Below are 283,969 nucleotides of genomic sequence, written 5' to 3' on the forward strand. Positions count from 1 at the left end.
ATGCACATCTGATGTGGAAAGAAAAAGGTGAGAAACAGGAAGGAAAGGAGGAAAGAAGAAGTGACCTTTTTTTCCCAGCTGTATTTTACTGGGAGAAAATCCATGAGCTATTATGCGACCCACGAGGACTTAGATGGCGCAAGTCCTGGTCCTGCTTAGACTGTAAGAGCCCCTGCAGCAGCTGCGCATTGTGGAGACCTGTAGGCACTATTCTGCAGAGCCAGCCATAATAAATGACCTTCATAACACCTTCTCTCTAAAATTCTCAAACCTTCCTGCTAATAAACAATGTGGTTGTCTAGGCAGTGTGAGCCTTTTATCTAAGAATTGTTCCTTTCCTTCCCTGCTGAACAGTCATAAGATCTTCCACAGAGCCAACAGCTACAAGTTCTCCTCTCCAGTCTTCTAGAGGTGAGTTCCTCTGTTTCGCCCTTCACCTTCTCCTGTTTCCCAAGCTCTGATCCCTTCCCCATTGCTGTTAGCTCCTAGAGGATTAAAAGGAAAAAATATGTGCTGATGTGGAGCTTCTCTCTCTCTGGCATATCTCAGTGTCATGTTTAGTCTTAGCACAGCCCCTGGAACCATTTTTTGTTTTAATCATTGTGTTTATATACACTTTCTGGAGGCTGCTAAAGTGTCTTGACAAGTTTCTGAAATCAAAGGCTTGGAGCTGCCCCAGGGGCAGGGACCAAAAAGAAATCATTACCTGAGCTCCTGCTGGAATTGCCCTGGAAAGTATGCAGGAACATGTCTTCTGCAGCAGGGTGGGCCCTCTTCCATGCAACCTGCAGCTATCCTCTGCTTTAATTATCAAGCCACCCACAGTGGCTGCAAGTCCTAACATGCTGTGTCCCATTTTCATTCAAGCAACCCAAGCCCAGAGACGCCATCGGAGACCACAGGCAAGTTTCCATGTTTGTCCATAAAGGAATCCCTAAAGCTAGCGAACACCTTAAAAATTAAGCATCTAACAAGCACCATCCCGAAGCCAAGGGCTTGGTTCCAGTTTGGCACTGGCTGAGTATCATGCCTTTCCCATAATGGCAGACAGCTCTACTTGGCTTGTCTGCTGAATCCCACACAACCCTTTCGGTACCTTCTCCCGAGTGTGGGCCACTGAACAGTAGGCAGGCCCTGAGCCTGCTGTCAGTTAGGTGGTGGATGAAGGCAGGAGGAAAGCTGGGAAAAGCAAAGCAGAGGTCTGATGTGACCTGAGTTCTCATGCTCTGACTTATCTCTGCATTCAGAGACCCTTGCTCTTTGAATCCCTGAAACATTTTACTCCTTGAATATCCATTTTCAGATCTTGTATTATTGATGGCTTCATCCCACTGCTCGCAAGAAAGGGTAGCTCTCAATATAAGTGCATTCACTTGCATTCCCAGGCTGAAACTAAGGGTTTGTCCATGTTATGAGTACATTCACGTCATGCATCAGCATTGCTGCAGAGCAAAGCCAGCCCTTTTCAGAAAAGCAGTGTCAGTGAAAACTGCAGGCAGCTAGGAGGGGACCTGAAAGCCAAACTGAAGACAATTTGTTAAAATGCTCCATACCCCTGCACTTTTTTTGCTGTTAATAACACAGCATCGAATGAGTGGACAAAGAAGACCTCAGATATATTTGTCTTGTAGCACAGGGGCCATGAAAGCTCTGTGCTTTCATAGCTTTCATGAAAACTGCAACAAGACCCTCTTTTGCAGAACCTCTATGACGAACATTATCACGGACCGGGTAGAGAGTGGTTTTGTGCTGTTCTCCCCCATACTTGAAAGAAATCATTCCCTCTGAATTCTTTGATTCAAAAACCAGCAGAGGCAACTGGCATTTTTCCTCCTGGTCCTTGAAGCAGATCCTTCACAAATTAGTTCACAGGAAAGGACTGGTTCTCTGCTACCCAAGCTTGGGTGTAACTTAACAGGAGGCGACAACCTCTTCCCCAACCTATAATATGGTGTTTTCCCTCATCTATCCCCACCAGGCAAAGCTAACAAGTGAGATACCTCCACTTTAACCATCCCTCCTTTCCCTCCATGAATCTGCCTTTCCTACTACACCCAAAGTCATACTCATCTTCCAGACAACCTCACTAATCTTGAAATTGTCCCTCTTGCTTACACCTTGGAGTCTTTTATCCCACTGTTAGCGCACTCTTATCCCATTCTGCCACTGCACCAGGCTTCCTGGTCCCAGTGTACCCAACCACCTTAGCCTGCCCCTCTGGAGACTCCTTTCCTAGAGCTTCCCTTCTGCTGGCCAGTCTTCCACCACTAACTGCCCTCTACTGCTCGCTTGCCTACCGTTAAAATATATATAACATAGAACATTATTTTATGACGTACTATAAAAAAAAAAAGAAAATCCTGAAACTACAAGACACGTGCCAAACCTCAGCAACAAATGTAGGAATGCCTTTGTTCCAGCTGTTGCCGTGTTGCCTCAGCTCTTCCCAACAGACTTTGAGCTTTCTTAGGAACAGGGACCTCGCTTTCTTGACTTTTTGTCTCGGGAATGGGCAGCAGCAGCAGTTGTGGCTACATAAGAGGTAGCACTCTCTGTCCTTTACATAAAAGCCATTAGTGTCCTGTTTCCTGAATCACTGCCCAGGACTCAAGCCAAATCAGAGGTAAACATAGGGTTTTAAAGTGTGAGTATATACTGAGCTTGAAAGTGCGAGGATAGGTGTGGGCGTGAGGGAGAGATCTCTGATTTCTCATTGAGGATGCTGTGTATGTTTATTGCTCCTTAGATCTTGTCACTTCCTTTTGTAATAAACCTCTCCCTCTCTCCCTTGCTGTGAGACTCCCTCCATCCAAGGAGAGCTTGTGCGCTGGTTCTGGGGAGTTTCGCTTACAGCTCTGAGTCTGTCAGTGCAAGGAAATCTCTCAGCTCTTTCTAGGGTTTCACTAACGTGCTGGCTCTTGCGTGGCCACTTTAGAGTAACCTGGTGCTCAGGGAACCATCTGTGTTTCTTATCAGAGCGAATGCCAGACCAATAAATCACTGGGGGAACGCTGTACGGTCAGGCTGCAGGGCTCACCGCTCCGGCAGCCCTTGCGGCAGGGCCGACTCCATTGGCGGACAGGCTTGATGCCAGCAATGAATGGGGAAGCAGGGCAGGAAAACCTGCCCCCCCAGGCAACGGGGTCAGCGATGACAGGAAATGTGCACTGGCAACCAGCTCAGGAGCAACATTTGCCAGTGTGCTCGCAGACCAGCCACAGAGTGCGCTCTGCACATCCACGACCTCGCAGCCTGCACGCTCACCGGTGCACATGCACCCTCGCACCTCACAGGGTGGACACAGCAAGGGACATATCCCCGTGGGGGAGACCTTCCCTTGCAGTATTTCCAAAGTCATGCTACACCTGGTCCCTCACTCACGTCCCCTCTACAGCTCTCAGGAGCAGGTTGTTCTTAAAATGAAGACATTCAGGTCTGTCTTTGAGCTAAATGGCATAGACCCATCTTGTCTCTTTGACACACACTTCTCACCCTTAATGCACTGCACCTCCAAATACTTTCTTCTTCTCCCGAGTGCCTCAGAAAAGACATAAGGCTTCATATCCTTTCCATTCTGCATCCAATGAAAAATCTCCCACCCCCGGTCCTCCCTCCACCCCCAGCACAGCCTCATTTTACCCTTCAGCAGGAAGTTTCTGTCCCAGTCCCCCTCCTCATACCCACACCCCAAAGTGCCAGCCCCTCTGTCATTTCCCTTCCCCTCCTGGGCTGCTGGAACTTTCTTATAAAAACTGCAAACCAAGCTCCATAAAATTCCCGATTCATTCTGCAGATATTTCCTGCACTGGGGCTTTCAGCAGCATCTGCTGGTTTGAAGTATGCTTTTTATTCGTCCTGGGGGCACCATTACTTTCAGCTTTAGCAGTTTTGCCTGCTCTGTAGTCTCTGCCAGGCTCCATCCACGGAAGAGAAAATTGGTGAAAGAATAATAATTATGATTGCTATAAATATATATTTTATTGTGGTGGCCTTTTGTACATGTGTTCATCACTGATGAGGAGACCAGAACGGAGAACTGGTGAAGCTAAACTCCTAACAGACTCCCAACTGGCAGATGCTGTGTCCTTTGCCAGCACGGGCCCTGACCCAGCCCAACAGGCACGCAGGCGACTTCCCTCCCTCCTGCTGAGGCACCTGCTAGGGGACCCCATGCCTTTCACTCCTAAAGGGTCCCTGGTGGATCACAGGAGACAGCTCCAGAAGTGCCAGAAATCACTGGAGGTGTTTGTTTTGCTTTCACTGCTAGGGAGGCATGTTACGGGGAAGTCTGGGGTTACATTCAAGCTCTTCCCAACCTTTCGAATGGAAGGAGAATGAGGAGAGGAGATAACAGTGGGTTTGGGAGGGGGAGCCTGGGCTCCATCCTGGGGCAGAAGCCTTGCAAAATGGGGCATAGGGGAAAAGTGCATAATCATCTCTTCTGGAGTCTGCCTCAGTTTCTCGATAGATGTCTGCTGTCTTCCAGCTGAGTGCAAAAACAAAGGACTGGCAATTTATCCTGTAAAGGATTCACACAGAAGTTTGGTAGAATATATAATTTCCTTTCATCAGGGAACTATCTGAACAGTGATTTTTTAGGGGAGTTTATAGGATCAGCCTGGCTTTTCCATCTTCAGCTTATGCAGTTCATCTCCCTCTCTTTCTTTCTCTGTCCCTCTCACCGCAACGTGGCCATCCCGTATCTGGTGCTCCTGCTAGACCAGGGCCTTCTCTCCATGAAAGAGAGAAAGGAACTCCAGATATCCCAAGGAAACTAAAGATTCCTAATGAATGTTTTAAATTCTCTTGGATACAAGGAAATATTTTTTCCTTCTTTCATTAGCTAGGGATGACTGCCTTTTCCCTCTATTCTTGACTATGCAGACAGATAGACCTGAGGATGTTCTCTTGTGTAAACGTCCAGGCCCTTCACAACCCCTGAACCATCTCAGCCTTCATTTCCTGTGCAGAGCGTTCTGGAGATATTTCCTGCATCCATTTCAAATTTCCAAGGGAATTTCTTCTTTTTATCTTCAACGGGTTGGCCAGTCCTCTCTGAAAGCTAGGAGTCTTGCAGAATGGGTTACAAGGGAAGATTTTGTACAAATAAGCAGATCTTGGCTAACTTTTCCACTGTCCTTTCCATCCTGAGTAGCCCTCCCTTCCTTGCAGATCAGACTAGATAATCATAAACGGTTCCTCCTGGTTTTGAAAATGAGTATATATATGCAATTCCGTCTGTGAGTGTGTCAAATATTACTTTTTTCAGATCTTCCCTACTCCTAGACTGCAGCTCCTGCCAGAGACTATCCATACTGTGGCAGCTGCCACTGGGACTTCATTTGAACATATAGAGAGAATGAGTCCATGGTGGATACTTCTAGCTATATATGATAATTCATCTCTGAGCTACTTACTTTTCAATAAATTCATTTGCCGTAACTCCTCTGGAGGACCTAGAGCAGATTACTGTGGTTTGCCTTTGCAGCAAAATGGAGAAGAGATGGGAAGAAATTCCCTCCCAAACATTTTACCCTTACTCTGCTTCTACCCCACATGGAGCACGCACAAGCTCCTGTCTGATCCCGCAGGAGTCCCACACCAAAGCAGTAGGAAAGCATGGCCTCAGAGCACCCTAAGGCAACATCTCCCTTTGAGGGTCAGGCAATGCCAGCTGGGTAGCCTGAGTTTAGCCTCTCTAACAGGTGATGGTGGGTGAGGAAGGGAACAGATGACACTCGGGGTGAGGTGAGACTTCTGACAGATGTTAAAATCAGTTTTGGAAATTGGCATTAACACAGCTGGGATATGAATGCAGAGGAGCCTGAATCCATTTGGGATTTGGTGTAAAACTCATGCCATTTGGTTTCAATGACCTGGAAAACAGTCATGGGCTTGAGTCCTTGGGTATTAGCAAAACCTTTAAGACTATATTTAAACTCCTGTCTTGGAGGATTCTCCAGAGCAGATGTCAGACCATCACTCAACACCCACCCTCTCGTGCAGAAGTAAGCACCCCACACAGAGAGCCTCGAGGAGACATTGGCAGGCAGGTCCTCCTCCAGCCGGAGTAAAAGCAGGCTCCCTCACGGACCTGCCGCTGACCTGTTCTTCGGTGTGTGCTTCCAGCCTGCCTGGGATGGACTCCAGCCAAGCTTTCAGCACAGCACTCCAGTCAAACCACAAATGCCTTTCTAGTAACAGCAGTTAATATTCGCAGGAACTCTCTGTAAACAGGGTCAGCCTGATGGAAGCTGGAGATAGAGACGCTGGAGCAGCTGGTCTGCAGCAGTTCATACTCTTCCTCAGGAGCTGAGGTTTTGCCACCCTCCAGATAAAAATCAAACTCCCTCTCCATGCCACGTTTCTTAGGTTTTCTACAGTACCTACTACTGAGATGCTGGGACTCCTAGATGTTAGTGAGCTACAAAGAAACAGAGGTAGATGAAAGTTCCAGCACATTTCAGTTGTGCTGATGTGGGAAGAGACTGGTGTGAGAAGCCATTCGATTTTTGTCATACCAGCTGGTGCTTAGAAGAACAAGAACGAGCAAACAGGCAAAATGAAATTCCTGGCAATGTTACCAGCTCCCAGAGCATAAGAAAAAATGGGAGAATTCAAGTTCAGAAGGCTGAGTCTTGTACGACAGCCGGAGTTTAGTGAGGGACTCTGCTACCACAGAGTACTTGGGTACTTGGTAAACATACCAAGCAAGAGAGACAGTGAAGCACCAGGGAATAATTAGCAAGAGCTCTGGGGATGTTCTATTGAAAACAAGTGCAATGAGCTAGAAACATTGGCCTACGCTAAGGTAAAAGTATAAAGAATTTGGCCGTTTGCTAACACGCACACAGATTGTCCCCTTCAGAGCAGACGGTTGCTCATCCGTGTGCCTGACCCAATCCCAGTGATTTGTGCTGGGGTTAACTTTTCACACTCAAGTCAGCTCATCAGGTGGTGCTGGGATGTCCTGGGCTCCTCTGAACCTCCTCTGAAGCCAGGCTAGAAAGCTCCTGTGAGTCTGCAACGAGTCACCAGAGCCGTGCCAGCTGCAGCAGGCGAAGAAAGGAGTCTCTCTCTTAAACCCTATGCATTCTGGCCCTTATTATCTGCAGAGAGGAAAGAAAAAATGAAAATCCAGTGAAAATACACTAACAACCAGAGCTTGTACAAAGGTAGCACTTCAGGCTGGGTGCAAAATCTGGGACTTGTTCTTCCTTATCTTCCATAAAGTCAGTCATAACCTTTGGTCATATCCCAGCTTGGTCAGAGAAGCAAGACCTGAGTCACCGGCCTCCTTCCCCACTTCATATGCTGGTCTCACGCACACATTCCAGAGAAGGGAAGCCAATACTATGCAAAATCAGCGCATCCTACTGCGGACACTTCAGCACCACGCCTGCCAAGACAGCCTTCCCAAACACTCTGATATCTATCTTCAAATGTAAACATACATTTCTATGGAAAACCAGCAGCTCAGATCAAACAGTGGGTCAGACGCGTTTACTGAAAGACTGTTTTCTGAGCCCAGAGAGATCCCATGCAGCCCAAAGGGTCTCAGTTTCCCTTGTTTGCACACAAGGAAGCTGTTTCTTATGGTAATTTGTGTTTCAATAAACGTAAAATAAAATTAATTCTGCCCTTTCCCAGCTGGCGTCATCACCATTTCCCTCTGTTTATCACATCATAATCATCACCCAGGCAACCACAGGCCACGTCACAGGCGGGGAATTCGGGCTGCAGGTGGGGAGAAAGCAGCGGATTCACTCTTCATAAACAAAGATCCCCTTTTCACACAAATGTCTCTAGTGGCACGAGTGGGAGGGGGAAAGGGATATTGAAAACCAAACACAAGATGGGAGCAAAACGGCTCTACGGAGGATGCTCCCTCCCGGCAGCTGGCAGGTGCCGTCCCTGGACCGGCACCTACGAGCTTGAGTCTTCATCGGCGGCCCACGTCTTTCGGAGGCGTCTCCCCGAGCGAAGCAGGAGGCACGGACGTCGCCCCCGCCCAGCCCAGCCCCCTGGCATGAGGCAGACTCAGAGCCCACGTCGAGGGGCACCCAGGTCCCAGCGTGGGCCGTCGCGCCTGCCCCGCTCCCCGCCAAGGGCCTCCTTCATCCCTTTGAGACCGCACCCAGTACTTCCATCTTCAATGGGTCTTTTTTTCAACTGTGCATTGATCTGATTTCAGAACTTGCTTTACAAATGAGGTCGTGATTTCGGTGAGCCCCCCAAAATATTTCTACTGCACAAAGCACAGCCCGCAGATCTCTCTCTTGGCCGCCCCTTCCCCTGCCGAACTGAGGAGACCCCTCACTGCCGCACTGAAGCCCCCCACACCCGCCGCCCCTTCCCCTGCCGACCTGAGGAGACCCCTCACTGCCGCACTGAAGCCCCCCACACCCGCCGCCCCTTCCCCTGCCGACCTGAGGAGACCCCTCACTGCCGCACTGAAGCCCCCCACACCCGCCGCCCCTTCCCCTGCCGACCTGAGGAGACCCCTCACTGCCGCACTGAAGCCCCCCACACCCGCCGCCCCTTCCCCTGCCGAACTGAGGAGACCCCTCACTGCCGCACTGAAGCCCCCCACACCCACCGCCCCTTCCCCTGCCGAACTGAGGAGACCCCTCACTGCCGCACTGAAGCCCCCCACACCCGCCGCCCCTTCTCCCGCCAAACGCGGCGCCGCCTCCTCACCGCCCCCCCCCCCGCCGACCCCGCCCCGCCCGGCGCTGCGCGCTGCGCGGTCCCCGCCTGCCCTCTGCCGGCGGGATCCGGTTTGGACCGGTCCGGGCAGCGCGGCGGCGGCGGCGGCGGCGGGCGGCGGGCGGCGGGAGCGGGCGGCCTCGTCTCGGCGTCCTGCCGGGCCGCGGAGGCTCTGCCCGGGCCGCCCGGGCCGCAGGCCGCTGCTAACGCTAGCGCTGGAGCACGCCAGCTCAAGGGAGGGCCTCGGTAGACGAGTCAGATATTTTCAAATCAGCTCGTTTTGATGAAATTCGGCCTGAGGTGTGCAAGCAGTTTCAGTGTTCTTGGTAGTTCTCCTTGAGGGCTTGCTGGAGGTGAGGAGAGGTTAGAGGGGGCTGCAGAAGGGCGAAACGCAGCGCCGCCCCTCCCGGGGAGGACGAGGAGTCGGGAAGCGCGCGCCAGCCCGCCCGACTCGCTCCGCTCCGGGCAGCGTGCTGGACCAGATTACCCAAACAGCTTGTAAGCAGTTAGGAGATAAGGCAGTGAAAGCGGTCGACATGGATTTTTGCAAGAACAAATCATGTCAAACCAATCTAATATTTCTTTTTATGACCGAGCCGCAGCCTCATGGATAGAGAGAAGCCGGAGCTCTCCTATATTTTGTTTTTAGTGCTTTTTTGGTGGTGGTTGTCGCAGCACACGCAAGTGTGAGAGCAATTGAAATGAGGAGGAGCTGGGTGCTCCCCGCCTGAAAGCAGTGCTAACGGGGAGGTTGCCACCGTTGGCTGCCCGGCTGCCAGCGTGCACCGAGCAGCATTTCGGAGGGGTGGCTCTGGGCTCATGCATTCGTTAATGGCTTGCATGATGGAAGAGAGAGCGTGCCGGTTTATTTTGCATATGCGATTGAGCAACAAGGGACACAGGAATAGGATTAGAAATTGAGATGATCTTGAGAAATAGGAGAAATGGTCTTGGGGGGAAGAGTGAAGCACAGTTCAAGAGGAATAGATGCAAAGTTCTACCCTTAGGAATAATCAAGTGCACAAAAACAGAATAGGAGATGACTGGCTTGGCAGGGTCTGAGAATTACAGTGGATCTCAGACTGAACATGAGCCCACGATGCCACACTGCGAGAGAAAATCAAATATTGTCTGGAGTGCATAGACAGCAGCAGCATTTCTGAGAGGCAAGGCGTGCTGGCTCTGTTCCACTCTGCCCTGGAGTGGTGCCAGGTCAAGAGCAGTTTAGGGCATGGCGATTCACAAAAGATGTGGGAAAAGGCCGGTGAAGAGAACGATCAGAAAGAAATGCTGAACTAGTGAAGGTGATTTATTCAAAGGAGAAAACTGGAGAGGGGAATATACCAATCTCTAAAGACATAAACTTTGGGACTCATACCAAGCTGACATCAGTCCAGCTCCTTTAACTTCAGCTACTTTTGGTGGTGGCATAAAAGATAGGTCCCACACACATTGATTACAGGAGATGAACCATCTAGAGGCCTCCAGACCTGGCCTCAGCTGAGCCTGGGCCTCTGCAGACAGTTGTCCTCTTTCCCTGCCCCTCGCTCTAAGAAGCCTGCGAGCAAAAGAGCCCCACTATCACGTGCCGAGGCAAGACGCTGGCCCTCTACCAGGATGTCGGCAGCCAAGGGAGAGGTTTGAATGCCGGGATCCCCAGGGGACCTTTGTGCAAGGCTCTCAGCTGGCACAGACAGTGAACAAAGATTAAATAGCCATGTAAAGTTGCTGTGCCTCTTATCAAAGAGCTGTTACTCTCCCCTCTGCTTGCAATGACTCATGCTCTGCTAGAACACTTTCCCCAGCCTCATCTGGAATACATTATTGCCTTGGACCCCACTCTATTTCCTTACAGATGTGGATTCTCTTGGAATGTCTGCCTCTCCCCTTCTCCTTTCTAGCTGTTTTGCTCCTTAAGCCTTCCCTTCCACAGTTAACAAAACGCAGTTGCCTAAGTAGGGCTCCCCTTTGCTTGCACCCAGCTCTCAGAAACCTCTTAACACACATGTCCTGGAGCCAATGCTGGGTCTCCTGACCCTACTGACCAGGCTGTGGACACTGAGTCCTATCACAGACCCTGAACACAAACCCTGGCATATTTCCATGGAGGAGCTGCGAAACTGTGCATCATGAAGCTGCACATCGCCAGAGACAGGTTTAGAAAAATCATCCAGGCAAACAGAATGGACCTGTGCAGGTGATGGCAACGGCAGGGAGCATCTTTCCCAGTCTGTACATGCAGAAAGGGATGCTGAGGAACCATGGTCCCATCCAAGCCCTCTGCTGAGCTACTGGGGCTCTCCCTGATCAGTGTGGTGGCCTAAGGTAACAGGAGGGCTCTTCCCTCCACAGTGCCTTGTCTTGTTCTGCCCTGATAAGATGTTGATTGGGAGACCTTGCGGCCGATCTCAGTTGGGGTGCCAGGGGCTGGCTGGGCTGTGCAGAGGATGGAGGGAGATACTCTGGTTGGGATGGCGTATGTGAGCAGCTGGCCTCACCTCTACTCTTACCAGCGTGCTGGTACTGGGAGCTGCATACTGCTGTGCTCCTAGAAATCTAGGTGAGCACACCAGGCACCCTGCCATGGGAAAAGGTGGGCGGGAAGCAGGGTGCACCATGCTGGCAGCCCTTACGGAGGCTGCTCGGGCAAGCAGGAGAGAAGTCGTGGCTATAATTAGAAGTGGATGTACATCCCATGAACAACAGAGCTAGACTGGAAAATTCACACAATTCTGGCGATAGTGAGAAGCAGCCAGGAGATAGTCTGGGATGTGACGTACCTCAGTCATCATAAGCACCAGAGGAGAGAGAATTTTTGCCACAAGGTATGTCACTTAGATAAATCAGATATAAGGGATTATTTTCAATCCCACCTGGAGGTGACTTGGTCTGAGGTTTCCCCAGCAGGCAGCTATAAAAAATAACCCTTCCCTGCAGAGAAGTGAGCATCCACTGCAGGAATTTTTGCCTTGACAAAGCAGTCCAACCTTTTGGAAAGAGGATGCTCCCCCAAAACTCCCCCTTCTTTGGAGGCCAAGACCGGGAGTGCAAAGAGGAGTGTACATACTTGTTCCTGGCCTACAGGTCTGCCTGCGTGGGACTTGCTACAGATTCCAGAACCATCGTCCTCTCCTGGGGCCAGTTTAATTCTGACCTATGTAGGGGAGGAAGGAAGACATTCACATTCAAGATAGTAAGCAAAGATTCATTAGATCTTAATTATAACCTGCCAGCTGATGTTTCAGAGGGGATGATAGTGGTACCCTTCCTTTTGGTAAGGTGTAATTTAACTGCCTCAGAAGCCTATACATCTTTCAGTGCCTGGGACAGTGGTGACTCAAGGAGGCAGCAGAGCTAAATCAAATGCCAGATACCAATTCCTCTGCGCATCCCCAGGGACTGACAACTAGAGTTACTCTCACTATCTGTCTTCCCACATGCAGCCCCTGGAGAAGGTGCACTAACTCCAACTAACAGTGAAGGCAACAAAAGGACAAATGCTTTAATTTCCAAGTGCCTGGGTTTTATGTTCAGGTATTTCTGGAATGCACTGCATTAGGGGAATGTGTTTGTACCTCTCTGTAATGGGACGTAGCTGTTTTACTTTTGTTATAACAGGGGTTATGAAATTCCCATGGCTTACTGCATGTCACTGATGAATTGACTGACTCCTCCCTATTCCTTACCCAGGGCATCTCTTTGAGGAGGTGCATTTGTGCTTTGAGATCCTCTGAGGAAAAATGTTACTGAAGTGCAGAAGACTACTGTATTTATTGTTCCTTGTGCTCTTGCAATTACACTAGGCAAACTTAGAGACCAAAGGGGTTGGCTGGAGACCTGGGACATATGATGAAAGCATTTCGTTTCTAGATAGGACACATCTTCCTGCAAATGAGCTCGATATTAGTAAACCATAACCTGGCAGCCAGATTTGTTGTGTTACCTCAAAAGCAATGAGGTTGGTGTGAATCACCAGGACTCAGTCCCAGACCAGCTTGGGAAAGTACTAAATTGGACCAAAACCTGGAACTGAACTGATTTTTTTAAAGGTTGAACTATGTAGTAGTTGATATTCTTCACATTAGTTTTCCATTTTAACACTTCCAAGAAAACAGGAGGGAAAGCCCCATATACCACTGAAACCGTCTTAGCCTTGTTGGCTTAACTGGTCCTTCTGGCTCCTTTAGGAATCTCAGCGTGGGCTGAAGAGACCCAGGAGCCCAATGAGCTCCAAGTGCTCATGGGCCTGAGCTGTGCTCCCACAAGCAAGGTGCCCTCCCAAGGGCAGCATTGTTGTCCCAGCTCTGAAGCGAACTGGCCCAAATTGTCTGTGGCTGGAGTTATTTATGATTCATACTGCTCTGCCAGAAGCCTCTGGGATTGACTAGGGAAGGTAATTTGTGACCTCTGCCATCCTGTTGAGCTCTTCAGGCCTGATCTTGGAAACCAGAGCAAGGAGGCTGGGCCTGGGGCTGGACTGGGTCCCAGCGCCACGTGAGTACATACAGGAGCTGGGGGTGCACTGCCAGGCTATTTGGATGAGGCCAAAGCTGGCTCAGATCTGCCGCTGGGCCCCAGAAGGAGCAGAATTACAGCAAGGATGGAGAATTTTTTTCTAAGGCCCCCAGCGAGCGTGGGCTCTGCTGGTGCACACAGAGCCACGTCACATCTAGAGACCCCAACTAATTGGGGTGTCTGAGTCCTTTAGTGTCCAGTCATCACTTGTTTCTTGCGTGCAGATATCTGCTGGTCAGAGCAAAACCAGACAGGCTTTGTGCCCCAGCTGTCAGATGGGATTAATTCACCCCAGCCAAGTTGGTGACATCTTCCCTGCCAGAGCTGCCTGGCTTTCACGTCTCGTCGGTGCCAGGGTGACATTTGAATCAGAGAGGAATTCTCACGGAGAGAGGGAGCTTTGGTAGAAAAACCCATTCTCTCTAGCTTTGCATATTCATTTATTATGATTAACAAACTAATCCAGTGCCCCTCCCTCCCCTCTGACAGCCTCAGTACTCATCTGCACTTTGAATTACTTTTTTTCCTGCAAAATCTGGCTGTCAAGACCACCTACAGCATTGCCAAAACTTCTTTCCTCCCCCCTGCTCCTGCTGTCTCCCTAGAGAACTCTCCTCCCTTCCCATGTCGACCTGAGGTGCCAAATTTGGCTGCAGGCAAAACCCCAGCTCCAAACACTCCTGTGCTTTGAGGGAGCTCATATCCAAATCCAGACAAATTGGCTTGGCCTTTTCTCTGCTTTTATGGCTCCACACAATTCTGCCCATCTACACTCTTGATCTAAGATCATGGTTTCTTCCCATGCTCCACCCAAAACTAAATTTTAATTTCTCATCTTCCTCGTTCAGTTACCCCTCGACATCTCTTCTTCAGCACCCCTCAGATGTGCAAGTGTTTCTATTCACACCCTCTATGTAGGACAAGGTAGCACGATGTTGCTAGGAGAATGCCACCTTGCAAAGCTTGTCACATCCGGCTGCAAGATTTTCTTCCTTTCCTCTCTGCAGATGAGTCTCCTTCTTGCAATGCTGCGCTGACATCAAAGTCCTGCTCTTCCCCCATAGCAAAGCAAACTGAGGGTTACTGACCTTTTCCTGAACCGGTTCCCTGCGATTCTGGTTGGTCTGCCAGCATTTCCACAAGCTCTAAAATAGGAGCTGCTTGAGTCATTTTAAATAGCAGTTTGCCCAGCCGACCTGCTTTTATCCACACTGATACAGGTCTGAGTAAAGGATCATTTTCCCTCAGCTGATGATGTAGATACACACAGACACGTACCCACTTATTTAGCTGTGAGGTCAAAGTTGCAGCCACTAATCACATGGACACCCAAATTCACCAAAAGTATGCAGCTGTGAGCATCCCAAGGGTTTGGTTTAAAGGTCATGAAAACTGGTGGACAGGCGTAGCCCCACTGCCTTTAAACTCGTGAAACTCTTGTATTGCTTCAGAGATGCTCTCTGGGAGCTGATAATCCCAGAGCAATGGAGATTAATCCAGCTTCCTGTGGGTGAGCAGCTAAACGAGTAGAAAGAATATATAAACTCTTCCAAGTTGTGAAACATAGCAAACCTGCTGGATCAAGCATGTTAAAATGCACCATTCTGACCATCAATGTTTTATTCAGTGCTAATTTGCCAGTCTTTGCATTCAAGAATGATACTGAAATTACTCTCGTTTCCAACAACAGTAAAACCAGGGTTTATGCAGACCTGGACAAAGCTCATCTACTTTCCTGCCTGCTTGGCTCCCATGGCATTTCTTAGTAAAGCAGAGAACAATTCTGCAAGTATGAGCTGAAAAGCAGCATATCCTCCCTCCTTTGTTTTCACTTCCATCAGTTGAAATCTTCTTCTCTAATTCCTGAAAGACTCTCATTGTAATTAACTTTACCAGGAACATGTGAGCAACATGATGCTCTAAGTTCCTCAGCAGTGGAGGCAGCCAAGCAGATAAATTTGCAGGAAGCCAAGATTGTGTTTTAGTAATAATCATCCTCATGGCTCTCATTTGTCTTGTGCATTTCATCACAGCGTGTTTCAGTGCTTTACAGGAGCGTCCGTACGGCAGTGGCGTGCAGAGCCCCCGGAGTCAGCCGATACAGCTGCTCAGCAGCACAGAGAGCAGAGTGCAGCAGAGTGGCGGGAGGGAGCAGAGGCGTTGGGTACAGCTGAGGAGACGTCCAGGGCAGAAGGCCCCCCTCAGACCCACAGACCCTAGTGCGAGCCACCTGGTGCCAGTGTCAAATGAGGCACCAGTTCCTCCAGTCGATGGTTTTCTGAGGGGTCACTAGATACCAAGACACCGAGACCTTTTATTAGGTTGATGTCACCCCTACAGAGCTTGGCCAGGACCTGGGACTGAGGTTACTGGTGTACTGAGCCCTCTGGGCTAGAGGAGAAAAGGGCCTAAATTCCCCTTCTAGGAAGAAGGAAGAACCTGTGGGAGAACCTACCAGCAGGCCGCAGGCTGGCACTGACTCCCTGGCATCGCCTGCCAGCCTCAGATCGCCAAACACAAGCGACAGGGCCCCGCAGACCCCAGCCCACCCAGCACCCTCCCTAGGCAGCAGGATAAATCACCACCATGCCCAGCTGCTGCAGCCGTCCAGCCCGGGTGCCGGGAGCGAAGGCGCTGCATCGGGCGCAGGCTGCCTCCACAGCTGGCGACGGGGGCAGCTCCCCCGGCCCCAGCACCCTGCTTGAATGTCTAACACTCCCGACAGCCTGGGCCACAGCTTGCAGCTGCACCAGGACTGTCGTCATTCCTCCGGGTCCTCTCTCTCTCCTCGTCCTCCATGGTATTGTTAATTTTTTATTGGATTTTGTTAAATTAAACATATGATTCTGTATTGTCTGACCCAGGGTCTGAAATCTCCCAGGCACGAGTAAGCTCTGCTGTCTCAGCTTTCCATTTACGTGTTTATTTACTGCCTTTCAGATCACTGGGTTTGCACTGTGCAGCCTCTGATGAATAAATAACCAGTGCCCTTGTAGGCCAGATTGATTAAATGTATTTAATTAATGAGCCCAGCTTCCCTTGAGGACTATCCCAACTAAAATACCGAAACCAGCCTTTTCTATATGACACTACCAGGACCCATTGATTTGAAACAATATGAAAGAGGAATAATTTAGTAACTTCATTGATTCCATAGCAAGTATATCCCAGAAGGACTGGGAAAAGCTGCAGATGGGTTGGGTCCCAGGCCATCTACACGTGGCTTGCTCCCGCACACCACTCAGCTATGCGGTTCCTGAAAACATCTTTGTTTCTAGTGAACAGTGGCTCTGTTGCTCTCCTTTCCCCCTCTCCCACTGTACCTGCGTGGATGGAGGGAACAGACAATGGAGCATCAGCACTTTCTGCTTGCTCCTGAAGGGCTTCCAGGGGGCACACATATGGTTTGAAAACAACATGGAGAGAAGAATTGTCCTCAAAAGGAAGAAATAATCTACTAGAGTTCAAAAGCTGTTTGTTTATTCCTTCACTCAATCCATAGGTCAATAAATGGTGATTCAGGGCAACAGACAATAGAGAAATACTTAAAAAAGAAATACAGAGAAATTGCTCCAGGCCATGGGTGATGTGCTGGAGGAAGACTCCATGGGACAAAGTCTAGAGGACTGTGGCCTCGACTCTAGCAGAACACCCAGACTGGAGATGAGCACTGTACAGAGCTGTAATTCAGGCTAAAGCAGTACCAGTTTCAAGGACAGTGGGGTTAAGGACACTGCGTTGTATGCAGTCTGAGTGATGAGGCAGCCTGCATGCAGAGCCCATGGGCACAGAGGAGAGGGAGGCTAACAGCAGGTAGCTGGCAGGATGAAGAAAGGGGTGCAGAGAGGGCTTCTGGCCCTGCTCTTTCTCACTGACAAACGCCTGACCTGCAAAGGCTCGTGAGCAGCCTTTCTAAAAGCAGCCCACAAGAATCTTCTGCCCTAATTCTCCATTAGCAGATGCAATGACAGGCAGATGTTAAGAGTTCCCCTGGGCCACTCCTCGCCATGCAGGTTGCTGAAACATCACGATAAAGGGCTCAAAAGTGGCTCTGAGCAGCTCTGAGCACAGACCTGCAGCAATTTATACCTGGGCATAGGCTTGCTGCGTTGTCGCTCCCAAGGGAAGTGGGGCTGAGCTGGCTATGGTGGTGGGGCTGTGACAAGCTACAGGGCAGGGGCTGGGCTTGGAGGCAGCTTGGCAACCACCGGGATGCTGTGGTGAGGGCAGAGGGGCTTTGCTAGCATGCACAAGGTTACCCTGAGTGGACCTGGGCTCCCCAAGTACCCCTGAGTTTACCCTGGGTCTTCTCCACGTGGAGGTCAAACTTGGAGCTTTATAGGGCAAGGAAGGCTGTAGGGTGGGACTGAGGGGTCCACATTGAGCTGATGTAGGGGAAATGGTGCAGGGCTGATCTAAAGCAGCCTTGCCCTGAAGAGCAGATAGCTAAAAGCTTCTGCTCCCAGACGTGCAGTCAGGATGTCAAAGCAAGCTGCCTCCCTGCTTCCCAGCTTTTCCTGTTCAAAGCAAGGAAGATGGCCGGTCCTCTCAATGCCTTTACCGTGCTCCCTCACTCAGCCTCAGACCTTGCCCACACTTAGCAGTGTCCTAGAGGAGTTGCCGCATGGGTTTATTAATTAATTAATTAAATTATTGCTGAAGCTAATTGAGACCCGCATGTTCCTCTCCAGCTCCCTCCCCACTGGTCTGCAGCTCCGGCAGGAAGACACAGCATTACAAAGGACCAGTAGCGTGCAGCTAATTAGCTGCCGTTCAGTACCCGTGGGAACATCCAACGCCAAAGTTGCCGTGTGTCCTCCTTGCCGTCTGACACAGACGTCTGCCAGGCTCATCTCAGTGACGATCATCAGGTTTTAATTAGTCTCAAGCATGCTTCCTGTCACAAACACTCTGCTGGGGGTTGTTTGTTTTAATTTGATCAGGGACGGGCAAAGAAAGGGGGAGAAGGAAGGTAATTAAATTCGACTAAAAATCTTGGAATGCCATTAAAGCTGCTGCCCTCATTTGCATAACCCTCTACCTGCAGCACACAAAACTTCCAGCATGTTTTAAACGTGTTGCTGTCCGTGCGCGTTGGTGCGCAAGGCGCCCGAGCGAGCGCCTTCCCCGTGCCCCTAGGTGGCACTGCGGGCCCGGGGAGCGCCGCGCCCGCGCCCTCCTGCGCGCTCCCGCCGCGGGTGCGGTGCGGGGCGCTGCAGCCGGGGCGCTGCAGCCGGTGAGGGCTTTGCGGTGGGACCGCGTCTGCAGAGCTGGGGCTGCACAAGGAGCTGGTCTGGCCAGTAAGTGCAGGCAGCTCCTGGCTTGGGGAGGCGGGTATGAAGGGGCAGGAGCGCTAGAGGAGATAGTTCCGTGCTGTAGAGCAAGCGTGTCTCTCAGTTTCAAGCTATTTTGCACGGTTTGTTGTGTGGGAACCATGCAGTGCTGCTGCCAGCAGGACTCTCAAGCCCTGGAGGTGGAAAAGTGCTGCTTAGGCGCAGCAATCCCTGTACAGAAGGGAAAAGAGGGAGATGGGAATTTGAGGGAATTCAGTCTCGGGAGGTTTCTCAGCAGTGCATCTCTGCTGCTTCTTACATCGGGTGCAAAAAAAAAAAGAAGCAAAAAAAAAAAAAGTCCTTGCTTTTAGCAAGTTCAGGCTGCCAGGAAAAGTGGTTGAAATACCCACATTTTGAATGCTTCCCCTCCTGACCTCGGAGCCCATCCTGTGTCATGACTCAGGGCAGTGGTTGAGCTCAGCGTAGCCAGAGCTGTGCAGAGGCAGGATGCGCTGCAGTCAGGCTCCCTGTCAGAAGACCCTCTTTCCCCCTTTTCCTAGTTACATCTGTTCCCGTGCTGCCCTTTCCTTCAAATGCTGACTCCGTTTTCCTCGTGCTGCTGTGTGGACACATGGTGGGATGCCACTGCGGGAAGGGCCTGTGACAGCCCCTGTCACTGTGATCTGTAAGCATTTGACTGCACATTAGACTATGTCTGAAAGAGTGACAAAGACTCTGTAGGACCAGATTCATGCAGCCATCAAACTGGGAGGAGAGGTTTTTAAAATGCTGTTTTAAAATCCTTACCTGCTCAGCATAGGAAGCAACAAGAGTGGTTTGTTTTTAAAGAATACCCTAGGAGACAAATCAGCGTCAAATTATCCATGGATACAGTGATGATAAGAGGGATGATATCCCAGGAAGGTTGCCTGGGGATGGTTGCAGAGGTGTTCTGCCTTAGCCCTGGAACTTGAGCAATGAACAAGTATTTGCCTCATACCTTGAATTTTTGCTGGAGCGAAGTGCACTGGAAATCTTTCAAGTGCTTGGGAAGAGCCTGGCAGAAATGCCAGAGCCCCAGCAAAGGGGCATGGAGAGCAGAGTGATGCCAGTTCATGTAGTGGGCAAGACACCAGAACAAGAGGCAAAGAGACAAGCCAAAGCTGTTGGCTGTGAATCCAGATTCCCAATATCAGGAAAGGCTGAGTCTAGTTAGAGCTGGGATTGTGGTTCCCAAAGCAAGGACAACTAAGTGGTAGGTCAGTATGGGATCAGACTGGGGGTTTCTACACCCAGCCCTCCCATTGTGTGGCCTTACACAAGTCCCTTTGGCTCTTGGTGCTGTTGTTTTCCTGCTTGTGTTTCCCTGTTTAACCTGGAGAAAATACTGTTCCTAATTTCCCGGCTGGGCTGTCCATGAAGCAATTATCTGCTAATTATTTCTGCTCATTGGCAAGATAGTTCTAATGAAATTTGCTAAATATTTGATTATTACTGCAAACACCACTTTTGGATTTGGAGTCAGAGCCATGATTGCCATACAGAGTTTCTGTAAGAGCTAGTCATTACAGACAATTGGTTTTTTATTGTTTGTTCTGAGATTTGGGGGTTTTTTAGGGGATATAACAGCCTGAGCTAGACTTTGTGATGCTCTTAGGTCCTTTGCTTATTTAGGTGAAATAATTAAGGTGATATGGTTGACGATTTATAGAATTAGTAAAAACCCTGGACAGTATGGGAAGAAACTTTGGGAGAGAAAACAGGAAAAGGGGAAGAATGGTGTTGGGGGAGCACAGGGAAGGAGGGCTCTTGCTTGTCTGTCCCTGGGATACACGTTGGCAGCCAAGCAAAATCCTATGGCAATTTAGAGCAGGAATACCTGCTGCTACCCATTCCCCAAAACCTGTCAGCCTGCAGCAAAGGGAACTTCTTGAAGTTGTATTGAGGGAAGACATTTAATTTAGAAAAAGTGGATTCATTAGCCAAATGTTATTTCAAAGCAAGGAACTAAGTAAGTCGCAGGGAAGGCAGTGAGTGTCAGGTAGAAGAATGCAAGCCCCTGGGAGCTTTCCCCTAGCAAGTGACAGGTGAAAAAGGAGATGAAGGCTTGTATAGAAACTCAAGCTCTTAAAAGCCAGGGTCCATTGAGCAGCGTGAGAAGGGCCCCCACTGCAGGCACGAGGCAGGTTTCCCATGCTGGCGCACGCTCAGCACCCCAGGAGACAGGAGCCCTTGTTCTGTTCACAAGCGGTAGGGGTTACACACCTGCAAACTGGGCCTGATGCTGGAGAAAACAGCCACATTTCCAAATCTGCAATTAAAATGGTGGAGTGGGAAGCGCTGGGACTAGCCTATGGCCCTCCCCTGTTTCAGCCAGGCTGCGCCTAAGCCTTGGCGTGAGATGTCTGCTGAGGACGTGCCTGGACAGTGCCTTTGGAGCAGGCCCTCTGTAAACACCCCAGCGCACTCGGAGGGCTCCTGCTAGCCCAGCCAGCTGGAAGTGCCCCCAGCAGCATAAATGCCACCACCATGGCCTGGAAGGGGAGACTGTCACAAACCTACAGGGGGTCAATGGCTGCCAGGGGAGCCGGGACTCCAATTAGCCCAGCCAAGGCACAAGGACCTCATATTAAGCAGCTCAGAACAGTCCTTGTTGCCTAAGCCTGCAATTTTGGACACTTCTTGGAACAGATTGATTCACCTTCCAGCACAGAGATCTTTTTTCAAGCCCTGGTTTTGCCTGGAGACCATTGCACAGAGCTTCTGAAATTCTATTAAAGGCCTTTCTGGATGATTTTCTGTAATCAGTGACTTACACCAGGAGCCATCAGAAGAGGAGAGGAATCATCCTTAAGCTAAGCAGCGCTTTTCCACAGGGGTTTTGTCCGTTGCCGTTAGCTGTTTAAAGGAACACGAGCTTTTCGCACATTGTTGCCTCTTACTGTACAAGCACTGATGGCAAGAAGAACCCAGGAGACATTGCAGGGTGGGTTAGAGTGCTAAACATCCAGGCAGCTGCTGAGAATAGCAGAGAAGACTGAAGAAATGCTTCCCCCCAGCCTCCAGATGGGCTCTAGGGGGAGGAGAAAATATCTGCAGATGCACGTAGCTATGCAAATGGCATCGGCTCTTGCTTGCCAGGAAGATAGAGTCTACCCTGGCACTATTTGGCATTGCACCTTCCCCACAGACTTGCTGGGAGTAAAATCTCAGAGTGGAGGAGGGAGACAAACAGTGCAAAGAGATGGAGCTGCAACCGTACTGGGAAAGCCAAGGATTATCAGGATATCACTTTGGAGGCATGGTTAGGCAGAACAGGCCCTTACAGTACAAACACCATGTAAAAAAGAGGACAGTGGAGGGAGACAGAGTAGTGTAAAGAAGTTAAACTATTACAGTGCCAGTGGGGAGAGAGAAAGAAAGTGATCTGTGCAAAACGTAGGAGGCTTCTAGCAGCAGAAGACAGCTTGAATGAGTCCGTACCGTCTGCACAGGTAGTAAAGGGATATGATGGAGGAGCATCATGGTTGTACTTTGCAGCATGTGCAAGAGTGTAAGCAAGCTGAAACCATACCTGCTCTCAGCTGGTCTCCACAGGCAGCAGACAGCCCTGGGTAGAGCATATGAGGAAGAATTACCTCTTTCAGTGGCACCATGGAAATTGGTCCTCTTCCTCAAACACGATAAAGCTGCCAGTGCCAGAGATGAAAGACCAGGCTCACACCAAGCAGGACATTCGGATCTTGTTGTCTGACAGGTCTTACAGCAGCACACATTACCTTTATGAAGTGACAAGGTGGCATTCTTTTTTTAAAAAAGTAATGGATTGCATTTATCATGGGCTTCAGCAAAAATAGAATGCAATAAAAATAAATTGCATTTGAGAACAGGGTAACATCTGTCATTACTATTGACATGCCTCTGGAACTTCCTCAGAAACAGTGATGGTTATGACTTCAACAGTCACGCATATCGATTATGGATCAGCCAAAGGTACTGAGAGGACATGATCCTCTTTTACACCTTCTGCAAAGATATTATAGGATCTTCAAGACTTTGTTCTCCTATCTCAAAAAATAAGTAGCTAATGACACATTGGCTATCACAAAGAAGAGAGCTGGAACATCCTCTGAGCACTTCTGAAACACCTCTCGGCAGCCCACGTACCATATCTTGCTTTCTCTACTGCAATGTGCCTGAAGCATGAAGTATTTGCCGCATGGCTGGAGAAGTATTTACATCATTCGAAATAAGTTGCTGCTGCTATTTCCTCTTTTCCATCAGTATTCAGCCTATATTTTTCATTGTTTAGCTTCTTCCTTGCATCCTGCAACCTTCCTTTGATCACACAGGTAGAGGGGGGCTCCTCGAATACATTCCCTACCCTGCTACTGTGGGATTTTCCCAAAGTGAGCCACCTAAGCATAGGCACCTCTTTAGAGTGCTGCAAAACAGGCATAATGCACACAGGATCGGGAAGGGGGATTAGCATAAACATTTGCAATCTTTCGATTAAAGGCAGCCCAGTTGTTCACACTTTCCCTGCTTTCAGGTCCTGTCCAAGCCTTCTCCTCCTGCAAATTTCACATTTGATGATCTATCCTTGAGTATTCAAAATCCAAGAGTCTCAGGCTGCGCAGAGCAGCCAAGGGGGCAGATGTCCAAGGATGCTCTTTAATGCTATTCATCAGAACCAGAGAAATCTCAGGAGAAATCATAGTATCCTACACCTGCAAGGGTAAAGCTATCAAGGATAGGGAAGGATATTTTTTTCAGTAGCAAGAGGAAACAGTCTCTTATAAGTCATGCATAGCACTTCACAAGCAGCTGGTCCCCCCAGTAAAGCCCAGAATTGGCTGAGTTCTCCACATCTGGTGTCTTTTGGGGAGCTAGTTGTTCTCCAGACCTGAAAATTAGGGTGTCCCTGCTGGAATGGCTCCCAAAAATCCTCCTACGTGGTAGTTAGCAAGCTATATCTTTCAAAATGCCTAAAGCAGTAGAGGATACGAGCCCTAAAAAGCAGCACAGCTCGGTATTTATGTCTAAATATCCAACATCAGAATAAGGCGTTCTTGTCAAACTTGTTGTCTGCTTTAAGATTGGCAATTTCACACAATTTGAGTATGACTGCTAAAAAGCAAAGGCCTTGATAGCCCAAATATTTTCATGTGATTTATTCTGCAAAGATCTGCAGAAGTAAGAAGCATCAAAGTTTGCAGAATATGGAAGAAACTGCAGAGTGTGCTAGTTTAAATAGCTTTAGCAATTTGTTCCCCTTCTTCTCAACAGTTGCATAGCCCAGATCAGTTACAGGCTGCACCACCTCTGCCATGGTTAGTCATTTGGGAAACAATTTCTGTTTCTTTGGCAGAGTTCAAAACATAAATGAGTGGACTAATTATTTTACTTCAATATTTATGGCTTTTTTGCCTGCAACCATATTTCTGTTCAGTTCTCAAAACTGAGGAAGCTACTGCATCTTCCCTTTCTTTTCTGGTCTGAGCACATCTGCACGGTAACTTTGGTAGAAGCTCATAAAAGGTCAGGGGTCAGAGCTGTTTTGGAATGTGAATGCTAACTCAGGTAAGGTTTCTCTTCAGCCTCAACCATGCGTTTCCCTTTAGAATTGTTCTCTCTTACTGTTAAGAGTCCAATGTTTGTAATGTTTCTGTTTCCTGCTTGCCAGTTTCCTCTCGGTGGTTGTCTTACTAAGGTAAGATTATGCTTTCGTGGGAACTGCCCACCTGGCAGAAACAACCTCTGTGACAGTGAAGATTGACTTCACCAAGGAGCTTGAGTTTCATAACGAAGGTCTTGAACTGGATCCTGTGTTGATTGATAGACTGTCTACTCAGAGCAAATGAGCAGCAGGGAATTTGCTGCATGCTAATCAGGGGTGTGCATGTGTGTACACCCGTGCTTGTGCGATCCCCCGTATAATAATCAGGCCTGCAGGTAACAGCTGCAGCAATTGCTAGGGCCAGCATGGGACCTCATAGGATGTTTCACATCTTCGCACTTCAAGTCCTATGCTAACGCAGGCTGCTTTGTCTGTAGAAATCTGTCTCTCTATTTGTTCCAGGGCCCCCAAAACAGAGGAAATGACTGTTTGCCATTATTTTCGAATGTGGGCTTCCAAAGCCTTGTCTGACGCAGACAGCACTACCCCATCTGGTTAGCAAGCCGTTACAGGAGGTGATGAGAACGCGGAGGAGGTGGGATGCGAGCTCCAGGCAGGTCACATAAGGTGTAATCACTTCCGAGTGCCATAAAGAGCACGTCATGGTCATCCAGTACAATTTTGATTTCCTGAATATTTGTGGACTGTAAGAGTTTAACCCTGTAGGTCTGCATCGAGGTGGGTTCTTCGTCTTGCTGAACTGAAGCACATGTTTCTAGAGAGGCACTTGATTTTAAACCTATTGAGTGAGAGAGCTTTCCTCACTGCTCCGTAGGTGGTGCCAGTTGTTAATTAGCATTGGTATTGAAAACACTAATTTTATTTCCAGTCTGAATTGGTCTCACTTCCCCTCCAACTACTGTATCTTCTTGTTTGTCTGCTAAATTAAAGAGCTGTCCTGCAGCTGCTGCTTTTGTCCCCACGCGTATCCTTGCCCTCGTGGCAGAGGGCAGGACTCGGACTTGCCTAGAAGAGAAATGCCCAGAAGGGAGGCGGGAGTAGCGTGATGGGAGAGCAGCTGGAGCAAAGGCCTCAGCCGCTGTGCACAAATAACTGAAGAAAACATTTGTAATTTTTACCAGCCGTAGCATAACAAACTCTGTTGGTACTTGAGGGCAGCCTGATAGGTGAGAGGAAGCCAGAAGGGTCCCGTTTCATTCCTGGGCTAAACAGCAAAACTGTTTCTATCAGCAGTTCTGGTTGGAAGAGTTTGAACCGCTGCTGTGTTGCTCCTGCATTTGTGCATTGGCAGCATGAGAGCAGGCCCTTGCTCTCTGGTTTCAAGAATTAAAGGGTGGCTTTAATTCTTGTCGCCGTGCCCGCTCTCCAGCAGGCCTCCCAAGTCGCAGCTCCAACACGTGCAGCCGAGTCCCAGGGAAGCTGGGTCCTTTCTAACTAACGCCAGTGCAGCTGCTGGAAATGGGGCTTGGGAGTTTCCACGGGGGTTTTGCTTTCCAGGCCTCGGCGGCGCAGGCAGCAGGTGCTGCCCCGGTGCAGGGCGCAGGGATGGTGTGTCAGCGCTCATTAAAATGAGAGCAACACAGTAAGAGGTAGTGGTTCTTAACGCAAGCCTACCATGCGTTAGCATTTACCATACTTCACGGCGCGTATGCAGACAGCAGCCTTTGTTCAGCAAGGAAATGTTCTTTGGTCCTGGTTTGTAGTTGTAATAGCTAAAATTTCCATCAATGATGGGGGTTTTCAACCTCAAATTGCTTAGCAGTCCACAGGATAAAATTATGAGCAATGAAACGCAGCCACTTCCGGAGCACAACACAGTAACCACGCAAGTGAAGGAGTATTTAGCTGTGCCTGCAAAGGAAAATACACAGGCGGAGCATTTTTCCCAGCTGGAACTGACACCAGAACTAACCTCTTTGCTCACGAAGGTTGGAGTTTATTAAAGATCATGAGTCAGCCAAACCTTGAATCTGAATCTCATTAAACAAGACAGCACTAACATACCACTGTTCCCAAGGAATGGCTTTGTCTCCTTTTAAATCCTATTACTTCTACCAATTCCCTGGTCTTTGCCTTTCAAGCAGGGACCTATCTCACTTCACTTGTCTCTAGGTTTTGGGCAGATTTGTGCGATCTGCTTTCCCAGCATGATAAAAAGCGATAATGCACAGGAGAAGTGCGGAACAATGTGAAACCCCGGAGGGATTCACGCGTGGGCTGTGAGGCTCCCGCTGGCCCTGCAGCGTCCAAGCTGCGCCAGGGACCGTCTCTGCGGTGGCACTGGGAGAGACGCAGGGCAGGACAGAGCGTGCCGGGATCTGGCTGGGTGCCACTCGGGGCGCTTTCGCTCAGTGCAGACTAGAAACGCAGCAGCTTTGGGGTAGCCCTCGTGGTGTTTGCTGGTGACAAATGTTTGTCCCTTGCCCATGAAGGAGTTTGCTTGGGAGAAGCACTTCTGGCGTGGAGACCCTGGCGCTGGTGCTGCCGGTGAGCTACGCCGAGGCCAGCAGGCACAAGTCAGGGACCGACCGCGGAGCTCTGCAGTGATGCGGCTCGGGAGAGGAAACCCCCGGGGCCCCGCCGGAGCCCAAGGCAGGTCACAGCAGCAGCGGGAGATTCGGCACCGTGGGTTGTGCGTGGGGAAGAGGTGGCGTGTCCAGCGGTGGGTGCCCTGCAAGGTGGGACTGAGCACCCGGGGCGGGAGGTCTCGCGCCCGCGGGCAGCTGGAGCTGCTGCCGCAGGGGCGGCCGCGCTGGCAGCGTGGGGCAGTAGTCCCCAGGCTTGCGGTTTGCCCCTGCTCTGTGCTATGGCAGTGAGATCCCGAGCCTCCCTTCTCGGGGCTTCAGGCTCCTGCCTGGAAAGTGTGTGAGAGTAATTGCTTCTTACCTAGCAGTAGAAACATGAGGTTTAAATGAGTCTTTGTTACTGCTCTTCAACCCTGGCTAGAAAGGGCTGCAAATGAGAAATGTATTATTCTGAGTCATCCAGCAGCAAACAAAATTTCAGGGCTGTATGTTTACGGGGACTCAATTCTCAGTCACTCCAGCAAGGACTGGCAGAAATTGTCTTCCCGTTTATCCAGGGAGGAAAACCCCCTGCCCAACACACGCATACACCTCCTCAGCACTTCCAGTCAAATTAGCCATTGTTCGTAACATGCTTCATAAAAAAGGGAGCAGATCTGAATAGGTGTGAGCTGGCCAAACGCCCTCAGGAGCGCAGGCGTACGGAGGACTCGGCACGTGAGAAGCAGCAGTGACCAAGTTGGTTTTTCCTGTAGCTTTCTGAAGCAGCAGTGGGTGCAAAAGCGCTGCTGCTCAGCGCAGAGAGGACTTGGCAGAGCTGAGATGCGGCTGCCGTGGGAGCCCACGCTGCCTGGCTGAATGAGGTCCCCCTTTGCTCCAGGCAGCGCTGGCAAGGCAGGGAAAGATAGCATTACATCTCTGTGTATTGCACTGCTGCTCCACTCCTGCTTTTATCTGTGCTTTCAAAGACTATAGAGAAGAAGAAAATGAAACAATCTAATTAACACCACAAAAACCACTTTCAACTCGTTGTGATATTTTTCCTTTTATTACATGTTCTTGAAAGCAGGGCAGCGTGCGAGCCTGAGGAACAGCTTCCAACAGCAGCAGCAGCCACCGGCAGCAGCCGAGTGGGATAAACCCAGACATCCTGCTAAAGGGCATGCCACGAGACGGGAAGGAAGTTCAGATGCGCTGTGCTGTTTAGAGCTGGAGGGAGTGGGATTTAGCTGCAGGTGAATCAGAGCAACTGCAGATTGCAGTATTTCATCATAAGCTGACTGCAGATGAAATAGCCTAGTCCAACCGGAAAGGAACAGAGATTGCAAAACCACATGGGAAGAGAAATTGCAGGGCAGGAGTTGGTGGGAACTCGGCTTCACGGTGCAGTAGCTCCCCAGGGCTGAGGTGCTCCTCTGCTGATGGTTATTCATGGTGTGCCGTTATGCTCTGCGGAGAAAGGACTGGTGCTTTCCATGCTGACCTTGTTCCACAAGGGGTATTCAGACTCTGCCTCTGATTCTCTTTCTGCAGTTTCACGTGAACTCATTAATTTCCACTTAACCAACATAAAGTTGTTACTGGGAGCTGTTAACTGGTCCGTATTAGAGAAGCAGATAAAGTGATTAGTGTGCAGATGGACTCTCTGGGGGAAAGATGCTGTACAAAAGTGTGGTTTGTTAATTATTACTATGCTTTTCTTGCAGTTCAGCAGGGAACTGTTTCTCTTGCCCATTCACTTGTAACTTGGCAGACTCTCAAACCTGTGACCTTTCTCCCTGTCCTCTCCTGCTAGTTAATGAATGAATTTTTTGGAGGAAGGTATTTTCAAGTTCATTGCCTGACTCTTTTCATTTTTAATGCAGCTCATAATGGGACTCAGTTTTGCCCAGGTTCCTTTTTTCCTATCAAAGCAACAGTTGTCTCTTCTCCTAACTGCCCTCTTTTCCATCTCCTTTCTGGCTGGAGGGTTGGATGAGAGGATGGTAGAGGAGCACGAGGGTTTTGCTGGGTCAGTGAAGGATGCTCTTAGCAGGAAATACTGAGAAATCGTGAGTCTGGGCAGACAGAGAGGCAGGGCTGGTCAGGGGCTGGGATTTTCCTGCAAACGTTAGAATGGGTGCCGGCCTCCTCCGTCAAATTGGGAACGTCAGAAAGCAGCTGAGGTGCACAAAGTGCTGAATGAGACGTCTCATGGACTCGCCTCGCCAGTGGCAGCCGCGGACAGACCGTCTGCGCGTTCACGTGGACACCTGCGCTCTGTGGGCACCTCTTGCCATCTGGCCTCATGGCAGATCCCTCTCCAGGCTGCCCCCAGTGCGGACCATGTACGTCGGCAGCACGGCCGCTGCACCCGGCAGCGCAGGCTTCTCTCCAAGAACTGCAAAGGGCTGCATGATTTAATCAGAACTGAAATGGATATGCATTTAACGTCTTTTCTGGCCACAGACGTCATCCTGGTCTGATTTAGCTCTTTCATGTCTCACGAGCACTGCCTCATTCCCATACGTTTTTTTTTTTTTTGCTCTGTCTGAAATTGAGTGCAAAGAAAGGCTAACAACACAGACTGCCCGCTGCTGAGAATTAATGCCCCACCTCCTCTGAAGACAGAAATTGAGTCTGTTCCTGTCCTCGGTTGATGAAGCATTTGTAGGAGAGGGAAGGAGGGAGATGCTAGGGAACACCAGAGACTGCAGACCCACATTTATCATTGCTTTAAGTTAATTAACCCACTTAGACTGGCGCACGTGAGACTGCAGAAGGTAAATGGCCTCAGGAACCAGCCTTCTGAAGGGAATCCGGCACTTGTTGAAAAGAGCTGTAATGGTATATAATGACATGACCGTTTCTCCTGAACCCTGTAAAAGGCACCTGAGTTAGCCCTGCCTGGGGGGATTTCTGCAGGGACGTCTGCTCAGGGTCTCAGCTGGGGCTGTCAGTGGGGGGAAGGAAGCCGCTCAGGCGTGCAGCCCCGAGAGGGACTGTGGGGTTTCAGTGGTTGCGTCCAGTCCTCTGGAGGTGGTGGGAGATCAGAGCAGCTGTCCCGGACCTCAATCCAGATTCAGCAGGGACTCAGCACAGGTAAAGGCCCAGGAAGGCGACAAGTTTTCAGCACACTATGACGATTAAGAGGCAGATTGTTGTGTTTCATCCTGGTTGAAGCACGGTGCGCATCTCTGAAGGGAAGGTGCAGGGCTGACTTTGCAGCCTTTCCAGGAGACGCTCCAGAGTCGGGCAGTGGAGGCTTCAAAGGCTGTATGATTTTAGTCTGAATTTCGTTTGCCTGGAAGCACCTACCACCCAGGCACAGCGCTGCTCACTGAGCTTCTGGCACAGATGCGCTCAGGTGAGTGAGGGGAAATGTGCCTCCTCGGTTGGTGGGAGAGGGCGAATGGACAGACAGGAGGGATAAGGTCGCTGATACAGGAAGCCAGATCAGCTTGGCGTCTGCCTCTCCTGCCCCAGGCCTGTCCTCACATGGCAGTTTCTCCAGCTGAAGAGCATGTTTCTGTATTATAATATTGCACCATGGTGCTCTGCTGAGCTTTAATTTTCCAAGCTGAGAGCGTGGCAGCAGCCTGTGTGGCTGTTGCTGGCTGGGTGAAGAAACCCAGCAATGACCCAGACTAACCATTACTTCCAAGTGGTCAAGTCCTGCAGGAACCAGATAGGCTATCTGGACCAAAGCAGGAGCTCCCCACAACTGTCCGTGCCCCCCAGCCCCCTGCCCCTGTTGCAGGGTGGGCTGACTTTGGTGATGTTTCAGAGCAGCATGCCTGGCGCCACAGTGGGACGCTTCTCTCCTGGCAGGGGACGGAGATGCGCTGCACCCTTCTGCAGCACTCACTGGTCCTGGCTCTCTCCGAGTGCCCAAACTGGGCACCAGCCTCCTCAGTTAATTGTGTCAGTGTTTAAGGTACGCAGGGGCAGTATAGTACCAAAATGTGTGCAAAGACCTCATAGAAAGGTGCTTTTAAGTACAGATGCTTCCACCAGTATTTTCAAGTGTTGCAGTCAGCAGATTTACCCTGAAGCCTGGTTATGGTTTTATTCAGTCTCCAAATAAAACTGCAGTTTTTCTGTATGTACATGCACGTATATAAGCCACATGCTCTTGCATTGCCTTTGTACCTCAGCTTAATTCATTCTACTAATTAGTTCATCACTGGTGTTCCCTAAGACATAGCACTAGAGTAAGGCCCCCCTTCCTTCCCCCGGAGCGTAGCTTAGCTGTTGCCAGTGCCTAGCATGTGCAGAGAAAACCCAATTACAGCAGCCAATTACATGTGGGGAGCATGGCCAGGCTGGGATCCACAGAAGGTGAATTTCAGGAGATGCAATTTTCCTCTGTAAATCTGAAATAAGGTAAAATAACCTGTTGGTGGTTGGCCTGTGGTTTCCCCAGTCCTCGGTCTTTCTGCTCTCAGCTGCCTATTCATTTTTGGGGCAAGAAATTCACCAGGAAAAGCGATTTACAGACTTTCAGCTTGGTAAAGAGAATTTTCCTTCCAGGCCATCAGTCTGAAGGAGAGGGAGGATTTTAAGAGTCTGGTTACAGATAATATATCAGTGACTGAAGGAAGTGGCGGGGAGGACTAGTCATGGATACGCAACATTTCCTCTGCCAATTAACCTGAATTGCTGACCGGAGTAGTGATGGCTGGAAAAATCAGCGAGTGAGAGGGGGAAACCTGCAGGAACGTGAGAAGTGACTGGAGTCAGCGGGAAGAGTTCAAAAGCCAGAGTAGCCTGTCCCCTCACCTCTCTTGCTGTTAAGCCACCCTGCACAAAAGGACAGAAAAAGGAGGCCAAAAGCTAGAAGTGGGGAATCAGCCAGTAAGGGATTAATTGGCAGTTAAACTATAAACAGCAAAAGTGACCTTTACCAAAAATCAGCTGCTGTCTGTTTCCCTACACCCCCTCCCACGTATCTACTATGGTAGAGAAACAGGAAGATCAACACAGGGTTTTGATGTGTCAGGTCTCTGTGTTGTAAGAACCATAACGTTTGCATGCTGGCCCACAACTCCACTTTATTATGGGTCATAAAACTCTATTCCGTGAACAATGTCCTATGGAAGCAAAGATATCATTGCAATATGATTACATGTTGTCCAAAGCCCAATCCAAAGCAGGATGCTATGTGACACCACCAAGCAGGTGAGTGGCCGTGGCTGTGGCTGGCCTGTTAAACACTGGCATGAGAGGGCTGCAGCCCCATCCCTGTCCTCCTGAGCACGCAGGGCAGCGCCAGGCAGTGGAGATGCCAACGGCCTGCCACCACCTCTGCAGGGACGTCATGGGTCCATGCCAGACATCTTTGGAAACTCCCTAAGGCAGGGCAGGAATGTGTTTTCTGGGCAGGCTGCTCCACGCTCAACTCATGGACTGAGAGCCGTTCCTCCTTGAAAGTTTCTGTCCGTCTTCTTCTCTATAACTTATGTTCCCTTTTAGATGAAACTTGTGGAAAATTGTGGTTTCAGCTCTCGGTGTGTTTGCAGGTGCCTTGCTAAGCTCCTTATAGCAAGGGTAGGATGTAGGTTAGCATTGCCAACTCTTGAATGCCCATCTGAGCAAAATGTTACGGTGCAGCTCAGAAATGCACAGTCCTGCTGCCACTGAAAAGCCTATGCTGCCAAGGTTGTCCTCAGGGTCTACCTTGCCCCTTTCCTGGTGGCCACACCCTGATGAGCACAGCTGTGGCTTGGCAGAGCAGACCGTAGCTGGAAGCTTAAAGCCAGCTGGAGTCAAGCTGGCAGTGTGGAGTAGCTCCCTGGGAAAGGAGTTGTTAAACACTACATGGTGGGGGGATATAATGTTTCATCCTGCTTCTTGATGTTAGAGCAAAGGACATCCAGCAGAGATGGAAGATGCTGGGGCAGGAAGATGGGGAGTGCTAGCAGAGAGCCGGCTTTTCCGAGTCCTGCTATGAACTGCTGTTGATTCTGCAACGCCAGGGTTGGAGGGGTGAGTAAAGCTGAGGTGGTTATGCAGCAGAGCCTGCAAGTTTCTGCTATCTGCTTCAGGAACTGAGGCTGGGGACTGCTGCTGAAAGGCTGTATCAGGATGGCCACACATTTGCATCCTGCCTTCCAAACCCTTCCACTGCTCATTAAGCTAGGACCAGTGTTGTCCTTCAGCTGCCTCTGAGAGCCACAGTCAGAGAGGCCACTGGCCCCCAGAGCTCACGCTTCTGCACCAGGTGAAGACAACTGTTCCCACTTGTCCTGGCCCACTGCCCCAGGACACACACAGTAATTTTTTTTTAACTCATAAAATAAATCTAAAAATACCATTTCTTTCCCAAACTTTTCTTTATCAGAAACATTTTTTTCTGCTCTGATGCAATTGAGCAAGGATATGAATTAAGCCTATCTTTTCTTAAATGTCTCATCTGCTGTCCCATTTGCTGCCCCTTCCAGCCTAGGAGTATTATCTAGATATTCTAGTTATTCATTGAGTTATTCTACATTCCTTCTGGGGGGAATACATGCCAAGTGACAATAGGGATGGCTATTAATTGTAATCAAGGATTTAGAATTGATATTTTGTTGGACTTTGGTTGCCATTTTCTGTTACTTTAAAGTAAAATTTAAGCAGATCAAATTTTGGAACTGAAGTGCTCAACTGCATCCTTTTAAGAACGTAGGGTCTTCAGGAGCTGATAGAAGTCCCAAAGCGATCTGCGGGACACTCCTCCTGGTCCCTGGCTGCACTTTAAGTGATGCACTGATCCCACCTTCGACATGAAGTCCACATTTGCATTGCCACAATCCAGATTTTGGCAGCAAATCAAGCAGTGACTCAGTTACCCAGTAATTTCAAACACATAAACATCTGTTCCAGAGTAGAATAATTAATGACTTTCTGGTTCATCCACCGAGCAGAAAAGCTTGGGCTTGTAGCTCCAAATGTAGACTTTGTAAACGACTTCCCATCAGAAGTGTTTAGCTTCTTTTAATTGCTGTGTGACTGACAAGTGTTTTAGCTAGCACAGAACGCAGATAAGCGGTACCAGAAAAACTGAGTAAACACAGACAAGAGCACGGAAAGCCACCAAATGTTGTTGCTGGCATATGTTCTTCAGGAAGCTCAAGGCAGAGCTCTAAACAGCTTCCAAACATGATTATTGAGCATGAAGGAAAGTTATAGTTTGAACAGCATATTAATTATATAGGGTTTAAACATTGGTGTGATTACAGCAGAGCATGAAGCCTTCATTCAAAAACTTTACTACATTTTTTTTCTCAGGCAAATTGTCCAATGAATTCTTGACCTATTGAAAGACTCTCTACCTCCACTGGGTTCACAAACAGTCAGCAGCCCTCCGCCAGGCAGGCTGACTGGCTAAATATCAGCAGACAAGGATGTCCAGTTGATGGGTGAAGTATTCTGGGATTTCCTAACCTCCAAGACCCCATGGAATCCATAGGGAAGCTGTTGTCCTGCACCTACCTGCCTAGGAGCTAACTATATGAATGGAAAATGCCTTACCTCAGTGCTCCAAAATGTTCCCAAACTTCATCTTACAGTAAAGCTAAGTGGAGCAGGAAGGAGGATATGTTTGCTCAGCTGATCCCAGAAACACCTAAAGATGTCAGTCCAGTCAGGCCTGTGATCTCAGCTCCGTATCTCACTACTTTCTATGTATTAAGCAAGGGTGTAAAACTTACTCAAGGGAGTTCGGGGGAAAAAGCAAGAAAATTGTTTCTTTTGGATGAAACTTTAAAGCAAGGTCTACCAGTCCAACTCCTGTGACCTGATCCCATAGCGTTTGCAGAGGCCACATCACAGCCTCTAAATCTTGTTTACCTAGCCAGAATCACATGTGTGCAGAATGTCTTCCCACTTCAGTAACCTTTTGCTACTTGAGAGCACTCTTCTGTGAGAGGGAGAAATCTGGAGGACCCAACCCAAAATCAAGTCACCAATATGGAGATGAGCCCAAATGGCATTAGTAGGAATGCAACATTTTACCTTTTCCTGGTTCTCTGGTGCAAAGTCATGCAATATGGTCAAGTTGCTGGAGTATAACCTTTTAATGGAGGTTTACAGCAACGGTGTGGAAAGCCAGAGAAATCCTGCAGGCTCAGTGGGTTGCAGGTCCCGATATGAGAACGCAGAGTGTGCCAGCTGGCTTCTACAGTGACGGGAAGGACACTCAGGGAGGCCTTCCTTAAAGCCCTGTAGCGACACATATACCATCCATTTGGATTTTCATCTGCTGCACCTTTTCTTGGTACTTCTGCTATCTTGCTTATTTTGGAATACTCAAGATACTGCTTCCTGTTTGCATTCTGATTCCCCTGTCGCCTCATGGGAAATGCAAAGAGGCTGGGGTCTGCCCAAGTGTAGCTGAGGGCAGAACTTGGCACGTGGAGTCATTTCACATGCTGTTGATTTCAATCTGCTCAAAGCCCCAGGGAGAGGAGAATCAGTCCATACTGCACAGTTCATGACCTCAGAAGTAGACAGAGACTAAGTTCAAATGAAGGGGGAAAAAAAACACTGGAGAAGTCAGAACTGAGCAAGAACCAAGGGATTTGGCATGAGAAATTATCTCAGTGGAAAACTAAGTAAAAGGGAAAAGCTGGCTTGATTTGTTCAAAAGTAACATTATCCAGGGAGATGAGAAAGAAAACTACTGACAGGAAAATCTCTCTTTTGTGTGATTGTGCTGGAGTGAAGGCCTCCTGGAAAACGACTGCGAAGCTCTGTGAAGAAGTCATGCTTTTAGAATCCTGGAATATAAATTTGTGCCATGCAATTGCACAAGTCCTCCCTTACAGCGTCCCACTCGGGGCTCTGTATCGTAATGTATTGCTAGGCTTTATAGCCCAGAGATTTAATGCATGTGGTTAAGTGTCCAATGTCCATACATCATTTTAGTAGTTAGTGGGAGGTGCGTCCCCAAGAGTTGGACAAAGATTGCTGCCAAAGGGTGTGAGGCGAAATATTTTGGCCCATTAACAAAGCTCACGTTAAGAAATACAAACTTGGTGTAAAGATGCTGACAGCCTGGAGGAACATTGGAGAAGAAAACTGAAAAATACTGAAATAGGAGGAGAGTTCTAGGAAAAAACAGCAAAAGCGTGACATCTAGGAGACACTGCTTTCTGCAGCTATTCGAGGGTGAGAACAAAGAATGGGACTTAGAGTTGCCCAGGAAAGGTGCAAGAACAACAAACTGCGTGGGGTAAAGAACAGTGAAAGTCAGAGCCTGTAAAAGAGAAGACAGGTGCCGCTTGACTCCTGCTGGGTTTTCTGAGGGAAGAAAGCTCGATTGTTTGTGGTTTCAAAAGACCCTGTTGGAAGCACTAGTGAATGCAAGGCAGATTGTGTTTCTGCACCAGGTGGAACCTAACAAAGTAGGTTCCTCCCTCACGTTTCCGATTCCACATCTCCAGCCAGATATGGCTTCAGACTGAAGTCCTGGCACTGCATCTTCAAGTCTTTGCAAAACTTTCCTATCCAGAACTCCTAGTTTTGCCTGCAACCAAACCAAAATCCTATTCCAGACCTCTGTGCTATGAGGTGTCTGAAGTTAAGTTTTTCAGCTGGGGGTCTATTGTTTCGTGTCACGTTGTTATAACTTTCAGGAAACTGTTGTTCTTTGGCTCGTATATACAACTTCATACAGGGACCTGATATAGCTGCTCCTGAAGAGTCTGCAGAAGAAACTATTTGCCATCATTTTTGCAAATTATGACTTTTTTGCCTTTGCCTGATTTCACTGGCTGTTGCTCGCTCATACGGCTTCAGTTGGATCTGAGGCTCAGAAGTTTGGAATCCTTCCTATACCTAGGAGGACAGCCTTCAACAAAGCCTATAGTCAGCCGAGCTAAAGCATGGAGTATTTTTAACAGTTCTTGAAACACGTTTTAATTTTAGAGCTTTGATTCTTTTTTTCCTGGCTGCAGGTTTGAAGGTTTTGCAACCAATACCATCTGTCACCTCGGGATCCATGCCCAAGTCCGAGCATTATGGCTGAAAAGAGGACTTGTCTTATGATACTAAGCTCCCATCTAGACTTTCAAGACCCAAGTCAATGCTTTAAACTTTAGTAGAGAGTCTAAGATTGCACACACAAAAACCGTTTTCCCAGCAGCTTATTTCCATCTTTGAAAAAATGAATTATTTTGCTTCTCTTTGATTTCCTCTTCCCCCACCAGCCTCACCTTATCTGGCTTTTAGCTTCAAAGTATCCTTAGATCTTAAATAAATTTGATTTAGAACCAAAGATATTTCATGTCATTTTCTTTTGAAAGCTGTTCTCTGCTTCGTTGTGCAACTGCCACAGAAACCAGCCAAGTCACAGCTGGGGGGAAGAAAGTGATGAAAGGGAAGGCTGCTTTTCTGGGATCCCATTTCCTTAAAATTCCTTAAAATTGGAGGAAATGTGCCTTAGTACAATGGCAATCAGTAATAGCGTGGACTCCCTTGGAAAGAGACGGGAGTACCGGTATCTCAGCCAGGCTTTTTTTCCTATCACTAGCAACCTGTAAAGCAGGGGACTATAGCCTGCTCTTTGACCACATGGCATGCACAGAATAAGTGTCAAAATAATGTCATTTGATGGTTATTTCTCTTTTTGAGCTCATCTTGACTGTAACAGGCATGATAGCTCACAAGGCTGCTGCAATCCTGTGTATTTTCTTCTTCCTCCTTGCGCGGCTGTTTCTTGCAAGTTTGGTACAGCAGGGTCAAAGTAATACATTTTACCTACATTTGCTGTGTATCAGTTTTGATAGGAATATTTATTGGGTTGTTTAAAATTTATTAATAGGAATTTTGATAAGTTTATTGATTTTTTGAGGTATTAATATGAATGTTCCAAAAAGGGAGGGAATATATATATATCATTTAATCCCACACACTTATGTCATGAGGTTGAGGAGAGGGTGGGACAGTAGGTCTTGTGTTCTGAGTAAAGATTTGCTTTGCAGTAGTAGGGGAGGGGTTAAATTTGTATCAATATTTTGGACCCATAACAAACATTGAAAATAATGTGGAAAGGAGACTCCCAGGAAACCTTTATTAACAATACAGATGGTCCAAGAACTTAACATAGAGATCAAAGCTGTGGGGGGAGTTTGCTCTCTAATTGGGACCACCCTGCTTCCCTGCAATTAACCCATCTGGGAAATGCTGACAACACTCTTCCCTCTTCTTAGGGATTTTTGCAGCCTTTGAGCCTATCCCCCGTGCAGTGAAACAGAGGATGCAGAGATGATTAAATTATAAACTCAATTGATACTAGCTTAGTGACTAGGAAGATAAAAATTAAAATAAAGATGCTAATTGATCAAACTGGACTTCTTAGTCCCCTGCACAGAAGAGCAGTTCAGAGAAGCTGCCAGTGCAGGCCCACGTCGCAGAGGTGCGCGAAGCAGGCGGTGGCGCACACCGCAGCTTGGTGATAAACCCCTGTCCGGGCTCGTCCCTTGTGGGGCAGGTGCTTGAGTAGTGGGCAGCTGATTCCATTGCCTATTTAAAGGCATCTGCCTGTTGTGGAGTGATGACATAAGATGCTGACCAAAACAGGTCATGTAGGAATTAAAGCTTTCAGCTGTGCCCTGCACCATGTGCACTGTTAAATACTTTTGGGAACATGGTCAGCCCTGTTTGCAGGCCTTCTGCAGAGCTGCTGCTGCCTGGCCCCGGGACAAGCTGTTTCATCTTGCTGTTCCCCCCGCCCCATCGTTACTAGCGTCGTTCCGGTTCGTGGGTTTTACGACCGGTCAGTAAACCCGTCAATTAGCAGCCCGTGTAGCTGGGGGGGGCCGGGGAGCACCTGGGCCGGCAGCCAGCAGCCTGCACAAGGGGCTGAGCGGCAGCAGCCGGCTGCGGGCGCGGCCGGGTGCCCGAGGGCGGCCGCGGCCCGACGCCGAGCGAGGTCTGCTGCTGCCGCCGGCACCCGACGGACGGGCCGCCGCCGAGCTCCGGCCACCCGGGCGGCGGGTCAGTGTCCAGCAGCAGCTGCTCATCGGTCTCCCAAGATTTCTAAGCAGTTTTTCAGAGCCGGTGTCGCGGCTGCCGGGCCGGGAGCCTTGCAGGGCATCGCCCGGCGGAGAGCTTCGCCGGGCTCCCCCGACGTCCCGGGCACGGCGACCGCCGCTCGGAGCCGGGGCGGCGGCGCCCGGCCGCGGGCTCCCTCCGGGGCCGGGCGGCTGCAGCGGGGCCAGGGTCCGCTCCGGCCCCGCAGGGCTCCCGGGGCAGGCGGCAGCGGCCCCGCAGCGGGCCGGGTCGTTCCTGCCCGCGCCCCCCCGGTCCGACGCGTCCCGCTGCCGCCGGGCTCCGAGCGGCCCCGGCCCGGCCGCGGCTCGGCGGTTCGCCGGGACCGGCCGCGTCCCCGGAGCCGGCGCGCGCGCCGCTGGCAGAAGCCGGTGCGCTCGTGCCTCTCAGCAGCAGAGGATCCGCAGCATCTTCAGCTCCCCCTTTCCCTCCTCCCCTCTCTGCTTACAGTAGCCCAGAAGATTTCTAAACCTTTCCCTGCCCGGGACTGTAGTGACGGGGGCTCCTGACATGAAGCTGCTCCTGAGCATCCTGCCGTCCCTCTTCTATGCTGCTACAAGTAAGTGGCTGTCTGTGCAGGTCACTGAATGCGAAAGGGGGAGAAAATCGTGCCATTTGGTTGTGCTGCTGGGAGCTGGGGGTTATGAGGGTTTTTTTTTTTAATTAGGATTTTGATCAAAGTCTTGATCTGTAGGATCTGTAATCCTAGCACATGTCACTAGTGATGCTAGCTGTCTGAAAATAGCCTTGCTGCATCCCGAAAAAATTTTATTGCTTGAGGAGAGTTTGTCTGTGTGCCTGTTGACGCTGCTCTCTCTGCACTGTGCTTTTCATGGACTTTGTTACCTGTAAGCAGAGGCGATTGCAAACTGCATTTTTGTATTTTATTTTTATTTAATATGTTACCTGTAAACCGAGAGGGAATTGCAAATTGTGATTCTGTCTTTTATTCGAGATAACAGAAACCAAGCTTGAGAGCGGAGTGAGAGTAGATGCAGAAGTCGTGTTAATGTTATGATCTGAAAGGGGAGAGAGAGCAGTGGACAAAAACCAGATAAAAAAAGAGACACTATTTTGCTAGAGGTTAGAAAAGGGTGTTGGGAAAAGTCGGCAGCTCTGCGGTATTTCCGTTTCTGTCTGATTTGTTGTGTTTTACTTTTGTCAATGACAATTCAAACTCTTGCTGTCCCTGCCCGCCCTTGGGGAGTGAGGGGCAATTTTGGAGCTCTGCCACAGAATGGGGGATTCAAACTCTTTCAAACTGAACAGTTCTTTATATTTCCTTTGAAGTGTTCTGCTTTAGCTGCAGCTCAACCCCTCTCCATGGCGGCCGGGGGTGGGGGGGAATTTAATAGGTGATTTATACGTAGGGTATTGTCTGAAAGGGGTTTGCAGCCCTGGGTAGGGACCCGTGCCTGGACAACAAGGATGCATCACGGCTCAGGAAACGTGGAGTGGGAAAAGTGTCATCTCTGGGCCGTGTCCTGTGGTTTTGGGACTTTGCTAGCAGAAATACATTTTCTTTGCGGACAGAGATCATGCGGAATTAAGGGATGTTTCATTAAGCATGTTAGAGAATTCATTTTCTGGAGGTGAGCTTATTGAACTGACTTCAATGTGCCTGGTGTATGAGAAAAGCAGACCTGCTTTTTGGTCTCTCAGGAGATGCCTTTCTGAATGGAAAAAAGACAAATATCAAGAAGACCAGGTCTTGCTGATGTCATTTTGAGTCTTCCTCATGTTTATTCTGAAGCCTAGGAAAAACTGGATAGAAGATCCCCAAAATACTGTTGCAGATCTGGGACGGCGATACTTTGGGGTCTGCTGGGTGCTCTTTGTGAGGACGACCCTTGGGGGACAGCCGCCCCCAGCTGCGCCAAGCGGGGCTCTCCCCGCCGCCTTGTGGCAAAAGTGTTTTCTGTCGGTTGTTTTTATTATTGTTTTTGCTCACAGATGTTTTATTGGAGATGTGCAGGCTTCATTTATAATCTTGAGTGGCCCTTGTGAAAAGTCAGCAGATGCTGAACTATAATAACTCTAATCCAGGCTAAATTTGGCCACTCCATTTTGTTTGTTTGTTTGTTTTGGCAGCGCGCGCCCACGGCGCGGGGTGAGGTGCCGTTCTCCCCTTCCCCGTAGGAGCCCCCTTCCAGCCGGCGCTGCTGGTGTGCCAGTGCCACTGCACCCAGCGCGGCTGGCGAGCACCCACAAAACCCTCCCGGGAGGGAGATAAAATGTGCGGTTCTGCAAATTAACTGAATCTCCAGGCAGCCAGTCTCTGTCTCCAGAGGTTTGGAGGAGGTCACCTTTAAGAAAAAGCTACATAATCCAAATATCACCTCTAATTCTGGGCATTTTACCTTACCTGACACTCTTACTTTTCCTCTAGGTTTTTTATTTCCCCTGCCTGCTCCTTTAGCATTTCTCCTGCCACCCCTCCAGCGTATTTTAAGAGGCTTCCCGTTTGGCAGATTTGCACTGGAACGCTCTTATTTGCACTTTGTCCGTGTTCCGGTCCCCGCGCTCGCCGTTCGGTGCGCCGGGGTCCTGCAGAGCTGTGCACGAGGGCTGCCAGGGCAGGGGCGGGCAGCCTGCGGTGACAGTGGGGGACGGCAGCAGGACCGTCGCGGCTGTACTTAGAAACACGCACCTGCAAAACCCCCCTGACAAGTGAGCAAACGGGTTTCCTAGTGCCTGGCTCGACGCCAGGGTGCAGCCCGGGGGCTGGCGGCGGAGGTGCTGTGCTGGCGGCCCTGCTGCCGTAGCAGGGCTGCGGCCGCATCCCGCGCGGAGCCGTGCTGGGCTGTCGTGCGCAGGGCGCCGGGCGGGAGCTGCGCGGTCCCCAGCCGCGTGTGCCCGACCGCGTGCCGCTGGCGGTCCAGAGGTGCTGCTAGGAAAAACGAGAGCAGCACCTCTCATGAGATGCGCAGGAGCCCTCGAGGCCGTCGGGAGCGGATCTGTGCCTGGGGGCAGCTCCGGGGCCGGTGTCCCACAGCGGGGCCCGGAGCCCCCCGAGGACCTGCCCGGGGGCCTGGAGGCAACCGCCGGGGCAAGCGGGGCCGAAAGCTTGGTCTGCATTGCAGAGGGTCACCCAAACCGCGGCCCGGGCCCCGGCCGGCGGGCGTTGGAGCCGCACGGCCCGGCCAGCGGAGCCCGGGTGGTGGCCGCGTTGGAGGCGCCTGGGGCGGTTTAGCTGAGGAGTCGCGCTGAGGAATAGCGTCCAGCTTCTCTCAGGTACTTTGCAATGATATACAGCGTGGACTTGGACTGTTTTGACACAAACTTCATTTTATTTAGGGGTTTTTTGTACACGTTTTTATTGTTGGGTGTGATCTGCCAGCATAAAGTATTTCTAAGAAATGTGATAAAACTCTTTTATAGAAGCGTTAGCACTCAACAACTCCATTAGAAAACAAACTTACACATCAACTTGGCTTAAATTTTTATTGCATTCACTGCCTCGAAGAAGCAGGTGCTTAGGAAAATCAAAGGAACTGGTCACACATTACCACTTTGCATTTGTCCATCTTGTAACGTTGACTTGTTAAAGCAATTGCTTGCGCCTGCTCTATAATGAGATATACATGTACCAGAGCTTTTTACTGGGCTTTATTCACTTCTTAAAGGGAAGTTCTTGTTCTGCTGTTGATTCTCATGTGTCCCAAGCCCCCAGTAACTGGGTTTTGATCTACCGATGCAGAAGACCTTTACTGGAACCAGCCCTGCTCCTTTTAAAGGCTTTTTTTGTATGCTCCTGTGGTGCTTTTTTAAAATTTAAAATAAAATCGTGCATGTAGTTCCTCATTCCTCACACTTATGCACTCAAGTTCCCCTTCCAGCTCAATTATAATGAGCAGGTACAAGTAAAAATGGATTTTTTTTTCCCTCCCAAATTCTGGGTAGTTATTTTTATTGGGGAGGGGAGGGGGGCAGCAGCCCAGCCCTCCAGTAGTATAAAGACTGTTAAATTTGACCTGCTTGTGCAAGTACCATCTGGGAATAAGGGAGTGAGTCATGCCATTAACAAAGACGATGTCTCCATGTGAGATGATATCCCAGGCAACGTCTCCGTTCTGCATGTATCAGTTCATGCTTATAGTGGCGTTTTTGTCGCTGCCCAGCAGGTAGTAAGTTGGCACCTAAAAAGTCCTATTCACTTTGAAGCCGTGCAAGAAGGAAATGCCATTTACTGAGTTTGGTGCGGCTCCAGGACCCCCATCCTGCTCGCTTGCCCAGAGCAAAACTATTCAGCTCCCTCCAAGGGCATCACGTGCCCTTTCCTTCCCTCTTTTTGTCATACTTATGTGACACCCCCATTCACAAGGCCATGTAATCCTGCATGCAGCGGTTCTTGCTGCACCCTTCTGAGCTTCAGATGTTCCAGAACTTGCCCTGGGCAAACCAGACGCTGAGGCGTGGAGCGACTTGTCCATCCTCGTGCAGGAGATCTGCTTCCACTCTCTCGCTGTGTTGATGTAAATTGGTGGCCTCATAAAGCAGAGTCGCATACAGAAGTATTTAAAGTCATTGAAACTATTTGCACTAATAAGAGCACTTGGACTAAGCCGTATGGTAACAAGCACGTCCCCATATGAATTCCCCTGTTGCATTTAAAGACAGGAAGCTTTTCAAGGAAGTTAAATTTTAAACGTTACCAATTGTTTGATACAGGAATGGGAGAGAGAGACTTCCCAGCTGCCTTCATAGCTCACAGGAGAAATGTGGCCATATGGCAACTTGGATCTTTGCTTCTTTTACATACATATACAATTTTTTCATAGTATTTGCAGAGGAAAAAAAAGAGCAAACCTTTAGCTTATGCAGCACCCCTCACCCACATCTCCGCAGACTTTACTGTTGCAGTCTTGGCTTATGTTTGTTGTGTTATCAGAAGAAAGATGTTCTTGTCCCTAGCTAAAGGAGCAAAAGACCATGCATAAATAAATTTTCAGTGATAAAATTTTGCAATATTTAATAGAAGATTATTTTTTTTAAGTTCCAGGCAAACAGTAATTCCATTTGATATTTTTTATGCATTTTAATGTTCTGTAGTTGGATGTGTAATATCACCATACATTTAGATATGTATATTACAGAAAAATAGCCACATGTATTTATAAAATTACTTACTCCCTCTGCTTTTGACTGGCCTTTCTGCAAATTGAGGCACTTCTGAAGCAGTGATCTATGGAAGCCCAATGCACTATACAAAAAAGGTGAATGAAGACATTTTGGTGAAAGATGTTGAAATTTAATAAGCGTTGGATGATTTTGCACATCCTTAACTTTATCTGCCTGTTAGGGAACTCTATTGGCAATACCTATCTCTACTTTCAGAGCTCTTTGTGTCTTAGCCCCGCTGGTAGGTCTGTCCTGGGTAGAGCACAGGAATCGGGCTGCAGTAGCCCAGCAAAAGTGAACGTCGCTGCAGAGACGCTCGCTGCCCTCCTGCGCTCTGCGGCCATGTTAGTCCAAGACTATTTCTGGCACCAGCCTCGTGCCTGTTCTTGGACTCCTGCACTTAATGAGCATTGCTCTTGCTGTAGTGTGGTAGATCCTGCAGTTTTGAGAGGAAAACATGGCTCTCTGTGATAAAAGCCGTGTCTAATTCTGGTGCCTCCTGCCAGACTGGGAGCGGCTGTGACTCCTGAGGAGCCCCCCCTTTCCTCTTCCTCGGCAATGATGTTGGGAAGGATCGCCCGTGTTTCGGGGCCCGCAGATGCTAGGTGCAAAAGCCCTGCTTTTATGACAAATTAAGCTAGAAGAGCTGAGTGTGAACCACTCCTGTATACTCAGAGCTGAGCTAAGGGGCTCTGCTGTCTTTTCTGGGGGCTCATCTTCAGGCTTATCTTCAAGCAGAAGAAGAGGGGAGCATTTAATGGCACAAGCATGTGGGCCCATGACTTCAGGAGCACGTTAACTCTAGCCATGACTTAAAAGCCTGCTTGTTGGCGTCATTATTAACCTCCCTCTGCGCATATGGATTGCTAAGCTGACAGCACGTTATATGGTCTCTGGTGAGGCCCCTGTGTATTAGGGAGCTTCATCCCTCAAATTTTAAATGTGAAGAAACATTGGTATGAACGATCAAAGTAAACTACTTGCAGCTACCTCAGAAGTCTGCTGCCAGACTAAGGCCAGAACTTGGATTTTATGCTTTGGGATAAGCTGCCACTGCGAGGGGACAAGGCTTTTTCAGGTGGAGGAAGGGATTTCAGGCCATGTGTTGTCCCGTTGCCCTCCAGATTAGCCAAGTGCTAGCCTGGTGCAGCACTGACGCCAGGAGCTGCCCAGCTTGGGGAGCACATGCTGGAAGGGAGCTCTCTGGCATGACACATGGCTGTGCCACCTGAAGCTCTGCTGGTTGAGGAGGAGGAAGCCTGGGCAGAGCCTTGCCATGAGGAGCCCTCAGCCTTGGGTGCTGCCTACCATGGAGCGAGGAATAGCTTGGAGAATGGTATATTTACGCAGGCTTTGCGAGTCAAGAAGGTGCTCAGGGTTGCGGACAGGCATTTCTTTGCAACTATTTTAAACCAAAATAACAGCTGTATTTTAAGTAAGACGCAAATATCTCCAGAGCCTACCAGCACCAGCATGCTCCTCTGGACTCTGCTCAGACCAAGCAATTTAGCACTGCTGAACAGACCTGGGGCAGAGCCTGGAGGTGGCCCCAGCCCAACTGCCGGAGACACCCTCACGCTAGTGCCCAGCATGGCTATTCCCCAGATGATTCATCAGGCTCAGCCTGCAAAGTGCAAAAGAAGTCACTCTTGGTTTCCCCTTCCTGCCGGGGCAGCCCTGGGCTGCGGCATGCCTGGCATTGCATCTGGAGGAGCCACCCGGAGTCCCGGGCGGCATCGCGGATGGCAACTGAAGGCACGGGAGAGGATGAGCGATGGTGTGGGGCTGCTGAGAAGGTCACTTGTGTCTGTTTTATGGCTGAAAGTGGGTGTAGATGTCTTCCAGAGGGTTTTGGGATGACTCCAGCTTTTAGGAAGGATTCATAGGCTCTGCTCTAACTCTTAAACACTTTGAATCATGTTGATTAAATCCAGCGAGTTTTGTGTGGATTTAGAGTTCTTATTTCCCCCAGAACAAACACCCCCAGATGCATCCGTAAATCTCCGGGAAGGCTGGTGGGTCTCCAAGGCCCATTCAGAAGATATACGGCTGGGGAATCGGCCAGTGTATGCTGTTTACTTCTAGCTCCAAACAGCCATCTCAGAAAGAGGGGATATTTCTAGTGTAATGTGGAAAATTACTTAAGATCCAGATACAGCTAGTTGGCAGGGAAATGTCATTCACGCGGGTGAGGCGCCGGGCAGCCAGCGGGCCATGAGATCTGTCGGGCATGGGGCGCACCTGTGCCCCAGGCTCAGGGTGTCCCGCATCAGGAATCGCGCCCCTGCCGCGCTCCTCGGGGCCACGTCCCATCCTTGAGCGCCAGGTTTGGGGTCAGAGGCAGTTTCCAGGGTGTTCGATAGTACAGAGATCAGCACCCAGCAATCTCGGGTAACGTAGAGTTAACTCATGGCAAAAATGCATCGAGTTCCACCCATTCCTTAGCTTTGTCCTTTATTAGCCCTTCACGAGAAAAAGCCTTTGAGAGATGTCTTAAATCTCACAGAATCTTAAATCTGATTTGAACGAGCATAGTTGTTCCTCTTGTACTTTCTGCCTTTCTCTATACATGGAGAAGTTTGGCAAAAACTTTGCTTCTTAAGAGCTCAGTTGCTCTTCTGGTAAGTCATTGTGGGGGGATGCCTTGAAGAGCACCGGGGGACCCTAGTAGAAGAGACTCATTTAACAACAGCAGGGAAAAAAGATCCTGTGGATGTTCCCTCAGCACATGACCGTGAGGCTGAGGATAACACAACTTGGGAGAGGGGAGGACTGGGAGAGTTGCCTCATCCTGCATCTGGCTACGCTCAACAGACTTCCAAAGCCAAAACACACCCTCAGCATTTCCACTGCATCCCACTGGCTGGGACCCCACTGCCTGGGACCTCACTGCCTCAGGCTGCTCTGCTCGGAAAGTCTGCAACTTCATCTCTGCTTTTCTGAAATCCTTTGCTTTTCACCATGGGCCACAACTGCTGCTACCACCAACCGTTGCGTTGCAGTCAGCCATTGTCCACTGCGAGCCGCCTGGAGCATGGCTGCACTGAGCTGGCGGAGCCTCAGCTCATGCTGTGTGTAGCTGCACCTGCCGCCCAGCCTCACCTCCAACCTCTTCACCCTGTTGCACCCAGGGGATGAACCCGTTTGAAGCATCAGTTTGACACGGGCTGGCGGGTGGACAAATGACTGGGGGTTTCCTGCTCACGCTCCGAGTTATATTCATTCCTATGTTCTGCTGCAGTGCTTCCTCATAGGCTCGTTAATGGTATGTGTGTGTTAGTGAGGCAAAGTACTCCTAATTGCAACATGCACCATTAGCCATTAATAGCCTGGCAGTTAAAGAAAATCTTGAGTGACAAGTGGGGCCCCTCCACACAGTCACGTTCCCTCCCTGTGGCTGATTGCCACCACTGCCAGGGCCATGATCAAAGTGGGGATGTGAGAACGTTTAGCTGGATCTGAAGCATGCGTTTGCCATGGATAATTGCAGGATATTAATGAACAGGGCCCTTTAGCTGAGCATCTTTGATTGCTCTGATGGAAAGGGCTCAGCAGAAGGAGAGCCGGAGTTACCAAGACAGTTTTGCACCCTGCAATTGAACCGCACCTTGGAGACGGTGGCAGCTTCGGCAAGCTGGAGAAACAGCCTGGGGGGGCAATCGCTGGGGAGTGTTTTGGGGCTCTCCCGTTTGCCCGGGGCAGCTGCCTCTGCCCACGTCTCCCTGGCTCCCAGGCGGTGCTTTGCCTGCTAAAACTGCTCCACAGGCAAGGGTGCTGGTTCCCAGCCCGTTCTCCCCTTTCCTCCCTGCAAGGCCACAGCAGGCAGGCTGGCTGGCTGGCTGGCTGCTCCCCTCGGAGCCACCTCCAGCCCCGGAGCCACCTCCACCCTGGGCCACGGAGGAGCCTCCCTCGCCACAAGTGCTTCGGGACAGCAGCTAGTTTTAGCGAAGCAAAAGACGCAGTGGCCGCTGTCTCGGGCACCGTCTCTCACGTCTCACTGGGGAACAGCAGTCAGGGTTGCTGGAAGCGATCTGGGTGCACTGGGGACCACGTGCTCGGCAGCAGCCTGGCGCAGGGACGGAGGTGGCACGCTGCGCGCGGGGCCAGGGACGCGGCGACGCTTTGCTGCAATGCCGAGCGTGTCCCTGTTCCCTCGGCAGAGCCGGACCCGCTTCGCTCGTGGCCAGACGGGCGCGTGTGTCCCCTGGGACAGTTCCCCTGCGGCAACCTCTCCATCTGCTTACCCCAGGCCCTGCACTGCAACGGGGTGGAGGACTGCGACAACGGCGCGGACGAAGAAAACTGCGGTAATTAGCAAGCCCCTAGCAAAGATGGATGCCCTAGGAGTTAATAAACCTCCTGGACCTGGAGGTGCCAGGATCCAGCCCCGGGGGCGTGTTGGAAGAGAGCTTGCTCTTCCTGCGAATGCAGTGACTGCGAGGAATCCTGGCTCTTGCGTTATCTAGTGAGATTTGTGTTGTCCTTGCGACTGCAAGCCGTCCAGGCGCAGTGGCCAGGCAGGCCTCCAGGCAGGAGATTGTCTGTCGAGGACTGTCCCAAGCTTGCCTGAAAGAAAATCCTGTTACTACAAGACTTAGTTATTTCTGGGCTGTGGTAGCAAGGCAGCGGAGGAGTGGGATTTTGCACTATCCATCAGGAAACGAGGGTGCAGCAGGTCTAAAGAAACAAAATAAATTCCTTTTTGCGCAGCACAGGGAGCTGATTAACTCAGCGGTTCGGGCGCTGCCTCTGTCCCAGGAAATCCTTAAGCTGGGCTTAGTGGGATGGTAGGAACAGAGGGAAGAAAAGTTTATACTGGCTGCGCTGGAGACACGACACAGGGCTGGACGGAGCTTTGCTCTGCCCCAGCCCGGCTGCGGGGCTGGACCCGCTCTCGGCCGGGCCGAGGTTTCGTGGCAGGCCAGCCCCTCCGCGGGGGGGTTCGCTCCTCACCGACGGCGGTGCCGAGCAGCAGGGACTTCCCAGCGCTGGGTTCAGGCGGCGGTGGGCACAGGACGGGGGCGAAGGAGGTCTGGGGTGAGAGGAGAAGGTGCTGGCCACCATCTCGCCGCCTCTGACCTCTCCTGGCCGTGGCCGCGCAGTGGACAACAGCGGCTGGCTGCAGATCCTGGGGGACATGCTGGCCTCGAGGAACAGCAGAGCGACGGCGGACGCGGAGCTGGACGCCTGCCGTAAGCCCGTCCTTCCCGGGGCCGTCGCGTCCCTCCCCGGCCTGCGGCGGCCGAGCGCTGCCCGTCCCCGCGCGGGCCCTGTCCCCCAGCGCGTCCCCGTGCTTCTCCGCAGTGCTGGAGCTGGTCCCGGAGCGGTGCCGCTGCCGGGGAAGGACGGTGGACTGCACGGCGCGGGACCTCAGCACCGTCCCGCCAGCCTCCTCCAACGTGACAAAGATGTGAGTAGCAACGAGCAAACGCACCCTTTGGCCCCGCCACCGAAGAGGGGAGAGCGAGGACCGGGCTGCGCCGCTGGCCCTGCCGCCCGGCGCAGCGGGGTGGTGGGGGGCCGCGGGGGCGGAGAGGCGGGACGCCCCGGCAGCCCATCCGCACGAGCGCTGCCCGGAGCGGCGCGGGTGAGCGGGGCAGCCACCGGGCGGCTGGACCGGACCGCCGGCCGCCTTGCCCAGAGCTGCACGGCGCGAGCTCAGCCGGAAACGAAATAAAACCCTGGACTTTTTGTCCCTGTATCCGAAGAACCGAGGAGCCCTTTCGGCGCCGACAGGCTGCTCTCCGCCGAGCTCAGCCGTCCCGCGCCCAGCTGGGCCGGGGCCCCGCGCGCGCCTGCCCGGGCCGGGGGCTGCGAAGCCTCTGCCCGTCCCCAGGCCTCCAGCTGAGAGGCGCCGGGGCCGGGGGCCGGGGGCCCTGGGCACACGTGCGGGAAGGGAGGAGCGTGCAGAAGGCTCACCTGCAGCAACTAACGCTCCCAAATTAAGAGAGCAGTTAGCAACGTGGCGTAGCGAGCAGCAGCTGACTTGCATTTCATTTGGATTGATCAAGGAGAGGAGATTTTATGATTTAATGTCTCCCTTTGTTAAAGGCCTCCTGAACCTCTTCCTTATTCTCCCTCTGTGAGTTTGATTTTTTTTTCCCCTCCTATCTTCCTGCTAGGGACCTGAAGAAAAATAAAATTTGTTCTCTGCTGGACAATCAGTTTGCTACGTTCAAGAGCCTGGAGAAACTGTGAGTATCGCCTTCCTCTATGCTGCTTTCGGCCTGCCCATGGTAAGAGGGGCAAGTGAGCCCTGCCGGCTTCTGGCAAGGTCTCTGTTTCTCCCGGAGCCTGACCCGATGGCCGCTGCGCTCAGCAGGTGCCTTTTATAAACGTTGCTGACTCTCAATGCGCTGCCGCCACTTTACCACTTCCAGCAAGTGGTCGGGAACCTGGTGCTGCCGAGTAGGACTCGTGTTTGCTAATGGCCACGCTGTGCGCGCGAGGTACAGTGAGATATCTCACCAGCCGCGGTGGGGAACAGCAAACAGCCCGCTGCTCTGGAGTGCCCTAGAGCCTTTTCTACAAGTCACTGCACTTGGACAAACACCACCTTTCCAGGCTGCTGCACCTGGAGTTTAGGAAGTGAAATATCTCGGTGTGCGGAAGAGGTGTTTGTTCTCATGGGTGGGATGGCAGCTCGGTGCAATAATAACGGTAGTGGCGCACCTCGAAGCAGCCATTTGTGATGGTCAGGCATTTGTACTTTCAACTTCCTTCCCCTCATGTGCAGTAAATGAAGCAGAGAGAGGGCAAACGACCTCTCCAGGGCTGCTTAAGACACTGCACCTGTGGCAGCGCGAGGGCTGCAGCTTTGCTCTCCCATCTGCAAGCCTGTGCATTGCTTGGAGGCGACCTTCCCCGCTCGCCGTGGGCACCTGCGGCGCTCGTGCAGCCCTGTTCGCGGTGCGGGTCTGGGACGCTCCCCTTGCCGGAGCGGTGCTGCGCTGCCGGCATCCCCGGGTGTGTGCACACGGCTGCTTTCCTGGGACACACAGCGCCTGGGAATCCTGGAGGAAACCATCTTTTCTTTTCTATTTGTTTTCTGTTCTGTTTTCTAAACAGCTTTTTGCAAAACAACAAGATCCGGTCAATCTCCCCCAAGGCCTTTGCTGGACTCTTTCAGCTTAAAATGTTGTGAGTAGAGGTTTCTGTGGTACACGAGGCTGGGGAGGGGAGCTTGGGGACAGACGTGGTCCTCTGCTCCTCTTGGCACAGGAGATTCGTAGCACAGTTGGCATGAGTCTAGTTTTGATGCCTTTCTCCTCTGCTTTTTCTTCTTTCTGCAAGAGTCGGTATCAAACATGCTCAAACGGGAGGTACATGTTTTGGGTGAATATGGGGCAGAGCAGAAAAACTTAGCTCTTACAGACCCAGCTGTTTGTTCCCTTCCCCACGTTTCTCAGGCTGAATCAGGCTTCCACACTTGAGCCACTTCAAGAGGCAGTTCCCTTAGCAGGGAAAACAAGGGTCATGTGAGCAACGAGGAAAGAATAGCTTTAAAAAAGCTAGCTTAATTAACCCTGTTGTCTGAAGATCAGTGTCCTCCTCTTTCGTGGTTCCAGGTTCCTCAGCCACAACAAGATCACCCAGCTGAAGCCCAGGCTTTTTGAGGACCTCCACCGCCTCGAGTGGCTGTGAGTTGCTTTGTCTGGTCCAAGCAGCCTTAGGAAAGATGTGTCTGATCCTAACTCTTCCTGGCATCCACAATAATTGCATTTCCTCAAAAGGGAAGGGGGGGAAAAAAATGGGGATGTTACCACAGACACCCAAAACCCTCTGGCCGGTCCAGGATGCCCGGACAGCAGCACGGAGGCGAAGGTGCCTGGCCGGACCTGGCAACAGGGCTGGATAAGCACTTGGAGCCCCCAGGCCCGAGGAGCAGAGGAGAGCACGTAAAGGGCCTCCAGTGTACTATAAAACACTGAGATTTGCAGCACCACTACCTCAAAAATGTCTAAACTAAAAGTATCACTAATATTCTCCACTTCTGTTTAGTCTCAAAGGCTCTATTTGATCTGGGCCTGTGTGTGGTTTTACATATGGAGCTTGTAAAGATATTGCTGCAGAAAAGAAACCATAAAGGCCGCTTTATAAGATGATTTCTCTTTTGAGTTTGAAGGAGCGACTTGAGGCATCAGAGAAACTCTGCCCCCTCCTCGGCATTTGCTGCTTGTTATTTGCCCTGGGATCTGCTAACTTAGTCCTTAAATCAACGAGGGGGAACAGGGCGACGAGCAGCTCGCCGAGGGTGGTCTGCGGCGCAAACGAGCTGGAGAACGTCTGAGAAGCCAAGCAGGGCCCCGAGTTCCCCAAACGGCTTCTAATTTATCATTATTTTGCAGCTGAAGAGAAGAGAAATGCTGCAGACCCCGACTGAAGGAATCCAGGCTCGGCAGCGGGGGGAGCGGGGCCGGGGCGGCGCGGAGGCCCCGACGCGGCGGTGGCCCTGGGGTGGCGGCGCGGGGCAGGGCAGGACCCCCCGTCCCGCGCCGCCGGCTCAGCCTGGCTCTGCCCCTTGCCCCTGCAGGATGCTGGACAACAACCGGATCGCCCGGATCGCCCCGGCGGCCTTCGCGGGGCTGACGTCGCTCTACTTCTTGTGAGTGCGGTTGCGGCCCCCGGCGCCCTGGCGGCGGTGGCGTCCCGCGGGGCCGTGGGCCGCGTCGCCGTTCTCCGAGGCGGCAGGGCGGGCGGGCGGCCATGTGGCTGGCGGGACCCCGGGCGCGCGGGAGGCTGCGCGGGAGCTGGCGGCTCTGCTCCAGCTCGGCCGGCCTCGAGGAGCGGCTCTCCTCCGGGCCGCCCCTCGCTCTTAGCACGCCGTAGGTAAAACCCGTTTTATTGCTTTTGCCGTGGACAAAGACGGGCAGATGTCTCTGGGGAGTTTTGCCTGCGTAAAGCCTCAGCGCTTGCTTAGGCGCAAACTGGCGGCGTTGCCTGCTCCTTGCCACGTGTCAGCAGCTGAGAACAGCGTTTACCCTTTCCCAAACCGCGAGCGCTGCAAGTGTCGACACCAGGTGGTCTTGAGCCAAGGAGTTTTTTTAAGGTCCAGGCTTTTTCAAGGTGGAAGCACGGGGTAAATACTTTGCTTTAACCACCATAAAAACAATTTTACAGTCGCTCTATGACACTTTTAACACCCTCTGCGCAGTCCAGAACATGGATTGGAAATGTTGGCAGCAGCCTGGGCTCAGCGGAAAAATTTTGGCTGTGAGGGTGGAAGAGAGGCGTGCGTGCGCGTGAGTGCACGCACGTGCCCAGGCCCGCACGTGTACGGCCCCGGGGGCCGCGTGCCGGGCGAGCGCGCCGCCCGTTGATCTCGCCTGTCCCCGCCGCTTCCCCGCAGGTACATGCTGAACAACTCGTTGACCAAGATCCCCAACGCCTCCCTGTGCGCCGAGGCGCCGAAGCTCAGCTGGCTGTGAGTACCGGCGCGGCGGGGCTGCCGCCCGGCGCCTCCGGGCCCGGCCGCGAGCGCGGGGCCGGCGAGCAGCCGCCGGCCCGGGGCCGCAGCCGTGACCGCCTCGTCCGCAGGGAGCTGGAGGGGAACAGGATCCGGGCGGTGCGGAGGGCCGTGTTCCAGGAGTGCCGCGACTTCACGGTGCTGTGAGTACCGCCCGCGGGCCCCGGCCCCCTTCCCGCGGCCTGCGCTTGCCTTCGCCGGGGCCTCGCTAGGCGGCGGGTGGCTCCCGCGCAGCGGGGCAGCATCAGCGCTGCAGCCGGCTTCGGAGTCCGTGTGTTTTGTAGGGGGGGGATCAGGGGCTCCGGGGCCGTTCCCAGCCGCTCGTGGGTGGGAAGCAGCTGCCCCCTAGACGGGGTGGTGCTGGGGCTGAGCTGGCGCCCAGCGCCAGCAGTGTGGGGCTGCCACCACCGAGGAGGTGGCGCATCCTTGCCTGGGAGCCGGGCAGGACTCGGGGCACGGAAAAAGCTTCCCTTCCGCCACCCGCCATGGTGTGTGAGTGACGGAGCTTGAAGCTGGTCCAGACCCCTCCACTGGCATCCAGATCCCCTTAAGATATCTCTAAAGAGCACCATAAAGCTTCTGAGAGGCTCTTGGTGTGTCAAACACCAGCCACCTCTGTTTGCTCACCTTGTCCCTGGAGCCTATTTTTGCTCGGTCCCGGCTCTGACCCTGGTGGCTGAGGTTGGTTTTGGACTGGTGCCTTCCCAGAGCTGACAGAGGCGGAGACGCCTCCTCAGTAAGGCAGAGACCTCCCGGAGCCAGGTTCTCCTGGGCACGATGGCATGTGTGTCCCAGAGAGCGCGGCCGCTGGAGCCCTGCGAGATCAGGACAGCAAATGTGCAGCAGCCGTGCACGCGTTATCCACGTGCACTGTGCTACCACTGGCCGTGAGACCTTGGCAGGAGAGCAGAAACGGGATGGAAAGCCAACCCGTCCACCCAGACGGGGCAGAGGCAAAGATTACTCGGAGCACTGGGAATGCATCTCTGGACCCTTTACCGATGCTGCCAGGTCAGAGTGGGCAAGTAAATCCCAGGCTTAGCTCACCTGTAGCGAATACATGGCGGGGCTGGGATCGCCCCCGGGAGGTGCTGCCCTGCTCATGCTCACCCCCAGACATGGCTTTTCTGCAAGGCTCAGAGTCTCTTTGCCCCGAGTGGAAAAGCAGCAGGGGCGCCCGACCGCTGGTCCTTGCCTCGCAGAGCAGGCTGCTCCCCCAGCCGCTCCGGCCTCGCGAGTGGAGCTGGGCACAACCCTTTTCAACCACCTTCCGTGCCGGCCTGCGACTTGGGCAGGCGCTGCCCAGCGCGTCCCGAGGGGACCTGCTTCTGCCGCCTTCCTGCCTGGAGCGTCTCCCGGCTGGTGGGCCCCGCTAGCTGCGCTGCTGGCCGTGGTGGGCAGCCCCGGCGGGGCAGGCGGGGGCGCCACGGAGGTCCCCACCGCCTGGCACCCGCCGGGCGTCTCCCGTCTGGACGCGCCCTCCAGAACGCTCTCCGGGGGACCTCCAGCCCCCGGAGCGGCACGGCATCCCGCTCCGCCAGCCTGGCCTCGCGCCCCGGCCGCCGCGCCGCCGCCGGATGCGCCGGGCTTTGATCAGGAGCGTGTTTCCCAGGCTGTTGTGGCAGCGCCATGGAAACGTCAGCGGGGGCACGACGGGAGCCGTAAACAGGCCCCGCCAGCGACCCCGGGCAGGAGACAGCTTTACGAGGCGCCGCACCGGTGGGCGGCCGCCCCGGGGAAGGGAAGCGCCGTCCCCGCCGCCGGGCCGGGCGAGGGCCCCGCTCCGCCGCCCGAGCACCGGGACCGCCGCGCGCGCCGGGCTTTCGCTCCAGCTGGCCCGAAACACCTTGCGTTTCCGTCTCGGCCCGCCGCTGCTGGGTGTTCGCGTCACAGCGTTTTCCCCAGCGCCGGTTGTCCTTCGCCCGTCTGATGGGTCCGTGGCCTCGCGTGGGCCCAGCCCGTCGCGGCGAGCGGGTCCTGGCGGGCGGCGCGGGGCTGGTGGCCACCTGGGACGTGGGGTGGTCGGCGCCCGGCGGCGTCCCTCGCGCCGGGCCCTGCGGCAGCAGCACCTCCTGGCCGAGCCTGGAGGCGAAGGGCAGGATGAGCGGGGGCGGCCGCTCCCCGACGTCGTCGTCTCCCGCTCTCGTGTCGTCCAGGGTTCTGCGCAGAAACAAGATCAGGTGGATCCAGGACGGGACGTTTTCCAAGCTGAACCGGCTGGTGGAGCTGTAAGTTTCCGGCCGTCGTCCAACCCGACGCCACCCTCGCCGCTGGGGAGGGGGCGGGATGGGGGCCGCGCTCGGCCCCTCCAGGCCCGGCGGAGGGCAGCTTCCTCGGCCGCGGCTCGTGGAGGGCTGGTGTCTGGGGGCTGCAGGTGCTGTCCGTCCCTCCGCGCGGGAGGGACCCGCTGGCCTCGGCCAGTCCCCGCGCTCTGCCCAGGGCGCGTCTCCCGCGGCGGGAGGGGACCCCGGGCCGGCCGCAGCCCCCCTCTTCAACACCGCTCTTCTCCGCGCAGAGACCTGTCGGCCAACAGCCTGGGCGAGCTGCCACCATCTCTCTTCCAGGGCCTGGTGGGCCTCCAGCAGCTGTGAGTACGTGGGCAAAGCCGGCGGCCCTGCTCCAGCCCCTCCCAGAGCAAAGGGGAGTGTTGGAAAGACACCCCTCTGCCCCCGCTTTTCACGGGTGGGGCAGCTTCTGCATGGAAAAAAACATGAGACACATCTCTCTTTTTTTCAGGAATATTTCCTACAACCCCTTGAAACAGATCTTCCCAGGCCAGTTTGAAAGCCTGCCCCAGCTGCGGTCCCTGTGAGTGCCACCACGTCCCTCACCCCAGGCTCAGCCTTGGCCGAGGCGCCTGCAGCAGCCTCCCGCACCAGGGCAGCCGACGCAGCTCAGCCTCCGTCACGCTGGTCTTGTTTCGCAGGAGCTTGGAAGGGCTGGAGATCCCCAACATCCGCAACGTGACCTTGCAGAAGCTCACCAACCTCTCCCACATGTGAGTGCTGGGCTGGGGTGCCGGACACTCCTGGGCAGTTCCCCCCCCCCCCCCCCCGCGCTGGGAAATGCAGGGGGCAAGGGAGGGACACCGGCTCTGTCCATCTATACTGCTTAAACCACTCCCTGGCAAGAGGTCCTCACCCAGCTAGGACTTATTTAGAGCAATGGGAACGTTTAACCTATGTTAAGAGAAAAATTTGCAGAGCCATAAACGCCCCATCTAGAAGCATTTGTGAGATAAAGAACGACCTGTGTTTTTTTGAACAGGGATATTACATAGGTGATCTGGAAAAGAGAGATTGTTTCAGGCTGACGTGCACAGACCCTAAGCAACGTGCTGAAAACTGTGGTTAAATAATCCCATTAGAGGTCCTTTTGCTTGTGCTCCGGGATAATGACCTAAGAACGCTAGTGATGTGTATGTAGATAGACAGGCTGGACAGGCGTCACCGGCACGGTGAAAATATGGCCAAAGAGCCAGCTGCAACTGCTTTGGCTTTTCTTTGGAAAGAAAAAAAAAAAAAAAAAAAAAAAGGCATTGATTTTCTCCAGATGCACGTTTTAGAGTACCTGTAATGAAAGATGACTGTACATCTTCCTTTCTGTAATTGGTCTGTTTGGACTATAAATACAGTACGTTTTCTACCTGACTTGCTAATAAGCAATCATTTTCTCTCCTTTTATCTATAATTAAGCAGAAATGAGCCTTGCATTGCAGTTCTGTAGTTATTTTCTAATGTAGAGTTTTGCTAAGCTTATATGGGATTGCTTTTATAAAGCTTGAAAATATTAATCTAAAATAATATGCAGGGGAAAATGTGAATCTCTGTTAATGGAACTTGAAAGATTTGAAAAATGGATTGACTCTGAAATGTTTTTTGTGGTAATCACAGGTCAGAGGAAAACACCCTTGCGTTTATTACTTGAAAGTGCTGAGCAGTGACAGGTTTAAGTGCATTGCTGTGTTGTACTTCATTGAAGAAAGCAAGCATTGGGGTGCCTCCTGCCTGTTTTGCAAATGCTTCATGATGTTGCTGATCTAGTGTCTGAAACTAGTTGCCATACTGCACAAACTGTGAGACCTCGTGCTCAGCACGGTCACTCTCTGTGTTCTGTGCAGTCCTCCCCGTCCTCAGGGTTGTTACTGCAAACGGTGCTTGCGAAGCGCAGAGCTGGGCTGGGCTGGGCTCTCCCCTGCGTCCTCAGCGCCTAGCATGGTTGTCTGCCTTCTTCCTCCCTTTAACCTTCACCTCATCCCCGGGCTTTGCAAGTCACCAGGCTTTTGGCTAGTGATGCTGGGGTTCATCTGGCCCTTGCCCACAGAGATGGGGCAACGTGGGGCCTGGGGCTGTGCTTGTGCCCAGCCGCAGCCCTAGGGGCCCTCTCCTGGCTGCCAACCTGCAACAGGGAAACCTTCCTCCCTGGCAGCTACTTCAAGAAGTTTCAGTACTGCAGCTACGCGCCCCACGTGCGCAGTTGCAAGCCCAACACGGACGGCATCTCCTCCTTTGAGAACCTCCTCGCCAACATCATCCTGCGGGTCTTCGTCTGGGTTATCGCCTGCATAACCTGTTTTGGGAACCTCTTTGTCATCTGCATGCGGTCCTTCATTGTCACAGAGAACAGCGAGCACACCATGGCCATCAAGTCCCTGTGCTGTGAGTTGGGAGGTGGTGGGCCAGGGACCATTCGGGGAGGGGGGGAGGGGAGGAGCACGAAGGAGCAGATGCAGATGCGCCATCCAGCACACACCAGCCTGCCCCACTGGGCTGTTCTTTTTCCAGGGCAAGGACAGACACAGCTGTCTAGTTCATATTATCCCCCCCAAACACATCTAGGGACCCTTTGCTGCCTGCCTTTCTTTTTATGCTGATGCCATATGTGTTTCTTGCTATTTGTGCCTTGTGCGTGTGGGCTCCTGCCTTCAGGGCCATGCTTCCAGATACCAGTGCCATCAGCAGGCAACTCTTTTAGAGAATATATAAATATATATATACACACACACACATATAAAGACAAAGGTTACCCACCTTTTCACAACAGCTCTATGATGGCTTTATGGCCATGGCAAAGGGCTAAATTTGGACATTGGTGCTTTTTTCTTATTGTTTCTTGCCTCCATCCCAGGTGCAGACTGCCTCATGGGCATCTACCTCTTTGTCATTGGCGCCTTTGACCTCAAATACTCAGGCGAATACAACAAGCACGCCCAGGTGTGGATGGCCAGCCTCCAGTGCCAGCTCGTGGGCAGCCTGGCCATGCTGTCCTCCGAGGTGTCAGTCTTGCTGCTCACATATGTGACCCTGGAGAAATACTTCTCCATTGTTTTCCCATTCAGCCACTACAGAGCTGGCAAGAAACAGACCATCTCTATGCTGGTAATCATCTGGCTTCTGGGCTTATCTCTCAGCATCGTCCCCTTGTGGTGCAAGGACTCCTTTGGCAACTACTATGGGAGGAATGGGGTGTGTTTCCCATTGCAGTCCGACGTGAGTGAGAGGCCCAGCGCCAGGGGCTACTCCACTGGGATCTACCTGGGTAAGGCTGCCTCTGGATCTGGGACCCAGCAGCTGGGGACAGTGGTGCTGTAGGGCAGAATGGGCTTCCCTGGTGGGAGTGGGGCTTCTCAGTCCTGTCAGTATGAGCCCAGATAGTCTCACCAGCCACTTCTCTTTCAGCAACAAGAGTCTATATTGCCTGTATTACTGGTTTCATCAAAGGGCATCAGGCCTCTCTAGTCCTGCTGGGATCCTAGCACATTCATGTGTCTGGGCCTCTGTCCTGCCAGCTCCACTCTGTACAACGAGGGTGTTGGCTCTGCCCTCCTTCCCAGGCCCACGCAAAGCAGGGCTCAGGTGCTGCCGCACTGTGCAATGCATTAGCACAGCTTGGGCAGGCAACAGAGACACAGGACGAGGAGGAGACACGCAAGACGCTAGCCAGAGATGGCCCTTGTACAGGGAGCAGCAGAGCAGTGAGGCTCCTTGCGCCAGCCCAGGTGCTGTGCATGGTCCCTCGCCCACCCACACCCGTCTGGCCATGGGGCGCGTGCATCGCTGTGTTAGAGTACCGTGCCTGATTTTAGACTGGCTACAGTTGCTGAAATGTCTCTGCCCCCTCTAGTGATAGAAAGTGGGACTAGCCCCGGTACAGACACCGCTGGTAAGCACACGCGTGCTTTACACTTTGGACGTGCTACAAGCAAGGCTTTTTCCTCTCCAGGCTTGAATCTCGTGGCGTTCATCACCATAGTCTTTGCCTACACTAGCATGTTCTACTCCATCCACATCACTGCATCCAAAACAGCGGAAAGAAGCGTCTACTCCCGGGAAGTTGCCATCGCAAAGCGGTTCTTCTTCATTGTCTTCACTGATGCTCTCTGCTGGATACCCATATTCCTCCTCAAGTTGCTTTCCCTGCTCCAGGTGGAAATACCAGGTGCTCCCTTCCCCCCCCCCCCCCCCCCCCCAACCAGAGGCAGCCTTGAATTAGAGCTCACTGCTGCCTGGCTGTGGCTGGCTGCTGCCTGCCACAAGTCCGTGGGTTGGGACCCAGGCCACTTGACATAAGTGCTGCTGGACTTGGATCTCTTTTCTCACACATGGGCTCTGAGGGGAGATGGTGAGCTTTATCCATTTCCCATGCCAAGTCTTGGGCCCCTGCCTCGCCCTGTATAGTGACATTTGTGACTTCCCTTGGGCAGTCAGACTCTAAGTCAAACTCTCCTTGCTACTCCGAGGAGATCATCCTCCACTTCACTGCACAGGCTAAAGCAGCTGAGCAAGTTATTCCCTGAGCAGGGGGTAGCCACCCACCAGGCTTCCTAACGTCGTTTCCTTGTTGAAACAGGTACCATCACCTCTTGGGTGGTCATTTTCATCCTGCCAATCAACAGTGCCCTGAATCCCATCCTCTACACCATCACCACTACCTCCTTCCAGGAAAAGGTCAAGGGGTGTTTGCAGACAAAGCAGTTGGAGCTGCAGGAGTCCCGGAAGAGCTTTACTCTGGTGACAACACAGGCCAGCAGTGCCTGACAGTACCCAGCAGCAAGTCAGCAGCATGAGGATGTACAAGTCTCTCCAGACCACAGCTGTCTTGCTGCAGGGGCACACTGGCTGGCTTTACCTATCACCACTACCTTGGATAACAACAGCATCTCTCCTTCAGCATCTTATCTTCATCTCAGACACCCCTTTACCGGGTGGGAGGCATTGAGCCGAGGTACAGCAACAATGACTCACAAGGTAGTTCTTCAAGGTGTGTAGATGAGAGCAGTCTCCCTTTCCCTCTTGCATGTCTTCTGCAGCTCTTGGTGTCTTTAATCTAGCAGCCCAGTGCAGGGACAGCTGCTGCAATGGTCTTGGGAAGAACTGGCAGCCCCTTCAAGGGGAAGGATTGTTGCAAGGGGTTGGGAGCTTCAGGCGAGCAGTCCTTATTATCGGGAAGTCTGGCTGCTAGGAACGAATTGAAGGTTTTCCTCTCGCCTTGCCAAGGAGGAGGCAAAAACCTGGAAAAGGTTAGCAGTTGCCTGCCTCCCTGCTGAGAGCTACAGCCAAAGACAAAGCCACGTGGAGCCACAGGTAAGGCCATGCTTGAGCTTCTTGAGTCCCTCTGCTCGGTGGTTGCTGTTGTGCATACTGCTGAGCTGGGCAGCAAGCGAGAGGAGAGCCCAGCCCTGCCTCCATCCTGCATGCAGACTGGTAGAATAACATGAGTGAGGCAGACCTTGCGTACCTGCAGAAGTTGCTGCTGGCTCCAGGGACAGGGGCATATGTGTATGCCTACTGCTGGGCAGCACCAGGCAAGCATCCCTCTTGCCTTCCGCCTCTGCTGCCTGGACCCTTCTGGAAGGCTCATCTCCTGTTCTGCCTTATGCTTTATACTTGCTGTCAAATTACTTTGCTGGGCTCATTCTGCGACACCAGAGACATGTGGCCAGATGGCTTCAGAAAACAATCCCAGAGCACCACAAAAGTACATTACTCAGTTCTGTAACACTTCTGTGTTGGAAGGAATCAGACAGTGGCAGTCACTAGCCATGAAGGTTGCCTCATCAGCCAGCAGATAGCGTTAGTACTTTATTAATTACACGGATGGGAAGAGCAGCCCCCCCAGTCCAAGTCAAACAATCTGTTGCAGTTGCATATGATACAAAACAAAAAAAACCCTTAAATACAAAATACATGTTTTTTTTTTTTTAAGTGAACATCACCTGGCGCTGAGCTCTACCGCCTGAGTTATATATTAATATTCCAACTGTACAAGTATTTATAGATAGAAAAAAAAGGAAATATTTAAAAAAATATTAGGAGAAAAATCACTCCCCCAAACGTTAGTTATATTTTTATATATATATAAAATTATATATATATAAAAAAAAAAAAACCACACCAAACAGAGGCTAGTTTGGTTTTTTTCACCATAAAAGAGCGAGATGATTTGTTACAGTAAAACTGCCATTGTGAATTGCTCCTGTGCATGGGTTGTGTTGCCTTCCAGTTGGAACAATGTCTAGTAAGTTGGGTCCCTGCCTAAAAGGAGAAACCAGGTCAGTTCCCAGATGCTATTAGTTAAGTCAGGCTGTTTCTCAGCTTGGAGGAAAGAAAGGGACAGGAAGGGGGGGAGGGGGACTAACTCTCTGCCAAGAGTGCTGAGGCTATGCGATAAAGTTAGGGAGAAAGCTCTGCACGCAAGAGGGGCAGGAGCTCTGCTCTCCATAGTTGCCCAAAGAGGTGAAAAGCCAGGGCAAGTCTCATATATAAAACACATCATCTCACTGCAGTGAGTGTGAACTGGATTAAGTTTGTTGCTACCACCTGGCATGCACTCAGCCCAGCTTGGGTGATCAGGCTTTGCTTGCTTAATGGAAGCAGGCACTGTACAGTTAGACAGGATGAGAACAAACCTTCTGCGCGCTCGCGGCCTTGGCCAAGCTTTGAGCCCTCCTGCAAAACAACAGCGTGCTTCCCTGTGGTACAGCTTGAACCCTCAACTGCATTAAGAAACAGACACTGCCGCAGCTGGTCTCATCTTGTCCTGCCAATGTGCTCCTTCTCATTGCTTTAGGTAGGTCACTAGCCTCCTTTGCCAGCTTACAGGCAGCTTTAAGGGCAATTCCCCTGAATTTCTAGCCTAGTCCCAGCCCCTGCCCCCTTCAAAAGACTGGTGGTCTTCAAAAAACTGGCTGGTTTCAAGGGTTGGGACTTGACCCTCCCCCTCCCCCCATGTAGCCATGGCTTGGAGCATCATCCATGCAGCTCACCACTGAAACCCAGGGCACAAAGGAGGCCTTTAGTTGAGTAAGAACAAGGCACTGGATTGGAGAGCTGCTTCTGCTCCTATGAAATTCAGCACCAAAGACAGCAGTAGGTTCCTTCCTTCTGCTACTCAACAATGGCTGTCGTTAAATGGATATATAGATATCTATATATAGCCCCTCTCCTCCAATAATAGCATCCTATAGCAAGCTCTCAGTCTAAATGATTTCCTGCATGTCCCACTGTCAGGGTGACACACTGCCCCCCCCCCCCCCACCCCAGCACACACACATTCCACCCCCTCTCTGCCCACCCTTCACTTCCTGACACAGTGCTACAACCTACAGCCATGGCACTGTGCGTCCCTTGCTCAGTACGCCTACACCACCACTTAATCCTGGTTCGCTTCAAGCACCTTCACCTTTGCAGCTGCTCCCAAACGGGGCGAGCTCCTGCTAATACCTGGAGGAGTGAGAAATGCAGCTAAACCCAGTCTAGCCACTTCACAGCTCAGCCTGCCTTTCTTGTGGGGCTTCACTCCCAAACCCCTTCTCTTTCCCATGGGCAAGCAAACTGCTGCTCGCAAGACCCTCCCCCTCCTGCAAAGACCAAGCTGTGCATGGCTTTGCCCCTGCAGGGAACCTGCTCTTCAGAGCACATGAGGAAGAGGCATCTTAAGCAGCAACAGGTATTGTGGGAATGGGAATGATGGCTGGGGATGGCTTCTCCTGCCCCCTTGAAGGGGACTGCCTCCCAGGGATGATGGTAAAGAGCCCTGGAGTGGGAGAAGAAAGGGATTATGCCTAGCTAGAGACATCCAGTGGCTCCTTCAGAGGGGTGGGGGTGGCCAGGCCTAGGTAAAAAAGGACGCTTATAAATATGTGCCTGAGAGTGCACCATCCTCTGTCTCCCCCTCCACAATCGGATGCCAACAGGTTGCCAACTCCTCGCTTCCCTCTGAATGGTCCAGCCCAAATCAACTGGAAAGGTCCATGATCAAATAGGACAGTCCATCTTCCAGGCTCCTCAGATCTTTGTCTCAGGGCCATTCAGACTCAACGCTGGGAAAGAATCTCGGATCCTTGCCAGCTCCATGGCACAAAGATGTCCAAAGACCTTGTTGTACCACTCTGGAGACCGTCCCCTGGACAGGAGAATAATGCAAAAGCCGAGATGAGCAGGCAGAAGAAACTGCTGGCAAGTACCAAAGAGCAGCACATCATTTCTGGCTCAGGGACAGTCAGCATAGTTCCTAATGGGACGGACTACGAGATGATGAACATGCAATATATGATAGGAAAGGGAATATGCTTTTCCCCATTCCTCAATGCATGCCTGCAGCAAAACAAAGGAACATCCAAGAAACAACCAGGCTTACTCCAATCCACAGTGATGAACAGATTGTCCCTTGCAGCAACCCGCCCTTATGCTGTTACACTGAAGCACAGTTTGACACAGAAAAGAAAGAGCTAATGCCATGTTTCAGGCCTGTGGCGGAACTCATGTTTTCTAGAGAAACATTAAAAGACTTACTACCGCATATAGAGCGTTGTGCCTGACCGGGGGAACTGCCAGCAGTAACAACATGGGCTAAAGCTGAGCTGGTGGCTCCTTTCCAAATAACTAGCTGGCAGCCCTAAAAACTGGCCTCAGAGCAGCAACTTCTTCCATATGGGTAATCAGGCTGAAAAGCCAGAGGGCAGGGCAGGCAGTGTCCTCACAAGCTGTAATACCTGCCCGTCCTGCCAGGGTAAGCATGCAGAGGAACAAGGATCTTCTGCGTCTCCCCCATCACCACTCGGTACACGAGCAAACTCTCGGGTTGCTGACACTGGATCAGCAAGTGTGTGCAGGAACTGCAGGCAAGCAAAGGGTTTCCCATTACCTGAGATCAGCTCTGCAGATGTGCGTCACTTTGGAGCGGCCCATCCCACTCGGCTCGATGAGATACTGAGACGTCAACACAACGGCTTTGACGCCTCCTTCCACTTGCAGCTTATCATGTTCCACTGACATGGAGATGAGCAGGCAAGCTCCTCGGGGCAGGTCTGTGCACCAGCGCCTGCACAAGAGAACAAGCCAACCTCAGCTCCCAGACCCAGTGGAGACAGGTTAAGCATGCACCCTGCTGGACAAGCCCTGCAAGGGCCTCTGAGTTTGCACAACATGGAGTGCACTGGGAATGTGGAGGTGGGAGAGATCACGAACCTGTATGAAGCCACCAAAATGAGACCAAGTGGCTACAGAAACCCTTAACATAGAAGCATAGTCCACTGGCCGGGGCCGGGGCAGGGGCGGGGGTGGGTGGGAATAAGACATCTTCTCTCTCCACATACTTGTTATGAGGACTGCTGGCCACACACTCACTCTCTCCACCAGTAAAAAACATTACAGAGGAATAAATGGGACTAGGGACCTCCAGATCTGGTCCTGCTCTGCCCTCACCTGAGCACAACACAGTCCCTGCGTGGGTGGGGTGCCATGCTGTCCGTGACATAGTGATAAACCTCCATATTCTTATCCAGGGCCTCCACCACTTTGCTCTGCAGCAGATCCTCATCCCAAAGGTGACGTTCCCGAAGCACTCGGTGCAGCACTGCAGAGGGAGGTGCTTCAATGTCCGTGGAGACTTTCCATAAACGCAGAGGGTGCCCATCCCCAACCTGCCGGGGCAACAGGGAGGGATCAGGGATGCTGCCCAGCCAGGAACCACCCCCCCACCCCATAACACTGAGCCTTTAGCAACTTTACTGATGGCTCCCACTGCCAGGAAGCAGTACCATGACATCTGCAGGTTAGTGAGCAGCACTTTCTAGACAGACCTGGGGTGGGATGGGAGAACAGTTGGGGGGGGGGGGGGGTGGAGCAGGGGCTGAGAGAGTTGCTCTGGCTCACTGGAGAAAGGGCCAAAAGTGCAGGACACCGGCTCATCTTGTAATGATGACACAGCAGGGTCTCTGTTGAGACTGCTGGACACAGAGCACCCTCCAACTCTCATAGCCATCTAGCTCGCAGATCCTCTCTCTGTTCAGGGAATAGGTTGCTGATTTTCCCACCTTGCTGAAGAGAACAAGTACCAGGATGCTTAGCAGATTAGCAACTGCCTGCAGCACCTGTGGTTCACTGTGGTCACGGCATATATATTTTCCCATGTGACCTCAAACAACCCCTCCACAGTACCATTTACCTTTTTGCAAGAGAGCTCTGTGTTCAGGGGTCCCGGGGTGCTCAGCCAGCCTTTGAATTTCTCTGATGACTCTTTGAGCAAGTTCTGGACACTCTGCTCAAAGTAGGAGTGTAGCTCCTTGCCCTCCCCTTGACACATGACTTCAGTCAGGGGATGTGGGTAAGCATCTGCTGCCATATAGGAGCTGCTCAGCTGCAGTAAGATGTCATGGGAGACCTACAAACCAAATACATACAGGTCTTCAAAAACCCAGATAGATCTGTTACCTGATCCAGATCTGCAGACCTGAACTCAGAGGCCACAGGCAGTAAGAGCCAGTAATTCTGCTGCAGAATTTAAGTGAGGAAGTTCTAGACAGAAATACTCCTAAGAGCAGGTCAGTGATTAGCTGCCCAGTTATGCATTTCCCTGATGCTGGGCATCACTGGGTATCCTCACTGAGATGGACTTTGTTATCGGTCCTGCATAGCTAGAATACTGCAACTCCTCATCTGGCCAAGGAGGGCAGTGAGGGATGGACGCAGCCTTTCTGAACATATGTCCTGCAGTTTGTGACCTGTATCGCCACAAGACAATGTGAAGCTGGGCTTCACTGACCCTTCATTGCTCCTGAGGCTGACTGACCTGTGGTAGCTGCTGGCCTGAGGATGGGGTGCCCTTAGGTCACCCCACACTGACCCCCACAAGATCAGCAACCTCACAGTGAGATCACATCTCCTGCTGGCAGTGCCCATGGGGAGCAATGCCAGGCTGGAAGAGCTGCAGCCACCCACCTGGAAGAGCTTCTTGCAATCTGTGATCATGTGGGAGAGCCCTTGAGTAGCAGCCATGTTCTCATTCAGGTCTTTCTGGTCAGGCTTCCCCATGGTGCCTCTCTTGTTTATCATCCTGTGAAAGAGAGCATACGTTGCTGGGACCAAGGAGGGGAGTATTAAAGTCTGACTTCCCCCCTGCCTCCAGCCCCTTGCTTTGCTGAGCAGAGAAAAAGGAGGTTGTGCTGAGAACAGGCATGTTCCCACCATGCCTTAACACCTGATATGGAGGGACTGCTGTTCCCAGGACAGGGAAGGGGCAATGAGGAGAGCTTCAAAAGGAGAAGACAGGGGATGTAGGAAGGCTGTGAAGGCCAGAGTTAGTCTAACCATTACCTTGGCGAGGTGCTTTCCTTCTTGGACACGTTGAGGTGGAAGATGGATGGGGCCAGACACACCGCAAGGTTTCCGGCAGTCATCTGGTTCTCCTCTGCAGAGGCAATGTCACTGAGGAAGTATAGTAGTGTCTGCAGCACCTCCCGGTTCTCGTCGGGCATGAGGATAATGGCAGCCTGCACAGCCTGCAGCCGCTGCTCCTTGGACACAACTGATGGCGCAGAGGAAAAACATGTGGTCAGTGAGGTCTCTCCCCTGGGAAATCACCTGGTGGTAACTAATAAATCAGCCAATTACCCACATCCTCTGTCTGAATGTAGCAGGGAGCCAAAAACAGAGACTCCTCTTCCCTGGGAGACCCTGGTCTCCACCCCAGGCCTGGCAGCCCAGTGGCTGACCTGCCCTATACAAGCATCTGCTGCCTTAAAATGTCTCCCTTTTGACCCTGGGCCCTCTTGCGAGCCCCAGGAGGTCTGCGTGGCTCCTGGGAAGCACTTACACTGGTAGATCTGCAAGAAGGTGTCTGTGAGCTTGCTGGTGAAGATGGGCTCTGGTAGGTCACGGAAATACTGTTTCAGCAGGTCAGCCACGTCATAGGCCGACTGCCCGTCGTAGTTGACATTGTCAGGGGTGGTTTCATTCATGTGCCTGAGTGCCTGAATCCGGGACTTCACTCCTGACTTCCGGAAAATGCCAACCTACCAGAGGAAGAGCAGGTTAGTGTTCAAAAGCAAAGCGGACATTGGACACCTGGCAGAAGGCAACAATACCCAGTTGTCTGGTCTGACTCCCCTCTGACATACGAGGAAACCCCTTCCCCAGAAAGCCTCAGTTCTCAGCAACCCTGGAAGGAAAGCCTGGCTGAGAAAACACTGGTGGGATGTGGAGTTCCCAGTGAAAAATCTCATCTTCCTCCTTCACCATGACCAAGCACTGTTACACCTTCCTCAAACACTCACTACACCACCACCATCTTGCCAATTTTGCTAGCACCTCCGAAACAGCTGGATGCCCTCTCTGCCCTGGGACACAACAGGAGCAGAAAGAGTCAAAGGTCCAGCAGGGAAGGAAAGGGGGTGTCTACACAGGGACCTGCATGGGCAGGGAGCTACGCTGGAGGTGATGAGTGACTATGGAGAGAGGCAAAGGAGACCCCCCCCCCCACCCAGAGCAAGCACTGCAGGAGTCTCCGATGGCAAATAACCCCCTGTGGCAGGTAGGAGAAGCGCAGTGTGAAGAATTTGCAGCCCGAACATTAAACCTGCATAGCGGAGGCGAGTGGGCAGTCTTGTTGCCCCAGCACCCACAGGAAGCCAACACTCCCATCACCAGGGCAGCAGTATATGCCATGGCCTGGCAGCACCAAGGGTGCGTTACACTGTTTTGGGGACAAATCAATTCCCCCCTCCTCTCAGCGCCTTGGGGTTGAGCCAGTACAGTCTGGGCTAGATACACCGTGACAGAAAACAGTCACTTCACTCACATGGCTTACAGCACAGACCTAGACATGGCTGTATGGATACGTCTACAACAGGGTGAACAAAAAGCACTCTTTAAAGCCAGCTTTGTTCCAAAAATCATGGTGCTATTTCTCAGCAGCTTCCTGAGGGCACCCAGCTGCCTAGGAGAAGGGTCGGCCAAGGCTGCGTACATTCCTGCATTGCAGACGTGGCCCCTCACCTGGTCCAGGCACTGGCTGCGGATGTAGCGCATCGCCTGCTGGATGCTCTGGGGCAGAGGCTGCCCTGTCCTCTGCACATTAATGATTGGCGGCACCCCAAAGACCATTTTGTCCCTGTAGTCGGGGACTTTACTCCGCTTCATAAACTTGGGCACCGTCCTGCGAGGGTGGGACAGACAGACCATTAGTAGTATAATAAACAACTCCCTCAGCATCACTGCGCAGAAGCAAGAAGGACATCAGGCGAAACATGCATGCACGCACCCACAGAGAGGCTTCTGCCTTGTTCTGAATATAAGAAAGGCAAGATTTGAGCAGGAAGTGCTACATCTTTTTTCTTTTAATTAACGTGTTTTAACACTTAGCTACAATAGGAAACCAATGCCTCACTCGCTTATGTTGCTGCAGCATTTTTAATCCTCTGCAGATATCTGCATCCAACCCTCCTGGATGCAGCCAATGCTGGGAGCTCAGGCTGCAGCCCCCAGCCCACACTTGCGGGGAAACTCGTCGCCATGCAGAGCAAGGAGAGTCTCTGTTCAGCCCTTTCCCCTCCCTCTCCATCATCTCCACGCACAGAGCTCACTTCTGCCCTGGCCTCAGGAACCTGTGCTAGATACGGCTCCATGCATGTCACGGGCAGAGTCGAAGCCCAATGCTTGTCACTCACCCACGTCATCTAGATTTCTCCCTCCCCATTAGCTCACCACGTCCAGGCTTGCTTGTGAGGCACAGAGTATTTCTCCATGATGGCAGTGAGACGAAGCAGGGAGCATTTCTGAAGCAGGTTGAGCTGAGCTGACGACTGGCGGTTGATTTCCAGGGAGGCAGAGTTCAAGCTGGGCCTGTGGGAGTTCTGGAAGCTGTGCCAGCGGAGCTTCCTGAGGGGCGACAGGGAACACTGGTGGCAGAGCGGCTGGCCCAGGAAGAGCCTTTCCCTCCTCCTTGGCTGCTGCCCAGCCCAGAGCAGGCCCAAGGCCCCTCGTGCATTAGAGGAAGGTGCAGGTGCTCCAGCAGGCCCTAGTGCTGTGCATGCTCTTTTTCTAATCCTAGTACTTACAAATTGAGTGTTAGAAGGTGCTAGGGAGGAGCACAGAGACACAAGCAGTTGACTGACGTTTTCTTTTGCTTCAAAGGACTGCTCCCCGCTCCCTAGCACCCTTGAAGCAACCATCATCCTCTCTATTTGCCACCCGGGGCTGCACAGGTTCACCACACTCCACACCAAAATGCAAAGACTAACCCAGCAAATTCTGGACCTGGGGAGAATTTATATGCTTGCAGAGATGCACGCCTGCAGGACCACCACACAGAGCAATGCCAAGGCAAAAGGGACATCCCTGTCTCAAAACTTACTTTCTGTAAAACAAATGACACCCCCAGGGTGGCAGTGCTCTCTTGGAAGCCTGCTATAAATCCTTCCCAAATCCAAGCTGCTCTGGGAAGGCTCCTGCCCAGCTGCCCCTGTGTGTCCCCAAGCCCAGAAGGGCACAGTGGACATTCCCACCTAACGAAAAATCTCTCCACTACATCTCTCCACGCTCCATCAGCAGGCACATTACCCTCCACTATCTGCCTAGCAGGGGCTAGAAAATTCACAAAATTCAGCCATGGCTGGAGTTTTTAAAGGAAGAAAAAGGGAGAACGAGCATAGTGAAAGCACCTCCTTCATTTCAGACCTGTTCTTAATAAATGAATCCAAGTGAAAAAGCATTTATCCACAGGTATATATGGGCAGACAATCCCAGGTTGTAGATAACAGAGCCAGCATCAGGGAGGAGCGACCCTCTGTGAGTGCCAGCAGTGGCTGCTTCTGGCCACCAGAGCGCACCAACAACCCGCGCTGAGCTCTCCTCGCTGCCCAGCACCTCGGGCACCCTGCAGGCTTTCTTTTAATCAGCAGCTTCATTAGCGCCACATCTTTTCAGTGACAAGGGAAAGGGTGACATAAGCAGACTGCCACCCCGGAGTTTGCATGGCACCAAGGAAAGGCTACAGTGCTGTTCCCCCAAAATCAAGGACCCTGAATCCTAAGGGCAGAAGAGCCATAGGAAAGGCTTGCACTGCCCGAGGCCAGCAGCGTGCTCCATCAGCTCCAGGAGTGACCTCTACCCAACACTGCCTTTAGAGGAATGAGCTCTTCCCACCCACCGGCTGCTCCTGAGACACTTTCACCAGGCACGGAGATGCTGCAGGAGTGACGTGGCCCAGAGCCCCGCAGCCCTGCTTACCTACACGGCCTGGTGAGTGATGCTCCCACGCCAGAGTCCCGGCGCTCCCGCATCTCAGTCTCCTCGGCCTCATTCAAAGAGTTGCCCGTGCTGTCAAAATCACTGGCAGATGTGCCAACATCAGACATGGACTGCTCTTCCAAGTGCAGGTTTGAAGGGAAAGTGGGTTCCCCTCCTGAGTCTGTCTCTTCCTCCTCCTCGTCCTCCTCACCCCCTTCCTCCCCAACCAGGTCTGGGGAAATGGCTTTATACCAGAGCTCCACTTTTTGCTGCAGGCCCCACATGTGTTGCAGTATGTCGTCAAGGTTCTCGTAGGTCACCTCCCCATCCACCTTGGAGAAATCCTCGCCACTGCCAAACTCTGGCACGTTGTCATACACACTCACCCGGCTGCCCAAGGAGCTGCATGAACCCCTCCGCTGCCGGTACTCAAAGCCCCGCGGGGAGGATGAGTCCTCCATGCTGCTGCTGCTGCCACCCCCTCCACCTCCCACCAGCCCAACAGATTTGTTCCCAGATTTCCAGTTGGTCAAGGAGCTGCCACCCAAAGGACACAAGCTCTCAATGGAGAGGGATTTGGGGAAAGTGCCTGGCTTGTGGTCTCTGGGAATGTAGATCAAGCAATCCCCTTTGCACACCTGCCGGTGTGGGTATTCTCCAGCAGCCCAGTTGTTGCTGTTTTTCACAGCTGTTTCAAAGTCCTCTAGGTAAACTCCACCACGTTTCGAGTCAGAGCTCACCTTGCTCCCTCCTGAGCCTAACAAGCGGTTAGTCCTATACGATACTGAAAAGAAGTGTTTTTTGCCATGGAAAGAAGCAGATATTCCTCTTTTAGGGCAGTTGGCCTTGGTGGCTGTAGGGTCCTCAGTATGCTTCACAGAGTCCCATCCTGGCTTGGTCGTAACACCATTGTTTGGGGCATCCTTCTCTTCTGAGCTGGCTTTTTCTTTGTCTTTCCTTCGGAGGGACTCAATCCTTTTTAAGAAGCTGCGAGACCTTCGCTTCCTAGGTTTCTCCTTAGAGCCCTCACTCTGGTTTGAGGGTTGTTCTGTCAAGGAATGGTCACTCAAACTTTGGCTGGATTTGGCAACGGTGGCAGTGTCCCGTATAGGGGACGGGTCGGGTGGTGTGACCACGATGCTGAGCGTGCCACCTGTGCTGCCTGTGCTGGCATTGCTGTGGAGGGACACAGCCTCCAGGTTGGTGCTCAGGTCTGTGAGGATGCTTTCGCGGCTGGATGTCTGCCTCATGGTGGAATTCAGGACTTCCGAGCCTTGGGAGAGGACATCGACAGATCCCACTCTGGACCACCTCTTACTTTCCCTCTGAAAAGCCCACCGGTCACTGATGGCGCACAGATCTTCCTCCTCAGAGTCTTCATTCTGAGGGTAACCAAAAACAGGGAAGAATCAGACCAATGGAGTCAGTCAATCATCCTCCCTCACCACTTGTCAGGGATAGATACTCAACCTGAAAGCATGGCCCTCAGCACAGCTTTGAATGGAGAAAGTGAAGTCTTGTGCACGACCCGTTAAATGACTCAACAATCTCTCTGATTGCTTTCCATAAAGGAGAGGCTAAGCAGCCAAGTACTTTGCCCACATGCCGAGGCTATATTGTTCTGGGGAAGGGAAGATGCTATTTCCATGCTAATTCTGAACGTCTCACAGGAACAGAAAAGCAGTAACTCCTTGTATTTATAACAGGATGACATGTCTTGCTCTTGTACCCAGACAGATGGCACACTGGCCATGTGAGCCAGCAGAAACCTTCGAGACTCATGACCCAGCCTGGTCACCCCTGTGCAGCCAGGCTCCAGGGCTGCCCAGAGCAAAAGGTAGTGTCCAGAGGAACAGACCCAGCTAGGAGACGGTGGGCAGATGGGGACGCTTTTGCTTCTGATAGATCTCTTCATATCAAAAGTGTTCCTGAATTATGATTCAAGCCCGTGGCTTCTAAGATCCAAGAGAGAACTCCCAGATCCAGCCAAGTCGTCCTTCTGGAGGGTGAGACTGACTCTAAACTTTTGCATGAACTGCTATGTCCTAGCAGTGACAAGGAAGGAGTGGATGGAGTTAAGCAGACTGACTAGGTCCTTCCTGAGATGATACTTTCTGTGGACAGAGAAGAAACAACAGATATGGGAAAGCTGGGATACTCCCTGCATTCATCTCACAGGGATGCTCACCCTGACACCCAGCAATGACACATTAAACCTATGTTGTGGTTAGCTATTTCTCTTCTGATCCCTTCCTCAGAAACATCCAGTTATGAACCGAAGCAGAGTAAAGGATATGGGCATTCAACACAGCATGATTTCCCAAACCAGAATAAGGGCAGTTGGAACAAGTAGGAATACATCCACATAATGATTTCCATATGCTTAATACCAAACTGGGGTACATTTTACATGTATTATTCATTAAGGGAAATATGAAAAGTTTGTTATTAATATGCCAATAGATGTTTATGCCAAAACAGAGTCCATCAGCTTCCCATTAAGGAATCTCCATAGAACAGCTGCCTCTTCAAGAAAGAAGTATGATCATGAGAAGGTATCCAAAATATCAGGCTACTTGCTTTGGACAGTCTAAATCTCACAGCCATTTGTCCAATGTTTCCCTGGACTTTGAATGCTAAGGCCTGCTAGAATAGGAAAATGACTGTAAGAGCTGATCCAAACTGGAAGGGTAGGGTGAAAGAAGAGGAGCATGCAGACACCAAAAATTCAGACCAAAAGCTCTTTCCCCTCCACAGTCACAATTTCCTGAAAACAATGATGAATAAAAATGGAGAAAAAGAATAATAGAATAGTGACCAAGTAGCTCTACCTGTGGAGAGAGACACTGGCTGGTGTTAAAAGCTTCAATGCCTTCCAAAGAAGAAATGAAAAGCAATAAACCGCTGCTAAAATCTATGGCTTTGACTTTTGATCTCATTCCACCCTGCGCCCACAGTGAAGTGCCACGCTTTCAGCTACTGACTGTGATCTGATAACTTGCAGAGCATTCTGCCTGACTCACAGCATCAGCTCAATCTGCCCCAAACAACCGTCCTAGCAACTATCTCCTCTATCTTTGGCATTTCTATTTTAAACCCCACTACCCTGGAGCTGTTGCAATAGCTGAAGCATAAACAGCTTTACACTCAGCCAGCCAGTGGGCCTTGGTCCCCTTCCCCCTTTGCTTGTTTGTGCTCTGGAGAAGGAGATCCGGACACAGGAACAATATCCCCACACGGCAACCTTCCTGCAATTTTGCTGGACAGGTGGGAGCCCTTGGCTTGGAGGTCCTGGTCCTCCAGCTGCCACAGCACACAGGTGGGATGTGGAGCACGCAAAGCCCGCAGTAAACAACACTGAGACTTGTGCTTTATTGTTTGCGACACATGGGCTGGTTTTATTTCTCCCTGTGGAAGAGCCCCCTTTGGGGTTAAGTTTCCTCATGAATCCATCCTGCCAGAGATCTGCTTACGGAAATCCCCTTGCAGCTCATATTTAACCGCGCAGCACTGTACTCCCTCTCTGCAGCACGAGAGCTCTGCATCGCATTTCACAGAGACGGGAGCTCACCTGGGATCATGGGCCAAGGACAGCCCCACTGAGCTCATGCTGAAGCATCCCTTTACCTCCACGGTACTCACGAGCTCATACTGCTTTCACAACATTGCGTTCAAACATGACATGGGACCTCTGACACAAAGCGCTTTCCACTGGGGATGCAGAACACTAAGCAAAAGACTCTGAAGGGAAAGGAATAAACACAACAGAAAGCACCCCTGCCCAAGGAAACTTCCCACTGACACCGTGAATGCAATGGTGAAGGAGGATCAAGAAAGAGCCACCAGGGCTCCACATCCGCAGAGACCTGCCGGAGCGGGGCTCTCGACAATCTCGACTCAACTCAACAGAGACCTACAGCTTACGGGTTCGGCCACCCGGCAGCCTCCAGGACAGTCCACCCACCCGACACTTCCAGTTGTGACTCCAGGGAGCCGACTCCCGTCCTCGGCACCGCTGGGCCAGCAGCAGAAGGCAGCCCCTGTGGCTGCTGAGTTTTTTCTTGCCGACACCCTGCCTACCCCGTCTTGCAGGCTGTTCAACATCCCACTCCACCGAGGAGACTGTCGTGACTGCTTTAGCCAGAGCAAACTAACTAGCTCGTTTAACCGCCGCTTGCCAGGCAGCACCCACGGGGTACAGCGCCGGGGGCACGGCACGGGGCACCACCGTACATGGCAGGAGAGCGCAGCCTCCTGATTCGACCAGGCAGTTCCTGGGTCATGTCCTTCCTGGGAGAGGATGAAAAAAGAAAACCAACAGCAGTGCCTGGGGCAGAGAAGAGAGAACTGGGTGTTGTTTTGTGCACCAGTATAGGGTCAGTCCTAGAATATTACTGATGTTATTAATGAAAACAGGTTTGTTGCTCCACCAGTTTGCACACATTCCCCCCCATACCCCTCAGTCCCTGGCCTGCCCTTGAAAGCCCGGGACTTACCTGTTTACGCTGAAAGTGGACTTCCAGCTTCATGGAGGCACATGTGTTCAGGGTCATCAGCCTCCTGCAAAAAAACAGGAGAAGCTTGTCTCTGGTTCTGGCTTCCTACTCTAGCTGCAATTTTTTTTCTGTCTAAGAGCTCCTGTTGGGCACTGCCACCTGCCACCAAACAGCTGGGGATCAAAGGATCAAATGGGTATGTGGAGCCTGAGGCAGCTCCAAGCTTATTCCCAGTGGAGCACACAGTCCAGGGCAGGTTCACAAAGCTGCACCCTCTGGCTGGAGAAAAGGTCTGATGGACACCTCGCATCTCCTTTACCCAAGCACAAGAATTTAATCATATGAGCCTTTGGCATCGTGACCCAGGAGTTTAAACAGCTCTAGCACACTAGTGGCACATGTGTTTGATTGCATGCCAGAGGGGATTTTGCAAGTGTATTAATCAGAAAGACGCTCTGCTCCTTCAATACAGGTACTGGGACATTCTGGCCAAACCTACACATACTTGCAGCTACTCCAGTGATCTATGTTTACTCTCCCACAACAGCAGCCACAGCATCAAAGGATGCCTGTCTCCCGCCACTCACGGCACCCCTGCACACTGCTGCGATCCACTTGGATGCCGGTGTCTTTCAAGTCTCATTTGCCATGCGTTCCAGAGGGCACTTCCTCTGCTTTTTGATGTTTTTGTCCTTGGCTGTAAGTTAGCCCCATTCATGGTGCTGGAAGGCAGCTGTGACCTCTGCAGCTGCCTCCGCGGAGCAGCAGCTTGGGCCAAGCTCTTCCGGCCATGCCGGGGCACGCTGTTAACCCTCTCTGGTACTGACAGGGTTCTCCAGCTTAAACACAAAGTGACTCTCTTTACTCCTTAAGCTAAAACAAGCTCAGCCTTTTATTCTCAAGAGCCTCACTCCAAAGTCACCATCAAACCCTAAGATCATTCTGATTTCAGATTATAAATGTCAAGGAATAAGAACACTACAAATATCTTCAGGCAAGAAGATCAAAGGCATATGACTTAGTGACCCAGTGGGTTTAATGCCAAGGCCATTTTTGGCTCCACAGGCCTGACTGCAAATTGTTTCCACTTCACATCTGAGTATGCGCTCAGCCCAGCTTGTGATGCCTCTGCTCCGGCAAGATGCAGCACTGGCAAAGCATGGGGAGCGCATGTGCTGGGGAGGTGGAGAGTGGGGAAGAGGTGGTGCAACGCGGTAACGAAGGCTCAGAGCCCCACTACAGTCAGGCACGAAACCAGCCCCAGTGAACTAAAGTGAGGGGCATGAAAGGACATGGCCCAGCTCAGGCACATATGCAAAGGGCAGGAATCCTCCACTGTGCCAGGGCCCTGGAGGGCACAGCGGGAGGGAGCGAAGCGAGACTGGCCTCAGGCTGTAAAGAAGCTCCTACCGTGGCGGTGGAGATCTGGTAGAGCTGAAAGGAAGCCAGAGCAGCTCCCCACCACAACCAAGCTGGGCACAGGCCAACACCATGACCTCAGATCGCTTTTCTCCCAGAATGCATACCTTGTCTCTTTGCAGATACTTCATTAAATCTGTCTGCTCCAGCTCCTCGGGAACATCATCTTGGGATTCCCTCAAGATTATCTAGGTAGTTTCCGTTATTTTCAAGGCTCTGGGGCAAATCCCATAAACCTCTCAAAAACAGCAACCTGCCAGCATCAGTGAATGCCTGGGAGCTGGTTTGCCTGCTTGCCCTGGGGCGAAAGCACGTGGCTTTGGAGGTGCCAGAAATGCCCCATCCCTCCATCTGCTGCGGTGTTAGCTCTGGGTCTGCATGAGGGTGCAGGGCGTGAGCAGAGGGGCACAGGGGCTACGCAACGCTTTCTGGAGCGGACCTCACTAAAACACGGCACCTGGGCTTTTGCAGACGCTCAGCGCTGCAGAGGCTGCAGGGCATCACCCACGGGCATGAGGCTTCTCTGCCGGGCTGCGGAGGCTGACCACCACCACCCCTGCCACCACCGCCACTGCCACCCCGCAGCGCTGCTGGGGCTGGCCCAGCACCACTGCCTGATAGCACAAGGGAAAATAAAAATTGTTTCACAAAGACATGGAAGGAAAAGCAAGCAGCAGGCAATGAAAATAAAAAGGAGTGAGCTGCTTTATGCTGAGTGTTTTAATGAAATGCTCTGAGGTGGGAAAGGAAGATACGAGCCCCAGACATGAGGCACCCTCCTCCCTGTCTATTATTAAGCCACTCCGGGAAGCCAGCTAAACTGTGTTGACACTTAGCAGACAGCAGGTTAAGTCTTGCTTGCTTTATCCATTGTTTAATTTCTGATCAATTTAGTAATGGTCTCCACAAGGAAGCTAGCAATATAACGGCTAGCAAACAAGCACCGAGGTAGAAAGAGATCCCACCAGCTAGGATGGCAAATCCCCAGCATGAATTTAATTAATTTACAGTGGGCTTGGAGAAGCCCATTTCCTCTGCGCTTGCACAGAGCCCAGTGGAAGGCAAACAGCTCCTAAACACAGACTGGGGAAGGTTTCCAGAGTTCTCCTGAGAAAATGGTTGGTTAGCAGAGGGTACAGTGAGGACAGTCTCACAGACACCCCTGAACCCTTCCCACAAGGCTGACATAGACACACCACGTTACCTGCCTGACTTTGGGCTCTGCACATGTCAGCAAGATGTGTGGGAAAAAAGACCCACAATCAAAGCATTCTGAATATGCAGTTTTATGTGCAAATTCTGCAGGAACCCAAGAAAGACTGCCCCAAAAGTGTGACCACAAAAAGGGGAAGGTTACTCAGAGGGATGCAAGTCAGCCACGTCCACGCAGAGCATCAGTGCCAGAGCTAGGAAGAGACCTTAGGAACTGGTGGCTGCTGGCCCTTCTCTGAGCCTGCTAGGCTTGCCCCTTCAAGTTCTCTAGACTAGAGTTTAAGGTCTTATTTTTTTTATTTACAGAAGAGAATGAATCTCCAATTAACTCAGTTTAATTAGCAGCTTCATAAACACTACTACAAGCACAAAACAAGTTTTGCTCCAGCATGCAAATACCAAGTCTGCATAGTCAAAAAAAAAAATTTCAGGTACATTTTATCAAAAATTTGACTAATGCCCCTTTTGCGATCCTACTGAAAACTCCTGTCAAGACAGCCATGGTCTACCAGTGTGCATTCTGAGCCAGACAGGCAAAGTCAACCACACAGGCATAAAAGCCTAATGCTGATCATGCCCACCTACTTCACTGCTAAAATCCACAGTGCTCAGCTGGTTCTAGGATGCTGCTGAAAGAGAGTTGCTATAAGTCAGTTTTTGTGGGGGAGAAAAAAATAGCTCTAAAGCAATGACAACCATGAGCCAAAAGTCAATGACTGATGGTCAGAATCAAGCTGGCAGTCAGCTGAAGTGGGTAAGCTGGGAGTAAACGTCACTTAGGTTTACCTGTAGGTCACCTGAGAAAGGCCTGACTTTGGAGACAAAATTCATTTGATTAACAAGAGCAGAGAGACTGAGTTGGCAGCAAAGAATTGACTTTATCCGGTCCAAGCAACTGCAATATCAAACATGTGCCCTGCCTGTCACCCATCTGGAGCTCAGCCAACCAGCCTCCCACTCTGCCCCTTGCTGGCTGGGGAAGTTCAACAGCAAAGGGATTAAATTCATGAACTTTTGGCAGAGAGAGCGAGATGGAAACACGTCTGTGCCAGTGGGGAAGAATACGTGTACAGGGGATTTCATTTTCTTGGAAGAGCTACACGTTTAATTTCCCTTTTTGGACTTTTTGTTAGCCAAATGTTGCCCATGGCCACGTCGAGGGCCCTAGACACTATACAGCAGCTTTGGAAAGCAGCTCCAGGCATTTCTTTTCCGAGACCTTTGGTCCTTCCTATCCTGCCCAGTGCACGCTCTTCCCAGAGGCACCAGCTCTCACACAGACTGCTTGAAGTGATCGCACGAGCAGGTAGAGATGACCTGTTCCACGTTACTGGAGCAAAACAATCTCAGAAACTCCTCCAGACAGACAAACAAGGACAAAAAGCACATCAAAGCTCAGACAGGAATGGATTGTTATCTCAACACTTCAGAAACTGCTCCTCAGCTTCCCCACCCGGCTATGACTGCAGCAAGTCAAAAAAAAACAAGAAGAACTTGCAATGCACCCAGAGGAACTAAAATAGGGGATCCCCTCCCTGCCCATCAGAGCAGCCTCTGTATTGGAAAAATAAATAAATAACGGATAAAGTTCCTACCTCTTGTCCCTTCTGTTACACTAAAGCGTGTGTGAGAAGGACGCAAGAAGTATTAGTCGTGCTGAGTACCACTCGGTTTCTCATCATGGAGTCAGTGTGGGGTTGCAGACGTAATGATGTGTTCCAAAAAGCCAAAGTAGAGACCTGAGTCATTCACACTGCCAGATCGATGCACAGCCTCACTTGACAGTCAGAGATCATGGAAGATACGAAGTCTCCCCTCTTTTAGATATTTTTTCTTGGTAATGACACTAGCATTTACAGAGTTCATCTCTCAAATACCATAACACATTCTCTGCCAAAATAAAATATACGGTGGCATCTCTTGGAGCTATTTTCAACCTTGTTGTTGCAAAGAGTAGTGCATCTTTATGGAAAACATATCATGTAGTTTTTGTTGCCACGCACTTGGGATGACTAATGTTACTCACACAAACTAAGCTAAGGCCTCTAGCCACGCACTTCATTAAAAGAGAAATCCTTAGTCAGAACAACCAACAAAATGTTTATTCCAGGAAAAGAGGATGAATCTACCAAAATAGTCTTCAGCCATACAAAGTAATTGAACAGTCCAAAATTGACACTGGAGACACTCCTGAACAAGCCTACCACCACTGAATACCCACAACCCAGCTCCTAAAACCTGCTCAAAGGGCTAATTAACAGCATGTAATTTTCACGTAGAACCTCTCATTGCACGAAAGCTCAGCAAATCCCTCACTGCATATTTTCTTTTATTTGCAGGAGGCAAGAACCAGATGACCAAGTGAAAAATCCGTCCACAGATAGAATTTCAGCCACAGGCACCTTGACCTGAATTTGGCGTATGCAAACAAGCGAGCAAAAACCCTTCACTGTTTCCCAGAGATGTGGTTTCTAAAAACTGTTTTATTCTCAGGGGCATTATTAAGCATCCTTGCAAAATAAAGCTATACAAAATAGATCTTGGGGGAACATGCCTCATTCCCCTTAGGACCATGTGCATATGAAGCTAGTGGTAAAAGAACAGAGCATGGGTACCTGGTACAGTAAAAATGTGTCTCTCCTTGCACCTCTGCTCAGTTTTAGAGTTTACCTCTGTCTGATTCATTTCTGAACAGAGCTGGAGTTACCTAGACATAAAATACAGCCAGCAAGTTAAACAAAGAGGAGAAGAATTCCTGGTAAATGCTCCTGTTCTTTAGGGGCTTTGTATATTCAAAATAATACTGCAGTTTCTCTAGCACAACACTTCATCCAACAAGTTAGCAACTTCTCCAGATTTGAAAGAATAAAGCATCCAAACCCCTCACTGCACACATGTAGCCCCTTTCAGAAGCCACTTCTCCAAGCCACACCACGTCACTGCCAGGCTAGGTAGGAGGCAATCTACCTTGCAGCGCCCACTGTGCTGGTGATGCCCCACAGAGAATTTCAGGGTTAGCCCAGCACTGGCCCAACACAGCAACAAGGTGACTGTGGCGAGCCTTTGTCTGAGGCAAGTCCTTGTTTTTCTTCAATTTTCTGCAGAGATTATTCTAGCTCAAGGGAAACTTTACCTGCACAGAGATTTGAGCGAGTCCTGGTCCAGGAAACTGTGGTCTTTCTTCACAGCAATGATGTCAAGCGGGAACAACGAGTCTGAGGAGAAGAGCAAGATGAAAATTAGTCACTCTTTCTGAGCTAGCCCTTCTACCAGGTGCAACAACAAACCGCAAGCGTGGGAGAAGGCAGACACTGAAAGGAATAACAAAGCAAAGGAGGAAAACAGGAGAGCAGTAAAGAGGAAAGGTGTGGGAGGCTTCTGGACTGTAAGAGTCCAAAGAAGCCAGCCAGGCTTGGGTATCGTATTGCCACTGGGAGCAGCTACCCATGACAGCCGTGGCAGTGGGAGTAGAAGCAATGTCATCCTTAGAGGGTAACCTATAAACAGTGGACGACCTCATTCAGCTTGCTCTTCACAAGTAGGACTCAACCTGCAAACTCCAAACGTGCAAGGAGGTCTCCCAGTAACATTGCCTCCTGAAGGGACACTTTTTGCCTCCCAGCCTGCAGCCCCAGAAGGCAGCTAGCAAAGAATAAAAGAAAGGACAATAAGGGGATGGAGAGAAGAGAATCAGCGATGCTCCGGTACAGTGGTGATGAGAGCAAGTGAAATGCAAAGGTCAGAGTGATGAGCTTGACAAACAGGGGAGAGGGGTAGAAACGAATCCCCCTGGACTGGGAGCAGATGAGATTGCGACATGAGCCACAACACTGAGAAGGGAACATCCCTTACGCAGCAGACAGCTGTCTCATCTGCTCATTTTCAGGCCATTTTCCCCTGCAGGACAACTAATCCCAGGTTATTGTGCCTGGGGACCTTGGCATACCTGGAACAAGCACACCTCATGGATGAAGACTGCTGGGGTGGAGGTGCTAGCCCAGTTTTAGTGCTCTGAGAGATTAGCTGATCCAGAAATAAAACCCAGCCCTTCACAGCGCTCTCACACACCCACACAGGTACCAGCGAGCAGCTCTGTTCCCAGCCTGAACACATCTGGAGCCCAGGCTGTGTCCTGTTTCAGGGAGTCCTGAGCTGCAAGCAGTGCAGTGAGGATAAATACAGAGGCTGATTTTCGTCTTGGCACCTGGATGAAAGGAGGAGAGCGGAGGAGAGGGAGCGTGGATTACTGCACTATCTTCTCCCCTCTGAACAACAGAGGCTTCTTGCTCATGCCCGTGTCTCTGAAGGCACTAGTTTACCCTGGGAGCTTTAAATTAGCAAGTTCGTGGTACGTGTAAAAGTAGAGGAACTGACCATCTCCCACAGGCTGCTCAAAGGAGAGCCTCAAGACAATACACCATTCCAGCTCAGCAGGGATCCTTTTGTTTCTGAAGTTTGCTTTTTTTCACAGAGCGGCAGCCACCACCCATCTATGCTGTTCTCTCATCTGCCATGCAAGGATCAGACCTCGCTTTGCCAAAGGCATGACCACAATAATTTATTGCCCAAAGTCCCCTAGCATATCTGGCAGCAGTAAGCACAAAATCTGGAGCCTATGCCCAGTTCCCTAAAGCACAAAAGAGAAAAACCTGAAGTAAGACATTGCTGATGTCAGGTGTGGAGGAAACCCATGGCCTCAGCCCAAGGCTTTTTTTGGAGAGCGATGGCCTCCCAAATACTGCCCAAGAGATATCTTAGTGCCCCATAAGACATTACATTATACATACATTGAGCTCTCTTGAACTCTCTATGACTCCCTTCACCCACTAATCCCCCAGGGTCAAGAAAGCCATATGGCAGGGTGGTAGTTCCAGCATCTCATTCAAGTCCTCCCCCCTCATCAAAGGCCGTGGGTTGGGTCTCCAAAGGCAGACATGCATGCTGGCCTCTGGACAGTGGTTGGTTAGAGGACCAGTCAAAGGCAGTACATGCCCAGAATCTTTGGGCAACGCAGCCACCTCGAGGCTTTTCAGTTACTGCTGTGGTGACAAAGGTGAAGCATTTTTCAGGTAAGTTAGAGCAGGGCAGAAAAGCCCCACAGGGCCTCCATCAAATTCCCTGTTCATGTCTTTCGCCTTGGAGAAAGCTCTGCTGTGACCAGCTTCATAGGGCTTTAACAAGTAACCACGAGTGTCTAAGTCTGGTTGTTAATGAAGCTACTGAGTGCAATTATCAAGGGAAAGCTGAGCCCTGCCAGCTGTGGAGAAAAACAGAATGAAACAGTCATAGGATGTGGAAATTTTTGCTCAGTGAGACTGGAAAAACGGTTGGTTTATTCACAGACTCCAGCATCTAGCACCTGATTCTTGTTTCTCTGAGTTACAAGCGTTATTCAGGGCAGACACCTGGAGCAGGGGTCTCACCTACAGGAATCTGGGTAGTCCTTGCACATGGCTATGCTAGATGGCTGCCCCCTAAAATAGAAACCAGAAACAAACAGGCAGCCTGCAGAGAATCATCAAGGAGGCAAGAGCACGCTTTTTGTGCATGTGTTACAGGGAAGGGAGGGGGGTGCAGTGGAAGTGTCCAAGCTGAACAATAGCTGGCTATGCACCGTGTCTGGAGGCCAAGCTTCCAGCTATTGTTCTAGCTGGGCCTAGGCTGAGCTGGAGCTGTGGTTCTTCAGCACTGGTCCTCCCCCAACAGGGACCAGCAGTCTCTGTCATGTGCTTGAAGTAAACACAGCTGAACCAGAGAAGAGATTCATCGGAAGAGTTAATCTGTCAACTGTCCATGTGTGTACCTAGCAGCAAACATGTGAGAAAGTCTACTGGATATATCTACCCATCCCTTCCAACATCATCCTCCCTTTGGGAACCTTACAGTGTGGAGATCCAGTCTGCTCCAGGCAAGGTTTTGCTGCATGTTCAGAAATCATAGACCTTCCTGTCAAATAATATACTGGGGCAGGGCACTAGTATGCAGGACACGTAAGCAGGGAGGGAGGAAGGAAACGTTCATTCTCTGCATTACCTACATTGGCTGCCCGTGCATTAACACTCGCTGCAAACACTTATTAAACCACTTAGAGACATGATCAGCTATCCAAAACTTGTCTTCCCTTGGCCTGACCAGGCACCTTGGGAACTTTCTAGCAGCACTGCCTGAAGGACAGAGGAAAGTTCAGGAATGCAGAAACGTTAATAGCATGGCTAGTTCTCCAGACTCAGGTCTGGAGGCTTAAAGTTTTAACAAATAATCACATAATTAGTAAACAATCCTCTTTATCCTCTCCTCTCCCCAGTGCTCTGTAACCTCTCCCTGCAGTCACCTTTGGTATTTAGTTAAGATATACAATATAGAACAATATGGACAGGCCAGGAACTTCTTGGTCCTCCACACTGGGGGTAATTGAAAGCCTTGAAATGAAAGGCATTGTGGAGACCATCAGAAGACCTCCCCACGCCAGCTCCCGCCACCAGGAGCCTGTATTTGGCTGATTAGAGCGTGCCTGTGATCAGAGCACCACTGCTGCCACAGAGACACACGAGCACAGCGACCTTTGTTCCACCTGGCATTTGAAACTTAAACGCACGCATCTCTGAGCATCCTAATCCTACTGACAGGACTCACGCCAATGAGAAGCTGGAGACCTGCTGAATTTGTTTTGTTCTTTCTCTGTAGAATCATTTAGGGGCAATGGGTTTTGAATGCTTCCTGCTGGGGGTCAGGAGCACTGCCTTGTGTGCAAAGCTCTCTCCTTCTTCCCAGGAGCTAAGCACTATTCACACCCTCAGCCCATGAGTGCTCGCAGCTCCCCAGGACTTGGGGGGGGGGGGGGGGGGGGACTGGGATCAGGAACCGCTGAATGGCAGCACAGCAGTGGAGGGCTGTCTGCTCGTCACACACAGCAGCATATTCGGCTTTCAAAGACACGTCACTGTGGAGAAAAATATATCTAACCCTTTCCCCACATAGAGAACTGAAGAGGCAGCCCTCACCTTCATAAAGCTGAGCATACTGAGGAAATCCTGCTGCTCGCAGCCAGTCACAAGCTTTCTTGGCTTCGATTTCTGAAATAAAGCAAACAAATAGCCTGAGTATCCCATCTGGCAAGAGCGATGCCCCAAAGAACAGCAGCAGGCACTGGAGCTTGGTCCAGTCTCTCTGCTCCCCAGCATCACACCCACACTGGTACGACCTGAGCCTATATTTTATATGCACAAACCAGTGGAAATGACTGATTGCAACAAACAGAGCATAGGAACCCAGTGTGTGCGCCTGCTGGTGTGTTCTGCGCCTTCTGCACAGAAGAGACTCTTTGCCAAAGATAGGAGGACTTCACAGCAGAAACCATTTGGCTTTAGAGTCTCTGAAAAGGAGGAGGTAAACTAGAAGTGTTATGTCCACAAGAAACAATTTTAATCTCCTAATGAAACATTTTGTTTCTAACCCAATCAAACCAAAAATAAAGTATTTTGTCAGGCAAGAGAGGAACATTTTTATTTTTGATAATTAATTTAAAGCTCAAAGTTTAGGGCTGGTCACTTCACAGGCCTTTTGCAAATATCCTCCACAAAAGTCTGCCAAAGAAACATTTTCCCTCCTACCTCCCAACATCTTGGACAACTCCCTCCTTTTCTTTCAAGCTTGCTTTCATCCTGACACACAGTACGCCCTATTCTAGACAGTCTTCTTAACAGAGGGGAATTATAATACAGTACCGGATATGAACAAATGGCTGTGACAGATTATTGGCCTCACTTCATGATACATCACTTCCTCCTTATTCACTACTCCCCTATTGAGATTACAGATGATAGAATTGGGTCTAAAATGTAGAAGACCCTAACTTTGGGCCGAAATTTGTTCTGGGTCCAGTGAGGCTGTACAGTAAGTGACCCCAACGCCGGTTAGCGAATGAGATACTACCGACAGGGAGGAGGGCTGATGGAAGGAGGCTCGTGACCTGCATAACCAGAGAGACTTGAATTGTGACCTCCAGGCTCCGCTCCGGGGTAATGCCCATCAGCCTGGACTCCAGAAGTCACTCGGCTGCCCAGCACCGCCAGGAGATGCAGCATGCTAAAAACGAGGCCATACAGCAATAATCGGAGACCTGCTCGCAGCCAGTCCTTGTGAAACAAAAAGCCTGACAGTGAAGAGTTTTCTGTGAAGCCACTGTCTGGACTCTTCCTATTTTCTCATACGTTGTTCAAGTGTTCCCTGGAAAAGCCCATCCAACAGCCAAAACTATTTTCTGGGAAATCTCTCAAATTTACAGGACTTGAGGACTTGCAGAAAAACAGCCTAAAGCTAAAGCAGCCAAAGAAAGCTGCCGTCTGGTGTCAGCACTCTGCTGCCTACTAAGACTTATATTTCTAATTGTGACAAACATTTGCCCTAAAATGTAGAAAACGTGACTGAAATTTCAAATTCTTGCTCATCACTCTCACAGAAGCTCCACTTAATAATTAAGATGGGAATCAGCGTTAATTCATCGAAAGCATATGAAACACCCCTAATTCATCAACAGCCTCAGCAAAGAGCTCTAGTTGCACTTATGATTCTAAAGCTGCAGCAGAATAAAAAAAAGAACAAAATAACAAGTTCAACTAAAGATGGGAAAAAGCCAAAACCTTGGACCCAAGTACTTCAGAATTTTGAGGAAGAAGGTTTGGAATAAGAATCTGGGTCCAAACTTTGCAGCTGTCCTTAACATCGTCTTGAGCCCAACCAAAACCCTGACTCTGAACCCACCTGACCTCTGTGGAACTCAAAATCCAGTAGTTCTAACAGAGACCTAAATTCTGGAGACTGACTCCCGCTGCCATTTTCAATTGGGCTAACGTTATTTTGTAAAGTATATCTGTGGTCTCCCTCATCTCTAAGCCAGGAAGCATATGACAGGAGACTTGGAGCAGCAGCTCGGTGCAAAGCACATTACACAGAAGTCAGCTCAGACAAAGCCGACCGGAGCGGGGCCCTTCCACGCATCGCACCGCTTTGGCTTCCTGTTTTGCATAAGAGGCATTTCCAGAGCATTGAGAAAATAGCCAGGTCAAGCTGGTTACGTGCTCATAAAAGGAGAAAACGTGTATTGGCAACGCAAGGGCGCTCTGCTTTGCTGAGCACACGGGCTCGGAGGACAGCGTCCACGTCGGCCCTTTCAAACGCAGAGCTGCTCTGGACGCCGCGCCAGCCGGAGCAGCTATCCCGCTCGCAACCGCAAGGTGAAAGATACCGTACCTTTGCTCCACTGGGTGGAGGATACTCTTTACAACTGGGACTGCTATAACCCAGAAGGACAAAAATACTCATATTCCATTTTAATTATCTTCTGTCCTGACAGCCCTGGAGAACAAATTCCTCTCTTATCCACAGGACAGGTAGGGCCCAAGCGAGAGCAAGCTTCCCACAAACCTCCCCTGCCAAACATGCCTCACCCTGACCTGCGAGAAACCCCTGCTGCTCTGCTCCCGCACCTCCTTCAGGCGGACCCGAGGAGACGTCCCGGGGCGCCCTGCGGATCTGGGTCCCTCCAGCCAAGAGCTCGAATAAGACGCTCCAACCCTCCTCCGCATCTACAGCCATCGGAGCCCCTCCGCTGCCCCCTCTCCCCGGAAAGGGAAGCGTCTGGTTTTCGCTTGTCCCCCCCAAAGAGAAGAGCAAAGAAAGCAAGCGCAGCCACCGCGCGAGCCCGGGGCGGCGCGCGCCGCGGCGCTGAGCTTACCCCTCAAGGTGGGCAGGTGGCACTGATAAAACAGCATGGCCGAGCGGGCGCGGCGGGGGGCCGATCGCCCACCCGCGCAGCCAGACGACGCCCAGCGGGGCGGCGCTGCCCCCAGCCAGCGCTGGGGCGACGGGCGCCCGCGGCAGGGAACGGCGCGCGCTCCCCCGGCGCCCCCGGGATCCCAGCGAAGTCGGCTTCGCCGCGCGCCAGCGCAAGCCTGAAGTCAGAGAGCGACGTTTCCTTCCCCTCCGCGCAAGTCCCTCCAGCGGCCGGGCCGCCGGCGGGGAAGCGCGGGGCAGGGAGAGGGAGCGTCCTACCTTTCCTCCCCGTTTTGCCACCAGGTTCCCAGGCTTGGCCAGCCCCTTCTGCGGTGGCAAGCGCTCCCCCGAAGCCCAGCTCGCAAGGGACCGAGCGCAGCACGGGCACGGGGGGCAGCGCCCGCCGCTCGCACCCCGCGCAGCGGCCCTCCCCGCCGCAGCAGAGCTGGCGCACAAAAGCTTTCCGAGGGCCCCCGTCCAGGACGGAGCCGACAGTCAGCTTCCTCCTTCCCACCCGCCCTTTCCACAAAAGTACTTTCCCAAGGAAATCCAGGAAACGATCTTTCCGAGCCTTGATAAGAATGGGCAGAAAATATTTATGCTAATCACACAACCAGTGTATAACTTCCCCACCAAAGGGAAAAAGCACCCAGCGCTGCCCCGAGAGGAAAAGGCGACCGGCAGCAGCGCCAGGAGCCCGGCGGCCAGCGGCTCGCGCCGACGCGCGGCCCTCCCTGCCGCCGTCGCCGAAACTCGACTGCGCGCCCCAAATCCCACATCGAAAAGAAGGCGCTGCCGCTGCCTTTGTGCGATATCTACTGGGAATTCGGAATACACCCCGAGATTCCCAGAAAGACCCTGGAATCCTGCGCGAAAAACCACCCTCTGTGCCCCGCTCTCCTGGCCCAACCGCTTCTCGCGCTTCCCCTCAAAAGTTTCGTCTTTCCTTCAAAGCTCAGAGAAACGAGTTGAGCATTAGGAGCTATGAGCAGCAGAAGTAACGAGGACAGGTTTCCTCCAGATGTGTCCCTTAGCATGGCCACGCCTGTGCCGTTTCTCTGACGTCTCATAAGGGCTCATCTCATACTACTCTCTTTCCCTCAGCAGGGCCATTAAGAAGGTCTCTTTCACTCCTCTAGTCAGCAAACTACGTTCACAAGCTTGTAGCAACTTACTGTCTTTGAGATCTCTACTTTAAATGTGACGGAAATGATGACATTCAGATTGTATTTGGGGAGAAGCAGGCACACAGATACAGGAGAGCGCACATATAAACACGTTCAGAGCTCTGCTTCCTTAAGAAACGAGTTAAGAAGATAGATCACACAAAGCCTTCTTCATGCCACACAGTGAATCCAATAGTGGAGGAGTCCATATATGTCCCATGCACTTGGGGACCCCCTTTAAGAACAGATTTGTAACACTGCAAGCTACCCATGATGATCAACCTACGGTGTCCTCTGAGATGCACTAGGCTCATCCCTGGCTTTCTTATGATTCCTAGGCAAATAATAACAGATAAAGCTGGAATAAAAAGGATGACAGCGTTTCCATTTAGGCTTTCACATATATTTGGGGGAAGGGAAGAGGGGCTGGGTAGTTTCTGTTATTTTTAGCTGGATTTCCTAAGAAGACTTCTGCAATCCTTCTCCGTCTGTGTGTTTGTATTACTCCAGCTGTCAGTACCACCATTAACAACATTCAAACCTGCTGGGCAATTTCAGCCAAACGTGACAGAGGAGTAAAGATCTCAGCAAATACAAAGTTCCTAGCAAGTTTCATGACTGCAGGTGGGCAGGCAGATGGGAAGACCTATTACTGCTCCCACTTCCGAGAAAGTTCGCAGTGTGAGATGACCCCTCAGGAAACATCTAGACATCTACATGGGAGGAAACCAACACGAATACACCTACTGAATAAAGCTTCTGTCGGCATATTATGCCTTACTAGTCACCAGAGAATCCCCACCAGGCACAGCTTCTCCCCTTCTCTGATGGCTACTGAGGCTGGATGCCTCTTCCCATGGGTAAGGTACCCATAACCACACTCCCCCACCCTGATTCTCTTGTATCTGACAATGCGGGAGCCCACGCTACAGCCAAAGTTTAATCAAGTTAAAACAGAAATGCCTAGCATGAGTTCATTGAGAAAACGTCTTCATTAGTTTGGCAGCTCAGGGAACTGTTCTTTTTCTTGTAAACTGATGCAAAGGACAGAGGTGACTTCTATGCTGATTTCCCCTAACAAATCAGGAAGTCAGACCCAACAACATGCCACAGCATGTCAGAGAGAGAATCAGAAAGCAAAAACAACTGAAGAAAGAGAAACAGGCTCTCATTTCGCAAGTGAAAGTGGAAAAAAATGATAAATGGCTGACACCCCTCCAACAGACACACCTTCCTGTACCATCGCTCTGGCTGTCCCTAACACGGACCCTTGGACTATGGTGTGACCAAAGAGGCATCTTTCTATTGATGCAGCCCACCAGTGAGGGAGCATCCCAGACCTCGTGCTCGGTCTGCAACAGCTCCAAAGGAAACGGCTCCTGGTTTTGGCTCTGCTGTCAGCTCTGAAGGATGGGAGACAACACAGTGGGGATCCCACACCACCCTGCCACCAGCCCCCGGCCCCAGGTGCCCACAGCTCCCAGACAGGGCCCAGCCACAGCCGCTCTCCTCCAGCCGTCGGGGGCTGCCCTCCCTGGCACAGGGATGTTTTCAGGGGCAGAAAGGGATGTTTGGAGGCTTAGATCTGTCCCTAGAGTACTGTTAGGGATAACAGATAATCCATATGGACTTAACTGTTCAGTGAAGTCCTGAAACAGAGATGGATAGGAAAGTGCCTGGGAGATAAAATTAAAAAAAAAAAAGGTCTAAAATCAGTGAGCTGAAACACTGGAGACAAACTTAATTACAGTTAGGAAAACCACTTCCCAGAACCCCAGCTCTGCACTTTCCCTTTAAAAAAAATAGAAGTAATACTCCAGGATCCCAGCTTCTCTGAGCAAGTTTCCAAATTCCCTGTTAAAAGTCCCACACAGCCAATTAGTGTGTGAAAAGAAAACCACATCATAAAATTGCCCATACATTACATAATGGAAAGCTATGAAATAAGATGCCAGGCAGATGCAAGTGGGAGTGCAGCCTTCTCCTATTAGACTCCAGCTCAGCTCCAGTATTAGTGTGGGTAGCCTTTTTTTTTTTTTTTGGGGGGGGGTGTTCTTTTTTTCCATCCTGCTTTAAAATAAACCATTGCCTAAAACATTAAACACGCAGAAGTGGAGCTTAGCTTCCCTTCCTAGTCTAGTACACAGAAGTACTTTCCTACTTTTTACGGAAACAACAGAAAGTCCTGACACATCTCCTAAACCAGGGGGCATATGCATAGACTATGTTAAAAAGTGAGGATCTGAAACAGCCATTTCCCAAAGAAAACTTGTAAAACATTTCCACTAAAGGTATAGGGGCCAGAGGCGTGCCAAGTGTAAATGAAATTAAAGAGGAATTAACTTTGCCTGTAATGCCTATTTCTTCTCTCAATGAATAATTAAGGTAGCCTCTTTGAAGGGGGCATCACTCAAACAGATCTAAGGGCCCAGTCTGGACCGCTCACTACTGATTGAAGACAGCTCTCTCGACGTGTTTCAAAGATACATGTATAAATGTACGTACACATGTAAAAAAATCTAGGCTCAGAGAGCATTTGTGACCCAGGTCTGATGTGACCTGATGTGGGAAGCAACATAGGGTCTGAACATGCCTTTCTCAGCTGCAAAGCCTGTGCACGCTCTGCAGGCCTGACTCCCCTCTTTTTCACACCGGTATAACCTTCTCAAATCACTGTCATCAGCCCTCCCCAACTGCCCCACTACCAGGGGAGAGAGGAAGCGTGTCCCGGCCATGCCGAAAAAAGCGCAAAGGAAGCCAAACAAATGCAATCATCCTACACACCCCTTCCCCAAAGACACTTCGCAGCGAGGAAGGGAATAATGACTTCAGCTTCCAGCACCAGCGTCATCCAGCCACAAACAAGCCCGTCCCCGCACGGCCTCCCACTCCCTGCCCCAGGTCTGCAAACTCGGGCCTGGACTCTGCAGACTGGACTCTTCTCTCACACAGACCTGTCCTTCTGGAGCTGCAGAGGGCTGCCGAGTTTTACACCGCGAAGCACAGTAACATTCATCCCCTGCCCACACTCGGTTTGGCTCGTTTGACTGATAAATACTAATTGATCTGTTCATTCTAGCCGTGCTAGCTCCCAGGATAATCCACCAAACCTCACAGACTCCAACAGCCACAGGCATGGATAGGGCACGGAGATAGGAATGAGAAACTCTGCTGGACCCCATCCCAGATGCAGTGGGTTTCCATAATTAACCTTCACAGAGTAAATAGGTCTCAAGTTTTGGGAACTGTTCCTGTTGTACCGCCAACAAGGAATTGCTCACATGCCTCCATCACGCTCCAGCCCTCAAATACCCTATCTGCTTTGAACAACACCGACTCGTTGTGACGGAGGAACCGGCAGGTCCCCAAACGCCGCTGCGCAGAGCTGCCCCTTCCGAGGTGCAGCGGAGGAAGGGAGCAGGGTCGCAACGCAACCGCACACCAGCTCAGGCTGCTACCCACAGCTTGGGGACTGCAGCACCTTCCTGTTTACATCCTTGTTTATGTCATCTACCGTATGCTGCAAGATAAACACAAGGGGAAATCTGGGGACAAAAATGCTCCTTGAGGCAGCTGGGGACAGGAGCAACGCAAAAACTGCTGAATAGCGCGCTGTGTTTGCGCGAGCGCGCCGAAGCAGGGCGAGACGAACACGGTCACCTTTAAGGGAGTGTTCCCCTAACCTTTCAGAAAGACTCCACATCACGCCTAACCTCTTCCTAGCCAAGACGGGGTGGATATCACTCCCTCGGGAATTTCACTACTGGTCTTGATATGCCCCGAGAGGTGGTCTCCTCCGCCCCCTCGGTCGGGAAGCCTGGCTGAGATGCTAACCTCTTTGCTGTCCATTAGGGCCATGTCCTGGGATATGTGGGTCTCTGGCACAGACTGGGCAACGTCCCCGGAGCTCCGCCAGGGCCCTGCCGCGGGCTGCCGGCAGGCGCGGGCCAGCGCTCGGCAAGGAGAGCCAGCGCCTTGCCCGTCCCCAGAGTTTCTGTACCTGAGCGCCAGCAGGTATAAGCCATCACACACAGCGGTCTGGTCAAGTCCTTCACCCAAGGTAGGGAGAGAGACTAACGCAGCTGGGTTTCCTGGCTGCCGTTACGCACCACCTTCAAATGTCACGCCAAATTCTTCCATTCCCAATTACCCTCCAGCCACTGGCCCCGGATCCCAGGAGGACCTCCCTTCCTTCCCCATCTCCCCCGGGCAGCGCTTTCCAGCACGTACTCCACTTCATCACGCACTCACTGACCACCCTTCCCAGTTTAGCAAGGGCTCTGCACAGCAGCAGCTAGACCAGAAGCAGCAGCGAGGCTAGAAACCACAGCAGAGCAGTAAGTTCTTTTCAGAAAGACAGAGGAGAGGAATAAAGACCCCAGAAAGCTAAACAAATTGCTGTTCTATTGTCAAAACAAACTTTACAGTCAGCAAAACATGCTTCACTGCTCCTGGGTATCCCATTGCCCAGGGCAGAGGTAGTTTCTAAACTTGACATGCTCAGAGGACTTCCCTCAGGGCAACAGCTGAATAGTTAGTTCCAAGAGGGCGCCCCAGACTGCTTTATTTTTGCCCCTCTCACACCTCATCTTAGCTCCAGGGTTACCTCTCTAAAAAGCCTCTGTCCTGCATAAGTCTGCACAGCTCCTTACCACGCTCACGCTCCGTTCGAGTGCAGCACCAGAGCAAACCTGGTAGCGCTGCCTCAGCTCTGTGCTGGAGAGAGCCACCTCCAAAGGGGTGATCCTGCTTCCCACTTCCCAGCAGGGGACACAAAATGCTTGGAGGAAAAAGGTGCTCATGTCATTGCTTGAAGAAATTCAGTTTAGAAGTTGAATTTTTCGTATGCACAGCAATCATATTTCATTCTAAAAAGATGAAAGTGCTAAACATGCAAGTACAATCATTAACTGACATGACAGCTTATATTTCCTTTGCTGTAAAGGAGCTTAATACTAGTCTTGATTCTGTCTTTTGTTTTAAAGAAGGAAAGTTAAAATGCAGCCCTTCTCACTCAAAATCTGTATAACCTTATGCTTTGCATTTTAGAAATAGTACTATAAGAAAAAAGCTAAGAGGTCTAAAATAACACTAGGAACTCAGCTCTCTGCACCACATACATCTTTAATAATATTTGAACAACTGCATGGAGGGATCATAGCTACTTTTACAAACATTATGGACTCATTTAAAATTCATGTCTGCAGCTTTCATTGTCTGAAATAAAAACTGCAAGAAAGCACTTAAGTAGCCAAACTAGCCCCAACTCAGTAAGGCTTCATCATACCTTTGTGAAATGCAAATATGTTATATTCTTTATTTTAGAAAGGGTGAGAAATTTTCTCTCCTTCTATTATTTACTTCACTGGGACGCTAAAGCTTAACATTCATCTCCAGAGAAGCCAATATTAATCTTATGTAGCAGTGAAGAGTCCCTTCCTCTCCTGGAGCGTTATTTTAGACTCAGCATGGCAAGGTGGAAACAATCACATATGCGCTTCAAGAGGCATCGGGCATATGAACTGCCGGAGGAAAGAAATCAACTGCACTGCTTGGACGATGAGATCCAACAGATGTGACTGCAAGGCTTGGTGGGGTGACAGAGATGGACCAAGCCAGGATCCACCTGTGACCACTGCTTAGTGGTTTTATTTGTACTGCAGCATTGCTCCCTGCTATCTTCAACTTGTTTCTTGCTTACAAGCTAGATGAAGGAGGATGTGGCCAGCCCTCTGGGGTTCAGGGCTGCTTCTCTCTGTGATTTTAGCTTACAGTCCGTATGGCAGACTGGACAAAGATAGGTATCTGCGTAAGAGAGGTGGGGCACTCACTACAAGGGTGGCACTTCCTCTCCCCAGGTAATTATAGATGCATGTTCCCCACAAACATTTCCACTCTTCAATGTCTTTCAGCACCTTTAATCACCTTAGAATGCTTCCTTGTGACCTTCTGCTTCAGACTGCACCTGGCAGCAAGACTTCCGTGGAAACTCGGGGGTTAACTGTGCTTATGTTTAAACTCTGCAGCTGCAGAACAGATGTCTGGTGGAAACAAGGGAATGGAAAGGGCACTAATAGGAAAAGAAACAAAGGGCCAGCAAGGGTGAAGGCCCTTATCTGTCCTTCTCACCTCCCCCACTTGCATTTTTCCAGCTGCTCCAGCCCCAGAGAAACAAGAAACAGAGAAACAGGTAGGGCAGAAGCTCATTCTCCTGCACTCAGCCGGGGAGGAGAGCAGCAAGCCCATCCCTTGCTTGGCTGAAGGAGGAAGGCGCAGTGGGCCAGGAGGAAGCTCTCCATTCTGATGCTTTGGAAAAGGCAAAAGGCAAAGCAAACTCATGGGAGAGAAGGCCTCCAACTCCAGCTCATCCCATGCACCATCCCGAGAAGATCAGTCAGCGCTGGTATGGTTGACTGATAGCAACTGTCTAGATCTAGACTTGGGGTTGAAAAGTTGCTGTCTTCTCTTTGGCACCAGTTAGGTTATACTCTTCCTGGGTTTGAGGATAATGTATTCATTCTGCTTAGCTGCCCATATCCATTCAAATGCACATATATCTACCCAGAGAGAGAAAAGCTTTCCAGTAAAAAGAAGAGTTAAAAAACATGCTTTCATGGCTGATGCATCCAGCAGAAACATAAATGATGCTTGTAAAAATGACTGCACTGCAACAGAAGTATCTGTTTTCAGTTCATTACCCCTTAACAAGCTAAGAACACCAAGACACTCTAGTACAATTCAAAACAGACATTTTAAAGAAAAATATGGCACCCAACTGGCTAGAATAAAAATGGAGCAGCTTTTCAGTTCTACCTAAATTTCCCTCTCTCACACACATGTGCTGACACAATCCCGCACCTGCAGTTAGTGAGCAAGCCAATCGTGGGTAGAAATGGCAGCATGCTGGGGCCCAAATGCATATTATTGTGTTCACAAAGAGCCTGACATTGCTTAAACAGACTTCCCAAAGAGTGGAAATTATATCAGATACCGTGGTTTCTACTCAAAAAGGTGTCTAAGCACATACCCATTTTCTGCAGCAGCATGTGCACTATCTGAGAAGAGAGCAGTCTTGTTCCTGAATTAAGGTTCCCGATGATCCAACCACTAATTTATTAAATATATGATATCATAATTACATGCATTTCTGCTGTTCAAGGGGCTGTGGTGGCTGGGTGCTTTGGTTTCTGATTCTGAAAACCCAGACAAGAAACAAGATGAAAACAGCTACTCAGATGCTTAACAAAATTAATACTTCTTGCCCATCCTGTATCCCACCCTTTCTAAAATTGCATTGTTGTTTTCCTGTTGATCATCGCAGTGATATCAAAAGCCCTTTGTTTGGACTAACGGGCGCCATCCCTCTACACACAGCCAGCTCTGTGCCAGACCTCCCCATCAGACTGCTTCGATAAGGCGCTGAGGTGCTGCAGGTGCTGACCACAACCGCATGCCCCCCATAAGAAGGAACCGTTTCATGTACTCCTTGACAAAAACGAGACTCCGCTTTCCCCCTGCTTGGAAAAGACCCAGCACTGGCAAAAAGATGCAATTCCAGCCTACTCCAGTATGGAGAGAGCTGCATCACGGTGAATTACAGATGCTGCTTTTACCACAGCACATACACCACCACAATCAGTGGGAAACTGGACACAAGCCATCATATAAGGCTACCTGTCAAGGCAGAGGAAAACGGCAATAGTTTTGCTAAAAAGTCAGAGTAAGTGGTTGCTCACATCTTTGCAGAGATCTCTCAACTCCATAACAAGGTGTCTGTCTCCAGCTGATGCAGATTCACATCTCTAATCAGTGCTACCTGCTGAGGTTTCTCTTCTGTACTACATGCTTAGGAGCTCTTCCCAGCTCCTCCTTCTTTTAAATCCATATATTAAAAAAATAATTACTTGCTTAACAGAGGAGTGAATTTCCCCCTACTTTCATATGCTCCTTTAGAAGATACTCTAGCATTTGTTACCAGAGGAACCCCACAGAGAAGCGTTACACCGTGGTCTTTCTGCAGCTTTGTCTGTGTTGAGCAGCATTATAAAATAAACCAATTCCCAACCAAGGAATGCAAAGACTCCTATCAACTTCAGTGGGAGTTTTATGTAGTCTCTGGAGAACGGTGAACCCAGATTCAGACCTGTCATAGCTACAAGTAAAACAGCTTACACCTGCTGGCTGAGCTGAGCGCTAGGCACAGGCTGTGCCATAAGCCCCTGCACAGAAGTGCTTTCTCATAGGAAAAAAATGGGCACTAAATTCTCAACAGAGGCACAAAGGGTTATTTTAGCGCTCTTTTTTTCCTTTTTTAAACATCCCAGTACAAAGATAAGCCAGAATCAAGTATTTCTCCAGCTCTCTCCTTTCTCTTCCTCACCAATTGCTGTACTTCAGATGCCGAAATGTGATTCCAAAGTCATCTCTGCTCCTCCGTCTACTAGTAAAGTGCTATCAACTAGCAGCCCACTGGCCATTTCCTTCAGTCAAACTCTGTTTACCTATTAGTCCCTGCATCTTCCTACCGCATCTGGTCCATAGAGAGCTGTGAGAGCAACGGAGGTCTGCAATTCTGCACAGATACCTGCACATGCTCATTGTGAAACTCATGAACAATCCCACCAAATGCAAAAAAGATTTCTGCAAAATTAAGGTTTTTAACAATACCAAATCCTGCATGTGCAGATGAATACAATACTGCAGCTTAGGCTGCAAACTGCACACTTCAGGAACTTCTTTTACAAAATGCTGCATCAATGTTATCTTCTATTGTAATGCCCCATGCAGCAGGTTGTGCCTTTCCCTCTCAGCGATCTTGCCCGTACCATTTGAGCAGAAGGAGTCCTAGGAAGATTTGGCCTGTCAGAAGGTGGGCTTGTCACATCTGGGACGCTGCCCAGCTCCACTGCGCTACCAGTTGGTGTTTTAAAGATGCTCCAGAAGAGATCCCCTGTCTAAAACTGCACAATTCAGCCCTTCGGTGGTGGACAGCAAAGTCTGCAATGAGCTTCCATTGCGCTTCCAATCCGCACTTCAGTGCCTTGGGGCTAATCTCCCACAAACAGAGATCTCCCTACAGTTGTCTGGGAGAAAACTACAAATCAAGCCATAACAGCAAAAAAAAAAAAAACAAAAAAACCCAAAAACCTCAGTTTAAAAAGTAGCCAAATAACATTGCTCATGCAAATGCAGGTCTGCATATGCTGGGGCAGGACTTTCAGTATGCCCCTAGGATCTATCCCGTCTTGCGTATTAAGGAATTAATAACAAGCTACAGATCCCCTTTCGCTATCCAAAAAACACAACCACTCCCCTGAGACACTAGCAGCATTGCTATTGCATTGGTCACTACTACAGCTGCACGGTAATTCCTGGTGAGGAATTTCCATCTGCTATGAACGCATGAGAGTCCCTTCCCCATCCCGGAGTGCGCCCTTCATAAGCGTGAAGCTCTTTCCCTCTGCTCCCCGCTCCTTCCCGTCCTCCTCTCCTCTATCTAAAAAGTGCATTTACATAAACATAGGTTCATAGGCTATGAAATTTAACTTTGGCACGGCTGGCATTTCAGTGCTTCTCCAGGCGTCCTGCCAAACGCAGCGCTTGTCCCCAGCCGCGCTCTGGGCCTGACGGGAGGCGGGGGTCAGCGCGCAGAAAGGCATTTTGGCATGGGCGCAGGAAACAATAAAAGGTTAGCGCGAGCTGGCATCCAGCACTCAGGAGTATTTTTACCAGCTTGGCTGGCTCTGGGAGAAATAAGCCCAACTATCAAAAAGGCTACAGTTCTATCATGTCTACTGACTCTTAAGCAGGGAGCAGAGGGGTTGAAGTCAAAGCCACCCACAATACAACCGAAACCAGTCTATCCCTTGTCGCATCCACTTCCCCCCACCTCCCTGGGCACACACAACCCTACCCTAAATATTAGCACCTTCATCTGATGGGGGCTCCCCAGGGCTCGCCTCTGCTGGAGCAACAGTCTGCTGCAGCCCCTCTCCCAGCAGCAGGGGAAAGCTCTTTTCAACGCAGAAGCTTTTTTTCAAGGAAAAAAAAAAGGTAAAAGAAAAACTGGTCTGTTTTCCAAGAAAAAAAACTGTAACAACAGAAAAGAATTGCATCTCTTACCCCTTCCCTCACCCTGCAGTGTAAAAGCCAAAGTAAACTAACCAGCTGCAAAGGAAACACTGTTTTCAAGAAATCTCTTAACAAAAAACTGTCATTTTACAAACTGTTTTTCACCTCCCCCTTGAAAGTACGTTTGCTGGCTGAAACCTTCTACAGGGTGAAAATACAAAGTGGGGACACGAGAAGACTCACCATGACAGAAGCTGTTAATCCTGGCTTTGTTCATTGGAAGTCGTGGATTAAATGCAGGAAAAAAAAAAAATCAGCATGACCACTGGCCTCCTTCATCCCCCAACTTCAGTTGCCCCGCACACCATCCACTGGAAACGGGAGGATTTCCAGCCCAAGCACCTTCCTGCAGGCAGTCAACTGGAGATCTCTGATCCTTTCCATGCAGGCCTACCGTACCGAGCTAATCAAATCTGCCCTTCCTGACCCCGCACGTATGGCGAGCCATCTAATTTCTCCTTAGAAACAAATAGGACATCTGTGGCTGTGCAGTCAATGGGCTGCTTAAATAGCAGGGGTGGAAGCAGGAGGGGGAGAGAGAGAGAGACAGCAAGAACGATAGTGCACATGCACGCACTGCTTAACTATTTCGAGCTCCTGAACTCTGCCTCGTTGGGCAGATTCACTTCCCTCTCCCGCAGCAGCTCACTCGCTGACAGCAACCCAGGCTCGCAGGCACGGGGCGTTACCGTCCCACCCCGAAAGTGGGCATGAGATGTCTGGGAGCTGAAATAGCGAGGTCTGCTGTGGGCACCGCAGGCTGGAGCAGGCGCTAGATGCCGCTCCGACCAGTAAGGCTGCAGTTTTCAAATACTAGTGGAAAAATTAGGTACTTCTGATCATACTGAAATGTCCAAATGCGAAACCTTCTGAAGCGCTGAGTTTTGCCGTGTTGATGCTCCTCTCTGTCACCAGAGCTCCGGAAGCAGGAGTGACGGGGAACACGCAGCAAGACCCATGTAATAAGGCAGGAGAGAGGATGGAGGAGAATGATGATGGAGTGCCAGCAAAACCACTCTTCCCACCCAATCAGATGCTGACTAGCCGTATCACTGACCTTAAATCTCAGCTGAGTGGCTTTTCACAGTCAACCATTTGTATTAAAACACAGATATCTGCAAGCCATTCTCACAGCCGGTGACAGGAGAGTGTGTGAATTGAGCCTTTTGAGTGTGCAGAGTAAAGGCAAAGGCCGGCAAAATGTGATGTAATGACCGGTGCCGTCATAAATTTCTCAGTCCTTCAAGAGTCTTAAGAGGACCAGAAGCTATGGAAAAAGATAGTTCAGGGGCAAGAAGAGGAGCACCTGCTGTTGAAGGTACATGGACCTGAATTCCCTAATTTGCTACAGACTTTGTGGTCTGCTTAGCCCATCTGTGCTTCGCTTTTCCCCTGAGAGTACTTCTTCCCTTCACATAGGAAGGACTCGCATCTTCCTTCCAGACAGACTAAAGCTCAAGGAAACAACACAGTCCAAATAAAAGCTTTGGTCGACACGGTTTGTCTAATTAAAAGCACATTCTCTATAACTTTCCTGATGTGGTGTTTTTGGCATAAATAATTTACAGAATGAGCTGTGAGATCCTCTAATTTGAAGAGGACCTGGCAGGGGAGATTTTAGGTCCAAAGTGCAGAAGGGGACAGTTTAGAGAGTAACAGGCTGGTAAATACATCTGGGAACAAAACCTTGGAAAGGAGAAGGATGAACCCACCCAGCACACGTGACAGCAAAGTGTGTCCAGCTGACAACACTGAATTGCCTTGCAGATGTGAAGGCGTCTGAGTGGCCATCCAAGTTACCAACGGCCATGTGTAAAATTTCCACCAACACAGGAGGAGTCAAAAGTTGCTTCCAAATGTGATCTCATGTACTAGCGATGTAAGAAAGTACCGGGCCTCAGACAGCAGCACCGCTACCCTTTGTTTTAAAGGAAGATGCCTTGGCTGCTCCCTGGTCCAGCTCACAACGCATACTCCACTAAAGCTGTTTAAAGATCCTACAAAACTATTTTGACCTAACAGGTTACTTAAATGCCCGAACTGAGTGTTCTTGATCCTCTTGGGGCTGAAAGCAAGTATTCCCCTTGCAAAGAAAGTACTGCGAAAAACAAGCCAACACCAGAAACCAACTGGTAATAAATAATAACTATATTTATGGTAAAAAGGGCCTTTCTATACATATATCACAGCAAACAAACCAAACCGAGCTGACACTGCAGGTACAAGTGAGGGATGAAGAATGGTTTTAACCAAAGCAGGCTCCCTCTAGGGCATGCAAGCCAACAACAGTCCCAGCTGTATTTGAGGTCAGCTCTCATCAGCACCCACAGGGACACCAGTGGGGAGGGCAGGCGTGCGGGGCAATGGCACACTTGTCCTGCCCTCCCCACTCCGAGGGCATTTTGCCTTGAGAAAAGCCTTGTTCATGATTAACTCTGGCTGCATCTTCCTGTCATTAATGGTACCGTGGTGCCACAGAAGGAAACCAGACCCTAATTTCCAGTTGCAGCAAAAGAACGGCAGCTGCCTCCTGGGTAGCCAGTCAGCCAGTATTTTCAGGTGGGAGACACGGAGGAGCCTTTGCTGGCTCTGGGAGGTGGACAAGACAGCCAGTCCCCTTGCCTGGAGCAAGCTAAAACGCTACCCACGAGAGGAGACTGAGAGGCTCCAAGAAGCCAACAGCTCCTTCTTCAGGTGTAGGGAAAGGGCCCAGGTGCCACCATCTCCTTCACAAGTGACAAAAAGGAGAAACTGGCACAAGCTCATTCAGGGAGAAAAGCAAAAAGGCTCCCTGAACGTCCTGGGGAGCAACTGCCCTGCAGAAACTAGGGAGCGAGGCCCCAGCATTGGGAAAATAAATGATATGGGGACCTATGGGTTGGCTTTTTAGTTCACACTTCTCCTTCTCAACCTGTTCTCCTTGTCCCTCTATAAAGCCTAGCTTACAGGGTGACTGAAGGAGGCACAAAGGGCTGAAGTTTTTACCCAATACATCCTAATATAGTTGATAACAAGCAATAATTCAAGTCAAAGTCTTGTGTCTTAAGCCCACTAGGTCATACTGCTGGCTCTAACACTAAGTTATTTCTCACCTTTTTTCTGGAGTGTTCACTGATTCCCGGTGGGAAACATAATAGATCTCTCATCCCCAAAGGATACAGCATTGCAAAAGCACTGCAGTCCTTTCAGTGAGCTTCCTTACACCCGGTAAGGAGCAGGGATACTGAACCAAGAACCACTGTGACGGCTTCTGCACTCTCAATCATCGCTGTCCAGACAAAATTCTCCTCCAAAAATAGAACCTTCCAGATCACATTATAAAGACAGGCTGCAGTAGCAAAGGAAGCACTGCTACGTGTCTGCTAGGCCCCAAGCCCATCATCATCCTGAAAATGTGGAAATCAGAGTGCAACCTTAGAACAAGGGTGGAACCCAGATAACATGGAGCTAAGTTTTACAGAGGTGACCTGAGCCACATATAAGCCTAAAGCCCTTTCTCTCTTTTTTCTCCCCTCTTTCCCCATTGGAAGGAGATAGTGTTGTGGCAGGAGTCCAAGCTCAATACTTAATTCTTTTCATTATGGAGCTAACAGGAGCTGCTGGAGCGAGCAGGCCAAAAGGCTTTTTGAGAAGTAGTTTTAAAGGATGTCACAGTTTTGCAAAGAGACAAAGGAACATTTTAAAAATATATATGTAAGTCTCCTTGCCAGGAATGTGGGGAATGTCAGGGAATATTACAAAACAGGATGCAAAAGCTGGCCTCAAGCAATGTTACATACTCATATGCTGGCCTAACAGTCAAGATGTTAAATCCTGATGGAAGGCTAACCATGCAGCTACCCTGGGAATTAAAGACTTGGCTTATCTTGTTTGGTCCCATCTGTCTGTCTGCCACCAGAGGAGCCAGCACAGTGACCTCTGCTTGGGTCAGCTCTGCTCCCCTTTCCCCCAGACATGCCTAACCACAACCAGGATGCAGTCTAAAATATGGCACTTTCTGTATATTGTAGCGTTTTCTGGGGAGCTAAAAGCAAACAAAGCTTCTTGGGACACAGCTGAGGACACCACTAACTTTACTGCAAATAAAGAATCTGAGGATCCACAGAGAGAACTGGGCTCATCCATAGTTGAAAAGTTAGTCCTGAATCCCAGCCATTTGCTGTAAGCCCTAGGAAATACTTCTCAGAGATGGTTTAAATGGCTCTTTTCAACACTTTTATTAGTTAACCAAGTATATCCCTGCCTTTGAAGCGTTTTACACACACACACGCTCATATCTCCTTCCACAGCTATTGAGGCTCAAGGGAAGTTATGACGCCAAATGCATTAGACTCACTTCTGTGGCTGCAGACAGCAAGGTCAGAAGTACAGGAAGACCTCTTTAGGGTCAGGCCTAAGGAGAAGCTGATGAGTTAGAAGAAAGCAGGAAGCCCTAATTCAACACACCAACCATTTGCTATAGCAGCATAGAAAACAGAGGCCAGTTACTGGCAAAGTGCGTGCCTTTTGGCAGGAATGAACATGCTTTTTCCAGCTTCTCTTCCATGTGAAAGTCCCTGTTTAAGTAAAAGATTGTCACATCAAGATCTACTTGGGTTTTTTTTTTTTGCCTGGCTGAATATTGACCCATCCGAACACAATGGTCTTGCTTATGCTCCTAGCCGGAAGGGCAACAGCCTACAAACAAGAGGGAGAAGGAGTCTGCAGCTGATGGAAGGCAAATTCCCCTGCAGATGAAGAACCTACACATGGGGACTAGAGTGATAAAGACTCCAGGTGCTGTCTGATGCCTTTCAGGGGTTATCTTAGGAAAACTTAGGAATCTTCACCTAAAATCACACACAGAAAAAACTCTCCGACAAAAATTCTGCAGCCAGTGGCTAAGTATGCAACACAGCAGTGCAGCTACCCAAGTTCTGTACCATTCTGGGACATCTCACTTTCCAGAGGGGGCACCTTCAGGGCTAACTGCCTTTAACACTGCATTTGGTATAAGGGCAGGAAAGCCAAAGGAAAGGCTTTTAAGGTGCTCACTCAGGTCTCCTTGGTTAGTGGCAAACTAGCTAGGAAGAACCTTCAGGCAGGGATCAAAGTCTGTCCGTACTACTGCACATTGCAGAACGAAGGAGCGAAGCAGCAACGCCCAACTCTCTCGCGCCTCGGAGAGCAGCGCGCATACCTTGGAGCCTCTCAGTACTGCTTCGTTCTCATATTTAAATGGTTTGCATGGAAGTATTTCCCATGTGTAAATTTCCACTGCATTCACTTTTTTTATCTTTCAGAACAATGTTTTAAAAAGCTCTTATCTTCTAAAGAAAGGTTTATTCTTCAGATTCATTAGTGTGCAGTTATTCTCCTGTTGACATTTCTGTGGAAAACCTTTGCCTCAGAAAAGCTCTACCTTAGACCTGCAAGCTAACGTCATTTGTGGTAAATCAGTCAGCTCATATCCTTCTAAAACGCATCCGTGTCTATTTTTATGAGCTGCTAATTTTTGACTCAAACACTAATGTTTTCTGAAGAGACTCAAAGCTCATAGTTAACATTGTTTTCAAAAGAGATGAGAAAATCAAGTGCTGAGCTTCTTTGAAACGGCTGGTTTTAAAAGCATCGACCCAAACGCTGTCAGGCACTATTCTTTTGCGTAAAGCTATCTCCAGCAAGTACTCAGCCTCAATATCTTCGCCAGGTAAGAAGCGTACTAACCACAGCGGTTGTTCACAGAACAAGGCTGCCCACCGCCTGGCACAATCTGAGAGCATCTATGTGTTGCCTTTGTTTGAAAAAAATGCAAGTGACAGTGCAAGATACTGGTCAGCCACGGGCACACAAATACACCTGCACACACACCCTAGCCCTTCACTCAGACTCACAGGCGCAGATATACATGCACACACAGTAGTATTGAACCCTTACCATTACACTGAAGGACTCCGTTGCTCTTGCCTGCTGGCTGGTTACTGAATGTTTTGTTCCTACTTGCCAACAACCCACTTGCAAAACTAAGCAGAGGCTCACAAGATCCTATCTAGCTAAAATCACTAAGCTGGAATGGAAGAGCTAATTCTTACTTTCCCTTATTTTGCTTTCCAGAGCATTCTCAGTGAAAGGCTTGGGATCCTGCATTTCCACACGCTTCTACTGCAGAACTTACCTTTGTCCAGTTCCACTTTAGGTTATGAGGTCTGACACTGGAAATTGGAGTAGAGAGTTGCTTAGCTTAGAATAATATGATTTCCTTTCCATTTCACATTTGCAATTACTGCGAAAAAATATGTGACATTTCTCCTGAAGTTGCTGCAACGCTTCACCCAAGCCTGCCAAGGTGGATGGGTGGCTGAAGCTGAGCAGAACTCATTTCTGTCACTTCACTTGCCTTCACACTACCCATAACTTTTCGCCTCATGCTAGTCCTTTCTGTCCCAAGAAAGCCAGTAGTGCATATCAAGTACTGGTTCAGGCTACCCACCAAAATAACCCAGCTGAGAAGTGTTGCTGCTTCAGGCTGTGGTTGCAACCACATGTATGGTTGCAACAGCAGCCATCTGTCCATCCCCATTAGAGGATGCCATTACGAGGCAAGAGAATATGCTTAGCCAGATGGTCTATTGTCCTCTGGCCCAACCTTAACTGTGGATTCACTCCACCAGCATCATCAGGGAGGTGCAGCAGAGCTTACCGACGCTCATTTTTGCTTATTTGCTCTCCTTCTTTTCAAGCTCTGTCCGCTGTTACTATTTTCTCCTTCTGGATAAGGAGCTGTTACTGGATAAATTACAAGCGCCAACCTGCTCGGCCAGAGAGATAAGAAAACAGCAACCAGCTTTACTGGAGACATCTGCAGCCCCACAACACGCAGAAAATTTCCCACCAGTTCCTAAACAGCTCTGAGACATGGGAGGTCCACTGGACTAACCCCCTGCCCCTCAGGGGCAGAGGAAGTGGCTGCACAAACCCATGCAGACAGGACCTAGCTGTCACCCAGTAACTGCCTCCCCTGCCTTGTGGCAGGCCTCAGCCCCTCTCAATGCCTGCCTCAATGATAGAAGCAAATTTCAAAGCAGCTAAAATAAGCGTAGCACATGCTCCTGAGCTCTGCGTGCTGGTTCATCTGAGCACATGCCTCTCAGTTACTCACTTACAAAGCAAAGCTTGCGATGGACAAAAGGGGAATGACTTGCATTAGAAAATTGGAAAATTGGAAAAGAAATGACAAAGCCACTATTGTAACATTCAATATCCCAAGAGGCTTAGGAGCCTGGCAAAGAAACAAAGTCCCTCAACAATCCACAAAACACAGAATTACACAACATCTAGTTATATTTATCTGTGTCTATCTTCACACTGCCAAGAGCCATTTACAAACACAGCTCCTGTTCAAAGAGGGACAAATAAGACTGTAAAGCAGGTAATTTCACCAAAGAAGTAGTTGGGCAGGTGAGCAACTCTGCCAACACAGCCAGAGAGATCCCCTAGGAAAGTGGTAATCACTGCATTCATTCTTGAAAAGGAGACTGGGATCACAGAGACTTTAAGTCTCATGAGACAGGACTCCATCCTAACCTAGAGCCAAGTAATCAGGGAGGGCTGTCACTGTCAAGACAGATGTTCTTAATTCACCATGTTTTCTTCCCCTCTATGGAGACAAAAGATAACATTTCAGTGAACCTTACCAAATACTAATCATTTACACTTTTGACATGATTGTCTACCTTCTCTGAAGGGTTCTGACCAAAGAAACACAGAAGCGAGATATGAACTCACATGACCCTGAGAGGTGGAAAGATGTCCACCGCCTCTAAACCCGCCACCTCAAAGCACAGCTGTGATGGAGAAGGGAAGAAGAGGCAGAGGTACCAGGGTACCATCAGTGCAAGCAAACGGCTAACTCCGGGTTTGCAGTGCTCAGATGGGGACAGGAAGGAAGAACGTCAAACCACAGAGTTCTGCCAAGTGCTTGGGGCTGCTTCCGGAGCAGCAGTTTGCAGAACTTAATTAATGAATAAACGTTTGTAGCACAGCTTCATATCCCATAAAGAACCTTCACAAAAAAAAAAAGACATTCTAATGAAAAAAAATAACACCATTCTTTTTAAGCAGGTGAAAAAGCTTTAGGAAACAAAAGAAAGAGAGGCACAGCAGTACTGCTGCTGGCTGCAGTGAGTGAAGAGGACTGTTGCTTCCTGCACAGAAGTCAGCCATTGAAGGAAGAGGTCTGAGGCACACCCAGATCCTCTGAAAGCAAATGACACAGATTCCTCTGACAGAAATACAATCCACTGAAAATTCATCTAATCAGTCGACTTTAACCAAGTCTCAACCTGCCTTCATCTCTCTGCTGCCCGGAATCCTTCAGCCACTACCAGTCTGCCTGCTCAAGTTATTGGCTACATACCACTTTCTTGTAAGTACAAGGTCACAGCCAACAATATCAGTGTACCTTGGTAATGGAGCATGAGTTACAAATGCTTCAACTTTCCAGCAAACTCCGATCAACTTCTTTCTTGACCTCCTCTTTAATCTCATGCTACATGTCCTACAGTCGCTGCAGAGATCTCTAGCCTATGTCTGGGAATGGATCAGGGAGGACAGCACTGGGAATAACCCATGGCACTTTAGCCACCTCTTTCAACCTAGGTACTAGAGCAGAAGCGTTCTTTTGACTGTGCATGAATAAATCCTCACCCAAATCCTCTAGCTGCAACAGAAATCCCAGTAACCATCCAGCTTCATCTTACTGCCACTGGGATATACCAGTGGAGTAACCGTCCTCTGCCCCTGCTCAAAAAATCTTTCAGTACTCATGGAGGTGAGGCACCCAGATGAGAACATAAGAAGAGCAAATGGCCACACATACCCGTATTCTGTCCCAATGATGGTCAAGAGCAGCCACCCAGGGAAGAGCACAAGAATTGGCCTAATAGGTGTTCTTCCCCAAACATCCTCCTGTTGTGCCATGGCTTGGGCACTCCCAGTGCCAGAGATGGTGCTTTCCTGTCTGATCGTCCTTGGTGAAACAAAGCGACCTGGAAGAGGCACCTCAGGTATCCCGAACTCACAGGACTGTGCCATGCCAAAACCATGAAATTTAAAAAAAGGAATGATGACAAGGCACGCCTCTCTCTCATGGCAGATGTCCATACGTTTGGGGCCCATACTTTATATTTCCTATAAAAAGAAGAACTAAAGGTATGCTTAAAAAAATAAAACCAGAAGTTGAGAACGTTACCAACAGGAAGAAGGCGGCAGGGCTGCACCCATCACACACTACAGCACCTTCTCACCTCTGCTCCCACTCACCCTCAGCCTGGCTCAAAGGACCTGCACCTGTGCAAATGTTCTCTGTGGCCACCGCACCACCCCTGGTCAGCAGCCTGCTCCCAAGTGTGGGCCTGCAGAGTCAGCTCTGAGCAGGAAGCACATGGCCTTCCCAACAGCAAAGGGGAATGCACTGCTAGCCAAGGCAAATCAAACCCACTAGCCTCCACTCTCCTGCCTTCGCTGCATCCTGTTGGGAAGGCCAGCACTCGCTTTAAGGAGTATTTGTAATCCCTCTTTTTCCCCCGAGCAAGCTGGGGCTCAAGGTCATTACACTGAAGTAACCCTCAGAGGTCAACTATCAAATTCCTGCAGCTTTACCCATATGCGTTGATTGTTCCCAATTGTCAAGCAAAGTGGAATTTCCAGCTTTTTACCATCAAAACACAGATTTTGCCCACCATCCATTTTAGCAGGCAATCATGAGAAGACATAAGACCAGTCTCCTGCTTCACTGATAATCACGTGTCATCTTTGTAACAGTTAGTGAAGGAGCAGATCACTGTTCTCTTAAGTCACTTTGCTACTTAACTGTCCTACAGGAAAATTAATTCACACTTTTTTGCTTTCTGGATCAAATGCTTAATGTTGGAGAAAATGGGCAAATTCTGTCAGATGGTACTTTCCAATTATCTAACAGAGATAATTATGGGGTGAGTGATTGTACGCTTAAAAATTTGAGAACAGTTTACAAATTTTTTAGCCAGAGAAACTTAACAGAAGCAAAACAAACAGCGGAAAGGAACAGGGCACAAACACAGCCAAAGCCAAATAATTTTGACATTGAAATATGGAATTTTTTGGCATTCTTCATGCCGCTCCAGATGAAACAGTTCTGTTGCATGAATAGTATATGCTGAGCAAACAAGGTAGAGCATGCACTTCTGAAGTCTTTTCTTCCTCCATGCTCTTTTATGACAGGTAATTCTGATTTAGGGCTCAACGGCTCAACGGTTCCAGTAAACATGTCCTCAGGTCTCCAATTCTGAGAGTGATAACAAAACTGTAAGAAACCCTCAGTAACTTCATTCTCTCTTCAAAGACACAGAAGGATAATACAGTTACTTGGCTACTATCAGCCCTACGCTTTTTTCCTGATGCACTGAAAAAGATGCTGGCTTCAGCTGAAGCAAGGGACTTCCTCCACCCGCCAAGAAAGGTGCTAGCTCCCACCAGACAAGGCCAGGCTCCCTCAGGAAGCCTTCCCTACATGACTGTGCTCTCTGCCCAAAGCAATGGCTGCTTCCTTAGCTGGATTTCACGCCTTTTACCACCACCGTTTTCAGGAGGTGCCACAGGAGCCAATACTCTTTCTGCAAAACAAGCAGGAGAACTGAGAGGACCTTGTTCCTTCCGCACAGCTGAGCATCTGAAAACACATACAAGCAGCTAGGAGGAGCAGCTGTTAGCCCCCCACCCAGTGGGGCAATCTGAGAGCGGAGGAGTTGCCTGTCCTGGGGGATTTCCATGCTGGATCTGTCCTCTTTCTGTGCACTAGGCTGAAAAGGGTCAAAGGGACTTCAGAAAGTTGTAGTTGGAAAAAGCTTCACCCCCAAACAGCCTTAACTTTTTTATAAAACCAGTTGTGTTCTCAACAAGGGAGGGAACCACAAAACATCTTTAAACAAATCAGAATTTGATGGTTTAAATGTCTTATTTGGCATAAATATCTTGAACCAGTAAAAGAAACTCCCATGGCTGCAACTATATATGCGCTTCCCGTGCTTGCTCTTTAACAAGGAAGCAATTCCAGTGGGAAGACTCTGACTCACTAATACAGGCCTTCAGACACCTTCAAAATGCTTCTTCAAGCTCTCTTTTTCTGCAGTACTTAGAAGAGATTTGGCAATGATGTGGTGCCTTTTCTGCTGGGAATAATCCCCATCCCACTGACCAATATCACATTATTTTATTTATCCTCTCCTCTGGTTTCTTCCTGTTTTACAATTTGAACAAAAACCATTAGACCAAACCCTATCTTTGTACAGGGCCTGGCACAAGATGATCCTGGTTTGCACCCAAGACGTGAAAGAACAGCACTGATAACAATGCAGTTTTTTTGTAACTGGTCTCTATGCTGTTTCTTGTCTCCATTTCAACAGCAGGTATCTGTTGTAGCCCTAGCGTCTGAATCCTATTCAAACACATAGGATCCCTCAAGCAATACAATGTGTGCAAGGCTAATATTTGGAGCATTTTGACTTGATGTGTATTAGAGGAGAAATGGCACCACCTGACCCCGCCAGATCGGGTCTTGTCTGAAGAGCAGACAAGCATAGTGAAAAAACTGAGGGTCTCCTGTTGAAGCAGCCAAAACAGAGTTAGCACTCTAGCAGCCCCAATTCAGGCACGCTGCCTTCTTATTCTATGGAAAGAGACAGCCTCCAGTGAGCATCTAAAATGTTTTCCAAAGATAGCTACAAAATACCAGTGTTCCCAGTTCAGCCTTTTTAAGTAGTCTCAGGGTTGGTGGTATTTCATGGCTGAGACCGCCACTCCTCAGGTTGCCAGAGCTCAGCTACGCTACCACTGGCCCTAACAGATACAGGGCTAGGAGCCAAAGCGAAACAATGAAAACCATTTACAGGGCAGGAAGCTGCATCTGCTGCATGAAACGCTATCTTCAAACAAGACGTGTTTGGATAACTCCAGTTTCATAACTCACCTCTTCCGATGTTAGGAAATCACAGTAATAAAAAGAAAACAAAATGGGGGAGAACAAACTTGGCATGTGGAACAATGAGAGAATTGCTTGAAACACTGAGTCTCCCTCTGAGGTTAAGCCAACCCGCTACACCTTACCCAAAAGGGCAGCAAGGACTCCTGCAGTAAGCTCCAAGGATTTTGCACAAGAATAAATACCTCATGGAGTATCAATGGGAAAAGAGTTAAATCTGCACTATAAACATCAAGAGCAAAGTAAATTTTTACGGTCTTAATGTTTGCTTGCTTGCTTGTTTGTTTTAACAGAAACCAAAGTTATCTTGGGAGAAAAAGCAGAATTAGATAGAGGTGGTCAATGATGAGCCTCAGAATTTTGGGTCTAACAGGACTTACCTTCATCATCATCATAAAGGTTGTGGGTGGAAATCTGGGTGGGAAGAGATGACACCCTTTTTTGGTCACCTTTCCTTGGCACTGATGATTGCTTGGGCAAGGAACCACAGCTAATTTCTGCTGCTAATAGTGGTGAAGTATGGTGGAGAAACTCACATGCTCCATAAATTCCTAATGCTAACCTAAAAACCCTTACAATGACTTAGCAGGTCACTATTTAGCAGGTAGAAATAATGAGAAGGAAAGCAGAAGCACGTACTAGTTCTTCACCTCTCAGCATCAGGCAGGTGCTCGCCGTGGCCAGCACAATGTGCATTTCCACCAAAGCTACTGCATGAACAGTGAGGCTGACTTGAATCTTTATCCTAAATCAAACTCTCTTGCTAAAGTCAGCTTCATTTTCCCAAACACACGATTCCCCTCTGATCTTTCTGCAGGACAAAGGAACAAATAATCAATGCTAGCGGTCACTAGCTCTCTGCCACAGCAGTAGGCAGACAGCACAAACAACCAAACAGCTGCAAGGTGATGCAAAGCAACCAGCCAGTGCAGGCAGCTCACTGCATTTCAGTCACGCTATGAAAACCAGCAAGTGCAAAAGAGTACCTCCAAGTATATTCATAAGAAGCTAATTCTCCTATACAACAACAACACTTACAGGGGAACAAAGTGCACATACTCAGCCATGTGGTTTGTACAGGTCCCACCACAATGGGTTCTGGTCCATGACTCCTAAAGGTGGTGAACAAAGAAGGCAAACTAACGACATCACGAACAATGAGGTTTAAAACTAAGGGGAGGTATTACAAAGGCACAGCTTGGTAACAGGATTTTGTTCCTATTTTTAAGCACTGAGGGTTTAATGTAAATCAGGGCTTGCTCTTCCACAGACAGTTTCACTCTGGGTTGTTTGGTTTGATCCATCTGTGCAAATGTGTATTTTGGATCGCTAACATCCCAGCGTGAACTGTTGCTCATTCAAATCCACAACAGATTTCACCAGGCTGGGATAAAGCACTCCTAAAGAATGTGGGGAAACACGCGGGGGACTTCCGAACCCTACTTCTTCCTTCCAGGAGGTCCTGCTCAGACAAAGGACTGATCCCCAAATTACTGTTCCTGCTGCTGCCACCTTGAACAATTTAGAAAAAGGAGCCAAAAGCTTAGGTCACTCAGCTTCAGCCTCCAGATCCCCCTCCCCACCACTGACCTCCTCTCCCCACCCCTCTCACCAATCCAAATATAAACTTGCTTACAGGAAATGCCTTAAAGAAAAGGCACCTCCCTGAGTCCTGAAGAGTGCCCAGAAAATAAACTGTCTCTGGACACGAAGGAAATGGCTTTTTTTTTTTTGTTAAATCACACTGCAAAGCTGCTTTAACCCCTTCAGTCCCTGCTGCAAACTCAGCAGCCCCCACATCTCAGGTCCTTAGGGAATTTCTAGACGTCTACACTAAAAGCTCGAATGGTTGGATGAGACCAGTTGGATGAGATCCTCTTGCCAGAGGTCCCCACGTCCCTGCACAATCACGTCTTCAGCAAAAATGGTCCAAAATCCACAACCCAGATCCAAACTCTCCTTTTGGTAAGAAAAGCACCACACCCTCAAGCCAGGCTCATAGCCTGGGGGACCTACTTTTAATTTAAGGCTCCATTCTCCAAGTCCCTGGGCAGAGGACAAACTTGCACAGTTGCCTGCATTACTCTAGATGCTGTATCACCACAGAGTGCAGCTGGGGAAGCAGGGGAGCAGGGGGACTGCACCTGCATCTTCCTCCTTCCTACCTCTGACTTTTGTTTAAATAGCCTACCCCAAAAACACTGCTCCTGCCTCCAGGAACCATTCCCATTCAGGGGCCATCTGCGTTGAAAACAGAACCTGAGACCAGCTGTGCTCCCTTTTGTCGCAGCTGCAGCCAGAGCCCCACTGCAAGATAAAGTCCACAATCCTCAACAAACCTCTGTGATGTCCCAGGGGACTGAGAATTCTTAGCTTTACATCCCCAAAGCATTGGATGAGCTTTAACTAACCCTTACCTCTCCCCTGTGAGGTGCATTAGTCCATGTCATGTAAAAGGCTCCCTAAAGAGGTGTGTTATGTCATTTTACAACTACAAATCCTGTTCCGGAGATTCCTACAGACTACAGGGATGGGGTTCCAGCATAAAAACTGGAATTAGAAAGCAATGATAAGAAAAGCAAAAGAGTGTGTGCTAGATCAGACTGCAAACCACTGGCAATATCCAGAATCCAAACCCAATAATTCCTAGCTTGTGTTGACTACCTAGGACTACATTTATCCTGGATGGGCTAGAGAGTAAAGCAGCATTAAGAGACTTAAGAAGCACAGATACTGTTTTCATACTAATGTCCCTATAAAAAAAAAAAGGTAAAAGAAATCCAGGAAATTCAGTATATACAGAGGCAGCTGTCTCAAAATAGTTGTTCAAGGTTTCACAGGAGGCTCTAAAGAAAGCAGCTCAGCCTGGAGAAAGGAAAGGTCAGCCCCGCTTCCCAGCTTCCTCCCACCGGGGGCCAGGGAGGCGATGCTGGCTAACCCAGGAGGTGTGTCAGACGGGGCTTCTGACATGCCAGGTCTCACACCAGGAAGACCACAGAAGTGACGAGAACTCATTCTGATGGCAATTTGCAAGTACTGGCAGTTTGGTCACTGTCACAGAGATCGAGTATTCCTAGGCCTGCAGAAGAGGAACAGTGAACAGGACACCAATAAAAACGTGGTGGTAGGGATCAGCAGTGCCCCAGGGCACTCACAGGTCACAAACCATCTACAGAGAAGAGAATTCTCCGTTATCTCCCTTTTACAGAGGGGAAAACTGAGGCAAAGCTCTCCTACGCCATGCAGTGAGTTGGAGCAAAGCTAGGAACACAACCCAACTCCCTGTATTCACAAAACTGCTTCCCTTGTCACTGGACTGTACTGCCTCCCTAAACGTGCCCCTTAAAAATTGTATACTCAGGACTTTACGTCTCAGATGCACAAAGTAGTCTGATATGATTCAGCTGCTGCTGCAAAATGCCTAATTTTTTGTTTTTAACACACCAGCAGCACTGGAAAAGTCATGTTGCAGAGGTGTGCACAGTCACTGAGCAGGGGAAAGTAAAGGAATGGGATCAGCTTCAACTTGGCTGGAAAGTACAGTGTCCTACCAGAGCACAGGTGCAGAGGTTCAGTAGGACATCATGCCAGTCTCCCAATAAGAGAGAGAACTTCTGTTCACTGTCTTGTCTATTAAGGTACTCAGAGTAAACAGCCCTGATGCCTGCAGAAGGAGATGTCTGCACAAGCTGGCAGTTACTTTGGAGAGCAGTAACAAGTGCTTTGGAGAGCTCTGTAGGAAAAGGATGCTTTCAAGATGTCCAAGCGATCAGGGTCGCTCCTTTGGTTCTACTGAGACAAACTGCATGTGTAAATCAAGTGACTAGGTAGGAACCTCAGTATCTAAAGCCTCTGGAGATGCCCAGGTGGAAGGTGTTAAAGAAGAGCAAACCACCCAGCAGATCCAGGAATTGAGCAGACCCCCTTCTGTCTGGCTGATGCTGGACAGTTTAAAGGATTAATGACTCTAAGCCAGGACACTACTGCTGTGACAAAAAAAAAAAAAAAGAAAAGAAAACTAATGACACAGATCTTCATTTCCCAGTAAATAACCATCTGGCGAGTGCCACAGAAGACTGTCAGGACACAACGGGGGCGGGGGAGGAATGTAAACTACCTGGGAACCTGCACTGAGAGTACTACCCTGGCCTAATGTACCAGCAAAAACTCTCTGCTGCAAATACTATTATACTACGTTGGACACAGATTTTACTGGGACAATAAAAGCACCTCTCAAGTAAAATGAGTTTTACAGTAAACACATGGCTTATGTTTGGCACTTCTGCTGGTAGAAACATTGCAGCTGGGGATTGCACCTCCCCTCAGCTGTCACAGACACGGCTCTACCCAAAGTATGCGCTGCAGACTGCAATCCCGGCTCAGGTTCCCTGAGCAGACAGCCGTGGGGATTTGAGGTGTCAGCACCACCACCCCCGTGTCTACCTGTCTGGCACCACATCTCAGGCAGTTTACTGGCCCCCCACTGCCATGCACCGTTGCTCAGCTTCTCCCACTGAAAAGCCATCTCAGCATAAGGCACCTTCACTGGTAGCTTGAGGTAATTTAGCAGGACTGTGAACTCAAGAGGTCTGAGGAATCAGTGCATGTTCCACCCTGGCGCCTCTTCCACAGGACAGTAACTTCTGTATGGTAGGGAGGAACACTGCGACGTCTTATAGCAAGATTTGTAAATTATTTATTTGGACTGCAGTTTAATTTCTGCAACCTGTTGTCACACTATCAGTTATGTTACAAGATTGCCACAACACAGAATTCATTAATTTTTGCAACAGGATGAAACCCTGAGAAGATAAAATGACAGACACACAGGCACCTTAATCTGCCTTTACAAGACAACCACTGCCAAGGTAACCTGTCGGCAAGGAAGATTTATATGCCACAGAAGCTAACGAGACCATACAACTGTCCAGCAAGAAATGTTCTCTGCTCCAAATCAGCAATGAAAGATGAGAATCAGACATACTTGTAACTAAAGATAAAAAGCAGAGGTGAACTCAAAGCCAAGCTCAGTTATTGACAGTTGTTACTTTGCCCACCACAGATTCTGAGAGATGGACACATTAGGGCTGAGGGAAACAAAAAGGACAGGATAAGACATTGTTAAAGACACGCTGAATTTACTGTGGCCCATAAACTCAACGCTCAGTCTTGCATCTGCCAGGAAAATAATCTCCGGGCCAGAGAAGAAATGGGAAGAAGAGGGGACCAGAGCAGGGTAATGAAAGAAACTCCAGGACAGTGAAGTCACTGACCTATTTTCTCATATACGCTATCTCAGGCATGCTAAGTCCTTTAAACTTTTCTTTAACTGGAGGAAACTACTGCTTCCTAAATTTTTGCTTCTTCTGAGGCGCTGGCATAAATAACCCTCAGGACTTCATTCCAGGAGAAAAACTACAGGCTCCATCAGTAGCTCCAGGCAGCAGGCTTAGATTAGAGGGAACGTTAATCTTTACAACATAAAGTTTGTGTCCAAGCCCCATGAGTAAGCATGACACTGACATGTGTGCGCTCTGCGAGGCTCATGTAATGGACAGTCCTCCACGGGAGAAAAGACACCTTGCTCTGGGCTGTGAAACCAGAGAAACCAGCCCCTTAAAGACAGATCTGAGAGAGGCTCTTCTGAGAAAAGGGGCAACATTCTAGACGATAAGAAGAGATGGGACACAGTGATTGTTAAGGAACGCCTTACAGTAAGATTCTGCTGGGGCAATTATTTGTCTGGGAAAATGAAGCTCAAATGCTGGGTCTGACTCCCCAGATGTTCTGCTCTTACCCAATTACACTGATGAAATAAGATCAAGTGAGCTTTGAGTCACCAGTGAGCGTCAGTATCCCAGCAGTCTTGTGATACGTCTGTTTGCGACTGCCCTTGAGCATTTACAGTTTAGTTGGGGTGCAATAAAGGGAATTCCCTCTCCCAGCTGCCCCTTCGCTAATGTCCTCTGAACAAACCTCAACCCAAGAGCCACCTCCCCTTCTTCACCCTGGCCTGACTGGCTGCTCCTTCAACCCAATTTTTTCCGATTTTTTGCAGTAAAGGCTCATCCTCTCTAGCTCTTCCTATTTTGTTTTTGTTTTTTCCCTTTTCAAATGCGCACTGTCTTGTCCTCTACACCTTTGATTCCTTCCCCACCACCCTGACTGAACTGGTACCGGGAGGTATTGCAGGATGCCAGCCACAGGCCTGTGCAAACACCTGATCCTTTACTGGAAGAAAAGATGGGTGGGAGGAAGGGGGAGGGCAGAAGTCTCTGTAGCCCTGCTTCATCCTTTCACCACCTGCAGCCCACATCAGAGGTTGGCAGCCAAAAGACAGAACCCTCCAAGTCTGTAGATTTACTGGCCTAGTTTCACAACAAAAGTTTGGAAGGCAAATATCCCTCTAAAACAAGTGGCAGCGTACTCATCTGGAGCACTGCTTCTACCTGGGAGGGGCCTGGAGGGGATATGTTTTGTTGCCATTCCGAGAAGAAACGGGAAGAGAATGTGCCTCTTTTGTGTTACCTAAGACAAAAGAGCATTCAGAAACAGAATCTGTGCTCTTGACAGGTGTGAAGCTATTCTTGTAAAATTCATGGAAAAAAGAGAGAGAGAGAAAGAGAGAGAGAGAGAGAGAGAATAGAAACCCCTTCATCTACTCTTGCAGATTAATTACACTTGAGAAGTGACAAACTTGCAGGTTAGAAGGATCCTCTCCCACTTCTACCTCATATACCTGCATTAGCAGTTCTGGAATTAGCAAGTGCATAAAGAGGGTGGACCATGCTACTGAGAGCCCATGCACTCTTTTTAAGTACTAACCTTAAACACTTTCGTCCTAGCAAGCTTTGAACATAAGCATCAAAGACTGCTCCAAAAGGGTGCAGCAAGATTATGATTAAATCAGAATGAGCAGGCTCTTTCCAGACCCCGTATGCACATGTTGCAGTCAGATGCTTTTCACTCCCCAAGATAAACAGCAGGAAATCCCCAGGCACACCCACGCTCAAGCATACGTTGGGCCCCTTCAGTTCACTGGTATGCCATCCTGGGAGGAGCTGCTGAGTTCCTGCTCCCCGTCAAGCAAAGGGAGGCCCAAAACTTTACTACAGGGTACAGAGAGATCTAGATCCAGACGTTCACCTCTGGGAACTGGGGAAGGAAGGCCCAGATGCTCAAGGTACCTCAATGCCCTTGATTCCACTGGGAGCTTAGTTTCTTGGGAGGAGTTATCCTGTCTTGGAAGGTCTGGACTTGAGGGCCATGATGTCATGAAAATCCCTGATCATTCCCATTAGATAATCAAATGTGGATAGACAGGAGGAAAAGAAATGAGAGGACATGAGAGGGAAACACACTGATAATTACCTTCCTGCTAGTAACTGCAGGGATATTATGAGCACTCCTCACAGCTCTGGCTCTGCTGAAGGTTCACCCCATCTCACAACACCCTGGGCTTTGACAGTCAGGGTAAATACTGAGTACCTCTGTCCAAGTCCATGACAGCCAGACAGCACAGCTAGACCAGACCAGGCTTTAGACGAGGCTGAGAAAGACTCCCCCACACTGTGCTGCTAAGGAGACAGCTCTGACCTGTAGCTCTTCCTACTGCTCTAAGCCCGTTATGCAAATCATCGGACCCAAAGGCACAGTTTGACTAACATCTAATCCACTTGACTGCCACATGCTCCTGCTGCTTTCTTTGCACTGAATGCAGCAATCATGAATATTTTCCAGGTGGATTAGCTCCCAAAACCTATGCAATTTCTAGATCCAACGCAAAGGGAGAGACTGTCTCTTTTGGCAGCAGCCTGAAATTCAGCCGCTGCATCTTACTTACATAAGGTATGATATCAAACCACACCCTGACTCAGTGCTGCCATGAAGTTTTGCTGGTCCCAAGCTTCCTCGGAACTGGCAGCAGCAATCTGTGACACAACGCTGGTGCTCTCAGTTGGATCTGCAAGACGGACACTGAGAAAGCAGGAGAAAAGAACTTGGCTGACTATATAACAATATAAGAAACTCAAGATGGCAATGTTGCCTTTTTGTAGTGGAATATGAAATAGTCAGGCCCCCTGGGGCACTTTCTCATTAAGAAAGGTCCTCCAAGCTGTTCTGTTTATTAAGGTCCTTTCCCACAGTTAGCCGTTAACACTTATTCAGCCTGTAACTGGCACTGGATGACAAGTGCTCCGTTCTGATAAGGAATCCTTCAAACGACTAGACAAACAGCTCCACTGTTGTATGTTCAGTAAATGTGCAAGGCCCACGTGGCAAGGGTAAAGTGTCAATTATTAACTGGGACAGTTCAGGCAATGCCTGGAAACGGAAAAGAGGGGAAGAACAGCAGGCTGGAGAAACATCTGGCTGAGATATGTGCAAAACTGAACAACAACAAATATAGTGGTTAGAGGCCCCTGGACTGGCAGCAGGATTCTCCTCTCACTGACCTGGGGTTTGAATTCGGGATCACTCCGTTAACTTCTACAGAGTAGCTCAGGCCTTAATTCAGAACAGCCCTGATTAGAAAATATGGTCAACCTAGCTAAGAATGACTCACTGCTGTAAGAAAACGAATGTGTGGCCCCAAACAGTAAGGCAGAGAAATCACTGTACCAGCCAGGTACAGTGGGGACCGCTCCTCAAGCAGGAGCGATAACAGAGGAATACAAGCAGCTGACAGTCAAGAAGCATCAAGTGGAGCAATGCTAGCTCTTGGCACACAAGGCCAGCACAGTTCAAGATGTCTAACAATCCAATTCACAAAACTGTGTAAATTAACGCACCAAATCTATCAAATAGAAAACAGAAAACGAAAACAGGAAAGTCGTCACTCAGCACTTCCCGCACACGAAAAAGAAAAAATTTGACGAAAATACAGAAAAAGACTCTATCTCTTTAAATTTCTGCACACTGCCTCTACAGCCTGGAGAAGTTAATATAATTATCTGGAGGTGACTTTCAGAAAGACTCAGCACAAGGAGGGTTATTGTGGCTCAATCATTAACCAGGGCGGGAGACCCCTGGCTTTACTGGAATGTGGCCGCACTCTGCTGCCGACGTTCCTCACCAGAGATCGCGCTGGAGCTCAGCTCAAAGGTTAATGAATGCCTCCTCAGCTCCTGCGTTAGCCCCTGGCCATCAGGCTCTCAGGAAGACTCCTGCCATTTTTCAACATATCCTTTATTCCACCACTAAATCCAACCAAACACATCCCTCATGCTTTCTGGTAGGGATGAGAAAGAGAGCTTGCAGAAAAAGAGAAGTTGAAAAAAGAGAAGATCTGGCTTCCAGTTCTGTCCCTTTGAGCTGCAGATGTTTCTGCTGCCATACGTACCTCATCTCACACCTCAGTTTACCCACACGTAAAAGGAAGACAGCGTCAACAGTTTCATATGTTTCTACTTGTAGAGTTAATCTGAGAGATCTATACTCCAAGTTACTCTTCACTTACGTACCCATCTCATATGTGAGTGCCACACTTGCAAACAACACACAGCCACATCCAAAGACACTGAGCCTCCATTCAATGCTCTAATCCTTCCAGAGAACACCACAACAGAACCTCAACAGAAGGGCAGAGTGCTGCTCGTCAGGCCTTGCCTTGCCACCCTGTTCTCGAGCAAGTCCAGGGGCAAGTGGATGCTTTCTGGCACACTGGATGCTTTCTCCATTTTCAGTCAGGGTCTCTTCTCCTATTAGTTCCTTCAGAGAAGGGGAAAAAACGCTTTGGGCTGAATTTCACATTCCCCTTTGACTTTGCTCAAAAGATGCAGAACAGTGCCACTGTTACCATTAGGACCTGCACAGGGCACAACGTGGAACAGGAGGTTCTGGCAAGAGCTGTGAAGAGCCATATCGGCTGGACTTCTCATGCCTCTGCAATAGTATTTCAGCCTTTGTGGCTCTCATGCTATTACAAGAATGCCTTTTATATCCTCTACAACTAAACTCAGCTTTAATTCCCGGGATCTGGTGATACATTTTACCAAATCTGGCAGGCAGAATGATGGAACAATGTCTTTATTTATCAGGTTGGTGGAGATGGAAGGGAGATACCCTTGTTATCCGATGCACCAATGAATACAGTGAGATAAATCTCTGGAACAACACACACATGCTCTCTTTCACGGAGGATCCATTTAAAGTTCTCCACAGAGCATGCATTCAGACACAGTAACTGATTGCACTGGGAGTCATTTCCTGCCTTAGCAGCCTCACCGCTGACACACTGCCTATATTTGGAGGATTAAACTCCCACATACATCTGAATGCAAAAACTCTTCCAAAATCTTGCAGACTGCAAATGCAAGCTGGTAAACTTCTGCTTATGGTCACACACTCTCATACCCTTCAAGAAATAAATAGCTTAAGGAAAGAGACTCTGTCCTCCTACCTACTAGGTGATAATTTATTCTGTTCTGATGTCTGAATTTTATCTATTCCGATAAACTTCTCACACAACATCTGGCTTTCCGCACCACTTCTGATTTTCACTGAGACTCCCACCTGGCTTGACCGAGCCGCAAAGAGGTCAAGCGACCTGGCCCTTAACATCACCCAGCACTGCCTGGGTGTCTCAGTCCAGTCGGACTTGTCAGTTTGTTCCTTCACTGCAGGGCCACACAGCAATCCCTGGTAGACTTGCAGTTTACCTCTCAGGCAAAAGGCACCTTTCTTCCCCCTAAGGAGAGCTTTTACTCTCCTTGAAATGATTTTGAGAACCTTCAAATCCTTTGAAATTAGTACAGAAATAAAGGGAAACACTGAAGGGCCCTTATTGCATAACCGTATTTTGTTCTCTTACAGAACTAAATTGCTGGCAATCTGTCCCATACATGTGTTTAGCTTTGGACCTTTGAGGCAACACAGGAAAGGAATGCTTAACAGATACATGATAAGATTTATTCAGCAGTCTTTTATTAGAGAAGTATTTCTCAAAAGAAGCAAAGGTACATAAAGTGAAAGTGTGGACCTCCCCATAAGCTAGGTTTTATACCTGCTTTGCATTGCGGTTTTATGCTTTGTCACATAAGAAAACTACTGAGATTTTGGTATTAGGATTTCATCTGATTTTTCCCCAAAATGATGGGGAAAAATGTAGGGGGTTTGAACTGCCCCCATATTCCCTGCACAACTTATCGTGCAAAGAACAGTCCCGGATGGCATATCCATGAAGAGGACCGTGAGGAGTTGCTCAGCCTGCTTCAGTGACGCTTCTACATTTCTTCACTATGTTTCAGTTAAAATGCAAACCCAAAAAAGCACATTCATTGATAAGAATTCAGGTATGCCCATGGAAAAGAATGCAAACTACTGCCAATAACATCGTGATATATGCTCTGACATCTTGCCACTATATGATGATCTTTAAAAGAAAAGGTTTCGCTTTCCCTCCTCCCTACGCACCAAACAGGCGTTCTAAAGAATAAATCACAAAATCATACACAGAAAGAATTGATGTTTAAATTATCCATGAACAAATACTCACTGAAGAAAACAGCCACCCACCTTCGTAACACGCTATCACAGACGAGCGTTAGCTCACTACATGATAAACTACATATGGCAAACTGTTACGCTTCTGCTAAGTATAAAGATCTCCAACAGAAAGCAGCAACTGGACATACATGCACACAGTTTTGAAAGTCATAATGCAGTGTTTGTTCTTCCCCCTTCACCATACCCATAAGGGCCTGATCCAAAGCCTTGCAAACCCAACGCATGTTTTTCCATTAACTCACTGGTCTATGGATCAGACGTCAAACCTGTGCTTTCTTAGCCACCAATTTAATCTTCACTAATCCCAGTTACAGAAGGGGTGAAGAGGAGCCCTGAGAAAATCCATGCAGTCCAAAAACAGTAACCAGTACATTCACTTCATTTCATTAGTTTAGAGATTGGTTTGCTGGGAGTGAAAAGGTCGACTGCATTGATACACAGATATTGTCAGTCAGTTTACTTGGACACTCAAGCAGCCGCTGCAAAACACCAGATAATCAGTCCGACAGCACACTGCCGCTGCTGCTGCTGCCGCTGCCGCTGCTGCTGCTGCTGCTGCTGCCGCTGCCGCTGCTGGAAGCAGCCTCACCTGGCAGCGTTTCCTGAAAGGCATTCTCCGCAGCTACACATAAGGACTGCCGGACGCTGCCCTACCAAATCCTTCACAGCTCCTCCCTCCCTTCTCTCCCCTCTTCCTCCTCTGCACTCATACACGCAGAAGCATAAAAACAGCAGGCACCCAAGACACCACAATCTGTCGCTGAAATCTAGGTTGGATTTACCTTCAGGCTGTACTGCGTCTCCGTCAAAACCACACTTCCTGGGGGAAGAACTGCCAAATACTGGCTGGTAGGAGAAAAGCAGGCGAAAAGGAAAGTAGACAGTGAGAATCCTTTAGCTCATCAGTGACAGCCACTGCTACAACAGGAAGGTGGCAAAGATAAAGCTGGATAAATCATAGATTTCCACATGGGAGTTGTTGCTAGCTAAGGCGCTGCTGCTCCTTAGCTGTTGTCAATGTAAGTACAGCTCACGCGCAGGTGGCCAGGCTGTAAGTGCGGGAGTGATCGCGCCCCGTCTGACAGTCCTCCCACAGCCCTGGCCAATCCCCGAGCAGCAAAACCAGCTGGGGCTTCTGGAAAGCCTCCCAAAAGCCTCAGTCCCTTTGCTGCTAAGCCCTGCTTGGCTGCATTCGCTTTCAAATTGCACATGTTAAGGCACAAAAGAGAGAATACATTTCCAAAAGGCACATTCCTGCTGCCTCTAACACGGTGGGATCTCCAACAGAGCGTTTTCCCCTCCAAAGCGAAGGTCAATTGCAGCAGCTGAAGGAGGAAGCAAACCGCCAGGTATTCACGCTCCACTGGAGATAAAGAACTGGCCACACAAACACCGCACATGCTCCGCCAGCACTGGCTACAGGCACACAGAGCTCTGCCAGTGCCCTCCGTCCTGCCCCAACCACGCCAGCAGTGGGACGTGCACACTAGTCCCGAAGCACCTCTGTGCTGCCCAACCGAGCCCATGGATCGTTTCATACTCTCTTGGGCTCTAGGAGGCTCCAGGAGCGTCCAGGAGCACTCAAGATCCAAGCCAAACTGACATGTTAGTCCCCAACTACCCTGGAAGCTGAAGGTAATGAGGGCAAGCCACACACACACGGCCAAGCCAAAACCTGGAGCCACGTCAGCTGTAACCTAGGGAAGGGTCTGCCCATGACACGTGTGAAACACCAGCATTGCCCCAGATACTGCCAGTGTCCTGCACTGCCACTTTAGACTGGCCCTAACTCCCAAGGAAGTCCTTTCCCCATTCAGCCATCCTCCCTTCTCTCCATCTTGCGACAGACAGCAGCAACTGCAGAGCACTCTGTGCCAGGCCCAGCTTCACCTCCACCACGCAGGACATCAGGGTGGGAATTAGCACTCACAAACACAGAGAAGCAGCAGGGCTCCCTGGGCCCCGGGGAAAATGAGTAGAGACTGAACAGCTGCAACCTCCCAATATCTCCGCCTAGCTGAAACACTAGTGGAGGTCCCTCACTTTTTCCCTCCCTAAAATGAGTCCCTGGACACTTTTTGGCTGGAAGCCAGGCTGTCCCTAACTCTCCCTTCCCATCAAACCAAACAGGTGGCAAAGGCAGGGATTCCAGCCTCAGCAAGACGTTAGAAGGACCAGAGAGGCCGCGCTTGCTGGATTTGTTTCTACCAAGGACACGCTCATACTGCAGATGGAATTTCTTTGCCCAATAGTTATTTCTTTTGATAGGATAGGGTGAGGTTTGGCAGCAGCACTGTGCAAGATCCTTTCCACAGAATACACAAGTCTCTCAGACTGAATTCTGGATCCCAGTTTCATTTCATATGTGATATAATTGGTCAAAGATTATTTGCAGTGGGATAAAGAAGAAAATGGAGGACAGGATCTAGGATACAGGGGCTAAGATGAAAAGAAATCAGTAGTTAAGGTGGACTTGAGGGAAGGAGTTTGTTCTGTAGGAAATGGGAAGTAAAAGGGCGGGAGATCAGAGAGTACAGGACGGATAGTGGAAGGAAGTAGAGAGAAGAAAGAAGGCAGAGCGTGAGAAAGGGATAAGAGAGAAGGGATACTAGTAAGTTTGCATGTGAAAATACATACCACAGATGCAATGCAAGGAGGGACAGGCAGTGAAATGATTTGGCATGGGATGGTCAGAACAACAGGAACGAGACTAGGTACGCTGTGGGGAAGCCACAAACCAGCTTTCCTCTTGAAATTACTGAGGGGGGTTGGAGTGGTACCCAAACACCCTAACGCAAAGAAAAAACAGTGAGCACTTTCCACTAGTTTCATAGTCTGAGACGCTTTCAACACACATTTTCTGTCCTTCCCCCAGTTACAGTCTCATCCCCAAACTCCTGCCAACCACCTCAACTGCCTTTGTGGCCCATTCTCCTCTTCACCCCTGCCCAGGCTGGAGGATGGCACAAGGTACCCACTCTCTTTGAAAACAGCTCAACCATCTGCCTCTGCTCTCCCTCACTACGATCAATGAGAAGCCTATATTCAGACAGACCTTGTCCCTCAGAGGGAAGGGGCTCTTAGCAACAGGTCTTCTGAATGAGCCTGTTGTTGACTTGAAAGTCTTATTATAGCTTTGTGTGATGGAGCGTCTTGCCAGCCAGAGACCATGGGAGTGAAAAGGAGGGACTGAGCGCTTCTGTTAGAGGACATAGTGGGTTCCTGGAGAATAACCAGTTAGTGCTACCTTATCTGTAAACAATGGCGAAGGAAGCGGCTATTTATGTGCACTGGTGAAAATCAGTGGAAAATAATAAAATAAGATGTGACAGTCTATAAGAACCCCAGTACAGAGCCACAGCAGACAAAAGAGGGGTTGAAAGATGCTTCTGGACATCAGGAACCCAACTGAGTCTTGATCCCCTTCAGCAGTACTCCCCCTTCTGCCAAGCTCTTTACCTTACTTTCTCCATCAACAAAATGGAGCTCCCCCACCTCCTGCTGAGAGTCATGAGAAGAGACAGTTATCTGCCAAAGCTTGCAAAGACCCAAACTGTTCCCAAGAGATGTTTCTATCCCAGGCCAGGGCAGGATTGAAGGTGCTACTAGAGCAAAATCTCTTGAAAGATACTAGGGACACAAAGCCTTGGAGTGCTGACAGCAAAGCAGGATGCACTGGAAAGACAAAGCATCACAATATGCCCCTACCCCATCATCTGTTGTTCCTCTAAGGGCCTTGATGGCTTGATCTGCTTTCTGGAGGGGGGCCACATCAGCTCTGCACTGTCAGCCCTAAACACACTGCAGTAATAGTCAGAGGTGTAAGGATTAATAGTTAGCATGCAGAGGATGAAATGTGTGATATATTGTTCAGGTTATTATTAACTCAAGTGGAATGACCCTGGGAATGAAAAATATGAAAAAGCAGGGTTGAGAACGTAGAGCAGTCCAGCCAGCTCCTTTCCCTTTCTTCCATCTTCTGGGTTCCCAAGTTGAGCACATGAATGATCACAGCTAATCCATACCTGACCTGAAAGCAATCTGTCTGAATACAAGGCAAGTGAATGACATGACTCTTTGGAGAGCCTCCAGAAACAGCCCCTTCCTCTCCGACATCCCCCACAAAAGTCAGCTAGCTCTCTCAGGCCTTTCTGATGTGTGCCTCTATAGTCTGGACCCAGTGCCATGCTTACTGCCTTCACTGCTGCTGGCAGCAGTCCCCAGTAGGAATTCAGTCATCAGCTAAGGCAGTGGTGCAGCAGCTCTGTCCAGGATCAGGCCATCTCCCTCCCAGCAAACGAGGTTCTTATCTGGCCAAATGCAACAACACGTTCTTGCTAACGCATCTCTACAAGGGTATAACTGCAGACACAGGCACCTGGCTGAGAGCAGCAACTTGCAGCAAGTCCTACTTAGATGGCAAAGACCATTTCTCGAGTTGCCAAGAGCCACTGTGATACCGTGCAGGGGAATGTGGAAAACGTGGACATCTCCATGTGTCTTTGGAGGGCAACCCAGGGAAAAGCCATTCTCCTTGCCTTCTCCATCCATCCCCAGCTCAGACCACTGTGAAATTAGAAGATCCTCTTCTCGGAGAGTCCCCACTGGTACCTTCCGGTACTTCAAAAAATAAATAAAAATTGTGCACCTCCTATATCACCTTTCCTGAACCTCTGAGAGAGAATTGAGAACCTGCAGGAAAAGGCTAAGAAGTGTCGATAAAATAAATACCTGTGAGCACACGAGTCTGGGTGGGCCTTCAGCCTACCTGGGATAGAAATCTTATTCTAGTCATACAAGTGGGGAAGGGGACAGAGACAATAAGATGCTGCACCATTTCTAGTGCAGGGGAACACAACAGGGTAAGGCAAGAGCTCACCATGCGTTAATGCCTCTGCAAGACTTGGCCGTGTCTCTCCTCCTAGTATCTATGCTAGGACAGGGCTCCAGAGCCCAGTCTGAAGGAGCTGGGACTGCTCAACCTCAAAAGGACATTCCCAGTCAACACACAGGTCCGGCCTCCTCCTCCACTCTGTCTTGCCTACAGGAGACGGGGCTCACTGGGTCGTCTCATAGCCAACTCAGACATTGGGAGAGATCTGCAACATGAAGATCCTACCTTCATGCCCTTTGCCTGGGCCCTGCTCCCCTCCTCCTTTATTGGTATGGAAGGGGCTGGGAATCTCTGTCCAGATGGCCCCAGCAGCACAGCAGCTCCAGCATCCAGTGGAAAAAGGGCTCAGCTCAGAGGAAGATTTCAAGCATTTTCCACTCGTTTCCTCATTCAAGAAGGGAAACGAGAAGGAGGGGTGGGGGCAGAGAGGCAGGAAATATCTCTGAGACACTGAACTATAAACAGGAGGCAAGGAGGGCAGGACGAAACCACTCAGTCCAACGCATATCCCCGCGTGCGCTCGGCCCTGCTCTCACTGGAGAGAGCTGGCCGCTGGGGTGCTGCCGAGGCAAATGCTAGGAGGAGCAGAAAATGCACGCACCGCAAGCTCCCCCCGCAGCCAGCCCAATGAATGGGCAGCATTCACACTTGGAGGATATTAATAGTCCATGGCATATTGCTGAGGAATGGCAGAGAGCCCAAGGGCTCTCCTTCAGCCAGGACCGCTACTTGCACAAGGAACCCAGTGTGTATGTGTTCATGTGCACACATGTGCATGTGTGTGTGCGCACATGGGGTGGGGGCTCCCAGCAAGGAGGTTAACGGTATCTGTGGCTGGCACACTGTCCAGAGCAAGGAAAAGCTGTCAAGCACAGAAATGGGAACAGACTGCAAAGAAGAGGAGGACTTGGGCTGGAAACACTGGGTTGGACAGGGAGCAAGAAAACAGGGGAAGAAAGGAAAGCAAAGCTCAATCCCCAGTTGGTTAAAGCTCACCAGGATTTAACAATCAAGCCCAAAAGACAGCCTGCTGCTGGGTTGGGTGTATGTCCACACTGCCCTTCGTGAGCACATTGCTTTTCCCAGCAAGGGTAGAGAGAGGAGCCAGGGGCTCCGGTGTGGGAGGCTGGAGGTGTTCTGCCCAGCAGGGCGACTGCCCTGGGACCGCAGGGAGCGCCTGCAGCCGGGAACACGACTGAGAGGGAGCAGGATGCTGAATAATAAACACTGACTGGGATTCAGGAGGGCTTAGTTAGCAAGGAGGGAGGGATTGTTTAGGGTGATCCAAAGGGTGTCACTGAGAAGGGATAGGAAAAATCGAACAAAGGCCCTTTTAGACTGGCTGAATACTAGGAAAAAATGTCAGGAAGGGTCAATAGCCTGTAGAGTTGTGTCTCCCTTCCAGCAGGGAGGGTGGGAACCTCGTGCTTGGGACACTGAAATCTAAACTGGGCAAACTTCTACTAACAGGCTTGAAGAAACAAGCTTGGCCTGGTCCTTACAGGAGACCTTAAATGGGACCTTGAAGAGCTCTTCTCATTCTTAATGCATTTGATGCTGTGGCAGGCTGAGAATAGGGCTAAGCAGCTGAACGAGCTAAGCTGCTGAGGTCATTCAAATACAGTGAAACCCTGGTTGAATCCTGAATCTACCTGCAGACAGCAGCATGTACACGCAGCCCAGCCCAAACCACAAACCTGAGATCAAGTCACTTTAGGGTAACTAGTTCATGCTGCCCACACTGCAGCCTAGCTTCTGCCGCCTGTGCTGCCTCATCTCCTGCCAGCGCTCAAGACACTTCCCTCCTCTGGGTTAGGTCTAACAGGATAATCAGAACATACCTAGTGTTTTCAGACACTGAAAATTGGTTGGGCTGCATCAGTAGCTAATGATGTTGTCTCATTTTAAGGACAGATTATACTGACACAGGATAAAAAGATGAGTGATGAAACGCTGCTTTCCTTTTTGACTCAATAATGAGAACAGAGCAATGGAAGTCAGGGTCCTCAGCCTTCACTTTCAGTCTCTCCTCTCTGCAAAGTGAGGAGAGACATACTGAACACCTCCATCATGGTTGTGAGGTTTAGATAACATTTCTAGCATTTTGATGTCCCCTGAAAAAGGCTTCAGTAGTCTGGCATTCGTCCCTTGGATCAGGATCCACGTGATTCAAACATTCCTCCCCACTGCAGGGAAAGAGGACGTACAGATCTGAACGTCACACCAATGCATATGGCTAATCCTTACCGAAATAGGATGGCCAGGGGGCGTTCTCCTCTCCGAGGAAATTCTTCAGAGTAACAGAAGATCCAGAAACAGCTGATAGGAACTTATGAAAGCAAAGACGACCTCAGAGAACCCTCCCCACCATTCCACAATCAAGTCATTTTAGACCTGCCAAACTTGCCCAGAGTTAGACCAAGGAGGAAGCTACAGGCATGTATGCTACTGGTAAGCAGCAATCTGCATTTAAGCATTTAAGGAGTCTCCACCCTGCAATGTCTCTTGTAATGAAAAAGTGATCCTCCTGTGCCCTGCACCAGCATAAGCTGTTAGCACTATCAGGCTACTGCCATTCTCCTAGCTGACTTTTGAAATGCTCCCATACAGGATTAGAGAGAGAAACGGATGTTTGGTGAAAATCTGTGGAATAATGTCTTCCACAAGGCATCTTAAAGCATTTTCAAAGAGTAACAGCAGTCAAGGCTTCCACTTCCTCTAGGATTAAGACCACTACTGTCAACCACATCAACTGGGAAGGGGAAGTCATTAGCTGAAGCCCAGCAGCAAGTCCATAGGAGCCGAGGAGGAGTACAGACAGGATTTGCAGCTCTTTGGCCTGCGTTCTAACAACCATTCAAACCTTTTGCACAAAGCTCTGATGCTGGGTTGCAGCAGCTTTTACAGATGACGGCATTCCTCCTTCCAAGTCATTTCAGGATCAGCATGCAAACAGGATCACTGCTGCATCCTGCATACTTAACCGCATTCTCCATTTTCCTTATGGCTCCCACCACACAAACAGACCATGAAAGGGCACCCTCTCCTGGCCAAGATACACAATAGTCCACACAAAATAGAAACAACAAACAAGTCAAAACAAGCAAAACCATTAAAAAACTGTGAATCCATGGGAAATGCATCTTCTCCCTATTTGACCACCCACACTGAAAAGAAAACCCATGCGTTCACAGCAAACACAACCTGACCGGACCTGAGATAGTCATTATCTGGTTCTCTTTTTTCTACAACCAAAATAAATAGGGAAAATGTTAAAATTCTCATTCAGGTGTATAAATAAAAAATGATTGTAGAAATGAATAAACCAGAAGTGGGTGTCCTGGGGTAAATTTATTCATGAGCTAATGCAAGTGTTATCCATATTTCATAATTTTCCACCACTGCAGATGGAAAGCAGGAGAACTCTGTGATATTTTCACATGCACTAACTTCATCTGGGTTTAAAACATGTCAGTGTTGGACCTAGGCTGCATTTGTTACTCTCTCTCCCTCTCACCGTAAGGTGCCCTATTTATTTGGCCACCTGATTGCAGAACATTTGTCAAGACGTTGGTTTATTCACTGCTATAAATGTAGGTTATGGGAATTGCTGAAACTGGCCTTTCATCTACACAGAACATCTAGGTCAACTGCTATTACTGCAGTCCCTCAGACTTCTGCATGTCCCCAGTAAAACCCCAATAAAGAGCATGCAACACAGTAGGACTATCCTTGGTCACACCTACCAGTGGCAATGCTGCATGTGATTCCCTGTCTACTTGCTGTGGCCACACTGCTGGGAATTTTGCTATGGCAGCACAGATGTGTTTGTTTTTTGAAGAACACACAGATAAACGCAGGTAACCATCTATGAAGGTTAATAGGAGGTTACTCATGCATACAGGTGGCCAAAAAACTGATCTGGCATCAGGCATTCTGCTCAAGGGCCTATTAATGCAAAATCGGCCTTTCTGTTACAAGCTGCCTGCTTCTCTCTCTCTGCGCGCTTCAGGATCTCTGCAGCACAGCTAGCCAGAGAGCTTTCCCTTTGCCTCCTCCATCATAGCCCCAGTCCCATCCTGCACTCCTCTGCATCTTTCTTTTGAGGAGTTCAAACACAACAGCGTCATGGATCAAGCAAAAGGAAAGGGAGGCATTTCCTAACACTGAGGCGTCTTGGATTTTTGAACGGGTTCTCAGGGGAAACAAGGAAGCTCCAACATGTGAGTCACTGCAAACACAGAGAGGAAGCAGGAGCATTAGCATAAAGTAAGAAAGCTGGTTCTGGCTGAGAGAAGGCGGATAGCTTCAATATCTTTTTTTATGGGAGGAAAAATCAGGGCAAAAAGTTAACTGGCATATACAAAATCACAGATGGAGTCAATATTGCCAGCTCCACTAGTACAGCAGGCAGGATTTAGTCAACACTGAATTCCCCAGTTTCCAAGGGAGGAGGGCGAGAAAGACAGAGAGAAACTCAGAGACATATACACAACAGCATCATTCATAGGAGTTGATTTTATGTAACAAGGGTCCTGTGTCTGGCCCAGAGCTCTAGGCAATTAAAACAGCAGCCACAGATCTCAAAGAAACAGCAGGAATTTATCTGAGGAATCCGGATTATGTGGCCACTGCTGAACCAGAGCAAAAAGCCTCCAGCCCCTGGAAGGTAAACAAGTTAGTGAGCAGAGAAGCAGCAACTGGCTCACACACCCGAACTGGTTCTGCTCCATCCATCCCATGCATGAACCTCTTCCTATTAAGGAGGAGGGGGGATTACAGCTGCCTTTATCAGGGCCTGGCCCTAGCTGTATGCAAAGAGTAACATGAAGGGGGATGGTGAAGAACTAGCTCCTCACAGTCCGCACATCACTACTGTAATAGGCACGCAAAAAACAGCCCGATAAAGGAAACTGTTACTGTGTTTTGCAATTAGATGGTTGCTACAGGGGGGCGAAGCTGAGAATTGTTTATTGTTCCAGAGATAATGGTGGTAGTTAGCAAGTCTAAGACAGTGGTTTTCCATTCTGGTCTAGGGTCAGGAAACAAATACAGGGTTTACCAAGATAAATGAAAGAAACAGCCACAAAACAGACAAGATGCTGATTAATCTCATGGAAACCCTACTGTCAAGCCTGGCTCCTGGGAGTAACTAGTTTCTCTGTAGCAGACTCTGTAGCAAGGAGGATTTCCACACCACGCTCTCAGCTCTTCTGCAGACCATCCCAAAATAATCTTCTGCCCCTCCCTGTTCTTAGCCCTCGGGTGGATTGACACTAACTCACTACAACTCACTCGGAGGTGCCAGTGGAGCAAGAGGTAATGCCAGGCGAGGCGATGACAGGTCAGGCACCAGAGGAGCCTTCAGCAGAGCCGGGCCAGGCGGTCCTGGACTCACACGGGGCTCCGCAGAGCTGTCAGGAAGCTCAGCACTTCTTATGGCCCTCATATGCTTCTCCCAGAGATAACTAAGGTAGTAGAAACAGTTGAAATCAAGTCCATTTTTGACAAAATATAAGTTCTTTTACGCCAGCGTCCTGATCAAGTGTCAACGAACTTTCCTTCAGTAAATTTAAGAGCTTAACTCTTTGGAAAACCCCCTTTCCCCTCTGCCACTATGCATGACAAACTAAGATGACCTTCCAATCTCAGAAATAAACTATAGCTGCCTAGAATTATAGCTGCCTAGTATGTTTTGGGCCATTCTTGAAGAGATCGTTTAAAAGCAAGAGAGGCGTGTGTCTCCAACAGAAATCTCCGGGCAGGTACTAGGAATGCTCTTCACCGAGCATTTGAGCTGACCGAAAACCAAACTATAACAGTTCCTCTCTTGCAGATCTCACATTGCTTCCAAGATTGTTATCTATGCAGTTATCACAATCGTCTTCAAAAGCTGTATCACGAGTAATTTCCCCAAACCCAGTTTTAGTATTGAAGTTACAAATGAAGAAGAACTCTTAAAACATTTTAAAGTCTGAATAAAAAAGATTGATAAAAATATCATTTAAAAAAAATCCAAAACCAAAATAATGCAAATTTTTGTAATAAAAAGTGCAGTGTTCATTTCCTTAGAGGGATGGTGGAAGGGAAGGGATTTTAAAAGCAGTTTTTAGATGAAGAAGTTTTATATGTCAAAAAGTCTAAACTGTTCCACAGAGCATCGTGTTACAAACTCTTAATGCCCTTGATGGTGGGGAGAAATGCCTCATTTCTTGTTAATGTTGCTGAGTGATATACCATACCAGATAACCAGTCTATCCTACACAAGAGGCCAAGACCACAGCTTTGACGTCATTAGTACTAGTATGACGTGCCTGAAGTACAAATCTGGTCAGATCAAATGCAGGCACACAATCTCATTTGTACTGAATTATCCAAAGCATCTCAGACAGAGCTGATGCCAGCTCTGTACTTGTTTTACACTACCTGTGGGAACACAATAATGGCTGATCTTACATAAAGTTAAATCTGTTCAGGCACAGCGCAGTACACCTGATGAAGTAACAGTAACATGTAAACTTGCTCTTGAACAAACCTGAACCAGAAGAGTAAGCTCTTACCAAGTCAGCACTTTGTGTCAGGCGGGCACAAGCATTTTGAATCCTGCCTTGGGAGTTCCAGAGCTGGGTTTAGAGTGTCAGAGGATGGCAGGCGGTCGGGAGAGACGCCTGCTTCCAAGTGCGCAAAGGAAACTTACAGGTTTGACACGATCCAGAGTATTCAACAAGGAGCAGTAGGTACAGAGAAACAGGAGACTTGTTTTCCACAGGATGAAGAGCCACTGCCAAATGACGGTGCTTTTAAGAGCTTCACACAGATAAAACCCTCATAGGGAGTGGCCCAGTGGGTGGCCACTAAGCCACAGTCCCTGGACTCAAGCTGCATCTTTTCCACAGTTTTTAACTAACCAGGGCAATTAAACGAGGCCACCGCCCTGCTCTTGGCTACCCTCTCTCCTGACAGCCCCTCAGGCCGAGGGATCTGTTTTAAGAGTGATAATCGACTCATGACATCATTTTGCTTTGGGACCCCTCTGGCTCCTCACCCACCCCAAAGTCAAGCCACCCACCCTCCAAAGTTCCCAGCATTTTAATTATCCTCCAATGCCTTCAGCAGCAAAAAGAGAGAGCTCGGTTTGCCATAACATTTAGACATCCCTATGCTGCTGTGTTAGGATCTGAACACACAGAAAAACAGCCTCAACGCTGGAGCTGGAAAGTAAAGCAGTGTTAGTATTTGTAATATTAAAGTAACAGCACAACCCAAGGCTCTACCTTCTGCGTCCCTTACACGTGATTATAAACACGTTAAACTTAAGCAGCACTGCAGTTTTATCACAGATATCAGCAGACATGACCCGTCCCTCTTGGTGGACCAGGAGCATCCCTCAGCCTGACCCAATTACACCAGCAAGCAGATACATCAGGCGAGGATGTCGCCAAACTTGGACTACGTTAGATCAAACGGGAAACAAAACCTCAGACCCCTTTTAGCACATCTGCAGGCTGCACTCTGCCTTTTATATTTCACCTCCATGCTGACTCTTTTTTTAGCTCCACCTTTTATCTAGTGTACGCTCTTGTGTACCTCCCCTGGACTTTCAAGTTGCACATCAACCACTACTTTTGCATGCGCTCAACAGTCCTTTGCATCACCTTCCAGACCTGTGCATGGCTGAACCACTCCACGGGCCTCTCCAAATTCCTGCTGGGCCCCTGGAGCCTGGGACCAGCTCTCCCTGTGCGTGCGCCTGCCCCGGCCCCGGGCTCTCCTGCCGCCCTAAGGCTACAGCAACGCTTCGCTTCGCCAGTCTGCGGGACGGCTGCTCGGAAGCAAACGCTCATACGTTTGATCGTTTGCCACCAACCACCCCAACTGTGTTCTCAGGCACACGACAGCGAAAACGGTCTCTCTCTCGCTTTTCAATTGTTTTGGATACAAAGCAGGAAAAGAAATATCGAAGAGTTATAGCGGTGCGGAGCTTTTTGAAAAGGAAAGAAAACTCAGTTTCCAAGTGAATTCAGCAGCTCCAGAAACCGCTGCTTCAGGCACACAGAGGGTGTCGGAGGATTTTCTACCGCGTTTCTTCGCCCTGCCCGCCTGCGCCTGGCGGGGCAGCGCGGGGACACGGCGGAGCTCCTGCCGCGGAGCCCAGGAGCGCGCCTCCGGGCGCCCTGCCGCCGGCCGGGCCGGGCCGGGCCGGGATGGGACGGGACGGGACCGGGACGGGAGGGGGACGGGACGGGACGGGAGGAGACGGGACGGGAGGGGACCGGGACGGGAGGGGACGGGACGAGAGGGGAGGGGACGGGACGGGACGGGACGGGAGGGGACGGGACCGGGACGGGAGGGGGACGGGAGGGGACGGGACCGGGACGGGACGGGACAGGACGGGACGGGACGGGGCCGCACTCACCTGCTCGCCCGCGGCGCCGGCCCCAGCCGCAGGGAGCGGCCGCTCGGCGGAGCCGCAGCGCCAGGGCCCGCGCGGAGCCGGAGCCGGAGCCGGGCGGCGGCGGCTGCACCCCGACCCCGACCCCGGCCCCGACCCCGGCCCCGACCCCGGTCCCAGCCCCGGCGCGGCGGCAGCTGCCCATGGGCCGCGCCGGCTGCGCTCCCGCGGCGGAAAGGGCGAGCGGAGGCGGCTCCTCCCCTGCCGCCGCAGGGACCGGGGCCGGGGCCGGGGCCGGGACCGGGGCGGCGCCGCGATGCCCCCCGGGAGGCAGCGGGTCGGGTCGGGTCTGTAGCGTAGTGTCTGTAGCGGAGGAAACTACCGCTGCGCAGAGCGGCGCCTCCTGCGCGGCAGGTCAAGCCTCGTGCCCGCCGCCCCCCAAACCTGTTCCTGTTCCTATACTGGAGCCGTTTTCCCTCCGCTGCGACGGAACTTGCATTCCTCAGCACCCCTTTGGCACAGCTCTGCACGGCTGAAGGGCTATATGGACTCTCTCTCTCTCTCTCTGTATATATATATATATATATGGACTATAGCAAGGCGTTCTCCTGCCTAGATCAAGCATCAGTCCAGGTTTCCCAAAAGGCTGGCTGAAGGCTGTGCCACCTGGCACAGGCTCAATGTGATGGCAGCTCACATACTCCACGTTTCATCTAAAACCGCAGTCAGCAACAGCATGGTCCAACACAGTTGGAAATGCCTTCCCACTTACTGCCTCTTCTCCAGAGAGGACACCAGTTGGTATCCACAGCACTGAGGACGCTCGGGACAGGATTGGGATTCTCTTCATTGGGAAGAGAAAGAACTAACATGATCAGACTGGCCTGGAAACATCTCACACACACACCCCCCCCCGGGCTCTGAAAAGAAAACCACATGAATGATAGTATTACAAAGCACCCACAAATGCCCAGTACCTCCTTCATTTATAGCAGAGTTCTCTCAGAAAGTGCAAATGGACCATTACAGACAAAGGAAACATTACCTTTTTTTTTTGCATTTTTAATGCACAATACTTTTAAAACTCTTACCAAAGAAAAACATTGTACAGCCAAACCTTTCTTTCCATTTTCAGTGTATTTTCTTGTTTTAATTTCAAGGAAGTAACCACACTCAAAACTTCCCTCTCCATCCTTTCAGTCTCATGCAAACCCCTCAGAGGATGTACATACAAATGTACTTTCTAGCCTGCAGTTTTTTTCCAGTCCGACTCAATCCCTCCTTTTCTACCATGGAAAGAGTTCCCAGTGTACTGAGCACAAGGTGGCCATTCCATTGCAGTCAAAGAGGCCTTTTCCCTACTCATTCTCCATATTTCCCAGACGCTTTACAGTCTGGCCAACACAAGAAAAGAACAACAGCCTAATAGTGACTCTTCCTTTCTGTCCTTCAAAGAAAAATCACTCAATTCTTGATAGGATCCTGCTGTTAAGGGGGGGGGGGGGGGGGAATCTGCATTTCGTTAGCTACAGGAAACAGAAAAACTTCCAGACTCTGAAATTAAACCCCAGAAGGACTTAAGAACTGAAGTGGGGGATGGGACTCATAATTTACTGCAGCAGTCACTAGATTTTAGAGTTACAGAAATGTTAACAGGCAGAAGGGGAACAAGGACAAAAATGGCTTCATTTCATAGGCTGGAGGTGCCTCTTGACTCTGACAAATAGTTTCCCCATTACCATTTATTGGAAAAACTGAAGTATGGCCAAGTTGGGTTTGATTTGCTTCTAAAGTAGTCTTTCTTGTTTCATGCTTTAGGAGTGTTTCTCAGGAGTTAGTCACTGTGGCATGTGAATTCAGTCGACTGCCCTTCAGTTTGGAAAGAAGAGGGTGAATAAAAAAAAAAGGAATGGTTTATTCAGTAGTGTATGCATTTTTGCCTAAAGAGCAAAAAGGCGAAATGAGAACAAACCAAAAATGTTTAAAACAACTATAAGTCAAGAATTTAACACAAGTCCTTTGCATGCCTATGTCATTGCCATGGTGATTACTATTAATTAACCAAGAGTGTAATTACATGTATGCCTCCATGAATTGATAAGGGAGCTGCCTTTCCTGCAACCAACTCTTTACAAGCCTGCGGTTATTGCAGAGAAACAGCAGCATAAAGACAGCCGCAGCTGGAAAGCCATTTGGAATTACGGAGGCAGCAAGGCAGAAATGGACAGTGCCTAGAACAGCACTGAAAACTGTATTTTATTAAAACAGTATTATTTAAACTATGTAGATCCACAGCAGACAAGCATGAAACGTCAGAGTTTGCAAACCTTGACCGTGCCCCGTAGCCTAACTACAAAGGCTTTACCACCAATCTTACCATCTGGAAATTAAACCAGTACAGATAACTATGTGCAAAAGCGCTCAGCAGTTCAAAAATAACCTCAAGAGTTCACTCAGGAGGCCAAAAAGGAAATGCTGGAGATCGTGGCTCAAGTCTGAGGAGATACTGTTCCCAGCTCCCGAAGAAAAATCCGAGAAAAGGAAGCATAAATCATTTATTTTCTCTCAAGCTGTCCTAGCAGGGTGATTTTCAGTGTTCTGGTTTAGGAAATACCTTTTTACTTTCCTATGGTAATCACAAAACGTTTCACACTATCCAGTCACAGGATCAATTCCCAGTGATAAGAAAGGGCCCAAGAGTAAGGACACAGAGGCTATAATGCAAGGAAAATGAAGAGTATTTGAGAAACAATGATTTTCCTTCAAGAAAAATAACCCAAAAAATTCTCAGAGCCTTCGTCTCACTGGTGAATCAGATAATATTCATAGGTCAACATCTTCTTCTAGAAAGGTCTCACAACAATACGTATGCCAATTACCTCCCTGAGCGGGTCTCGCTTCAAGGCAAACTGAGACATCGGGGAGGTTTGAAAGTTACTTTCTAATAGAGACCAGCGTTTCAGAGTGATTCACCAGCTGAGCCCAAGACTGACCCCACGAGCAGGCAGAAAAGAGGAAGGAGAAATGAAAACTCCCTTTCATCACATGTCACATCAAAACCACTAATAATCACATTCAGTTCTGTTTTCTACTTCCTACCACCACAACTGTAATCCAGACTAATTACCATATTTTCCACCATGTAACAGCCAGCAATTCCTCAGAGTTCAAAAGTCCATGTGGAAACTGGTCACTGTGTCCAAATCAAACACCCCCCTTCTCCTTGAAGCCATGAGTTTATTTTGGTGTCTTCCTTTGCGCTTTTGCTGCAGTTAAACTGTTCCCCTAGCTTTGAGGTCAGTGACACTCTTGGAAATTCAGTGGTCTGCGCACAAACATACGCATGGTCCCGTCACAGCATGTGTGTTCCTAGCTACTGCTCTGCGATTCTGCCACTCCGAAAGACAAATTTTTGTCTTCTGCTTTCTTTCAACTCAATTCCTTCCTATTCAAGCAATGACAGAAGACTAGATCCCAATCTCCACCCCCCCAAAACATGACACTAATAGTGCTGTTACATGAGAAGGCAAACTACCAATCCCTCCCCAAACCTGACTGTTGGTGGCAAGGCACAGGGGTGATTTGAACCAAGGAACTGGGTGCAACTGCAAGCAGGAGAGATGTGCAGCCCTCCTACCTCAGCTGACCCACAGCTGTCACACCAGCAAACCATGCCAAAACAGCACTGCCAGCTCCGGTGTTACAGCGGGGCAAGCGCACTCATCACATGGAAAGTAGAAAGCCTTTTCTCAAGCCAAAAAGCTATGAATCAATGGAACCTACTCAAGAGGATTTCAATAGCTCATGTAAATAAAGAAGAATAATTCAACTGTGACAACATATCTATGACAAATAAATGTATCTGGTTATTTTTGGAGATCCAGATGCTGTGTAAATACAACCTTATTTCATAAAGGGGCAAAAGTTCAGCAGAGTATCACAGAATGGCCAAGGTTGGCAGGGACCTCTGGAGATCATCTAGTCCAACCCCCCTGCTCGAGCAGGGTCCTCTAGAGCATATTGCCCAGGATCGCATCCAGGCAGGTTTTGAATATCTCCAGGGAAGGAGACTCCACTACCTCTCTGGGCAACCTGTTCCAGTGCTCTGTCACCCTCACAGTCAAGAAGTTTTTCCTCAGGCTCAGATGGAACTTCCTGTGGTTCAGTTTCTGCCCGTTGCCTCGTCCTGTCACTGGGCACCACGGAGAAGAGACTGGCCCCATCCTCTTGACACCCTCCCTTCAGATACTTGGACACATTGATCAGATCGCCCTCTCAGTCTTCTCTTCTCCAGGCTGAACAGGCCCAGCTCTCGCAGCCTTTCTTCAGAGGAGAGATGCTCCAGTCCCCTCATCGTTTTTGTAGCCCTCCGATGGACTCTGTCCAGGAGTTCCATGTCTCTCTTGTACTGGGGAGCCCAGAACTGGACACAGCACTCCAGGTGAGGCCTCCCCAGGGCTGAGGAGAGGGGCAGGATCACCTCCCTCGACCTGCTGGCAACACTCTGCCTAATGCACCCCAGGATACCATTGGCCTTCTTGGCCACAAGGGCACATTGCTGGCTCACGGTTAACTTGTTGTCCACCAACACTCCCAGGTCCTTCTCTGCAGAGCTACTTTCCAGCAGGTCAACCCCCAGCCTGTACTGGTGCATGGGATTATTTCTCCCTAGGTGCAGGACCCTGCACTTGCCTTTGTTGAATTTCATGAGGTTCTTCTCTGCCCAGCTCTCCAGCCTGTCCAGGTCCCTCTGAAAGGCAGCACAGCCTTCTGGTGGGTCAGCCACTCCCCCCAGTTTAGTATCATCAGCAAACTTGCTGAGGGTGCACTCTGTCCCTTCCTCCAGGTCATCGAGGAATACATTGAACAAGACTGGACCCAGCACTGACCCCTGGGGGACACCGCTAGCTACAGGCCTCCAACTAGACTCTGCACCACTGACCACAACCCTCTGAGCTCGGCCATCCAGCCAGTTCTCAATCCAGCAATCCAGCAATCCAACGGCTTGTTTTCCCTATTATTTCACAATGTCCAGTAGAAGTCCATTTCTGAAATATCATAGTATCTGCATTGCCCGATACAGTTTTTTAAGGCATTCAAGTAAGCCATCAACTCAGTAAGTTACACTGCGGCCACTCTTTAATGACATTTACAGAGAATGCTTCAGAGCCTACTTTTGGAGAGGTTTGATGCTCCTATTGACAGGAATTTCTTTGGAGGACGCGATTCTAGCGAGCATGGCTTGTGAGCAAGTCTTTCCTTTTTGCTTTGTCCAGAACAATACATGGAAAGTTTAGTTAGTCAGAAAGGAAGTGGAGGGTTAGGAAATCTATGAAAATGCAGGCCTTGAATGGGATCTGTCCAAAAGGATGAGCTTGGTGCCAAGGAGTGGTCATGGTGTTTTGCACCTGAGAAACAGCACAGGGTTATCCTGCAAGATGGGAATCTGGCAAAAGAAACGTAGCCTGTCTGTGGGGAACGAGATGAGATGGGGCAGCAGAGCCAATGGGCTTAATGGCTAATATCAGAAGAAGGGAGGGCTTATTTTAAAGTCAATGGAAATTCCCTCTGTCCAGGTAATACACTGAATAGTTTTGGCTGTTTTGATCTTAAAAATCAAGGAGTTAGGGTGTTTTTAATTCAAATTGTGTAGGGGAGAGATTAACAACTCTGCCTATCTAGACAGGTTAACAGTGATGAATACTGTAACAAGCATGTGCAGCTTCTTCAGTTTCAATAGACTACCACCACAATCATCAGTGATTTATAGCATTTAGCAGCATGATTCAGAGAAGACTGAATCCCCGTTTGTTCCTGTAGAGACGTTACCTCTAAGAAAGCAGATGAAAGCTCAGTTGTCTTCCATCATTACTGCTGAGGCTTCTGATCACGTCATACCCATAATGACAATGGAAAGCAACAGCAATTTCATACAGCCAGAGTTCAGTCAAGGGTTCATGGCAGCACAACCTGCTGATCTCAGATCCTGGATGTTCACAGGCCGACAGTGAACCTGGTAACTGTTTCTACTGTGTAGCCGGAAATGGCTCAGGCAGTTTGCCATGTATGACGGGAGAGGAGTGCTACTGCAGGAGAAAATTAAGGACATGCACCAAAAATGATGGAAAAGCAAGTTCCCAACAGTTACAGTCCCAGTTACCAGGCATAAACACAGAAAAACTCAACCTTGCCTCATGCAGTTGTCCCAAGAGCCAAGGTCCTCTTGGCTCCCACCCTAAAGAGATTAAAAACTTTTCAGGGGAGGGAACGATGTCTCTCAAGACCACCATTTTAATGTTTCCTTAAGCAACCCACATTTGTCAGAGCACCTGCCAAGGATGGTCATCTAAGATGACAGCAAGCAACTGCATCAGCATGTTTTTTAGAACTTAAAAACCCCAGCTGAGACACATTAACTAACTGCGTGCTTGCTCCAAGTTCAGAGTAATTCACAGTAAAACAGGGTAGCTTAAATCACATTCTATCTTGCTTTGTGTGGCAAGGCACTATATTGCTGTATATTGCAGTGATACTGAATAGCCCACTATGGCTCCAGTTAACCATAAAATTGTATGCAACAAATACTTTGGTGTAAAACTGAACAGCTGCTCATGTACACAAGGGCTCCTGTTCCTCCTATGTTCAGACCTGATCAGAAATGTTAGGCTCTCCTGGACTATCATCCCCCAAGCAGACAGCTCCCTGCCACAACGTGGAGCTCCTCAGGCTGGAATGTGGAGATATGGCAAGGAAGGTGTGGGTTGGGATTATTATGAAATTCAAGGCAGTACTTAACTGAATCTTTACCAGGACAGCCTTGGATTTTTACAGGCAGTTTTAATCAAAGGGGGGGAAAAAAAAAATCTTCCTCCCTAACTCTTAGCCATGGATGTGATTTTTGAATCTTCCCTGTCCCTTCCCTTACACAGAGTTCTTTAACCCTCTTCAACAACCTCTTGATATTTATGTTGTTAATCTCCCCTGTGAAAGGGCAAGAGAGACCACCCAGGATTACCTCTGGAGCTCCATTCACAAAGCATCTTTTGTTGCCAAGAGCTTTCCTGCACTCTTGGGCTCTTGCACCAGCCAGGGCTCAGAGCTAAACCTTATCCTCAAGTGGATGAAAAACAACAGGCAAGGTCATTGCCCTCTAGTTAGGAAAACTACCTTGGAGATCCCCAGGCACATCCCATGAGCTCCATGCAGTAACATGTTTCCTGTTTCACACTGAAGGAGACTCCAGTCAGCAGTATAGGGTGCGCTGCTTCACCCTTTCCTTTTCTGCTGCTCACTGCTGATAATCATCTAAAGGGAACTGTCTTGACCTCTGCACAAAGGAGGAGGCAAGGTGTCTTCAGAGTGACCCAGGCAGGATTCTTCTATTTCCAGACCTGCCAAAAGCTAACTCCCATAAGCTGACCATGGGACCAGGCTGAGCTTACTCAGAGTCATCTCTAAGCAAGGAACTTCTATTAGACCAGCTAATGAGATTATAAAATCCAGGACCACTTGGCCAAGAAGCTAGGCCTACAACTACATGGGCCCCTACCACACAGATCCAGCATTCACCCCCATTGCAGCATACTGTCTGGGATGAGAAGCAGAAGCACTAGTAAGGACTCCAAAACCCTGCCTAACGCACAGTTTTTGCCTTTGTTTCCCTCTCTCCACGCACAGAGAATTTCAGCCTCCAGTTTCAGCAAGGTGGTTGTAACCAAACTACCTTACATCATGAAGAGGGGTATTTTTTCAAGCCTGAGGAAGGAGAAATAATGGTGGGAAACACAAAACAATGCACATCTCTTGGCTGGTTCCTGACAACAGGGCTTTTTCTGAGGTTGCAGCCACCTCAGCGCACAAAGTGTGCTTCACACCTGATAGAGAAGCAATAATTCACACCCAGGCTAGCCCTCTGGTTTCAAATAAGTTTCAAAGCAGGGTCCCGCATTTTGCTTAAAACAAGCACCTACCTCTCCCCAATCTATGAGCCACACACCTTGTTCCCCCTTGATCTCTTGTCCCGGGCCCCACAGACTGCACACCACCTTCTCCCAAAAAGCGGGCTCCTCAGGCCTTCGGCATCGCCAGACACAAGGAGAAGAGAGCTCGTTCCTCACCCCCGCTCCTTGCGAGTTCCCTGCTGTAGGGTGGCTCCTACCCCCAATCTCTTCTCGTCTTTGCAGACGGATGATTAGGACAGAAGAAGCCTGCAGACATACACACATAATAGCTGCAAATCATCAGGAAAGCTGCTAATGCAATTTGGTTGTGCCGGTGGTTTGTTACTAGTGAGATCTTCTTAACTGTAAAGCAGAGAGGGCTCCAAACTGGGAGAGATTGTCCTTCATAAGACACAGTGATTTCAACACTCTGGAGCTCCTAATGAGCTTATCTGTGGAGCAAGAAGCTGTTCATAATAAAGAAAGGAGGAACTGAAAAGGAAACAGAAAGGAGCAGACGTGCTGTCAAGGCTGAGCTAGCCTGTTTAAACTGCTCACTGTATCAGTGCAGTTACTGCATTGCAAATACGAAGGGAAGGAGGACTTAACTCATCTCTGCAGGACTTTACACACACACAGACAAGGATTTCACTCCATTAGCTGATGAATATTGCCACTTTATGGGCAAATCACACTTCTAGCTAAGGTGGAGAACGGAGGGAAAGGGGCAAAGCAGGAGGTGGGCACATCTTGGGGTAAGCGGAAAGAGAAAGGGGCCTTAGGGTAGGTTCCCTAGTGCACTGTCTAATGGTTGGTGGGTACCCAGCATGACACTACCTCAAAGCTAGTTGCCTTTTCTGCTCCCTTGAAAAATAATAGTTTGGGGGAATTAATAGTGGAGACAGAAGAAACCAGAGATTCAGCAGCAAGACAATGGTCCCTATTTTCTGCGCATAGCCCCTGCCCAAAACACAAGGAGTGCATTCCTGCTCAAGAAAAGATTGTCTCCGCTTACCTGCATCTTGTTTATCTTCTAGCAATGTGAAACACTGTAAAAAGAAAGAAAAAAGAACAGAAATCACTTTATTATCTTTTTATTTTCACATATGTGGACTCCTAAAACTTGTATTCCTCTCGCATTCAAGTCCAGTCCACAGCATTCAGCAGCTGGGTCCACAGGTCAGGTCTGAGGGGAATTGGGGAGCTGAGAGGACAGACAGGGGACACAAGGCCCTGGCACGATCCCAGAGGAAGTACCAGAGGGTTTCCTTATCTGGCTTCTGCTAGAGAGGGCAACAAACGCCCGCAAAAATCTTAGTGTAGCCAAGACAAAGCAGCGTGTGAAGGAGGAGAACAATCGCGTGAGCCATGTTCCATTCAGAGCACAACGATGGCCACGGGCATGGGCCACGGGCAAAGCCACCACAAATGGAAATTCAGAAGACAGAGATACAGGACCTTGGAGCTAGGGACCACTTCCCCTCCATGCTGTGAAATCTTGAGAAGACACGGTAATATTTCTTAAATAGGAAGGCAGGCAGGCAGAAACGAACTGTCAGATCAGCAGCAAGGGATCAAAAATGAATGTAGGAAGGACGTGGTTTACTGCTCTGAACTTTAAGACAGCCGTGACCTGTTCTGTGCCTCCCTGGCCACTGGGTGCCACCTGTGAGCCATCCTGCTCACGGAGCCTGATGGTCTCAGCTGCAGCTCCTTTGGCAACCCTCTTCCAGGCCTTTGGAAATACAGCTCTGCCACAGGAAAACTGCTGGGTCATTTCTCTCTCTCCCCCTCCTCCCCTGCAATTTTGGTGCCCAGAGGCCCGAGTGGGCAGCGCTGAAGGCACATTCTTGCAGGCCAGGCCCGTTCGGCTGTCAGTAGCTATTGTCCCACAGTCCCTTCTCTTGCCAGCTGAGGCTGTGGCTCCTCACAAAAGTGCCCATCAGCTGCTCACAGCTGCCTGCTCCACCCTGAGAGAGAGCAGGCTGCTCTAGCATCTTTCTCCAGAAGGAAGCCTGTGGGATGAGCATTCACAGCACGACAGGAGGTGAGCAAGGGTAGCACATGAAAGAAACGATTCTCAGCCTTCTTGCAGCCAGACCCCAACACAGATATCTTCGCTTCTTCATGCGCCTCCATGTTCTCCAGACTACTGCCCTTCCCTGCATGGCGGCCAACTCCTGCAGAGCCTCTCCGGACACACCGGCGAGGCCAGCAGAACCACAGCAAGGGAGGGCACGGGCTCTGCTCCACCTCTCACCTCCTCTGCTGGGGCACTACCAAGCTACACCAAGCTCAGCATAGGACGCAACCAGAAGGCTTAGCCTCTGTGGATAGGAGGAAACCAGCAGTAGTAAAAGTCACTCAGGTCAAGATATCTGAGAATCCGCGTGCTAGAAAGCAGGGCTTGTAAGACATGCCAGCATCCCCACTGCAGGGAGTGTTATGCCAAGTTCCATATAAATCATAAGTGCTTTAGGTGAAAAATATCATCATATTCCACAAAGCACAATTAGTTTTCCAAGACAAGGTTAGGAAGAATGCCAGCCTCAGCTACGATGGCTTGAGTGAGCATCTGTTTTAGGAATCAGCTGGTTTAGGTATTTTCTCCAGAAGCAGAATAAAGTGAGAAGGGACTGTCATCCCACATAGGAGGAGTGGCAGCAGTTCCTCTGAAAAAGGGCTCTGTTAATGGCATGAGAAACAGCTGGAGCAGAAGGAAGAGAGATCCCAGGATATTTGCACACTGCCTTGGAGTAAACTACTGAAGGAGCCCTTTTCCCTTTAAGTCACCACAACGGAATTTCAACAGAGACTTGCAGCTCAGCCATCCCCTAGCTCCCATGTCTCCAAAGCCCTGAAAGCAAGCTAGTAGAGTTCCTTCTTCTTTCTCCCATATCTAAGCTCACCACTTTTACACCATTTCTCCACTTGCCCTCCTATTTCCACAATGAAGGAAAAAGGCATTGTAACCTGATGGTTCTTTAACAGTCTATGGAAAAAAAAGTTTGCTTGGTCTCAGCCCATCCGTCTGCGATTATTTGTGCACCGGATGAGAAAAAACAGCTCATTCCAGTAACACCTTTTCTCCTTGGGAGACATAGCAGAGCGGACAAGGAATGAACAACCTGTGGAGTTTGAGCTCCACTTTGGCCCTAAGAGATGGTCCTTGATGCTCAGGACTCAGTGTTAGCTCTTTCCTCATTAAGACTTTTCATCTGAGGACAAGCAGAGGCCAACAGCCTCCAGGATTGTCCAGCCAAACTCAACACAGAATAAAGCGGAAAATGACACCCCCAACTCTTTCCAGAGCAAGGTCACCAACACAGGATAAGGCCTCTGCAGCACAATCCAACAGATGGGGAAGAGCAGGGAAGGGAAGGAAGGACTTTGTGCGCTCCTCTTTTCCGCTGCTCTGACCAGGACTGGCAGGGATTAGTCCTTCTCCCCCATGAGCCTCTGAACCACCTGACACCCTACCTAGCCTTGAACCCAGTTCAGTGCATCTCTACACGCGAGCTTGAACTGGCTTCAGAAGACATCAGGAAGACTCCTTGGCGCACGCAGACCCTCACGGTCACTGAGGAAACGTTAGGGCTCTAGTTCTCCCCCAGCCACATCTTGTTACCTTTGCGGCTGTGCAAGTGAGAGTAAAAGAGATACCCACGTTCTGATCACATTAGCAGGCTCTGGAAGTGAGACTACTATGGCCTCTGCAGGCACGGAAAGCCAACGATAAAGAAAAGAAAAGAAAGAAGAAAAGCTAAAAGCAGGCTGGCGTCCCTCCCTGGGCTCAGCTCCTGGACAGGCCCTACTTGCATTTCATTTCCTCACCTCAGCAGCCCCCGGGTGAGGAAGAGACCTGAACGCTGCCTTCACCCATCCCAGGGAGCTGCACCAGCATCCCTAGCACTAGCACAGCACACACAGGATCTGCCCTTGTCTTGAGCCTAGATTTCTGCAAGAACACAGACAGCAGATCCCTGTCAGCACAGAAGAAATGAAGCGATCTGCATGGAACTGCCAGCAGAGCTGTGCGAGCAGGAGGGGTTCCTGGCACTGCCCCTACCTCAGGTATTGAGGCGCCCAGCCAAGCTCAGTGATCCTTCCTTTAGCACCCTTCATAGGCTCAGATGAACCTCCCTACTCCCGCGCGTTAGGAGGCCCAGGCCGAATCAGGCCAGATGTGCTCCCAGGGCCTTGGGGATAATTTCAGGAATGTAGTGTTCTGGTGAGCCTGATTTTCCCACAAGCCAGCCGGGACCCTTCTTCCTGTCTGGGGCACTGGGGCTTGGGGATAACACACAGGAAGATGTGCTTAACCATGTCACTGCTGCTGTGTTCCTCGCAGAAGCTCCTAGCCTCAGAAAGGCGCCCAGCAGAGGGTGGTCCGGGAGCCTGGGGTTATCGCTGGAATTCCACAGAGCGTGTGTGGTTGCAGGAAGGTTACCAGGGTCCTCAGCCTTGTTTGGCATTTCTGATTCTTTTTCCCACTGGTGAGAAATGCCAGGAAACTGCTGGCTGTTGCTTGCTCATCTCTGTGCAGTCCAGAGCCTCCAGGAAAAGCCTGTGCAGAAGCCTGACCATTGCTGTAGTAGCACATTAGGAACTGGAGAGTATCAGAGTTGAAAATGTTTGGACAGTTAGATTATCACTGGGACCTCTACCATGTCAGTTACTGCAAAGCTCTGCAAACATCATCCTTACATCTAGCAAATCAGTTAGATAGCCCTGGAGATGCAGCAAGGTCTGGTATGCAATGAGGTATTGCTAGTCTAATAAGCCATAGCAAGAGAAGGATAAAAAAAATGCTCTTATCCTAAGGTAACTTTTGGAAGCTTCCTCTCTCCTTCCGTTTGCAGCCTGACCTTACCGCCTTCTTTTTCCACAAAATCTTCCACCCGGGCACAGACTGACCTCATTTAAACTGGAGAGCTTTAATGCTGCTATCAGAACCCTGCATGCACATTTCTGCCTATTCAAGAGATTCTTCTGCTTTTCACAGGAAGTAGCTGAGCAACACAAATGGGGCGGGGGAAGAAACTAAGGTGTCTCGGCCCCTCTCTGAGACCATCAGTGCTTGTTGATAGAAATAATGAAAGGCATGGTGTCTTCTGTCCTTTGTGCTTCTGGAAAGTACAGCTGTTCCCAGCACTGTCTGCCACTTTTGGTCTTGGAAGCAGCTCTCATCTCTGTCTAAGCACAGAGCCAGTGCAGGCTGCTTACCTGGATGCCATCTCTAGGAGAGCTTAGACAACTCCCATGTGGAGCAGCCAACACTTGTAGGCCCCAGCCTGTGATCTATCAAGTCTGACTTGTGGAAATGATGGAAGTAGAAATATGGGGAACTGTGAGCTTCCAACAGAAAGAAGAGAAGAAAAGAGAAATGAAGTCTCCATCAGAATATCCTGTGTTGCTGCAAGCAGAGCAACTGGAAGTTTAGAAACAGCAAAGAAACATATGCAAAGAGCATAAAGAAGTCCTGCATTTGTGAATGAGGCACCTGTAATATCTAACAGGGAGCTCGTAATGTTCTTACAGGAGTTTTGCTACACCAGACTCAACAGAAGTCTTGCAGGCAGATCTAATAAGGAAGCGCAGCATGCAAAAACATCATTTTTGAGCAGAGGAGCTCAGTGTGGACCTCACATCTGGACATCAAGGAAACTCCATTCTAGGTAACATTCCTTCCCATCTTTTACTACTGAACCTGCTATTCCAAAGGAATCATTACTTTGTTTACATCTATTTAAATAGATTTCCTTTGCCCACAGCAAGTAAGCTGTGGGGTATAAGGCAAGGGAATCTCAACATTATTCTCCAGGGCTTGTTCTCCCTGGGCAAAAGCCCATCCCTTTTGAACCAAAAACCCCAACTATCTCATTTCAAATATTTTCTGGAGCCTCCATTTCCCTGGAGTCTCCCTCTGCACAGGTCCCACTGTGATGTTGCAAAGGTGGCCAGCAATGAATCTTTTCAGTGACCAGGGGGAGAAGGAGGTAGGGAAAAGGAATCTTGGAACAGTAGGACAATTTTACTCCAAATCCTGTGAATGACTTTTGCCTACATTTAGCGTGCAAAGTGCTGATTGCATGCTGCAAAAGCATTTTCAAAACAAGGGGCCAATACAAACATCTGCTTGATTAGTAAAACCAGGGGTTCACATAGGGAAACACTCTCAAAAGGGGGAGGTGCGAGGCAGGGAATGAAGCCAGGGTTGGGGAGATGCTGCGAGGGTGCTGCCTGGGGAGCAGAGCCAGATAAGCAGCTGCAGCAAGGGCAGGCAGCGGAGCGGCAATGGGGAGGTCTGGCTGGGCCGTGCATTGAGCAGGGGCAGAAGCCCCTCAGCTCCTAGGAGCTTCACTGGCACTTCTGAACAAGCCACTCTGGCAACCTTCTTGACGATCCAGTTGACTAGATCTAGGCCATTATATCTTTTCTCCTGCTCCCTTGTGGCAGCACTACTTGGCTTAACACTAGCTTAGTGTCCAGAGAAGCTGCAAACTCATATTTGCACGGAGGGGTAGACATGCCATGGACATCAGGAAAGCTCTGTCTATGTACACGTGTCCTAGGGAAAGAGAATCTGAGATTCACCAAGTTATAAATAGGAGCAACACAGGGTGAGCCAGCTGCCCACCGAGCACCACTCAGGTGGTCAATACACAAAACTGCAACTGTGGCCACATGCTGCCAATTGTTCAGTGGGATCATTCATCAAGTAAGAGGTTGTAGGGTGAAGTTAGCTGTCCACAGATTGCTTTCAATTCTGCTGAAGTTACTGGGCGCTAAGGGAGCCCAGCACAGCACAGGATGGAGCCTTCTCATGTACCGTTGTTAACCAAGCTCTATAAGAAAGGATGAAACGCCCCCAGTCCGTATCTTAGTTTCTCCATGAGTAAGATGACCACGGTAACACTTAGCTCACAGGAATGAGGAGGGTTAACAAGGACTTGCAGAGCTCTCTAGAGACAGCAGGGACAAGACAGCTATTAATATTATTAATGAATTTCACAAATGTCATTTTTAGATTCTATTTTAAGCTTTACATTGAAACCCATAGGGAATAGTGTACATTCCACATTCATTGCACCACAGCACATCCACTTGCTTGATAGTCTCACGTACAATATTAATTGGAAAGGGATTTTAACATTTTTCCAACTTGAAGTTCTTGAAGTCCATGCTGACAATGCCTTCAATATCTATCAGTCACACCTACCACTATACTGTATCACATGCTGTGATACAATGAATCTAACAACAAATAGGGGCAGTTCTAGAGAGACAGAGTTGCACATTATTAAAAAGGCAGATGAGGAATTAAACTGAAACGAAAAAATACCAGATGCCATAAGAACTACTGCTCCAGGAAATTAAAAACTCAGGGCCTCCGGTCTCAATTGTTCCATTGTCATTCTATTTGTAGCCATTCTGTTATTCCAGATTGACACAAATGTAAGCAAAATCAGAATTTGGCCCTGAGTGTTCTTTCACGAAGGACCTAAGCCTCTAAACGTACTTCAGTTCTGCAAACATAACTTTTTGAGAAAACAAAATTACAGAAAACTACACCATGTAAACAAACCATAGCAGAATCCAGGCTGTTGCACGTTTTCTGCAGTGGGATGGCCTGAACCACATACTGCCTTTTCACCTGTTCCAAGACAACATCTCAGGGCTCACAGCATTAAAAGGTTCACAGACGCCTGTGAATAACAGTTTTTATACCATTCAGGTTTATGTGCATGTTTATATCTGCTCTGTTCACAAACCGTGTTCAGTCAAGATCTTATAGAAGGTGCCAGCAACTGCAGCCAATGCAAGACACAAGAGTGAATGGGAAAGAGGAAAAGGTTTCTGACTGTGAATGTTCACACTAAGAAGAGGGAAGAGATTTATTCTACTTATCAAAAATAACTCAGATGTAGTTTGCTATGCATCAAAAAGCAGGGAGGAAACACATGCCAAGGATAAAGGCGGAGATAGGACCGTTCATCATAGTTACTGCCATTGGTTAGAAATGGACTGGGGGGGGGGGAGACAGGAGGGGTGATGAACCCCAAGCTTTCACTCTGCCATATCCTGCCTAGACCAGACCTATGACAGGTATTCAAGAACTATCTCCTTTATCCCAGCAGCACGCGCACACACACAGCTCATCAACAACTGCATTTTAACTGCTGGTTGTGCGTCCACGTGTAACCCTGTGTATCTAGGCACATACACTCATTTCGGGGCCATGCCCCTAGAGCAGCCACACACAGCCTTAATGTGTCCGTGTGCCTGTGAGGCTGCAAAGTGCGGGTGTATCTGCCCACGTGCCAGCAGCTTTCAGTAGCGAGCAGCACCTCTCCCTGTTCTCCAAAGGAGCTGCTGGCTTCAGGACGCTTTGGATAAGGTGACTAATATACAGGGGGACCCAACAGCGCACACAGACATGTGTATCTACATGTGGTGCATCCACAATTAACCTTTCCACATGTGCATGTGGCACAGGCATGACATCCCTCCAAATCAGGCACCGGACACAAACTCAAGCACCACTTGAGATGCCTCCCTCATCCATCCCTCCTGGCTGCTTTTCCTGGAAATTAACAGGGCGTCAGAAAGCCTGGACACAATTTAAATAGGCAGTTTCTTACCTTGGCTCTTTTGAAGCAAGCCCAGAAAAAATCCAGTAATGGCATGATGCACAGGGTGGCCTGGGGAACAGGCGGACCAATCCTCCTGCCCGCCGTCAGCTAGGCCGTGGAGCTCCCCCCAACCCTGGGGAGAGTCCACCCCACCAAATCCATAGGTTGCTCCTTGCAGCACATAGCAGCTGGGCAGAGAGACCTAGGGAGGACAGAGCTGCGGCAGCAGGGAGGGAGGGAGGGAGGGACGAGAGGAGGGAGCACTGCCTGCGGAGGCGGGCCGAAGGATTCAAACCCTGCACCGTTATTCAGTTGGTTACGAACAGGCTTGGACTGCAGTCGAAATTCCCTGAAGATTGCGAGTTTTAAAAAGAGACAGGCTTTCCTTCCTGACTCTTTAACGCACCGTGCAGCGCTGCCGTCCCCCGGCAGCTGGAACGAGCGAAGGAAAAGGATCCACACAGCAAAAGAAATGAGAGTTCCACTGTCAAAGACACATGTAGGACACTGGAAATCCAAACCCCAGACGGTTTAGATTTTCACTCCAACCCCTGCTCCAGCTCATCAGCACCAGTCACAGATGCACTTTCACAGGGCTCTCCCTAAGGGATAAACAGTACCCTGCGTTGTTAACGTTTCTGTCCCTGGCTGCCCCCACCACAGCCCACAAACCCTTCACACTCAGGTGCAGCCAGTTTCATTGCAGCCACAATGGGAAATGAGCTCTTCTGCAGAGCAATTGGCAGCGGCTCCACAAGCCTGCCATTGTGGCTATAGCTGCGAGAAAACTGTAGCGGGGGGAAAGTACAGTCAAACATGGCCTGGCCATTCATTTTGACTCTATTCACAGCTCCTTATCTTCCTCCTGCAAACATTTGTGCAAGCTTAGCATTTGTTCACAAGAAAGACCATAATAAAAGGAAGTGCCACGAACTTTTGTGCAAGTAATCAAGCATACAGGCCTTCGAGTTAGAAGTCTTCTTATAGACACATAAGAAAAACCCCACTAGTTTGTGATTTAAGAGATCTATTTCAAAATAAGCTACAACAAGTTGATCAGCAGTCACACCAGGCATAAGCCGTATTTCTGAAGACCAGTTGGTAAATAAGCAGCCACTTTACAACGCAACTCCTGCTCGCTCCTTATCCCCAGGTTGCCACGCGGCTCCACGCACCAGCAAGTAACGATTCTGCAGCGTGCACCACGCAGGCCAACACTGGACCCGTACAAAATACATAGCAGGACCAGAACATGTGCTGTTATTCATGAGCTAGGTGCACAGCTCTCTGTCAGAACAATATGTCTTTTATATTTCAATACCCGGGCAGATGTTGCACCCAGCAGCTGAGCCCTCTGCCAAATGTCAGTGAACGCTGTTGGTCACAGACGGGCCAGGACGTAGCACTGGAGCCCATCTGAAATGGTAAGGGGGTCCCAGCAGAGCGCTCCTGCCCACCGCAGTGCTGGGAGCGCCGGTGGGGAACAGCCGCTGCATTTCCCTTTCCTTCACCAGCTCTCTTCAGAGTGCCCTGCCGTGTCCGCGCGAGGGCTGGGAGCCTGCTGTCACCCCGGGCACCACGCGACCCTGAAACCGCCACGCTCACAGACGAGGAGAGCCAGGACTGCCAGGAGAAGGTGGCGGCAGAGCAAACGAGCTGCCCTCCCGCACGGGCCTCACCGGCTCTGGCTGGCGGGAGCAGCAGAGCCCAGGCAGACTGGCTGGGCAAGCACGGAGACATCCTGAGGGGCACAGCGTTCCTCTAGCACTTGGCATCACCACCTCTGAGGGGAAGAGGCCTCATCAGATCCCATATCTCCATTAGAGAGAGAACGGAGCACAGGCTGTCCCTGGAAGTGAACATTTCAGGCCTGGGCATCATGACTGTCAGGGAAAAGGGGAGAAAACACTCCAGGATCAGCTTCATTTCCTTTACCAGTTTCACAACAGTCTCGCTAGATGACGCTGGCCGAGGTGGCTGGAACATAGCCGTCGCTGCCTATCTGCCTCGGGGCCACGCAAGCACCGCACGAGGCCCTGTGCGGCAGCAACTGCCCATGGCTGAGCTCCCTCTGGAGGATTTCGGACACCCTGGGCTTCACAACATGGAGCTGCGGGGGGAAACTCATCTACAAAGCCGGCGCCTTGCTACCTGAGACACCTGCAGCGATGGCCCGTGCGTCTTTTAACACTGACTCCTCCCCAGCCTCGCTGATGCTCTCAGCTGTGAAGCGGAGGCAGTGGTCACACCACATCAGAAAAGCAGAAGAGGGGGGACAGAAGAATGACAGCAGGGGACACACAGGATACTGACTGAGGCCCCTCTCCGTGTATTTTTTTAATTAGAACAAGCACTGAACAAACTACAGGCAAGTAAAGTGGTCAAAGTCATGGAAGGTGACAGAAGACGACAAAGCTGGAGCAGGGCTGGTGAAGCTGCACCCACCTGTGAGAAGCTTGTCCTGTGTCAAGCATCACAGCTACCTCCATACGCAGCTCAAGGACCCTTCCAGGACTCCCTGGACCTGCACAGCTACCGCTGAGGGATGGGAGCCCAGGGACTTTCTTAGCACGCAGGGGAAAGAGGACAGGACACCCTTCGGGTTGCTGCCCAGCGGCATTAACATTCCTCCCGTGGCAGGCATGCAGACTATGTCATTCTCAGGCATCTGTTCCAGTTGCTTCCCTCCATCTCCCCCTTGCTCATTCCTCAGCTCACATTTTGGCACCAGTCCCAGGCTTGGCACTGACCACAGCTCCTTTATGGTGTTTCCTGGTTTACTGGGCCCAGCTCAGCCAGGCCTGGATAGATGCGAAAGCATAGCATAGCATAGCATAAGCTTTGCATGTTGTCCTCCTTTCTCCTCTCCTTTAAACAATCAGGGCTAAGAAGACAGTTTATCACCTGGTGGCAACTCAGCTCTGGTTATCTTTCTTACCAACCATTTCACCTGTAAAAGGGTATGCATATGAGTTACGTACACACACTGCTGTCTGACAGGCACCAGCGCCCCACAGGCCACACATCCCTGCCTCAAAGGCCACTTTCCCCCCACCCCCCCAGGGACTTGCAAATATTTCCCTGTGTTGGATGAAGGCAGCTGGACAGAGTGCCTATTTCCAAACAACCCTCATCAGCTCTCTCAGTACAGGTGCACTGGAGTTTTAAAACTTACAGGTGAATCCACTCATGGCAGAGCTGCTGAAAGGCATTACCACTGTTTGCTGTGTGATCCTGCAAAAGGCAGTCACCAGCCCTTATTCGCTCCAGACCGCCTGGAGTAACTTCTCGACATTTCTTGTAGTCATTGCCTTAGTAGCAGGGGATCCTGCAGTGCAGAGCTCAGGCACAAGGCAGAGCCGGATGCAGAGCCCAGGTCTGGAACAGTAGGGTTTGGTGTCTGCAAAATACACTGACAGACCAGGAAGTGGGCAAGGGGATGTACGTGCATGCATGGTCAGGTGGGACCCAGACCTCCCGTCCTCCAGTACGGTCTCTACAGGAGGCACGTTCATTCATCATTTCCTTTTCACCCAATGTTAGGGGTTAAGCTAATTTTCTAAAGGAAGGATTCCTTGCAAAGAGCAGAGACAGTTCTGGGCTGGCTTCCACTCTGGTTTCCTCCTGGTCTTGTCACTGTTTCCATTCAAGGCTAACTGATTAGCAGCTGCACTACGCTTCAGAAGGCAAAGTGCTAGCAAGGCAGGTAGTCGTACTTTCCAGATAGCACATGCAACCCATCAGGTGGTGACAGGCATTCATTAAGAAAAAAAAAAGAAAAAAGAAAAATCCTTCCTGAAAGGGTGAAAGCCACAAAGCTTTAAGCACAACTATACCGACCCACTGGAAATGCACTGACAGAAGTGACACAGCAAGCACCTAGTGTCATAGATTGCTCTGATGGGAATAAGTCCTTTTCCCACTTGCTAATAAATAAAATAAAATTATCAGTGCAAATAGAAGCAAGCTGTCTCCTTCCCAGGCCCTGGGAGACAAATCACAGAGAGACTTCTGCATATTTTTGTAGCTTCTTCCTATCTAGTCATCCCAAAAGCATTCAAGTAGTTTTAAATCTAGGATCCTTCTTCTGCCTGCCAGGATATTATCCTCAGTAAGATTAGGTCTTGAGTACTCGATCCACAGCAGAGTGGCTGAAACATGTACACACAGCTTTCCAAAGACAGTATTTCCTGCAAAATGATGCCAGGACACAGAATCCCTTGTTGCACATGTCTCTTCACAACATTCCTAATGTACGTGCTCTTTAGGCATCTACCCTACTGAAAAGACAAAAGCAATTTCTGTTAATTCTGTGTATACGCCACTATCACCTTCAGACTTGCATAAGAGTCCATTTTAAGTTAGAGTTCATTTTAAATGGGTGGTTTTAAAGAAAACGACATACTATACAAACTTATTAAGAGGTTTCCACACAGCCAAATACCAGCTGTGCCCCATCTGTTGCCCACACTGTCCAAACTCAATTTGGTTCATCAAGATGCTCACCAACCAAACCTAATACTGCAAATTAACATCTTGCATTCTCTTTTATCCATGGGACAGAGTTGGTATGTTGGAGGACAGGTACAGCATATTCTCACAACAGGTCATCATCCAGAGGATCCGACATCACCTTTGAACATGCCTGCAGCCAGTGAGCTATTCTTATCCCATTGATGAGCTATTATTATCTCATTGCTGTTGCTCTCAGCACTCAGGCACAGTATTAATAACAACTAAAGGCTGGCAGCCTTCCAGATAATGTCCTTCTCTGGCAAGACAAGCAGCTATCACTGCTGGTACTGCTCCCAAGGGCCACCCCACTTCTGTTGGTAAACATGGGGTGTCTGAAGAAGTGTGAGCATTAGGCACATTGTTCCTTAGAAGCAAGCAGTTCCAGCAAGTAATTAGCATGCAGTGATTTTCCACTTTCTGCTATGTACAGGCATTTCCCAAAGGTCAGGATGAGAGCAGCTACTTGCAGAGCAAGCATTTGCCATATTAGCATAGCAGGAACAGTAACCTTTTTATTTTAATAATGGCGAATTGATAGGCGGGTGCTGAAAGACTCCAGCACTGGAAGCAAAGAATATGAGGGTGTGACACTGGGTGGCGAGAGAAAAAGGGGGTGGAGAAGAAGTGTAAAACCTGCTGCCCACATGAAGCGTCACCCGTTGGAGTTTGTAGAGAACATGCTTTTCCAACAACAGCACTTAACTCTTCCTGTACTGGATGACTAGTCCCTCTGTCAGAGCAGATGAAGCAAGATGCTCTGCAGACCCTACTGTATTCAGCCAGAAGATCAGGTACGTGGCACGCCTTGCTCCTTGCTAGTCAGGTAGTGAAGCTGATTTGGGTTTGAGCTGCAGTGCCATTCCCAGCACTGACATCAGCGCTAACCAGAAGGGGCTGGCTTCCTGGCCAAAAAGGCCAAAGTTCTCCATTTAAACTTCACAACAGTAGTGCTGGTTTTCACATAGATACACATACCCAGATGGAGATGTCTCTGGAGCCCACCAGCAGTTTAAACGGGTCTCTTATGACCTTGGCCTCTTCTCCAAGTCTGCAGACAAGGCAGTTAGCAGTGGTTTCTGTTATGAAGGCACTGGCAACATGACCGAGCTGCTCCCACTCTAATACAGCAAAAGGTTTCTCAGCATTGAGGAGGGAGACAGCCTATCACTTCACACAACTCCCAGCTGGTCTCCCAGCCCACACAAGCTGTCCAGGGAAAGGAACTGGCACAAGAGGGGACTGGCACATCTTACACTCAGCATTTCCAGGAGGGATTTCGCCGTGTATCCTCCACACCCAGAAGTACTGCTGTAGGAGATGGTGAAGCACAGGGCAGTAGGCAGGGCAGGAGAGGTGCAACACTGCCACTGTCTCACATGGGCAGAGGAGCTCTGTGCCAGCCTGTAAAGGTGGGGAGAAGACAGAAAGAGGCAGCAGCTGCAGGAAATGGCTGCTTGATGCCAATGACAGGAAACCATGAAGGCCGGTTACAAGGGACTCATGAGCCACAGTGGCACTTGAATCTCCAGGTTCCTGTGTGATTCTAAGTTCAAGCAAAATAAAACCTCCAAACACTAGGCTTTTCATTCTAGCACTGAAGAGGCACAAGACCACAAAAAGCTTATTGAGATATATGAAAGTTGAACAAAACTAAAAAACATTCTATTTTTTCCTGCCATCTCACAGCAACCCTGCACTGCTGGTGACTCAGTGTGCTCTGTCTACGCTTGTCACAACCGCTCCCAAACTCAGGGTACCCTCCGCAGCCTGAGGAGCCAGCCACCAGCCAACTTCCTCAGCGAAGCAGCTGCCCCCACGGAGGCGAGGCGGGAGCGCGTGCCGTGCTACTCCATGAAATGCCAGGCACTGACTCACAGCCACCTACTGCCGATTTTCTAACTGACTTCTTGGAAACAACCATCCTCCTAAGAGGCAGATCGTCTTGCCAAGTCCCTGGGCCTTGTCTGGAGAGCTGACCACGCTCCCCATTCCCAAAGCCATAGGCTATCCTGGGCTTTCTATGACATGATAAAAGAGGTGGGGAGCTCTGACTTGTGAGTATTTTTGCAGATGATTCTTGGTCAAGAAAAGTTAAGCATAGCCTCAGAGAAACCTCAACTTAACAGTGCCAGGGAGAAAGTGCTTGCTTAGCAGAATGCATGCTTAGCATCTTTAACATTTATCTTAATTCTTCTCGCTCCTGGTGATCCACAACAAGGACAAAGTTTCATAACCACCTGTCATGAAGGACTTGCTAGAAAGCCTGAATTTCTCCGGATGCTAGCTAGCCTTCTAGCAGGAATAAATCTGGGTGCAGGGTAACCACTCAGACAAGCAACTCAAGTCCGCACTTAAAATCTACCCTTATATGCAGTGAGAGGCCAAGCAAGATGTCAGAGGAAACAGATGAGGGGAAAACAGTGGCAGAAGATTAAGTGCACAGTTCCACAAGGGGTTTTTCTCAACTCCACCATGTACCATAGTCTTTCTGGATATTATTTTCATTTGTGAGTACCAAGGTAGGCAGGAAGTTAAATAGATGAAACAAACACCCAAATCTTTCTGGCAGAGATTTGCAAAGCTGCTGCCAAGATACAGCCAAAATGCTCTAGTTTCCCCAAGCCCAGCTCTATCTGTTCAGGCATTTAAATAACATGCTTGGCCACAGTTCATCATGACAAGCACAAGGAGCACAGCTGCCTGGTACGCAGCACCACTTCCAAATGCAAAACCTGCACTCACTCAGTTAGAGGGTTTCACCCTTCCTCACATTTTCTTTTCTGTTTTGAAATGAGCACAAACCTGATTCTCCACAGAGGCCTCCTCATCTTCATGGATATGCACAGACCTTTATCATAGAATAATAGAAGTTTAAGATCATGAATTTTAGATTCAGCCTTTACTATGCTGATTTACCAAAACCATGCCTAACAAGCAGTTCGCCCATCAGGTTTTCCACTTTGCGCTCTACTCCTTTTCTCTTAAAGCTGCTCATTAAAAATAATCCCAACATGCATGCTTCAGTCTCCAACACTGCATTTCAGAAACATAAGTAAACTTTTTTTTTTTTTTGAGCTCAGTCAGTTGAGATGATAGTCTAGACTGTTTGGTTTTGATTATGAGAACAAACAATAAAAATGCAAGTTTTATTTCTTGGAATAGGTCCCTAATCTTGTCAGTCATAATGGGGCTCTTGGCTTTTGTTGCTCAAGTAGAAATTGCTTCTACCACTATCACTGCTTCCTTAACCTAAGCAAACAGTACCTCCACAGCTCTCTTTCTAGGGCAATGATTTTTCTCGAGAAGCGGTTAAAGCACAGGTCACCAGAGAGTACCTCCCTAAAAGAGCACACGTAGCACCAAAAGAAAAACTGTAAAGTGATGACAGTAAAGGAACAGCTTTGGCAAATCTAGGTTCCATTGTAAAAGATTATAGTCCAGCATACTCAAACTTGACATACATAGGCGTACAGACAAAAAGGCCATTTATTGATAAAGGAGCGTTATTTCCAGTGAGGCAGTTACTGCTTCCACTTTGAAGAATGACGGGTGAGCTATTAATATACCAAATGGGCTTGTGCCACGATCGAAACAAGGGAAAATATCCTGGCCTTTGTCAATAGGGCCCCGGGTCTTTATTCTGCAACTGCTGTACAAAACAGCCTTTTGTGCTAGACGACTGGAAGTGGAAACAGGGGAAGGAGCCTGGAAGTCCAAGGGGGCACGCTTCAGACTTGCTCTCCTGGAAGCCGGAGGAGCAGAGGGAGGCGAGGCCTGGAGCACAGCGCGTTTGGGAGGAGGGGTCCCGCCAGGAACCAAACCACCGGGCTGAACGTCCCTGGCACCTCTCCACTCCTCCCCAAGAGCTGCCACCCTTGCGGCTTTTTGGATGTTTTTCCTCCAGAGAAAAAAACCAGCCCCAGCGCCACTCTGCTGCCGCGTGCTAGCCCCGCACGTTACATAAGGCCTGGCAGGGACTGGAGACTCGCGGCTCCTCGCGGGCAGATCGGGACTCGCTGCCGGCGCAGGAGGCAGCCCCCGCGGCACGTGCTCGCGGGGCGCGCGCTCCGCAAGGCGGGAAGCCACGTGCCGCCCCAGGCCACCACCGCGCCTGCAAGTGGAAACCGACTCCAGAGGAAAAGCAGCCCTTACTGACAGACAATTAGACAATTACTTAATCGCCACGTGTCTGCTCCTGTGGCCAAAAAAAGAAAACCACCACTCCTTTGAGTAGGGCAGTCTCACTCCAGATTAACCCTTTTGAGGCAGAAGATGTAAACCCCCAAACGCCAAGGCAGCAGAGAAAAGACAAGTCCCCAAGGATTGTCCTCAATGAAATAAGCCTCTTTTTAAAGGCTGAGGCGGATGAGTGAGAAGCAGAACATTATACCCTCACGATATTTATCTATAGCATTAACATTCCTCTGATATCTTTAGTTTCAAATGCTGATAACTTTTTCTTAATTCTGAAATGCTGAACGCCAGATTAACGCTGAACTTGTTTGGAAAAGTCTATGCAAAGTCTATGACCTCTTTTCAAATTCTTCAAGACTGCAAAAAGATATCCCACACTGAACAGTCCCCCATAAAAGTCCTGGTAAAGGCCAAATTTTTCTCCTGAAAAAAAGATTTATTCGTAAATACCAATATATTTATTTATAAACATTGATTTATTCACTATATGCACAAAAGCCAAATAAACTTTGCAGATGACTAGTCCTCACTGAGACCCTCAAAAATCCCCATTTTTGCTAAATCAGAGGTGACACTACTGAAGCTTGTCGCCCGTGATATTTCTGTGGAATTCACGATGCGCGAGCTGGGGTGCGCTCTTGCTCCGTCTCGCTGCGACTTCCGTGAAGGCGTAAGCTGTGGGCGACGCTCGCTCGGACGCCTGACGACTCCAACAGCTTGAGTTTCGAATCAGCAAATTCTATCAAAGTTAAAAACTTCAGCCTTGTTAATGAGATTGTCCTGGCTTCCCCCCAGGACGGCTAGCCTTTCACAAACCTGTTTGCTACGGGCCTTCTCCCTCGCCGCGGCTATCCCCCCGTCCGCTTTCACCGCGCGGCACAGGAGGAGAGCGACACCAGCGGCAAAAGCAACATCCCCGCGCCGCTGGGGCGCGGCGAAAAACAAACCGACTGCAGGACGTGCCGCTGGCCGGGCTTCGGGCCCACGAGCAGCCCCGCTCCCTCCGCGGCAGGGCCAGAGGAAGGTCCGCCAGCCACGGGCCGGCCCGCGCCCGGGCCCGAGGAGGGTGGCACCGGGGCAGCGCTCTGGCCAACGCGTTCGTTCTCCGTTTGCGCCGGGTAAGCGCGGAGCTGGCGGGGTCCACGGAGCGGAGGACGGACCACGGCCCTGCTGTCCTCCTCGCGGGGCACAACGCCGCTGACGGCAGTAGGTCGCCCTTCGGCGAGGCCTTGTCCCGGTCAGCTCCAGCACCTCAAAGAAACATTCCTTCTCCCTCCTTCCCTGCCCTCTCTACGGAAAGGAAGCACGCATTTTTTTTTTTTTTTCCAAATTATTGATTTGTTCAAGTTTATGCTGCAGAAACACTGGCAGAGTGTGATTATAGATGACGGTTTCTACAAGCCAGACATAACACCGCTCTTCCCCAGAGCATCACGTATAACACTGTCAGAGCATAATTTCCAGAATGGAATAGCATCAGAAACTTAAGAGTTATGACTACCCTAGATAGTGACCACATGTTCAGTTTTTAAAGAGAAGCTGAGTTCTCCCTCTTCCTTCCCACCATGATGTCTCCAGAAACATGTTTAGGACAGCTGAAAGTCCCACGCTTTCAGGCTTTTTTTTTTTTTCTTTTTGAAGTAATTGCAGTGCATTTGCTCCAAAACCACTACTGTGCTGAGCAGTTAGATTTGTCTGAAAATCAAAAGTTCAATGAAACAAGTATTTGAGGTGAAAAACTGTATTTGCAGGTTGAGAGCAGAACCAGATGAATAAAGTCACCATCAAAATTGATCCTTCGCTCTGAGCGAACACGGGCAGCGCGTATTCAGGGCTGTGCCATGAAGTCATTAAACAGCATCACGTTAGCGGGAGAACCGTTTCCTTCCGGGAAAGGGGCACGCGCTGCGAGAAGCGCGCTTTGTCTCGCAGCCCTGACGAGCGTTACCACAAACCTCTCCTCCAGCTTTCCACGTCAGAAACACGGATATCTTACACAACGTTCGGTGGCAGAAGCTCTTCTAATCTGACATGCAAGTACCGTTCCCTTTAGAGCGACCATATTAAGCAACTTGTTTTCATCATCTCATTTCTGATTGAAAGACAAACTGCAGTAGCTGGTACTCACAGAAGGACGTTTGGTCTCAGCCTTTAAATTATTATTTCCAAGCCAACTGGCTCAGCACATGACCTCAGGCAAATCATTCATCTTTATACATGCCTCAGTTTGTCTCTATTTGAAGTTGACCGGCTGAAGTTTGTGATCTTGCAGTACCTCAGGGCTTTTGATCAGGGTGGCGGTCATTATATAAATGTATTTAGAAGATCATAAATGACGCAGTGACTTTTTCAAGGAATTACAGACTAGTTAAAGAAATTACAAAGAGACCCGAGTAATACAGAAGGAAAAGGGAAATAGCTTTTGGGACTATTTAACAGGTATAGCCATAAATGATTTTCTTTAAGTCTATTTAAATCAAGCACCTAAGACTACGTATCTCAGAAGTCTACAAAGACTTTGATGCCAGAAAGACCTCCAGCAAAAACCTGCTATTATGTTATAATTAGCATATAGGCATCTTTAACATAAAAAACAAATTCAAAATAGACAGGTTGCTTTTTTGTATATAAAAAGCACCATCAATAGAATGCTTACAAGTGAGTTTTCTGTCATAAGAATATTACTGAACTGCTTGACCTTGGCTGGGAGATTTCCCTAGTCTTCTTCCCCAGAAGACAGGCGCCAGACTAACAATTATTAGCATCCTTTATTATTAGCAAGAGCAGGACGGCTCACACGGCAGATGTATAGCAAAAACAAAGACCAGTGCTATTAACAGTCCAGTGACGGAGCGAGTCCTAGGGCACAGCTTAACTCGATCCTGTGATCTGAGCGCCGAGTGACAGCCCCAGACGCCCACGCCCTAAACAAGAGCCCAGGGCCAGAAAGGCAGTTCATCTAGCAGGAGGCTCCCTCAGCCTTCCCGTCCCGCAGCCAGACTGCGGGGCCGGAGCGAGGGAAGCGCCAACAGGGCGGGAAAAGCAGGTAAGTCTTCATGCTACGGAAGCAAAACGCTGCCGTGGGGCAGGGCTACTGGAGAAGGGCACAGGAAGGGCTGGAAGGGCGCGAGGGCAGAGGAACACGACCCATGTGCAGACGCACGCAGCCTCCGCTTGGCTAGATTCGAGAGGGACTTGTTCCGGCTGGTGCCTGGCTACATGCCTCCAATACCCAAAACACTCATCGGAAAAAAAAAGAAAAAAAAGCCCACAAAACAACCAAAAAAACCTCCCAGGCAACAGAGACGCATTTGTCTTTCAGGTTTTCATGACTAAATGCCATTTAATAAACTAAATTTGACCTACTCATATATTTTAGCACATAGTTCCAGTGACAGCTGTCCTGTCTCGGGAAGATCCCAGCCATATTTCTAGCCAAGGATTTGGCTTAATTAAGACGACAGAGGAATCTATGTCAGGTGCAGTACTCAGCTCCCTGTAAATTAGGGCAGGTCTCTGCAAGTTTAACCCCCGCGTGATGAGCTCACAGGCAGCCTCCTCTCACTTACTCAGAGTTGGACTATCTACACAGAAAAGGGTCCACACCCTGCGTTTGGAGACACAGCACGTCCAGCACAGCGTTTAGGTAGAGGGCAGTGCGAAACAGGCACGCGGCTTGCAGGATGCTGGTCCCGGGAAACAGTACCGTTGCTTTCACACCGTACAAAGCCCAAAGCAAAATACCCTGATGGCCCAAAGCTTCAGCGTGTGCTTCCCGAGTCCAGAGCATAAAGAAGCACAAAGGGGACAGAGCCCAGGGGTTTCTCCAAGTCAGCTTGTGTTCAGCCTGGCTTATTAGCCTCTGCCTTCATGCTCCAGTATCTGGGGTCTCTGGAGGATTATTACCATGGGCCAAGTGCTGTGCCCGACACGCTGTCTGACCAAACAAGCCTCCTTGCCAAAGCATCAAGGAACACAGCTGGGAGGCCAGGGCACCGGGGAACATACCCGGGCTGTCCCCAGAAACCCTGCCAGCCTTGCGGGGCTAGTGCTGATCAAAACCAGTTGGAGCTGGGCTGATCCTGCAGGCACCGTAGCAGATGGTATCAGCTCTGTGCTTTTGTGCCCCTTATAGAAGGGCTAGTAAGTCATGCTGGGCCTTGGAAGCCAAGGAGGGGGGTACAGCTAACTTCGGCAGCTTGGCAGGAGCCACCGTGGGTACAGCTGGCCTGGCTCTCGCCACAGCAGGCTGGCTGCTCACGGGGACGCAGGCACGCCTGGCACCGTGTTCCCAGGGCATTGCCACTACCCAGGGTACGGTGCAAGGCAAGGGCCGCACGTCAAGAGCGGAATTCCTCAGCGCTGAGAGAAGTCCCCGGACAGATGCAGCCAAGGCCTGCAAGTCCAGACCAAGCGGTAAAGGCAAGACGCAGGAATATGAAGCTCACGTGACATTTGCTCTTTGCTCCTCCCTTTCAGAAGTATCACAGAAGACATTTAAAACAAACCAACATCTGGCACCGTTTCTCTTGGCACCGTTTCAGTCAAAAAATCCCGGCCTGAAGAAGGGGCATCTCTGTGGCAATCAACTGCATTAGTAACAACAGACACTTTATGAGGGGAAAGAGCAGGACAGCAAGCGACAGGCCTGTGTCGACTGGCACAGCACCACAGGCCTCAAGAGGTATTTCCAGGCTGGACGGGAGCCACTCACACTGCTGCTAACCTTCTTTGGAAATGCCAGAAAAACTCAAAGGAAACTTCAGAAAACACTTTATGCAAACACTCACACGCACAAAAGCATTATTATTTAACAGCAAATTCTTTTCTTCCCCCGGCCCCCCTGCCGCCACTGGGGCCTCTGGCTGCCAGGCTCACCCTGATGAGAACGTACCGCCCTTGGACCCACACTGCTAGCAATGCAGCAACTCCCCAACGCTGCATGCAAGGGCCGAGCTGGATTTATGTCTTCTAGCTCCCTAATCAAAAGTAAATCAAGAACTAGAAGAGGAAAAGCAAAGGAATCAAAGATTTAAAGAGCAGAATCTCTATTCTGACTATTTAAAGACTGAAACAGCAACACAGCTTCAAACAGGGAAAAATGCTGAGCTCTGCAGTTCTGCATTTGTTATTTGCCCTTCTGCTCAGTAAGGGAAAGGATTCCGTTGACATTTAGATGAAGAGTAACAGCAACATGAACTTGTTTCTCAGATTCAAACCCACCAGCTTGGAAACATCCAAACCTAAACCTCCACCGTCAGGTTACAAGTCTCTTAAAATACAAGATCAAAACAAAAGCACCTTTCCTTTTCCAATTATAAAGATGCCTTGAGGCAGTTAAGGGTGAACCATCTGCTAGAACTGCGCGAACTTCTGCTCCATCTTAACACTCCTGTCTGGTTCCTATTCCTGTCATAGAGCCTTTTTTCCCCAGGAGTCTTCCACGCTGAGGGCAGGATGCCAGACCACACTGGTTACAGCGCTGATTGCAAGTCTGCATTGTTTTGGGGCTTCTGTTGCTGTAAAGAATTCAGAAGCCCTGAGAAAGAAAGGCAGCAACCACATCCCAGGTCTCAGCTGCATTTGTTTGTTTCTTTAAGGAAGGACTGAATTATGGGGAGAGGGAGGTTTTAAATAAGTGCATGATATAAATAATTGCAACATCTGTTTATGATCCTGAGACAGCAATGCAATATGCCAGAATAAGACTTGAAAAGAACCAGAAAACACAAATCAAGTGAAATCCAGCCGTTCTTGCTAAGCTTCGAAATTTACTTTCTGTCTTTTTCTTATAGAAGCTGATGAGATCGTTACAGATTCCTGCCTTGCGTTGGGTGCCATCAGTTACTGCGGGAGAAACAGAGGAGACCAGTAACATCGTCCTCTCCTTCCTTTAAACAGATACCTTCAGGCAGGAGCGGCACCTGGGAGGAAGTCAAACATGGAGCATAATCTCCAGCAAGGGATTCTTCATCTCTTGGTTTGCGTGGAAAAAAACAAGCACCCCATCCTACGACAGGAGAGGGAGTTTGGCAGTGCTGCTGGGAGGCTGCCCAGAAAGGAAAGCACCCACAGGTGGCAGCCCCCTCTCAGCAGGGCCGCACTGAGCGGGGCATGGAGGCAGCATGCCAGCACAGAGCCGTAAGGGAGGCCCCCAGCCTCCTGCTGCCCTCTCACGCGGTCTGGTCCCATCCCCACTGCTGTCCTCTTCAGTGGCAGCAGGACCGAGGGAGAGGAGCTGCCACGTTGTTTGCCAAAGGGGCCTAGCCCTTCACATGACATTCTTACCAGTGTTTATACTGCAGTAACACAAAGGCTCAGAAGTCCATAAAGAAGCTGAGGAGATCCGCTGGGGCCAAGCGAGAGAAGCACTTGACATGAAGCAGGAAGCGACAATGACAGCAGTGGCTGAAGTATCCGAGCACAGCAGTAGCACCTTCCAGTGTGGGCAACCGCTTTCTTCCCACCCTCTCCGCATGCACCACCTGCATACCTTTGCTCTCTCAACTCCTTCCCCCTCTTGCATCACCAAACCAAGCATTTGGGACAGAGTCCTCATTATCCTTCTCACCCGGATGCAAGTCAGTCCGTACTGCCCACGCCTATTCTTGGCTTTTGGCTTGTAACAGCTTTCCCCGTAACAGCCCCCCCGAACCAAGTCCTTTCGAAAGCTCTCATTTGCACCGGGCCAGGCCCCTCACCACACTGGAAGCTCCAGGATCCTCAAAGCAGGTGTTTCACAGCCAGCTTGCCCATGGCAAAAGGACACCACCCTGAAATCTTTCCCTTGCAGTAGGTCAGGTCAATACCAATAACTACAGGGAAAAGGCATCGGATCCAAGTGTCTGGAGGCAAGTCTTTTAAGATGCTGCTGCAGCCTTTGAGGCAAGGAGCGCAGCCAAGCAAGAGGTCAGGAAAAAGAAAAGGAAACCCAGGGAAAAATAATCACCCTGCAGTCCTCAGAAATTCAGCTGGAAACATACCTCTTCCTCACAGCTCAGTCTGTACTTGCATGAGTGAAACAAGTATTATGGGAGCAAACACCTGCATTACACTGAAGAAACGCTCACTAATAAAATGGAAACCTATTAAGATCTCCCTGCAAAGGGTCTTCCAAACCATTAGTACCAAAACCGCGGTCACCTAGTGAATGTGAAAACAGAGTATCCGAGAATTACAGGCTTGGAGTTCAGAGTTCCCTGCAGCTTGTGTTTATTCCCTACCAGAGATATTTCTTCAGTCTAGAGATATGTTGTTTCATGCACTGACAGTAATCCTTTGCAGCCAGAGATGAAAGCCCAGTGCCTTGGTGGAAGAGAGAAAACAAAATATTCAGCAGACTGAGAAATTTCCATATGGGAAGGAGGGGAAAAAAGCTTGGCTTCCGTAAGCAAGGCAGTTAAATATGTACCTTAGGATAACAAGAAAATGCTTGTTTAGGGAGACCCAGCCTTCTCATTCCACGCTCCCTCCTCAAAGGCGTAACAGAGTTCAAAGGGCCGCCCGCCACGGGAGAGGCTGCGGGGAGGAGAGGCTGCCTACGCTGCAGCTGAATCAGATCACGATGACACTGGATTCTTATCAGCCTTCTGCAGCCACTTCAACCACAGTAAGCTGCCCTTACTGGTTCCCTCAACTGAACCGGCTGCCGTAGCAATGAGCAGCAGGAAGGGGAATACTCTGCACCCTTTTCTAGCTTAGAGTCTGAAAAGTCAATTATTGTATTACATTGTCAGTCACACACAGGCCTGAGCCCACGCTCATCCCCAAATTCAGAAGATGCATGAAGATGCAAACATACACATGGCCATGGATATCAAACTCGAAAACACTCTTAGGGGAGAAAAGGACATATGTTCTTGGCTTCTTACAGGACAAGAAAGGACATACGCTTCTTAGCTTGGTCTGAGCATTTGGGGCTTTGTGGGGAGAACGCAGACAGGGTTCTATGCAATCTAGATACATCAGACCCTTATGGGACTGAGCATGACACAGCCAGAGCACTAGGTGGCAATTCAAGCACAATCTGTATGCTTTGAGCACAGTCTACAAGCTTTGAGCTAGCAAATGCAATCAGAAAGGTCACAGCAATTGGTATATTTAAAGCCATACACAGGCTGAAGCTTAAGTGGCTTGCAGGGACCCCAGGAACCATGCAAGGCACCACAGTCTGACACCCACTAGCAGGTAGATAAGAAGGGGGAATTGCTAGATACATTACTAGTAAGAACCCAGAGCAAAAAAAACTCCCGACAGCCAAATGCCTTTGATTTCTCCAGGCCATGTCAGAAAGCTGCTCTGAGGCTGAATGCAGTGTGATTCTAACACGAAGACTGATGGCACGTGGTGCTAGCACCAGGGTTCGTGCTGCTATCCTCCACCAGCATCGTTCCCTTAACAGTAAGGGGTTCTTTTACAGGGGCTCTCAGGTCACTTTTGACATCTCATTAAATCCTCTTAACAGACAGCTATTATTATTAATTTTCCCCTCTGTGAGATGAGAAAGTATGAACACTGATAAGCAATTTGTTCTGGGCAAGAAAAGGAAGCAGCAGATCTAGAGAGCTGCTAACTTCCAAGTCTCTCTTTACCCCCATAAATCTTCCCTGGCAGCACCCGTCTTGCTTGAGCAAAGAACAGAGCAGGGCATATATACGTACTTATTTTAATGGCAGGAAAAAGTTTCAGGTGGTAGAGAGCTCAGTTTGTTTTCAGAAATTACTTTTCTGCTAGTTGTTTGGTCAATCTAAGGCTGGTTCATATGAAGTCCAACATATCCGTACAAATAAAAAGATCAAGTGCCATGCTGATTCCTGGATGCCCATTGCAGTAGACCCAAACATAGGGAAGAGAGACAGTCTATGTCAGAAAACCAGTGAAAATTAATTCCTGGCCATATATAAGGGAGGAGTGAAGCACTAACTAATTCCCTGACCACTGCTATAACCAATTGACTCAGCTCATGAACAGAGACCTCTTAACATAACCACATCACAAGATGACACGCTGGTGCCTGACAATAAAGCTACAAAGGAGCAAAGGTGAAACAAGGGCTAGGCTGGGAAGAAAAACTGCATAGCACTCGAGCAGAGCGGCTGGCTCAGCAAGGAAAGAACACTCCTAAAAATCAACATCGAGTCCAACAACTTCATCGTAGTTTCAGTTACAGGAGAAACAAGTAGTTTTTTCGTATCCAGAAAACAAACCAAAACACCCAGTCTGGAATACAACCGAATCCAGTAGTGGCTGGGTTGGGAGCTCCCTTCCCGGAGGCCCTGACCCCTTCTATGTAGCATCTACGTAGCAGATGCTTTTAGCTGGGAAAACAGCTATGGAAACAAGGCTTCTGAGATCTTGTGTGCGCGCGTGTGTGTGCACGTGTTTTGCTTTAGGAGCTTTGGAGCCCATCAGCCACTTTCAAGCAAACAATACTTAACGAGAGTTTATTGTGAATAGAGGTTTAAAGGGGGACAGAGATCTCATCAGGACTCCAATAGACAGAAACGCTGCAGCAGGAGCCCAAACATTACAAGCCAGAGAGTCCACCCAAGAGCCTGCTGGTCCCACAACCACGGGAAAAACTTTAGGCAAAGCTAGTTATCAACTAGAGACACAAATACTAGAGACACAAATGCGTAGGAAGCCAGCCTTTCTTAAATCCATAGTTCACAGAGCTACTTGTTTTAATACCATTTCCTGCAGACCTTGAGGGGCACGTATTTTGCCCTCAGTCCCCTGATATACCTCTGCGCCACTCTGACCACCTCCACATGGCGAGCAGGAAGCTATTTCCTGGGCTTAAGACAGACTAGTAAAGGGTATGGAGCCAACTCCATATACAGGGTTTGAACTGCATACCTTCACTGGCCTGAAACAGGATATAGAGAAGATAAAGACACTCAAAAGTCTGCCTCAAAAGGGTGCCTAAATTTCAGGAACAACTGAACGTCTCAAGGGTGCCTTTCAGGTATTTGGAGGGCACAGGTAAGAGGCACCCACAATTGCCAGCCCCTCTGGAACGCCTTGGTTCCAGTTGCAAATATGCCATAAAGATAAACTTACCGGACAGACAGGCCATCTCTCTCTCTCTCCAGGAGACAGACAACAGACATTAACTTCTGCTTCCTCCCTGTGCAGGATACAGCAGTCTCTCCTCAGGTCTGCCCTGTGTGACTCAAGCTGACATCTCGGATCTTTTTCACACTGCTCAAGCAGATGCCCATGTTTTGGCTGAGAAAGTTCATTAAAGACCAACACTTCATCTCTGCCAAAAAGTTTGCTCTTGTTCATGACACTGCCTCTGTGCCACGCACAGTCCTCTCTGAAGCTGATGGTGCTGGGGTGGTGCTCCAAGATTCTCACAGGGAAAGATTCTCCTAGAGAAGGTGCAGAGTCATCTATCAACGCACAGTCGGGTTCATCCCTGGGTTTGAGCTCACCATACCTCAGACAGAAAGAGCCACAGATGCCTTCATCTTCATTGTGAACTAAACAGTATAATGTCAGAAACTCATCCTGCTGGCCTGGAATAAAAGGCAGCCTTCTTCTGTATTCATTGTTCTTGGTATCCATTGTCCATGAACAGAAATCACTGCCTGATGAAAAAACTGGTGATGCAAAAAACTTCAGTTAGTTCTTCCTTAGGAAGAACCACCTACTAGAAGGTGGTTCTACTAGAGCAGAACCTACTAGTGCCTACTAGAAGGCACTTATTTTGTTTTTCCCTGTTTTCTTGATCCCTGTTTCCATTTCATTCAATTGGAAAGGGATGATTCTATTCAAGGTATCTCCGTGCGGTTTACTCACCGCAGCATCTGAACTCTTGATCATTTGTTTTTAACGTGCCAGTACTCTCTAAAGCATAGCTAGCCTAATTTTCAAACAGGTCCACAGGTGCTTTAGAATATCTTGCATATATTGGAATAAAAAAAAAAGTGGTTTTAAGTTCTATAATAGTTCCCTATATGTTTTCTACACTAACACTGCTTGCAAAAGATGATGGGCATGTAATTTCATTAGGACCACTGTTTAGTCTATCCCCACATTTTCGCTTTACATTCCTCCTTTCTCTTTTAAAATAGGGAACTCCTTTCACCATTTTAGAATGGGCTTGTGTTTCACAGCATACTCTTAATCCTGCCAGTGTCATGGAGCTGGGGGAATAGACAGGGTTTGGAAAGGTCTCGTTGAGACCTGTTTCACTTGGATGCCGTCTGAAGTTTTGTTTCATGCCAGTACAGCATAGGAGACGTTATCGTAGGCCTCATCTGATGAGCTGGGGCAATGCCTTCTACACGTACAAGATAAGTTCAGCTGAGATAGGTATCGATTGCTCCATTTTCTCCTCTCCCAGGTCTGGGTAAGATTAGCAATGTTGTGTTGAGAACAGTCCCTCCCATCAGGAGACCTATGGCAAAAAGGAAGCATCAGTGTGGCAAAAGTTCGCCTAGCTGCTGCCCTCCTGTATCTTTCTTACAGAAAGACGACTTCAGTCCCTAAGGCTCTTATTGACATTCAGTTCCCTTCCTTCATTCTAAAATACAAACAGCAGATTTATCAGAAACAGATGGCTTTGAAAGCCCAAGCGTATAAATGTGCCAGGCACAGTAAGGCTGTAACAAACTGAACAAAACTCTCCCTATTCATTTTCCTGTACAACTGAATAGCTTTGAACTCTGAAATACATGCATGCAGAGGGTGACAAGGTTCAAGGAAAATAACAAAGGTTGTAATAATGAAGCCATACTTCCCATATTGACAAGTACATTTTTATAGCTTATTCTTACCAGGACTGAGAACAAAACCTGGAATAAACCCCTAGAAACAAGGGTTGCCTTTCTTCCATCTCTCAAGGACATGTCCCCTGGCGTGCGCACACACACAGAGCCCCCAGCACAGCACTCCACGTTCTGCCAAGCACTGCCTCGAAGAAAAGCAATGATGACAGCAAAGCAATGCAGCGTCCCTTAGTTTGGTCAAAAAGGGACAGCCACAGGTATATCAGCTCCCTATGACATTGTTCCCATTTGTGATTTTACTCTGTGATGTCTCCATTCAGATACCTACTTTGCTCAATGCAGTTCATCAGATCCAGCTTACCTTTGCTGCTCTGCAGAAAGGTTTTCCCTGCCAACACTGTCCAGTTGCGAACACCCCAAAGAGCCCAAACCTTCGCACAGAAGAGGAGGGTATGCAGTCTTTCCCCTAGGCGGAATAGGAACAGCATGAAGGTTTAGCAATCTCAGGCTTTGCTTCAAGTTCCTGTAGCCATTTCATCAATCACTTGTCAAGAAAGCCAAAGGTCAGAAATGACAGGTTCGCTGTGGCAACAGTCAGCAATCTTACTGGGAAAGTCATCTGTCATTCCTCATTTTTCGATTGTTAATAAAATCATTCATGTGCCCTAACATACAATCCAGCACACAGAATATTAGCCTTAAAAGATTAGCTTTCAGGGGAAAAGAATGCTAAATGTAAGCTTTATCCGATAGTAATCACTGAGCTGCACGCAAGAATGCCTTCTTTTGAGAAGAAGAGTTGCAATTTCAGTGCCAGGTTGCACGGCAGCATGCAGAAGGACCCACAGGCCAGATCCACTGTCCTGGACAACAGCCACACCGCTCTTCAGAGCTGCGTGCAAACAGCTGCCAAAGGCAAAACCGCACTCCTATCTGCCTGCCTGCAAGTGGGCTGCCACTGATTACTAACAGAAACCTGCCATGAGGCTCCCGGCGAGCACAGAGCCTCTCCCTGAACACCAGCAGCAGCGTCCGAGAAGGCAGTTCAGCTTTCCCCCGCCGGCAGCCTGGAGGGCTCAGCGGCTTTCCCACCGAAGGAACCTTTCAACTTTGCCCAGGCTGTGAGCGAGCGCTGTCCGATAGCGAGGGCTTATCGGGGTGGGGGGGGGAGGAGAATAAAAATACCCATGCACACACCCTTCGTTTCTGGACTGTGAATTTGCATTTCATAACATTTGGACACATCAATTAGCAAAAACCAAACACATTCCCCCCCTGCTCCCCTCCCCCCCCCTCAACAAAACGCTGGTAAAAATTGAAACCTCCAACTCCTGGGGCTGCAGAAGTTGCTGCTAAAAGACTCCTCCTCCTCCTCCCCACGGCAGCCCTGCCACGCACCACCCTCCTGGGCTCCACAGCCTACCTGAGAAAGCCCTGGGCCACAGGCAGGCTGACCCCTTCTCAGCCACGCAGGGAGGTCACAGCCTGTCCCCAGAGACGAGGGCTTGGGCTGCCTCAGTTTTCCTCTCTGCAGTGTGCATGCAATGAGAAAGGCTTTCAGTGTACTTGTATTTCCACTGTGCTGGAGGAGGGCAGAGTCGCTCTTAAGCCTGGATCTCTGGGTGTAGGAGCACAACATTGATTTCTTCCCAGCAGCAGATGGTTAAGCATGCTTGAATGCTTTTGGCACCAGGCAGAAACTCATTTTCAGCTGCATTTTGTTCCGTTGCTGTTTTGCAGGAAGATAAAGCTGGTTTTAGAAACAAAACATGATTCTTGTGAAGAGGAAAGATAGGAAAGAGAGGAAGGATTCATTACAGAGCAGATTTCCCCTACCTTCCCCTTCTACTTGCTGCCTTCAGAGCTTTTTGCTAGATACCTCCGCTGTGGGCTAGGTCAAAGCCACCAGGAGAAAAGATCAATTTTAGGCTCCTCTTGTCACGTCAAAGAAGCTTTGAAATACCTCCAGTCCCCAGGAGAGAACAAAACCCAGGACCGATTCCTGATTTAGTTTTGGACATTTATAAACACTGCATTAGACACTACAGCACCCTGATCTATCTGACAAACAGTCTTCATTATGCAGCAAGTGGCAACAAACCCAGCAGAAACAAGGCCAAATTCACAGCTACATTTGAGCCAATGGAGTGGATTCAGGTTTTGGTGTAAGTAACAGTGGCCCCAGGATTGCTCTAACTTATATTTGAAACTATAACTCAGCTATTCACAAAAGGAGACCTAGTTTATCCCTAAGATCCTTCTGCAAATTACAATGGCTTACAGGACCTTCAAGACCACCAAGAGTTAGGATCCAGGGCTGGAAAATGAACGTGGGTGAGAACAACATTTCATATTCCCTGATTGACTGAAGAGGTGTATTTAGAAGAGTCTGATTAACAGACATGACATACACTCATAATCTGAGTTTTAGCTGCTATTAAAATACAGGTGGAACAGTCCCATTTAATCCTGCAACAGAGCATCCACCAGTACAAAGTGGCCTACCACAGCATGTGGTCAAGTGTGTTGCACAATCAAACCTCAAATACTCCCTTGCAGTAGCTTCCATTATGCACCTTGGTTCTGGCCCATGTCACCTGGACTTCCCAATACTCCTTTTTCTGACTCTGTATAAATTACCTATAATTCTTCAAAATTACGTTAAAGGGTGAAGTCATTTTGTTAATTTTGACCAGCATTATTGGTACAGAGTTTTCAGAAAACAAACCAAAACCCCACAGAAAACACATCATTCTAACTACTGACAAGATCTTAGTATTTTCAAGTCTTTCCTTACTAGTCACTCTGCACGTGTTTTTTTAAAATCATTTTCTGCTTTTTGTAAGTGGTCTCACACTTTCACCACTACAATTGAAAAGCCCGTGCAAATTATTAAGGAGGAAGAAACAACAACCTACCTACTCAGTAAACATAAGCAACAGACAACACAAACAGCTGACAAACCAAAGCAGGACATAAAAATTAAAATCTATTTTGGCTTGGAAACTATTTCCAAGGTCCAAAACAACGGTTAGCACCATTTTGTTAAGAAAACGCATTTAAACGATGGTTATCAAACACCTGTCTTTTAGGCTGGCATCTTTCAGCTATTTGTAGCTAGAGAATTATACGAAGCTTTCTCTTTAATTGTCATCCTCCCACTTTGCAAATACTGATGCTGGTGAACCCATACTCTTCAGTGCTCAGCACATCTACGCTAAAGTGGAGCTTGGTTCTCATGTCAACTGTATTTCTGTTCTCCCAGCTGAAACTGCCATGACTGACTGATGAGAACTTGCCTACTTCAAAATCCGTTGGCATCTTCCTGTTGTTAATGGCACTTATGGGTTAACAGCTATCAACTCACTTCATTTGTTCGATCTCCAGAAAGATAAAACTCAATCCACACAAGACTAATGCTAACAGCTTTTAACCACTTCAGACTAAAGCTGAATTTGAAACAGTGACCTGGAGGCAAACTTTCAGTTTTGAGATAGGAGATAAATCCCTGACACATTCTTCTTCGTTAAATTAGAGCAATGTATTCCTCTGCATAATCAAGGTCTCCCCGAACAGCTCTTTTAGGTGCAACGTTTTTGCTTCCAAAGGCAAAGCTACATAGATTGCAAACACTGCTTCTACAAAAAGGTCAAGTTTTTTTGACACTTTTGATACCCTTGAAAACATTTCTTTTATTAATATGCAAGACAAGCTCCTTGGATTACTCTAACATTGCTCCAGAAACAAAGCTTCATCTTAAGATTTTTTATGCATTTTTTATGTAAGATCAATTTTAAAGCACTGAGGATCTGAAGTATCTAATAAGTCCTGCCTCTGGCTGTCTTAAAATTTGCTCAGTTTGTCACCTAACAAGAACTTGGCCAAGGGTAAAATCAATTGCACTCAGCAATTGCTTCAAGATTTCCAAAAGTGTAACAGGCCAGTATGATTTAGAGCATAAACACATTAATTGACTAACAGAGGGCAATAATGCAGAGGGTCTTAATGATTTCCTATACACAATTCTAACTGAAGTTACTCTAATACATACGTTGATAGTTACCGTACTGGGTTAAGAGACACATTTAATGATTTCCCCATTGCCATAGTAAACAGTCCTTCAAAAAATTGCCCCTTGTTAAATGAAAAGTAATATTATTGCTAAAAATACAGTAAATATTACAGAAAAGGCAAACTAGATAGAAACTCTAAAGCATAAAGCAAGTCAGACTCAAAATTGTGAGCATCTTTAACAAGTTGGTTATATCGCAACTTGGAACTTCAGAATTCACTTCCTTGAGACTAACTACAAGCAGTTATTCTCACTAAACAGGGAAAAGTAAAAAGGCAGATGATCACATCTTAAATCTCTTTTTATGGAAATAGAAAAAAACCAGGAAAAGTTGAAGAATCCCTTTTGTCTAGATTATCGTTAGTATTTTAAGAGACCGCAAGGTCATGCTGCCCTCTTGTGACCATCAGGAGTTTTTTTTTTTTTTTTTTTTTTAACTGAAAAACTGACGGCATTTAAAGGTGTAGTTATGTACATTTTGCTTCTTTAAGTGACAATCCATCTATGACTACAGAATATTTCTGGCACGTTTTTTAAAAAGTGGGTGAAGAGGGTCCCCCAAAGTGCTGCCACCTTTTTCAAACAAAAAGTTCTCCAGCAAACATGCCAGCTTCCTGGAGAAGAAAATGCCCTTTGTAACAGGATGGAGCAATGGAAGACTACAGACATAACTTTAGGTTATTGCCTCAGATTCCGGTACCAGTCAGTAATACTTTAAAATTGTTACTGCTTTATTAAGCCACCTTCCCATCAAGTTTCTGCTCCCTCCTTATTCATACCTTTAATTTAGTTCCCTCACCTTTAATCGCTGTGTACTTAGTATCAGTAAGAATCACTCAGGTGCATTTTTATCTTTTAGGGGATTACCGAGATCTTCCTCTCCTGAGGCAAGAGGCAATGATAGTGAGGGACCGCCTGCATGAACACAGGTTTTAAGGGCAAGCCAGCTCAGTGGTTTATTCAGCCTAGCAGAGTCTGTATAACCAGACAGGAGCAAACGCAAGATTTAAGCATGAGCAAACTGATGTCATTGGTCAACCTCAAACAATTCTGGCCTACCTACCTGATGTATTCTGCTCTAGGCCTACAGATTGCTAGATATTGGAGCAGGAAGAAACAGTGAGCAGGGACTTGGGGCTACTTTCATCCTTTCATCTTGTTCAGCTTACTGACATAGAGCTCCTCTTCAGAGTCTGTCTTTGCACAAGCTGAGCATCACTGACACTCAGGCATACCTTGTCATGGACCTGTAACCAGCATTTTAGGGTGGGGTTTTTTTCCCCCCAGAATGCTAAAATGCTGGATTCCCTACTGCACACCAGGGTATATTGCAAAGGCCCAATATATATAGATCAAAATTCTGATCTCAGATCCTAAAAAAACATTACTACCACTGGGTAAAACGTAAGAACATCAAATATTCATATGTCTGTAGCAGTAGCTATGTTCTAGCAGACAGGGGAAATTGGTGCTTCTAATGACATCTACTAATGCACTGATGCGCAGACACACAATTTAAATGCTTAAAAGCACTCCGTAGGTACAAGAGCAGAGAATTCAGCTGTTTTTCTGCCCCACCTTCTTTTAATTCACCCCACATTGTCCAAAGGCCACATGAAACGCCTTCCTTTGGACCAAGTACTCACAGGAGTCCTTTTAGAGTGCCTCAATGCCTTGGAGGAGAGGAGCTCTGAACCTGAAGGTACTGCTTCCTGCACAACACAGCCAGATCCTGGGAGCTCAGGATACATAATGGACAATGCATTCCAAACCAGTTTTAAAGATTAACACTAATGTAGGCTGTCAGAAGTACAGCATAAACAGTATTTTCGATCCACACACAAGATTGTCCACATCCCTTTCAGAGTATTTTAATTTATCAATATTGAAGTTAAAACAAGTTATTTGACTTTAATTTTGATCTGTTAAAGACAAATGAAAAGTCAAACACATACAGCAACTAAAAGTGATAAATACTATCAAAGTCTTAGTGGGAAAAGAAAAGCCTGGTTTGTGTGTCATAAGATCATCTGCTTACCCTACAGAAAAGTTAAACACTTCATTAAGGCAAGAAGTCTGCTTTTGCCCTTGCTACTCTTCCCTCAGCCAGCTTGGAAAGCACGACAGTTCAATTATCACACGCATTTTCATAACATAGCCACAACCATATTTTAACTTATAAGGAATACCTGTGTGCAATTTTGGAGGAATGCTAAAAAAAAAAAAAAAAAAAAAAACACACACAATCACACAGTGGATATGATGTAAATCATAACTGGCTGAACAAGATAAAGCACCAGTCAGTGAACAGGCACTCTCAGCTCATTCATACAATACCATTATTTTAAAGGAATACCATCAACATGAGTTCTAAGCAGTCTGTGAACATGAAATAAGCTTGAGGTATTTCACTTGCCTAAACCTGAAGTTCTTCAATCATTCTTTAATGAGTCCATATCTAGTTTGCTTTGGGAACCACCTGTTTGCTAAGGGGCAAGGTGTTTCAATAAAAGCAGTGGCTCTACAGAACATCAAGGCTCGGCTGAGGAGCAAATTTAGTTTTGACTTCTTACTTTAAGTCACACAAGACAGTTAATTCTCAATCAATCAATTTACGCTCACTATCAAAGATGCTTGCTCTCTTAGCCTTTTTAAGCAATAACAATAACACTTAAGCAATAACCTTTTTATTTAAAACTTCAGCCCTTCTTGTGTTATCTTCTTCCTCAAGTGGAAAGGCAAAGCCAGTTTTAGTGAAGCTTTACCAGAACTGGTTATACCATTGTAGTGGGGAAATTATTTTCAACAAGATATACTGCCTACTTTCAAGCTTATCGGTATCAAGCACATTTCACACAACCTAAAGTTCAGAGAAGCAGGGTGAATTTGACAATGAACTACAGCAATTAGAATTCTTGGCTGAGAACATAAACATCCTCTACTCACTTTTCTAGAGCAAACAATGAAGAAAAAAACAAACAAAAAACCGAAACAAGACACTTAACTTTATTCTTCTGGAGGCATGAAGTCTCAGAAAAATCTACTACCCTATTTGCATCCTGCCAGCTAAAACTTTACAGTAAGTTATGTCTCTAGGAATATTAATCTATTTGACGATTTTACTGCTTTACAAAGGAATGGTTTCCAAACCAAAGGATTGCCTTGAGTGGGGGGGGAAAAAAAAAGAAAAAAAAACCCTTCACGATACAACCGGTATATTTCTACCTACTCTTTCACATTAAAAACACCTCTCAACTAAAAACTTCAATGGCAAGTTTAAAAGTAAATCTTGTAAATATAAAAATAATTTCCCCCTCCCTCTTCCAATAAGCCAAGAGCAGTATGTTTCAGAAAAAGCTATCATGAGGCTTGGAGTCAAAAAACAAGCAAGGAAAAAGCTTGGATTATTTTTGTTAATTCCTCTTTCAAAATGAGGCTGGATCAATTAAGTGTTACTCCAATTACATCTTTCAGACATAACATCAGCTTAAGTCACGAGACAAACTAGATGCTACCTGCTACAGAGATGGAATTCCAAGGTGCCTACAGAAGCAGGGTTCAATCCTTGCACTGTAGCAGGAAAGAAGAATTCCACTCAAAGAATCCAACTGTAGCAGTCAATAGTCTTACCATCCTTCTTCTTCCCTTGACTATTTCTTTTCAGTTTCATAAAGCTAAATGAATGTTTAAATGAACAGACAATTGCACACTTGAAGAAAATTCACATTCTGTATCAGTAATAATTTATGTAAGTTCAAAAATTCTCCACGTCCATTTTATATCTAAGTATACGAAAGGCTACAGCTCCTCTTGCAGCAACGAGGAACAGACACATACTAAGACGTAAGGAAAGCGGAAAAAACAGCTTTCAGCTTCACATACTCGCGGATGACAACTGTTCTGCATCAAACAATGGTCCCTGCAGAGAACAACTGATTTTTCCTTTCCCTTTTCTCCTCACTCCCAGAAATGCAAAAATGCACTCTAAAATTCACACATTTAGGAATATCCATCCCAACTAAAGTATTTGTAGTGTTTACAGCAGAAATTCCACTTTCACATTTAAATATAAATCAGGTATATTTACATCTCAACAGGATCCACATAATCAATTTCAGGTCTATTTGCATTACTACAAGAAAGGAAACATGCTCATTTTCAGGAAAAGTGACATTTTAACAGTAGCTTTTTCACCCCCATATGTTCCAAAGCTCTTCCCTTGTAGTGCTTACTGAAAATAATAAGTGACAAATACTTTCTATACAATTTTCAAAGAACAATCCTCCAGGTCTCAATTTCTAGGTTTGAACATAAATGTCACACTTGTATACCTGTATATGGTTTTCCAGGCAGGGTACCTAAGTGTACCTTCAGTATCGCAGAAAAAAGCCTCCTCTCCTTTTATAAAAAGTACTGGACAAAAAGTTTATAGAAAAGTTTCTTATTTTTCTTTAGAAGCAAGAAGAAAAATTTGCAAACTTGTATGATTTATGTTGAAACATTGTCCATGTAAACAACCAAATGAAAGTCACATATAAGTAGTTAAGATTAGAATTTATATCCTACTTCACAGCAGCCACCACCTTCACCAATTTATTTCTGTCCTCAAACCCATTTTTAAAACTTCTGGACTTAAGTCCTTGTTTAGTACGTTAGCATCCAAACATCTCATGTATCAAAACCTAAACTCACTTCACAGGAAACTTTGTGCATATTCATTACTCTGTACTCTCCAGGTGCTCAATTTCCCGTTGTAGATATGCAGAACGATAGCTTACATCCCTGTTGCAAAACAGTCCTGAGTGTTCCTCCAGGACTTTGACTCTTTAATCTAGGGTCACAAGAAAAAAATTTGTAACTACCCAGCGTAAACACATTCCCTTCTCACACGATACATGGATCGGTCAGTGTAACTACAGCATTCAAGGCATTTGGTTAAAACACTCTTTCTTGACATGTGAAGTGGCTGAAACATAAATATACAATACATTAATATAAGCGAAGGCAGTTCCCTTCTGCCCAGCTCCAGTTCAGTGCAAAATGGACCCAACATTTTTTTTTTTTTTTTAACTAAAATTCAAAGTGAAAGCTTATGGTCCTATAATGCACTTACTATATCCCACCATTCTGTACATGAATGAAGAAAAAAAGAACAGGAGTCAAACACATCTTGTCTACCCAACACATAATAGCAATTAAGTTCTATTACTTCATAAGGCATATTCATCGTCAGTGAGAATCCAAGCATAAGCAAGAATTCTGCTAAGTCATGTGATCCTATAACTTCATCTTCATCTATCAAACTTCAAGAAGTTCCAAGGTATACCCCTTCTATTCTTCTGGCAGAACAGTCCCTGTCACAGTGGGTATTTTTTATTTAAAACTTAACTAAAGAACAGGGCTAAACAAAAAGTCAGTAGCTGGATTTCTGTATCTTTCAAGAAAGGGGACAAAGAAATGACCAGTTTTGCAGTTCTCAGGCTTTATCCCATAACCTGTCTTTTTACAGTATCTACCTATACATATATATAAATTAGAAAGAGATAAAGCCATGATTAACTGCAGCTTTCATGAAAACCTTCAGTCTGTATTACAGAGTCTCTTTTGATCTGGTGTCACTGAGGTGTAAAGGTGAGGATCATCCAGCTAATAACAAAGTAGAAGAGGAAGATGGGGTAAACAACAAGAGCTTTGCGGTTTGGAGGCTGACTGTCTGCCAGGAAAGCCGTAGATGCTGGTGACAAAGAAAAAGAAAAATAATTGAAACGTGAACAGCATAAAACTAGAAATATAAGATTCACTACAGATGTTAACAATTTTAAATTAGGATCTGCTTTACAACATTAAGTTGAAAGACAAAGAGTAGAACTGAGTATTCTATTGCTCAGTTCCAATCGTCTCTAATCACCAGTTAAAACTTCCTTTATCATATAGGAAGACAAATGCTGGCTGACACTCTGTAACAAGATTCAGATTTACAGATTGAGAACAAGAAGAAATAATAAGAACGTACCTGTATGAACTTAGTGTTTTCTAATGGTATTTATAACAATATCACCACTAGGCTCACCCAGAGTTTAATATTAAATTACTGTCTTTCTTCCGAGGGCCATTTGCATATGAAGCCCTCCCCCCACAAATGGAGACAGAGGCTGAATCTCTGCCAATACAAGAATTAGAAGAACTACAACCTAGGAAACAGACCTTGAACTCCAATACCGTCTGCCCTTACACAGGAAAAGGCATGCAGATCTACCTCTTTAGTCATCACACTACTCAGTGCACGTAATAGTGTTATAATGCTAACAGGTACTTACCTAATGTTGACCAGCCAAACATAGCTATTACTACAATAAGACGTACAATGAAGCTGACAGTCCCAGAACCTGCTAGCAGTACCAGCCTACACACCAGCATCGCTACTGTCAGGGGCATGACACAGTAACCCAGAACGCACAGGCTCTGAAAAAAAGATCTAGAAACAAGTGACAGAAACAGGAAAAAGAGTCAGACCAAAGCCCTACAGAAGTTCCATACACTGGAACACTTTAATTGCTACTACAGACCAGCACTCACATAGTTCCTCCAAGTAGCTTTGAGTTTAGTGTGATAACAACTGCACCAAACCAGATGATGACAAAGACCTCAGCAAATTGGGGCCCTCCATCTTCTTTGCTATCTGCTGATCCACCCTGAAGCATCCTGTTGAAGGTAACAGAAACAAGAAGTCAATCACAGTTGACGACTGGGTTTTTGCAGATTAAGAATAGATGACAGAATAGGAGTCTGAGACATTGATTCTCAAGTAAGTTGCAGAATAGTTATTTTTCATTGGTTTTCTGATTTTTGGAAGCATCCTCTATCTTGTGTAGAAAATGACTGTTGCCCAGTTGCAGTCCACTTGTTCATTTTGTGGACTGTATAGAAATGGAAAGGAGAATGAAAATGACAGACAACAGGCTAGACAATGAAAACTGAAGTATAAAGGGTTTAGTAAACTCTCAAAGCAGACAAAGCAGACAGCGCACTGCATGACAAAACAGGTAAACCTTAAGGAAAGCTTAATATAACCCCAGGATACATGCAACATGTATAACCTGGAAAAGTGAGCATGTGCCGATTTGAAGATTTAAATTATATTGTATACTGCAGATATAGCTACAACAACATTTTATTAAATGGTTTTTGTATGTTGAGTACGTATGTGGGACGCGGATTTGGTGACAGATGTAGTAACATTTGTTAGACTAACTGGCTTAGCTGAACTACTATACATAATTCTAAGCGCGCCAACTCTTCAGCGCGTGCTTGTACGGTTCAGCAAAAGCAAGCCTTGAGAGACTAATTCCCCTGTGCTTCCCCCACCAGCAGCAGGGAGGCAGAGGGAGGTAGGGACAGACAGGCAAACACACCCCTTAAGAGGGCTACTCAGAAGGCCTTAATTTCACTCCTCATTGCACTGGTCTCAGTCTTTCTCTCTTCCTCTCCATGAGGGTAACAAACTTTCCAGGAAGTACAAGAAACAGGAGTCCAACTTTGGACCACATTCATGTGTGAATAGGCTATCACAATTTATGCATGGGAGGAAAAAAAAAAAAGAAACCCTTCTGTAGCTATCAGTTAAAAGAATACATCTGTAGGATGAAAATGCAATGGTCCGTTCTCCATCCTGAGCAAAATTACCGTGCAGGAAAATTTTAAACCTTTCCCCAAACGTTCAGTTTCTCCACATCTGAAGAAACAATTCAATGTATTGAAGAGGAGTAATGTCCCTTCTCCCTCACATGCTCCCAGGTTTGCTTCCCCCCTCCAAGGTCCTTACCATCTCTGTAAACATTTCACATACAAATGTCACCAATAACATGAAGAATTTAAAGCTCTATGCAATGAAAGGAGGAAGAAAGCAACATGCACCTTTAAAAAAAAAAAAAAGTTTCTTCCTGAGGCAAAGTAAATATTTAGTCTTGTGTTTTAAGACCTAAACATACCTACATCTCTCTTCTCTGAATGATGCAAAAGCTAAGGAAGCAGATATGCTTACCCGAGTTAATTCAAGTTTTGAGTATTTTATTACTGCAAAAGTATCAGACACATGGTTTTGCTTTTATTTTTTTCTAAACATGGCACATAAGCATAAAACATTTTATCTGAATACAGTAAGGAACAAATATTAGAATGTGATGTCCAATCTGTGACTCTTTAGGAGTTCACACACACCTCCCGTGTGCAGGTTAAACCTCGTGCTGGGCAGACACCAGCACTACCTCACTGCACAGAGGCTGGTGGGTAACATGAACCCCTGCTACAGCAGCAGTGATGCCACAAGTACCGAGACCAACCTTCCTGTCGTACCCCCATTCTCATTTGCACACATCTCCCCAACAGTCCCCAGGAGCCGCAGTCGTCTTCTACCTATGAGCTACTCCAACAGCCTCTCTTATTCCATTGGTTCTCCAGGGTACCTGGTACACACCTGGTACCCATGCTACAGCTCCTAGTTAAACAAGGCTTTGGCATGCAGCTCAGAATAAGGAAGTGGGCCAAATGTGTTAGAACTAATAACAACACGAATCAGGATAACTTTCAGTAACGTCATTCCTAAAAGAGGGGATTCTGAAGAGTTCACCTTTAAATTCTAAATTTAAAGAAGGACGGTCTTAATGAGATTTAAGTGTCAGAAACACATTTTGTAAGAAAACCTGGAGCAAGCACTGATGTAGAAGACCAGGCGAGCATCTGAAAAAACTTAATTTCAACACATGTCATCAGAAATCTTTAAATTCTCGTTTCCCCTACGTAAAAGGCTAAAAAACCAAACCCACTTACTGCAGGTACTTACAGCGCAAGCGAGACACAAAGCACCAAGGGGCCCCAAAGATCCCCTGCAGGTAAAAGAAAAAAAAAAAAAGACATCATAGAAAGATGTTCAATTGTATTTTTCTAGGAGTGATAAAGCATTCTTTTCCAACTCCTGATATATCATTTTCCATACTATACTTCGTTATAATTTTCTTATTTAGCATCTTTTATATACATATATAAAGAATACGATGTAATTTATTCAAAGTGTGTTAACTCTTAAAGTTACCTGCTCTATATATTAACACATGATCTGTTTTAAAAGATCCTTGATACCACCCTGATTTTTCATTATTCAGCATGCCAAAACAACAAAACGAACATAAAACAGACACTTGATTTCCTATTCCAGTGAATTCCTCCTTTTCAAAACATGAGAAGTCTGTAAGCAACATGCCCTTTCAAGCTTTTGAAAGTCTTCTGGTACGTACAGTCTCTGAGGAGCGCACTGCTCTTTTTCGGATACATGACATGCACAAATTTCTTCCCGACCGCCTTTAGATCTCTCATCTGAAATAAAGAAGAGACACTTAATAAAATTACAGATCACAATGAAAACAAAGCAGAAAGATAGAAATAAAGCAGTATCAACTTTAAAATCAAGATAGGATCCAACCCAAAAATTTCTGAAGCATCCCCTGCAGCAAACAATGACTACATTTCCTACGTTCCTTAACAACCACAACAACGTACTATCCTTTAATAACACCTAGTTAAGAACAATAATTTCTTTGCTCCTCTGTGAAAAGAAAGTCACCAAAAAAAATCCTATTAGGGTAGTTTCCTCTGAAGCACCATCTGACACTTCTACACTTGCAAAAATTTTCAGATCACAGAAAGACTTGGGGATTGTAACTCAAATATTTTTCTACCCAAAAGAATGTGCTTTACAAAGCTACCCCCCAAAACAGTAAAAGTCAAAAGAAAAAAGACAATTTTTGCATAACACTTGGCAGAAGAGATCAGTAAAACACATGTGTTATTACAGATACAGGCACAGAATACTAACTCACAATAGTATCTCTAACAGGTTCATCCAGTGTGGAGTAGTCTTCATCAGGAGAGTGAGATCCAACAGGAACAGTAATTTCCCCTTCCACTGGAATATCTTCAGATATTGACACATCCGAGAGACCTGCAAACTACACGTTTATGAAACTCTTAAAAAACAGAGATGCAACCAGCTCATATTCCCTTCAGCTGTTTTGCAACAGAGTTTAACATAAAAATAATTGCTCAGAATTTTAAGATACAACATTTAAACAAGATCAACAACAGAGCCCAGCCGTGGTCTGGCTGACTTAAGCCGCTCACAGTGTAAAAAGGCACTTCACAGCGTGCACAGCATTTCTGTTTTCTTCAGTAACTCCTGTACCTTTGACTTGTTTCTTCTGTGATTTAGACAGTAATAAGTGAGGGATATTAGGCAGCTTACATGTGTTTCATTATTACACAAGGAACAGAACGTCAGATAGCTGTACAACAACAGCATCACGCCTGACAACGCTTGGCACCTTCAGGGACGCCGCGGGAACACAGACTACCGACACACCGCACGCGTTTTCCTCCTCAGCACAAGGTCTGAGGCCGCGAACGTGAATAAAGAGAGTTTCCTCCACGGGACCAGGCAGCGCCAAAGCCCTCCGGCGAGCCCCGAGCAGCCGGGCCGCTCCCAAAGCGGCGCCGGCACCGGTACCAGCACCGCCCAAGGAACCCGCTCCGGGGACCGCGGGGAAGCGGGAACCGCCGCCCGCGCCTGGGCCTGGCTGCGGCTCCGGCCCCCTCCCGCCGCGCCGGGCGGCCGCCCCGCTTGCTCCAGCCCGGCGCCCCGCGGCGGGAGGTGGAGCCCGGCCCTCCCCGGCGGGGGGCTCGGCCGCCGCCCGCCCCGCGGTGCTCACCAGCGGCTTCGCCGCCCCGGCCCCGGCCCCGCTCCCCTCCGCCGCCGCCATCTTGACCCCGCCACCGCGGCTGTCGAGGCGACGTGGAGACGGACGCGGACGTCATCAGCCGGCGCGCGGCGCGCGGCAAAGGCGTCACCGACGGCCTGAGCGTCCATGGCAACGCGGGGCGGGGCGGCCGTTAGAGGGGCCGGCGGGGCCGGGCGGGGCCGCAGCGCCGCCCCGAGGCGGCAGGGAGGGGCGCGGGCGCCGAGGCCTGAGCGGGGGGGCGCGCCGGGGCCCGCGAAGAGCGGCGGCCGCCTGGCATCCAGGCAGGAGCGGGTCCGCTGGCGCGGCCGCGCTGGCCCGGATGCGCTGCTGGCCTCAGCGTTTCGGTGGGTTCCCAGAATAATTCCTGGGGGAAAGAGGGTCGTGCCGCCACCCGCTCTGAACAGCAAACGGGTGGAAAACGGTACCACGCTTCATAGAAACGTTGAAGGAAGCGGAGGCGGCCTGAAAAGCACCGCGAGGCGGCGAGGCCCGAAGCCGGGGGCACACGGCCGGGGGCCGGTCGCCCCGTTCTGGCGGCCCGGGAGGCCGGTGCAGCCCGCGGGCCGCCTCGGACGGGCCGCTCGCACCAGAGCGGGGGGTTACTCCTGCCGGGCGCGCAGCTTGACTGTGGAGGTGTGCGAGGTTTCCGTTGCCCCAGCCCTCGGGTTCAGCCAGATCCCTCCAGGACGAGGCTCTGCCGCGTGTATGCCGGCCACCCCCCTCTCCTGTTACCGCCCGCGGCCGAGGGTGCGCTCGCTGACGCCAGGCACGTCCTTAACGGAGCGCTCCGAGCGTCACTGACTACCAGCCACAGACTGAGTCATTTATCCGTAACTTTCCGCTGGGAATCCAGCCGTTTTTCAAGGCTGTTCTTCAAGCCCATATTTCCTCAACTTAAAAATCAAAATTCTGTGGGAAATGGCATAAAGAGACTTCAGATGTTAAGCTGTATTGCCATCAGCTCTAAACCATCATCCACGCTTACTTACTGCACCATGAAAGACAGTCACGTTGGACAAGCAACATGACAGCTGAAGAACTAAAAACGAGAAGGGTAACGCAGGCCGGCCGTCCATTTGTTTTCATAAACAAGACCCTAATCTCACTCTCAACAGCAGGCCAGCGTGGCTTTTTCCAGCTTTGAGCCTAACTGTTTAGCTTAAAGGCAAGAAAACATTGATTAACTGGAGAATAGTGCCGCCTTCGGCTTGGTAAGTGGCACAATTTATAAAAGTCTGCCAAGCATCGCGCTCCAGTTTTGCCAGCCATGACCCTAACTGCCCCAACAGTCCCAGGTCCATCCGAGGATGGAGAACTGCTGAGCAGAGCTCGACCTACAGAGCTCCCCTCTTGGAAAACTCTTTGGTTTTCCCAGTCCTAACCTAACCTCCATCCCACACACCTCTCGGTTGTCTTGCAGTTGTGCTCTTTTCAGCTCATCGAGAAGAATTTTTCCGTCGCTGTTACAGAACATAGCTCTTGTTTGGATAGCTGTGCTAAAAGGCCACAGCAGGGATCAAAACTCAGGTGTATGAGGCAAAAATACATGTGACTTACTTTCTTGGGAACAGTCCGCGCTACTCGAGTCCCTTTTCCTGAAAAGGAAGTTGATTTAGGTTACAGTAACTTGTTATTTTCCATTTTATTTCTTCTAGTTTGACTAAATCCTGCAGTTTCAAATACTATTTCTGCATCTCCAGCCAGACTGATAGTAGTTATATTTGATTCTGCGTTCAAAAGGGAACTTTCTTGTAAAGGCAGAGATGATTAAAGTCACTGTGGAAAAAGTTGATCTTGGAGATGTCTACGACATTGGAAGGGATGGAGATGATGTTTTTCTTTACTAAAATGAATCCTTGGGAATAAGCGTCTTCGAGAAATTAATTCTTTCATTTTTATTTTCTGCTATGTAGTGCATACCAATGATTACAAAACCCAAACCATTGACACTGTTGTTTTCAGTTTGCTTCCTTGGATGTATCTTGAGTTGAACTTTATGAAAAAGCTCTTCCACGTTTGATCTGAAAGTTTTTGTTCCTGACTGCATCTGGCAGAATTCAGGCCAAAAACCAGGCTTTGCCCAACTGTTTTCAACCGTTTGTTGAAACGGAACAACCTGTGGGGGTGCTCACTGTCCGAGAGGGCTCGGGGGCAGGCGGCGACGGAGGGGTGGGAGCCTGCGCCAGCCTGGCCGTGGCCACCGCTGAGGGGGGCCGGGGTCCAGGGCGGCCGGGGACAGCGAGGGGTCGGGGCAGGAAGGGCCGAGCCGCCTCGGAGGGGACGGCGAGGGCGGCGGAGCAGGAAATCTCGCGGTGAAAGGTGAGAGATGACAGACGGCAGCGGATGAGGGGACAATCTCAATGACTCAATTGTTATCACGTTACTTGAACGTACCTAAGACTCAGACTCTGGAGCATCTTATTAAACATGCAAAAAAGCAACACATCTGCAAACTGTGTAGTAATAATGAAATAAAAACTGCCTTTTCATGACCTCTGAGAGCATTTTAAAGCAGTCCCTCATCTACTAATGCACTCTACATAATAAAACCTTTAAGAAATTCTCTTCCCTGTTTTTGCCTAAAAAAGAATAAATTAATTTCCCTTTTTTTTTTTTTTTTTTTTTAACTTCTACATTAAACCTAAATTACATGTACCAGGGAGGAAGGCGGGGGCTTTCCCAGGGAGCCGGGGAAGAGGCGCGCGAGGGCGGTGGGACGCGCAGCCCCGCGTGGAGGCACGACGCCCGGGGAGAGCTGCCGGCCGGGGCGGCGGGAGGACGCGAAGCGACGGACGCGGTGAGAAGCCTGCTGCATCCCGCGCCTGCGAGCTCCCGAAGGGTTCGCTCAGCACGGGGAGCGCCGAATACCCGCTGCAGAATATCTCCGTATTCAAAAACTACAAAGCTCAAGTCGCCCCGTTTGGATGAAAGCGGCTGTCCCCTCAGCCCGCCCAGGACCGCGCGCCGCCGGAGCGTGGCTGGGTCCGGCTTCGTGCCGGCACGGGTCGCGGAGCCCCGGCAGCGCGACCGGACCCCGTCGGCTCTGCGGCCGGCGCCGGAGCGGGCAGGGCAGGCCGCAGCGTCGGGTGCAGCCTGCCGCTGCCCGCGCCCCTTCCTGGCCTGCGGGGGGGGGAGCCGGGTCCCCAGGGGAAGGGGGGGTCCCCAGGGGAAGGGGGGCCCAGGGGAAGGGGGGGTCCCCAGGGGAAGGGGGGGCCCAGGGGAAGGGGGTCCCCAGGGGAAGGGGGGCCCCGGGGGAAGGGGGCCCCGGGGGAAGGGGGCCCCGGGGGAAGGGGGGGGCCCAGGGGAAGGGGGGGCCAGGGGAAGGGGCCCCGGGGGAAGGGGGGGCCCAGGGGAAGGGGGGTCCCCAGGGGAAGGGGGCCCCAGGGGAAGGGGGGGCCCAGGGGAAGGGGGGTCCCCAGGGGAAGGGGGGTCCCCAGGGGAAGGGGGCCCCAGGGGAAGGGGATCCCCAGGGGAAGGGGGGCCCAGGGGAAGGGGGGCCCAGGGGGAAGGGGGGGCCCAGGGGGAAGGGGGGGCCAGGGGGAAGGGGGGCCCAGGGGGAAGGGGGGGCCCAGGGGAAGGGGATCCCCAGGGGAAGGGGATCCCCAGGGGAAGGGGGGTAACCAGGAGAAGGGGGGCCCAGGGGAAGGGGGGCCCCAGGGGAAGGGGGGCCCCAGGGGAAGGGGGGCCCCAGGGGGAAGGGGGGCCCCAGGGGAAGGGGGGCCCCAGGGGAAGGGGGGCCCAGGGGAAGGGGGGCCCCAGGGGAAGGGGGGTAACCAGGAGAAGGGGGGCCCAGGGGAAGGGGATCCCCAGGGGAAGGGGGGCCCAGGGGAAGGGGATCCCCAGGGGGAAGGGGGGGCCCAGGGGAAGGGGGGCCCCAGGGGAAGGGGGGGCCCCAGGGGGAAGGGGGGCCCAGGGGAAGGGGGGCCCCAGGGGAAGGGGGGTAACCAGGAGAAGGGGGGCCCAGGGGAAGGGGATCCCCAGGGGAAGGGGGGCCCAGGGGAAGGGGATCCCCAGGGGGAAGGGGGGGCCCAGGGGAAGGGGGGCCCCAGGGGAAGGGGGGGCCCAGGGGAAGGGGGGGCCCAGGGGAAGGGGGGCCCCAGGGGAAGGGGGGCCCAGGGGAAGGGGGGCCCCAGGGGAAGGGGGGCCCAGGGGAAGGGGGGCCCCAGGGGAAGGGGGGGCCAGGGGAAGGGGGGGCCCAGGGGAAGGGGGGCCCAGGGGAAGGGGATCCCCAGGGGGAAGGGGGGGCCCAGGGGAAGGGGGGCCCCAGGGGAAGGGGGGGCCCAGGGGAAGGGGGGGCCCAGGGGAAGGGGGCCCAGGGGAAGGGGATCCCCAGGGGGAAGGGGGGGCCCAGGGGAAGGGGGGCCCAGGGGAAGGGGGGGCCAGGGGAAGGGGATCCCCAGGGGGAAGGGGGGCCCAGGGGAAGGGGATCCCCAGGGGGAAGGGGATCCCCAGGGGGAAGGGGGGGCCCAGGGGAAGGGGCCCGGGGCAGCCCCGCCGGGTGCCAGGCCCGCGCCCGCGGCCGGGAGAGCTGAGGGGCGTCGAGCGGCCGCCGCCAACCCAGCGCTGGAGGCGGGGCCGGGCGGCTCCCTCCGCCGCGCCCCCCCGGGCGCCGCCCCGCGCCGGGCCCGGCCGCGGCCGCGCAAACTGCCCGCCCCAGGGCCGCGCAGGGCCCGCCGGAAGGGGGGGGGGGGGCGCCGCCGCCGCCGCCGCCGCCGCCACCGGGGGCTCCCGGCGGCCCCGCCCCGAGCGCAGCGCTCAGCGGGCGGCGGCCGGGCCGGATCCAGCCGGAGCGGAGCGGTCTGAGCCGGGCGGAACGGGCGCGGCGCGGGGGCTCCGCGGCGGCGCTGGCGGCAGCGGGAGGGCGCCGCCCCCCGCCCCGCCCCCCGCCCCGCCCCCCGCCGGGGCCGCGGCCGCCGGGGCCGCCGGCAGCGCTGGGAGCGCGGCGCAGCGCGGGGTCGGCGCGGCGCCATGGGGCACCCGCCGCTGGAGTTCAGCGACTGCTACCTGGACAGCCCCGACTTCCGCGAGCGGCTCAAGTGCTACGAGCAGGAGCTGGAGCGCACCAACAAGTTCATCAAGGAGGTCATCAAGGACGGGAACGCGCTCATCGGCGCCATACGCGGTGAGCGCCGCGGGGGGGGGGCGCGCAGCGCTGCGCAGGTGGGCGCGGGCGGAGCGGCGGCTCCCTTCCTTCCGGGCTGGCCTTTCCCTGGGTCCCCCCAGCCCCATCAGTGCTAGAAGCAGCCCGGCGCTGCCGTCCGCGGAGCGCCGCGCCCGCCGGCGGGACCAGCGGAACAATGAGCCGCGCGGGGCCCCGGCCCGGCTGAGCTGGCCCGGCGCTGGGCGCCCCTCGCGCTGCGCCGTCCCCCGGCGGCCCGCGCCGGTCCCGCTGCAGGGAGGGTTGCTGGCAGCGGTCGCTGCGAGCGAGGTACGGACCGCGTAACTGCTGCCCGACCTGTGAAACCGTACCGGGCGCCGCGCTCCTTTAAGGAGAATGATCTTGTTTTGGGGGCGATGCTTGATTATTTCCTTGCTGCAGAGAACAGGTGGAGCGTAGCCGGGGGCAGCACACGTCCCGTCTTAGTGACCGCTGCTTCCGAGGCTGGCCCGCTGCTGCAGTAAGAGAGTTCTCAATCCAGAAATACTCTTTAATCCTTCACCTTTTGTTGTTGTTGTTTGGTAACGGTGAGATTTGCCAATTAAATGTAAATTTCACTGTTGACTTTGTGAAGGGACTCACTTTGTTCGGAAGTACCGTCTGAGCGCATCGGATGTTTCTGGACTAGATTCTGCTGTCATCTGAAACTGTGCAATCCTATATATTTTAACAATTTACTGAACTGTCTTTTTGTTTAGATTTTTTTTTTCCAAGAGCCGTAGATACTCTTTCCCTGTGTCATTTCTCACGTCTTTTCTGCTTTTACAAATACATCTTAAAATGTGGCCAAAAACGTTTGCTAGCACACTAGCTATGAATGCTACGATTGCATCAGGCTAAGGGAAGACAAATAAAAAAAATCTGTTCTGCAGAGTCTAATCAGATATGCTGGCCTTGTTGGTAGCTGGTTGATTTAGCTAGTATTAATGGGTTTAGCTGATGCCCTGTTATTAAGAATAACTTAGAGCTTCTTTGTTACCAGAGTCAGTGACTGGAATAGTCCAATCTGGATGACTGCAATGACAAAGACGAATATGAATGAGACAGTAGATACCACATATGTCTAGGCTGCTAATAGCCTACCAAAAGATGAAAAACCCTGTTAAGTCTAGGGCAAAAATAAAATAAAAAACAAAAGGTGTTTTAACAAGCCTCCTTGTTAAATGCTTTCTCTTTCTTCATCACTTTGGTCAAAACCATTTCCCCTTTTTAATCCTTATAAATTCTCATGCAAGCACTGCAAATACATGATGTAACAGGATTTTGCTGCTTCAGCAGATGCTTCCTAGTGCAACTAGCCGGCAAAGGAGGAAGGGAAGAAGTAACCAGGAACTGCGTAGACTTCCAAAAGCACAGATCACCCTCCCCCTCCCCCCCCCCCCAAAACTAAGGAAACCCAGAATATCTTGTCTGCAGTGGAGGATGTTTTGCTTTGTTCTGCTTAAGGCCAAGGCTGTCGGCCCGCTCTCGGAGGGGCGGACGCGAGCGCAGCCCGGTCCGGCAGGGCGCTCTTGCCGGCCCCGGCAGCCCTGGCCCAGGGCCGCGCCGGGCTGTGCCTCGCCACCGTGCCCTCGAGCTGCCGCTTCCCAAAGCCGCCCGTGCCCCCCCGGGTGAGGTCACTCTTGATTCAGCTCTCGGGGACGTACCTGCTCCGCTTCTATCATTAAATAACCTGAAATTCTGGGCCTTCCTCTCTGGGTCATATCCACGCAGGAACGCAGATGTGAAGTTGGGACAACTACCTATCTAGCTGCCTGAATACCTTTAATTCGTGGCTCCGGGGTGGCCCTTCGCCGCCAGCGACGCAGCGAACGCCGTGAGTCGTTGCTGTCGCTCAGCAGCGTTGGGGTGTCCCACAGCGGAGGAGCGCAGGGGACGGGCGCTGCCCCCCGAGAGCTTCCTTGAGCGTAAAACGTTCGTTACGGTGACTGTCTGCTCAGGGCTCATCTGCTGTCTAATGACTCAAAGTTGTAAGATCTTGCCTCACAGCAATCATTAGCAGTCACCACGGACGCCCGGTTCAGAGTTACCGTAGACACAACAGGTTTTCTCTTGCCTATAACCGAGGAGCAACATCAACACATAAAAAAGCAAGTGAGCGGTGGTGTGGGGTTGGGCGAAGTGAGAGCGGCTGGCGAGGAAGCGGGGTGCTGCGGGCGGCCCCGGACGGGGCTCAGCCAGGCCTCTCTGATCCACCGGTGCGGTCTTTCACGTGAACCGTCTTGACGGGTGAGGCACGCGGACAAAAACCAGCACAAGCAGCAGGGGTTCAGACTGCGTTAGCAGGCCAGCGACTGGTCAGCCAGGGAACCGGCGAGCCTGGGTCGGTCCCCTCGCCCCAGGGAAACGAGAAGCGTTCCCGCCGGCTCGCGCGGGTCGGCTGCCCGGGCTGCTAACCCTTGGTCAAGGCAAAGGTCGGAAAAGAGGGAGGTCGGATATACTTTTGCACTGATCTTTGTTTGTGCCGTATGAAAGTTTCCTCAGCTGAAGTTTGCCCCGTGTCCTTGCAGAGTAATCCCCCGTTTCGGAGCCCGTCTGACCCGTCCCGTCTGCGATAGTCCTGAAAAGGCTCTTGGAGCATGTCGGGAGATGGGGTTCGTCTTCTCTCCTGGTGTAACGGCCAAGAAGGCCGCGGGTATCTGGATAGGTTTGAACTGTCCGTGTTGCAAATGGCCCGGTGCGGCTGGGATGGGTGTAAAGCTGAAGGAAAAGCTGTGGACTAGAGCTCGCTGCTTTCAGCTGCTCACCTGAGTGGTGCTCCTGATTCAGCTCGGCTCCTGCGTTGCAGGAGTGCAGCTTGACCACTGTAAAATCGGCCGCCCAGACCCCAGTACTGCGCAGTGTCGAGGCAGTGTTTGCTACCTGTGACGGTTCGGAAAGCGAGGCTGGAACTGGAAAACCCAGCGTAACGGTGCAGTGGCTCCAGAGAAGAATTGGGGTGTTCTGACATTATTTGCTTTTGTATAGGAGTCTGAGCAGCGTAACTTTTGCAAACCAAAAGTGAGGCAGCGTTAGCTAAATAGCATAGTTCTGTACATACTGTCTTCTTCTGATTCTCCACTGCCCTTTGTCGTTTACCTTGTGCAAAAGTTTAGAAAGTTTCCTGGACACCTGGTAGAGAACTCTCTGATTCAGGATCCTGGGTAGAAATAATGGCAGAAATGAGAAGACAGTAGAGAGTCCTTTTCTGTGTCGTTCCTAAATTTACCAAAATGAGGTTTAATGCTCTCAAGTTCTTGGTACTCTAAACTATTGAAATATATAGAAGGTTGAAATTTAGGATTTTATGGAATAGATACAGTGATGTAAGTAGATACTGACTTTTTCTAGCAGCAGGTAAAAATGAGAGAATAGTGCCTTTTGACTTAGCACCCATTATGGTGATACTCACGGGTTGCTTTGGATTTATACTGAAAAATAGTTTGGCTCTAAAAGTAGATACATATAATGCATTCTTCAACAAAACTGTGGCAGTTAGTAACTTTGGTAAATGCAGATGTAAAAAGTATGCAAGTAGACATCCTGTTTACTTGGGCGTTTAAACCTTTGGCCAGATTGTTCCAAGGTATTGATTCTCCGTACTGAGCATGGTATTCTGATGGCTTTAAAGATTTATACATTGGCTATGCATTTTGTTGATCTATAAATAAGTAAACTGAAACATAAGATTTAAAGCAAATTAATTAAACTCCCTGTCTGCTCACAGACTAAAGAAATGCCAAACGCCTGCTTTCTCAGGATCAGACTGTTCAGCCTGATGCAGTGGTGGGAAACTGCAGAACAGAAGTCTTGGATGCAGCACAGTGTGTCTAGATATAAGTACCTGCATCCTCTTAAATGCTGCAAGCACAGCATATTCATGTAAACTACCAACAAACGAAGTGCAGTTCCCCACTGGAGGGAAGTAGCATCTGCCAGGCTTCTGCGTGATCTGCCAAAAACAGAGAGCAGGTTTAGACTTAAAAACCTGAAACTATCCTGAAGTTAGCTTTTCTTTTCCACTTGCCAAACAATAATAATAAAAAAATTGTACAGCATGACTTTATGTATAGAGAGTTTATACAACTATCACTTCATATGTGGGGTGAAACCTTGTGGTTTTGAATTAGAAGTCTGTGATGCAAGGTGTGTATATGTTGTTCTTCTTTGTTGCCGATAGTGTTTTTCCAAATGTCCAGTCAGTTTAAGTGACCTGTTAGCCAATAACATCTTCAGAGAATTCTAGCAGAATCTCTAGAGGGTTTGAAAAGAAAAAAACCCCAAAAACTTGGCATCACTTTATTATGGTAGCAGCACAAGCTAGGTACCCAGTGTTTAATAAGTACCATTTCAATGTCTTCCCTTTGGAGATTTTTGGATGTCCTTTGAACTTTTTGTAGCCTGTTTGCCGGTAGATCAGTTCACCATTATCTATTCGTAGTGATTTAACATGTAAATTTGAGTGCAAATTTTTTTCGAAAGTCATTCAAGCAAAGTAGAATTGTAAATGGATAATACTGAGTGCTACCATAAACATTGGTCTAGCGGGTGAGCGTGCTGCTCTAGTTCAAATGGGTTGCTTGTTTTACAAACACACACACTCCCTTTCATTTCCCAGTTTTAAACCTGACTGCTACATTCTGTGCGTTACAATGGCTGTGGGATGTAAAAGTGCCTCTTGTGTCGATACGGCTGGTCGTGAATCGCTGTGATTTGTGATCGGGGTGTAGCGCGTTGCAGTGAGCAGAACGTTAAGGCAGCCGCATATTTACTCCAGACTTGTTGACTCATTTTTATATCCCGCAGTCTCAATGCTTTCTGTGATCTGAGTCTCCCCTGTCAGAATTCCTACAGATCTGAGCAAACTGTAGTTTAATCCAGTCCCTTAAATAATTTCCACGTGTGGCATGCAGGGCACATGCCCAGGATTTTCTCTAGGAAATAAGCAACAGGCTAGAAGGGGGAAAAGGCTCAGGGAGATTCGAGGTGTCGTTTCCCGCAGCCTGCTCCAGAGACGAGGAGGAGGAGGAGGAGGAGAGGGCCTCTGAGTGGAGACGTGCTGCAGGTTATCCCCGCCAGAGGTTCGGCCTTCGCTAGCCGGGAGTTTGCGCGGGCCGTTGCCGCCAGCCCAGCGGAGCAGGAGCGCCGCCGGCGCGGGCAGCTGCTGCTGCGCTCCCTGATGCGGCGGCAGGACGCCGGGGAGCCGGCGCTCCGGCCCTTCCACAGCGCGTGAGCTCTTCTGCGGGCTCCCCGCGCCGGTCTCGCGCTACTGGGCAGAAAGCCCTCGCGTGCCGCGCGCTGCCGGGACGAGGGCAGTGGAAAACCCTGGCGGAGCCGGTTTCCCCCTCGTCCCCCCAGCACGCATCCGTGGGGTTAGATCTGGCTTGCGGCGTTCGTGCTGTTGTGGCTTTTCTTGGCTTGCGGTCGGTGGAAGACAACTTGATCAACCGACCCTGAGAGCAGCTAAGCAGGTTGATGAATGCAGATTTCGGCTTCCTTTCACTTTTCTAATGACAAGCAGAATCCCCCCGCTTCCCTTCACATCCTGTGCCTGTTTCTTCCATCTGTCCCTCGGGGGAGAGGCTGCAAACTTTTCAGAGAGTCTGCAAGGATAAACGCTTTTCCAGGGTATCGGGGCTCCTCCCTTGCTTCACCCTGCAAAGGAGCAAAAAGCAGAAGCGAGTATTAAGCCCAGCTCAGTTGTTTGGGGGCCAACGCTGGAAACCTTTCCTTGGAAAAATCCTGCCTTACTTGGCTAAGCCTGCACGTGGGAAGGCAGAGCGAGGGGGAACTCCCGTGTCAATCAGAGGGACTGGCTTGATGATTTTGTAGCTAGTGTTACTTGTAATGGAGGGAGCTGCACTAAGAGGTTGCTTTCCGCAGCCGTCGTGACTTGCGACTTTTCGGAGGTGCTTTTGTTGGAGGAGGATCGCTTGGGTGCTAGAGAAAACCCTTGCTTCAGGGCTTTGCTCAAAGCACGGTCTGCCCGTTAACTAAAGGCAAAGTGTTCTTAGATGCTGAGTGCCTTAAACTCCTCTTGCTTTTCAAGGGGTTAAGATAAATGGATTATTTTTCCCTACCAACTCTGAAATTTTACCAATTGAAATAAATGAAATGCAGATGGTAAAACCTGGTCTTGAGAACTGTGCAACCCCTCGTGCTGCCATTTGGGTGCTGTGCTCTTGCAGTCACATTGCTGCCTTTGTAAGTGGTGTTTTCCTCTTGCTGCCTGAAGGGGAAAAAAAAAGAAACAAACAGAACTCCCCTGACTGTACATAGGGCACCGTAAGATGACTAAGTGTTATGTAAGATCATGCCAAATGAGAAATAAAACTGACAAAAGCAAGGAAAGGTATTGTTCATTGGTAGTAATCTCGGGCTTAAAAATCAACGATAGCAAATAAGTTATTTTGGGACAGAAATATGAGTTATTTTTGTTGTAAAGTTGGCTGTATCCTTTCTTTTTAGTGCCAAGAGTATTCAGAATCACTAGAAGTGCCAAATTACTATTTTAGTTCTATATGTTGTATTGACATCACCAAAACAGACTTGCAGCCTGGCTCTGATTAGGGAAAGGAAAAGAGACTTAGAGGTTAAATTTCCTTCCCCTCTCCCCCGCCTTCTCCCCTCTCAAACCCGAAGTTTGGGTAGGCTGCCAGCTCAGCCATATGGCCAGCATTTTCATCTGCTGCTCAATTGTTCTTTCTCTGTAAGTCAGCAGTGTTCTCAAGCTGCTTTATTTAGCCCTAAAAAGTGCGATGCCTTTGCCTCTCAGCTGGGAGGGCGCAGGAGGATCTGCCAAAGTCCAGGAGGCCTCCCGGTGCTCAGTCCCTTCGGGAGCCCCTTCGCGGCCGCGGTGCCGGTGGCCGGACGGCGCCCGGGCGCGAGACGGCGGCCAGCACCGGGCAGCTCTCGCCAGTTGTACCGGTCCCGGTTCTGCCTGACAGAACCTCCCGCGTGCCGGGGGAGCTGGGGGAGGTAGAGCACAGGCTGGATGAGAAGCGGGGTAGGTCAGAGCTCCCAGGAAGCGTTTGGACCATGTCTAAACTTCAAAACGATGTTCTGGAGTGAGTCGCATGGAAGAAAAGCTTAGGTGCAGAGCGCCTTATTCGTACCTCCGTTGAGGGGATTCGCACGTTGCAGTGTCTGACGGGGCTGAAGCGTAATCCTTGCTCAAGTTAAAAAGGTAAAGAAACACGTGTTCAGGTTGCCTGTATTATAGCGCCACGTTCAATATCCATCTTGTAGTGCCAGTCACTAATATCTGACTGATGATCTCTTTTTTCTGAAGTCTTCTACTTCCTCTGAACTCACAGACAAAAAAAAAAAATCTAGTCCTGTTTGTACATGTCTCTAAGCTGACATATGTGGAAAACTCTGCAATAAGAGGAATCAAGAGATTGCTCAGGAAACGAGGGTGCCGTATCCATAAATGCATGCTGACTCGGAGGGGTTAGACACGCGAGCGTGTAACCATGGGGTCAGCCTGGCGAGCGCCAGCTGACCCGCAATAGCTCTGTAGGCACGGTCACAACCTAACCCAAAAGGTACGGCAGTTGCAATTTTGGTAGCCCTCACTAAAAGCAGGCTGAGCTGGTGTTCGTTGTCCCAGATTGGGTAAGAGCTGCATGCAGGCAGTTGCCGTGGATCAGCCCGTGGGCAATAACTTGTTTGTGTTTCCCAGCTCTCAGGCCCATGCTGTATTATGCCTTTGTGTTAGCATAATGTAGATGAGATTTGAAGCAGACAGCGTGTTTCAGGCAACAAACAAGCATGTCAGGAGGAAGTAGGTGACTATGTAGCATCATAATTATTATAAGACTGGTCTATTTATACCATTTTCTCTTTATGGCTCAATATTTTGACTTTTTTTTATAATCTGCTGCTTGCTGCATTCTTCTGTATGTGTGATAATGCAAAAACATCTATTTTTTTCCTCTGATCTTTGAGAATCTTGCAATTATATATCAAATTTTAAGTTGATGCTCTTTTTACTAATTTGAGTGCTCCAGTGGTGTAAACTGTATCTTCTGAAGCTGGAAGAGTTTTGAGTTCTCATGCAAATGTTGCATATGTGGTTTTGAACTTGATTCCTGTACTCTATAAGTCTTGCAGATTGTTTCTGGATTTGCGTGTCAGTTAACAGCCTCTCCATGCGGGTCAGGTGTTATCCTGGAAGGATAATGTTCTAATAACACGTGTAGTGGTGTCTGTGCCTGCAAAACACATGAGAATCTGTAGCAAGAGAGACCAGATGAGCTTTTCTTCCTAGATTGCAGTTACTTAACAAGGAAAATCCTGCTTCCGTTTGCTTCCCCTGCAGGTCAGGTGCAGAAGAGAATATAATTACTGCAGTGCTGGGCATGGAAGTTTGCTGGTCAAACTGGGGGGCTCTGCAGTCCTCTGCATGGCCAGATCTGCTCTCCACAAATTTCTGTGCTGTTGTCAGAGATGGTGTTTGAGGAGTTAACGCTTTTGAGTGTAAGCAGAGTGTCAACAAAATCTAATATTCTAATGAGATTAAGGCAGCCCTGGAGCAGCCTGTCCTTCTGGTTCCTGCGGAGCCCACGTGTGCTATTTCTTAAAAAGTCTGTAGAGGCAAAGGCTTGGCTCTATAGTATTAGGATTTGTAGCTGTTGCAACAGTTCTTTAGATACAGGGATTGTTTTTGGTTATACCCAAACAAACAGAAATTACATGGCTGTGGAAATGGGAGGAGGAGGAACGAGGCCTGTCACAGGCTTGCCCTTCTCCCTGCTGGCGCGCTGAACGCTGGAGTTCTCCGTGCAAACACTAGTTCTGCACCCTCAACAGAATTTGGCATGGAGGCACTTGCATTAAAAATACTCTGTCCTACAAAGACAGCCTAGCTGTGAGCCAGCATGCTGTATATTAATGAAGAGGTGCGTAGAAGTCTTCCATGTGGATACACAGAGGCCTTCTGTCTCGTGAAAAGCCACTCATTAAACTACCCACTGGTATCCAAAGAAGAACTATATAAAAACTCCTCTGATACCACTGGTTAAAGCAAAGTACTAAATTGATCTGACTTAAAAATTGGTCTGTTTATTTTGTTTCTCCTCCGATTCTGTCCTTGCGCTTCGCTGATCTTGTGCCTCAAGCGATAGTCGGTACATGAGCCTTGGCTTCAACGGATACGGGATCGGACTATTTACCAGTAGGCACAGCTCTTAAAACAAAGAATAGGCACTGGCCAGGTATAATCAACTGAATAGGGTCTCAGTGGCCTCATTGGCCTGGCCGTTGTGCCCTTCCTGCGTTTGGAGATGGCATTCTTCATTACAGCACGTTAGTGATGTGTTAACAGGAAAAAATAGCTTATTTGCTATTTTGCCAGAACCTTTTTTGATTGCGAAGCACCCCAGGGAACCTGAGTTTGGAGTCAGGGACAGAACAAAGCCCTCTCTGAACGGTCCTACCCAAAGGGTGTTTGCTGAGTTTAGCCAAATATAAAGACCCTCTGCCTCTCCGCTAACCTTTTAAATTAGGGAAGTCTGGGAAGGTTTCACAGGAAATACACACCCAAATCTGTTGCCCCCCCCCCCCACACACACACTTTCCCTCTGAAGCATTACTAGAGTCTTTTGTTTCGCCGTGGAACTTCTTTTCTACCTGTGCTGGCAGCGCTGAAATGCGCTGTCTTGAGATGACCCTCGGGGGCGAATGGCTCGCTGCTATAGGGAAACTCCCCTCCTTTTTCCTAAAGCGCATCGTGTTATAGCAGTTAGTGTTAGGCTTTTTCTGGACTTTAGCAGAGGAAAAAAGAAAACTTCTTGTTAAGGGCTTGAAGAGGCCTGTGGGCACCTGAGTATTGCTGTGCTACTGCGCTAGGGATTGTGATTTGCACCATCTTATTGCAAAGCTGATAACAGGAACACCTGGAAGCTCTTAGCTCAAAGACCTTGGGATTTCTTTGCTTTAGCAGATTAACTCTGTGCGTATGTGTGCATGTATCAGTATTTGGGAGAGACCACAGTATTCTGCAGTAACGGTATCAAACAGTTCCATTTACAGCAACGATGCTGCTTTGGCTTTGGGGTCATTGCCATAATAGACTGTGCATAAAGATGTCCAGCAAATGTGATTCTTCTTACAAAAAAGGGATGCGTTTTTTTTTGTATGGGCTTGTCTCTGCCTTTCTGGGTGGAATGGGAGTTTGCATTCTCCATCCCCTAGAGCAGTTCTGAAGCAATGCTCAACTTGCAAGAAAGCTTCTGTGCCTGTACGTAAATGCAGTAGATCTCATGTCTTGTGCCACTGATGCACGTTTTCTCTAACAATCATTTACCTTATTGTGGATCGTATTCAGGACAGGTAGGAAGAAGGGAGTCTCTTCCACAGCAAGGTAGAGGAGGGAAAAGCTCATTTTCCAGAGCTTTTAGGCAATCTGCATAGAATCTAAGGCCCCAAGTTGCTGCAAATCTAAAACAGATGTGCCTGAACCAGAAACGCTTAAAAAAATAAAAAAGGGAAAAAGAAGGAAAAAAACCCTAAAAAACCCCAAACCTTATCTTCAGTTGCAGACAAGAAAGACGAGGAACATGTGCAGTATCTGCATACTCCAGTTTCAGGGCATATCTTGTTCCTTGTATCAGGGCTTGTTGATATGTGCTTGTTAGACGGAGCTCCTTGCTAGATGCAGTTCCCTCGTCCTGCACTTTGGCACTAGTGTTTGCTTTGCTTTGTGGCTGGAGTTAAAGGCGCCACATTGTTGAGCCCCGTAGTAGGACAGCTTCCAAGAAGCGCCTGTGAGGTCATGGATCCCTGCGTGAACTGTATTGTACCACGCTCTGCTGACTTGGGAAACGCTGAAGTTGTTTCGCTCTCTCCCCGTTTGTTTGCCTGTGCGCGGGGCAGCCTTGGGAGCCATCCGCTAGTTAGGTGTGAACCCTCATCTGCCGCTCCAGCGGGGTCTGTGGGAATCCTAACATCCTCTTAGGGAACCGCCTGTTTTTTGCTGATTACGCGGACCGCTTAGTTCATATCCTTGTCTCCTCCGCAACAGGAATGCTCAAGGCATGGTTTCATGATACGAAGCACTGAGCAGAAATATTGCCTTAACTTATTTCCTGCCTCTCCCCGTCCCCAGCTGCTCATTGCGGCAGTGCAGTGCACCAGCCCCTGCTCTGTGCTTAGGCAGATGCTGGTGAAGCCATGTTGTGGGCCAGCGTTGGTCCAGCTTTAAAACAAACCAATGCACAATATTTTGTGGGGGTTTTCCCAACCCGAATCCGCTCCCTGGTCTGTTCCCCAGTGACCTCGGGAGCAGTTGAGCCTGGTATAAACAGAAGAGCAGCGCTCCTCGCGCCAGGGAGCGGAGCAAGGGAGGCTTTGAAGCCAAGGCTGCCCCTTTCTTTTGATGCGAGGCCGCAGCTTCCCGGCAGGTGTGGCAACGTGGTTGTCCTCCGAGAGCCCGGAGAACGTGACTGCATGCCTCATCACAAAGGACAAGGTCAAGAAATTCAGTCATTTTGATGTGTTTAATTATGTTTTTCCTTTTGGCACGCATGAGACATGCGTGCAGCTTGTCATCCTTCTTCTGTTGCCTCTCTTGGTTTCTTCCCTGAAAGAACATGGGTGTTACCCATGTTTTGTGATGTATCTGAAAATCCACGGGCTTGCAGTAGCGCTGTTGCTGACCGGAGAGTTTCCTCTTGACTCACCATGTGAAGATTCAGCTTTTCTGTCCTTTGTCATAAGAATTTTCTTAAATCATTTATTTATCTATTTATTTATTTATTTATTTTGTTAAAGCACTGGTAACTGCAGCTTTCTCAGATGTGGCTTCCTGCATTCACTGCCCAAGCTTTCCACGGGCGGCTTTCGTACTGCTCCGAGTCAGTCCTGTTGGGCTTGCGGACTTTGGCGTCCTCGCTTCTCGGCCTTGCTGCAGCGCTCTGCTGCGTTGCGGAGCCAGCCACCCGCAGCTGAAAGTCCTCCTGGAGCGCGGCCCTTGCTACGCCGCGTTGGTATCTGCTCGGCCGCCTGCCGTATCGCAGCGAGCCGTCGAAAATGGCTTTGGTGACGTGTTGCCCTAGCGGGTGCCGCAGTTGGGAGGTGGCGAAGCAGCCCGGGCCCGAGGAGGGCTGCCCTCGAGCCGGGTGCCGGGGCTCGCCGGGGCGCGGAGCTCCCCTGGGGCAGGGTGGGCGCCAGCCCGTGGGTGCTCGCGGCCGCAAGACGCGAGACCGTAGCGAGGCGTGTTATGAGCACGCTGCCCATCAGGATCGGTTCCGAGAAACGAAAAGTTTCTGCGTAGCTTGAAGAAGTGCCATGTTTATAGGAAAAATGCACATTTGTTTTTTTCCCCTGTCAACCAACAGGTCTATTTTACAGATGTTAACGCTTCAGAGTGGAAGCAGCGTTGAAACTGCTAGTGAAATTCAACAGGCAGCAATTGCTTTTCTTACTAAGCATTAAACGAAAGTTTCAAACTCTATGAACCCTCTGTTTGAGTCCCTGATAATCATGAAGAAAAAGCTTTTGGAAATTTCTCATTTTTGTTTTACTGATGGTGGGCTTTTTAAAATTGATTTGTATTTTGACTTGTAGACTCCGCACTCCTATCAGGCTGAACCTATCTTTTGGCAAGTTACCATCCTCCACAGGGTGCTGGATTTCCCTTTTTTGGGCATGTGCACAAAGTTATTCTGGAGCAGATGAGGTTCTTTTTTGGTCACTGAATTATCTGTTGAGGTAAACGTGCATTCACAATTGCATGTTGTTTGAGTGATGGTAAGAGCAGTTGAATAGCTTGACACAGAGTTTATAAATATAAGTAGAAAACAGAGTTCGTGCCATCCATCAAGTTGCTCTCTGTAGTCTGTGTTCTCTCTTTCTCTCTCCTCTTTTTTTCTTAATCAGATTTCTGCTCTGCCAGCCAAGATTGTTTGTGTATTGCTGAGGCTAGATATTTTTAAAAATAATAATTGTATTAATCTTGTTTAAACCTTGCAGCTGTGAAAATGAAGAACAATGACCACTGCTTGTTCCTGTGTCATCAAATGATAAACTGGGGCCCTGCAGGGCTAAAGAGAGCGTCGCTCCCTCTGTCCTCGTGCTTCTCAGCGCAATTTATAGAATTGCTTGGAGAGACTTGTTGCTTTCCTAAGAAACGTTGGGTGTTTCCCTGCTTTGCGAGGAGCTATTGCAAAGTCAATGTGTTGTCTTTTTTTCAGTCCAGCCTAGCAGATGTGTAGAATCTGGAGACCCATTTTAAATGTGGGATGCAGAAAGATACCCGGATAGTTCTGATGGAGCCTGGGAGCCGGCTTTGGACAGAAAGCAGGGCTTGCTTCCTCTCTGTGAGAGACAGCAGCCAAACAGGTAACTTTTGCTGTTGTATCTCAGTTTGGCTCTCGGACACCGGCTCCTCTGAAGTCCCTTCCAGAGGGATTTTCAGTCAAGATTTTAAGGCACTGGGAACCGGCTGCTTCCGTAATGTAACGCGTGTTTGGTTGTTAACTCTTACCAGGCAGCAGTTAAACGTATGTATGCTGTAACTTGGGAAAGAGAAGAGAAACTGCAGAGCCGAAGGTACCAGTCGAGTCAGTGGGAGCTGCTGGAGTCCTGCTGGCAGGGACCCGGCCCCGTCCCTTTGTCTGCGCCGGCTCCGCTCCGACCCCGCGGCAGTGGAGCCTGCTTGGCAAGCCGGCCAAACGCAACCTGCAAAGGATGGGGATGTGGGGAGGAAAGATCCAGCTGTCTCAATGGCCTGAGTCGCTCTCTCTCACGTTAGCTGCATAGATAGTCCTGGTCGTCTTGAGTCCCTCTCTGATGAGCCCCAGGATACTGTGCGTCTTTCTTTAGTCTTAGGCTGATCCATCAGTGAAATTTTGACTGATGCTGAGCAACCACAAAATAAAGATTCTCTCTAGCTTGTAGATGGGGCCAGTTCTAGCAATGTCATCCAGAATGTCTCTGCGCCTTATTTTCCTTGTTTGAAGAACATTGGCCACTCTGAACACTGGTTAGTGTCGGGCTGGCTCTCTGCGAAGCCTGGCGTAACAATTCTTCTGCAGGGTGCGCTGGACTCAGGCTGTGTGCATACAAATCAATTAAATGCACCCATGAAGGCCCCCAGGCACTACTGCCAGTGAGCACAGGACAGTTTGTGTCTATTCTGGCAGATTCTCTCAGCCTCCAGAACTGGATAGGTGAATCCAACCTGCCTGTTACAAATAGCTCTTGGCATGTTCCAGCCCCAAACCAGGCCTGAGAATTGCCTGTCCTGTTCCAGCTAGCGCTCTACCAAAGAGAGGTCTAACAGCTCGTTATATGCACACCAACAGAGATGATCCTGAGCATGTGACATTTACTAGTACAGCTGCAGTTTTGGTGTTTTGGGGCCTGCAAAAGCGGGGAACGGGACTTCATGCTGAGGAGCGCGGGGAAAGGCTGCTGACCGGGTCCATATTCCGTCTGCCTCTGTGCTAACGTAATGCACTTGGTGCATGTGGCATCTTGGCTGTTAGCAGCCTTTTACCAGCATGTTTCAAGCCCAGCTTGATGGGCTCCAGCTGCTGCTGGCTGCGGGACAAAGCACCTCTGATATCTGCAGGAGCGGCCTGGGGAAGGGTGTTCTTTGTGGATGGTACTTTGTAACTTGCCTTTTGGCTCCCGACCACAGCGTCACGAGTATGGAAATGGGAGGATGACATGAGGTTAATTTCTTGACCTCTGGAAGGGGGCACAGATGGACGCTCCCTTCGGATTTCTTGCACTGTGACTCAAGCAGGGCCAGCAGAAGTTCTGGCTCTGCTGAAGCCAGCAATTGTATGTGCTCCAAAACTTGGCTCCTGCAAAGGCGGGAAGGGGGAGGGAGCCTGCGTAGTGAGAAAGATGCACGTTCTTTTCCAGCGCGGAGCTGCTTTAGATCACTCATAAATTGCTTGTAAGTTTTCCCCTCATGTCATGTGTGACTAATCTGGCCTCCTGCCTGGCCTTCTCTGTGGTGTTATCGAAGGGAAACTCTGAAATCATCACATGCCAGGCAGCCTAATCGAGGGAATGAGTTGCTTGCTCTGCTCGTTTTCTGAAGCGTTCCGAAAAATGCTTTTGGTTTTTCCTTGTCTTTCTTTTGCTTTGGAAGGTTAGCTTCTGAAAAGCTGAAATGAGATGCATCTCGTGATGTACAAACCCATCAGATATCTCTGTAGGGATCGCTAATGCTCTAGCTCAGATAAGATCTGTTGTTTTTGTTTGTTTCTTTGTGCTGGTGTTGCTCGTACAGCAGGGAGCTGAGGCTCTTGGAGCACACCCTCTCTCTAGCCGCTTGCTCCAGACCAGTCATGCCAAAAAGCTTGCTTGTCTCTGGTAAGAGCTGAGACTCTCTAGATGGCTCGAAGCCGTGTAAGATTTTAAGTAACCTTGTTCTATCTTTACTGATTAGCTACTTTGCATTAGGTTCTTCTAATGTCCCCAAAGGTCAGCTGGTCAGCTCAGTGACTCGTGAGCTCTTTCTTCCCATGAGGGAAAAAAAAAAACCTGCTTTCCATGTTTCATCAGTTCCCTGAACCAAAGAGACTGTCTTTTACTCAGCATCTTTAAACCCTGTCCCCAGGATGAGGGAAGACTGTTAGAGGAGGAGAATGCCCTTGCTGTGGTCTTTCAAGGTGTAGTAGACTGAACCACCTGCTAGCCTCCGCTTATCTCCATCTGATTGCTTGCTTGACTTACAACACAGGTCACCAAATTGACACCTAACTGTAGTAGCAGTGATTCACCTGGCATACCAGTCATTACAAAAAGCAGCAAAATGTTTTTATTTGCAGCTTTAACATATTCTGCTCCGGAGAGGAATCGGTGGGGACTCTTTGTATTTTAAGTTATGACAGAAGGGATGCAACTGCGGCTGTAGGCGTGCAGCCGTCCTTGGAGCCCTCCCTTAATATGTCCGGAATTTACTGATCGCCTCGTTACAGAAGCACTGGCCCCACCTTCGCCGCTAACGTTCACGCACGCAGACTGAGGAAACCAGGCAGCATTCCTCTCATGTTTAGGCTCTCGAAAGACTCTCCATAGTTTATTCAAGTCCAATATACTCCAGGGACGGGCTGAATAATTTACAGTTGTAATGGTGATTGGGTTTAGACACCAAGTAGTCTGAAACTTACCAAGTTTAGAGGCAGTCGGACTCAACGGTTGGGTTTTGGTCAGTGGTGTTAAACAGAGGACTGTGGTGGCATTTCCTTTTCAGTGAGTCACCTCTACCTTTGGAACCTCACCTCCAGTCAGGGCCTTTTTTATTTTTTCTGAGGAAAATAATAAGCATTTGCTTAAAAATATTTAATTCTGTCAAAGTTTGTGTAACTGATTAAAATGTGTCTTATGTTGGAAATAGACTGTGTGGCACTCATATTTACATTGCAGAATATGAGACACACAGCTCTACCATTTAATACGTTAATTTTTTCCTGAAGTTGTGCTGCGCACTGTATTCAAACCCATCATTCTCCTCATCACTCTCGCGTACTGTGCTCAGATAGTCTTTGTGAAACATCTGCCAAACCTGCTACGCTATCCAGACTCTCTGAACAAGAACCAGGGGTGGAACAACAGAGAAACGCGTACGGACTTAAAAGTACCGTGTCACCGTTACCAATTCTCGGTGCGACCATGCTATCTATACCTATTCGTTCCCTGGTTTGAGTGCTTTTGCCTCTTGTTTGGTGAACTTTTAACGCTCTGCAGGATGTAATGATGAATTTCCCACCTCTCTGGTAGCATAACGGGTTAGCAGGCAGTGAGCATAAAAAACGGGCCCTAGGTTTTGCCTGGAGTTGGAAATACCATGCAGTCTGTTGACTCGACTAGGTCGCAGCCTGTGCAGAACAGCAGCTCTGCCTTTGGCACAAGTTTTGTAGACAAAGGTGTCTGTAATAGCAGGATGGATCTCTGTGTCTTGTTCGTTGCAGTACTACCAGTGCCTCCCTAGGTACTGGGTATAATCACAAGCTGAAAGGGAAGTAGCAGATACAAACTGTGTTCTTGTTTCACTGTGAATCAAGCACAGATGAAGTGGTAAAAAGATAAACCTCGTGCCTCTCCAATTTCTGATGTAGCGGAGAAGGTGGTTGCTAGCAAGTGCAGAACTAGAAGTTCTCCATGAATTCTGGATTTAAAACTCAGTAAGTCCATACAGCCAGTTTATCTGCCAGAAAGCGTTTAGGGTTATATTTGGCTGTCAAAGAAGACACAGAGTGTCTGGGAAGTCCCATAACATCAAAGCAAATCTGCAAAGGCTGCTGGTTTAAATGAAGTGAATGTATCCTTCAGAGGGAATGGAGCTTTCTTCAGTTCAAATCCTGCTTTTCTGTTTGCATCAAAGATCTTACACTGAGTGAACTGCTTCTCCAGCCAGATGCAGTAAGTTTAAGAAACAGGGCAACGGTTTAAGGGCTCCGTTTATGCTCTGGGCGTCTTTGCAGACTGAGGAAGTACTTATAACAGGATCTTTGTTTTTTGGGAATTTGCATTCTCCATTGATTCAGTATTGCTAATGGAAATTCAGAGGTCTTCAAATAAAAGCTTAGAAAAACCCTGACGTAAATACCTCAACCACTGTCAAAGGCAACATCGGGCATAGCTTCCTTCCATAGCTCCTCTGCTGTGATGCAGAAAACTAGCAGGGAGGTAGGGGAAGACTTCTGGAAGCTGGATGTTCCTTCACACCACCTTAACTGAATTTCATTTTGAAATTCAAATGGAATGTGGAATTCAATGGAAATCCATTGGAATTTCAAATGAGATTCCATTTGAAAAATACCAAAAATTGAATTGTTAGCTTAGGAGTTGATGTTGCGCGAGCCTGGGATGAAATAACGTGTGAAAGGAGTCTTGCTACGAAAGTATTTCCAATAGAAGGCCCATTTGCTAGCTCCTTTTATCTCCTGGGGATGTATATTTTTTTCTTTATGCAACTTTTGTATAAATCTAGGATTATAATCAACAGAGAGAACATAGTTATTTCTCCTCTGACCTACTGCTTAGATGTCATGACAAACATGGTTGAAATAAATTACAGTTGTATTATTTCTTAATGTGTGTTTCAGCATTTTTGCTGATTTCTAATCCTGCTAATCTTTTTTTTTTTTTTTTAAACTTCAGTTTCCGTTACAAAGTAATGTTTTCTGCCCTAGTATCTTCTTTCTTTCCAGTTTTGCTGTAATAGGAGTATCGGCCCTATTCAGTTTGAAAGGCCAGGAAAATGCCAGAGCAGAAGAGTTCTTTGAGGAGTTCAAGCCTCTGAGCTCTAGTTTTGCTCGCTCATCATGAGGAGCGTTTGCACTGGTGCCAGCAGTAATTTTGTAATTTTGTTCTTGGTGGGGAAAGCACACACGTACTCCATGCGCAGAGTGTTCCAGCCCTCTCTGGAGAGCCCGGCCTGGGCAAGGAGAAAGCTGTGCTGAAATGTGGGGCAATTCACGTTATTTTAAGGTCATGTCTGTCCTGAAATTTCAGAAGCAAAGTCATAAAAATAAATATATATGCTGTTCATTAAAAAACCTTAAAAATTAGTTGTTGCTCTCCATGGAAACCAGTACAACTCACCTTGAGCCAGTGGGTGTCACTGGGAGTACGGTCTGCTCCCTATTTTTGTTTTAAAATGTGGCTTTGCTCAGTGCTTGTATTCCTGATCAACATTATCTAGCACTGTGAACAAAACTAGGGGAACAAAAGTTGTGTTGGATCATCAGCATTCACTGAATCGGAGATAGGGAGCACCAGTATTTTTCCTCTATCTCCGATTCAGTGACTGCTGATGATCCAACAAGGTCGGCTTGTAAATGGTCCAGTGGCAGACCTGTCAGAGCAGCGCTCGTTTTCTAAGAAAGGGTGAGTGCTGCAAAACGCCTTGAGCCTCTCGAGCAGGAGGAGAGGCAGGCAGGAGAAGGCGCTTTCTCCCCAAGCTGACATCTACTTAGAGGTAAAACCTGTGACTCGTAGCCAGTGCTGGGTAAAACGCTAAAAGAAAGGGTAACTGTCACGTTGTTGCCTTGCTCTGGCCTTCTCGCGGGGCAGCCCGCTCCGCGCAGCAGAACCGGGAACGTCTTGTTCAGCTCGCCCGCAACGGCTCTGCGGGGCCGTTCAAGGGGACGGGGTTGAGCAGGGAGAGGAGCGATGGCCAGAAGGAGGTGGACCTGCACCGCTTTGTTCTTCACTCGGACCAGGGGAAGCATCTGAGGAAACGGTATTGAAATTTTGGCAGGCATTTCCCCTCCTACGCGGTAGGACAAGGCAGAAGGGAGCCAAGGCAGGTGATGGGAGCAGCCCGGGGCGCCACGCTGCCCCTCACAGCCCTAGCGAGCCTTGCGCTAGCACCTTTCCCCCTCTGCAAGGACTCGGAGAGGCTGTTCTTTATCCAATGCCTTTCCAAGTTTTTTACTTCAGTTGTGTGGGTAGGTTTTTTGGGTTTTTTTCTTCCTGAGCTGATAGGTTGCGTAGGGAAGCCCTGGAAGGAGGGGACAGGCGGCTGTGGGTGCCCACCTGTGACTCGCTGCGGTTTGGGAGCTCCTCTGCTGCAGGGGATTGGGCACAGTGTAGTTTAGCAGGGGACCTGCAGTCTTGTTCTGGTGGTGCCGCCTTGCATAACCCGCGGCAGCGGTAAAGCCTGTCTGTGCTTTCAACTTCCTTGATCTTTGATCTCGCGTAATAAGGCTTGCCAGCCTAAAGTGGTTTGGTAGGTGTAACAGGTCCAATATAGCAAATTCCCTTCTGCTAACAAAGTAGATAAGCATAAGGAACATATGATGAACGCAAAGAATTGCTGTTGCTCTCCTTTTTTTTAATTAATCAATAAACAAATAAAATAAACCTGTCAAGCAAGTTTGCGCGCTTATCACATGGTTGCCTGGGCAAGAAGGAGAAATTTATGAGACTGAAAACTGAGATTGGGGATAGGGAAAAAAAAAACTAAACGGGGGAAAAAAAAAAGAGGGAGGAGGATGATGTGTAAATTCAGATAGTAGTACAGAGAGCAAATAGGCAGCCTGTACAGTAAAAGGCCCTTCGGCAGGAAGAGTTGCTGAAAGGTGCATTCGTACCTGAACCGCAGCACTGCTCTGCTCCTCTGAGTCTGTGCTAGACTGACTGTAATAGTGGCATGGCAGTTTACTGTTCAATAAGGGACTGATTAAAGGATAAATATGTAACAGAAGTATTAGACGTTCAACAAATGTGTTCACAAGAGATACGTAAAACACAGCTAACTGAACTTCTAAAAATAACTTGCTACATTTAGCTATTTGCTTCTGGCAAATGGAAAACCCGTTTCTGCACGTGAAAAATGGCCTCTGTAAAATAACGTGTCAGTATCTCTGAATCTTTAAAGCATCCAGAAAGCCTTCATAGCAACTTGCAGTCAGTTCGTCATGGATTAATGCAAAGCAGTGTCTGCTCTGTAATGAGCCATTTTTTAATTACCTAATGAAAAGCATCTGTCATTGATGGAAGAACAGGAGTGCTGTTTTCCTAGCGAGATGCTCCGGTAGATTTGGGACTACCCAGAACATTAACCACAAGATTTCTTTTCCTCATCTAACAGAGTCAATATGTTTTTGCGTTCAAGCAGCTGTAGCGTATTTAAGACTGTTCTGTGACTCAGGACTTATTACTCACTTTCTTAGTGACACATCTGTGCTCATTCGGAGTAACTTCATTGATTTCAGAGTTGAGGTATTTTGGTGGGACAATGTTTGGGGACTTCATGGAGTTAGTACATACTGTATAAATATAACAACTTGGAACAGAGTCTGGCCCCTTGGCCAGACGCTTTGATTGTAGGCTCATAGTGCTTCACAGCAAATCTAGAGAATCCTTTTGAAAGTGGTAGGGTTGGGTACATGTGTACAAAACTCATCTCCTGGATAGCAACATCAATGAACTGTTTTCCTAACTTTCCTAATACAACCCCTTGTAAAGTTTTTAGTGGGAGCTGTTAACAACGGAGACGTTCTTGTTCCTTCAGGGATTACAACCCTCTCATGCTGGAGGAAAAAAATGATATTCCTCATGTTCTGCGTCTCCCATTGCACAGCCCTCTGCCAGCAAGTAGAAAACATGCTCTAAAGAGAGAAAGTTCTGAAATGACCAAGCATCAGGAAGAAATCTAGGTGTCTTTGCTGCTATAGCTCAGAGTCGTACAACGTTTTCTGGAGAAACTGTATTTCCAGAGTTCAGCTCTTAACCCTAAAAGTTTGTTCTTGGCTTAAAATGCTCTTATTTTAGTACAGAATGAACTTCTGATTGTCTTTTTTTGAAAGAAAAAATTGTTTGGCTTTTTTTTGTTTTGTTTTTTAAGCTGGAAAAGAGCAAAACAAAGTACAAAAATAGCACTCCTTGCATGTTTGATCTGCTTATTTGCATTGCCATAGCTCAGAAATGTTTTGGAGTTTGGCTTTCTTAATTTTTAAACAAAATATTAGCAGTTATGAATAGCAGTGTGGATGGATTGTTTAAACTGTTGTATTGTTGCTCTGAGCGCTGGTGTGTTGATGGAGATGTTCCCCTAACCACATAAATACGAACGCGGTCTTAGGGAGGTCTTCCTGTCACGGCAACCAGGGCAGCAGGAGGGTCACCAGTGCCACAGTCGGGGACTGGGACTGGGGGCTCAAAGAGGACGACAGCCGGCGTCTGGGGTCTCCTCACCCTGCCAGGGCTTGGGCGCGCGGTAGGCTGCCGTGCGCAGGCGTCTGCCTACCCCAGTCTTGCAGCCACAAAAGACTTAAGAGCTTAAAAGAGCTTGTTTTCAGATATTCTTTTCTGGCCGAACTTCCCTTATCTGTTAGTGCTGTCAGCAGAGAGGAAAACGGTTTAAAGTCACTTCCCGCTTTTCCTTTTTCAATGTGGACCCTATGTGCCTTGGAAGAGTGTGTTGTGTTTACGGGAGAAGGGGGGCAGAGGGCCGACAACGTGCAAATACGTCTGTGAAGCTCTGACCTGTGGGGATGGTGGAGGTGACCGGCCTAGAGCCTGCAAAAATGGGGACATTTCATTTCCTGTGTCAATTTATGTATCTTATGTTTTTGTCTTTTGATGTTTACCTCTGACTGGACTGATGTTAAATAAGGACTGTGTTTTCTGCAGAAATGCACTGTTCAATGACTGCTGCAGTATGGGGCCTGACTTATTTATTTAATAGCTAAATTTCTAGCTCAGTGAGTATGGAGCAACGCGTAACTGGAGGATCAGGTGAAAGAATTCGTGACTCCTGGTGCCATTCCAGCCACCGAGCTGTTCTTGGAATACGGCACCTCCCACATACCTTTCTCCTAGGGAAAAAGAGAGATGGCACTGGCTTTACCGCAGCCTGTACAACTAACGAATGTGAAATAGTTGGATCTCAAAGGGGATATTAGTGTATTAGTACGTCTCTGGGAGGGTAGCGGCAGTCTGGTCCGGACAGATTTGAAGTGTGCGCTCCGCAAGGTACTTTTCTGCAAGGTAGGCTTTTTTTTTTTTTTTTTCCTAATGCGATGTTTAGTTCTAAAAATAACGCTGCTTTCTCTCTGCGTCTGTGTAGTGTGTCTGTCTCGGTCGCTGGAGGCAGTCCAGACCAGGCCTTCGTTTTCTAGTGGGATACCCTCGTTCCTGTAGCTATCGCCAGCCGGTCATCACTGATATTTCTGTTTTCATGCACTTCGGGAAGTGTTTCATTCTCTCAGCAACCGAGGGGACGTTATAAGGGCGCAGGTAGGAACTTTTACATAAGTGTGACCTATCTCTGAGGACTGCCAAATTCATTCCAAATGCGCAGCTGTCGCTTCTCAAGCATCGTTGACGGGTGCAGAGCGTCTCCTGACGGGCCGCCCCGAGGTCGAGGCAAGGACCGTCGGCGAGCGTCGGAAGAGCGTACCCAGGCGCTGGGTCAGTGGCCCCGGAGGGGCCTGGAAGCGCCCGGTTGGCCCCCCTCGGAGCTAGGCAGCCGCTTCCTGGTGAGAGCGGCTGACTTGCCCCGCGGAGCCGGCCCGCTGTTTTCTTCACCACGCGTAAAACGTAGCCTGGGGAGTGCTTGGTCACAGGCTTCCTCGCCAGCGAAGGACGGACCAAAAGCCTGGAGACCAAGTCCGTTACGGCTAAGAGTGCAAACACGCGCGCTGGGGCAGGAGACGGTGAAGTCACAGCTCCGGACGGGCAGGAGGCCTGCAGCCCGCGCTGGCGTGCAGCGGCGCCGGTCGCCCGCCCCGCGCGTTCGCTGGTGCCCCGGGGAGTCTGACTTTTCCTTAGCTTTTGTCCACCTGCTTGTGCGTGGCGCTCCTCTCTCCTCTTGTGGCGGTGGAAGATGAACTGTGTCGCTTCACCCCGCTCCGCGGAGCTCACACGGCCTTCGAGCGGCTTCGGGGCAGCCGGCGCTTCCGCGGCAAGAGAGGTTTAACAGCAAGGGCAAAAAGCACTGTTTTCTGTCCGATCGGCCCGCTGACCAGGTTCCCCACGCCGTTACCCTGCCAGGGGATGTGAAACGAAGACCTAGTGAGGGACAGCGGAGCCGCTTCTGTGGCGGGCCGCGCTCGCCCTGTGCTGTAACGCGAATTCACGCCCCCCGTGCGCCTGTTGCTGCACGCTCATCTAGACCCTAATACAGCTGTAAAAGCATAACTGAAATGGGGACTAATATTTTTGAGCCTGCAACATTTGTCTGTTTGGGTTGGTTTTCATTAAATACTTCTTTTTAGGGGGATGGAGGCAGGGCATAGATAAGTTGGCATCATCATTTAGACAACTGTGGTTTCCCCTCTATTTTAAATCCTAAGCACTGGGGGGAGGAGGGGGAAGCCACAGCCTTTCTTAGGACTCCTGGCTGAAATCTGGGCTTTTTCAGGAAGCCGTGGGTTTTGCACAGATGGCAACGTTATTTGTTCAAGTTCTTAGGTCACCTTAGAGATGCGTTCAACTGAGAATCCACAGATTCCTTGTATTACAGGATGTCTGACACATCTGTGAATAGATACAACCTATGGAAGTGCTTTATTTTTATTTATATGTATGTGTATACACACACGCACACACGCACACACAAGTAACACGTTCTTCATGTACCCTGTAGGACCGTATCTGGCACTCATTCCCTTCTTCTCAGATGGAGTTCAGTTAAGAGTATTCTGTGCAGAAATATTGGACTTAATTTTTACTAAGACACTATATTATTGTGACCCCAAATAGTGAAAGTTTGCATCATGTATTGAACAGTGCAAGGAAAAGAGTCCTAAAGGATTGCTGGTCGACTTCGTCGTAGTGTAAATCTACTGAAATGAGCTGAGCCATGCCATGAAGGAACTGGAGTCCTTTAAGACTGAAATAAAGCCATCGAACATTTCCTGTGTTGGGGCAGTAATGAGACTTTGCGTGCTTTTAGAGGTAATATCCCTGGCTTGAAAAAGAATATTATTCCATCTGCGACTGTTAGGCTCTCCACTTAAATTTATGGCATCATGTGAGCAAGGCAGAGATCCTGGAGTAGTCTTTTTCCAGCCTGCCTCATCTCGTACTGCCGGGCTGCCCGGGTGTGAAATGAAGGGGAGAGGGAAGGAATCATGCGCTTGGCAACACTTTATTTATATCAGAGGGGGAAAAAGCTTCTGAGTTTCTGTTAAAATGAGGAGAAATATGGACTTAACTTTCCCAGTGTGGAGCTATAGCCCTATTTTTTTTCCACGCAGCTGCTTTCCTCCTGTCAAGCTCCAGATGCTGTTTGCAGTGGCCCCTTCCTGCTTTAAAGCAGTTTTCCTGCAGCAGCGGCTGTCTCTCTGACCTCCTGCGCGCTGGCCCCTGCCTCCTTCCTCGGCTTCCCTGGCGCCGTCCTCCCCGTGCCGCGCTCGCCCCGGGCTGCGCGCTCGCCTGCGCGGCACGCCGCGGCGCAGCAGTCACCCAGCGGCAGTGTGACCTCCCGCCGAGCGTCCCCCACAAGCTATCGGTGGTGCTGTTCGTCGGGGCTGTTGTGAAATCCCCAGATAAGGGCCCCCGCTGCAAAATTCCCTCACGGATCCAGCCCTTTATGCATAAATGCCTGCTGTTCCCTTTCTTGTAAAGATGCTAGGGAACGCTTCTGCAGCAGGGTAAGATGCCAAAGTCATTCCTGCTTTAATTTGGCAGTAAACATCCCGCTCCTAATAATAATACCCGTAATAACATAATAATACCCAATGCTGTTTTTGCTGTGCATGTATAGAATTTGTCAGAAATCAGTGTTCAGCCAAGGCTCTGTACGTGTACAAAGACGAGTAGCATTGGTCTGCTAGGAATCTGGTTTCCATTAAGTGATCTCCAAGAGCCATGACAGACATTAGCACTAGTACTTCTTTCTCCAAATTGTTCATTTCTTTCCTAATCCTCTGCCTTGTATGATTGTTTTGCTATAAATTGCATGTTTTAAAATACTGGATTCCACTTCCCACTCTGTTTTTTTGACCATGTGGGTGGAATTCGTGGTAAGATCGGGGTTGTAGCCACTGAAGCTAGCCCCTCTCCTTCCAGCGTCCCCTTTCAGGAAACTTTCTTCTTGAGCTTTCCTATGCTGTCCTTGCTGAGCAGCGTCTTCCAAACGTTCAGCAGTTCGCTGCCTTCCCAAGGAGACTTCCCGCGTTGATCGCTTTCCTTCCGTCGCACGACCATGCAGGGATAGAGCCGAAATACTCTTTCTCACCCCTTGTATTTTCTCTTTTGCTTTCACCACCTATGTTCTGAGCAGTTTGAGGCAGCAACCTGACTTTAGTGCAGTTTGGGAAGTTTTACATAAAAATGGGAAACTACTGAGGGTTTTTTTTCTCTTTTTTTAAAGGAAAATAAATGGAGCACTTTGAGGAGGCTATACCACTATCTACATCACAAAAAAAGAAAGAGGTGGGGAAATGGTTTGCTCGTGGTCAACCAAAAGGACTGTGGCCACACTGAAAAGAATGAAGGCCTTCAGAGGTGCAAAGTTTATGCTCTAGGCTGCACAATTAAATAAAGTGTAGTGTATTTTCCTGTTTCCTTATCTAAAGTCCCCTAAACCAATTGTGTCTTGGAATAGTAACTGCTATCAACTCTCTCAGCTATGGTACATTAAGTTCTCCTGCGCTGCCGAGTATTATTTAGGTAACCAGTTTAACACTCTGTGATTTAGTTTAGAAATAACTGGAATATTCTGCTTGTAACGTCAAGGGTGGGTAATAAGCACCTGACTTTAGACTTTTACAATATAGCCTGAGAGAGTCACCTCGTCTTTGTTTAGAGTTGATGGAGATAAATGGGCGCTTTCAGATGGTAATTCATCTGACCTATTCTGACTGTGTTTTAGGGTGATGTCCATCAGGCCCTGCAAGTGCCAGCTGTCTGTGAACTGTCACGGGAGTCCAGCTCGCGTGTAGACTGTGCACTGTGAACGTCTAAGATCAGAGCAGAAAGGCTTCACCCCGCGTCCCATCCTCTGTGCTGTGCTTTTGTTCTCTTTTCTGTATGAATGCACCCATAGGGCAATCGTGTTTGAAAACCAGGATATCCTCACAACATAATACCGTGTTATGTTTTTTCTTGTTGCTTGTTACAAATGGCAAGTTTATAATCAACAGGCTTTTTTATCCGAGTATTAAGAAAATATCCAACGAGCTGAAACAATCAGTTGTTCTTGAGATGTATAATCTATTATCGCTCCCCTTACAAAAGAAAAGAATGAACTGTCACTCTGTTATAAGTCACTAAAAGCTTTATGTGCCATAACAGTGGCAAGAGTTAAATTCACCCTTAGGATAGTGCCGGTGACATGAACGCAGCTAAAAGGTGAGAGCGCACTTTTGGAAAATCCTTACAAGTTACTGTCTAATGTTGGAAATACTTCTTAGCGCTTGTTGATTTATAAGCTGTACATGAGGAGGGCCTGGTTCAAAGTTGTTCTGACGCTCATCCAAGGTCTAATTTAACACACTCTAAAAAACACTGGAAAGAATGACTTCAATGTGCTTGGGATCTGTACATTAATGCCAAGGTGCTGCGCTTACTTCTGCAAGGGATACCATCAATAATTGTCCCACTGAGCATTATTTTCGCAAATTTCTGTCTGTTTTGCAATGACCGCTGACTACTGAGGCAAAGCTGGATTTTCAGCATCTGCAGTGTTGACTCTGTTTTCCTGATGGGAATGTGGACGTGTCCACAGTAATGTTTGTACTCACCAGATTGAAACAGATTCATGTTTTGGCTGACTGCTATTTATTTCATTTTGTGAATGTTCTCGCAATGTCATGACAGGAATAGACATAAGTTCACCTCCTGTCAAGTCTTTTAAAATGGTCACAAGGTGAAGTTTTAGGAAGCAGTTGAGTATTCTTGACCAGTTAATGAGGAAGAGACTTGCATTAAAGCAGTCTTACAACCTGCTAACCAGGTATTCGGAGGATCTGTTGAGCCTAAAAATGATGATAAAATTTTAACCATTGACTCAAGATGATGGGAGGAGGAGGTGGTGGCAGCAAAGGTTCCTCTCCTGGTATCTCTCACAGCGGTAAGAGTGAGTGTCTGTGAACTGAAAGCTGTGGTGTTCCTTGTAGCATGCAGTGGCGGGAGAGGATAGTGTCCAGAGCTGGTGCCCTCCGGAAAAAAGCTTTCTATGTAAAATGATAATGATTTTACAGCAGTCCCTTTTATTAGCCTTTGTCGTTCTTTTTCCAGCGTTCATTCTTCCACTTGTTAGAAATGAATTGAAGCTCAGGTTTTGAATAGCTGCTTCTAGATGACCCTTGCTTTTCCACCTGGGGTGCAAGGGAGACAAGGCCGTTAGGAGGGAACCCACCTGAAAAAAAAGAGGGAAAAATCTGCCTCAGAGGAGATAAAGCAGGCGTCGAATGTCTTCGTCTTATAAAAGGAATGGCGAGTTGGGATAGTAGCTGTACAAACTCATTTCAAGTTACCACCAGGAAAGCCTGGGCTTCCCAGCCACCAACTTTGCTAAAGTTAAGGGTGTGATTATCTCTCCAAAAAGAAAAAAAAAATCCTTTCTCTTGTCCCAAACAAAACAAAATCTAACAGTGGTAGACTAATTACACGGCTCTTATCTTTTCCTTTTTTTCACCATGAAGCTAATGTGTGTGGTATATAGCATGTCCACCTGGATTAACTTCAGCTAGGAACTTGCCAAATAAAGTTTCAGGCCAGACAACCTTTTAAAAGGAAAATGTAACTTAAATCAGTTATACTGTTTTTCCTTCTGGTAAAGAATATATTGTGTCTGGCTTTTTAAGATCCTTCTCTGCTAATGCCCTACCCCCTGTTTCTATAAAAAGTAAAATGGCTAGCTAAGGACCATTCCTCTGATATTGGGACTAGATCCTGTGCTGACACACAAGATGGAAAAAGGAGGTATGCAACCTCTCAGTTGATGCCAAGCTGTCATGAGTATGATTTCCATGTTCGACTAGAGTTCTCCTTGGCTCGCAGGAATGTGCTAGGAACCGTACCTAGTTGCATGTCCTGGCCCACTGCCCAGCCAGAACACATGAAGAGGGACTGACGCGCAGAGCATGGCGTGACTGGGGTGCTGAATTCAACTTTGCACCGATAGCATAGAGGGCAGTGTGTATCTGCAAAACAGCATGACGCCTTGTTATTTGCTCAGACTGGTGGAGACGTGCTTGGTATTGATCGGGGAAGTTAGTGGAGACATGCATGGGAACTATCAGATTGAAGGTCTTTCTGGAAAAAAACTAGGGGATGATATGTGTTTGGTTAGGGAGGAGCAGCTGGAAGATCTGGCGAAAATAACAGCTGCATCTTAGATTAAGGGTATGTGTCCAGCCAAGTTTGTTGGAGTTGGCTATTTCCCAGCTGCTGGGAGAGGGCAACGATGTCTGGGAAGTTTTTGCTGTTTCTGCTCAGCCAGGTGTATGCAGCCGTTTCTTTCACGTGACAATTGTGTTGCTGCTGCTGAGTTTGTTGCCTCCAGCATAGGTGGGCCACTGAAACACCTCTGCAGCAGAAGGCCTCAGTACTTGAGCAGCAACATCAGATGTCTATTGACTTGCAGAAGGAATTCGTCAGAGACGTGTCGCTTGGTTAGGACAGGAACCCGGACAGAGCTGTTAGGCGTTTAACTGAACTGATTTGAAATTCACCCACTAATAAATTTAATCAAGGTATGAAGACTGGTGAGAGGCTGAATCATAGCAGGCAGTGAAAAGCTTACAGCCAAGAAGACATGGTTTGCATGGGGAAGAACAAAGGTTTGCCTGAGTAAGAACTGAATAATAGCCTCCGGGTTTAGCCTTAAGTATGTGAATAAAGTGAATTATTTAGGGGCTGAAAGTGAGTTATTTGCTGAGGTTTTCCATCAAATTAATGACATCATTCTGTGCTAGAGTTCACCCATTTATACTCTCTCTCGGGCTTTCCTAGCAGCTGGTAGTTAAATAGCTACATTCAGATTCTGAATCTCTCCATTCAAGAGCAAAGTTTTGACCCTTCAGAGGAAACCGCTGAACAAGGCTTTTCACTGGAAAGAGAAGAGGAGATTCTGTGCGTTTTTAGAATCCGCTCCTCTCGTGACTTGGGACTCTCTCTTGGCTGTATGAAGCAGGCCTTTCTTTTTTGTCCTGTGTCAGATTTTCACTGTCGTCCCCAAACGCCGCAGTTTGCGCCGAGGGTTTGAGGCGTGTTCACATGGTCCTCTGCACCTGTCCCCAGGCTCCAAGCGCCAGCACAGAGGAGCTTAGAATCTGCCAGTGAACCCACACAGGTCACTTTCTTTTTTCCTTTTCCTAACTTCCAGCCCTTTTACTCATCCTCTGAGGCTACTAGAACAGCAACTCCCTCTTGGAAATAATTATTTTACTGGCCTCTGCCCTCTTGTTTTGAATGCGGAGGGTGGGAATTTTCCAGGGAAGAGCGAATTCTTCTCATGACTGCCGTTATCCAAGAGGCTCTTGTGGCCTGAAGGGCTCCAGTTAGAAGTTAAGGCGAATGAGAACAATTAAGTAACCACTTTGGCCTCTAAGCATAGAAAAGGCTTATGAGAAACATATTAAAATACCAAGAGTTTCTACTACTCTGTGACACTGCTGATGGCCGTTACCATCTCTTCAGTACTTTTTAATTTCACAACAGAATGAAGGGAAATCCCTTTCACTTTACCAAAATTAACTAAACGTCAAAATTGACAAAAACGTTCTCCATGTCCTGGAGAGGCTTGCTTTGGCTCTGTTCTGCTTAAGGTTTTGCATCTCTCTAGAAAAATCTGCGTGTGCAACTGAAGGCTGCAATAGCCTTGCTCCCTCTGTTGCATCTTTTTTAAGTTCAGAACTGAGCTTTCTCACAGGGGGAAAAGCATTTTGCTTTCAGAGGGAACTGCAGCCTGTTAGCAAAGAAAGATGCGCTGCTGTCTTGTCAAGTCTCTGCTGCTGTTTTCCCCCTGCTCCCCCTTTGCCAGGAGTAAGCAAGCGTGACTTTTCGATTCGGGGAGCAAGCCAACGGCTCTGGCTAGCCTGCGTTAAGAACAGCAAAGGTGCTGTCGGGGCCAGAGGGGACGTGTGTCCCAGCTGTCCCTGGCTGCCTGCATCATGGCTAGGAGAGAGCAGGCTCACTTTACCGCTCGTTTTTTGGGAAGACTCATTTCCAACTGATTTTATTCAATTCAGTGTAATCACGTTTTTCTCTCTTCTTAATAGCAGCAGTGTTTCAGAAAATCCTGTATTTGCAGCCATGGTGATAAATTCTTTTCTCACTGACATTGCAATAGAAAAGAGCAAATAAAAATATTCTCAGATCACTTATCTTCTTCATGGAAGTGTCTAGGTTTCTTGGAAAAAGTGAAAGAGAAACTATTGGAAAGTCGTCAGCTATGTAGAGGTGACAGTCTTGGAGCCATACGAGGGCCTCGCGCTCTGCCCTTGGTGACGGTGGAAATGGGAGCAGCGTCCGCTGGGTGGGCGCCGGGGATCGTGCCCTTCCTCAGGCAGCGGGCAGCTGGCGAGGCCTCGTGAGCTCCGCGGGCTGAATGGGGCAGGGCACGTGAAGCCGCTGGAGAGGATGGCCGTGGAGAAATCACCCAGAGGGAAACAGTCACAGAGCTCAAAATCTCTCATCCTTCCCACCAGTCATTTACAGGTTCACAGTAAATTTCCTCCCCCTGGCAAACGCAGCCTGCTGTCTTTGGTACGTCAGTGTCGCTCTCCTCGTTTCACAGGTGGGTAAACAGAAGATAAAGGGATTGCACAGTCCATCTACACGATAAACAGAGCCTGCACCAGCGCCAGCTCTGAAGTCTCACGGTATCACACCGGTGAGGTTAGGTTTCGTCTCCTGCTGTTGCACTCCAGAATTTGTAGATGATCACAGGATCGCTGCTGTTGCATGTGCAGCGTGCAACACGCAACACTAAGGTGGAGAAAGCGGAGGTATTTTACAACAAGCTCATTCTAAAGCTTTCTGAGCTATGCTTTACTCTTAAGAAAAAACATTTCCTTTGCGTTTAATTCCTCTTGGTGACTGTAGACTGAACGGAAACAACGCAAACTAGCACCACAGTGAAGGCTGAATCTCCAGATAACCAGCTGGCTCGCAGGATGGCACAGGGGAGGGAGCTTGGTGGTTGGCTGGTGGTAACCAACCCCTAGTTGAAATCCCCGCACGGCTGCCTGGTTGCCTGCCCCAGCCTCCTTCCTGCTGGGGGCAAACGTGGTCCTGTCTTCAGCTTGCATGAGGGTCTGGGGGAGACAGGAAAGCAAATGATTTGTTTTGATTTGGATCCCTGACAAGGACGATAGGGATGTGATTGTGCTCAGGCCAGGAGAGCGAAAGAACCAGACTCTGCTTTAACTACTGCATCCTCCTCATTTTCTGCAAGCTCCATGTACGGTTAAAGCTGAGTGAAGTGACTGTCCCTGGCAGAGCCGCTGTAGGTGGAACGAGGGTGTCTGCTGAGCTCTGTTTTCTTTCCCCTCGTCAGTTTGGGTGACCACTGGCTTGTGAAGCTGCAGGCAGCGTTCTCTTCTGATCATAGATATGGGAAATTTCTTAATCTCTTGCTTCTGAAGAAACAAAAAGAGAATGATGAACACAGTCAGTGTGCTGTCTCCAGTTGAGGGTGAAATGTGGCAGGGACTTCTTCACTGAGGGGTTTTGGAGCGGGGTGGGGGTGTCTTTTTACTGCCCCTGGCACCTCCATCCCACATGAGAGATGTTTGGAGACTGTAGTTCTTTGTGCAAAGAAAAATCAATCGTCTTGTCCTCTTTTCAGGCCAGAAATGCAGTTATTGGCCTGCATTTGTGCAGATATAATTCCTCACTGTTAGGTCACATTTTATGCAGACCCCTCATTTTCTGGCCATTATTTTCCCCCAGATTTTAACAACTGGTAGAATTGCAAAGTGATTTTGTGTTTCTTACATTTTTTTAAAAACGGGTGTACACAGAGCTGCTGCTCTAGAGCAGTCTTTCCTCTGGTTTTGCAAAGTAGGGGGGCAGGATGTAACTGCGTGTTATGATCTGGTCCTTCACATCGTCCACACCTGCCGCTTTCAGGATTTCAGAGAGCTTCCAGTGCGCCTCCACAAAGGATCCAGTCTGGGACTCTGACTATAGTTGCAGCCCAAAATTAGGCAAAATGGCCAAGTAAATCGAAGTCTAAAATTGCTCTTTAGCTTTGTTTTACTGTTTACTTCTTATTCCCTGTGGGTCAGGGAAGTTCAGGCTCTTTCTGTTTCTATCTCACATATTTGCTGTTGGAGAAAGACTACCCTCCAAAATAACTTTGTATAGGAAGATATGGTTGATTTGGGGCTGTCACACATGCTTTATATTTTGTTTTTTAATCCTATGGAACCGTACCAAGGCCTGTTAGAGAGCCCTGTCTTTCTCAGACTTCTCCTGCCCCTTGCTTATTTTATGGCTTGATGGCAGGAGAAACAAAACACAGACATAGTTGTGTTCCTGTGCAGATACATGGTCTTTCCTTATGTTCCCACGTTGCCAGACTGTGTCTTTAGCAAGGCGTTTGTATGTTTTCCTTCGTTTCTTGTTCCCCTGCCGCCGTCCCGCTACCTCCTATGCCCGCACAAGGCGCGGGGTCTTCTGCCCTCCTCCTCCTCCTTCGCTCCTGGAGTCTGGGGCAAGTCTGAGCTGGGCGTTTCTAGTGCATCGTACGGGAGGCCCAGGCGCCTTCCACCCCAGCCGGGACCGTGGCGGGCGCCCGCCTGCGTCAGGCCGTCGCGGGGACGGCAGGTCTCACGGCCCGGCAGCGCGGTGGAGCTTAGACGTCTGCGTCTTGTTCTTTGCCGGTGGAAGAAGGATTTGATCGTTCTTGACACTGAATGTTACCTGTAGCTTTCACAGCTGAGGCTGAGCTAGGATCATTTGCTGTTGGTTCTGTTCTGTGTGTTTACTGCCCCATCCCTGTTTAAAGTCCTCTGCCAATGTAATCAGACAAATTTACAACAAAGGAGCCACTGACAAAAATATAAAGCAGCCATACAGGATGCAAAGAGACAAAGAATTCTTTTGGCCAGAAAATTCTCTGGAAAGTCCAAAAATAATTTGGGCTGAGCTACCAACCACCATCAGGAAGCGTCTTTGCTTTAAGACTAAAAGTTTTTTCACCAGTGGGACAGAAACAGGTCCAAGGACCATCTGCAAATGCTCTGAAGAGCACAGCTTGAGCCCTCAGGCTTATTACATTCAGCTGTTGCACTGTCTTACTTTTCTTAAGGCCTGTTTGCTTGTGTCTGTGACCCCCTTGAAGAGGGACAGTGACTCTGAGTCTTGATTTTTGTCACCTTTTCCGACTCTGCAGATTTTTCTCCGATATAATCAAAAAATACTGAGCACCTCAACAAGCCTGCCTGACAGTGTCCATGCTGAAACGAGACATGCTAATGCGTGAGCAATATTCCCTATATTTACTTCTCCAAAAATGTCCCAAAAGTGGTGCTGAATACTGTGTAAGAGACTGCAGGTTTTCTTGCAGGGGAAGTCTGTCTCTTCCTGCGCTTAGCAGGACGTTAGATGGTTTGATCAGCTGCTTGTAGAATATGGTGAATCCATCGATATTACAGAAGCAGGGTCAACAACGCTCAGGAAAAATCCCCTCTAGAGCCTCTGTTGGTTATTAACATCACACTGTTTTCTGAAGTGCTTGAAGTTCATGATGACTCTGGATTTTTTTTTAACCACATCAGTATGATTTTTTTTCCATTCAAGCTATATTTCCTAAAACTTGCAACTTCTTTATAGCAATTGCAAAAATACACAACCTTTTTGCTCTGTCCTTTTCCAGGTTACTCGTCGGCAGTACAGAAATTCTCCCAGACTTTGCAGTCCTTTCAATTTGACTTTATTGGTGACACGCTAACAGATGATGAGATTAATATCGGTAAGTGTTCTTCTTTTGGATATAAACTTGCAGTTACTGAGAAAGCTTCTCCTTCCCAGGAGTTTGCCTGTGCTGATGTTTCTTAAACAGATTCAGGAGCCAGGTTTGTCACGTGCCAGTCAATATGCATCATATGTTGCATGCAGTAAAAAAATGCTGTTTTGTAGCGTATTTTACAAAGCTGGAGCTGTCGTGGTAGAATGTAACATACCGAGCTCAGCGGTTGATATTGCCAAGCTTTTCCATGGCTCCAGCCCTCCGCGGTACTGCCAGGCTCTGGAAAGGAAGCGCGGTGTGAGCAGGAAGCTTCTCGCTTGCACTGTCCCCTGGGTGACCTCTGCAGCTAAATCGCATCGCTTCTCTCTGCCGCAGGTAGAGTGGGAGTAAGCATGAGTCAGAGCGTTTGGCCACATGTCCTGAACCAGATGGACAATGCTCCCAAAGCTAAATTTGCTGCGCTCAAAACGCGTTACATTTAAAAACAAAGCAGCCTCCACACTATCCTGAAAAAGACACCAGGCTGCAAACTGCTGGGAAAAACAAGTTGCTGGATGTATCATTATATGGAAAATATAATCCGTCTTCGTGGATGGGGAAGCTGGTGGCACATGGATCTATCCTGCTCTCCACACGTGTTTCAGGGTTAGAAATCCATGTATTTTACTCCCCTGCCAGGCCAATAGGTTCTGTGTGGGTTAAACATCTGCCAGCTGCATCCAGGCAGTGAAAACTGACGGACTAATCCTAGACCCAGCATTTTCCCAATGGATCCTCCTTTTAGATTAACTATCGCTGTAAAACTAGCAGCGTGAAGGGTGGGAACTGTCGCTGTGGTGACACTGATGGAAGAAGGCTTTGGAAAACACGCAGGAATTCCCTCACTGCTGGGCAAAGAGCAGGCTCCAGGCAGCAGGACAGCAGCTGCCCGGCGGTCTGCGTGAGTCACGCAGGAAAGCAGGATAACCTCTTTGGCTTCGGAAATGGTGTGACCAAGCCTGATTTTACAAAATACTGGGAGGCTTCCACTCTCGGCTGAGGGCGACTGAGGCCTCGCCGTTTAGCTGGGCAGATGGGGCGTTAGCCTGCAGAGTTCCTGCAGAGTGAAAGCAGGAAAAAAATGTTTGCAGCCTCTTGTTCAGCAGCGGCCAGAAATGTCACGTTGCTGCTGTCGGTTCTGTTAGCCATCGCTGAAAGGGGAAGGAGGAAAAGCTTGCTCTTTTGGTTATTTTATTTAAAGCAATTTAAAGCAGCTCGTGGCTTCCCCTTCAAAAACTGATTTCCTCTATGGAAAGCTTCTAGGTGAAACCTATTGGAAATGAGTCAGTCTCCAATTCTAATGGAAATAGAGGTATTGAATTTGCGAACTCATCTGGAGAATGGAGGAGAAAAACCTAGCATTATAAATTAGCCCTACTGGGAACGGAAGGATGTGAAGCAAATAGCCGCCCAAAGAAATGAGCATCTCTCTTCTGTGAGCTGAAAAGGGCAAAGCCTCACTTAACGGTCCCGTGTGAACATGCAGCCTGTTTGTCCACGCCGCGGCGGTGGTCGCGAGGAGAGGAAAGGGAGTCCCTCCCGCGGCCGGCCAGGAGGCTGGTGCCGCTGCTGCCTCGGCTCCCGCGGGCGCCCGTCGCGCGGCCAGAGAGCCTCCGTCGCCCGAGGGGCCAGCGGGCGCCTTCCCCGGCGCTCCCCCGCCGTGGAAATGCGCTCGGTTTGCGGGAAGACTGCTAAAAATGACAGATTTGGTACGGGGGGATCATGGGTGGGAGGAGGAGAGCAAGGACAGGTTACGGCAAATGTAAAACGCTGGTGAAACAAGTGTGTCCCCACTTCTGTTTTTGTTTGGACGTACTTGTTTTGCTTTTTTGAGAAGAGAAGAGATCCCTCATCACCCGGTATGCAAAAGTCTGTGTTGTGTTCCTCCTCCATCAAATCCTGTAGTATCTCCTAGGGCCTGAGCTGCTCTGGAAGTCTCTCTTATTCCTAAAATAGGAGCAGGGCGTTGACATCTCCGTGGCAGCTTTCCTCTCTTGCAAGACTTCTAAAAAACGGAGATGCTTGAAATCTGTGCGTGAGCGTAGGAGCTGATTTGAAGCACAGGATATGGGAATGAAGTATAAACATCTACAGAGCACTTCTCGCCGTACTTCAGGGAATGTGTTTGATCTGTAAATATAACTGAGAGCAGGCTTTTTTTCTTTTTACGTAGGCAGACAGCAAACTGACGCTCCCGCACATAATGTAGTGACTTTGAATGCTTCAGCCGTGAGTCAGGAAGCCATCGCTCCCTTGATGTTGTCTCTTGCAAGCAGCACTTTCCCATGGGGACATCTGACTGTTTGAGACGCATCCTTGTTGCATAATGATACATACAGTGTAGGCAAGCGGCCTGTTGCTCTGGGTCTGAAGGCAGGAGTGGGGCTCCCGAGCAGGCTGCCGTGGGAGGAGTGAAACACGCAGCAGCTACCTCCCGCCTGCCACAACTTTCCATGTTGGAGCGCGTCCCTGAGTACTGGCCTCTCCCCCGAACGCACGTCTGCAGCGGCTGACGGTTGCGATCTCTTCTTGGATCGCTCACGCAAGAGCCGAATAAGCAGTTCCTTTAGAGATGAGCTGAAGAGGAAACCAGAGAGCACGTTTGTCTCTCCCGGGCGCTGGAACGTGACCGCCTGCGCTTCGAGTCTGCCAGCCCTCGTGGCGTGCTTGGCCCACGCCGAGACCTCGCCCCCGCGCCGGGGGTCGGCCGGTGGGCTGCTTCCACGGAGCAGCTTGCACGCAACCTCCGCTTCGAGGCAGGAGCTCGCGGCCGCAGGCACAGGCCGTCCTGTGCTAGTCGGCCCCGGCGCTCTGGACGCTCCTGGTTTTGTAGCGCAGATACGGTCTATGTAGCCTGTTTGCAGTGGAGGGATGTATTCAGCGAATAACTGTTGCTGCAGCCGGGAAGCGTGTGCCTGAATCCTTTCTGCAGAGCAAGAAAAAACCGTCTGGTGAGAATTGTAGGCGCTAACGTTTTCCCTGCAGCTGTAGGGACGTGTCCTTTTTCTGCCAGCAATAACTCCCTTCCTGGCTCAGGCTCCTTGCGCTGAGCTTCCCAGCGTCTCTGTGTGTACTTCAGCTCCCATACGGTCATGGGTTAGCGTGGTGAAAGTCAACGTATCGGCCCTGCAGGGGGGTACATAAACGACCAGGACAGTGCGTGTTCAGGGCTCTGAAGCCCTCACCCTGGGAAGAGAGCTCAGAAATTACTGACTCATCAGGAAGGTTGTATTTTGGTGACTGTATCACGCGGTTGTGGTTTTCTTCTTTTGCGTCTGCCTCAGCAACTAGCGAGTGAGTGCTGTGGCCCTGAAAGCTGGCGCCGGCGTGCTGTGCGGCAGCTGTTCGGGCTGGTTTTAGCAGGAGGGCAGGTAGTTCTCCTACGAGGGTACGTTCGCCTGTGCGTGCGCGGTTAGGGCCTCAGTTTGCGGCTCGGGCCATAGGAGCACTCTGTCTGCCGTACCTGAGACATAAGCTGTTGCTGTATACCCCTCTCTGCGTGCATGATTTCCTCCCTTCTGTCTTCTCCCTGCCAAACCCCATTAATGAGAGCTCTTGATCGTGCCCTGGTGTGAGCCAGGCTCTTCTGAACGTTCTTTAGTTAATTCTCAAATATTCTTTGAATCGCTCAAGAGCGGATCGGGTGCCTCTGCGTACTCTGCTGTAAGTGTGGAGCCTGACCTGCCAGCAGAGGGGAGAGCAGGGATCCCTGTAGACCTTACAAAGAAAATCCTCTGAATTTGATGCACAGAAATGTAAGGCTGAGACACCCGTAGGATCGCGGCTACGCTGCTGCTCTGGACAGGATCAGCTATGAAACAAGCAGGTTGCTCGTTCCCAGGCACTGGAATGTGATAATTTATATTGTTAAACTGTGAGAACATTTCCCAGCAGACTTCTGGCTTGTGCAAACTAGGTTTCTCCCAGATAGTTCCCAGTACCCTTAGGCAATTAGATTATTCCTGGTAGGTGTTTTGTGCACAGCCACATCATATGCGTAGACGGATGTTTGTCCAGCCTGTTTTTCAGATTGCCTGGAGAACTGCGGCTTTTGCAGTTCTCTTAAATATTGCATTTCAGTGCTGTTAGTGCTCTTACGATGAGAAAGGTTTTCTCCTGATAGCAAACCTAAATCTCCTTTGCTACGAATTCAGCCTTTTTTCTGTCTTCTGTCCTTTGGTGGGCAGAGAGAGCAGCTGATCATTCCCTTTGTATAATAACCTTTTTTTTTTAATATGGGAAGATTGCCAATTGTTCCTGTTTTGTCTCTTTTTTTTTTCAGGCTAAACAAACTTTATTGTTTCAGCTTGTTTAAGGAAAGGTTTCATAACACCGGCAGCACCGGGTGGAAGCAGGCAGTCTGTGAGCTCTCTCTGCCCAGCTGCTCCGGTGTCTCTCCTCCGCACGGCATCGCCAGCGACCGCTAAGGTTGTGTCTAAACAAAGGATCTTTTTCAAATCTTTCTGTAGTGTTTTTGTTTGTTTGGTTGGTTTTTGTTTGTTTGTTTTTTAAGCACTGTAATAATAATCACAGAATCACAGAAGGGTTGAGGTTGGCAGGGACCTCTGGAGATCATCTAGTCCAACCCCCCTGCTCGAGCAGGGTCCTCTAGAGCATATTGCCCAGGGTCACATCCAGACGGGTTTTGAATATCTCCAGCGAGGGAGACTCCACCACCTCTCCGGGCAACCTGTTCCAGTGCTCTGTCACCCTCACAGTGAAGAAGTTTTTTCTCAGGCTCAGATGGAACTTCCCGTGGTTCAGTTTCTGCCCGTTGCCTCTTGTCCTGTCACTGGGCACCACGGAGAAGAGGCTGGCCTCATCCTCTCGACACTCTCCCTTCAGATACTTGGACACGTTGATAAGATCACCCTCTCAGTCTTCTCTTCTCCAGGCCGAACAGGCCCAGCTCTTGCAGTCTTTCTTCATAGGAGAGGTGCTCCAGTCCCCTCATCCTCTTGGTAGCCCTCCGCTGGACTCTGTCCAGTAGTGCCATGTCTCTCTTGGACTGGAGAGACGTCAGTACTGAGAATCCAAGCTGAAGGGCAAATCTGAACCCACCGGACTGTGAAACATTCTCAGATCTCACTGCGTTCGCGCCGATTGCTGAGTAACCTGCCCGCGAGGCCTGGCTGCCGCCTGTGCTGCGCTGCCCCGCGCGCCCCGCTCCCGGCCCTGGCGGAGGCCCTCCGGGAAGCTCCCGCCGCGAGGTGAGGCTGGCACAGCCCTGCTTCCCGCGTCCCCGGCGCTGCCTGTCCCTCTCTTCCTCTCCCCCAGCCCCTTTTTCCTCGTTTTGCTAAGTCCCGCGCCAGGTCGTGCCAGGCGCGAGGCGTTTCGGGCTGACTTCTTTGCCGCCTCTCGGCTCCTTCTGCAGCGAGGAAGCCAGCGCAACCCGTCCTGGAGGCTTCCCGCTCTGCTGGGAGGGCGTTGATACCCCCTCGTCACTTCTGTTGAGTTGCCTACGTGGCTTTTTGGAAGGAAGGGATAAACATCGCTGTCGCCTCTGAACACGGACATCGAAGTGGCCAGGCCTGCCTGTTATCATTCATAACAACGACTAATTAGTGTCATCTTCCCTCCTCAGCACTTTTACCGTAGCTCCCTTATTGCTCGGGGTATGTAGGCTGAATTTCCCTTAAGTAAATAAACCCCTCTGACAGCCAGCCTTTAATTGTGACTTTGCTATAGCCGTTTAAAGATCAGACTCGTGCTGCTTTTCCAGTGGCTAGTGAAATCTGTGCTTTCTAACTCCGTCTCCGCCAAAAGGTGCCACTTACTCTCCTTGCATGGCAGGTTTTTAAAACAGCGTTTCTGTGGCTAGCAATCTGATGGGGTTAATTCAGCATGCTGACCTTGTGGTGGGGTGAGCAGAGGGCCTGCAAAGTGCATCTCAGTTGCTGCAAGTTTTTATAGTTTGTGAAGCTCCTTTCATGAGAGTACCAATCTTTCAGCGTGCTGCCTAAGCCAAAAATACAGATTTCAAACATGATTTTGTTTTGTACAGGGGATGAAAACAAGGGAATGCCTGCTAAAGACAAGTTGTGGAAATATCTAGCCCAGTTGCAGCAGAAACACATGGCTCTCGAATAGCTGCACTTGGAAGCTATTCTTGGTGTATCAGCCAGGTTCAATGCTGAACTGTCAAGTTCCTCACTAATTTAACTTTTTCTTCTCTTCATAGCTGAATCCTTTAAGGAGTTTGCAGAGTTGCTCCAAGAGGTAGAACTTGAGAGATCAATGATGGTAAGATGATCTTAACTGTGCTCTGGTCATGAATGTCTAGTTATAATGTTTAAATGCTAAATCATAGACAGAATGTACCAAGTAACTTTATAACACGATTTTCATCATCTGGAAGCTGGGAGCACTGCAGACATTGTGCGTTATATCACATCTGATCTACTGTGTGATCGCAGGATGCCTTGAACAGCCCAGGCGAAGGTGCTGGAAGGGGAAGGGGAGGGATTGTCCCATGTGAGCATCCAAGACCTCTCCCACATGTCAGGCAGTCGTTTCACTGGTAGGGTCCCAGTAATGGTGGGGCTCCCCTGAGGGACCCCCACAATCTGCAACGGGTTCCCTCCGTGGCTGGTTTGATCTGCAGAGTCAGGTGTGTGCTAGCTGGTAACAAACTGCTTTTGTGGGGAAACAAAATGTTGAAAAATCTGAAGTAACGTGTTTTTATCTTCATTTTTTTTTCTGTGCGAGTGAGCAGTTGTTCCTCTGTGTTCCTGCCCTTCCTGGCATGCAGTTCCTGCAGAGCGATTCACTCCCTTCTGTCTCCCATTACATTGTGCCCTCTTTGTCTCCAAAACTCCTCGATACATAGTGAATGTTGGCTTGCCGTTTCACTCTTAATTCCAGGAAAAACATGAAGGTTAGACTCGGTAGAGACCTTTTACAGCATGCCAGGAGTTTGCTGCTTGGCTCTGCTTTCTTCTGCCTTAATACAGCAATGAAAGAGCCCCTGCTAGGCTGTTTGGCTGAGCCAGAGCGGTAGGGACAGCTACACCTGCCTGCGTTGTGCTCTGTGTGGGTCCACGCACAAACAAGGCAGTGAGAGGAAACCAGTAAGAGGCTGGAGGAAAGCAGTAAGGTGGTTCTGTATTAATTACATCCCAGTACAATAGCACCTTTCTTCTGCCCTCCGTTTGCAAGACCAATCTCTTTACAGTAGATCTTCCATTAAAATAAACAAGCCATGCATAAATTCTAGGCTCTTTTCTTCTGTCAGACACTTTTACACTCTTACCATGTTCATCAGCTTTAAATTACCCGCTATCCTGATAGGACTGTGACAGGGTAGTGTGCGTCTACACTACACTGTGTGTCTCCCCTTCTCTTCCCCTTCTCTGAAGCGTGGAGAGAACCCTTTCGTAATGGAAACTGGGACGGGGAGAGAGAGCAAGGTCAAGTCCCAGGCCAGGGTTGAGCTGGAGCCAGTAAGGGAAACGGAGGGGAAGGATTGCCTGTGGGGTCTCTGAGAAAGAGCACAGGGTATGACTGAGGAAAATGTCCTTCAGGCATCTTATGGCGTCGGAAGAGGCAAGAGCAGACTTTCCTCTTTCGTTAGCTATTTTGTGCAGCAGCCTTGGTTCACAGCAGTTTTACTGCATCAATAGCCTGCTGTCATTCCTCTTCTGAGTATCTCAGTAAAAGGAAAGTCTTTCATTTATTTTAGAGTCATCAAGCCCTTTACTTTCTGTTGTCAGAAGCGGCAGATTCCGAGATAGGTTATGGAAAGTCATGCCAAAGGGACCAGCCTCCAGCCTTCCCCCAGCCCTTCCTTTTTGCGTGTGAGCTTGGGATGTTCATGATGCTTCATCTCTGAGAAACAGCTTACACAGTTTGGGGCCATGCTGAGTTGAGATCCTAGGCATGAATTCTTATGGGTTGTTTAGCTTTGCAAAGCAGCTCATTTCAGGATTGTTGCCGTTGCTTTCTAGGAGTGTATTCACTATGCATGAGTGTCTGCTGTCCTCACTTGGAAATGCTAGGAACTGATCCCGTTCCTGGCTCTGGGATCCTATTCGCCTGTTATGGCTTTGCATTAAAGAAAGGGTGGGGGCTATCATGGAAAGCAGTGGCAGTGCAGGGAGCACAGCAGAGTTGTCCCGAGCAGAGGAGCCAGCAGCAGAGGCAGAAGGGAAACAGCTGCTGAAATGCATCTTTCTGCTACTCAGTTCCTTCCTGTTAGATCAGGCAGGATAATTCTTTGTAGCCTGGGACCCAACTGAGGTAAAAAGTAAGTAGCAGTCTCCAGAGCATTTTCAAAATATCTGTTCTACTTTGTGCTTCTCAGAGATAAACAAAGAGCCTTGCCTCCTTGGGGGCACTTCTAGTTAGTGCTCACACAGCGGCCTGCATACTTTGAATATCCTATTCCTGTTAGCCCTTCCCATGTCAGTTATGGTAACTGTCCTCCTGAAAGAGGATGAACGACAGATACATTCGCTGTAGGCGGCAGGTAAGGGGATTCTTCAGGCAGCCGTGAGGCCCGCGTGTAGCACAGTGGTGATGAGGAGCGTGGCGCACCAGCGGTGTCATCTGTCCTTGCAAGAGGGCTAACTCCAGAGCGCTAGCAGAAACACAAGCACTGCAACTCAGATACCACCCTGTGCAACGAAAGCGCTTACTGTAAGGTTTGAGGGTTTGCTGCTAGCTTTATTGTAGTGCTTCAGTTGGCAAGGTCCAGCAGAGGCAGAGCCTTCCTTGGCTGCGTGCATGCTGTGTGATGTGACGCAGGCAGGAACTGTGGGTGGGGACCGCTGGTCACATAGGTTAGTACCAGGGATTTTAGGGGAGCAACGCAGCGTTTTAGGCAGAGGGATTTGGCTCACCTTGCAGTTGTACAAATGAAGATGAGGGGTTGGGGGGAGCCCACTAGTAACTCTGGCCATTCTGTTACTTACAAGATGTCCTCAAAGCCTCATGTAATGGGGAATGTTTTCCCTGTATTACAAATGGGAAGAAGAAGATACAGACAAGTTAAGTGACTTCATCTAATGAGAGAGACTAAATTTGCAGCTAAAGTGACGTAACAATTTAAGAGGCTTGGCTTTTAGTCCTAGTCTGCCTCTATTTAGGAGGAAAATGATTGCATGTCCAGTAGTTAAACTGATTCCTTCTCTGTGCTGCAGGTGCAAAACGCTAGTGATTTGCTGATCAAACCTTTGGAAAATTTTCGGAAGGAGCAAATAGGGTTCACCAAGGTAAATATTTCTTTGATTTTTTCAATTCTATTGCTGTATATAGATTTTCTCCTGTGTTTTTGTTGTTTTTAAAAAGTACACGAGTGTTGTACTGCATTTAGGCTTCATGCTTTCAAAACCTTCCCCATCCAATGCTAGCGTTCAGCCGCTGCACTGAAAGTGTCGGAGCTGTGACTTTTAGTCTGATTTTTTAATCATGAGGCGCTCTAAAACCTTTCCCTTAATTCTTTGGGTTCTGTTCTGGTATAATTCCAGCTCTGTCTCTTTCCTGAGAAAGTAATGCTTGTTTCTGCAAGTGGTCAAGAGATACTCCTTGCTTCTTTTTCTCTTTTCTCCCTTGTTCATTTAACGTTATGCTTATCTAACTTGAGAATAAAATACTTTTCCCTGACAAATGTATGTTGGAGTGAGAGGGGGAAAGAGTTGTAGGGGCCAGTAATCAGGACTTGATTATAGTCTTAGTGCTTGTGTTATGAAATATCTGAATAAAGTTTCTAGGAAGCCTGGACCAAACTTTTGAAGCAGCAAACTATAAAAAGCAAGTCCTGCACATGTAGAGCAGAAAAGATTATTTTTCTCTTGTCTGCTATCGAAAAGTCAAGGTTCCACGTTACTCAGTGGCAGCTTGAAATGGGCCTGGCTCTGAAACAGCTCAGAAATGGAGATGTTTTGGAGAACACTTAGAGCTTGGATTCAGCCCATCCCATCTGGAGCCTTTGACATTTAATAAATACTGGATTGAAGAAACGATATTTGATCACCAGCCCTCCCTTCAAAATTCCCCTATACAACGGTGATGTAAAACGTATCTCTAAAAAACCATAGCGCTGCGAATGCCGTGACGGCAGTAGACCACTGTAAATGGTTTTGCATTTGCAAAGCACTGACTGCTCATTTCCTGAACCAGGCACAGAATGAAGCAGCCTCACCTGTGAGCCAGCTGGTTTGCAGGCACCTGTGCTGCAAACACAGCGCACATGCCCAGGGCAGACACAAAAACTCCCTCCTGATTGATCTGTCTGTATTAAGAATACAACCAACAAACATTTAGGTAAGAGTCATGGGGACAAGGTCAAGCTTTTGTTTTCCACTCCGTGTTTATAGAACACTTAAGTCAAGAGGGCAATGGTCTGCAATTGTTAAGATGACAACATGCAAATGTCCTTCAGGCTGTTTTCTTCTTGAGCTAGCCCTTAAAGTCTGTAAGGATTCGTTTTTCTGCAAACTAGAGCTCTCTCCTCGGAGAGCCATGCCTACCTCCCGCCTTTGGGTGGAATAACAAGCAACCGGTGTTAGAGCCTGCCGATACCCCAGCTTCTAGGCGCTTTTCTTAGCACAGTTGGTGTCCGTAGCCCTGGGCAGCCTGAAAGCTCTGAGCACTGACTTGATTGCAAGGGCATAGATTCACTTAGAAACCTACAGTCCTCCCTCAGCATCTGTTGACAGGATAAGGTACTTCTGGTGGAGATTATCAGTCAATGAACTTGCAGTCGGCTTTTTGGAAGCAGTTAAAACAGAGGTAGTGGAGAGTAGGATCTGACTGTAGGCTTCTTGGAGATCTTTTTTATTTTTTTCTTTTTTCTTATGAAGAACATGAATTGCAAAGGTGTTGGGGAGCACTTCAGTCAGCAGAGGGGTCCAGCATGGATTAGCAAAAGCGCTCATCCAGGAGGATGCAGAAGAATGTTTTGCACTCCACCACATTTATAGATGCACACACTGAAATGTGATAGAAGATAACTGATACAATGAGATAGAAGACTGCACAGTGAATGTACAACTTCCTCTCCAGTGCTGTTCTGAAACCTTGAATGGGTGTGAATGCTTCCAGGCGCATTTGAGCCAGTTCCAAACCCTTGCCCTTGCTTCCGATGCTTCCCTGACTAAAGCCTGTATTTATACCACTGGTCCAAATCCTACAAGCTGGGCTGAATTCTCCGAGTATTGACTCAGTCACAAAGACATTCATTCATTTGCCAACTTACAGAATTTCTCCAGGTCATTTGCATCCGTGATAGCAGAAGGCATGAAATACAAATGAGGACTGATCACCACAGTGCACAATTAGCAAGGGGTCTGACTGACTCCACTTCTGCCTTGCCCTGTTGATTTGCATGACATGAGTAAAGTTGTTCCTGATTTACACCAGGGTGAGAGGGGCCAGGGCCAGGCTGTCATGCAGATCAGAGACATGGTATGGAGAATTTGTACCCTCTTTCCCATATTTTGCCAGAGTTGCCTTCTATAAGATGTTTTCTGTTCTTTTTGCAAGTTGCTGAAGCCAAATAGGAAGAACATTTCAATTGGATCTTTGTGATGACTCTGGCTGGAAAGAAGCCAGATCGTCTGAGTAAGACATCTGAGTCTGCACTGACCCATTTTCCTGGCCGATGAATGGAGTCTCTTCTGTGACGTGGTGCGTGCCAGCACAGAGAGCCTCCGCAGGGCATCGCTGGGATCCTCCACAGGGCTCCTTCTTCAGCTACCTCTGCGAGCAACACATCCTTTGGATTGTTGCTGTTTTCTATGACTTGTCTAAATCCCTGCAATATGTTTGGAGTCTGAAGAGGCTCCTAGCAGGCAAAATATGTTTTGTTTTGTTTTGTCTTTTCCTTCAGAACAAAAATAGCCACTTGAGCTAGACTTAACTGGGTCATTCTGCTTCTTCTAGGATGGGAATTTCAGAGGATCCTAATTAGCAATTAAGAGAAAGTTTTGTGCAAGTCACTTTGCCCCCTCTCACTCCCTAGTCCTTGACTGCTTCATCTCTCAGCTCAAACTGGGAACTGAGCTGCTTTCCAAGGGGCCTGGCTTCTGTTCCAGCTCTCACCAGTGGCAGGTGATATGCAAGGGAAGGCCAAGCACACTGTAGACTTTCAGCTGCAGTTACCCAAAGTTGCTGTTGCATTGACAGACTAGGCAGCTTATGCCATTTCTAGGACTCCTATTCCTTTCTGATTAAACTGGCATCTGCTGAAGCTTAGAGAGTGAAGCTTTCGAAGAGCACCCTCCTTTGTTGGTGTGTATAAATGTATGCTGGCTGTGCTCCTCTGTTTGCATTCGGTTACAGTCCCCTTAGTTTCTCTTTGTGAATGAGTAAATGAGAGTTGGGTGGCTTCTTGGACTTGAACATTGGCAGATCTTAATGGGAAGGTAATGCTGTCCTTTGCTGAATATTCATGAGGAACTGATTTGCACTTGTGTTTGCAGTTTGTGCTTCAGTCTGTTCCCCCCCCCCCCCCCCCCCATCTTGCTCTGTTCTGCAGCCAGCAAGCTCTTAGAAACCTTGGCTCCAATATCAGGAGGGATTTGTAGTTCATCCTTCTACTTTTCAGTTATATGTTAATTAGGCAGAGTGCAAAATGATTGGCAGACCCCCTATTTAGTTGCCAGAAATTGTTTTGTGCTGCATTCCTTTCCATGTGGCACCAATTATTTTGTATAAGCGATCTGTGCTCTGTATATATGATGTTTGCATCAGTAGTTTTTCCTGATCCTCTCAAGCCGCTGTGAAGAGCTCGTCCTCTTCCCTTCCCTGCGTCTGATGGAGCATCCCCAGCCTGCGCGCTGGCTGCTCTGCCAGAGAAGAAAGCTGTTTCCAAAGGTTTTCCTGTCTCCAGCCTCTGAGTTCCTGGTAAAGAACAAGTTCTTCCATTGTTCCCTCGAGCCTTTTTTTTCCCCCCAATTCTGTCTTTTTAATTATAGAGCTAATGCTCTACCACAGAAAAGGCAGGCCATGCTCTCCAGGAGAGGGCTGCCCACCTGTGAGCTGGTGGCTGAAGGCCAAGGGGTCGGTAGCTCGTGGTGTCCTCCGTGGCCACGGGGAGCCTGGTTTCACAGCATCTGCAATGGTATCGTTGCCGTCCAAACCCATGTCTGCTTCTCCTGAGGACGAGATGTGCTCAGCTCACTGCGAGTCAAATGGGAGGGAGCCACGTTATTCCAGATGGTCATGTCCCGTGATGCATGTCTGCCCCTGCCTTGCTGTCATCTCTCTCTTATGTGTAAGCACAGGCTCCTCAGATGTTTCACTGTGGGCAGTTGCAGTGAGTTGGCAGGTTCAGCAACTGCCTTATGTTCCCTCAGTTTTCACTTTCCACACAGCCTTCTGGGCAAAAAGACAGATTTCCAGCATGAGAATAGATAGCAGAGTGTTAAGGAGATTCACGTCTGTCTGGGACTCGTGTGGCAGACATCCCTCGTGACAGCTCCACGGCATGGGATGACTGAGTCCCCGGCAGCTTCCTTCTAGCAAAACGAGGGACTCCCTGCTCATTTGCTGCATGTGACACTTGCCCATGTAGAAGGGCAGGACTTCCTGAAGCCACGCTGTGAGCACAGGGAGATCTTGAGTCCTGAGCTCTTTCTGACCCCTTAGCTGCTAGTCTGTATTTTCTTAAGGAGTAGGCCTGGGGTCTTCTCATGCCGTGTTGAAAGAAACCAACTTTCCCTGTCGTTTCTGTGGGGATAGTTGGGCTTTTGTTTGTTTGTTTTTTGGAGCCAGCTTTTTCCTCACCAGAGGATTTCAGGACTTGCTGACATGCTGTAAGCATCCTCTTTTATGTGTGACAAACAGGCAGGAAGGAGGATGTAAAGTGCAAACCTGTAATGCTGCTTCAGTCATAGCTGGCTCCCCGTGCAGCTTTGTTTTAATACATTTCCATGGCACGTAGTACAAAAAGCCTTGTGGTTTTGTGACTCCTTGATGTAAACATGAAACTATGATTAGGTTCCTGGCTTTGTTACATGTGGCATCTAATGGCACAGAGAGGCAATTAAAATGTGACTTTATAGAAACGGTAATTGCTCCTTTGTAAACGCTTTTTGCTTCTCTGGGTTTGGATTTGCTCATCACCGGTGATAGTCACGAGGGTTTTGTTTTGTTTTGACATCTTCCTGGCATCAGTTCTTCAGCTTCTTAAATTAGGTTTCACTCTCGGAGGACTCTTTTCTCTTCTGGATTTGATGTCTGGGTCTCTATTCTGAGACATGAATTTGCTAACATGGAGTTACAGCAGCCCTGCTACTGCAAAGGATGACACCAGAAAATATACTTACTTATTCATGTTTAGGGATCTTATTGCTACAGCGTCTCTGCAGCGCAGTGATTGTGATTACCAGGGCAAATAGGTTTGCTGGTCAAAGCCTGCCCTACTCTTGACAGTTAAATACAAGCAGCTGAATAGAAGGGTTATTAGCATGCCTCCGCAAGCGTTACTGCGTTTTTCTAAAGTAATTGTCCTCTGACAATAGCAATGGGCAAAGATAACAGAAACAGCCTTTTTGTGGGGTCAGAAATACTTTCCATAGCAAGGCAGCCTGTAGTAACACTAGTCCACCCGTTGTCCAAGGTTCTTCTAAGGAACCAGTGCCCACTGACACGAGCTAGAGTACTCGTGGGGATCAGTTGCTCGTCCAGAAAAGGCTGAAATAGCTATTGCCGGGTGGAGATCTGATCTAGCTGTTAAATTTGAGTGCCTCTGCCGTTTTCTGATGGGTGCTATCCAAGTCGGATAACATGGGGAATTGTGTGTGTTGGCCCTCCCAAACTGTACAAACTTTGTATACTGCAAGTGTCTCCCTGTGTGTGCCCACTGGAAAATAACCTTTCTTCTTCCAGAGGAAATGCAACAGTAGCCACTATGAATGTGCTTTCCGGGAGTATGGAAAGCTATTGATATTTGAAGAGAGCATCTTTCTCAAAGCCTTCGTCCCTAGCTATCCAGCTGTCCTTTGGTGGCCTCTCTTTCTTTATGCCCCAGAATTGAACCTCTGAAGCTGCTGGGACCAGCTGGCTGTCCTCTGTACCCTTCATTGCCTACTCCTATCTCTCAGAGCTAAGAAGAAAACTGAAGGTTAGCAAGCACTAACTTTGCTGAGCCAAACTGCAAGTTTTGAGAGCTTCCTCCTCAACGTCCTGCTGTGTAGAAGATCCTGTTAGACAGACTAAATAATCCATGGAAGTGGAACAGGGAAATGAAACTTTACAGAAGGAGAACTAACTGAAGAAACAGAAAAGACCTTATTTCAGAAACACAGGCTCAAACTTTGCAGTCATTATTGAATTCATTATCAAATTAACCAGTATCTAATAGTCTACTAATTCCACCTGGTCTGCTTTTTTTAGTGTTTTTGGTGTGTGTTTGCTTATTTGGAAATTTCTGTGATGTTTGATGGTGTTGGCAGCTCCATGCAACATAGAATTTAGGTTCCCTGTTACATTTATTGTTAGTTTTTAAAGTGTAGAAACGTGATGGCTTGTACCATCAGTAAGAACAGAGCTGCCTTTCCACCGCTTGCTATCAGCGGCTGGATATCCTCAGCCTAGTTCACTGAACATTGAGAGCAAGGATTTCTTATCCACAGGCTTCTCCAGCTTCACCTCTGCCTCTTCAAATCTGGCAAAGACATTCAGCTATCGACGTCCCCTCACTTCACCCTGTAGCTTATTGCTGTGCGGCAGGTTCAACATTGCAGTCGTGTTGCAAGGGCAGACTGGGAAGAGTGCCTTCTATGTTTTTCACGCACTGATCGTGGCAGCAGAGAAATCTTTGCGTTGGACAGCTAGCCTATCATTTGATATGAATAGTCCACTCTTAGAGGCCTCAGGTCAGGTAAAATGTTCTTCTGTGAACACAAGCAATAGGCCAGTGTTTTCTTCTGAAGGGGTGGGAACAAGGGAACAGGGTTGCAGGGCTTTTAGGAGATACTTATTAGAAGATGTCGTTAACTCCACAATATATTGGGACTTCTTAGCTCTGTGTTCCACTTGCTTGAGCTTTCAGAAGCTAAACACTGGGCTTTGGTATCCTATACATACCCTATAATATGTATGCGCTCATTCTCAGCTGCTTGGAGCTGGTATTGAGGCTGCTCTCTGGCTGGAGGACCAACTCTCAGCAATCACTGATGGCTCAGTTATCCTCTCTCAGGAGTATTTGCCTACTTGGCTTCTATGGATGAGAGTTTCCTGATTGCCGTAGTCTTCTGTGAACCGTTGTAAGGATAAGCAAAGTGGGAAAGTTGTGAGCTCAGCTTCTCCCTGGGTTTTCTGTTACTGTTTCATTCTCTGTTTTCACCACTGCTAATAAAGAGATGATGAGTTTCTTCCCGTGTATCACCCTTCTAGTCTTTTACTTTCATTCCAGTACATTTCAGAAACAAATGACAAAAGTTTCAAAACAGAAAAATTGCCAAACTCCTAATAAATCTTTTCTTATCCTGCCCATGTCTGTAGCATTAAATTATTTACCCAGTTATTTTTGAACTATGTGAGCAGCACATTAGCAAATGATGACTATTGTATTCACGCTTTAGTATATGTCAAGTTTACCTGACATTGAAGAGGTTGAGAGGTAGAACAGTACCTCTTCTGTAGGGCTTGTGCCACAGTGGTGATAGGAGGAAGTATTTATAGAGTTCCGTGCCATGAAGTATTGCTAGAACTCGCTCTCTAAGAGAAACTGAATCTCAGTGTAAGAAACTGACTGGTGAAAGCACAGCAAATGAAAAATGGTCTCCTGTTTTGATGGATCCACCATAATTTTTCCATGGGAATACTGAATTACGTAAGATCTTGGCATTGCCTCATTGTTCTTATCTCAAAGAAGCCAATAATTGGTTCTGTTTCAACTGGTTCATCTACAGGAAAGGAAGAAGAAGTTTGAGAAGGACGGTGAGAAGTTTTATTCCATGTTGGATCGCCATTTGCATTTGTCTTCTAAAAAGAAGGAATCCCAACTACAAGAGGTGTGTGTGGAATTTTCTTCAGAGTGGGGTCCAGCAGCAACAATATTGGCTGCTCTAGATTTTAAAAAACAGCAGGGAAAGTTTCAGTACCTGGTTGAAAGTGGTGAAAGTGGCTCTACCTAAAGCCTATTCACATGGCTGAGACCAGGGATATAGAGGTGGTAGTTCACACCATAGTATTGAGCAGCAATACAGACTTAACATATTGTCTTCCTTTCCCCCAGCACCTATTCTCATCCTTACAATATAGAAAGACAGTGACCAGTTTTACTGGCATGCCTTGGGGTTGGCCGTGCTGAGGACTGACTTGGGGATCTGATCTGGCTGGCAAATAACTGGTTGTTGTTATTGTAGCCTACCTAGCTCCCAGTGCTCGCAAGGATGGTTGTGGCAGCAGGCCCAAAGTAGCCGTGCACAGCAGGGAGAGGCAGGATGGTGCCCTTTGAGCTGGTACTGCCACTGAACATTTTGCAACTGCAAAGGAGAGCCCCAGCCACTCGAGCCCACATCAGAGAGGAGCTGGATCAAAGCAGACCTGTGAAATCAGTTGTCAGATCAAGTTACAAGCATCTTTGCAAGGCAAAATTTATGTAGCTTGTAGTAACATAGCATGCCACGTTGTCTTGCTTAGTCATGTGGATCTGGAAGTGCTGGTGTCAGGTCACAGCAGGAGGAGGCGAGAGGATCGTGACACTGGCCTTGTCTTCACCTGTGCAGGGTTGTTGGGAGAAGGTAGAGGAGCTTAAACTTTTGTTTGATACTTTTTAATTAAAAAAAAATTGCAAACACCTTTAAGGAAAGCCGAGTCCTTGCAGAATGGCGTGAAGTTCTGAATTTGTAAATGAAAAAGAGTGAGAAAAGGATAGATCTGAGAAAAATAGCCAATGTTCCAGTCTTTTTGTTCTGCGTGGAGAGTTCAAAACCTGTGTTTGACAGATTGGGCAGGCTTTTTCTGAAGTGAGGACAGAACTATTTTGGGGCTGATGGACAGATACTAGTCAAAGATTGTCAAGCTAGATGTGATTTTTGTTTTTTTCTCCACCTCTCCATTTTTTTTTCCAGGCTGACCTCCAGGTTGACAAAGAGAGACACAATTTCTTTGAGTCCTCCCTTGAGTATGTGTACCAGATCCAGGAAGTACAAGAAAGCAAGAAATTCAGTATTGTTGAGCCGGTAGGAGTTCCTTTTCTTTCAGTTCTTATTGTTTCATACTCAGATATATCGACTTGCTGACAGTAGCGGGAAGGGATGAGCTACCAGGTTGGATTACTGCTTCTTAACAACCTTTAGTGGTGCTTCATGGAGCACCACGAAGCTACACACTTGTTTCTCATCTCTGTAAGTCGATCCTGAGGAACAGGCCAGACGCTGTAGGTAGCTACAGGTGTTAGTATGAATTATCCTGGACACCTTGCATTTGGTGAGCAGTAGCTGTTTTCAAAGGCAGACAGCTGCTATCTGGTCTGCTCATCTGTCAGGGCCAAGGTTATAGTGGTTCCAGCTCATGATGGTGTAAAAGGAGCCTGTGAATCTCTGCACTGCACTGCAGAGGGAATGGCTCTGCCCTGGCATTGTATGCCGTTAAGCATGGGAGCAAAAAGAGCTCCTGGATAAGCTATCCAGAAGTCTGCTCTTGTTCCCCCACTAGGGCCTTTCGTTTCAGGTAGTGTTTTACTAAGGCAGATGATAGTGTATTTGTGGGAGATAGACCAGGGCTTTAGGGGGCGTTATGGTCAATAAGTCATACTAAAATTCATATCGCTCACCTCCAAAATTGTAAGAAAAACAGACAGTTTTGTATATAATTTTTGAAACCCTGCTTCATGCCTGTCTTTCCTCTGATTAGAAATTTAAAAGAAAAGTTTAATCCATAACCTTTCCCTCCTTTGCAGGTGTTGGCTTTTCTCCACAGCCTCTTTACTTATAACAACCTGACAGTTGAACTCACACAGGATTTCCTTCCTTATAAACAGCAGCTTCAGCTCAGCCTGCAGAATGTAAGTTCCTGCTCTGCTCAAACATTTTTTTGCATGTGATTTCTATTCCTATTTTTATTCAAATGCCTCTTGTGGGAAGGCTTGTCCGTGTAAAATAGACTGATCATGTCCATTGTGGAAGATGGAGAGGAAGTTATTTCTTTTTCTCCTGCAGAGGAGAGACTGCAGGTGCTACTAGAGTGTTTTTCAGAAATCACAGATTCCAGACAGAAGGGGCTACTAGGATTGTGTCATTTAACCTTGTGCATAAACAAGCATGACTATTCTTCCAAAAGGTCTTGCATTACATTTTCATGTGGTTGAAATGATACGTGACTTTGAGAAAGGCATCCAGTCTTGATGTTAATGGTATCAGCTTACTACACGCTTTGATGAGCTGCTCTACTGACTAGATATACTTCTGGGATAAAAAAAAGTCCCTTTTACCCTCACTGTGTATCAAGGCTGCCCTTCGTTTCTGTGGAACAACAGCTATAAATCCGTGCTAAGTCGAGTTTGCTGCTGACTTATTAATTAGTCTAAGTAGCGTTCCATAAAAAATGCCTTGACTTTGCACTGTATGTTGACGCGAGTCTGTTTAAAAATGATTCCGTGCCAATCCTTGTAGCATGATTTTGTGAGGAAAAGTTTCCTAAGTTTGTAGGAGACTACACCTATTATCTAAATAAAAGTGCAAACAGGAAATCAGGTGCTTCTTCCTCCAGCTAGCCTTAGAAGTGTTGTATTTCTGTTATTTAAAGAACAAAGGTCTCTTCCCAGTCATGACTCCTCAACGTAATTTCTGTGTACAGTATGTTAAACCTTGTCTCTTCAGTGATCTGTAAGAGGCTAGTTTTCTTACAGCTTGAATTTTCCTGTGAATTTGTGGAGCAGCTTCCACAGCCAGAGCACCTAAAATCTGAGGCTGAAATTTTGGCTAGGAACATTCAAAGCTCGCTCTTTCCTGATGTTCAGATGTATTTCTTCTCTTTCTTTCTTTTTTTTTTTTCTCCTAACAGACAAGGAATCACTTTTCCAGCACACGAGAGGAGTTGGAAGACCTGAAGAAAAGGATGAAAGAAGCCCCCCTAACCTGCAAACTGCCTGGGCAGCCAACCATAGAGGGTTATCTGTACACTCAAGAGAAATGTAATGGCTTTTGTATGCACTGAATGGGTTACAGAAGCACAAGGCTCAGCTGCAGGCTGGAGCCCTGCTCAGGCTGTGCCCAGCTCTCGGTTAGAAATGGTCAGACCTGCCTAGACGAGGTGTGGTTGTGGGCTGTGGGTGCACTGGGCGCTTACCTCCTGTCAGCCCAGTGCCTCTAGCTGTACGCAGGAGGTTTCTCATGAATTACTGGTAGCTTTAAATGTAATGTAGCAAATAGCTTTTTGAGTGGTGGGACAAAGTATTCTCAGGGTTACGTGAGCCATGTAAGCAAGGAGGTGGTTGCCCTGTGTTTGAGTTAGATGAGATTTATTACTCTTTTTTAGAGATGGAGAGACCAGAGCTGTGACAGATTGCGTCTTGGCTGCATTTTATCGGAATAAATCTGGTGTCCTGCCCACTAATCCTCTTTTTGATAAGGGTTTCTTTTTTAGCCTGCCTCTGCGTATACAGTTCCTGGATGACTGCAGTACTGCTGTTTGTACTTCTGGCTTCATCTAGCGCCAGGAGTTTCCGTCGGTGCTGGGTGCCGAATCTTTACTGTCTATTTGTATTCCCGTAGCTAGTTCGCTTCTGGTTAAATGCACCTTTTGTTCAGCAGGTCAGTGCTCCTGAGGCTGGTTTCAGAGAGGGACTGTGGGTGTTCAGTCCCTGTGTTCACTCCAGATGTCCTTTCTCCCCACTTTTGGCAAAGATGAGGGACGGAGTGAGTGTTAGTATTTTAGGTTGTCCAAATAAATAAATTGTATATTAGAAGGATTCCAAGAGCGGATGTCTATGGCAGGTCCATAGATGAAAAAAACCTAACTGTGTCTTGCCTGTGGGGTTAGCTATCTCAGGTCGCTACGTGGAGAACTGCAGTTTAGTTCCAAAAACCTTCTCAGGCAAAAATAAGTCATAAAAGCTGTTCTTTGTCCTCCTGTGAAACTGTGGCATTTTGTATCCTAAAAATGGTGATTTTTGTACTCCCACCAGCTGGGAGCTATTACAACTGTCATGCTAAGTTAAGCGTGTTTCTGCCTTTCGTTCTAAGAGATGCTCTTTCCATCTTTCCAGTTACCAGTTGCACATTGCCACATACAGTGCAGGCAGCCCATTCTTCTGGCTGCTCCATAGCTTGGCAGAGAAAATCATTCTTTACATTATTTCGCTCATTACTTCCACATCTGCTGTATTGCATGTCTTCTACATAGTGGCTCTGTCTTACGGTCTCTGATGCGCCTGTGCTCTGTGCACATGAGCACAAGGCGCCTGCTAATAGCAGAAGCCGTTCTGATTTTGTGCTGAATCAAATCAAATCAAATTCAGTCTCTTACAAATACTGTTTGTAGTTTTACATGGTCATATAAACATGAATATTCAAGGGACAAAAGCCTGTATACAGAGGGTAAAGCCAGAGCTCTGGTCTCTGAGTCTACAGACAACTTTATGAGCAGTTAGTTTTTGAATTATAGATATGTATGTGTGTATACATATATTTGTATGTCTGTTTATCTTGCATTTAAAAAGAAAACACACATACACCGTAATTTTAGATCACAAATAAACGTTGCATGTTCCTGCATGAGAATGACTGTATTTACTGCCTTTAGTTATGTTTCCCCTATGAATCGAATAAGAAAAAGAATTATTCCTGACAAGTGCAACTTAAAAAAAAAATATTACACAAAAGGTGTCAGTTTTAGCATTTCATAGAGAGCGATTTGGATAAGACAACAAAGAACAGTGAAAATAAATCATAGTGTGATATAAATACGCACTTTAGGGTGTTTTAAAGATGCTGTTGTCTTTCCTGCCAGCTTTTCACTGACAGGAAAAAACAGTGGCATCCATTTGAAACAAACATTCAAGACACGTAGGATCCTGCTGGTGTATTTCTTGGCTGGACTTTACCAAACTGGTCTGGCCTGCAACCAGACTCTCACAAATGTCTTTTCATCAGCAGCTTTTTCTGAGTGTGTTGGATGTGACTGCTACCCTGTGCTCATTTTCCTCACTTCTCCTTCTAGCTTTTGCAAAATTGTAAATAGGCATACTACTGAACGAGACTTCTCATTCAGGGTATACTCGGACACTTTGGCTGTTGCTGTTTATGATGGGTCACAGCTAAGATCCCCGGTCAGGATCAGACTGCCTTTGTTCCCAGAGACGTACGAACATGCAGGAAAATACAACCTCCGCTCCTGCAAGCTTCCGGTCAAACTAAAGCTCTTGTCTCTATTGACTCCAGCTTTGCTTTTATTTCCTTGTATTTCTGCAGGGGCATTGGGCATCTCTTGGGTGAAATATTATTGCCAATACGAAAAAGAGGCAAAAACTTTAAGGATGACCCCCATGGACCAGAAGCCTGGAGCTAAGCAAGTGAGTTGATTTCATGGAGGGATGTCTGCAAAAACTGACCCTGTCATTAGCTTTCAACTTCACTGATTCTATTTTATTTCCTTGTATAAGCAAATACAAGTGTAAATACCATGTCCGGAGCAGATGTAGGCCACCCCCACTGTAGGAAACCATAGTTTGAACGCTGCTAGTTTGTAAAGAGCGTTGACAGTGAACTGAATACTGAATCAGCGACTGCAGGTGTAGAAGGGCTCTTGCTAGCCACAGGGCAGAGAGATGGGCTTTGCATCCCGTTTCCCTGACTGCCCACGTGTATTTGTGGTGCCAGCGTGAAGGAAACATTTCTGTGAGGAAGAAGTTTCATCTCTCCCTGTTGCACAGGAACTTAAGTTCTTCTGAATTTGCCAGTGGAGATTCCAGTCCACATCATTTGGCCGAGGTTCAGTCAGTGCTAACTAGCACGTTTGGCCTAGTGCATGTAAATTCTCTAAGAAATTTCTGGCTCGAGACAAGCTAACCTGTATGTTTCTCCCTGCAAATGAGTGGTGAACCTACAGCCTGATTTGCACATCTGCCTCTGGGAGTAATTGCAAGTATTTGAATTACTGGAGTTACTTGAATGCTTCCATTAGCGCTATCTCTTTGCTTTGCCTGGTGTGTGATTTTGATTTCTGTTCTTCAGAATTATTTACTTGTAAGTGGGAGCAGCGTTAGGAAAGGAGGAGAGGGAAGAAGTTGCATCTCTAAACTGTGCAGTAAAGCAACAAGTTGGGGACCAAAGTGCTTTGTTTTTTTCCAGTAAGTTGATTTATCTGAGCGTTCCTATTGTTTCTCAGTTTAATAGAAACGGGGCAGGATACAGGGTTAGATGACAGACTGTGGCTCAGAATACAGCAAGTGAGTCCAGCTGAGTCCACCCGTCCTCATCTCTGCCATGGAGCGACATCCCCTGGGGACTTCCAAGTCATGCATGCTGTTTTCCAATTTGTGATCTCATAATCTGTGTTCTTTGGCAGCCCCTGCACATTGCAGCAATAAAATAAAATGTATTTTTTGGAAGCCCTTGGCAGAATCCTTGGCAGGGCAGCGTCCAAAATATTGACTAGAGATCTATTGTCATCTGCATTGTAAACACGTCTAGTAAAACACATTAATGCAGGTAGGGGCTTGTAAAAATATAAATTAATATCCTTCCCAAACTTTTGCAATCTGGCAGTGTGCACCTTCAGGCCACAAATGGCCACACAACTTCAAATGTAACAATTACAAGGAGCGCTCTCAGGAAATACAAAACACGGCCAGGAAATTATCATCACGGTGTGTAAATCGAACGTAATCTTGGAGAAGGCTACCCATGCTGCTGGCCTGTCCTGGATCTGCTTGATGGACTTTTGTCAAGAGTCTTGCAGACTACAGCAGCAATGGCAGTCGGTGTGTGTAATGCATTGCGGGTTGCACATTCAAGACCAAGGCCTGGTTGGTTTGTAAAATTTCCTGGAGTGTCCCTTCAGTTTCTGCAAAGTAATGGAGACCTTACAAATGTATTATAAAATGATTGCTATTCACCTGTAAAATAAAGGTCCATTAAAATATAGGGCCATACCTCAGCCCGGCAATATAGGCATTTTTGTCAGTGTGTATCTACTCTGGATTTGGTCAGTTAACATTCTTCTCTTTAACAAGATATTTTTGGGCCATGAATACTACGGATAATTGGTAGCACTGATTAACCCCAATAAAAATTATGACCCAGCTATGTCATACAATAGACAAGCTTCATCCTGGTCCCTGGTCTCAGAGAACAAGTGATTTCCAAAAGGTTTGTTTTAAGCAATCTTTCTGCTCTGTGGAGGCATATTGCTTGTTGCTGAGGTATTTAGCACTTGTTTGCAGGGTAATCCCATGAAATCTAGAACATTTTGTTACTGTGGAGAGGAAGCCTGGTTTACAAAGCCTTTGATCTCCGACTTAGTTGTGGCTTTGCTGAATGGTGGGAAGGACAATCTGTGGTTTCCTTACAAATGCCATCTGATTAGCAGGATGCCTGCTGAGAGCATGAAGTCATGCCTGATGTCTCTGTGGACAGTGCCATGCTTGTTTGCAGCCTAAAGATGCTGAGAAACCTTAAACCCTCTCTCACCTTTCTTTCCTCTAATCTTGGCTTTAATCTTTTTCTTTTCTAGGGCACCTTAGACTTGACATTGAAATCCTGTGTAAGGAGAAAGACTGATTCTATAGACAAAAGGTTTTGTTTTGACATTGAAACTAATGAAAGGTGAGTCAGAAGGTAAACTACATTTTGGCTGTAGTACTGTAGCAAAGTAAAGGTGTCCTAGGATGAGATTTGCCTCATGACATCGACTTTTAGACGTCTCCCTATGTTAGACTTTCATCTTAGGAGAGGTGAATCACATCTTGAAGTGCCCTTTTCTCTCCATGGTCTGCAAAAGGATAGTAGATCATCTCATTCAGAGGAAGGTGTCTAAATTTGAACAGATGAATCCTGCTCTAGGGATCTGTACAAGGGATGTTTGCTTTGAGTAGGCAATAATCCTTCCTGCATGGGCAGCAGTACTGTGCTGGGGTGGAGGCAGGGGCGCTCCAGGTTCCCTATCTGGAGGTTCGGTGTTTTGTCACGCCCTTCCAGTCCTGTGAAAGGATGAACAGCCTCTGTGGGGCATCAAGAAACTTGCAGTACCGTTGCTGGCATTGGGTGCCATCCTTGCCCATCTATCTTTAACCTTGCCTGTATATGTGTATATGGATAACTGTATTGTCAAAGATTCTCCCTTTAGGTTAGTTTTGCCTTCCAAGCTAGCAGTATGATTCTGTTCCCACTGAACTTGGTCTTTTAGCTATTATGGGACCAAAATAAAAGTCACAAGAGAATGAACGTCATTGAATATGTGCGCTGTGAAAGCCTTGTTACATGCTGAAATCTTAGGAAAGTAGCAGGAGCTAAATTGTAGATAATCAGACCCTCTTTTATCATAAAAGGATGCACCACGCAAACACTGTTTGGTCTCTTACTGCCTTGGACACCACACTGACTTCTGCAGTTTATCCTGTATTTTCTCCTTTCTTTTCCGTACCTGCTTTTCTTGTGCCAACCTATGGTTCAGTGTTAAGGCATTTCTTTCTTTGGACTGGCAGACTTAAAATGATCTTGGATTTTTAAAAGTTATCTTTAATCACTAAAAGTGGGATAGAGATGACTCAGAAGTAAGTTTCAGCACTTTTTGTCTGTATCTACTGGCATTAATTTGCAGTGTTTTTGAACTATATAGCACTGCATCAGAACACGCCTTATGCAGTGTCTTAGAGACACTTGCATGTCGTAAGACTGGTAGAAGAAAGAAAAGGATTAGCCCATTAATAGCAACCCAGTATGATTATTGACAGTAGCAGGGGTCTCTCTCAGATGTGTGATTAACTGACCATGTCGTATCCTCATAGTTTGCGTTGCCCAGGCAGCTTGAATCTCCAGCCAGTTTCTTTACTCAAAGTGAGATCAGGTGGGAAGACCAGCACAGAAAACGGAAGTTCAGTTGAGTATGTACATGTGTAAAGTTGGAGTTTGTTAGCATGGGATGGCATGCAGTATGATCCCACCTTAGGTTTCACTTCTCAGCCTTTGTCTTACTATATTAGGTGTCTTCACCTGCTGCTAGAACCTTTGGTCTGCAAATGTACAAACAAAGCGGTAGGATTTGGTCTGTTCAGTCGTGTTTAATTGTCTCCAGTGATGTTGACTCTAGTGGGTTACTGGGACAGAGCTGGGGATAGGATGTGGCTCGGGCTGCTTTGTACAGACATCTTACACCATTAGAGTCCTACGTCATTTATCTGACTGGACTGCACATCGTGATCTCTCGAGGTATATATACTACGATGGATCTGATCCCGTTACCAGGCCAGATGATTCTGTTATTTGCTGCGTTTCTTTCCTTTGGCTTTATCTGTCACTCAGGAGGATCATTCTGCTTACAAGTAATGGGAACTCCTCGCAGGAGGTTGTAAAGGTCTCCAGAATGCTTGGAGCAAACGAGAGAAGCGGCCAGCCCGACGCTCTGGCGCCTAGGCCTCCAATTGTGTAGAAGATAGCAGATTGCGTTTCTGCCGTGTGCAGAGCAGAACAAGAGGGGGCAATTGTGGGCACTGTGACTAATTTGCTGAAGCTTACATATATGAAGACTAAATGTGGATTTCTTGGGGATTTCTTCTGGCAAAAACAGAAGTATGTACGCAACCTGTTTATCTGTGTTGTCTCAGCGCTTCCTCAGTAGGACTGTGAGAGGAGCTTTCTTGGAGATACTGCTGATAATTGGAGTAATGGGTGTGTATTGGCCTCTGCTAGTATTACTATCATTTCTCAGCCTTGCTTAGTATTAAAATGACCTACAGAAAGGTGACCCCTGTAAGCTGGGATGAAATCTCTCCCTGCCTGTTTAAAAGTAACCTTTGCTTTATTTTCCTGTCTCACGCTGGACAAACTCTACATAGATCTGGTACCATCACATTGCAAGCACTTTCCGAAGCTAATCGAAGGCTATGGATGGAAGCTATGGATGGAAAAGAGCCAGTAAGTATTCAAGGAATTGTTATACTCCCCATGATTATGCTGTCACAGTGTCCTCTACTGGTGGGTTTTGAGAAAGGTAAATAACACAACTTGGCAAGCTCATTTTTGCGATTTTTGCTTCACTGCTATTGCTTACCCATAATTCGGGGCATCAGTTCAGCTACTACACATTGGAAAATTGAATTGAATACAATTTTGTTCTAGGCAGGGCTTGTCATGGGGGTATTGTTTTGTCCCTTTTTAAGCTTTGGCACATTTACCTAGTTATATTGACCGCAACTAGCAGCCTTCCTGAAAACCGTGATCTAACTGGGTTGGAAACAATCAGTATTTCTGTTAGGCACAAGTTACTCTCAAATCTGCATGACATGATATTTTGTTTATTCCTGCCTTGACTGGTGTTTGTGAAGTCTGCTCTGTGCAAACAGTCATCCTGCATGAGTGTTTGTGTGCCTTTAGTTGCTGTTATTGATTTCCTTCCTTTAATCTGAGGAAAGCACAAGCTCACAGAATTTCCTGTAAACGGATAGCATGATGGGCAATGTGGGAAAATAATGTTTCTTGCTGCTTCCCGTTGCCTTTTGAGAGCTCCGTGTCCCTAAGCAGCCTCTGCAAAGAGGGTGGACGGTGCCTGCGCTTGCTGAGCTGCTGCTGCTGGAGCAAGGCTGGGCTGCACACCCCGTGCAGGGCTGGGGGTGGGGGGTGGCCGGTGGGACCCTCAGCAGGACCTTCTCCGTAGTTTAAACAGGAAGCAATTTGGAAAAATTTGACAGGTCAGTATGCTCTTGCTGGAGAGCCATTCACTTATGTAATATCTAATGTTCATTGGATGTTACATAATACGTTATTATCTATAAAGGATTTTGAATTTTTCTATCAAGAATGGCACTCACCATTTGTTATTAATAAAAAATACAAGAAGTATTTTCAGTATTGGATGAAGAAAGAATTTTTTAACATTTTGTGTTTAAAATAAAGAAAACACCCTTGGGCCTGACTGTGCTGCTTCCAGCTACCGTTTTTACAGGGTACCTATAAAACAAACAGAGGTTCTTGTTCAGTTTTTGGAAGACCTTTTTTCTAGAAACAGGTTCACCGATTAAATTTAGGAAGTCAGCAAACTCATTTGTTATACAGACAATGATATCTTGCTTGTATTTTAAGCTGACGTTCTTTGGGACACTGTTTTACTGGCTTTGTGACTGGCAATAGGTGATTCATGAGGTGCTGCATTTTCTTTGCAACAAATAAATACCAAATCATGTTGCATTATGTTTTTGTTTCTTCCTTCTCCGTTCCCTCCCCCTTTTTTAGATCTACCACAGTCCCATCACGAAACAGGAGGAAAGTGAGTCCTTTAAGTGTCTTTTCCTGTAAAACGTTGAAGCTGTGCTGAAGTGGGGTAATACATTTGCTCATAGATGTACTCGTCTTTGATCTCTGCTGGATGGGCTCTGCATTCCCTCCACGGGGTTAACAGCGAGCTACAGATATCATTAAAACCTACAAGTCCTGGGGGTGCCGACTGGCCTCTGGAAAGGATGTTCATCACCTTGCAAGCGTGACCTGTTACTCCCTGACAGGGAAGAGCTATTTGAGCAGGCGTAAGAGATCTTATCCTAAAATCTACCTCCTAAGTATCTAGAAAAAAGTTAGTTGTGGCTTTTAAACTCAGGACCTTTGAGATGAAGGTGCTTGCTGGTCCTTCTCAAACAAGAACTGGCGGCAGTATAACTTCTTGCCTTTTTGTTGCAGTGTCTGATACCGAGGCCAGATAAAAATGAGCTGCAAACTGTAGAAGTTATTGATTTGTCATGTGCAGCTTTTAGGTAGCAAAAACCAGACGGATGCAAAGTTAAATTTGCAGCTGAACCCCAACAGAGCAAAGGGAAAAAAGAGCAATGAGAGATTTTGAGGACAAACAAATATGTCAAACATTAAAATAAAAAAGGAGAAGGGGCATTTAGTTTCCAGAAACTCCAAATCCCACCACATTGCTCCATGTCTCTCTCCAGCTCCCCCCCGACAAGCGAGATACAATCTGCCCCCTGCCCCTTGCAGCTGCTGAACGGGAGCTGACCCCTCTTAGCTTTTCCTCCTTTTGCAACCTGTTGCTTGCAATATCTGAGTATGCTGGATCAGAAAACTATGTGGATGCATTAGCTGGATGAAGATTTGCGTTCTGTATCTTGGAGCTGAATCGACTGGCCAGTCAGCACTGTAATTGGCTCACTTCAGTTAGCGTACAGGTACTATTAGCAGATGCATAAGCCTAAAACCACGGATTTGTCTATGTTTGTATTACATACGTGGAAAGAATGCGACTAAACGTTGCTCAAAAGTAAATGCACTCTATTTTTAATAGATTAGAACTGGAAAGACTTCAAGTCTTATTATACAACTCAGTATCAAGTATCAAGTGGATCTGTGCTTAAGGATGTCTTTACTTAGTCCTGTTTTAAAGCCAAGATATGTTTGCCCTTTCATTCACTGGTGTTTAGAGAAGAGAGAATCTGTAATGACTTGCTGAAAAAATAGTGATTTTGTAAGATTCACCAGCACAGTCTCTGCTGTGACTGGAGATGGTTCAAATGTGTCCTGTGGATGTTTCTTCCAGGACAATGTTGTTTTATTTTTATTTTTCACTTGGAACAAATATTGAGTTTTCCACAGGAATTTTAAAGTAAAAATGTTATTATCTTTTAAAGTGGACAAAAAAAAATGATACTGAAGTCTAAATTTAAGGAATGTTTTACTTTCATTTCAAAATGTTAACTCAAAGCCAACATTTTCAGCCAAAATTCAATTTGAAACTCAAATAAAGTAGTACTGACTTATGAACCACAAATGTTTAAATGCAGAATTTTCAACAAAAATTTCATATTCTAGTAAACTATGTTCCCAGCCAGCTGTATTACACAAATAAGAGTCTTTGAAAAAGTCTGTCTCTTAATTTCATCTGAAGGCCACTGTGAATAAAAAAATTGCAGAGATCTATTCCTCTCTGAAATAAAAATGTATTTAGTATTGTCATTTAGGAGAAGTTCAATGTAAATATTTGTACTGGACAAAAAGTTTCTTCATGATATAAGTTACACCTGTAAATTACAGTGCAATCCTTTACTATCCCATATCCTGCAGTACTTTGTTATACCAGATAGCCTGGAAAAATCATGAGAAGTAATGTGAGTAAAGAAGTTGAAATATATATATACATATATATATAAAAAATCCCTAAGTTTCTGCCTACTTCATGATGCCTCTAAGACAGGCACAGTGAGATAGTCTGTACTTAATTAGTTGGAACAAAAATCTGTGTTCTGCTTTGTTTATGCAGTGTATAAAGCTGTATTTTTTACTTTTTTAATCTAGTCAAGGAGATAAGTAAAAAATTATATGATCCTGTGATGTGGAAGAACTTTAATTACAGATTTTGCAGTGCTCTGGAAATGATTAATTAATTCCTTATCAGACACAAAGTCACATGTGACTAGACTCTGATTTCCATTTTTATTATTAAGGATAGAAAGGGGGGAGCCCATAACGCGAAACAAATTCAAGAAAAAAACAGAGAGCATACAGAACTAATACTTCCTTATCGTGTTTTTAAGAATGCATGCGTTTTCATAGAGACATGTACACGATCTGTATAAAACAAATACCCAGTTGCATAGGCAAGCCCTGCTGTGCACTTAGGCGTTGTGGTTTTTGTGTGCTGAGTAGTGTCTGCCTATGTGGCCTTGTCAGTAGTTTTCCACTAGTAACTGTATGTTGAGGCTCATGCAGCTAACACTGCTTCCCTCTGTTTGAAACAGTGGAGTTGAACGAGGTTGGCTTCAAGTTCGTAAGGAAGTGCATCAACGCAGTAGAAACGAAAGGTAAGATTGCAGCAATGACATCCAGAAATCCCTGGCTTCCTGGCGTTCATTTGTTCGAGTGGCCTTGAATTACATTGTATTTTCTTCAATATAGCATTGTTAGTTAAAAGTCAAAGTCTCGTTTCATTGCCTGAAAAACGCATGTCAAAAGAGCAGAAGTCATATGCTACTTAGAATATTCGTTATGTCAGACTCCAGTTAGGATTGAATTTTCCCTTGTATGCTGTTTTCATTCATCAGTTTTTCATCTCTGGCTTAGAAAAAACTCATTATTAGGCAGAAGGTGAACAGTTTTGGAAATAATTTCTGTGTTGGAGGAAGAGACAGGGGTTAACTTAAGTAAAGAATTATTCAGACCCATTTTGTGAAAAACACTAAGACAAAAGCGGGCTAGTGGATGATACTTCACCGTTCTGGCTTTTTCATGAAGCATGCAGCTGGCACCAGCTTGTATCATCTGTACGGGCTATAGGACAAAGAGATATTGCTTCATGACATCTGAATTTCCCAGTTGGCCACAGGAAAAAGATAACAGCCTTTCAGAGGACATAGCCACCCAAGTCGCACTGAAATGGAGGGGAGTAGACTGATGAGAGCTGGGCAAATAAAACAATTCTATTTTTCCTAATGTTGGTTAATATTTTCAAAGAATCTGCTTTAATGTGTTTGCTTTCTGTTATAATTTGAACAACTTCATTTTAAAGCAGTAGTGTTTACAGAAATGATGTATTGAAGTGGATATTGCTTGCCAGCTCTGACACGTATTCCATATGTTGGCCGTAACTGCCCAACAGTGATGCAATTTAGGCAAAAAGTACGTTCCAAAGTAGTGATTGTGAATAGTCAGCCCTTAATGCTAGCTGTTTCATGTCTTTAATCAAAGAATAGAACTTTTGTCTTAATAATGGCATTTAGACTACTGTACAGTTGCCACCAATTGCCATTTATTAGTAGAATGAGAATAACTTGGCAGATGTTATTTGAAGAATAAACCTGCCCAACACTTTTATTCAGAGGTAGCATGATGTATTGAGGGACAGATTTGTAGAATGTTTGGATTCGGAATAAAACAGTGCTTCCTATAATAGAAATACTTACAGTAAGCACTCTGACACCTGTGAGATTTTTGAATGAATAATATTGTTCCACTAGGTGGTGCTTTTGAACTTCCAATAAACTCAAAAAAGCCCTTGGCTAATGCTTTTTGGCTTTGTTATGCACAGGGATTACTACAGAGGGTGTCTACCGAACTGTTGGCAGCAATATTCAGGTGCAGAAGTTGCTGAATGCCTTTTTTGGTAAGAATTAATTATCCTGGGTGACTAGATTGTGTTGTTTTTATATTTTTTAAGAAAGATAAGGAGGATCAGATTTCAAAATGAAATCAATCTGTCAAGCAGAGAATTCCCTCAGGCAGCCATTCAATTGTAACAGTCCATCTGAGGCACACCTGACCCTTCTTTTCTGATTTTTTTTCTGCAAGCTGCTCGCTTATCTTTAAGCTACATTTGTTGCTGATGCAAACTGTATTTTACGTGAGAAGTATTGACATAAAGGAAAGCCAGGGCACTAGAGCAATGGGGACAAGCCTTTTCCCATCGTATGCTAAAATACTTAGGCATTTTGGAGTAATGTGCTGGGGACATGCTTCTGCCACAGGCCCAAAGTATGGGGCATCCACCGAGGAGAGATGAGCCCTTACCCACCGATGAGCCTTTATCTTCTGCTGTGTCTCAGAAAGCATTGCAAATCCCTACCTTTGAGGTATGGTTTGAGGACCTGGAGACAGGCTGAAGTGTAGTGTTGGGGGTGCAGGAGTTCCCAATCAAGCCAAGGCAGTAGGAGATGTCCCATGGAGAACAGCATTGCTTGCTAATTCTGGCACACATGTCACATATTTGTCTTCATTGCCCAATAGTCAAGCAAGATTTATTGCTTACGTGGCCATCTCGAGTCTTGGTCCTCTGCAGAACCATATGTCCTGATTTTTATTTAGACAGTGCAAGCGAGGACCTAACATGAAGGCTGATATTCATTGGTATGCTTTTTCCAGAGTACCTTGGCCTGCAGACAGACTCTCTCCTAACATGCCACTGCTAGTGAGCTTGCCTGTCTAATGACGTTCATGAGAAGACGCTTTTTCCCACGGGTCCCCACCCATGGGTCTTAGATCAGCCCATGCGAATGAGTTCAGGAGGACCCTTTTCCTCTTTGGGTTATCCTGGAGAAGTATACTAGGAAGCTGCCCTCAGCAAAGATGTGCCATTACCCTGGTTTAAGGTGTGCCACTCAGAAGGGTTGGGATATCTTGCTGTTAGGTTGAAATCATTCTTCATAAATGCCAGAATAAGGCAAAAGCCGGTGAAAGTATTTGCAAAATCCTGAACAGACAGGTAGCTGTGAAGGCTTAAGAGGACTGTAAGTGGCAGAAATGTAAAGAACCAATGTGTTTATCTCCATAGTCCATCCATAAAGCCTGCAGGTGTGTATCCTTCCGGTGTGGTGAAAGTACGGAGCTCAGTCTGCATCCTCAGCCTGCTTTCTCCAGGGAGAGCTTTTCTAGGGGGTTCTTTTCACTGCACCTTCACTTCCCCAAGGATATCTGTTCCCAGGCCCAGTAGGAGATAATCTTGATGCTCCTGCTCCAGGACTATGTCCCTTCTTCCCTGCCACTGCTGCTCAGAAACGCACCTGTGGGTCAGGTGTCGGTACCTCCTGTGCTTTCTGAATGTCTGCAAATTTTTAATCCATTGAGGGGAAGGAATATGTTCTTTCCAAAGAGAAGCCAACGTATACATCTCTGTTATAAGCCTTTCTGTACAGTGAATCTTATATTACATACGAACATGTAAATTGGCAGGCATACAAAACACAGGTTAGTGTTGATGAGCTATGTGGCTCATTATTGACAAGAACATAACAATAATGGGCCATTTGGGAGTTCACAGTGGGACTGAGAGGGGTCTGCAATCCGGTATTTGACAATTCCTTTGTTTCCAATGGTGTGGTTCAGTGTAACTTCATTGACTTCGGTGCAGTGGCTCCTAAATTTACACCAGAATTACAAAAAAAAAAAAAGGAAAATGTGCCCTTCAGAGAAAATTCTAACACTATCTATAGTTCAGTGTTGTTTCCATTTATAAAACACATCTGTTGTCAACTTCTCAGGTCATGTCCAAGAAAGGGCAGTAACCAAATACCTCCACTTATCTGTTGGCAGAACAAACAGAATAACTGCCCTCCAATGAAATGTCTTCTGCAGCTGTGTACATGAAAGAGGTTTTGGGTAAACTCTCTGTGCAACACGCTGTGGAGGTCAGAGCGTTGTTCCTCGGGGGAAATGCCCGCCAGGGCTGGGGTTCGCTGTACAGCCGCCACGATCCTGCACCCTGGCACGCAGCGCGTGGGCAAGGGGCGGCTGTGCGATCAGCTGCCGAGCCCACAGACGGGGCAGGCCTGTCAAATACCCAAAGGCCAAACCGGTCTCAATGTCTTGGCTGGGAGGACTGGAGCACAGGGCAAAAAGTGTATTTATATGGGTATCTGCATGGCTTGGGCATAAGCCAGCTTTCTTCAGCTCCCTGTGTAGACATCTGATATTGATGTAGCATTCAAAGGCTGTTATTGCTTTTACTATTGTTGTTGTTTATTAAAACGGTCGATTTGCGCTGACATATAGCTGTACCAGATTCCCATGGAGTCACAGCTTCAGACAGCTATCCAGTTACACTTGCCTGATGACTAATTACTTAGCCTCAGTTTTTACTGCTTTTTGATTCTCACCCTCCTGTGAGTAGCTCTGTGTTTTTCTCTTCTGAACCCCTGCAGTGGGTGGCTTTTCATTAGTTAATATACACTGTGGTCGGTTGACCACTTGCCACCCCACTCTGTACAAATTCCGCATGGTGGAAAGTCCAACCACACTGAGTAGAAATACCTGATGCAGAATTCCTTGCTGAACTTCAGTGAGGAGCTGGATTTTTGTCTCTAGCCCTATTTCTATTTCAAAATAAATCACACAGTTTGTTTCTTTAGTCCAGCTCCCCCCACAAACCACGTCCTTTACTTCATTGTACCACAAAAATGATGTGGTTGTTCAGTGAGGTCAGATGTGAGCAAAGTATTATTCCATATTGCTTTGCCTTCTCCTCCATGCTCCTGCCTTTCCTTGCACTAAGAAGGAAGACTTCCAGCTCAGCCTTAAAGGGAGTAACCAAGAATAAGGGATTGGAGCTGGACAGTTAAAAAATTATTTTGAATATCAGAAAGCTTATCTTGCCTCTGTTGGAATGTGTGGTTTCTACCACTTCCCCTGAGAGCAGTTTTGAATATGCTGGGGAAAAACAAACTGTAGAGAATATGCCTGCACCAACTTTTCACTGCTACTTAAATATTATGTTCTGCTTCTTCCTTTGCCGTTAGTTAGCATTGCTGTCCTCATCCCCAAATACCAGTCCTTCTGAAATATTAATGCTGTTACTATTACTCTGCTTTTCCTGACCGTGAGGAATGATCAGCTATCTTCAGGTACTGCTGTAGCTTCTTTTGCTACCAGAGCATAACCTGCCTGTTGAGTTTGCTATTTATAGCAACCTCAAAATGGACCTATTTTAAAACCATTCTGTTCTTCCTCTCTAGATCCAAAATGTCCAGGGGATGTAGATCTCCAAAGCGGTGACTGGGACATCAAGACAATTACCAGCTCACTGAAGTTTTATCTCAGGTAGGGTGCTGGATTGCACCTGCTCAGAGTGGGCAAAGGAGCTTGGGACTGATGGTGAGGAGCTGAGGAAACTGCCAGATTTTAACATGTGGCCACTGGAAACGGAAAAGAAGTGGCAAAACGCTTTAGGAAGGGATATGATTTTGTTTTTTTTGGGAGAGGGTTGCACAGAGGGGATATACCTGTTATAGAAACCCTGCATCTCATGGGGAAGGCCATTAAATAATCTGATTTGGGAGGAGATACCACTTGGAATCACTAGAGGGCAAATCACTAGAGAACTGGAGGGCAAACAAATTTCCTTTCGGTTCTTCTTCAAGAGTAATCCTGCACGGTCACGGCTGCCCCTTCTAGCACTCACTGTTCTTTGTTTCTTGCAGGAACCTGTCTGAGCCCGTCATGACATACAAACTCCACAAGGAGCTGGTCTTGGCTGCCAGTAAGTCGCCCAGTTTCCCTGCTGATAGTCCCTTGCGCTGCCCTTCCCTACCCTTGCTTGAGTTTTGTTTCCTTTTGTCTGGTGCCAGTGGCTCCACAGAGTGCAGAGGAGGTTTTGCGGTGGCATCTGCGTGCACCGAAGCTGGAAGTGTGGCAGAGGACGTGATCTTCCCTGGCACACATCTCCTCTTCGTGCAGAGCTGTCAGGCCAGCTGGACCCGCTAAGGGAGCTGCGGGCACTTCTGCTGCTTGGGATTCCCAGAGCTCGCTCGGGAGCTAGTGGGGAAGGAGAACCACGTGGTTCACCCGTGGTGGGGAGGAATGGCAAGAATGGAACTAGAGAGGCTGAGAGGCAAAATGGCACCGTAGCAGTCAGTTGTGCCCGGAGCCGCAGGACTTGAGGCGCGGCTGGCCAGTACTGCTGTACGCGGAGCAAGCGTACGCTGGAGTCGCCTGCCAGCAGCCCTGCCAGGCTGCCCCGCGGGTATCCGGCTGCTTGCCGCCGTAGGAACAGAAGAGACCCTCTCTCTTCTGGTTTCTTGATTTTGGAAGGAAGGTAATGATCTTTCTTCCCTTCTTCCCTTTGATATTCTGGTGCACTTCCTCGTAACAGGTTTTCATGCTCTGAGAGGTTTCAGGCACCCAGGGGATATTAATTAACATAAAAGCAAATGATCCCAAGAATCCTAGAAGAATCGTTTCTCAATACTAGTAATATATTTATTTTTAAACCTGTGAGGTAATGTGATGTAATGCCATTAAGCAGATAGTTAGATGCTCCCTTTAGGTTGTCAAATTTGTCCTGGGGTGTTGAATCCAAAATACCTACTGGTAGATGAAATGCATTTTTCTGCTGCAGCTTTTGGGACTGAGTCACAGCCCGTATTAGCAGAGATAAGCGAAGTAACGTGGGTATGCTAACAGGGCGTGATCTGTGCTAAACTAGCCAGTCTTCAGCTGTCCTGTTATTATGTCTGTTTATGAATAAGCCATAGTAATTTTAAACTGGCTGCATCTTCAGACTGTGTTGAGAATCAGTGAGCTAAGATGGAGACGAGGGGGATACAGGGAGTTAATCATCTTCCTCAGGGTGAGAGTGCTGGTATTTGGAAATTTATGGTATGCACTGAAACATTTTGGATGAAAACGTCCTTCAGAACCCCCGAGTCTCCTTGAAATCAGTGGAAGGGTAGGAAAGAGCTCAGCTTCTCCTTCAGTTGGACCCTTGGAAAATTAATAACACTTGTTCTTTCTTGTAAAGGAAAGTTTTCTACCACCCACTGATTGTGCTCAAGCCCAAGATTTATTAGTTTCAGGAGTGATTAAACCAATGATGGCTGAGTATGGGTAAAACCATAATCCCTTCCTTACCTTCCCTCAGAAACTTGCACCTTTAAGCTTCCAGCCACCAGGATCCCACACTATTCTTTTCACACTGAGTATTTTATTGTTTCTTGATTATTTATGCTTCTTAGGGTGACCTCTTTGGGTCAGGGACTCCATTTTTTTTCAGGCAGTACATTTTACCATGTTGTTCAGGATTATAGCTATCTGGGCTGATAAGAGATTCAACAAACAGGCCGGAGAGAATGAACTGGTCTTGTTCCCCTGGAACTGCCCCGGGCACGTTGCAGCTGAGGTGTGGAGGGGAAGTACACACCTGTGCCTAGCGTACCTCCGCAGCCCTACACTCAGGGGAAGAATCCAGCCCTGAGCTCCCTTTCAAGCTTGATTTCTCCCTCTTTCCACGTCATTTTGTTTCTCACAATGCTTACCCTGTCGCTATGTAATACCATGTTCCTTCTGCTTCCCATCACTGGGTTTGGCAAGCCAACCCCACATTCTGGAAGGAACAGCACCCACAGATTTCCTTCATTTTTACCTTTCTTTTAGGTATTTACTTTAAAAGTGACAGGCACAAACTTTTCTTTGTGTTACTTCTTTCCAGAATCTGAGAACCTGGATTACAGGCTGGGAGCCATTCATGCTCTGGTCTATAAACTACCTGACAAAAACAGAGAGATGTTAGAGCTCCTCATACGACACCTAGTCAAGTAAGCAGAGAATTTTCTCTAAAGCCAAACTAACGGAGTCAGCAAAACAAGCCTATCTTTTCTGGTAGTAGGTTTGTAAAATTCCATCCAACACTGTCCTCCTAGGAATTTATTTTTAGACTGCACAAATGGTATGATTGTCCTTGATATCCACTGGTGTTTCTCTTTCTACCTGCCAATTTCATCCCCTTTCTGACAAGTGCCAAGCAGGAAATAATTTTGAAATGAAAATACAGTCTGACAGAGCAGAGCTATAAACACATTGCCCCTCAGTCCAATTAACAAGAACATTAGGTCTGCGGTTTGGAAACAGTTGTAAGACCTGTGCCCTTGGGCTGAACATGAAACATATTTTGGTTTCATCTCCAGCTCTGTGGGTTCAATATTGAGTCCCTACAGCAGCATGAAGCATTGAGCATTTCAGGTCTTCCGAGCTTTCTTGCTGGCCTGATAGGAGTGGATTCCGAGTGGCACTGAGCAACTGTGCCTCCACTGGCTCTGCTTGTGAGTCGCTGAAAAAATCAGTTACTCGATGGCTATGGCACCAGGGTTGCACTGGGAAATGGTATTTTCTTGCCTTCCTGTCATGCCGATTATGAAGGCTCCAGGTGGAGAATCTGCTCTTCCCACCCCTTGGAGGCTGGGGGCGGGCAGCAGAGAGAGAGGCATGTTGTCATTAGCTGTGCTGCAGATCCTGGCTGGGATCCATTTCTAGCCTTTGCATGTTACGTATTTTTAAAAACCCTTTCTGTTAAGTGGCAGAACTGAGAGTGTCTGGCTTACAGTTTGATGAAGCTAACACTGTTCTTGTAGTTATTATGTTTATTCCGTAAAGAATTTACGTTTAAATTCTGTCCCTGGCCCCCTTTATACTAAGAGGAACCACTTGAACACCAGAGCTACAGGGCAAACCCAGAATTCATTAGATTTCAGCACCAGACTCTCTCTCTCCTCTGGACCCAGAGCTCAGGTTTTGTTCCACTTTTAAAACATGTAGCGTTCGTGGAATTAATTAATGCTTCACTCAACGGTTGGTGCTGCTCCACAGGTCTGCATATTACCCCAAAACTTGAAGTCTCTTGAATAAAGAGTTCTCGGTTCACTGAAAACTATGATTCTTTTAGAAAGAAGATGGTGTAGAGATTTCTTGAAATCCTTCAAAGGTGTCCTCCTTATGTTCAGTTCTCCTCCTTAAAAGAGAGGAAAAATTAAAGCCAAAAGTCAGTTTTGGGTAAATAGGATATTGCAAATTAAATGATTCCTTTTGTGTGTGTTGCACAGATGGCTTTTGTTTGCAGAGTTAAAAGAGGAGTTAGAAGTTTGAAGGGATAAAATAACAACACTGTCAGCATGCTGCACTCTCGCTGTTGTCCCAGCCGAAAAAGGTGCATGTCGCAGTCAGAGACATGTTTTATTTCTGGTAAGGTTAGGAAACAAATCCTGTTGGAACAAAATGAAGAAAATTGAATGAATGACTCTCATTGTCTCTCTTAAATTACTTAGAACAAGATAGATCTTAAAAAACAAAACCAAAAACTATTCCTTCTCTCCTTCCTCTCCACAGCATATGTGAGCACAGCCGAGAGAATCTGATGTCACCATCTAACATGGGGGTGATATTTGGACCTACCCTCATGCGAGCACAGGAGGACACCGTAGCAGCAATGATGAACATCAAGTTCCAGAACATTGTAGTTGAGATCCTCATCGAACATTTTGCAAAGGTATAGATGGCAGTCCGGAGGAGCTCATCCACAGAGCTCCATAGCTGCTCTGTAATGTTCATGCAAATTATTGCTCTGGCAACAATTTAGAGATTTGGCTCCTCTTTCTGGATTCTCCTTAGTGGGTTGTTTTTTTGGTTTTTTTTTTTTTTTGTGATGTGCTGTAATATACCAAAATGCATTGGAAGGAAACAAAAAGTGTAACAGATATGTGTTCCTCACTGTTTCCTTTAGTTAGTTCCAAAGGAAACCCTGAGTCTAAGGTTTTTTTGCTTTTCTTTTTAAAGAAGGGAAGAAAGGTTTTTACTGGAAGACTTATTGCCTGTGCATTACAAGAGTTTATGCTTTACTTTGCTGAAGAGTGGAAACCAAACTAGAGAGTAACTTTTCATCTGGCACGATCCAAGACGAGACAGTGTAGAACTATTAATGCAGGAGAAAACCGAAAGCAGACAAGTGTTGATAGACTGATGAAAATAATTCAACTATGCATAAGATCTGATAAAATAGAAGGTATTAAATGGGTGGGTGGCTTAGATAAATCTGTGGGAAGGGGGATGGCTGTCTGGGGTTGAGCTGATAGAGAAGACTTTAGCCTGTGGCTGGCATTGTCTTTTCTGTTTAGAGTAGTGCTCTGCCATAAGACAGTGGCACCACATTTAGGACTACATCAGAATTTTTCTTTCAGGGGATCTGTGTTGAATATTTTGGTATGAGAGCAATGCCTAGATACACTGTTGGGCCCAGGTCTGCTGTGGTCGGTGCTGAACATAGACACGTTTACTCATGTGTAGACAATAGGTTTTGTGTTGTGGCCTTTTGTGTCCTGATGGAATGCAGACTATTCCACCATCACTGTATTAGCAGTCTCTGCTCGTGATATCTGATACAATTGCTTAGATTTTGGGGGGTGACTAGAAAATGATGGAGTTCTATGATAATATTTAAAAACCTGATAACCATTTGCATTCATTTCTAAATTACAGAATGTTCAAAAGATCTTTTATATTTTAGAGGACAGGGAAGTTTGAAGACATCCTTTAAAGTGGGAGTTACTCGCTGTCAAGGCGGTGGGGTGGAGTTCCCAGCAGACAGGGCAACACAGGTGACAAAGTGAACCTCCCTGCTAGGAAAGGAAGAGGAGGCCAAAGCCAGAAGAGCAGGGTATTGCAAAAGTGGATGAGTAGTAAGAACAGCAACAGCCACCAGACAGGTGACAGATCATGGGTGTTGAGGACTGCAGCCAGAGAAACGGGAGCAAAGAGCTCTGAGAGGCTTTTGAGTATCCACACAAGAGGCTCATGAAAATAACATGCCAGTTTCTTTGTAAGTCACCGTGAACACTTCTACATAAGTTCTCACAGCAAAACAGCTCATTGTTTATACGTTGGGCTCTCGGGGAACATGCTCTAGAACAGGATCTCTTTCTTCCCGTATTGTAAAGTCTACAGTTCAGGTTGCGGCCAGCAGAGAGAAGCCAGAGTAAACATATAATTTACACTGCCACCTCTTAAGATCTGGAATTAAATCTTTAATTAAGCCAGAAATCTCTTTGCTTGCTTTAATTTCTTCAGTGATAAGGTTAAGTTAGTAACATTTATTAGACTGAGCTTGTAAGTTCAGCTTCAGAGTTTAAAGAGTCTTCAACTCGCACATAAGCAAACACTTTAAATGAGTCTGAAGGAAGAGAAAGATATTATTTGTCTGGCGCAATATGAAGAATCCAAGGACAAAGTAACTGTTCATGAAGTCTTTAGATAATTACTGTTTCCACAATTTATATTTCGGTGCCATGGTTAAATTAAATAACTCGGTCCCTCTGGAAATACCTTCTTCACTGTACAAACCTTCTGAATATGAGATGTGGTCAATATCTTTGTACCCTCAAATTGTTTAACTTGGCTTTTCATTTAAAAGGTAGAATGAAAGCAGAGGCTGCACCCACATCTGAAAAACAGTAGTATGGTGGTGCATTTTAGCATAGTTTTCAAATGTTGTTGAAAGGCTTCTTATGCAAACAACATTCCGTGGTACCGGTATAAGAATTAATGGAGAACTTTACACTTCTTCTTTCACTTTAAAAAGCAATTTTGGACTTCTGTCAATATATATGAATGAGGTTGATATTTCAAAAAAAATTACTCTGCTGCAGATAGTCCATTGCTATTTAATAATCCATTAGCTGCTGGTTTTAAATCATGGGCTGTCCATGTCACAGCAAATTCCTCTGAATGCAGAAGGAACACACTGGACTTCTGTATTCTAGGCTGGAGAAAATGTACTTGCCCTGGAAAGGACAGAACCTCTGGTGCCATTAAGCATCAACCGCCAGTCTGGGTTGCAGGATCCTGAAAGAAAAGAAGCTGAAATGATCAGATCAGAATTTGGAGCTGGTCCTGAATCTTTGCCCTAAACTGTCCAAGGGGAGCCACACACGCAGCGGCAGACTATGTTGCTCCTTGTCTCTTCAGGCAGAACAAGGGGGCAAAGACAGGAGCGAAGGTTGGGTACCAGTAGATAGCGTTTATACCAAGCTTGCTGAGTTAGAAACCTGGAAAAATTAGTCTAGGGAGAGTTCAGATCCTTGCCTGTGTGCTGGCCTGGTATGGGGAGTCGGGCTGTAGAAATGACTAGCACCCGTCCTCACTTGCATGTGTTCTACCTAGTCTTTATGATCAAGAAGTGAAAGAAGTTGGGGTGTGCTTTTGTCTCTCCCATCTTGATTTCCCAGAATTTATCTTGGCTGGGAGAAGCACTAACATACTTTTTTTTTATTGTAAAAATGACATATGTAGTTGAATCAAAATGTTTCTTATTTTTAAAATATATCTGGGTGACGCTACAGAACTGCTCTTATAACAAAACACGTACCAAGGGAGCAGTGACTGTTCAAGTCAGTTATCTATCTAGTGTGATCTCTTACTCTCTGAGGTTGAGTCATTTTCTGTGTTTTTTTGCGGACATCCTCCATGAAGGTACCAGTTCTGCCCTTCTCTCAGGGCTGGAATTCCAGCCTCAGGTCTCAGCAGCCCATGCCACGTGGTCCGTGGTAATTCACTGTTTAAAGCCTGATATGCCTTCAGTTAATATCCAGGGGAAGAATACAAAAGCGTTTTAACTGGGGCCTTAATGTGGTATTTCAGATCTTCAGAAGACCATCCAGACGCTATTAGCTGTCAGCTATTAAAGAAGCACTGACATAAATAAGAACATCTAAATTAAACCAAACCAAACAGGAGCCGTACGACCAATATGAAATGGAGATAGAACGCTAACCAGCAATTTTTTTAATGCCAGTGTTTTATCCAAGATAATTTTATAATGCCTGAAGGGCATTTTAGTGTTAAATCTAAAGGGCTTTTTAGTGTTAAATCTAAAACACAGCAGTGTTTTGTTTTGGTGCTTTCTTTAGATTATTTTGCCTCACTAGTGTGGAAAAAACTTTTTCTCTCAGAAACCATCAGCTTCAAAGCATGCTTAGGCTGCTCTGAGATAATTTGCTCCTGCAGATTTTGTCTATATTTGTAATTTTATTGTACTGATTAGTTTAACACTTCAGTTGTTGAAGTGGATGTGCAAGGGTGCATAAGATAAAAAGCCCACACCAGGGCACACAGCAGCCCACAGCAGGCATATGTAAGGCTTCTATAATGAGCATAAATAAAGCATTTGGCAAAACATCAGCTCTGCTGCAGCACCTTCCTGTGGCCTTAACGTGCAAAGGCACAGGCAGCTGAGGATATCCTGGATCCTGCCAACCTCTGATTAGTAGCTCATGCACAGACAGTCCTGATCCTCTTCCGAGGGAGCACGGGTTTTGACCCCATGCTGAAAGAGGCTCTGACCACAGCGTTACTGGGGGCAAATGCCTGCGAGATCCCCACCACGCTCTCTTGGGCTACAGCTGGCCAGGCCAGTTTGGGGCAGCGGTGGCTTTCCCAGCAGTTCGGGCTCGGACACCGTTCATCAGAACCGCAGAGCCACAAACACCTTCTGTGCAGTCGGGCGGCCCCTGCCTGCCATCGCCTGGTCTAGCCAAGTCCCTCACGTTCCTCTGGAAGCAGCAGGAACCTCTGGTCTCGGGTCCCTGTGCCTGCAGGGACGTAGCCATGAGATTGTTAATTAACCTGCTGGAAGCCAGTGAAACGCCTTTTATTTAAAGCGTCAGGAAAGCCTGCCTGTGTTGGGGGGGTGAGTTGGGAGTCCTGTTTCTGCCTCTCAGCTTGCAAACAAAGGCTTTGGTCCCTGAGGGGTTTTGCCCTTTCCTGGAGTGGGTTTAGTGATTCCAAACCCATGGGAGAGCCGGCCCGGCTGTCTATGCAGCCATTGCTGAACTGCTATAAAGATGCTGCCTCTGGGCTGAGGAGAACCAAAATCGGCTTCAGAAGCTGTTTTTTGTGCACCACGCAGGCACCTTAAATAAGCTCTAGCTACTTTGAGTGAGAGCTGTGAGATGTACCTCTTCCTGGAGGGGAACTTGGTGAGGGAGGACCAGGCTTCCCAGTGGCAGCGCGATTAGCGAGTGGAGACAGCAAATGGTATAAGCCAGTCCGTTGCAAAGGGAGTAGATGGCTCCTCAGGGCTCAGCAGAAGCTTCACTGGTAATCTCAGAGCTCCTCCTGGGACTGAAGTGATTAACATAATGTATAGTTGGTGATGCCGGTAAGAAAATTGCTCCTTCCCTCAGCAGTATCGGTCAGTTGTGCCTTGCAGTATGCCAACAGGGGTTAGAAAAGGGAACAGGACAGGGTACTGCAAACTCACAAGTGGCCTGGAAGGAGCAAAGAGAGATCAAGCACTCCCTGCTTCTTCTGGTGCAAGAAGTTGGGGGTGAAATTAGTGGAAGGCACATTCAGAACAAATGTGGGAGATTCTTCACTCATTGCGTGGCTGAACTGCCAAGCTCCTTTCCAGAGTCAAAGAACCCAACAGATTCAAGCACGGGTTTGACATGCTGTCCAGAAGAGAAATCTTTGGAGAGTTATCAAGTGCACAGATGCTGCATCTGGCCCAGGAGGGTTTCTGAACTGCAAGCTGTTGGAGGCTGGGAAGGGTTATCAGGAAAGGCGTCGTCCGTGGTGGCCCCGATCCATTTTTGCCTATTTTCAGAGACAGGTTGCGGCCTGGATGGAGCTTTGGCTAGACTTGAGGCAGCGGCTTGTTTGTGTTCTGATGGCAGGGGAGAAAGTGACACCACTGGTTTTCTGCAGATGTAGAATCTAGCGCAGGACAGAAGGAGAGGAGTCTCCCACAGCGTGTTCATCACATTGTGAGAAGTGGGACCCAGTTCTGCTGCTGTGTTTAATCATCCTTCCTGTTCTGAGCTCTTTGTGTTTTTAAGTGTAAACATATTCTGCTATAAAGATGCCTTTTAGTGAAACCAGATTAATGAGAGAAGCCTTTGAAAGTGTCATTTGGTCCAGTAACAGAGGACTCGACTGAAAACATATATGTCTCTGCAGATCTACTCTGGTCCCCCAGAAGACAACACTGCTCCACCGGTCCCTCCTCCAAGAGTGACTGCCCGGAGACACAAACCGATCACCATTTCCAAACGTCCTTTGAGGGAAAGGCCTGTCTTTTTTGGTGCTTCTGTGGGAGAAAGTGAAGGTCAGTTCAGCTCTTCACTGACCTCCTATCCATCTCTCATCCCACCTATTTTTCTTACCACCTTTCCAGGAGCGATGGAAAGCAGTAATAGCAGCACTGCATTTCCAAGGACATGAACACGTCAGGCGGTAAGGTCTCTCGTTCACAGTGAGAAAGGAAAGCAAAGAAATGCTCATGCAGAGGTTGCATCGTCTCACAACTCAAACTCCATGGGTTTTTTTTTTGGTCACTTGCAACACTCTCAGTTAGCTAAACTAAAACACCTGGCTCTTGCGTATGAGAAGCTTATAGACAGCTTTTGCAGCTTCAGAGGTGGAAGTGAAAGTAATGCAAATAGAACTGAGAAACAGAGGGTGGGATGGGGGCAAACGTCTATGGGCTAGGGGTGTGCCAAGTGCTGTTTGAACTTTGTCCAGCAAAAGTGCATTAGTCCTGAGAGAGTCTGCAAAGGTGACTGAGCCATTAACTATTTTACGTTCTGAGTAAGAACACTGAAGCACTGTTTTTCAGGACCTAGTGATAGTATTTTTCTAGACCAAGTACAAATCTTCTGTTAAATGCATTCAGTTGTAAGGAAATGGTAAGGCCCTTATTATCATGCTGAAGGACGCACCAGTATAAAATCATGTTTCTCTTTGCACCGGTTTACTCTTAATTGTTGTTGCAAGCTGTGCCCTGGAGCACATCACCACCGAAAGAGATTAGAAGTCTTCTTCTCTGTGATATTTTTTAGAGCTTTGATTATGTTTTAGGCTTAATCCTGCAAGTGTACCTTTTGGCATTGGCGCAACCTAAGTGATTCGGATAGCTCTTTAAAAATCACAAGATTGCTCATGTAGTTAAAGATGACCTTGCCTTTAAATGTTTTCCTGAATTGGGAGCAGAAGTGTTAGCATTTGACAGCACTGAGTCTGCAGAGTACAATCAATCAGTTGCATAGCATGTGGGTCACGAGCACAGCAAGAAGGATGAGACGAATGCTTTTCGGAGGAACATAAGCGCGTGGTACTAAACTGCAGTGTGAGACTCGTGAGCAAGGGTACTGGAAATTAAAAAAATATATAAAAGCCCTTTCCCTACTTGCTGACTGTTACTGTGTTATATTCAGTGTTGTTTCAGCTTTGTTTATTCCTCAGCCCTGGTGTGAGCCGCTTATTTGTATTTTGCTCAGTGTGAGGAGCTGTCGCTGACAAAGCAGCCAATTCTTACTGTTACGCATGCAGTGAGCCTGCTTTTTTGACTATCGCTTGAAAGCTGGGGCATCTCGAGCAAAGCCAGGGGCTCTGTTAGGCTGCATGAGATCCAGACAGCTCTGTACTTGTTTCACCTGGAGCGTTGTCCCCTCTCCGTTGGCTCCGCAGGGGACAGCCGTAGCCAGACCCCAAACGGCGCCGCCGTCTCCGTGGGGGCCGAGGCTCCCCGGCCGCTGCACCGGAGCCGGGTGCCAGCGCCGCGGGCCGGGGAGGCGGACGCCGCCAGGCCGCCCGCCGAGAGCCAGCTGGAGCAGCGTGCCGAGGGCGACGTGGGCAAGCTGGTGTCCCGGCTGCAGGACACGGGGACGAAGCTGGCCGGCAGGTCTGCCAACGGGGTGGTGTCTGGCCCTGCTCTGAAGACCTCCACGCTCCATGCCAAGCGGCCGGCGCCTCGGCCTGTGATTTACGGCAGGGAGGGTAAGTTTGCTCCTCAGGAGGTCGGCTCAGGTGATGGGTAAATTCGGCCCCTTGCTTTCCCGTGGAGGACGGCGCCGGGCCGGGTTTCTGAGCAGCAAGCAGTGTCTGACGCTGATGTTGTACCCTCGTCTTCTGAAGCCTTATAGCTGCCACGAGCGTCAGATAAAGTAGATTTTAAAAGCAGGAGCTAAGGCTCTGGATCTGCAGAGCTTGACCTGTCTCAGTGAATTCATCAAATTAAAATTCAATGTTGAGTAATTTGTGCCCAGTCTGAACAGCCAAAAGTACTCTAATATTAAAGTTTTCCATACATTTAGCTCTTTCCTCAGCAGAGACAAGAAAAATAACAAAAGTCACTTTCATGTTTTAATTTCTGATCGGTTTGTCTGTCGAGTCCTTTAGACCAACAGACACGGTGTCTGGCTTATTAAGGCTCTTAAGGGAACATTTATGTCAACAGTTTGTCCTTTTGTATTAAATATAACTATTTTCATTTTAATCAGCTTTATACAGAAATTGATTTTATGTAAAAGTAATTAGTTTGGAGCCAAATTTGAGTTGGCATCCTCCATTTCAGTGGAGGAATGCACGTATGTATTTGTGTGTCTGTGTGTTGGTAGAAATTCTCCTTTGCAAGGCCAGGAAGCAGTTTGAGAGCTAGTATGCACTGCTGTAACATTATGTATTTGGTGCTGAGTTTTATAAGATACTCAAGACAATGGACATAAAGAAGATGTATTATTTTCTGGAATTTGCCGGCTTTTCCTGTGCTTTTTCTGGTGCTTTTTACGTGCTTTCATACTCTTAACAGACTTCATGGTCCTGTGTTTAGAAAATAAAAACTGGGCTGCGTTCTTGACAAATGACTCCTGGGTACAATAAAGAGAAAGAATAAAAGGCCTGGCTAAATAGCACAGACATAAAATTCATAAAATGCTGACTAATGCTACTGGCTTTGTTTAAATTTTTCACAGAAATGGTAAGTAGAAATTTTCTTTTGGAATGGTAAGGTAGCTTTTAAAGTTGTCTTGTACATCAACTACATTTAGCACTTAAAATTTTATGTTTTTACATTATAATGTGCTGACTGCATGTCCTGGAGACATCGTAATAGAATTGTCTGTGATGATCTTGAACGTATAAATAAGTGAACACTGAATTAGCAGTAAAGTTATATTACATCTGTGTTGTTACTTGCAAATCGGTGCTAGAACACTGTATTGAGCTCTAGTGTCCACAATTTGGGAATCATGTTGAAAAACCGGGAGAGACTAAGAAGATTCATAGGCTGAAGGATTATAAAACAGGCCTTTTTACAGAGAAATTCAAGGACCAACTTATCAAAGAGAAAATTTGGGGTCCAAATTTACCTCTACAAGGACTGAAGAGACTTAGTTAAGGACTGCTCTTTAAGCTACCAGACCAAAGTACAGTAAGTAAAGAATTGACATGATCTTGCTTAAATCGTTGCAGCAATTAATTATCTTACCACTTTAAAAAAAAAAAGACTCATTTTTATCAGAAACAGGACTCCCTAGCTGTGGAAATGTCTAAAATAAAGGGAAGGGAAGTAACCCAAGCCTTACGATGTTTCTGGGTTATATAAAAGAAGATCACAATGATTGCTCTCATATGGAAACACTCTCTGGAGTACTGGGCAGTGGAGGAAAAGTGAGGTCATTAGAGATGTCAGGGCTTGAATGATCAAAGTCATCAAGAGTTAAGAGAATAATGAGATCAGCTGGATCTTGGGGAGGAAAGGCCGCCAAGCCACATACTCCTGAGAGGAGAGCAGAAAGCCAGGGAAGGACGAGGGGAAAGTGCAGTCCTAGTCTCTGAAATAAAAGCTTAGAGAAGCAGAGGTTCAGGCACTGCAGTAATCTCTGATTTGTGCTATTTCTCTTGCTTTTGAAGAGTAGCGCTGCACAGGTTTTGGTTAAGAAAACTTGTAGTTGCCATCCAATAATACCTTTACAATCAGTAAATAGAGCAAGTTTTTCATCACTAGGGTCCAATATCAGCCTCTCTTTCTACTGTTAGGAAGGGCTGTGCTGGGATAGGTGGATTGAGAACTGCCTTCTTCCTCCCTCTCTTTCGCTGAATTCTGACTAGTGGCCACTGTCAGAAGGAGGCTATTGGAGTAGCAGGCTTCTGAGTCCACTAACTCGTTTAATGCATTCTCACAAACTTCTAGTCCCCTAGCAAAGTTTCAGACGTAGTGTTTTTAATCTTTGACCCTGCAGGTGAGTGTGACGGTGTTCCCAAACCACGATCTCATGGTGATAAGCCTGTGATAACACGTCCCCCAGTCAGACCTCCAGACCCACCGTGCAGAACTCCTGTCCTTCAGAAGCTGGAGCAGAAGCCAGATCTGATAGCAGGAGCAGCAGAGGAAATGCCTTCTTCTGTGTAAGTGAGCAGCCTCTCTCGGGCGACGCAGATACCTGCGGGTGAGCAGTTCAGCGCCTTGTGACCTGTGAAGGGCTTTAGAAAGTGTGCAGTGGGAGTGAAAGTCAGCCTGGGAGAAAGTAGTGGGGGCAAGAATGAAAGGCTTGATCCAGCTTGGATTTCTTTTAAGAAAGTTGGTTGGAAATCAGCTTCATCATCAGATTTTTTTCCGTTCTTAACCACACAAAAATTCTCCTGGCTGCGATGGGAGTAAAAAAAGGTGACTAAGTATACCAGGATATCAGCCACAGAGTGTAGGATAGGTTTGGGAGGCTGGAACCTGGGTCTTGTCGCTGAGCTCGCTGCTCAGTACGTTAACCACAGGTACGATTTTCGTTCCCGTGTCATCCGTGTGAGGCTGCTGAAGGCTCTAGCAGCCGGTTGCCTGGTATGGTCACTGCAAATGTCTGCTGGCAATCCTCCCCCAGTGAGCAATCAAGTGCCGTCTCTGGTCTGAATTGCGTGAGGGAAGAGTGAAATGGAATTGAGAGCAAGAGGAGCATGGTAGCTGCTTCAGACAGAGAAGATTTTGTTAGAAAGTGATGGGCAATTGTTCTCAACATCATCTTATGCTACTGCTCTTTTCCTTGACACAAATAATGTCTAGCTAGCAAATTGCCTTATCCTCAGACAACTGAAATGACTTTTCCTGTTTCTGTTTACAGAGTGGCCTCAAGGACAAAGTTCTTTGAGACAGCTTCCCGAAGAACCAGCAAGTAAGAAGCCTGAAACTAAAGCTGGCATGTAAATAAAAGCAGGCCCTCTGTATAGGACGATTCTTCCTCTAAAGCAGAGCTAGTCATTTCAGGAAGCCCCAAACTCTTGCTTTCTTGTCTGTCGCATTCCTGGGTAGGAGATAGGTCTCAGCTAAAGCCCTGGAGCTAAACAAAAAGCACAAGGTACAAAATATTCATAAATTCAGATACAGATTTTGTAGCTCGAATATGAATCTGCTAAGTAATAAACATATTTATGGATTCACCTCGTCATGTGTGTCAATCCAAGTTAGCGTAGTGCATATTGTACTTATTTGTCAGCCTTTGTGACGGGCAGAGATGAGAGAGATCATAGGAGAGATGAGAAAGGCTGGTTAGATCACAGCAGTTTCCTTCTTGCAAGTGCGAGGTAGTCTCCAGGCGCAAGAACATACCTACTCATAACCTATGTGCAGCACACAGTTCCTCCACAAATAGATACGGTGTAACAGGGTGATGGCTTTGGCATCAACGTCAGCCCTCCCAGCTAGACTGGGGTGACATGCCCTGTGGTAGTAAATTGCATTTAGGGTAGTATCTGCTCAAATAAGCTTCAGTGTCCTGCTCTCAAAAAATCACTGACCTCTGCCAAAAGTGCAAGCAGGGTTGCGTTCAAGTCTTTCAAAGCTGACGAATGTTGAGTATCTCCTAGGGCTGACAGTGATTTCTTCTGACGTACTGGAAAACATATCACTGGCCTGACTGGTTAACCCTCCCTCTATTTAGATTCTCGGATCTGAGTTTAGGCTTGCTTATTGTATTCATTTCTTTTTATCTTGTCTTCTGCTTCCTTGTGCATAGTTCTTCATCACCACAAGGCAGGCTCCCAGGTGATGACAGCTGAGGTTAAAGGTATGTGTTAATAACCGTAATCAACCAAAAGCACACATTTAGCACAAGTTCAACAAATTGGGTGGTGGGAGTCAAGTGGAGGCACTGTGGACCTCAAAAAAGAGAGCAGGAGAAATGTTCTTCCTGCAGGAGACCGTTGCAGAAGGAGAGAGAATGACCAGAAGTGGTCTGTTCTCTCTCTGTATGTGGATGGTGGTATGGCAGGATGGAGTAAATCAGCTCGTTCTGCTGCCAGGTTGCAGCATTCTGCTGTTCTCTGCGCTGCCTCCCAGTGGAACTGTGACAGCTGGGGCTAAACATGAGCGCTATGAAATGCAGGTGCTGAAGTATGATTGTGCTCTGGCTGTGATTTTGCTCTCACTGAGGAATTTTCGCTGTTGCATGCTACCATGCTTGTTTCCTTCTTTCAGACTTTTTAACCACCGAAGCCCGGCTGGACCCAGGAGATTTTCTGTGCTTGTGAAATGGACATCTCACAGCTAAGATTTTTCCCAGTTCGTATGACCCTGGAGAGCAGCTGTCTTACCGGACGATAGTTTCAGAGCATGCTGTCTTAAGTGGCTCAAGAAATTAGAAGAGAGGGAAATAAAAATGGAGAGAAGACCCTACCTACTTGTTTGCTTTGAATCGTTCACAGTCCTTCCATCATTCTTCTCTACACAGGCCATGTGTAAAGATGCTCGTTGTTTGCCCGCCCAGGTGACCAGCAGGATTTGCACTGTTGGGTGAAAGCCAGCAGAGGACATCCGATGAGGCATGGAAGGGACAGCAGAGGACGAGAGCAGCTATTTACCTGTTCACTTTCTGTGAAATCTGCCTTGGCAAGGGGGATCTTGCAGAGACACTGCAGTCGAAATGCAAGGAACTGATTCCCAGTGCTTGGGTGCAGGGACAGAACGGACTGAAGTTTGAGCTGGCCCTCCTTGTCATGAGAAGCTCCTTCCAATATGTTACCTTTTCCTTGCTAAGTAAGCTATAATGTGTTTTTCAATGTTTGAGTAGTATGTATTACTGAAAATACTGCTTGTACTAAGGCAGGCAGGAGAGGAATTGGGGGAATGGGGGATGGGATTGTCATGCTGAGCTTTATGGGAATTCTCTTTGCCTCGTTACTTCATCAGCATGCCTCTGTACTGAGAAACAGATATCCTGTGTGGTGGGAAACACAGTTGTCCAAGGGGTTTTGTGTGAATTACTTACTGGGAGCCACCCCCCTGCCAGAAGCAGGCGTTCGAGGGGGCACCGGGGAGGTCTGTCACCTTCAGTGAGCGCGACCGGGCGAAGCAGGCCAGCCCCTGCGCTCCCGGGGCCGGTTCCCCATGAGGAGCTGCTTCCTGCTGACCAAGTGGGGAGCACGGCTCTCGCTCTGGGCCAGCCTGGGGAGTGGGGAGCAACTGGAACTCGCTCAATGTGGGGCAAAACCCACCGTTCTTCTAAGAGGCACCCACTTTCTTATTTGCTGTAATCCCTTTTCCTCAGCAGCAGTCATGCTCTGGAAGGGATACGTGTTTCTCCTCGCCAGGACCATTCCTAGCGCCTCTGTTAGCAACGCAGGCTTGTTTGGTGGTTCCTGTTAACATCAGGCTCATTTCCTGAGCCGTAGCGTTTACCTGTAAATAGGCAACAAGCGACTTCCCTGCTTTCTGCCACCAGCCCGCAGGCAGCTTCCCTGTTTCGAATGGTTTTCCTTGTGCCCGGGGAGCGTTTCTGACTCGTTCCCAGAGCCGGGGTCCAAGCGTCCCCGGTGCTCCATGCCGCTGCGAACGCCACGCTCTGCCTGGCGCAGCTTTGCTGGTGGGATGCTGCGGCGATGCTTTCAGTGCTGTCTCCTGGTGCTTGTGCGTGCGTCTAGTGTGTATCATCTGCTTTATTACTGAGTGTGCTTCTGGCGTTCGCGGCACACACAAGTGTTGTGTAAACGGTGCTGCCGCTCCCCCGATTTCAGCTGTGCCCGAGCTCTTCACCCCTCTGCTCGCACTTTGAGCAGAGGCATGTAAAGGTGGCTTTGAAAAAAAAAAGAGTAAGCGATGTCAACATCTCGACTGTTTTACACAGACTGGCATGTTGGAGCTTTTTAGAGCTAATATCAGCCCTTTTGGTTGCTCTGCTGCACCCTCTCGTAAGGAGAAGGGAGGCGCGAACGGCATCAGGACAGAGCGTGTTACGTTTTTGTGATCAGATAGCTAAAACGACGTAAATAAGGTAGAACTGCGAAATATTGCATCTAAAAGAGACGGGGTGAGGTGCAGAATCGCTATATCCTGCTGGAGCCTCTCTCCACCGGGAAACAAATTCAGCTGCAGTTAAGGGAGCCGGCTTCCTTCTCCGAGAGCAGGATTCGGCCTCGAGTCTCCTGTGCGGGAAGGACCTGGGACCCCCGCCCTGCTCTTGGCGAAGCGCGGCCCAGGCGCAGGTAGCATGGCTAGCCCAAAGGTGTGTCAACCGCTGGCTTTTCCACAGAAGGCCGAAATCCCCCCAGATGCCGCCCGCTTTAGGGGGGTGCTTTGAGGACCCTTGGCTCTACATTGTCAGGAGCGCTAAGCGTCTGGGCTCTCACTGAAGCGGAGAGGTAGGACTGGTACGCGGCGCCCTTCGTAGCGGGCCTCGGATCGCCGAATACAAGTGTTTAACTGCGGGGGCACCAAAATTACTGGCCTTGTGTTGAAAATGTGTCAGTGAGACGTTTTCTTTCCCTGCCTCACCCAAAGGCTGCTTGTTGCTCGTGAACAAAGTCGGTCTCGCGTTTTTCTCCCCGGCTCAGATGCTGGTGGGGTGGAGTTGGAGTCAGTGCGGGGGGGGGGGGGGAAGTCAGAGGGATTTTGGTTTTCAAGTCTGACATTGTAAACAATGAAAGGAAGCAGCTTATTAAAAACATGTTTCATTGTGTCCTCTGAAATTCATCTGTTATGTGAGTGCCTGTGCTAGTTTTTTCCTTCTGCGTTAGCCGGGTTGAACACGGGGGACTCGCGGTGAAGGGGCGGCGGGTCGCAGGGCCGCGCTGCAGGCAGGGGCTGGGACGCGGTCCCGCTCGCGGCGCCTCGGGCAGAGCAGCCCGGGGGCGCACGGCCTAGTGCTGCTCGGCATGGCCGGGCCGGGGCGAAACCCACCGTCGGAGCCGTTTTTGTCAAGTAGAAACATAGGTTACATAAAGTGATTATAAACTTTCTGTGAAGTTTTTAAAAAAAAAAAAAAAGGGGGGTCCCTGTGCGTTTTTCTTCTCTAAACAACGGTTAAGCGTTGCTTGAATTCCAGGCGCTCTTGCGATGTGCAGCTCGCGTCCATCGGGTCCTGCTGGCAGCCGCCGAGCTGCTCGCAGGCGCCAGGAGCGGAGGAGAGCCGCCAGCCGCACCTCCGCGCCCCTAGCAGTGCGGAGACGCTGCTGCCGGGGGTCTGCTGCGGCGCCTGCCGGCTGCTTTTGGGGGTCTCAGGGGCTTTGACTGCTTCTGACGGGAGAAACCTCCGGGAGGAGGAAAAACAGTTTGTGTGTTTCCTGCCCTCTCGGAAGGAGCGCCGCTCCCCGATGCCGCAGGTTTCTGCGTCGCTGCGCGTGGAAGTTGTGCAGCGGCTGCTGAACTCCGTGTCCCCTTTTCCCCAAGGAGAGCGGGGGGCCCCGCACGAGCGGCCCGCGTGCGAGTCGGGGAGCAGCCCGTCCCCGGGAGCACCGCCGAGCCCAGTCCAGCGGGGTTTCGGCTGCTCGCTTCCGGCGTTGCTGCCCGTTGGGTGCAGGGGAGAGCAGAGGAGGGCGGCCGCAGCGCCGCGTAGGCCTCCCTCCAGCCTGGGGTACTGGAAGGGTTTCTGGCTCAAAACAGCTTTCTCAGAAAGCGGACGTTTTGTCTGTGAAACTGTTCTGATGGGGTCTGAGTGTGGGGCTGCCGTTGCGTTGGATCAGCCTTGTCCTCGGGAGGAGGTGTGCGCCCGAGGCGGTCCTGAGCCCTGCCGGAAAGCCGGGGCCAACGCTGGCAGGCCCGACCCCCCCCCCCCCCCGCCGCCGCTGCCACCCGCCCCGACGACGACGCGAAGCCGCGGCTGGGACTTGCTGCGCGGCGGGTCGGGGCGCAGCGGCCTGTCCCGGGCGGGTTAGCGGCGGCCTGGCCCGGGGCCTTCCCCGCCCCGCGCTCGGGCGGCCCCCGAGGCACGGACCCTTTCTGCAGGTTCGCCTGTTTTTAAATCAGAATTGCTTCTGAGCCCAGACACCCTTTCTCTTGACAGGCGAGCGCCAAGCGCATCGTTTGGAGTCCTCTTTAGCGCTCCCGGGCCCAGGTGCTCGGTGAATTGTGTCCCCTTCAACGGCCTCCGGCAGGAGCCTCGGAAACGGCCCCCGAGGCAGCGTCTGGGGAGAGGCGTCCGGCGGAGGCGGGCGGGCGGGCGGCGCCTGTTCAGAAGCCGAAGGCCGAGGAAGGGGCTGAGACAGGGCGGCTGCTGACCGGCGGGGCCAGGCCTCGCGGCGCTCTCCCCGGCGCGGCCTCGGTGTCCTTCAGACATAACCTCCTTTTGTAGGATTTCCCAAACAGTCCGGTCTTTTATTTGTGAAGGGGTTTTTGGTTAGTTTGTTTTGGACTTTTTAAAAATCTGATAAAAGGAGCAGCAAACGCAGGGCAGGTGGCAACAATGGGGCCAGCGATGGGGCTGGCGATGGGGCCAGCGATGGGGCCGGCGATGGGGCCGGCGATGGGGCTGGTGATGGGGCCGGTGATGGGGCTGGCGATGGGGCTGGCGATGGGGCCAGCGATGGGGCTGGTGATGGGGCTGGTGATGGGGCCGGTGATGGGGCCGGTGATGGGGCTGGTGATGGGGCCGGTGATGGGGCCGGTGATGGGGCTGGCGATGGGGCCAGCGATGGGGCCGGTGATGGGGCCGGCGATGGGGCTGGCGATGGGGCTGGTGATGGGGCTGGCGATGGGGCCGGTGATGGGGCCGGTGATGGGGCTGGTGATGGGGCCGGCGATGGGGCCGGCGATGGGGCTGGCGATGGGGCTGGTGATGGGGCCGGTGATGGGGCTGGTGATGGGGCTGGCGATGGGGCCGGCGATGGGGCCAGCGATGGGGCCGGTGATGGGGCCGGCGATGGGGCCGGCGATGGGGCTGGCGATGGGGCAGGTGATGGGGCCATAATGGGACCAGCGATGGGGCCAGTGATGGGGCCAGCAGCGGGGCCAGCGATGGGGCTGGCGATGGGGCCAGCAGCGGGTGCCTGCGCGCTCCCATGGCAGAAGTCGCGCGCTTTGCCCCACGTGGCAGCCTTGGCCCTTCTGCTGCTTTGCTCAGGTGAAAACCGCGCAGCGACCGCAGCTGCCACCACGGCTCGTCGCAGCCTGGCAGCAAACGTCATCTTGTGCTTCAGCTGGAGTTAAAGCACCAGAAATGTCTTTAACCTCTGCCTCAATAGATGCTTATGAAAACTAAAGAAAACAAACTGGAGCGAAGATGCAGCCCACCTGGGGCCGGGACCGCTGGGCTGCTGATCCGGACCCCGCGCCGCGGCCGAGGCGCTCTCACGCTCCTAACGGTGCTCCTCTGCCCCAGGAACAAAACTGCTCTGCTTGGGACTGGTCTAGATAGTATTAATTTCCAGGCAGCACAAGGTGAAGCAAGTTAATTTTTTTTTTTTTTTCCTAGCCCCTTGTTTCTA

At 48.4% G+C, this 283,969-nt stretch overlaps 5 protein-coding genes and 1 long non-coding RNA gene across 25 annotated transcripts in view; 3 read left to right on the forward strand and 3 right to left on the reverse strand.

The window, feature by feature from the left end:
* Positions 1 to 29,679: 29,679 nt before the first annotated feature.
* Positions 29,680 to 36,813, forward strand: LOC104145681 (uncharacterized). The gene is made up of 3 exons (XR_694389.2): positions 29,680 to 30,009; positions 32,506 to 32,630; positions 33,915 to 36,813. It is a non-coding gene; the product is annotated as an uncharacterized lncRNA (long non-coding RNA).
* A 1,698-nt stretch (positions 36,814 to 38,511) lies between these two features.
* LOC104145689 (relaxin receptor 1-like) lies at positions 38,512 to 61,253 on the forward strand. 4 transcript variants are annotated; one of them, XM_068956682.1, is made up of 19 exons: positions 38,512 to 38,624; positions 39,129 to 39,237; positions 47,960 to 48,106; positions 48,902 to 48,991; positions 49,104 to 49,209; positions 49,922 to 49,993; positions 50,868 to 50,939; positions 51,368 to 51,439; positions 52,333 to 52,404; positions 53,149 to 53,223; positions 53,337 to 53,408; positions 55,422 to 55,493; positions 55,781 to 55,852; positions 56,002 to 56,073; positions 56,192 to 56,263; positions 57,694 to 57,923; positions 58,393 to 58,803; positions 59,488 to 59,703; positions 60,115 to 61,253. In XM_068956682.1, the coding sequence occupies exons 2-19, from the start codon at positions 39,189 to 39,191 to the stop codon at positions 60,300 to 60,302; spliced, it is 2,160 nt and encodes a 719-aa protein (XP_068812783.1). In that variant the 5' UTR covers positions 38,512 to 38,624; positions 39,129 to 39,188; the 3' UTR covers positions 60,303 to 61,253. The 4 variants fall into 4 exon arrangements, with proteins under 4 accessions (XP_068812783.1, XP_068812787.1, XP_068812786.1 ...); XM_068956686.1 differs by having other exon boundaries at positions 38,545 to 38,624; positions 59,488 to 59,690; positions 60,115 to 60,248; XM_068956685.1 differs by lacking the exon at positions 47,960 to 48,106 and having other exon boundaries at positions 38,545 to 38,624.
* Positions 61,254 to 61,333: 80 nt separating this feature from the next.
* On the reverse strand, positions 61,334 to 174,490 carry STARD8 (StAR related lipid transfer domain containing 8). 16 transcript variants are annotated; one of them, XM_068956668.1, is made up of 17 exons: positions 174,203 to 174,490; positions 173,141 to 173,245; positions 171,104 to 172,448; positions 144,712 to 144,745; positions 84,901 to 84,972; positions 81,033 to 81,114; positions 75,269 to 75,332; positions 70,773 to 72,154; positions 69,249 to 69,422; positions 68,541 to 68,700; positions 67,360 to 67,558; positions 66,861 to 67,071; positions 66,486 to 66,600; positions 65,713 to 65,928; positions 64,971 to 65,188; positions 64,411 to 64,587; positions 61,334 to 63,669 (listed from the first exon to the last, which is right to left on the reverse strand). In XM_068956668.1, the coding sequence occupies exons 3-17, from the start codon at positions 171,611 to 171,613 to the stop codon at positions 63,552 to 63,554; spliced, it is 3,732 nt and encodes a 1,243-aa protein (XP_068812769.1). In that variant the 5' UTR covers positions 171,614 to 172,448; positions 173,141 to 173,245; positions 174,203 to 174,490; the 3' UTR covers positions 61,334 to 63,551. The 16 variants fall into 16 exon arrangements, with proteins under 16 accessions (XP_068812769.1, XP_068812772.1, XP_068812773.1 ...); XM_068956671.1 differs by lacking the exons at positions 144,712 to 144,745; positions 171,104 to 172,448; positions 173,141 to 173,245; positions 174,203 to 174,490 and adding exons at positions 132,660 to 132,832; positions 133,925 to 134,145; positions 135,029 to 135,410; XM_068956672.1 differs by lacking the exons at positions 144,712 to 144,745; positions 171,104 to 172,448; positions 173,141 to 173,245; positions 174,203 to 174,490 and adding exons at positions 132,660 to 132,832; positions 133,925 to 134,145; positions 135,020 to 135,410.
* A 5,346-nt stretch (positions 174,491 to 179,836) lies between these two features.
* YIPF6 (Yip1 domain family member 6) lies at positions 179,837 to 187,742 on the reverse strand. Its single transcript, XM_068956802.1, has 7 exons — positions 187,609 to 187,742; positions 186,724 to 186,852; positions 186,142 to 186,220; positions 185,691 to 185,733; positions 183,428 to 183,553; positions 183,169 to 183,326; positions 179,837 to 182,585 (listed from the first exon to the last, which is right to left on the reverse strand). Exons 1-7 carry the CDS (start codon positions 187,657 to 187,659, stop codon positions 182,467 to 182,469), a joined length of 705 nt encoding a protein of 234 aa, XP_068812903.1. The 5' UTR covers positions 187,660 to 187,742; the 3' UTR covers positions 179,837 to 182,466.
* A 4,799-nt stretch (positions 187,743 to 192,541) lies between these two features.
* On the forward strand, positions 192,542 to 280,390 carry OPHN1 (oligophrenin 1). Of its 2 annotated transcripts, XM_068956703.1 has the most exons (24): positions 192,542 to 192,760; positions 227,031 to 227,126; positions 233,344 to 233,405; positions 236,303 to 236,374; positions 244,022 to 244,123; positions 245,186 to 245,296; positions 246,016 to 246,120; positions 247,119 to 247,248; positions 249,527 to 249,627; positions 251,790 to 251,881; positions 254,110 to 254,188; positions 255,503 to 255,536; positions 258,004 to 258,066; positions 259,290 to 259,364; positions 262,705 to 262,789; positions 263,170 to 263,228; positions 265,176 to 265,281; positions 266,846 to 267,005; positions 272,468 to 272,615; positions 273,977 to 274,285; positions 276,529 to 276,694; positions 277,399 to 277,449; positions 278,290 to 278,340; positions 278,751 to 280,390. In XM_068956703.1, exons 1-23 carry the CDS (start codon positions 192,607 to 192,609, stop codon positions 278,330 to 278,332), a joined length of 2,403 nt encoding a protein of 800 aa, XP_068812804.1. In that variant the 5' UTR covers positions 192,542 to 192,606; the 3' UTR covers positions 278,333 to 278,340; positions 278,751 to 280,390. The 2 variants fall into 2 exon arrangements, with proteins under 2 accessions (XP_068812804.1, XP_068812805.1); XM_068956704.1 differs by lacking the exon at positions 259,290 to 259,364.
* Positions 280,391 to 282,860: 2,470 nt separating this feature from the next.
* The window catches only part of LOC138068813 (tetra-peptide repeat homeobox protein 1-like), a 2,160-nt gene continuing 1,051 nt past the window's right edge, over positions 282,861 to 283,969 (reverse strand). The window contains exon 2 of the mRNA XM_068957552.1: positions 282,861 to 283,422. Within this exon, the coding sequence (XP_068813653.1) occupies positions 282,861 to 283,422 (562 nt within the window). The remainder of the gene's footprint in view (positions 283,423 to 283,969) is intronic.

This window comes from Struthio camelus, chromosome 11 (assembly GCF_040807025.1).
Source record: "Struthio camelus isolate bStrCam1 chromosome 11, bStrCam1.hap1, whole genome shotgun sequence".
NCBI classification, from domain to species: Eukaryota; Metazoa; Chordata; class Aves; order Struthioniformes; family Struthionidae; genus Struthio; species Struthio camelus.

Bases quoted from the DNA above. Each gene is read 5' to 3' on its own strand.
- OPHN1 (XM_068956703.1), top strand. From the start codon at position 192,607: ATGGGGCACCCGCCGCTGGAGTTCAGCGACTGCTACCTGGACAGCCCC. The intron at 233,406-236,302 runs GTAAGATGATCT...TCTGTGCTGCAG, and splicing joins AACTTGAGAGATCAATGATG to GTGCAAAACGCTAGTGATTT. The intron at 251,882-254,109 runs GTGAGTCAGAAG...AACTCTACATAG, and splicing joins GACATTGAAACTAATGAAAG to ATCTGGTACCATCACATTGC.
- STARD8 (XM_068956668.1), bottom strand. From the start codon at position 171,613: ATGGATACCAAGAACAATGAATACAGAAGAAGGCTGCCTTTTATTCCA. The intron at 144,746-171,103 runs GTAAGTTTATCT...TTCTTTTTACAG, and splicing joins AGAGATGGCCTGTCTGTCCG to TGTTTCACATTGCTAGAAGA. The intron at 75,333-81,032 runs GTAAAGTTTCCC...GTTTTTTTGCAG, and splicing joins TCGCTCAAATCTCTGTGCAG to GAGGCTGATGACCCTGAACA.
- LOC104145689 (XM_068956682.1), top strand. From the start codon at position 39,189: ATGAAGCTGCTCCTGAGCATCCTGCCGTCCCTCTTCTATGCTGCTACA. The intron at 48,992-49,103 runs GTAAGCCCGTCC...GCTTCTCCGCAG, and splicing joins CGCGGAGCTGGACGCCTGCC to TGCTGGAGCTGGTCCCGGAG. The intron at 53,409-55,421 runs GTGAGTACCGCC...CGTGTCGTCCAG, and splicing joins TGCCGCGACTTCACGGTGCT to GGTTCTGCGCAGAAACAAGA.
- YIPF6 (XM_068956802.1), bottom strand. From the start codon at position 187,659: ATGGCGGCGGCGGAGGGGAGCGGGGCCGGGGCCGGGGCGGCGAAGCCG. The intron at 186,221-186,723 runs GTGAGTTAGTAT...TCTTTATTTCAG, and splicing joins AACCTGTTAGAGATACTATT to ATGAGAGATCTAAAGGCGGT. The intron at 185,734-186,141 runs GTACGTACCAGA...TTTTACCTGCAG, and splicing joins CAGTGCGCTCCTCAGAGACT to GGGATCTTTGGGGCCCCTTG.